Source organism: Adiantum capillus-veneris, chromosome 29 (assembly GCF_014529385.1).
Source record: "Adiantum capillus-veneris isolate H3 chromosome 29, ASM1452938v2, whole genome shotgun sequence".
NCBI classification, from domain to species: domain Eukaryota; kingdom Viridiplantae; phylum Streptophyta; class Polypodiopsida; order Polypodiales; family Pteridaceae; genus Adiantum; species Adiantum capillus-veneris.
In genome coordinates this window covers 73945760-74234117 of record NC_140959.1, presented here as the reverse complement: position 1 = coordinate 74234117, position 288358 = coordinate 73945760, and the positions used below count along the sequence as shown (strand labels likewise).

The following is a 288358-nucleotide window of genomic DNA, read 5'->3' as shown; positions in this document are numbered from 1 at the left end:
AGTTTGAAGCATTATCTGTAACAATGGCTATCACATTTTTCGGTCCACCCAGTCGAGCAATAGCTCGCTCATATACCTTTGTCAAGTAGAGAGATGTCTTCTCTTTGAATGAGGTATCAATGGCCTCCAAAAACATTGCGCCTTTGGGAAAAATTACCATGACATTAATCAATGGTTTTTTCTGACAGTTGGTCCATCTGTCGAGGGCTATGGTACAGCCAAACGCTGGAACAAAGTCAAGCATTGTTCGCCTGAGAATCGCTTCAGTATTGCTCTTGATTTTGTCAAGAGTAATACTGATTTTGTCAATGGTTTTTTCTGACAGTTGATCCATCCGTCGAGGGCTATGGTACAGCCAAACGCTGGAACAAAGTCAAGCACTGTTCGCCTGAGAATCGCTTCATTATTGCTCTTGATTTTGTCAACATACTCTATTCGCATTTTATTATAATCAGGATAGATGAATCATTTTTTTGCAGTTGACATTAGGGCATTTTTGAAAATAGGATTTCTTATGACATTAAATGGGATTCCACAAGCCTTGAAGGCTTGTGTCCACTTTAGATGCAATTCAAGCATGTCATGTTGAGTGAATCTTGCCTGTAGAGTCCCAGGCGTACTGGCTCTGTTGGATGTCCCGGAACTAGCATCTATCCCTCCCATGGCACCATTTTGAGAAGTGTAAGGACTTTGAGGTGTTCGGGTTGTTCCCATTGAAGGTCCTTAGTTATCTCACATGTCCTCTTGATCCACACTCACTTCTTCTATGTTAATAGATGACGCACCTGTCATGCCCTTTTGTCTCTTAGGAGGAAGTCCTACCTGTTTGCATTTCTTTACATACCCTGCAAAATGGACCCATATGTCGTTAGGTGGTGCTCCACATTCTTTCACATTGGGACTAGTGCCGAATAAATGTTCTTTGATGCGAGTTGCGTTGTCGTGCCACTTATGCCCACAATGTTTGCATTCCAAAAACGAAACTGTTTTGCCTCTCTTTTTCCTCCACATACAACCACTCTTTTCCTCACACCATGCTTTCTGACTTCAACAAAATATATCATACAATCAATAGATACACTATGATTATAATTTTTCACCATAATAGCGCAATGAGAACGATAAAAGGTTATAGATATGGTTTGCTAAATTAAAATGATGAATGAATAGTGTTAAGATAATATTTTAGGGAAGATCACCAATGGATATATCATTCTTGGCTACTAGGTGGTAAAGAGCATTTGCTTAAGACAACCTAGATGAGCAATGGAGTCATCTCACATTCCACTATCTATGTCTCTTGGAGGTAGGAGCTACTGCTCAAACACAACCAATCGACCCTAAAATAACTGAGGTCTCTAATTTCTATATCAACGTAGAGGTAAGAGCATGAGTTCAATAACATTCATGTGACTCCCAAGTACTATGCATGACTAATATTCACCAGGAGGTAAGAGCTTTTGCTTGATCACAACCTAGTGAATTCTATAGGTAATCCACCATATTCACTTAGAGGTAAGAGAATAAGCTCAATAACAACCAAGTGAATCTTACTTCATACCTTAAACCTCACTTGGAAGTAAGAGAATCATCTCATAACAACCAAGAGGCACTAAGTGGACCTATTCTATGCAACTAGGTGAATCCTACTTCATACCTCAAACCTCACTTGGAAGTAAGAGAATCATCTCATAACAACCAAGAGGCACTAAGTGGACCTATTCTATGTCTATATGGAGGTAAGGATATTTGTTCATGACAACCAAAAGACCCTACATGTATGTGTATATGTTCCAAAATGTATGAACTAACACTATTATTTGTGCACATATTCTAGCTATGATAGATTTTAACCATCAAATATCACTTTTAGTATCTATCCTAAAACAGATAGAGCTAAGAGTATAGCTTCTAATGTTTAGAATTATAGATTCTCACTATAGCTAGAAAAGTAGCCTCCAATGCATACAATTATTTATTTATCTATTCTTAAACAAATAGAGCTAAAATATAGTCTCTATTGCTTAGAGTAATTTATTTAATCTTATCAATAGACTTAAAGAATAACTTCTATTGTTAAGAATTATAAGTAATTCAAATCTATATCATTATTTTTTTTTTAAAGTATAAACATTAAAAATAATATTTTCTTAAAAAATCAAAGATTTTTTAAGTTGACAACTCAACCTTTCTATGCCGAAGGTAACCTGACACTTTGGTGAAGGGAATTGTAGCTAAAACATGCAAATTTAAGCTTTACAAACTACTACTATATCAATCAAAAACATATAGATCGATTTATATATCGATCGACAGTTTATTAATCGATATGTAAGCAATAATTTATTTTTAAAAAAAAGCTAACGTGGCAGCAAATAATACGCACAAATAAATCTTTAGAACGTATCAATCGACCATTATTCACGAATAAAATGAAAGTCGAATAACGAATCATGCAACCAAGCCATCTTGTGCATGTGTGTGTGCTTGCAAGAGCTTAGGCTCCCTCCTTCTCTATCTCTTGACACACACAACTAATCCCCTTGAAAACTTTTGGCCCATAATTTTCCCATTTGAGCTCCAATTGGCAATCCAAAAAGACATGCATGCACCACAAGTTGAGCACTCCAAATCTATACATTGACATCAACTTTGACCATCCACCTGCACTTGCCCAGTCCACTAGGGATCTACAAAGCATTCCAACTTTTGAATTGTGATATCTTTCACACCATACCTCTATTGAGGAGCTATCTGGATCTTCTTGTAAAGAATTTGAAACGCCACATTCCTAGGCACAATCCTAGAACTTTGGACACCTTAACTTACCAAATTTCTTGGTCCATCATAGAGCCTTCTTGGTTGCCCTAAAAAAAACCACCTCAAGCATACATTTCAACAACCACTTGCTTTCCCAAGGCCTTTTTACCTGCTTTATCACTCTAGCTTGCACCTGTAGGCACCCATAACATTGCCTTGTCCACTTCAAATCACCAGCCAACTTTAGTTGCACCATCATTTCCCAACCCCCTTATTGAACACCTATGTTCAACCACAAACGTGCTTATTGAACTTAACAAATGCACAACTAAACCAACACTATGAGCAAACCATAAACCACTACCATACATACAAAGCCTCATCCTTGCTTCCTGCTTCTTCTTCTCAAGTGGGTTATCCAACCCCTTGCATCATCACATGGCTACCACTTGGGTCAAACACCTAACTCTAAGCACACCCATCCACCTACAATGCCTTCACATAGTGTTGCACCCTAGCACATAGCCATCCACACATATAAGTTGTCCATGGCATACCTTCATCTTCACTGCTTCCAAAAAAACACCACCAAGCACTTTACCCCTCTCCAAATGCATACCATCATTTTCACAACACATACCTAACCCTCCATCTTAACCATGTATATCAAATTCCTCCTCAAACCAAGCATGTATCCAACAAATCGCCCACTACATAGCTACATTCACTAGCATACCATTCAACCATGATGTACATACCTCCTTTGGAATCTTGGACAATGCCAAAACCTAGGATTCCCCTTCATCCATCGTAGAACATAACTTCTATACTAGAAACTCTTCCACTTTTGACCCCATGCTCGTCTCCACATTTGCAACATCCTCAATACCAACATTGTCAATCCCTTCCACATCACTTGGCTCATAAAGGTCAATCAGCACCTCTTGCAGGTCCACTTCATCTATGTGTTGTTCAAGCACCTATTCTACTATCACATCCTCAACTAATGAAGAGATATTCTCATCCCCTTTTGCATCACCCTGGGGCATAGCATACATATAATCTCCTTCCTCATAATAGCATGCATACTCACTTTGTCCTACTCCATCACTATCTATTTCCACCAAACTTGAACATGGATCCATTTTGCCATAATCACAAGGTATACCAGCAACCACCACTTCATCCACCTCATGTTCTCTCATGAACAAGGCTCCTCTATCCCTTATTGTAGAGTTTTGCACTTGTTGCACCTTCTCAAGGCCTCATACGCTAGCACAGCTAACTAGCACGGTCGGCCTCAGTCTTCACAAGCCATGTGGTACGATGATGACATGGGCCACATAGTGGCGGCCACCAGTAGCACCAAAGTCACCGTCGACAGCCCCACTGCAGACCAATGACGTTTCTCACCATCAAGCAGCGTCGTCAAATAGAATGACATGGTAACTAACTGACGCCAACCATCTACACAACTTCCACAATTGCCTGGCAGCTCTTGCTTCTCCACCTTGGCATGCTGACGGCGAGCCCGCCGAACAAAAACTTGCTGCCTGAAATGCTTCACATAATTTTTATAGTGTTTGACGCTGATTTGTATTTCCGCTTTCAATTTGAGCCATACTTGTAGACATTTATTATGAAAATTTAACCAAATTAAAAATTAAAAAAATGACATAGTGTCTCACGATCATCATTCATTGCTTGGAAACGTAGTACAGTTCTCCCTTGCTCTCAGCCATATGGTGGGCAAGCTGCAGACACTCAAAGGCATCATCACAACTAGGTCAGAGTGCCCGTTGATGAGTATTTTCAAGCATTGACGATGCTCATGATGATTTTTCTAGTCTTTTGCTTTACGACTTCTTCTTTTTTTTGTACCTAGGCATTAGATTAGATCCACAAGGATGTAGAGGAAGCTCTTCAACAACCACTGCAATACTTTCTTATACAAACATCCGATGCTAGACATCCATGAGAATTGACAACGACGACGACGATTTTAGTCTTTTTTTTTGTATTAGATTCACAAGGATTTTCTCACTTTGTGTTCGTAGAAGATTTTGGTATTTTATAGACGATTACTATAACATTTCATTTTATTTCTCTCTCTCTCTTCACAACCCCCCATCACCTCCTATTGTTATGTTTTGGTAATTGACATCAATCATGTTAGATTTTTGGACAATTACGCAATGTACAATAATTCACTAATTGCAATAAAAATTATAATAATACATTCGAGAGCACGCATCTACCTGGTGCCTGAACAACGCAAAAGGCATGGCTCATATATATAATTTGGACACTAGTATCATACACTAACCACCCTCACAATTGACGCTTACCTCGAGCACCTTTGCTCACTCTAGTTGAACATGGTCATTGAGTTAACAATTGTTTTTCGATGAAACTTTAAACCAAAATTAGGTGCTTCACAACTGCCTGAGCACAAGTTGCCGTGCAACACTCGCAATTCTTTTTTTTTTTTTTTTTTGTTAGTGGCACTAGTTGATCTATGCTATTTAATTAGAACTGTAGAAATTTTCCTTTTATTCAGTTGTCTCACATTTGTCTCGATTGTATACTAATCCCTTTTGTAGTTGTCATTGCAAGTTCCTAACCAATTATTAACCCCATGCTAGCACATTAAAGGTTTGACTCCCTTAAATTGCCAAATAAAGAGGCCCTCCTAGACTCCATTCTCTTCCTAATGGAGTTGCTCATTTCCCCTTTGCCAATTTAAGCAGCACGTCTTATTGGTGTAGATTCGCCGATTTAGGCAACACTAATCACAAAATCATGCTGTAGTGACTGGCCACCACTGCAACTAGTATGATTTTGTTCCCCGGGTATGCAAAATGAAGGACATTTGGATTTGGATTTGAAATTGGATTTGGAATGGGTATATGATGTTTTTTTGTCGCGACAGTGTTTATGGAATTGGACTTGAGATTGATGAGAATTGATTATTGAATGATGAGTGTGACAAATGATATCCTGATTCATCAGGGTATGACATATACTGCTTATTCTAGTGGTATGGGACACTAGAATAGGTAGTATGTCGATGACGGCAAGCATAAGCAATATTGTCTAATTTTATGGATTTTTCTTTTACTATTTGATACAGATTTCCAATCATTGTTTTTGACAAGTATTGTTTGCAGATTTTTACCTTCGAAACTGAGGACAGTTGCTTTCCAACGGAGAGGTATGTTATGGAATTGATATTTTATTATTTATTGCAGAGGTGACATATGGAAAAGACTAGACCGAGCTAGGCCTATGGGAATGGAAATATATATATTGTACATTTTATTGTTCAAGTGCTCTATTATGAGCTTTGGCCATTTATGACCGGCCGGCCAATTTGTACTCAATTTGACCATTCAAGAAATCTATAAATGAAATACATGCAAGAGGAAAATGGTCACTCTTGCACGGGAGGAGATTGCACTTAGTGTCTGTGTGGCGAGGGGCGAGCGGGAGAGTAAAGGGCGAGTGTAGAGAGAGAGAGAGAGAGAGAGAGAGAGAGAGAGAGAGAGAGAGAGAGAGAGACATGGGTGGGCAATTAGAGAGAGAAAGAGGGGGCAAGTAGAGAGAGAGAGAGAGGGGGGGGGGGGGCAAGTAGATAGAGGAGGGGCTAGGCGAGTAGAGCGAGAGAGAGAGAGAGAGAGAGAGAGAGAGAGAGAGAGAGAGAGAGAGAGAGAGAGAGAGAGAGAGAGAGAGTGGGTAAGGGTGTAGTGAGAGAGGGAAAGTTCTAGGGTACTAAGTTACAGAGAGGAATGCGAGTGACACCAGGTGTGGGGCAAGAGAGATTACAACAAATGGGCACAATGGTGGGTCAGCAAGTTGGGGTGAGGCTAGGGAAACAGTTGATTGGTGAAGGGGGCGAGCAACACTGAGCAAGAATAAGGGGTAGATGCAACTGGGGCAGGCAATGGTGAGCCAAGGCGAGAGGCTTCGTGCGGTTAGGATGAGTCGATGGAATGGCAGTAACAGGGCAAGAGGATGCGAGGTGGTGTAGCATCGAGGCAACCCGAAAAGGAGATGGCAAGGCTAGGGAAGGTAAGGTGGGTGGGGATTAAGATAGGGTTGGGCAACGATAAGGGTTGGTAAGAGGGTTGGGGTGAGGCAAGACCAGAGGGTGAGTGGGTATGGTGGGTTAAAAGGCGAGTAGGCAGAGGCGGGTCGATCGACGAGGGTGACGGAACAGGTGCTAGGAGAGAGAAAAAGTTGCGGCAAGATATGGGTGGGTATATGGCCGGGGCAAGAGAACGACTAAGCAAGGGGGCTTGGGTTGAGAGGGTAGGGAGAGGGCAAAGGGCGAGAAGAGTGCAGCAAGCCAGTAGATTGGGCAAGCAATGATGATGGTAAGTGATCCGGGAGATAGGGTGAGGTGGATAGGAAAAGCAAGGGGATAAGGGCGAGGCGAGTATTGGGGTCAATTAATGGCGAGAGTTGGTGGATACAAGATGAAGGAAAGTGCAAGGTGAGAGTGAGAGTGGATTCAAGATGATCGAGGAGTATGATGCGATCCAAAGTAATCAATTGAAGGGTGATAATATCAGAGCATGGACAATCATGAAATCACCAAAATACTACAAAAGGGTTCTATAAAAACGAGCAATTAAAGAGAGCAAAACACTAGGGGGGAATTATGAATGATGAAAGCAATTAAATGTAACAAATAATGACAACAATCAAATCAATTAAAGGTAACCATTGACAATCAACCCAAAAGATAGAAGCATCATTAAAGGGAAGCCAAAAAAGGTAGGCATGCGGCAAGCGAAGAGGGAGCACTGATGAATCTATTGTGATGGGCTAGTTAAGTGGAGACCAAAGTGGGCTATAGGAAAGGGAGCACTGAGGAATCTATTGTGATGGGTTAGCTTGGTGGAGACCGAAGTGGTTGCTAGGAAAGAGTGTGCAACAAGTGATTTTTAAGTGTGGCATGGCTTGAGGGGGGAGCCATTAACTAAAGGTAGGGATTCCCCTGATAAGGTGTGAAGTTGAACAACTCCTTGAGAAAGAATATTAGTAACAATGATTGGGCCTTGCCACACCAACAACAGCTTCTTTGACTTCTTCAAGTATTTGGCCTGGTAGAAAAGGAGTAGTGAAACTTTGCCAAACTTCTTGATCTTTAGGTGACGATCATGCCAAGCCTTTCTTTGTTGTTGCTCTATTTATAAGGCCTTTGCTGCTAAGAGCCTCTCCTCTTCCAAATTGTTCAGCAGACTAGCCATAGCCAAATGTTGTCATTTAGGGCAGTCCACCTTTTTTACTGCTATGACCCTGGGCGAGTCAAAATGGAAGTCAAAGGGTGCCGCTACCTCTAGTCCAAAAGCTAGCTGAAATGGAGAGTGTTGAATTGTGGCTTTGAAAGAAGTTCAATAAGCCCACGTAGCCCCTATAACCAAGGCCATGGCATACTCGTGCAATTCATGATTAGGACAATGATAGAATGTGGATCATTACACCCAGCACATGGCATATGCAAATCCAACTGAAAAGTGGAGCTGACCCATCCAATAAAAGGTCTTCCCTCAGTATGGCACAACATGATGACGAGAAGGCAAAAGATAAAGCGTCCAAGGAGACCCCACAAGAGGAAGAGGTCTCACCCATAGTCCCAAGTGAGAGCAATGAGATTTTGGAGTGGTTAGAAGCTGTACCCGACCCTCACTATTGTGTAGTGCTCACATGGATGGAGGAAGACAAGGGTATCAAAGAAGAAGTGGATTGAGAGGGAAGCTTACCAAAAATTAAGAGCTCATGGATGTTTGTGAGTGGAAGCCAAAATTTATGCATTTTTCTTCCTCCAAAAGAGGGTGGGATAGATGGTGGATTGTAGAGGGGAGACGCTTCGTTGGAAAGAGGGTGGGGTGTAGGGGGAGTATTGAGAGGACTCGTCCAAAGATATGGGAGGAGGGGAGGCTTGCTAAAAAGCAAGTGTACCAAGAGTTTGGACAAGTAGGCCCTTATCCCTCCTCCCTCTTCCATTTCCCAAATCCTTGCCTTCACGTTTGTGTTTGTAGTAGATGTTGTCGTCGTTGTGGTTGTCATCGTTGTCGTCATCATTTTTGCCTTCATTGTCGTTGTTGTCGTCGTTGTTGTGATGGTGTTTGATGTCGTCGCAGTTGAAGTTGATGTTGCAGTGTCGGTTGGTGTCGTTGTTGTTGATATGATGATTGCGGTTGTCGTGGTTGTTGTGTTGGGGAGGTTTGGTTAGCTTGTTGTAGGGAAACGGTTTTGAAGTGGAGGAAGAATGGATGTTGGGTGTGAAGAGGTTGTGAATGCATTTGAGAGGGTATTTAGGAGCTAGAGTAAGTTTCTTAGGTGAGATTTTGATCATGCATTTTAAAGAGGTTTTTGGAAGAATTATTGATGGTTTTGTTGGGGGAAGAGAGAGGGTGTGGTGGGTGGGGGGATGTGAAGAGAGAAGCTCTAGGGGGGCAAAAGGGAGCTTTACAGGGTGGAAGGTGCTTTTGTGATTTGATGAGGTGAGGATTAGAGATGGTTGGAGTGGTGATAGGGATTTTAGGGAAAGGGAGAGTTTTTAACTGTTTTTGGACTTCTAGTTCTATGAGCTCCTTGATGGTTTGTTTATTAGGGAGGTGGGGGATTGTTTCTTTCATGGTAGAGATGTTGCACTCCTAGTTTTGATAGTTTCCTCTTCTTTGGTAGAGGCCAAATGGGAGTTTACAATAAGGGATTTCATTTGGGAGAGGAATAGTTGGAGGGAGGTGTTTTTCCCTTCCTCTAAGTATAGAAGCCAATCAAAAGGGGCAATAAGGGGTAAGATAATAGAAGCGAGCTTATTGATGAGGTCGGTGAGACGGTTTTCTACCTCAAGGTGGTACTTATCCACTATGCTTTGGAGGTTTTGAACAAGGATCTTTTGGGCTTGGATGAGAGCTAAGGTACAATCCAATTGATATTGGATTGTAAGAGTGGTGAACTATGCGTTAAGAAGGGCTTGAGTTGTGTGTCTTCTAGTTGTAGCCGAGGGGGTTTCATGTTAAGGCTATTTGGATTGGCATTGTTATTGTGTAGTTCCACTACGTGTGAGGTGAAATAAGTGGCTTTGGATAGCTTCTTGTGTAACTTGGTAAATTTGAGAAGGGAGAGATGAATGATTACTTCAAACTCCTTGGGTTTCTTAAGGGCGTGAGGCAAGGATTTTGGCACGGAGTTCTTTAGGTGATGGTGGATAGAAGAGGGGGGGGTTTAAAGTATTGGGTGATGAGGGTACGGTTTTGATAGTGGAGAAGGAATTGCGAAGGTTTGATTGGATTTTCCTTTGAGGGGTTTGGGTTTGGGGGAGAGGGCTCCATGTTGAGGTTTGGGTCTCGGCGAAGGGGTGAGTCCTCCACCCTTAGTTCGGCTTGGTGAGGATTAGGGGAGAAGTCGAAGGACTTATCGGAGAGGTGCTCGAGTTTGTCATTGATATCTTTGTAAGGGTCAAGTGTAAGGTGGTCTAGAGATAGGGTATTATTCAAGGTGAGCTTGTTTTTGTCGGGTGGGCCAATTACCGGGGGGGGCAACAACCGAGGAAGAGGGATCGTCGAGGTTTAGTGTGATGTTGGTTGTGGGAAAATCCATGAGTTTTTTTAAGGGTTCTGGGTGTCGAGTGGTATGGCTATTGGCTTAAGGCTAGAGTGAGAGGTATGGTTTTTATTTTGTGATACCGAGAGTACTGTAGGGGAAGTTAAAGGTATGCAAGGAAAAGTCGAAGCCAAGGTTTTAGAGATGAGAACACGTTGAGAGGGGGGGCATTGGTGTTGCATCCAAATGAAATAAACTGGTTGTCGGTGTTGAGGACGTAAGGTTTCAGCGAGCAACTATGCCTAGGTGGCCGATGATGTCATCCCCGATACTCAAGAAAAAATGGCTAGGCGAGTACTGCTGGGAGCAAGTGTGTCGCAGACCTTTGGGTGAGTACTACTAGGAGCCAGTGCACTTAGGTGGCCGATCTTTGGGAGTTCACAGGTTTTAAAATGGTAAGCTCCAGAGTTGGATCCTTGACTGAGAGGTTTCTTATCAGTACAGGCGTCACTGACCTTCGGGTTGTAGACACGTGAGTAGGAGCCCCAACTGAGAGCAGTGCATCGCATCGTAGACCTTCGATTTGTAGATCAACAAGGGCGTCGTGTCGTAGACTTTCGAGTTGCAGATCAACAAGTGCAACAATAGTTGATGCAGAGTCCTGACCTCCTACGAAATAGGATGCATAGGTCAGTTGTTCAGAACTTAGCAATGCATTGTAGACTTTTAGGTTGCTGACGTATGGGTTGCAGACCTAGGGGTTGTTGTAGCGGCAGTTGATGTGTCCTCACCTTCTACAGAGTGCCTTGGGATCACAAGTAAAATTGGAGGAACAATATCCCTGTAGGGTCTGCCTGATCAATCTCCATAATTTTGCTTTTTCAAACCCATTTCTACAAAAAGCAGCTACTAGTTGGTGGATGTCTATGCAGGCTTTTAAGGTATCCGAGTTGCAGGATAAAATCGGTTTTAGTTGTAATAGGATGACTTTGTGTGCCCAGTTGCTAGGTCTATATCTAGCTTTGTAGATGTATTTTATAGGAGTAATTTGAATGAGTGTATCATTTTTAGGTAAAGCTTTGTGGATTTTTCCATCAATTATGGAGAGGGAAAGATTTAGGAATGTGGTTTCTAAAGCTTTCTTTCCTTCAATGGTGAGCTCTGGTGGGTAGATACCTTCCTTAGCTAGAAACAATTCTGGATTCTGACAATCTATCCGAAGAATATCATCAAAATAACTAAAAAGGGGTAGCTAGCTCAATCAACCTTACCCTAGAGGTAGAAGACAACATCATTTTTCATAGTAATTGTACTCCAATGCATGTAAATAAAGATTACACAAGATAGGTAAACATGCAAGCCCCATAGGAATTCCATTAGTTTGCTGGTAGAATTTTTGGTAGCATTGAATGTACATATGGTTAATCAACCAATTAGTATTGATATTAATTACATCATCAAGAGAGAAGGAGAGTCCATTCTTATATTTGGTTTTTGACCAAGCCCCTTCTTGACATAAAGTTGGGAAGTTCTGGAAAGAAATGAAGGGAGTATTAACAACTTGGAAAGCACAAGTAACAAGATTATTGATAAGAGGTATTAGTCCCATATCTCCATTATGGGGGATGTTCTCATAACATTTCTTAATGTCTGCTGAGTAGAAGGAGCAAGCACCTTTTGGTAGGTTAAGTACACAATCATAGATGGATTCAATAATCCAACAGGACTGAATTTTTTGATTATGGCAGAGAAGAGCTTTTTGGTTAAGAACCTTTGCTCTTTGTTTAAGCTTTGGGAGGCAAGATTTCAACAAGCATGCCATAAGTAAAGAGGCTTCTGAGTAAATACTAGAAGCACCACAAGTTAGCCACTTGAAACTATTTTTGTGTAATTTGAAAGGTGCCATTAGGAAGGGCAGAGGTGCTAAGGAAGGTATATTCATCCGCTTAAGCATATCCCTTATAATCTCAGAAGGGTCTTCTGAGCAATGAGAAGTGCTTTACAAATAAAAAGTGGGTTGTTCGGGGCTTTGTCAATAGATGTAATAAGATATCGATTTTTGAGAGCAGATGAAATTCATATCCCATCAAGATTATAACCAAATTTTTGAGATAGCCAACCAAGACAGTAATCATAAAAAGCTAGCTTAACAATATTGATATCCAACCAAGGGGGCAAGAAGATAAAGGTTAATTTGAAAATTGCCGCTTAAGGATGCCTCTAGACTCATTGTTCGGGAAAAGTGTGCCTCAGCTTAGCCTTGAGCCTATTGAAAATATAACATAGCCAGTTGAAGGGAAGGGAGGATGGAAAAAATTTGCTTGAAACTAAAAAAAAGAGTTATATTGGATAAAATACGAAAAATTTCCTCTTTGAATCACTTGCTCCAGAGGAACGTTTATTAACGAATTTTGTGTAGGTTTGGGATAGCACGAAGGCTGATTTGTGTGTACTATGGAGATTGCTTTGAGCAGCGCTTCCGCAGCAGTCTTCATCTCAAACCTGCGCACAAATCACTGATAGGCCCGCAGCTATGAAAGAGGCCGTGACTCGAAGGCTTTCTTCAGGGGTCCCTGGGGATGCCCTGCCGCAGCTTGAGGATTTTTCTGCTGTAGCGAAATCTGCGAGAAAGAAAGCCTTTGAGACAGCGCTCCTTGCAGTGAGAGGGAGATCTTCTGGCCCATTGCTTGGTAGAGTCCTCTCGCCAGATGCAGATCCAGATCCGGCTGCTCAAATCCCTTCCGGAGACTTCGCTACAGTAAAAAAGTCCTCAAGCTTCGGTGTACCACCAGCAACAACAAGAGGTGATGCTTTGCAAAAAGATAGTGCCAGTGTTGTCTTTCCGATGCTGCCCGTGCCTCCCACTGGCATATTTTGGTGGCCCTTGTTGCTGTTAGAGATTAGGTCCCTCAAGGGACGGCGGAGGCGGCATCGGAAAGCAACTATCCATTTGCAAAGCTCAGGGAAGTTTGAGGTAAGTCTTCTGATTTTTGATATAGGATTCCTCTGCGAGGCACGCATGTATGTTATTAAGCTCTTCATGTGAAATTCATATAGTGAGTAAAGCTGTCAGGATGATATGCTGTAAAATGATATGTATTTGCTCAATAATTCTGAATTCCAGACAATAGCGGGTTGAATAATGCTAGTTTTTTTGAAGAGCGCATTCACTTTGTGACTCTTTCGTAACCCCTTGACATGAAGAGCCTTTTCTGCACTATCTGGAAGGAAGTTATAGGAGGAGAAGTGTCTTTGTTTCACAGCCTGGAGCATGGGTTTTCTAGGTGTGATATCGTCCAGTACTAGTCAACATCGCTTGGAGGGCATATTAAGGAGCTGGTCTTCACCTAACGACATGCATCTCTGTTGAAGCTGAAGGGCTTAAGACCATGATAACCACTAGACAATCGTTCGTTCAGACTCACCAGTGCTTCGCAAACAAATCAGATCTCCTGAATGAAAAGGATGCGGAGAGTCTCTTTTGCCATTGGCCGCAGCATTCCTACATGGGTAGAGGGCACTCAAGTGGTAAAGGAGGTATTCTATAGGCCAACTTGTTCTCTGCATATCACAATCGCACATGATGTAGCTCCTATGTATCTATTTACATACATTATGAATGTTTCATAATCTGTCATCATTACGAATGATTGTTCTATCCTGATGCAATAATTTTATGCCTGAATCACGCTCACACATGATGCGACTTCTATTTTTTGAGTTACATGCTTGATGAATTTTGCATGCACCTAATAATTTTGCATCCTAATGCAATGATTTTGAGCAGATCATAGATGCATGGAGTCATGTGTACGACATGCAATATCTGAGCGTGGAGGGCTTTCATTAGCTCTTCAAGTCATTGGTGCATCTCTTTTAACTCTTGCTGGTGATACATCCCCTGCAGCATATTGGTGTTTCACAATGGACAAATTTTGAGAAGCTAAGCCATTGGGAGAGTATCAGAAAGATGCTTACATGGGATCCACCGCAAGGGCAAAAACTTCATGATGAGCTTCTTATCCGACTGATTAATCTCTCTGAATCATAGTAGTTTCAGGCCCTTCCGAAACGTCTTGCCGCTTAGAACTGTTTCCAAGTTTTCGAGTTTTCCCTCTTATGAGACAAGTTGCAGCTCGTAGTGGACTATGAAATACAAATGGTTCGGGAAAGTTTAATTTCTATATTTCTTCTACCCGATGATTTGTAGCTCATAGTGAACTTTCAAATACAAACGATCATGTGTATGTAGTGGTTAATGAGAAGTGTGGAGTGTGTAAAGTTTTAGTACAGGCTGCAACTCACATCTCTTCATAAATTTATGTTCTCGTTTTGTGTTTCTTCGTTTCCTCCCAAGCTGGAAACTCTGATTCTACTGTTTCCTAGCCGTTTTTGAAACTTGTGGCAACTATGCTCTGTTTGCACTTGTGGGACAATGTATCCACAGGCACACCTGCCCTAACCAAGGCACATGAGGTTCTTGAGATGCTAGTATGGTCTCTTGGAATGAATGGCTACTTTTGGCAGAAGGTACACAATAACGCTCTTCTGAAAAAATCATTTGTTTTTCTTCTTGTGTCCTCAACTCCTGTGCCTTGACATTTCTTCTACACATGATTGGACCGTAGGAAAGTTGAAATCACGTTTGCAAATGTATCTCGTTGTGTACTAATGAGCAACTGCAGAGCATCAGCAGCTTGAACAACACACTAATCTTATCAAGTTGTAGTTCTTTGAGCCACCCACCAAGTAGCTTTGGGCTGTTGGTGGCCTCGAAGAAGGTTGATGTGTCATGGTGCAAATGTTTACAAGAACTGCGTAGATTCGGACATTAGTCAAGTAGCTACCTTGGAGTGAGCACGTTCAGCGTAGCGACGATGGTAAAGAAAAACTTTGGAAGTGTTTCAAAAAACATATTAATATCTTTTTGTGTAGCTGTGTAAGTAGCCCATCTAGTCCATACCCAGTTAGATTGTAGACTAGTACATGTAACTTTCAAAAGTAGGTGCTCTCTTTAAATGTTCATGAGCTCACGCGACCCGCCTACGGCCCGTTTCGTTCCCTTTTACCAAGGGGCCAATCCTATGTAGTATCTCAAGCTCATTCATGAGCACACAAAGGGACACTCCCACTATATCTCTCTCTCATGTCTCTATTCTCTATACAAATGGAACATTAGTAGATAGCCAGTAAAAAATACATTGGCTGAATTTATGAAGTTATAAACCCCAAAACAGTGAGACCCTTTGTCGCAAACTAATGGAGAACCCAGGTAGAACTGAAAGGGAAATGAAAAAGTTGTTCGCATTTTGAGATCTTTAAGGTCTCTCTCTCTCTCTCTCTCTCTCTCTCTCTCTCCATTGTTTGCTTTATCCTAATGCGCTATAAAGGTATGATTTGACTCAAGAAACTTGGAAGGGAGGATATGCGGAGGGGCGCTTCTAATCATCGACAAAATATCTTGCCTTGTCTTTTGGACAACATCCCTTATGGAAAGGCTAATTTTATTCATAATCATGGAATCAATTGTAATTATAATGCTTGGTCTCTCTTCACAACATCTTATGAATTAGCAACAACAGGTCATTAAATTTATTTATTTTTAAACCTTGTAGTATATCTATAGTTGTTTTTTGTGAGAGAGAGAGAGAGAGAGAGAGCTTCTCTCCAAACATACTCAAAAAGTCATTTACATTCATGGCCCATGCTATGGCAACTCCAAGTGGTTCAAGGACAATATGCTCCCAAAAAATAAAGAGAGAAAATTTCAGCTCTGTCTCTCGAACTTAAATGTACATTTTGTAAGGAAATCATACAGTTTTGACGATTGATTGAGATGAAAGAATATGGAGATTACATTGGAGCACTCACTTAGCCTCCTCTTAGCATAACCCCAAACTTCATCGCTTGGCTTGTATTGGACATATTTGCAATACATGCATTCCATGAGACAACATCCTAATAATGAAGATTATCATGGTGCTTTTGTGAAAATTACCTTAGGCGAACATATCAACCTAAGCATTTTCAAGGCATTGCGAAGCAAAATTTTTTCTCCGAGAACCTCAACTACAATCGCATCATCAATTAATTTGCACATGTCAAGTATTCACATATGCCATGTGCCTTCAATATGCAAGCATAGGTGATTCATTTTGAGAGAAGCATTTGCTTTGCATTATATGAAAATATTGCCTTGCACACGCTAATATGTACCATGCAATGAGCACGCTCTATGAGGTAAAATTGGATAGCTGGGCAACGGGGCCAATTGGAGGCAATGGGGGTCATGAAAGATGCTCATGTTGATGGATAGAAAGCATAGGGTATGGTGCTACAAGGGATAGACGATGTCAGTGATAGTGCCACAAGCTATGATCAAGAATACAAAAGGGGAATATGCCAAGGAGCGCAATCTATCGGCAAAGATGGGCACGCAAGGGGCAAGCAAAGCGAGCCTTGTGGATGTCAGCGTGATGGTTCAAATCCCCAATGTGTGCGCACACGCACACACACACACACACACACACACACACACTCACACACAGAGAGAGAGAGAGAGAGAGAGAGAGAGAGAGAGAGAGAGAGAGGGGAGGGAAACCTTGGTGCCGGTTGTCATCTATTGCTCTTTGCCTCTCCGTGCCTCCTCAATATAGCCAATAGAGGCTCTTCATCTCAGGCAATGACTCTCTCTCTCTCTCTCTCTCTCTCTCTCTCTAAGATGATTCTTTTTGTCGAATGATGGTATTGCATCTCATACGCTTGCCAATTTAGCCTTGTAGGCCATTTAGGCTTTTGTGTGTGTGTGTGTCTGCATGGTTATAATTTTGGTCTCAATGAGTACAAAACTTTTCATGTTAGCATTGAAGAACTAGCTTGGAGATACATAACTAATTAAAAAATTAGTTGATACCACAAAATTATTTGATATCTTTTGTAAACACATATGATTGTTAGATCATAGGCAAGCATAGTGAATCCAAAAACCATGCACCCAAAGGCAGTCTCGCATTCAGCCATGGTCCACAATACAAGCATATGAAATGCACATATCCATTTACTCAACTTGCAACACACACACACACACACACACACACACACACACACGCGCGCGCGCGCGGGGAAGGGGTGGGGGGGCACAAAGAGTAATGGCTACTTTCTCTCTTCCTCTACCCTCAACACCTATGCCATTTCCTAACTGTCAGTGCCTAGACACTAATCAATTCAATTGCCTCCCTCCAGGCTCCAGGTCAAGCTTGGTCCGTATATATTTCTCTACCTCCTCTATCTAGCACCTTCTATCGTGCCTAATATCGTGTCGTTTCCAATCTCTAAAGTGCCGGTTGAGTGCAAGGGAAAAAGGAGAAATTTTGTCCCAAAATAGAGTAATATGGTGCAAACAACTGAAAAATAACCTCATTTTCTAAAAATTTCCTCTTGGCAAATTCAAGGAAAGGAATTTTGCATGTTTTGGAAAATGAATTTTGCAAAAGCAGTTTCTATACCCACTTTTTTAACTGATAAAAACTTTAAATTGTTAAGGTGAGCATGATCAATATTTCTGCATTCACCCATTTGCATGTGTTGAGGTGGATAGTGTCCCCAACCTTTTAGTAAAATACAAACCCTCCTCCATTTGCATGTGTTGAGGTTCTCTTTGTTATCTCTCTTGGTGAGAGGAAGACTAATTGGCTGCCTTGATACTTCAATTTCGTAAATAAACCCAAAACTGATTACAGTGCTCTTTCTTTTTTATGCCTAGCTCTGTGAAGCCATCTTTGAAATTACTCAACAAAGGAAGAAAAACCCAAATAATTCTTTTCCAAGAACTACAATCACCCATAATATAAACAATTAGTAAGTATTCGCTTTGAAGCTATGCTGGCCACCAAATTCTATGTCTCACCCCCCAACACTTCAATAGTCACATTCAAGGTATGGTTGCCTCCAAAATCTATGTTGAGATAGCCAGCTATGGTGGGTGTAGCCTTGTTGGGTTCAAGCCCTTGGTCAGTTATCTTGTGCGTCTAGCCTATGGGAAACTCCCTTTACCGAGGAGTTGCCATGGCGAGCAAGGTGTGTTGCAGAGAACAAGGGCGAGAGAGAGAGATCAACACGCTGAGAAGATAGAAAATAACACGCTTTTTTTTAGATTAACCTTTGATTACATATATATTGAAGAGAGCTTTCCCATGCAAACTCCAAATAACTGCAGTGTAATTGCATGGATTTCAAAAAATTGTTCCCACGGGTTAGACCACGTGGACAAAGGGCTTTCCGATGCAAACTCCAAATAACTGCAGTGTAATTGCATGGATTTCAAAAAACTGTTCCCACTGGTTAGACCACGTGGACAAAGGGCTTGCAAAACCCAAGAATCTACAGGTTCAGAATTTCCCATATACCTCTAACATAAGTTGCATCAAATTGCTTACCCTTCCCTGATAAACTATGCCTTTTATAAATTAGCATTCGGTGTTGTATTCATCCTTGCTATAAATATTACCCCTAAAAATAGGGCAAAAACCTAGAAAATTAACCTAATTTTCTAAAATTCCCTCTTGGCAAATTAAGGAAAGGAATTTTGTATGCTTCGTAAAATGATTTTTCGCTGAACAGTGGAAAGAGGGACCCGTTAGCACGAGGAGGCATGTGAGTGTGTGGAGGGAGCTACTTGACTGTGTGTGTGTGTGTGTGTGTGTGTGTGTGTGAGAGAGAGAGAGAGAGAGAGAGAGAGAGAGAGGAGGACAGCTCAGCATTCAGCAACACCACTGTCATTACGATCTTGAGAGGGTGGAGGCAAGCATCATTATCAGGACTGTTGAGAGCTGCTCGTGAATGAGAGAGGGGGGAGAGAGAGTGCCCAACCTGAATGGCTCTTCACCTTTTGCAGGCCAGCCTCGATGATCAAGAACCCCTTGCAAGTGGAGGACCAAACAACGTAGGCCCTCAAGCCTCAAAGTCTCGTGAATGAAAATCATCCAGAACCTCTCAGTACAGCACAGACAGACAGAGAGAGAGAGAGAGAGAGAGAGAGAGAGAGAGAGAGAGAGAGAGAGAGAGAGAGCTCGGCGACCTTCCGGCTGCCCTCGTTTATAAATAACATTGCCAGCCTTCTACCTGCCATCAAAGTGCGGAGTCGCCCTGCCAATGCTTCAGCTCCCATGCCGATCACTCCCGACAGATGGCCGTTATGACTTTCAGCCCATCCAACAGGCAGCGCCAGGTGCTTGATATACTCTTTCCAGCTGCGTTGCTCTTCTGCCTTTGGCCATGTGTCTTGCCTGAATCTGCTTTGCCATAATAGAGTAATAATATAGATATTTTTAGTATCATTTAATAGAATAAAATATAGCTCTAGCAATTGTCCCTAGAAGAAGGAAACTATGGAACATAAAGGAAAAATTTGCATAAACATTAACTAGGTTTCAATTAACAGAAGGATATGCACAAAGCATGTTTGCAATGGCCTTCAATTCAGCCATGGCCACAAGAACACCAGTACCACAGCTCATACTCAAGAACCTATCAAAAGTGATTGGTTAGTTTGAAACAATCGATTAAACAAATCGACAATCCTTGGCCTTGCAATTGAATTTACATTGAGATGTGTGTTCCTTGGATCTCAAAGCAACAACTCTACATTTTGTTGCTACAAAGAAGAAGTGTTCCCTTTGATGCATGTAGCTGCAATCACTCTTAATCACACCACACTCGGCCGTAATTTATCCTTGGCCCTAGATTTGACGATGTAAAAGTGTGAAAAACATTGAGCACAAGCTAAAACATGTGATGAGAAGCTCGTGGATATGTTTTCCGAGCAAAGAATGGTGCCATGAAAAAATATTACATGAGTAAAATACAAAGACCCCCTCCCTCCCTCCCTCTCTTCACACGGTGTGTACATTATATACCATTGTGAAGGTCTTTCTAAACAATGGAATACGAACCGAATAAAATCACAAGTTTTCGATCAAAAAAGTTGGTCCAATAGATGAATATAGTTTTGGTCTTAATGCATGCCATGGAGGAGAAGGGAGAAAAAGAGTACAAAATTTTGAATGCCTTTTGTTTAGTTTATGAGTAAATGGGTCCCCGAAGGACCTCGGGTGACTTTCTTTTCACTTTTTGTTTATGTGAGCCTTCACCTCGTTTTTTAAATGCTGCTAATATTAATGGTGCAAGTCATTTCACATAATCCCCTATGTTTTGCTAGTCATAGCTCAAGAAACCAATTCCTGTTTACCAAAATCTTGTAATAAATCCAATCTGTTTTCCTAAGGATGGGAGATTCAAATGAAAAACATACAAGGAGCCACACTCGTGGACATACAACTTCATGTTCTTTGCACCAATTGGACCTTCATGATTGGTGTAAGCAAACAAGCAACACACAAAGCCACACGCTCGTGAATGAGCTATTCAATGAAAGCACAACTCCTTGAAAAAAAACTATGATATCCAAAGTAGTCATTCTATTCTTGCCTTAAGCTATGCAAGTCATCACTGTTAAAAAAATGCAGTGTAGACATACGTAGTTTCGAATTGTATGATATTATTAGTGTTAATGCTGCAAGTCATTTGCAAGGATCAAACTGGTCGCCATCATCAATATCATCGAAACAAGGAACATGTAAAGGCTTTTTCTTTCCATTCATAGCAGAAACGCTTGCAGAACGCCCATATTTATCCCTAGTCAAAAAAATTACAGTCAATAAATTGGAAAAAGAAGAGCAACTTGGGCATGATATTAGCTGGATACCACATGAGAGGAATTCAATGCTAAACCTTTCTCATAAAGAAAACATTCACACATGATAGTACACAAGGAAGCCTTCTTACAACATGATAAAGAAGATAACGACTTAGCAATTCAATGCTTAACCTCATATGGAGAACATTAATGGCATAGTACATAGTTTCTTACCTATAGACAACATCACCCGTTGTGACCACAGAGGAGGGCAAACTTGTGGAGCGGCCAAATTGATCCCTATATTTAGCATGCTAATTAATCAAAGTGCAAACACTATCAAAACCTTGAAGTGCTTTATTAACATTTCTTGACAAAGGTTCTGACATGTACAACACAAATCAAACATGTCCACCTTCATCTTATTCACGTTTTGGCCTCGAAGCAAAAACAAGAGCAGAAAAGAAGGGTAAAATAATGGCTGTATGCTTGCACCTATGCCAAGTTGTTCGCTTTGAAGGACACTGACCAACAATTTCCACTTTCTTTTTTGAAAGGGGATCCATTGATTCCTGAAAACTTGAAGGAGCACTTTCTCTTCTGGCATACATCTTGACAGCTGGTGACAATACGCTGCTTTCATTGATGTTGAGCGACTCATCATAAGTTGGCGGTGCACTTCCACGCCTGGTGCGAGTTCCTGATTCCCTGAAATGAGTGCTCTCTCTCTCTCTCTCTCTCTCTCTCTCTCTCTCTCTCTCTCTCTCTCTCTCTCTCTCTACATTGCGGAGACAAGGAGGCCACTCTACATTGCAATATGCTATTTTGCCCCTAGCACATCTCATTATGCATCGCCCAAGGGTGAGTCACCCTACATGATACTGCATGAGGACATATGGGAGTTCTCTAGGGATGGAAATATCATTCTTTTGGGAGACTTTAATGCCAGGACGGGCCAGTCTCAGACAGCTTTCTACAATACCTCAGAAATGTTGAGAGAATTGGATGTCAGTGATACGGGATTAGCCAGGTGTTCGCAGGACGAAGAGCACACTGGATATGGGGGATATCTGACAGATTTGGGGACTGCACATGGACTAGCCATTTTGAATGGCCTCCAAAGATTTCCTGCATCGAGTGGGTTCACTTGTTTTCCTCATAGACATGGGGCCAGCACAGTGGATTATGTTTTGGCTCAACCCAATTTTATATCCTCTATTCAGGACTTTACAGTCGGGTCTAGGCCTATTGGGGTAGCAGTAGATCATGCTCTCCTCACGTTTACCATCTCATTCCAATTTGCATAGCTCGACTGGCACAGACACCTACACATACCCAAATACACTTTTACTTCAGAGACTGATTATGTCTACATAGATGGTATCTACAGACGCTTATGCATAGAGGATCCCGGGGGCTCACTTATATATAGATAGAGACACTACAGGATGCATCAGCAGAGGCATACCCACACACTGAGTCTGGGCAGTGAGGAGTGCAGAGAGACCAGAGCCCGACTTTAGAGGGAGGTACTTCTAGGAGTCATTACTCACAAGCAGTCACAGATTGCTTCTCGACGTTTGGTATGACGGAAGAAGAGGGCGTTTCTAGCTCGGCTAGAGCAGGATTTATATCAAGTATTTTTGAGCCAGGATTCAGGCGAGGCATGGCGACTCTTCCATGAGCACTCCCCCCACCAGTCATCACTTCTACGGAAGTATGGAGTCAGTATGCATCATCTCTCTACACAGTCTCGGGGCAGCCACCTCTTCCAGATCCGCCAGAGCCATGCCCACACACATGTGCTTTCTTTACCGCCGAGATGGTGAAGAAATCCATTGATAGGATGAAGACTAGGAGAGCATATGATCATGATGGCCTGGTAGCAAAGCATTTTATACATGCCAAAAATTTGCTTGCAGAGCTTCTAGCAGTGATGTTTAACCGCGCCATGTGCGAGGGCCTACCTGCTAGTTGGAGTTTGTCTACGATCGTACCTATCTTCAAGTATGGAGCCCGAGAACTACCGCACTATCATGCTTGGACACACATTGGCACGGTTGTACGCATCCATCCTTGAGCAACAGTTGAGTAGATGGCCAGAGAGAGAGGATGTACGGGCAGCAGGACAGGCGGGTTTCAGGAGAGGTTTCTCTACTCTTGGGGGTACCCAAAGAGTTGATCTGGGGGATCATGGCTCTATACACGTCAATAGTGGGGCATGTACGCACTCCCGAGGGGATTTCTAATTTGGTTCACTCCACTATTGGAGTGAAATAGGGTTGCTCGCTATCTCCTACACTATTTGGCATGTACGTGGATGAGGTTGCTGACTACATTGAGAGGGATGGTGATAGAGGAGCACAGTTGGCAGGCACATGGATCCCACTATTGTTATATGCTGATGATATTGTGTTGATTTCCGACTCCCCAGAGGGAATGTAGCGTCATTTAGATGCTTTGTACACATTTGCCCACGATAGTGGATTGTCTGTTAACTTGGGGAAAACCAAGGTTATGGTGTTTAACACCACACCACACTGGGTCCGGAGGTCAACACCCACTTTTACATATGGCCAGGAGATGGAGTATACAGGTGCATACACCTATCTTGGGGTAGTCTTCAGTGGACCGGCGTTTTCATTGAGGAGAGCAGCAGAGAGCAGATTGACAAGAGCTTATGCAGCCTTGGGAGGATTGGAGAAAAATGTGTTTGCGAGTTCAATCTCAAGAACCTCGAACAAAGCTGTGGCTTTTTGACACTCTAGTGGCTTCAGCTATGCTCTATGGGGTTCAGATTTGGGGGCCCTCAGTGGACCACCAGGGCAGATCTGTTAGCACTAATGGATGGAGATGTATGGAGAGGCCTCTAGTCTCTATGATTTCTCGGATATTGGGGCTAAGGCCTTAGTGCCACATGAGATTATTCGAGCTGAGCTAGCTGCCCCCCCTCTCGTAGTTGAGGTCCTTACTAGATCAGTTTCCTTCATGCATAAATTATGGGACCTCCCCAGAGACAGATATGCTTGGCTAGCCCTTGAGTCATCTTGACAGCTAGCGCTACAAGGGGACTCAACATGTTGGTATGGGCAGATGACATCATGGTTTCAATCACATGGCTTTAGCATGGATAGACTGCCCCCATTCCACTACTCCTTGGATACGCCCTCCCTTTCTCTCACACGGATAGAGATCACTAGACTTATATGTCAGGATTTGATTCAACTAGATACCAGAAGCACATGGATACAACCAGTACAAGAGTTGGGCACCAAGATGGCTTTCTATAGAGAGTATCTCCTCCAACTACCAGAGGATGGATATGTGATCAAACCGACCTATATGGACACTCATTTATCCTATGGAATACGATGTGCTATTGGTCAAATGCACACATCATCGCATCAGCTAGAGATTGAGACTGGCAAATTTAGAAGAATACTAGCAGAAGCTAGGATATGCCAGTTGTGTCATATAGAGCCAGAGACAGAGTTACACCACATTTGTCATCGTTCAGTATACTATGAGATACGAGGCTGCTTTCACTGTCTATTCAGAGAGGGCTTTGGACCGTTGGCTAGAGTCATGAGATATCAAGATCAGAGATGCCTCGGGTTGTTTTTGCTAGAGCTGCGCAGACACGGGGAGAGTCTCTTGAGGAGACCACGCAATGGGAGACAATCACAGAGGGAGATCACTGACTTCTTTAGAACAGGGACTCAGTAGCCAGATGGGCATGCTTCACAGCAGACTTTAGAGCCCACTTCTACTAGAGGCATATTAGTGGACAGAGCCACTGAGCTCAGGAGAGCTAGATGCCCACGTCTACGGGGGCGACCACGACATCGACGGAGGCTCCATCAAAGAATCAGCACTATTCTAGCACGACATGGGAGACGCCCAGTACGACTATTTACAGAGACAGACATTAACGAAGGTCTTCAGCGACTGATGCAATACTTTCTCGGACAACGCCCGATGCCAGGCATCCTCGGGCATGGGTGAAGATGATGATGATTTCAGTCTGACAATTTTAGTCTTTTAGTTTAGTCTTTCATTGTACGTCATTTTATTTTATTTTACCTTTGTAACCAGACATTGGATTAGACCCACAAGAAATGTATCAGTTTGGTCTCATAGGTCATTTTGGCCTTTTGAAGGCGTTTAATATAACATTTCATTTCATTTCTCTCTCACTCTCTCTCCGACTTGTATTCTATGTACTGGATAGCTCTAGGGAAACTCAATAGAGCCAATCCAATACGCTTCGAATCCATATTTTGTCAATATCTTTGATCGTCTACAAAATGAAGAAACGGTGTCAGGACACTCTCAAGGACGGTTATTGATGCGTAGGACCAAGTTATGTGTGACACAATCTTTGTGGCAAAAGGTGTTGATGGAGTGCCATAGTCTATGCCATTGGTGGAGTTTGCATACAACATAGTTCACACGTCTATTGGGACGGCACCGTTTTCCATAGTCGAGGCCTGAGGCTGCCAAGAAGGTTTGCACTAAGGGCAATATCTTTCAAGCAGGTCATTTTCTAAAGACTTCTTTTGCAAGTTAAGGAGGCTTTGTGGGAGTCTAAGGATAGGCACAAGAGAATAGGATATAAGCATTGATTGACTTGCAGTTGAAGTAAGAAGATTTGAGTGCTTCTCAAGTTCGAGAGCCAGACTTCAAAAGAAGATGGGAAAGAGTAAGGAGTTAGGGTCCAAGGTTAGCATGAGAAGGATGATAGTTCTCTTGTGCACAGAGTCCTTGATTCTTTGCCAGATCCCTATCACACTGTTGCCTCCACCTCTAGGCTTGTGATAGATAATAAACCCGATGATGTGCAGTTTGATGGTCTTGTCTCTATATTGCTACAAGAGGCCGAGTCTAGAAAAATCAAGGCCTAAGCAACGTGCTAATGAATATGCATTCTCGACTCCACAACAAAAGAAGAGTACCACTGTTGCCACCTCCAATGCGTTTGCAAGTAGCAGGCTTACCCCGCACCTGTTGCTTCTTCAAGAAGCAATAGATCTGTGAAGTATGGCAATAAAAGCAAGAAGGAAGATGAAATGCCATTACTGCAAGGCAACTGATCATCTAATCAAGCAATGTCCAAAGCTTGAGGCTAAAGAGGCTCGTAAAGAAAGAGACAAATTCAACCACTACACATGCTTCTTCAAATGCAGATTCGACAAATGTTGTGCAAAATGCAAGATGGGCTTTTAGTGTGCGGTATCAGTATGACTCATATGTTCATGATGCATGTATTGCAGAATCTTTGGATCATGTGTGGTACTTTTGATAGTGGTGCAACTAAGTACATTACGTCTCATCGTTATTTGGTCATTTCTCTTAAGACTGTCCCTAATGAGAATAATGTCACGTGTGCCAACAACGCCTCCTATCCAATTACAGAGTTGGAAAGATTGTGCTTACTGTTGCAGGTGACAGTTCTTTCATACTTTCTTATAATTTATATGTACACGGATTCAAGAAGAATCTTTTGTTTATATTTGCACTTGCAAAACTTGATCTTGTGGTCAAGTTTGTGAATGACAGATACACAATGCATAATCACAATTTTGGTGAGGATACTTTCGTGGCATTTGGCAAAATTTTGTTTCATGGCTACATAAGCTCAATGCTTACCAAAATTATATATAAGATTCAACATGTGCATTTTTTTAATTTGAAAGCTATTTCCGATGCAAAACTTTGAAATGCACTTTCTAGTCATTTGAATTTTGCCAATTTGACGTGGTTGCTTTGTTGTCCACTCTTGAGGCAGCATTGAAACATGTATGTAAAGGCTATATTTTGGGTAAAATGCAATGTTCTCAATTTCCTAAAAATGGTTTTGTGCGGGCCGCTCGCAAATTGCAGCTATCCATGGTGATGTATGCATTCCAATGCATACTCCATCTTTTGGAAATCATTTGTAGTTCGTGACTTTTATTGATGACTTTAGACATGCACGGGTGTATGCGCTTAATGCAGGGCTGAAAATGTATCTATTTAAATTATAGGCACCCTCCATTTTGATCCAAGGGAGGAGTATGACTAAAGAGTTTAATGCATTTCTAGCATGTCGTGGGATAAACACCAAACGTACAGAGCCGTATTCTTCTCAACAAAATGGCATTGCTAAGAGAAAAAACTGGTCCGTTATGGAGATGGCACGATGTATGGTCAAAAATCAAGCTTCACCATATGCATTTTGCTTTGAGACTGCCATGTATGCTACGTTATTAAACAATTGTCCCACTAAAGCATTGCAATCTATAACTCCATATGAGGCTTGGCATGGCAAGAAGCTATTAATCAATTGGGTATCATTGGTTGCTTGGCTTATGCTTTGATTAGGGATCAAATGAACTCCAAATGACATAAATTTAAGATTGGGGATCTCTAGACTATAGGCAATAGGTTTTCAACACCAAAACCTGCAAAAGTCCCAATCGGGTAGATAAGCAACCGCAATTGTTGCCACCTCTCAACTTCACAAAAAATGACAAATGAGGGGTCGTTTGGCTCCTCCTAATGCCTACTTACAGCACTTAAACACACTAGGCAACCTAGATCTAAAACCATTCATTGCATCTCACACACATACACACTCAAACACAGCACATTGAACATGTACATGATGCCAAGAGCATGAGGAAGAACACGTGAAGTTTCATTAGCAATGCTTACCCATACAAGGAGTAGTGAGCGCGCAAGCGTAGGCATACTCTTCACTACATTAGCTCCAAAGTAAAAACAACAACAATACAAAAAATTGGATGCTAAGGCTGCAAATGTATTTTTGTTGCTTACAGTCAAGAAAGTGAGGGTTATAGGTTGTATCCTCCGCAAATCAAGCGTATCTTGACCAGTCGAGATATTGTTTTTGTGGAGGATGCAGTTCACAGCCTTAGTTAGCATGTACCAAGGAGACACGTGTGAGCTCACAGAATATATATGAAAGCCTCAATGCAAATATGGGAGTACAAATATAAGTCCTAACGAGACACATAAAGTTTTAAATGATCAACCAATTTTTGATGCAAATGTCTAAGATGTACTTGACGAGGATACGATTGAAAATTAGAGGCATGCCAAGATGGTTAGTGCAAACTTTGCGTAGTCATACTCATTTAAGTTATCAGCATGCCTCTTATGCATCAAATTGTTATGTTTTGGTTGTATCTAGTACATCTGATAAAGAAGAACCTTTGTCATTTGCTTAAGCACAAACTCTAAAAAATGGTTGGTTGTAATGCAGTATGAGTATGTTATTATTATGAACAATGATACATGGTTTTTGTGTGACTTGCCACCTAACAAAAAGGCCATTGGTACTAAGCATGGTTTTAAGCTGAAACATAAGCCTGATGGTAGTGTTGAGTGCTATAAGGCTAGACTTGTGGCAAGAAGTTATGCCTAAGAGAAGGGTATTGATTTTGATCATACTTTTACTCCCAAATGTTGTATGACTACCATTCGTAGCATTTGTGCATTCACAACTCATAATGGTTGGAATGTACATCAGTTATACATAAAAACTACATTTTTGAATGGTGATTTGCATGGGGAAGTATATGTAGCGCAGTGTTTTGTTCAAAAAGGGCAGGCAAACAAGGTGTGCAAGCTTAAAAAGCCTTCGTATGGTTTGAAGCCAGCTCCACGTGCTGGGTACAAGAAGATGCATGTTTATTTAGCTCCATGGTTTTCAGAAAGTCCAACTGAAAGCACTTTGTATGTCAAGCATACATGCGATCATTGTGCTTAATATTGACGACATGTTGCTCACTGGACCAAATGAGGGACAAATTGTTGATTTTAACATTGATTTGAATGCCTCTTTTGAGATGTCAAATTTGGGGCTTTTGCATTAGCAAGCCGTTGGTTTCCTATTTATGTATGCATAACGAGGCCACATGTTTAGTACGTCGTCTCACATATGAGAATATTTATTCTAAGGGTAGATCATTGATGCCAGATTTACATGGTTTCTTAGACTCGCATACGGCTCGTTGCTATAACACATTAGTGGCCACTAATGGTTTTTGTTTCATGCTCCCCAATTCATACATTCTACAATGGCCCCTTCTAGTTGTGACGCTGAGTACAATGCAGCTTTCAATCATTTACTGTGTGTGGCTTAGATGCCTTATAATTGACCTGGTTGTTGGGCGCTGCCACTATCTTCACAAACAGTTAAAAGTGCTTTGGCATTTGCGAGAAACCCAATGTTTCATGCCCACACAAAGCACATCGAGGTCCATTATCATTACGATAAGGAGAGACTCAATACAGGAGACATCATCATCTCTCTATATCATCTCTTTGACTCTCTCTCTCTCAAGCCTCATGAGATGTTCGCAAAGCTTTGGGCTTACTCCCCTTTGTGGATTGATCACATAGAATCTGGCATTTCCCTATACATGAGTGCTAGCTCGTGTTCACCACATCACTCCCATGGGAGATTTGTTGCACCTATTATGGTATTGATGTGTGTGAACACACTTAAGACGGCCAGGGAACTATTTTCCCTTATTGAAAGGTTTTTTTCTCCTTGGCTTGTATATACGCTCATCATTTTAGGGCAAGACTTATCTTTTGTCTTGGCACACTCAGAAATACCACTTGACTTGTGTGCTCTTCAGCTTCTCCTTCATCTTCTTCATCTTTGCATACAATCCTACAACTGTGTTTTGACCAGTTACGGTGTAGGGGACCCTTGAGGGGGTTGGCTAGGACCCCATCGTGCATCCCCCCCCGTCCACAAAGTAACATATGGCATCATGAAGAAGATCAACACGGAGCTATAGGCCGCCCTTCAAACATGTCAACTACGAGAATCCCTCAGTCTTAACGTTAGGATCGGGGGACTCCCATCACCATGGTGTACCGCTGAGGACATGCAGCCCACGACTAGAAAGAAAGTAAGCCTGTCATGGAAAAACTGTCCACCAAAGTTAGCGGGAATTCCCTGCTCCAGTGAATACTCTCTATCCTCAAAGAGTTACCTTCCGGCTTTGTGCTACCAGCCCATGACAAATGTAAGGTGGACTTTTTCCAATCTGATATCAAAGCAAAGATGAAAGGACAGCTAGGAATACATCCATCCAATTTCCCAAACACAAACTCCCAAAAAGATGATTGCCAGTGTTCAAATGAGGAGGTAACCACATGCTCACATAAGGAAGCAATGTCACAAACTGGTGACGTGGCTGGGCCCCGAACACACACCCTGCTCGCACAGCCCCAGAAAACGCGATGACAGGCTGACGTGGCAATGCCGTACAGATTTTCGCAAAATCCGCTAATTGTTGACGTGGCAAGATCTCCACACAACGCACTCGATTGCTGACGTGGCAGTACGTACGGATCTTCGCAAATCACACTGGCTGAATTTGGGGCAGCTTTTGGATTACATATACCTAGATGAATATAGGATAAGCCCAGATTCACCCTTAAAGGAAAGTGCAAGGTATAGACCCCATGGTAGTCACCCACAAGACACTATAACCATCAGCTCCATCATGCATAGTATTGACTAAATACCGCGACATCCCCACTAGCGTCGTCAGTGCCCAATAGTGGGTGTAGAAGTAGGTACTAACATATGCTCCCAAACACAACACACACCGCACGCGCACACACATGAGCATACATCAACACAAAGTTCAGCGTACTGAGTCTCTGTCATGACTCCAGAGATCAAGGGCAGACTCAGCCATAATGAAGCCTAGCACCAAAAGAAGTATTAAATCGAAAAAATTAGCACAAAAATGAGGTAGTTGATAGGGCATACGCACCACAAAAGATAGAAAGAATTAGCACAATATCAATTGGTCATAGCTCGGACGAAAACTTCACAATGTGAAGTCTGCATGTCCGCTATACGACTAAAAAATATACCTAGATGAATATAGTCTCGATGACCATATGCTTTATGTAAAGAAGAAGCATTTTTATGGAGCCAACCAATATGACTTCCTTGAGGACAAAAGCAAGAAAGCAAAAGAATTCAAAGAAGGTGGACAGTCGATTAAATTTGAATCCTTTTCTGGGTTCCGAGATGCTCCGAGGGCTTTGGCCTTCATTCAGCAGTTTGACATAGCCTTCTCTAGAGGGCACTACTCAGAGCACTCCAAGATTAGGAGGGCTGCATCTTTCTTCAAAGGAAATGCTCGAACATGGTGGTCCACTCTTCTTCTGAGAAGAAAGCTCAAGTCGAGTGGTTGAAATTCAAAAGGCTCTTTTGACTCAAGAGTACGAACGGGATATATGAACCGCTTGGAACCATCTTTGGATAACCAAGGGAGATTCTTTGGACGCTTATTGCAAGAGATTTTGGGACTCTTTTCTACCAACCTGTTCATTTAAGGTCTCTTTTAAGAAACAGATTGAGCGGTTTTGTTGCGGACTCCCTACAGAGATCCGAGACTACTGCCTGGAACAAAAGTCAAATTCTATTCAAGAATTGATGGGTCATGCGAAACGGGGTTTCTCGATACATTCGGGAAATTTGACTTACCCCACTGATAAGATCTTGACTCACAGAACACGACAAACTTCCAACAATGAAAGTAGAAAGAGAAAGAGTTCCAAAGAGAAGAAGCATAAGGATACACAACCCCGGCTCACCCTTCAAGAGAGGGCCAATTACATCAAAGAAGGGAAGTATTCTGGTTGCCGGGAACGTGGGCAAATCTCCGCAAAGTGCCCCAAAAAGGCACAGCAAGAACAAACTGAAGACAGGCCAGAGAGTTTGAGAGCAGCAGAGGACCGTGGCAGAAAAGACAAGATGAAAGCAGGACTGGTACGAGATTGCATGGGTACTAACCCAAGCCTGATTGATGAAAATACCGAACTTTGCCGAGCTTGGGACAAAGTGAAAGATCAAGAAGCCCTGATTTTCTTTGATGGAGAAGCCAAGGCCAACTTCATTTCACCGGAATTGGCCACCAGCAGAGGTAGTTCTAGCGGCACCCGGACGGGATATAGCCAGTACACCTGTCATTGGCAAACTTCGGTTGCATTGTCAGGGGTATTTGGGGCATGAGGATTTTTACATAATGCCCTTGGAAGGATGTGACGTCCTCCTAGGAGTCTCTTGGTACCATAAGAACAACGCCGTGGTCGATTATCGAGCAAAGAAAGCAATGTTGACAAATGAAAAGGGCAAAAAAATTGTACTTGATGTAAAATTGAAGGGCGAGTTTGTCACGATTTTATCGACTTCGGCCATTTTCAAATTAATGAAATCCAGTCTCTTTGTTTACTCGATCTACTTGAAAGAGTTAAATGATGAACACAGAACGAACATGTTTGAACTTGATAGAGAACGCCAAGATTTTCTCCACACTCATGCCGATTGCTTCTCTGAGGGCCTGCCAGGCGAGTTGCCCCCATCTCGACCTGAGGATCACACCATTGATTTGATATTTGGAAGCACACCACCGAACCGGCCACCTTATCGTGTTACCCGAGCCCAGAATGAAGAGATCATGAACCGAGTGAAAGACCTTCTGGAAAAGGGTCTTATCCATCCGAGTACTTCACCCTACCGCTCTCCGCTGTTATTGGTTTTAAAGAAAGACGGATCTTAGAGAATGTGCATTGATTACAGAGCTCTCAAGAAAATCACCATCAAGAACAGATTTCCGGCTCCAAGGATCAATGATATTCTTGACCGACTTCAGGGATCCTCTTGTTTCAATAGGATTGATTTGAAAAGCGGATATCATCAGATCTGAATCGCGTCAGCAGATGTTTACAAGACAACCTTTCAGACGAGCTTCGGTTCGTATGAATATTTGGTGATGCCTTTTGGCCTTACCAATGCTCCAGCGACTTTCAACCAAATGATGAATAGGATTTTCAGAGAGTATACATCATTTGTCGGCACTTTCTTTGATGACATTATAGTCTTCTCCAAGGATGAAGCAGAACATAGACACCATTTGCTATAGGTCTTTCAGGCATTGTGAGATTACTAGTTAGTTATCAATGCCAAAAAGAGTAAATTTTTCTTGACGGAGATGCACTTTTTGGGACACATCGTCTCAGCAACAGCAAGAGTACAGATGGACCCGGCCAAGATTGAGACTATACGTGATTGGCCCGATTTGAAGAATGTTCATGAAGTTAGAAGCTTCTTGGGCTTTACTACCAACGGTTCATTCGAAAGTTTGCAGAGGTAGCTTCCCCTTTGCACATTCTGACACAGAAAGGAGTCCGTTTCTCGTAGGGACCCACAGAGGTGACTGCCTTTCAAACACTGAAAGAGAAATTGACTATTGGACCAGTATTGACTTTGCCGGATTCGCAAAAGTCATTTGAAGTATATTGTGATTCTTGTGGTCGTAGTCTGCAAGGGGTTGTAGTCTGCGAGCGGTCTTAATGCAAGAAAGCCATGTGATTTCCTATGAAAGCCGATTGTTTTCAAGGTCAAAATTGACAACACAGATTTATGAGAAAGAGCTTTTGGCAGTGATCCATGCTCTTACTCAATGGCGATACTACCTACTTGGAGCCGAATTCACAGTCTTCACTGATCATCAGAGTTTACGCTACTTCTTGTCACATTTTCAGCTTTCATAAAAGCAGATGCGGTGAGCTAACATCTTGTCACAGTTTCACTTCTAGATTGTCCATGTTCAGGGACAAAAGAACTTGGTGGCAGATGCTTTGTCTCGGAAGCCGCTAGTCTTGGCTATTTCCGCGATTCATCATCGAAGATTCGAGGACATGGTTGATCAGTACGCCACAGATCCGGATTTTTCATATGTATTCACTCGAATATAGAATGGGGAGGTAGTAGCGGGATATTCCATACGGGATGGCTACTTGACAAAGAAAACGATGTTGTGCGTTACACAGCCGTTGAGGGAAAAGGTTTTGACTCAGTGCCATTGTCCACCTTTTACGGGTCACCGCGGCATCGACATCACCTTGAAAGGTGTGGAGCGTTACTTCTTTTGGCCGAGACTCAAGAAGGATGTGGACGACTTTGTTCGTAGTTGTTTAGTATGCCAGAAGGTCAAGTTTGACTGTCATAAGGCACAGGGATTGTTATAGCCTTTACCCATTCCCACCTGCCCCTAGGAAAGTATTGCTATGGATTTCATTTTTGATCTCCCAAAGACATAGAGTGGACATGATGGCATTTGGTGTCACGTACACATCTAACTCTTTGTGTACGTGGACAAGCTACTTCATGACATGGGTTCAGTTCAGTTCAGTCAACCTAGATTAGGAAGGGTTATGGCACTTTTGTGAGTCTGTTCGCAGACCGTGTATGTCCAGACACTTGGAGTAGATGCATATCCTCTGGTTGCGCACAACATGATCATCAGATTCCATTAGAAACCATCAGGAGAATTTTTACTGTGCATAGACCTATTTTCCCTATTTTAGCCAATTTTCACTTATTATTTTCAAGTGACTTTTGTTGGGAAACTAGGTAGGGCAATTTGAAAAGCAAGTATATAAGAAAACCCAATGCTAGCACTTTCTGGCAGAAGAGGCAACAGGGACCAGGCACCTTCTCAGCAAGACCCCCCCCCCCCCCCCGGCATGTCAACCTAGCGTTTTTGCAACAGCAAGGCCTAGTGTTTTTCAGCCATCATCAAACCTTGCGTTTTTGCAATGCAGATCAGCCCCGGCATTAGCAGACTACAGCAGATCCATAGCGTTTTTGCAGCAGGACAATATTCAGCCCTAGCGTTTTTGCATCAGCCTGACACCTCAGCGTTTTGCAGATTCACCACGACGGAACCATCAGAAGCATCAGCGTTTTCAGTCTCCAGCATCAAGACATCGCAATAGAGACCCCGAACCTCGCAGATCTCACCTTCCCGCAACAGATCCTCGCTGCACAGTCAGATCGGCGAGTGTTTGCAGATTCAGCCCGGAAAACGTAGATTTCAGCATCTGCGTTTTCAGCGCATCGTCATTGCATCGTCGGCATCGCGATCGTCACCGACATAGAGTCAAAATTCAGCAGATACAGATTTGCAGATTTCAGCCCTTAGCGTTTTCAGATTTCAGCCCATCTCGTCATCGTCCTCATCGTCGTCGACATCGTCGGCAAGTCCAAGCATTGTAGAGATTTGTGCAATCAATAGTAGACTGCTCTCGCCATAGAGAGTGGGGCCCTTGGAGGAGGGTTTGACAACATTCTGGTGTCGTATTCTTCTCTCTCTATCTCTCAGTCTCAACACCTTCATTCACAGTGTTTATCCACTTTGTTTGTGACCACTTGCACTCTCTCACTAAAAGAACGGAAGGCTCTCCCTTTCGGAAGTAAAAGGAACCTTGAGCACAGTTCGGAGCACTCATCTTGAGCAAAGTTCAACATTCACTTCCGCTACATTCACAGTGTTTATCCACAGCACCTACATTCTCAGCACCTTCATTCACAGTGTTTATCCACTTTGTTTGTGACCACTGGCACTCTCTCACTAAAGGAACGGAAGGCTCTCCCTTTCGTAAGTAAAAGGAACCTTGAGCACAGTTCCGAGCACTCATCTTGAGCAAAGTTCAACATTCACATCCAAGTGTAAAAGCAAAGGGTGGGTGGCAATGGCAAATAATAAAGCACTAAGCAGGCAGCCTTGTCGAACTGAACATCCAAGAGACCAAGAATTAGTTCACCTGCAAGGATCCTTGAGGTCGTACTGTGAGCATATAAGAAGTACACAACATGCGCCAACTTTGAGCCAAATCCAAGACACCGCATGACATCCGCAATATAATCCCAGTGGACAATGTCAAAAGCCTTATCTATGTCAACTTGCATCACAAGTACATCCTGCTGTGTATACTTAGCAAATCCCATACCCATTAGGACATTGGCCAAATTATCCAGTATTTGGCGACTAGGGATAAAGCCATATTGCACCTGATGAAGACCCACGAAAAGATAATCTTTGATTCGAAGTACTATCATCTTAGCCAAAATCTTATAAATGACAGGCATAAGGGTGATAGGCCGCCAGTGGGAAAATTGCTCACAGAGTTTGCGCTTAGGTAGCAATATAAGAAGACCCTCTTTCCAAGATCCTCGCATATTCTGTCCCATGCTGCATTCATCATGAAAAGCAGAGGCTCCTTGAGAGAATCTTAGAAAGAGAGGAAGAATTCAATTGTGAGACCATCCCAGCCAGGTGATCGCCATCAACCAAGAGCAAGCAAAACTAAATGTAGCTCATCATGTGTAAATGCTGCTTCAAGACAATTTGCAGCCTCTGGTAAAAGGATTGCCTGCACTCGAGATAACATCAATTGACGTGCTCGGTAAACCTCAGCAAAGGTAGAGGGAGGAGCAGCAAATACATTACTACAGTGAGAAACCATGGCATCAACAAGCTCCTGTTTTGTAGATGTCGAAGAGCCTGAGGGGAGCATAACCCGCTTTATACCTTGGGTTTGTCTAGTATGATGCAGGTGTTCGAAGAACTATTTAGAGGCACACCCTTTATCCATGAAAGCCCGTTTTTGAGCACAAGTTTGCCATTTAGCGTTGATCATTCTGACGTAAACACACACGGGCCTGACAAAGAGCTGCCTCTTGCGAGGCCGATAAGGCTCTTGAGTTAGCCAACTCTTGTAGACTTTGACAAATCAACTTTGCATCATGAACATCGCCACATAGCTGGCACATATACTGCTTACCATAATCTCGAATAATACATTGAATACGTATGACAAATGCGATACCATACAGTATCCGGATCATAATATATCTGATCAAACAGTGGAGGAATGACCTCATTAACCGTGCTAAGAAAGCAGTCATGAGAAAAATAAGCATTATTCATATGCAAAAGACGCTCCAGAGGAAGAGGCTGATCACATGCCGGCTGACCAAATTGCAAGGTCAAAATAATCGGAGCATGATCAGACAGTTGAAGTGTATGATCAATTCTCATTTCGCAAACAAAGTCATCATATTGTTGCAAATACAGTAAATACCAGTGGTCCAATCGTGCACGATAAGAAGAGTGCACATTATGTTGAAAAGTGAAGCCCGGAGCATTGGGATGTAGACAAGTCCATAGATCTTGCACAACGCCCGCAAACAAGGAAAATGGGCAGTCTACCAGAATGGACGAGCTATCATTTAGGATTTTCAAACTCCTAACAAGCCCTCACTGCAACCGGCCGAAGATACCCCTTAGGATTTAGCTCACTTTACCCCCCATATTCTCGTCTTATGTTAGTTGGCTAGTGCGTCTATGATTTCCCCCAAAGCTAGAATTTACCATCTAACCGTCCACGGAGTAACACATGGCACGAAGAAGATCGACACCAAGCTACAGGCATCCCTTCAGGATCGTCAACTACGAGAATCCCTCGACCTTAAAGTTAGGATCGGGGGACTCCCATCACCATGGTGTGCCGCGGAGGACACTCTTAAAGAAGTGATCATCAAGCTCAATGACATACTCCACCTAGTCAACACCGAGCCAAGCAGTCTCTTTGTAAGGTGCAGCGGAAATGAATGTTGAACTTTGCTCAAGATGAGTGCTCTGAAATATGCTCAAGGGTTCCTTTTAGTTACGGAAGGGAGAGCCTTCCGTTCCTTTAGTGAGAGAGTGCAATGGACACAAACAAAGTGATGAACACTGTGAATGAAAATACTGAGACTGAGAGATAGAGAGAAGAGAATACGGCACCGGGAAGTTGTCAAACCCTCCTCCAAGGGCCCCACTCTCGATGGCGAGAGTGGTCTACTATTGATTACACAATCTGGTACAATATGCTGATGCAAATCTAAGTGATGCTATGTCGAGGCCGACGGTGATGCCGACGATGACGAGACTATGGCTGAAAACTGAATGCTTGGCGAATCTGCAATTGTTGAAGTTGACAGGGCTGATCTGCTATTGCAAAAACGATGTCCTTGCTGTCTACAAACGCTGGATCTGCTGCTGTCGTACTGCTGAAAACGCTGAAGGCTGTCTTTCAAAAACGTTGGCCTGCTACTCTTCTAAGCAATTGTTTACTGTTGTCTCGTAAGGCTGAAAACGCCGATCTGCAGGGATGAAAAACGTTGGTTCAATGCAAAACGCTGCTTTGTCCACGGACACATAGGGTTGGATGTGTCACGTGATATCCCCTCCTTTTCAAAGTGAGGTACTGGTACCGAACTGTATGGCGTCGAGGGAGATCGCCAACAATATCCGAAATCCTGGAAAGGACTCTTCGCCGGCCCACTCTGATGCGTGGATCATGCGATACTTGAACATCATAAAGGTTTGCAACGCTTGCTTCTTTGGGCCGCGCCGAGAGCGACACAAAGTCTTCTGAAGCTCCGTCAATGCTTGAACTTCGTCCATAGTCATGCGTCTACCTTCGTCAAGAATCTCCAAGGCTGAAAATTCCTGAAACCACTTTCAACACAAAAACATGAACATACCCATTCCATGTAAAGTGACTAGAAAAATATTGCTCTTTCGAAAAAACTGTGTATGCAATGCAGATGAACAAAGTGACGGATTGTCAAACTATTCATCGAACACATGCAAACAATGGAGTTGAATCTTGACTTTCTGATCTAATTCAATCAACTGTGGCAAATCACAACGGACATGCCGAGGCTGGATGCTCAATTCTTCTTGTGATCTTTCTACGACTGTGTCATGCCAAGGAAGAGACATGGAATGTGACGTCCTTGAATGCATACTTTTCAGCTTTTCATGAGCAATCCGCATACATCCGTGCTCATTCATGAGTGAATCGTGCTCAACGTACAATTTAGCATGCCTATGAAAAGGGATCACATAAAGACGCTGACTAAAATACAGGAAACGATCACGAATGAAACACTCGAACAATGCATGCTGACTAATCATTCGAACATATAGTACTTCCTGTGAGGGTTCGTTGGACCTATGCTCGAGAGCCAAGATCAATTCTTCCTGATCTATCGAATTTTCTTGTGGGGGTTCTGTGGACCTCAACTCGAAAGCCAAGATTGGTTCTTCGTGATTGATCGAATTTGCAATGAGGTTAGCTTCACTAGAGAAGTATCAACGAACACATCATTCCTGTGAACAATCACATCGTGATCATACAAATCATGATGCTCATAAGAAATCAGATCTTGATCATGCAAATCATCATGCTCGTCCTTATCATCCAAATCATCATGCAATTCATCATGCTTATGATCATGCAAATCCTGTGTGTCATGCTTTCGAGAAAGAGACTGAGAGAGTCTCCTTTTCCCGTATCTCTTGCATCTGTGCCTGCACTTGAGAAAAGAATCGGAACAAGGCGGCTTTCCTTTCGTTGTGCTCATGCTCTATGGCTGCAATTATTTCTTCGTGTTCACACTCTATTTCTGCTTTTCTTGCTTCGCGTTCTAACTTCTTGTCCATCATCATCTTGTCGAAAGTTGCCATAGGATCGGGTGCAATCTTTGGCGTAGATGGGGAAGGGTCGGAAAAACCTCCTGGTGAGGAAAACTCTTCTTCGCCATTCCCATGCTCACCACCTCCAAGCGAAGTATCATTCCGCTTTGAGTGATGACCATCCACTGAAGTCTTGGGTTCTTAAGTTCACGAGGAACATGGGTTCTTGTGGGTCTTTGGTTCTTGAGGGTCTTGAGGTTCTTGGGTTCTTGTGGTTCTTGAGTTCTTGAGGCTCTTCTTTCGCTTGCAATCTGTGTCACAAGACGGGCACCACGTGCCAATAGAAAAGAACAGACTAAACACACCTTTAGCACTTCAATAACAACTGAATTGAAAGAGAGAGACGACACGCGGACGGAATTCCACCCCAGAGAGTATTGGCCCAAACCTTGGCGCCCCTTTCGGTATTTCTTTATATTGTATCAAGACAATACAAGCCGGTACTCCAGACTCTGCACCTTCTCCAGGAAGCATGCCAAGGAAGCATGCCAACGAATGAGCCCTAGCCTCATATTTAAAGGCCCTTGGCCTGAAAAGCAGTTACAGTGAAAAGCTTCAAACTTAAAAGCATCTGGTCCTAAAGCAAAGCCAAAAAAGCTGCCAGAGTAAATCACGGAATCCATACAACCTGCCACGTCATCAGTCAGTGCAATTTTCGGAAATCTCCCTGCTGCCCTTAGGATTAGGGTTAGAGTTAGGGTTTTTGTAGTTTTAGGGTTAGGGTTTCCAAAATTAGGGTTTGCAAATTTTAGGGTTAGGGTTTCTAAAATTAGGGTTTGCAGGTTTTAGGGCTAGGGTTTCAACAGTTAGGGTTTCTGCTCTTGGGCAACCACGTCATCACTTTGTGACACTTCTTTTGTTAATTGTTCTTCTTAGGGTTTAGGCTCCTCGGCCGGTAGCTCCGTTCTTCAATAGGTCGACACGTCAGCAGTTCGTTACATCTCCCCTTCTTGAAAGAGAATAATTGTCCTCGATTACAGCATATCTGCAAAACAACTCAAGTTAGCTCAAAAATTTCCGAGGGACATTCCGAGGGACAATTAGTTTGCTCTTTTTATTAAGGAGTTAGCTTCTCCTTTCTGCTCTTTTGATCAAGGAGTTAGCTTCTTCTTTCGTTTGTATTGACAAAGGAGTTAGCTTCTCCTTTCTGCTCTTTTGATCAAGGAGTTAGCTTCTCCTTTCGGCTGTTTTGATCAAGGAGTCAGCTTCTCCTTTCTGCTCTTTTGATCAAGGAGTTAGCTTCTCCTTTCATCCAGATCGGAACTCGATATTCCGGCATAGTAAAATTAGCCATCACACCCAAACCGTACTGATCTTCCACGGGTGTCTTGATGCACTAAAATTACATACCCAGGCAATCTCATCCAATTAGGAATATTCAGTAATTGACACATCACAATGCAACACAAACGCTCACATATGCATGTTACAAGACACAACAAACAGCGCCGTTGAGCACTCCCCCAAGACAAACGGTCTGTGGTATGAAGCTACTCAACGACTACCTCATCACTCCCCCCGCAAATAACCTAAAAAGATCCGGGCCATGAGCTCAGAGGATTGTACAACCAAACGCTCCCCAGACCGCAGTCTGCGTCGCTTGGAAGTTCAAGCATATAACCAAACGCTCCCCAGGCATCGGCCTGCGTCGTTCGGAGGTTTTCTAGCATAGAACGGAATGCTCTCCAGGCATCGGCCTGCGTCGTTCCGAGGTTTTCAAACATACAACGAAACGCTCCCCAGGCATCGGCCTGCGTCGTTCCGAGGTTCAAACAATACCAAAACAGTATTTCTCACTTCTCCACCCAGGAGTAAAATCACCGATCATTGAAACCAGTATTAAAACCAGAGTCAAACAATTCAAATCGGCACCAAGACATGTTCAAAACAGATACCATCCATTTCAAACAAATTTCAAACAGGATCACCAAACAAGTTCTCAAACAGATTTCAAACTTAAAAGGCAATCTCGACATCAGTCGAGCTCGAAAAGTCGACTGACTTTCCATTCTGAAACCTGCACCAAAAATTAGGGTTAGGTTTCTTCCATAAGGTCGTAGCCGAGCACAGCATGGTCCATCAGCTCTCGGATAGACAGTGTTCGTCTGGCGGCAATGGTAGTCCCAAGATAGCAATCGCACCGAACCACCAAGGTTACCACCTCGAGAAGAGACATCTAGTGAGAGATGTCGAGAAATTTCAAGATATAATCTGCTAGGGTTTCCATGAGAAGCATTTCAGGATACCCCACTTTGCCAGAAGTTGCACTCCGAAGGAAGATGTCAGAAACAATATATCTTCGGGCAAAAAAAATTCTTGAAAGCTTGCCAAGTGCTTGGAAGTGTGTGGCTTGGTAGCTGTACATATCAACATCTGCATGGCACTGCTTCTGAGAAAAACAGTGACTCGAAACAAATATGGATCCTTCTCTTGTAAGTGATCTTTATGGCTTATGCCCTGTAAGACATGAGCGGTGAAGATGGGAGCGCGCCCGATGCGCGATGAAGTAAGGGTGGGAGTGGCTAATAAGTCCGGGGTTAGTGCACGAGCCCAAAATTTCCAATGAACTTTTGAAAGTGCAATCTTGCTCTGACTGCTCCTTGGTAGGACCAGTATGCTTTCAGAAAATCACACGCCTGATGCTCTGATACCACTGTCAGAAGACAGGCACCACGTGCCAATAGAAAAGAACAGACTGAACAGACCTTTAGCACTTCACTAACAACTGAACTGAAAGAGAGAGACGACATGCGACACGGAGTGGCGGAATTCAAGACAATACAAGCCGGTACTCCAGACTCTACACCTTCTCCAAGAAGCATACCAGAGCATGAGCCCTAGCCTCATATTTAAAGGCCCTTGGCCTGAAAAGCAGCTACAGTGAAAAGCCTTCAAACTTAAAAGCATCAAGTCCAAAAGCAAAGCCAAAAAAGCTGCCAGCGTAAATCACGGAAATCCGTACAGCCTGCCACGTCATCAGCCAACGCAATTTTCGGACATCTCTCTACTACCCTTAGGGTTAGGGTTAGGTTTAGGGTTTTTGCAGTTTTAGGGTTAGGGTTTCCAAAATTAGGGTTTGCAAGTTTTAGGGTTAGGGTTTCCAAAATTAGGGTTTACAGGTTTTAGGGTTAGGGTTTCCAAAATTAGGGTTTCAGCAATTAGGGTTTCTGCTCTTGGGCAACCACGTTATCACTTTGTGACACTTCTTCTGTTACTTGTTCTTCTTAGGGTTTAGACCCCTCGGCTGGTAGCTCCGTTCTTCAGTAGGTTGACACGTCAGCACTTTGTTACAATCTGTATTAGAGAAGGATCTTCTCTTCACCTGAGTTTTGCTCTTTTCCGCAGGTGCACCCCATGGCGGCCTTGCGCTCACACCAAGGTTGCTTTTTCCTACCTCACGTCGATTGGCCGGCCGCTAAGTGCACAGTCCGCTCTCAATGAGTGAAAAGAGAACAAGGGGAGGCTGGACAAGCCCTTCTTTCTTTGGTTTCCTGTCACTCTTCAAAAACACGATTAGGAATCAACAAGCCCAAGAGAACTTGGGTTACGTGCGACCGCAACAAGCAAAAAAAAAAATGTGGTTCTTGTGGTTCTTTCCTTGAGTGATACAGAACACTACCAAAGCTCTGATACCAATGTAAGGTGCAGCGGAAATGAATGTTGAGCTTTGCTCAAGATGACTGCTCCGAACTGTGCTCAAGGGTTCCTTTTACTTACGAAAGGAAGAGCCTTCCGTCCTTTAGTGAGAGAGTGCAATGGACACAAACAAACTGATGAACACTGTGAATGAAAATACTGAGACTGAGAGATAGAGAGAGAAGAGAATACAACACCAGGAAGTTGTCAAACCCTCCTCCAAGCGCCCCACTCTCGATGGCGAAAGAAGTCTACTATTGATTGCACAATCTCGTACAATATGATGATGCAAATCTAAGTGATGCTATGTCGAGGCCGACAGTGATGCCGACGATGACGAGAATATGGCTGAAAACTGAATCCTTCGCGAATCTGCAATTCTCGAAGTTGACGGGGCTGATCTGCTATTGCAAAAACACTGTCCTTGCTGTCTACAAACGCTGGATCTGCTGCTGTCGTACTGCTGAAGTAAAACGCTGAAGACTGGCTCTCAAAAACGCTACCCTGCTTGTCACCAGGAGGTGTATTTTTCCAGTTGCCTTCCGTAAATAAGTACTAGATATTTTTATTTATTTTTATTTTTACTTGTTTTTCCCGGAACCCTTGAAAAGGTGCAAGTGGACATTGCATGGCGAGTGTGAAACGTCTGCGGCCAAATGGTTTCTCACAGCAGGAGTCTTGGTCGGTCAGTCTGGGACTAGTCGGGCCAGTTAGCACTGAATTTTGATGAGTATGGAAGCCTATGTGCCCCAAATGAAATCTGGGCCACTCGGAAAGTCACAACTTTATAAGTCAGTGGGAACTAGAGAATTAACTCAAAAGGGACAAACTGGACACATGGCGGCTCCTGGTGCAGTTTTCCACTTCCATCAGCAAGAGGGGGCGCCCAATTTGAGAGAGGAGGCTGATTTGACTCATAAGTGAGCTACAGTGTGTGTGTGGGAAGTCAGTGCAGGTCTACAGCTTTAATGGAAAGCTTGCCTTCTCCTTTGTCTCATGTAGCGCGATGATTTGCTCTCGTGCATCTCTCTCTCCCCTTTGGCACATATGGTAATGCCCCACTAGATGGGCTACTCATATGAACATGTACAGTTTTGGGGGTTTATGCGCGTTTGCCAAGGCAAGAGCCTTCTAAACAAGAACCGGGTTAGCTAATTGCTAATCCCCCACAGGTACGCACAGTTCCATCGCGAAAGATTGCGAGTTTGGAGAGTTTTCTCGCGTGAAAACTCGTCCAATTCACAGGGGAACTGTCCCATTGCGTGCGGGAGCCCTTGGGACACGCGTAGGCGTGTTCGCTCCACTAAAAACGATCTGAAACAGCGAATTACAGCCTGCTGTGTTTTTCTGCAGGTTTAGGGTTTCGCACCTAAACTGCAAGGGAACACCGGGGGAGCCTCGTGAGAGCCTTGGGATGCGTGTACAGGCTTTTGGGCACCCGGCAGTGAAAAACAGGGAATTACAGCCCGCTGAAATTCTGTGACAGCTCACCAGAAAGCTTCCAAATAGCGAGGGAATCCGTCCTAGACAGGTGCTTTTGACCTACAGGGGTTTTTGCGCCGTTATGCTGCCAAAATCAGGTCGAAAACCTGCGGTTTCAGCCCTTGCCAGGTTTGGACAGCTTTGTGAAAGCTTGCCAGGTTTGGACAGCTTTGTGAAAGCTTGTGCGAAGTGGTCGGATCGTCTACCTTAATTTGAATAAAGAAATACCGAAAGGGGCGCCAGTCTTTGGGGCCTACAGGGTGTCGGTCTCGTGTACGCAGTGACATTCTAGTCGCTGGACGCAACTGTGTTCTCTTCCCTTCTCAGTGCTCTGTGTAAAGTTAACAGGTAATTGAAATAGTACCGCCCTCTACGTTGTACAGGCCGGTTACATCGTTCCATCGACAGGATAGTCACTTTTTCTTCAAAAAGTGCAGCGTGGATTGTTGTGGGTGAAAGCAACACAGAGCTTGTCGATATGGCAGAGAAGAGAGACCAAGTACCTGAAGAGGGATCTTCCTCACATGGCACGGAGAAAGTTCCTTCAACTCTTCAAGAAGAGGACAGGTTGTTTAGAACTCAACTGCGTTGCTGCATGGACATGTTTCAGCAGTTGGCTAACAACCCAAGGATGCAGGAGTTCTTACAGGCTCCGACACAGGGTTTTCAGCCTCCTACACAAGGTTTTCAGCCTCCTACACAGGGCATGACTGAGCCGTTGCAGGAAAAGGAGATTTCCAATGCGCAGAGGACTCATGATGCTCGAGGTAAAGCCCATGTGGTTGAGCAACTAGCGGTGTTCAATGATCCAAAGCAACTTGCTTTAGCTAGACAGGAACCGTTTGTGAATGGTCAAGGGAGTAATGAACACGCTATGCGTCAGACCCTTCCATTACCTATTACTTATCCTGGTTATTTTGGAGGTGGTTCAGTGTTTCAAGCTATGGTTGGACCTTCCACAGGTTATATGCCAGGGAATGTGTTCGGGACAATGCAAACAGGCATGGGTAACCCTATGTACGCGAACATCGGTGTCCAACCAGGTTTTCAGGGTGCCTATGGCCAGTTTCGAGTGCCTGGAACACAATTTGGTATGGCTGGTTTTTCGCAGCCATATGTACAAAATGCAGATATGACAGGGAAAACAGTTGATGCGAGTGCTGGAATGAACACTCATGGAGCACCACTGTTACAGGCACCTGTTTATGATAATGTGGCTCCTTTGAGTCAGCCTAAGGATTACAAGGAAGGTGGGCAGGGAGTGAAGTTTGAAACTTTCAGAGGAACTGAGGATCAATTGAAGGCTTTGACCTTCATACAGCAGTTCGACGCAGCCTATGCTGGAGGAAACTTCACGGAATCTTCAAAAATACGCAAGGCTGCCACTTTCTTGAAAGGGAATGCGCTTCAATGGTGGACCGCATTGTTGAACCAGGGTCAAGCCCCAACAACGTGGGTCCAATTCAAACAGCTTTTTGCGCCTGCATGGTTGACGAACACTTTTGAAGTGGATGTGATGACAGAATGGCACGAGTTGAATGCTAAACAGTGTGCGAACTTGGAAGAGTACAATAAAAAGTTTTGGGCCGCACTGTTGCCAGTCACCTCTTACAGGTTTGTGCCATTGTCAGAACAGATTGAGAAGTACTGTTGCGGATTGCCCAAGAAAATCAGGGACTATTGCACAAAGACTACTGTCATGAATATGTTTCAGTTGATAGAGAATGCAAGAGTGGCCAGCAATCTGTCGAAGGGAGATTCCGATGGATTTAATAGCCACAAGAAAGGGTCCCAGGGCAAACAATTTTCAGCCAAGGGCAATGTTGCAGCAAAGCCTTCTGAGCCTCCCACAAAGAAGCCCTCCACTGAAGAAGGTGATACGTCCAAGAAGCAGTCTAAGTCTTCTTCGGGACGAGGACAAGGACAAAAGAGGCATTTTTCTGGCAAAACTTTTGAAGAACGGAAAGCTCTTAGGGAGGCCAAGAAATGCTACATTTGTGAACAGGAAGGACATTTTGCAAATGAATGCCCACAGAAGAAGTCACAAGATAAGGATGACAAATCAAACCATAAAGGGAAGAAGCCAAAGCCAAGTGCAGGACTTGTTCCAGATTTGGTTGGAGACCAGCCAACACAGATGCCACGGAGCTGTGCAGAGCTTGGGGCAAAGTTAGAGACCAGACAGTGTTGGTTTTCTTTGATCCAGGAGCCCGTGCAAATTTCATATCACCAGAATTGGCATCAAAGTTGGGCATTCGTGCAGGGGGAAGCAGGTTTGGCATGCCCAGGTCATTCAGAGCCCGTTACTCCCATTTTGGGAAAGCTTCGTCTGCACATTCAGAGCTATGTGGATGCGAAAGAGTTTCATATTATGCCACTTGAGGGCTGTGATGTGTTACTGGGTATCCCATGGTGTTACAGGTTGCATGCTATGGTGGATACTTACAACAAAAAGATTACCCTTGTACATAGAGGAAAGACTCATGTCCTTGATGTAAAGCTTAAAGGCGAGTCCGTTCCAGTTGTTTCTGCTTCTGCTATTTCATCTGTAATAAAGAATCATCTTTCTGCGTACTTGATCTTTGCAAAAGAAGTACCTCAAGTTATATCTAATTTGTCTACCTTAGATAAAGACGGGTCTAACTTTTTTGAGTGGTTTCAGTGATTGTTTTTCGGATTCTTTGCCAGGGGAGTTACCTCCTGAGAGACCTGAGGATCATACTATAGATCTTGTGCCAGGTTCTAGTCCACCAAATAGACCACCATACAGGGTTAGTGCAGCCCAGCAGAAAGATTATGAGTCAGGTCAACGAGCTTTTAGAGAAGGGGTTGATTCAGCCCAGTTCATCCCCTTTTTGTTCGCCTGTACTCTTAGTGCAGAAGAAGGTGGTTCATGGCGCATGTGCATTGACTATCGCGCCTTGACTAAGAATACCATCAAGAACAGGTTCCCCATACCGAGGATAGATGACATTCTTGATCGGCTTGAGGGAGCGTCATTGTTTACAAGGATAGACCTAAAGAGTGGCTACCATCAGATACGCATTAGGCCAGAAGATGTCCATAAGACTGCGTTCAGGACAACATTCGGTCTCTATGAGTTTCTTGTCATGCCATTTGGTCTCACAAATGCTCCTGCCACGTTTAATAGAATGATGGACAGAATTTTTAGACCACATAGAAACTTCGTGGGTACCTTCTTTGATGACATGATTGTCTTTCGAAGTCTGAAGAGGAGCATAGGGATCACTTGACTGCAGTTTTCAATGAGTTACGTAAGAACAAGCTACTCATTAATGCGAAGAAGAGTGAATTCTTTTTGCAAGAAATTCACTTCCTTGGGCACATTGTTTCAAAGGATGGGGTACGCATGGATCCCGCTAAAGTGGAAGCAATTAGGTCATGGCCAGACTTGAAGTCCGTACATGACATTCGAAGCTTTCTAGGCTTATGTTCCTACTACAGGAGGTTCATCCGTAATTTTGCTGAGATTGCTTCTCCACTCCATGCACTACAAGGAAAAGGAGTTACTTTCAAGTGGACAGCCAAGGAAATTTTAGCGTTCAAACACTTGAAACAGAAGCAGACTTCAGATCCGGTAATCATTTTGCCAGATCTTTCAAAACCTTTTGTGGTTCGGTGTGATGCGTGTGGCCATAGTCTTGGTGCAGTTCTAATGCAGAATGGCCGAGTAGTCGCATATGAGAGCAGAATTCTTTTGAAGACTGAAAGGAACTTGCAAGTCTATGAGAAAGAATTGTTGGCAGTAATTCATGCTCTCACTAGTTGGAAACACATCTGCTAGGGGCTGATTTTGTTGTCCAAACGGATCATCAAACCTTGCGATATTTTCTCACACAGATGAAGTTGTCTGAGAAGCACATGCGATGGGCAAACATCTTGTCAATGTTCCATTTTCAGATTGTGCATGTGCAAGGGAAAAAGAATGTGGTGCCTGATGCGTTGTCACGAAAGCCCCAAATTTCAGCAGTGTCAATTCCGTACCATTGTGAACTAGACGAAATGAAGACACAATATGCTGAAGATTCAGATTTTGCAAGGATCTATGACCAGCTTGTTGATGGGCAACATCACTATATGCTTAAGAATGACTTTCTCATGATGCATGGAAAGTTATGCGTTACTAAACAGTTACAGCCAAAGATTTTGATGGAAAGTCATGCTCCACCTTATGCCGGGCATCGTGGAATTGATGCGACAGTGAAAGGGGTTGAGGCATTCTTCTATTGGCCAGCTTTGCGTCAAGATGTTGACACATCTGTAAGATCATGCTTAGTATGCCAAAAAGTCAAATTTGACAAACAAAAGCAATCGGGATTGTTGCCGATCCCTGATAGGCCATGGGAAAGCATAGCAATGGACTTTATCTTTGATCTTCCAAGGACGCAAACAGGCATGATGGGATTTGGACTATCATTTGTAGGTTCAGTAACCAAGCCCATTTCATTCCTGTGAGGAAGAAGATAAAGCCAGAACACATGGTCAAGATATTTATGAGCAATATCTTTAAATATCACGGGATGCCTCAATCAATTGTCAATGACAGGGATCCACGTATGACGAGTCTTTTCTGGAAGGCATTGTTTGAGAACATGGGCACTACCCTAAAGTTCTCTTCTTCGTTTCATCCGCAAACTGATGGGCAGTCAGAAGAGGCAAATTCTACTGTTCTGGACCTGCTCAAATGTTATGTGTCAGAGCACAAGGCAACTTGGGAACACCATCTTCCATTGGTTGAATATGCTTACAATAACACTATGCATATGTCAACAGGTAAGGCACCATTTGAGATAGTGGAAGGAGGGAAGAAAGTCCCGCCCATTTTGCAGACTAAGGACAAGATTTTTGAGGCAGACAAGTATGTGCAAGATATGGATGAAACATACAGGAAGATAAAGATTGCTCTTGAGAAGACTCGGGCTAAGCAAAAGAAAGCTGCTGATTGTCACCGTCATAAACTTGTATTTTCACTTGGTGATTGGGTGCTTTTGCGCTTTGAAAAGGCCAGGTTAAGGAAAAGGAAAGGCAAGGAACGCTTGTTTCCTAAGCTCAGTATGCGATATTATGGTCCTTTTCAGATTTCAGAAAAGATCAGCGATGTAGCTTACAGGTTAAAGCTACCAGAAGGCTAGAAAATACATAATGCTTTTCATGTCAGCCTTCTAAGACCCTTTGTCGGTGATGTGCCAGAGAATATGCTTGATGAGGAACAACCCGAAGTGGAAGAATTGGATGAAATCCTTGTTCCTGAACAGATATTGGCACATAAAGAAAGAAAGGTTAGAGGAAAGGTTGCAAGACGCTATTTGGTGAAGTTCAAGAACTATCCATCGTTCAATGCCAAATGGATGGAAGAGTCTGAATTGGTTGATTCACCTCAGCTATTGCAATTGTATCTTGAAGCCTTTCAGATGGAACCCACAGTGACTTGATGTAGCCTTTTCTGGAGCAAGGCAAGAGCATGGTTCATGATGCCCAAGAGAGTAGTTAAGTAATTGTATCTACTCTTTCCATACAGAATTTAGCTAGAGAAGTTTGTGCTTGAGAGTACACCAGAAGACTTCTATGCTTGATATATGTGTCGTAGCCAGGTTGGTGGGATTGTTTAATCGTCCAACGCTACATTTCCGGAAGCATGTATATCTTGGATTCCCATCATAGAATATATGTGATATCAGGAGATACCGCATGTATTATTGGCATGCAAGCGAGGTCGCTTGCAGTATTTCAAGGGTGGGGTGTGTCACCAGGAGGTGTATTTTTCCAATTGCCTTCCGTAAATAAGTACTAGATATTTTTATTTTTACTTGTTTTTCTCGGAACCCTTGAAAAGGTGCAAGTGGACATTGCATGGCCAGTGTAAAACGGCTGCGGCCGAATAGGTTTCTCACAGCGGGAGTCTGGGTCGGTCAGTCTGGGACTAGTCGGGCCAGTTAGCACTGAATTCTGATGAGTATGGAAGCCTGTGTGCGCCAAATGAAATCTGGGCCACTCAGAAAGTCACTTACAACTTTATAAGTCAGTGGGAACTAGAGAATTAACTCAAAAGGGGCAAACTGGACACATGGCGGCTCCTGGTGCAGTTTTCCACTTCCATCAGCAAGAGGGGCCGCCCAATTTGAGAGAGCAGGCTGATTTGACTCATAAGTGAGCTACAGTGTGTGTGTGAGTAGTGGGTACATGTCTGCAGCTTTAATGGAAAGCTTGCCTTCTCCTTTGTCTCATGTAGCGCGATGATTTGTTGTCGTGCATCTCTCTCTCCCCTTTGGCACATATGGTAATGCCCCACTAGATGGGCTACTCAGATGAACATGTACAGTTCTGGGGGTTTATGCGTGTTTGCCAAGGCAAGCGCCTTCTGAACAGGAACCGGATTAGCTAATTGCTAATCCCCCACAGGTACGCACAGTTCCATCGCGAAAGATTGCGAGTTTGGAGAGTTTTCTCGCGTGAAAACTCGTCCAATTCACAGGGGAACTGTCCCATTGCATGCGGGAGCCCTTGGGACACGCGTAGGCGTGTTCGCTCCACTAAAAACGATCCGAAACAGCGAATTACAGCCTGCTGTGTTTTTCTGCAGGTTTAGGGTTTCGCACCTAAACTGCAAGGGAACACCGGGGGAGCCTCGTGAGAGCCTTGGGATGCATGTACAGGCTTTTGGGCACCCGGCAGTGAAAAACAGGGAATTACAGCCCACTGAAATTCTGTGACAGCTCACCAGAAAGCTTCCAAATGGCGAGGGAATCCATCCTAGACAGGTGCTTTTGACCTACAGGGGTTTTTGCGCCGTTATGTTGCCAAAATCAGGTCGAAAACCTGCGTTTTCAGCCCTTGCCAGGTTTGGACAGCTTTGTGAAAGCTTGTGCGAAGTGGTCGGATCGTCTACCTTAATTTGAATAAAGAAATACCGAAAGGGGCGCCAGTCTTTGGGGCCTACAGGGTGTCGGTCTCGTGTACGCAGTGACATTCTAGTCGCTGGACGCAACTGTGTTCTCTTCCCTTCTCAGTGCTCTGTGTAAAGTTAACAGGTAATTGAAATAGTACCGCCCTCTACGTTGTACAGGCCGGTTACACTGCTGCTCTTCTAAGCGCTGGTTTGCTGCTGTTTCGTAAGGCTGAAAACGCTGATCTGCAGGGATGAAAAACGCTGGTTCAAGGCCTGCAAAATGCTGCTGCAAAACGCTGGCCTGATGGCTGAAATCACTGATGTCTTAGGGTTGAAAAACGCCAAGCTGAAAGGGTGGGTTCTTGCTTGAGATGGGTGGGTTCTTGCTTGAGATGGAGAGGGAGACGCCTACTGCAAGTGGCCTTGCCTGTGCACTTTCCTCTTCTTCTGCCAGATAGTGCTAGCCGTGGTTTTCTTATATATTATCTTACTCATTTTGCCCTACCCAGTTTCCCAACAAAAGTCACTTAATAAATAAGTGAAAAATGTCAAAAATAGGGAAAATAGGTTTAATGCACTGGAAACTGATCCTGATGGATTCTGATGGTAATGCTGATGATCGTGATGTGTGCAACCAGAAGATATGCATCTACTCTAAGTGTCTGGACATGCACGGTCTACGAACAGACTCACAAAAGTGCCAGATCACTTCCTAAGCTATAGACTGACTAGACTGAACTGAACCCTTGTCATGCTGTAACTTGTCCACGAACACATATGGTTGGATGTGTCACATGACACTCTTGGATCAACGACACAAATAGGCGCTTGCCACTCAGGCAATGCACCCTTACCTTCGAGAACAAAGAGGAGCATTTGAAGCTGCTACGCCAATCCCACCTCCTCAAGAGAATGAAGCTTTGGATTGCCGAGGAATTAACAATGAACCCACTCAAACTCAAAGCAAGCGAGCTCAAGAAGATGCACGATGCCCGCAAACAAGGAAAATGGGTAGTCTACTGGAATAGATGAGCTATCATTCAAGATTTTCGAGCTCCTAAGAAGCCCTAGAGACTAGCAGCAACCGGCCAAAGATACCCCTTAGAATTCTCTTCTCACTTTACCCTCCGTATTCTCATCTTATGTCAGTTGGCTAGTGCGTCCCTCAATATGATTTCCCCCAAAGCTAGAATTTACCATCTCTAGTCCACCCACTTGAGTTGTATTAATCATATGATGGAGCCAATTTGTAATGTTTCTATTTGGTCCCATACGTCATATTTGACCTTTGAGGACGATAATCAATCAATCAATCAATCAATCTCTCTCTCTCTCTCTCTCTCTCTCTCTCTCTCTCTCTCTCTCTCTCTCTCTCTCTCTCTCTCTCTCTCTCAGATACTCCACTACCTACTTTCAGCTCAGTTTTGTATCAATTTTGTTTCATTTGTCTTTCCGATAGACGGATGACATACACACAATGTACATTTGATTTGTCTCATAGGCCGATTTCGGCCTGACATAGACGTTAAAAATCTTTCTTTCTTTCTTTCTTTCTTTCTCTCTCTCTCTCTCTCTCTCTCTCTCTCTCTCTCTCTCTCTCTCTCGCGCGCGCGCACAAGGTCACATATGCTCAAAATAGAAACGAGGGCTGGCTGAAAATTGATGCTTCTAAACGGATATGCACATCATGTACAATGCAAGCCCCCGAAGATGAAGCACATGTGACATTGGAATGCCCAGAATACGCTCACATCCGGGCTAATTTTCAACCACTTCTAAGCGGTTGCTCTAGCTTTGCGGACCTATTATCCAAGACAGACACCTCCCCTACAGCTCTCGGAACATACCTCACCCGCATACTTGAGCATACAAAGACACTCATAGGAACACAAAAAGAGAATAACACACACCACACCATACACCCCCGTGAGGGGAGACTATGTATCACTTTGAGGTCCCATGGGTCATTTCTGGCCCCCCGCGGACGTTAATACCAAATCAAATCAAATCTCTCTCTCTCTCTCTCTCTCTCTCTCTCTCTCTCTCTCTCTCTCTCTCTCTCTCTCTCTCTCTCTCTCTCTCTCTCTCTCTCTATCTATCTATCTATATATATATATATATAGATAGATAGATATCTAAAAGGAACCATCAATTGACAAAAATGCAAAGTCACATTCATTACGGCAAGAAAAACACAAAGGATTGTGATAGTGTGATTGCTCGAGCATACCTTCTCTCACAATTACGTTGCACCTGACACTGAACATAGCCGTTCAGTAAACTGCTTTCAATAACTTCAGCATCTAAAAAGCCATATGCTTTCAATTACCGGCACCGAAAGTCAACTGATTTATTAAACTATTGCCCAAAAGCTTTGCTAGGGTCAGAATAACTTTACCGGTGCCGAAAGTCAACTGATTTATTAAACTATTGCCCAATAGCTTTGCTAGGGTCAAAATACCACGTGAGCATTTCCTGTACAGATTCCCTCGATTTTTGCTGGATTTTGCCCCATGATTTGCAGGTCGCCAGGCACAAATTTGGGTGGTGCAATATGATGCTTCACATGCTGCTCCTGTAAGGACAGCAATCAGTGCCACGTCACTGGCTTGTCACACATCTTCTTGTGAGGAAGCCGGAAAGCAGTCCCCCTCCTACTCACATCAAACTAGATCCTCATCTTCACTTTTATTGGGTATTTATGGCTGTCTCTTCAGATATTGGATTGTTCAGAAAAGGGAAGGGAACTCAGAGAGCCCTTTTGTCACAGAACTGCTCATAAGATGAAAGAAGCTTACCAAGTAGCTTGTGCACCGGATTTTTCACATGGGAACCATATTTATTCATTGCTGCTTACTTCATGGGAATTCTCCAATCTTCTTATTGATATTGTCATTCTCTGAAATGGTACCTCATCCAATTCCTTCTCAAGCTTTGTGAGCTTGGTGATAGAGATGGACTTATAGAAAGCATAGGGAACTTCCAAAAGTTGACAACCCATAGTTGTAAAAAGGAGAAATTGAGAAGCATCAGTTGGAGACAGACCTGCGTCTGATTTCATAATGGGCATTGACTGACCCAATTCAGATCTGTGTGAAAAAGCTCAAGGAAAGGGCAATCAAGGCCGCAATCAAAAGGCGGGAGGGCATCAATATCCAAGCATGTAAAGCCAACCACGCGCGCATCTGGGCATATCAACACTAGGCGTCCCCCTCATTAGCAAGTTGCATGGAGGATGTAAGTGCTAAGTGGGCACATCTCTGCAAGGATAGCTCCCATATCCTATGAAGAAAAATTAAGTGCTCGAAATAGTGCCTCAGTGACCACTGGAGCAGCCCCCATCTCCGCCCTTACAATTTCATGCCGTACCGATGACTTACATCAAATCATTCGTTCAATCATCAGCACAAGCAGCCTTTCCATATGCAGCCATCCATCATCATAGTCTCCCTCTGATCCATTCCATCCAGCCAATGGCTCCCTGTTGTAACGTTGGGCTATGGTGGGTGTAGCCTGAGGCAATCCATGGCTTGGAGGGAGCGCAACAGAACAAGTTGAACGAGAGCGAGAGAGAGAGAGAGAGAGAGAGAGAGAGAGAGAGAGAGAGAGAGAGATCTCGACACGGTAGAAAAATAACACGCAACAATATTTGATGATTGCTTAACCTTACATATAAAGGCTTTTTCTTGCCATGCAAACTTTACTTTAACTGAACTTTATTGCATGCCTATAAGAGGCTTTTCCCACGGGCTGACCGGCAAAGGGCTTGAACCCAACAATCCCCCCCTCAAGCCCGAACTAGACAGACCCTCTCATGAAATACCTCGAGTTTTTGGTGTACTCGTCAACCGTGAGTTTTAGGTTTTCTCACAACCAAGGATTTCTGGTGTATCCATAACCTGGTGCTAGATCAGTAACCCCCCCTTGAACAGATAGGGTGTAGGCCAAATATGTAGCTACCAAAAATATTGGAGTTTTTGGTTCATTGCCAAACCTTGGGTTTATGGTGTACCCAGTAACCTCATGAGAAGCGGTAAAAACAGGCTGAGAACTGACAAAAATTGAGAGGTCTTACCACTTATTTGTGTGGTGGTAGTGTCTATAACCCGTACAAAGTTTTGTTATCATGGCATGACTCACATATGATGAAGTAAATAGAGGATTTGATTGGAAAGTTTATGATGGTTTTCATAATAGACAAAAGAGGACAGCTCTATGACACCAAAAGTGACAAAAAATAGTTTCGAAAACTTGTACTGTAGTCTCGAAGGAGATTCTTCTTCGTTCTGGCAATTGTCGATGTGTTCGAACATGTTGTAAAGCTTGCTTGGCACTTGGAATATGCCTATGCACCGCATGTATTGAAACTGCAAGCTATCACCTTCTTGATTTTCAATACCAAATACGTCTTCAGCAATCATATTCCCAAGAACCTGCCTTGATTTGACACTCACTGGCACATGATGCATGTCATACACCTTCGCTTGGGATGACCAAATGGTTATACCATTGGACATGTTACTGAGCAAAAAACTTGAGAAGAGTGTCTTTGTAGACCACCGTGGATATGTTAGATGCTAGCAAAAACACGTGCAAGGCCACCAAACCAATTGCATGCAAAACTGCCAATTTTTGCAACTTTTATGTTCTCAATTACCTTAGCTAAGATTGCATACGTGTTTACTGCTCACGCCACCAAAAACAAGGAAGCTGCAGTCCTGGGTTTTGATATGCAATGATTTGTTGTTCGCCGTCGTTACCTTGCAGCAGCCTTGCTTATCCACTAGGAGCACCAGGTAGAGGATGTGAGTAAGTTGCTCGAGGGTGTGAATATGCCCTTGCTCAAAGCCAATTGAGTGGACAATGTAAAAAGCAGTGTGAAATATGAAATGGCGAATTTCTGTAAAAAAGAATAAGCAGTGGCGGCGATGGCGTGGATGACGATCTCGCTTGCAGCGGCCTGAGACCACCGAACTAGGAGATGCAGTAGTGTCGAAAACAGCTCCTTAGGCCAAGGCGATCTTGCTGCTGCCAATTACGAGCAAGAACTCGCAGGCCGATCTGCTCCCATCTCTCTGCATAAGCGGCTGCTCCCACGCACGGAATCGAATCGGGGCCGAGATCGGGAAGAGCTCTGATACCAATTCTTGTAACCTTGGGCTATGGTGGATGTAGCCTGAGGCAATCCATGGCTTGGAGGGAGCGCAGCAGAACAAGTTGAACGATCCTTTTTGCCAAAATTTTCTGTTATATTACATCCTTGCGCCTATAGTAATCCTAGATGCACTGGGGTCAAATTTGGAGTTCTTTTGACAAAGTTATGCTCATTTTATGGTCAAGTTTACACTTTTTGACAGTTCCTCTCAATGGCTAAAACCTATTTTCAATGCTAAAATTGACCGTAGGATGCCTTGAAGGAAAGCACAAAGGGAGTGGAATGCGGCACCCTATGAGATAACCGATATCTCATCAAATGAGAAAGCTCACATCACCGAACAGGTACTTGAAGCAATTCCGGCGAACATCTTCATTGGAAGGTTTCAAGCAGCAGACGAGATAAATGAAATGAAATGAAATGATATATTAACGTCTTCAAAAGGCCAAAATGACCTATGAGACCATCAGATACAAAGTGGTGAATCTAATACAATGTCTGAGGTACAAGTACAAAAAGTACTGAAAGTAAAAAATGAAAACTGAAATGAAATGTGAAATGTGAAATGTGAAAATGTAGAATAGGCCCTCAATGACAATCTGGGTGTCGTGCTAGAATGCCTCTGATCCTCTGCCGGACTCTCCGTCGATGCAGTGTGCTCCTATGTCTCGGTCGTGGTCGTCTCGATCTCCCGAGCTCAATCGCCCTGTCAATGAGGGTGCCTCTGGTATGAATGCGGGTACAACCCTGTGCTGGTGGTTGGTCTCTTGGCTCCCTCGATCCAAAGAAATCTGTGATCTGTTTCTACGACTGTCGTACTCCATGTCTCCCCAACAGACTGTCTCTATGTCGGTGTAGCTCAAGTAGATATAAGCCAAGGCATCTCTGGTCCTGATAGCTCATGATTCTATCTAGGGGTCCAAAACCCTCCCTGAATAAGCAATGGAAGCGCCCTCGTATCTCATAATACACAGTGCAGTGGCATATGTAGTGTAGCTCTGTCTCTGGCTCTCTACCGCATAGTTGACATATCCTTGACTCTAGTGGTATCCCTCTGAATCTACCCGTCTCAATCTCCAGCTGGTGTGAGGATGTGCGAATCTGACCAATAGCACATCGTAGACCATGAGATAAATGAGTGTCCATGTAGTTCGGACGAGTCACAAACCCATCCCTGAAAGTTGGAGAAGGTGCTCTTTGTAGAAAGCCATCTTCGTGCCCAACTCCTGTATCGGCTCTACCCATGTCCTCCTGGTGTCCAACTGTATAAGATCCTGACGAATGAGTCTAGTGATCTCCGTCCGTGTGACTGGCAGGGAGGGTGCATCCAGGGAATACTAAAAGGGACGCAATCCATCCATGCTGAAACCGTGCCTCTAAAACCATGAGGTCATCTGTGCATACCAACATGATGCATCTCCCTGCATCGCTAATTGTCTAGGACTCAAGAGCCAGTCTAGTATATCTGCCTCTATGTGTATCCCATAGACTGTGCATAAAGGACACTGATCTGGTAAGAGCCTCAATCTCTATAGGAGGAGCGGCTACCTCCGCTCGAATAATCGCATGTGGTACAGAGGCCTTGGCTCTAATCATCCGGGATATCATAAATGCCAAGGGTCTCTCCATGTTCCTCCAACTGTCATGATTCACAGATGGTCCCCAAACTTGGACCCCATAAAGCATAGCTGAAGCAACCAAAGTATCAAAGAGCCATAGTTTTGTTTGTGGTTCTTGAAACTGAACCTGCGAACACATGCTCTCAGCCCTCCCAATGCCGCATAGGCTCTGGATAGTCTAGTCTCTGCTGCTCTCCTCAGGGTAAACCTCGGTCCCGTGAATACCACCCCTAGATATGTATATTCATCTGTGTACTCCACAGTGTCCTGGCCATATACGAGTGTAGGTGCCGATCTCTTGACCCACTGTGGTGTGGTGTTAAACACAATAACCTTGGTTTTACCAAGGTTCACAGACAATCCACTATCCTCTGCAAAGTTGTGCAATGCATTTAAATGTCTTTGCATGCCCTCTGGCGACTCTGACATTAACACAATATCATCAACATATAATAAAAAAGGGATCCATGTCCCTGCCAGCTGAGCGCCTCTGTCACCCTCTCTGTCAATGTAGTCAGAGACCTCATCTACATACATACCAAAAAGTGTAGGGGACAAAGGACACCCTTGTTTCACTCCAATAGTGGAATGAACAATGTCAAAAATCCCCTCAGGAGTGCGTACCTGGCCAGTCACTGAGCCGTATAAAGCCATGATCCCCCATATGATCTCTGTGGGTACTCCCAACTTCAGTAGCCTGTGCATCAATCTGGCCCTCGGCACTGTGTCAAATGCCTTGAGGAAGTCCACAAAGCAACAATACATCCGTCTCCCATGTGCCCGACCCTCTTCAATAATGGCTCTGAGTGTAACAATATGGTCCAAAGTGGAGAAACCCCTCCTGAATCCAGCCTGCCCTGCTGCTCGTATGCCCTCACTTTCTGCCCATTTACTCAGTTGCTGTTCAAGAATGGATGCATACAACCGTGCCAATGTGTGCCCTATCATAATAGTACGGAAGTTCCCTGGTACCGTGGGGTGCCCTGCCTTGAAAAGAGGTACAATAGTAGATAATCTCCAGGACTCGGGTAGTCCCTCACACATGACACGGTTAAACAACCGCGCAAAAACCTCTGACAGTAAATCTCTAGCATGTATCAAGTGCTCTGCCACCAAACCATCATGATCATATGCTCTCCTAGTCCTCATCCTGTCAATGGCGTTCTTCACCATCTCAGTGGTAAAGAAGTTACTAGTGGCTGGACATGGCTCTAGAGGGTCTGGTAATGGTGGTTGCCCAGGTACTGTATATAATGATGCTGCATATTGACCCCAAATCTCAGGAGAGGTAATCACTGGAGGAGGTGAGTGCTCATGGAAGAGACGCCAGGCCTCACCGGAATCTCGGCTCAAAAAGAGCTGATACAAATCACATTCCATCTGGGCTAAAAAGGCCCGCTTCTTCCGTCGCACTAAACGCCGAAGGGCAATCCCAGACTGTCTATATGTAATGACTCCAAGTATAAGCTTGCTCTGAATCTGAACTCTCATCTCTCTGCACTCCTCATCATACCAACTATTCTGAGGCATGTTCCCAGAACGTCTTCTCTGATCTGGTTGAGTGTGTGGGTATGCCTCTCCTGCTGCCCCATGCAAGATCTCCGTCAATAAAGTGGTGATCTCCTCCACTGTATATACAGGCTCGGCTGCCCCCATCCGTCTGTAAATCTCTTCCACATAAACTGAATCCGTCTCTGGTGTAAAAGTATACCGTGTGTGTGCAGTCCTCCGTGGTGTCTGAGAGACACTATACTGGAAAGAGACTGAAAAAGTCAGGAGAGCATGGTCCACTGCTACTCCAACAGGCCTAGGGCCCACACTTAGATCTTGAATATGAGAGATGAAGCTCGGTGAAGTCATGACATAGTCCACTGTACTGGCCCCATGTCTGTGTGGAAAGCATGTGAAATTGTGAATCCCCCAGACGAAGGAAAAATCTCTAGACCATTAAGTATGGCCAGACCATGTGTAGTTGTCATCTCCATGAGATATCTCCCATACTTTGTGTGCTCTTTATCCTGTGAGTGTCTGTCAAGTCCCATCTCCGATATATCCATCTCTCTAAGCATCTCCTCCGAGGTATCATAAAATACCATTTGGGAGTTGGCCGTCCTGGCATTAAAGTCTCCCAAGAGAATGATATCTCCATCTCTAGAGAACTCCCATATGTCATCATCAAGTATAGAGAAAGGGGATTGCCCTCTAGGTGAGGTATAGACTGATGTGCTAGGGGGAAAGTAACATATAGCAATGTATAAGAATCTGCCTGTCTCAGCTCTCAGTCTCACCCACATGTATCTCGCCTGGTCATCTCTCCGGACAATCTGTAATAGCGGTTGCAACTCTTCCTTGAATAAGACTGCTACCCCTCCTGAACCTCGACTTCCATGTTGGGATCTAGCGTCTGGCCGACAAGCGGTCTCCCATAAATACCAGTCACACTTGGCATTAACTGTCCAGATTTTTGATGTGTCTCTGAGTAAAAGACAATGTCTCTATCTCTGAAGCTATCTTCAAAGGCACCCACATCCAGCCTATATGATCCATTACAATTCCATGCCGCCATCCGGAGTGTGGTCCCATATGTCTCGCACCGTCATGCTATGCGTTATTTCAAAACCACTACTTTCCCTCCTCTGTAAAAGGCAATTTTTCCCTTCTCCCTTGCTGCCTTGATCTCTGGCATCAACTCTTGCATATGTGCTATTTGTGCTAAAGTAAGGTCATCCCCCATAAATATTCCAGTTTTCTTAAGTGCTGGTCTCTTCTTCAGGAATTCCTTCCTTGTTTCCAAAGTCGGGAAACGCAAAATAAGTGCTTTCTCTTTGACGTTTCCCTTCTCATCCACTCCCTTCCTTCCTACTCTCCAAGCACCTGTGTGCATAGGTTCCGGGATGCCCATGCGCTGCAAGAGTTCCTTCACTTCGTCTGCTACATTTTCGGTGTCTTTGATACGAGTAATAGGCACTTGGAGGGCTCTGTTCCTCCTCTTCTGTTCCTCCTCATTGGTCATATTGATGATGGTAGAAGTCTGTGCGGCTTCTGGCATCCGGGCCTTTCCTTTCTTTGCACCTTCAATCCATTTTTCTGCTTCGTCGACTTTATCCTGTGTTTTAGAAAGGCGCTCCGCCCATGAGGAAGCCTCTTTCGAGTTTAGTTCTTCCCCTTCGCGCAGAGTTTTCACCTGCTCCTTAATATCTTCGAGCTCCTTTAACATCGAGGGCTGATTTCCCCCTTCCGTTTTGGGCATAATTTTGCACGCTGCAAGTTCCCCTTTAAGCTCTTCAATCACTGCATCTTTTTCCTTCATGCACTTTTCCACATTGGTTTTCCAAGATTCATAGCTTGCAATTGCCTCATCCAACTTTTTCTGCATAATACATTCCATTACATTCACTTCTGCCCGCATTAGAGCCTGCATCTCCCCTTTCACAGATAGATACATCTCATCATGCTTACCAAGCATCGCTTTATCGAAGTCTTTCCTCATATCTGCATACATAGAATTCTTATAACTCTCTGCGTTTGCGTACATCTCTTTCCTGATGTCATCTCTCATAAAGCTGAGCTCAGATTTAATCATCACTTGAACCCTCTCCATCATTAAATCATCTTGGATTCTGACGGTTTTCCCTGCCCGCAATGAGCTTGGCGAGAGTATGCTATCTCTGTTCCTCCGCTGGAATGTCGCTTTCATTTTTTGTGGCGTGGTGAAGCCACTTGCATCACCATCCTCGACTGGTTGGTCCATCCGAGAGAGAAGAACAAAACGAGCACTGAGTCAAGGCCCTCACCATCTGAGGTCTGGCCTCCGCCCTGGTTGGCCTTGCCCTGGTCACCAAGTCCTAGCCCTCGTCCTGGCTGACTTGACTGCTCTCGTCCTCGCCCTGGCACTGGTCTCGTCTGGTCGCCCTTGGCTCTTCTAGCCCTCTTCCTTGGTAGGCAGCTAGCTCTCGCCCTTGGCACAGCTCGCCTTCGTCCTTCAGAGGTTAGGGCCCTCGTCCTCACCCTTGGCAAGCTGCTCGCCCCCTTGACACAGGACCAGCAGCTCGACCAGGTCCACCTGCTCGCCCTCGACCAGGTCCAGCAGCTCGCCGCGCCTTCGACCAGCAGCTCGCCCTCGTCCCTCGTCCAGCAAAGAGAGAGCTCGACGAGCTCGTCCTTCATCCAGCAAGGCAGCGCGAGAGGGTTTGACTCAGCCTGCTCGCCTTCACCTCAGTCTCCTCCCCTCAGACATCTCGTCCTCGTCAGCCTGCTCGCCACAAAATGCTCGCCCTCCTCAGTCTGCTCGCCCTGGTCCAGCTGCTCGCCCTCGCCCTCGTCCATCTGCTCGCCCTCGCCTCAGGCTGCTCGCCCTCGCCTTCGTCCAGCTGCTCGCCCTCGCCCTCGCCCTCGTCCAGCTGCTCGCCCTCGTCCACACAGAGAGAGAGAGAGAGAGAGAGAGAGAGAGAGAGAGAGAGAGAGAGAGAGAGAGAGAGAGAGAGATCTCGACACAGTAGAAAAATAACACGCAACAATATTTGATGATTGCTTAACCTTACATATAAAGGCTTTTTCTTGCCATGCAAACTTTACTTTAAGTGAACTTTACTGCATGCCTATAAGAGGCTTTTCCCACGGGCTGACCGGCAAAGGGCTTGAACCCAACACTCCCTCCTTTTACAGTAGAGACTTGGCCATCACATCTCCATACCATAAAGAAGGTACGGTGTAACCAGCATATCAAACAAACACAGCTTTGTCCGTGGTTCTTGGAACTGTATATCTGCCCGTTGTCTCTCAAGTGGTCCAAACCTGCAAAACCACGTGCCAATCTGGCCTTTGCTTCCTCCTCCATAGAATATTGTGGCCTTTTGAAAGTGACTTTCAAGTAGACAGAGTCCCACAAACTCGACTGGCTCTCCTTGAAAGGTGAAGTGTGGTTGTCATCTGGTTATCCATGCTTGTGTAGTGCTCAACACCATAATTTTTTTTTTACCAGGGTTACCACTGAGGTCTCTATCCGTGCAAAAGGATTATAATGCATCCAAATGTTGTAATATCTCCTGAGAGTCTAAAATAAGGACAATATCGTCTGCATCTAATAGGATGGGTACCAACACTCCGGCTAGGTTTGCCTGGTATCAACGCTCTGGTGAAAGGTTGAAGAACGAGAATACAAAGATACAACGATCAACACTGGATGGATTAACAATTTTCTTTGAAGCAAGCGCTCAAGGATCGCTAGCTTATTTACAAAAATTTTCTCTGAAAACTTAATATGTGTGACAAATGAAGAAATTAATGCAAAGAAATGCTTGCTGTGCTCAATTGATTGGCATCTAGAAATTTGAAGCTAAATCTTTTACTTAAACAGTACAATGAGTTTCCACTGAGATTTTTACCATGAGATCAGCTTCATACCTTTTGTCACCCTTAAGATTATCATTCATAACGATTGGTGCTGGCATGGAACATTCATGTGGAAACTTGCTCAAGCCTTCACCTTGTTGACTGAAGCATGATGAAAGACTCGACGATGCAATGCCATAATATCTGAAACAATCCCAGCAAAACTTTTTGGTGTTGAAAAGCAGTAGAAGTAAAACAAAGAAAATTTTGAAGTGTTCCTATCTTATTTCATGAATAAGCCTACTGATTCTAACAAGGGCCAAAGAAAAATTTTACTTATGCCGATTAGCAGCTGCTTTGTGCCTTAATTCTGCAACCCTGTTCTTGTCATGCAGTAGTGCAACTAACATCTCAGCTTTTTTTCGTACATTCAGACCTTGATCTTTTTCATGAGGCGGAGGGGGCTCAATGTATTCAAAATCTGTGCTCAAGGCCTGTGGCCACAATCAGACGATGTCTACTTCCAAAACTTAATTTCAATTTTATCTCTTTAGAATTATTGTTTTATAGACACATGATAGAATGATTTCATGAGAATGAGCTTTGCAAAGGATTTTCGCGTTTCACAAGACAACAAGCGTGCATGCTGAAGGAACTTCTAGTCTACTTTCCTTTATCTTTGTCAAAAGAGCAGAATACTATCTGATTAACAAACTAATGAATATTTTATAAAGTCTGAAGAGAAGATGTAGGAGAACGGTCAAGCAACACGATTTGTATGATTTATAGTTTGCATACCTGAAGCTCATCCATATGCTCCCAAACATCAATCAGTATCTGTTCGGATCCATTGGCAACAAGATATTCCAGTACCGTTAATGCCTGCAAATACAAATAGAAAAATGAATATATAACTTCATAATGTCACCACTTGCAAATATAACAAGGGTCAAAGAAAGCAAACAGTTACACAAAACACACCATGTTCATTTGTTTAAACTTGGATAAAATCCAAGTCATCAACTCTAATAAATCTTTGCGTCCTAGCCTAGCTAAACCAAATCTACATTGCTATATTTAATAAAAAGGCAAGCAGAAAACCGATTTAACTCTTGGATCACAGAACAGAAACACATTTTATGAAAGATGCTTGCTTTTGAAGAATCAATCAGAATCTTGCATTGTGAACATTAATAAAAACTTGAAATAGTGTCCAGGGATAGCTTTAGTGCTCCTACTGTAGAAAGATACAGCTTCTTACTTTCATACATCAATACTCCATAGCTAGGACAAACACTTACCTTGTACACATGGCGCCAATTTTTCCCCCTGCTTGCAAGCCTCTTCCACAGGCATGCCATAATTACCACATAGTCATCACTAGCACAAAACAACGTAAAGCAATAACGTGAAAATCATCTCTTGATCATAGAGACTACACTTAATACTCTAAACCAATCTGTTCTCAGTTGAAACTAATGTAAAACAACAATGTAAGCTTCATATCCCTAGAGGGATCCATGGTGAAAGACAAAAACTTTAATAGAAGAACAAATGATGATTGACTTCTGATGTTTGTAAAGTGCCTTTCTAAGATACTATAAAAAAAAAAAATCACTATTGATTTTATTAAGGAAGAGAATAACTAGGTTGCAGACAACAATTGAGTAGCTTTGTATAAAGTTCACTTTCATGAAAGTCATTTAGATTTTTATCATATTGTGTTTGTTTATAACTTTTTTGGCCTACCTTCCTGCGTCTAGATGGAGCCTTTTTTCCGCCATAAAAAAAATTATTAACGCACAAAGTGCATAGATTCCTTTAGCAAACATAAATGTGTTCACCAAAAATTATTAACGCACAAAGTGCATAAATTCCTTTAGCAAACATAAATGTGTTCACCAATTTGAATGTGTTTATCTTCTGCTGTAGAAGCAGTTTATTTGTTCCAAAGAGAATTGCCTTTTGTGAATTTGACCAATTTGTGCATCGACAATGGGAACAAGATCTGAAGTGTCTCTGCAGCTGACAAGATGTGTGAGTACCAAGCTTGACAAAGAATTGAAACGTAGAAAAATCACTTAAGACGGAGTAGATAAACTTGTCAATATGGTAACTATCATGGATTCCACTCTAAGCTAGCTATCCAATTGGTGAAATGGAGGACCTTACGTTCGAGGCGATGTATGCCAGTGGCATGCGACGTCACAAGAACCCGGTAGTTGGAATATGGTACGTGAAGCTGCAGAGCACCCACTTCTGGCCCACCTTCTTCCGCTTGACACAAGGGGATGACTTCAGGTTCGAGGAGTACCTGAGAGTTCCTCGAGAGTCGAGCTTGCTTCGACCATGTCTGCACTCTTGCGAGGCGGGACTTGCAGCAACGAGCAATCCCGTAGCAAATTCGTTCCAAAACGTACACTGTTCGTGCGCAAGGTGGAAATATCACTTCATTTGCTGGGTGTTGGCAGACCACTAAACAACGTGGCCAACCTTTATGGTGTTGGGTAATCCACTGTGTGTCAAGTGCTGCGTCAATTTGTGTGTGAACACACAGTGTGAACACAAATCCACAACTCCACAAGGATGGCAGACTCTCAAGGACGTCTTTGAGGAGAAACAAGGACTACCTAACTGTTGTGGCATGATTGACACCGATAGGAGAGGCACACTGTCACGTGCACATCTAACCCTATGTGCATGTGGACAAGCTACTTCAGGTCTAGGGTTCAGGTCAGCTTAGGAAAGTGTTCTGGCACCTTTGTGAGCCTGTGCGTAGGCCGTGCATGTCTAGGCACTTAGAATAGTTGCATATCCTCTGGTTGCACACAGCATGACATTCAGTACCCATCATGAGCATTTTACAGTGCACAGAACCCATTTTCCCTATTTACTCATTTTTCACTTATTATTTAATAAGTGACTGTTGGAAAAGTGAGTAGGTTAAATTGCTAAGCTACTATAAAAGAAACCTAGCGCTAGCACTTTCTGGCAAAAGAAGTTCCAACAACTTGCAGTGCACCTTCTCCGCAAGACTGGAAGGAGGCCTAGCATTTCCAACCAACAGATTCAACATAGCCTTTTCAGGTTGCATATCAGTCTGGCGTTTTTGCTACAGATCAACTGGCGTTTTCAGTTTGCAGCACCTAGCCTAGCGTTTGCAGATTCCGGCATCAGATCAGCCCAAGCACATCAGCGTTTTCGGTTTTCAGAACTTCGACACAACAGATCCAGCCCCTAGCCTCGCAGATCTCACCTACACACAGCAAATCCTCGCCATACCGTCAGATCAGCCAGCATTTTCAGATTCAGCCGCTGTCCGCAGATTTCAGCATCAACGTTTTTAGCGCATCGTCGTCGCGTCGCCGTCCTCGCCGACACAGTGTCAGAGACAAGCAAAAAGTCAGCGTTTTGCAGATTTCAGATTTCAGCCCCTAGCATTTTCACAGCTCGTCATCGTCGTCGTCATCATTATCATCGACATCGTCGGCAAGTCCATTGCATCTACACCATTGTACCAGATTTGTGTAATCAATAGCATAGACCTCTCTCGCCATAGAGAGGGGGGCCCTTGGAGGAGGGTTTGAGAACCATCTGGTGTCGTATTCTTCTCTCTCTCTCTCAGTCTCAACACCTTCATTCATAGTAGCATTCACTTTGTTTGTGATCACTGCACTCTCTCACTAAAGGAACAGAAGGCTCTCCCTTCTGTAAGTAAAAGGAACCCTCGAGCACAGTTCGGAGCACTCATCTTGAGCAAAGTCAACATTCACTTCCGTTGCACCTTACATTGGTATCAGAGCTTTGGCAGTGTTTGGTATCACTCAAGGAAAGAACCACAAGATTTATTTTATTTTATTTTTTGCTTGTTGAGGTCGCACGTAACCCAAGTCCACTTGGGCGTTTCGATCATAGTTACAAGGAATGGCCATTTTTAGGTCTCCGTTCCCCGTTTCGATTCCAGCTTCCCGTTCCAAATCCCCGTTCCGTGTTTCAGATATGAGTGTCTATAACAAGGAATGGCATTTCATGCCCATTGACGTTCCCCGTTCCCGTTCCAATTTTTCGTTCCAGGTAACTATGGTTTCGATTCCTAATCGTGTTTTTAAAGAGTGACAGGTAACCCAAGAAAGAAGGGCTTGTCCAGCCTCCCCTTGTTCCTCTTTTCACTCATTGAGAGCGGACAGTGCACTTAGCGGCAGGCCAATCGACGTGAGGTGGGAAAAAGCAACTTTGGTGTGAGCGCAAGGCCGCCAAGGGATGCCCCCGCAGGGAAGAGTCGAGCTCGTGTAAGAGATAAGCCTTCTTAAACACCGACTGCACTGTCTTGTAGACGTCTCTCGGCGCGATTCGGATCCAATGATATCCACTCTTCAAATCAATCCTGCTAAAGCACGAGGATCCCTGTAATCTGTCGAGTATATCATCGATCCTAGGATTCGGAAATCTGTTCTTGATGGTGATTTTGTTGAGAGCTCTATAATCGATGCACATTCTCCAAGATCCGTCTTTCTTCCAAACCAACAACACTGGAGAGCAATACGGTGAAGTACTAGGCTGGACAAGACCCTTTTCCAAGAAGACTTTCACTTGGTTCATAATCTCTTCGTTCTGTGCTCGGCTCACACGATAAAGTGGCCGGTTCGATGGTGTGCTTCCAGGAATCAGATCAATGGTATGATCTTTAGGACGAGCAGGTGGTAACTCGCCTGGCAGGCCCTTTGAGAAGCAATCGGCATGACAGTGGAGAAAATCTTGGCGTTCTTTATCAAGTTCAGACATATTTTTCCTATCCTCATCACTCAACTCTTTCATAAAGATCGAGTAAACATTTAACAAACAGACTGGATTTCAATAACTTTGAAACGGCCGAAGCCGATACAACAGGGACAGACTCGCCCTTAAGTTTAATGTCAAGTACAATGGTTTTGGCTTCTTTGTAGTCAATGTCGCTTTGCTCGCCCGATAGTCGACCACAACGTTGTTCTTGTGGTACCAAGGAATTCCCAAGAGGACATCACAACCTTCCAAAGGCATTATGTAAAGTCCTCATGCCCCAAATACCCCTGACAATGCAACCGAAGTTTGCCAATGACAGGTGTAATGGCTACGTCCCTGCCGGGTGCCGCTAGAACTGCCTCCGCAAGTGGTCCCATCCGATCGGGAGTGATCTCGAGCTGCGCCACCAATTCCGGTGAAATGAAGTTGGCCTTGGCTCCTCCATCGAAGAACATCAGGGCTTCTTGGTCTTTCACTTTGCCCCAAGCTCGGGAAAGTTCTGTAATTTCATTTGTCCAAGTCTGTTCGGCTCTTTATGTCATGATCTCATCGGTGGGGTAGATCAGACTGCCAAAGTGAATGGCAAAACCCCGTTTCGCATGACTCATCAACTCCTGAATGGAGGCTGACTTCTGTCCAAGCAATGATCTCGGATCTCTGTAGGTAGACCCAAGGTAAACCGCTCAATCTCTTCCTTGAACGAGATGATCTTAAATGAAGAGGCGGGCCTCTTGAATTTCAGTCATTTAACTGGCGGCAAGGTTGTTTCCGTACATACGTACGGCATGGTTACATACCGTACGGCATCTCCGTACGTACCGCACGATTCCGTACGTACCCACACACCAAAAAAAAAAAAAAAAAAAAAACGTCTGGAAAAAAAAAATCGCTGACGGTGCCTATTCCCCGTGGTCGGATTAGGTGGGCGAGGCCTTTAATAAGTCCACCTATCCTATACTGGTTATTATCACAACAGAGAATCAAAGAGTAGAACAGTCTCTGCACAGTGTCTGCACAGAGACCAAGGAAGGATTTGCCGCCACCGATAAGGTTCTTTCTCCCTCCCTCCTTCCCTCCCTCCCTTTGTGTTTGGAGTCTGCAAGGAGGCACTCTAGAGTCCTGACCTCGCGAAAGATTGTAAGTTTTGTATTCAACTTTGAAGTGTGCGTTGATTGTGTTGCAGAGTTATCTAGCGGTTACTTAACTTGTGGGGTGATTTTAAGTGTTTTTTGAAAGTTGTGGCTATGTTTAAGTATTGTGCAGTGTTTTTAAACTAGATAGGTTGTATATAAATTTGAAATTCTTTGTATTATTAGCCTTTAAAAAATATACTACGAATTTTACGTACCTTATGGCCCAATCCATACGGTACAACGTACAGTACGTACCGAACACGTACCGAATACTACGTACCTTACAACCTTGACTGGCGCAATCTTGCTTAATAGAAGCGTGGACCACCAAGTTCGAGCATTCCCCTTAAAGTAAGAGGCAGCTCTCCGAATCTTAGAGTGCTTTGAATAACGCACTCCCGCGAAAGTGATGTCAAACTGCTGTACAAAAGACAAAGCCTTCGAAGCATCTCTATATCCAAAAAACATGTCAAATTTAATTGACTGTCCACCTTCCTTAACCTCTCGGACTTTCTTGCTTTTGTCTTCCAGAAAGTCATACTGGTTAGCTTTATAAAAATTCTTCTTGGCATAAAAGTTGTTGTCCTCAGAGTCTGAACTGTCTGTAGACGAGTCCTCTGTAGAATTGTCGCTCACAAAGCAAGATTTAGACTTTTTCTTGCTTCGCTTTTTGCCTTTTCGGTCTTCTTCGCTCGAGTCAGATGAGCTAGAAGACCTGTCAAAAGAAGAAGAAGAAGAACTGGGTACTCCTTCAAATCGAACACGCTTCTTTTGTTTCTTTGCCTTTTCGAATGTCGACTGACGACCCAAATAGCCTGGGAATTCAATGCCTTTCTTTTGCTTTTTGCCGTGCTTTTTAGCTTTATTCTACGTGTCAAGAAGCTGACCAAATCGTGCATCAACCACCTCTTCTAATTCTTTCTCTATATAGTTCTTGCGAGTAGCAAGTTTCTTGAGAGCGGGTTTTGAGGGTGGTGTTGTAGTTTTTTGCCACTGCGTGTGCACCTCCTCCAAAGAGGTCTTTCTCATATATTTTTCCATTTTCGGGTCCTTGGCAAAATTAAGCATCATCTTTGTTGCATCGCCGATCAATCGTTGACGCTCCATCTCTCAACGCTCCGCCTGAGTAGGCCGAGGCGGGCCATACTCCTTGCCTGAATCTTCGTTGTGATCCCTTCCCGCATCTCCGGTTGCAGAGGGAGTCGACTGACCTTTGCCTGAAGCCATAGGTGCCGCGGAAAAATTTAGGGATCAGATTTCTCGTAGAAGAGAAATCAGTCGTGCTCTGATACCACTGTAACAGACTTGGACACTCCAAGTCAAGAATCTACCACGACAACACCAAATAACCACTTCAAAGCAGTTCACAGTTCACAATTTATTCGACACTGGCCCGGCAGAGTTCCGTGCCTAGAGATATTGGCCCCAAACACTGGCGCCCCTTCCGGTATTTCTTTTTGTATTAATCCGAGTTCAAAGTACAAGAGTGCGGGCAGGCGCTCACACTCAGACTCTGCGTCCAGATGCTCTCAGTTATGAGAGGCCAGCCCGTTTATTTAAAGGTTACATGGGATGCCAAAAGCAGAGCCCAAAAGCTGAGAAATCAAAAGCCTAAAGATAAAGCACTTTTTCTCTCACAAGCTCTCTCTTGAGCCAATAGAAAAACAAAATAAAAAGGCTTCTCTCTCGCTTTCCAATTTCCTTAAAGCAAATAAAACAAAAGCTTTTTAGCTCGCTCTCTCTCTCTCTCTCTCTCTCTCTCTCTCTCTCTCTCTCTCTCTCTCTCTCTCTCTCTCTCTCTCTCTCTCTCTCTCTCTCTCTCTCTCTCTACGTAGGAAAGCAGCAAAAAAAGCAATGCCAAAAATGTGCCGCTGACAGCCCGCAAAACGCGCCATAAATCGCAGACGTCCATACTGCTACCACGTCAGCATGCCACGTCAACCGGTCAGTCTTCCACGTCAGGGTTCCCGCGCTCAGCAAAAGGCAGAGGCAGCCACGTCATCATTTCACGTCATCTACCAAGAGTGTGTGTGTATTGGGTAGCCGCGTCATCACTTTGTGACACCTTGGATCCCGAGCGTGATTAAGCGCGCTTGGCGGCCGAAGAAAGAAAGGCAGTCTTGAATCACAAGCGCGAAGAAAGAAAGGCAGATTTGGATCGCGAGCGCGAAGAAAGAATGTTAGCCTTGGAGCATGAGCATGAGCAAGCGCGCTTAGCAGCCGTAACAAGAACGGCAACCCTGGAAGGTGAGCGTGAGCAAGCACGCTTCGCGGCCGAAGAAAGAAGGGTAGCCTTGAAGCGTGAGCGTGAGCAAGCACGCTTGGCGGCTGAAGAAAGACGAGCGGCCTTGGAATTAGAACGTGAGGCGCAGAGAGACCAACGCATGCAAGAGTTGGTCCTACAGGTCCTCACCTTGAAGTCCGAGCCACTCAAGGACGTGGGCGAATTGTAACAGACTTGGACACTCCAAGTCAAGAATCTACCGCGACAGCACCAAATAACCACTTCAAAACAGTTCACAGTTCACAATTTATTCGACACTGACCCGGCGAAGTTCTGTGCCTAGAGATATTGGCCCCAAAGACTGGTGCCCCTTTCGGTATTTCTTTTTGTATTAATCTATGTTCAAAGTACAAGAGTGCAGGCAGTTGCTCACACTCTAGACTCTGCGTCCAGATGCTCTGAGTTGTGAGAGGCCCTACTTGCTTATTTAAAGAGTACAAAGGATGCCAAAAGCAGAGCCCCAAAAGCTTCTTTTTAAAAGCCGCCCATAAAAACTGCCTCTAAAGGCTTTCAAAATAAAGCACCTTAAAGAATTAAGGCTCTTCTTCTTCTCTTGTAGAATTGCGTAGCATAAAGCATCGCTCAAAAGCTGCCAAAAATCTGACGCTGATTTCCACGCGAAACTACCCACGCAAACGCAAAAGGCCTGCTTTCCGTACGCTCAGCTAGCGTGAATCGTGGAAGGTGCCGTACATCATGCCACGTCATCATTTTGCGCAAAATGAATCTGTTGACAAAATTCCTCACGCCAGGGCTGTCCATGCCATAAAAGGGTGTATGTACGGGGCAACCCCCTGTCCTTGCCCGAGAGGGTGTGTGTGTATGTGTACTGGGCACGCCACATCACTGGGTTGTGACATATCCCCCACTTGAAACCATTGTAATCGCCCTCAATTACGCCTGCAAAACAGACAGAAGCCATAAGCTGTCTTAGGAGACACTGACTGTTAGTATCGACGCACTAGGAACGCACATCTAGCACATGTACCAATCGACAGTCACATCATAGGACATTCAACATTCAACATTCATTCGGATCTTAGACCATGATTTATCGGTAATGTAGCTAGCAATCCCATCTAGATCCACTCAGGACCTCATCGATGCCCGATTGACTAACCCCTATTGCAACCATGTCTATTCAAGATCATTTAGACCAAAATGCTGCAGTCATTTCGTCTATGAATTCCTGCACTTAAAAACAAGTCAAGAACAAATCAGTTTCATATTACGGAATTCCATTTCAAAAAGTCATACAACAGAATACTGTCAGCTCTCAGTATCCCTGAAGCTCAAAGAGACATCAGTGACTCTAGTATTCTAAAATCGAGGCATCTGTTGACAAAGGAGCGGAGTAACTCCCCTCTTGTGCATCCTACTGCACCAGATCTGCGGCCAAGCTGAATTCTGGGTTCCATTTGGAGTAGACTATGCTAAACCAAAAGCTTCATGGTAAAGGTTCACAATCTGAGGAGTATCTGCTAGGTCCTCCTCCTCCATCCACTTCGCATCCAATGCAGGATAATTCTTGAATTTAACCAAGAACCGCCTTCTTACTTTACCCTTATTCTTTGCGTCCTTATGTGCCAAAATCTGTTCAGGAACAAGGATCTCCTCGTTTTCTTCCACTTCGGGTTGCTCATCAGGCTCCCCATCGTCACGCACATCACCTTTGAAAGGTTTCAAGAGACTCACATGAAATGCATTGTGAATCTTCCGTGTCAGGTAGTTTCAGTCGGAAGGAGACATCATTGATCTTTTCAGAGATCTTGAAAGGTCCGTAGTATCTCATACTAAGCTTTGGAAAAAGCCTCTCCTTTCCCTTCTTCTTTCTCAGGTGTGCCTTCTCAAAACGTATGAGCACCCAATCATCCTCCTTCAATTTCAAATCGCGACGATGGCGATCTGCTGCCTTTTTCTGTCTTTCCTGACATTTCTGCAAAACCTCACGGACCTTGGCAAAAGCCGTGTCTAAGACGCACGTATAGTCATCAGCTTTAAAAATCTTACCTTTTGTGCTTAGGAAGGGTGGAACCTTCGCAGCACCTTCAACAATCTCAAATGGCGCCTTCCCCATCGAAGAGTGTATCGTGTTATTGTAGGCAAATTCCACCAAAGGTATATACTTTTCCCATTGAGTCTTCTGATCCGAGATATAAGACTTCAATAAATCTAAAACCACTGAATTGGCAATCTCAAATTGCCCGTCAGTCTGCGGATGGAAAGATGACGAGAACTACAACCGCGTGCCAATGTTCTCCCAAATTGCCTTCCAAAACAAACTCGTAAATCTGGGGTCCCTGTCAGAGACAATCGTCTCAGGCATGCCATGTAATCTGAAAATCTCGGCCACAAACAGTCTCACTAAGTGATCCGGCTTTACTATTTTCTTCACTGGAATGAAATGAGCTTGCTTGCTAAATCTGTCAATAACAGTACAGATACCATCGTGACCACTCTCTGTTCTCGGGAGATCAAAAATGAAATCCATTGCAATACTTTCCCAAGGGCGGGTGGGTATGGGCAAAGGCTATAACAATCCCTGTGCTTTATGCCTGTCAAACTTGACCTTCTGGCATACCAACCAACTGCACACAAACTCGTCCACATCCTTCTTGAGTCTCGGCCAAAAGAAATATCTCTCTACCCCTTTCATGGTGGTAGCAATGCCGCGATGCATTTAGTCATAACCTTTTCCCTCAACGGCTGTGTAACGCACAACATGGTTTTCCTCATCAAGTAGCCATCCCGAACGGAATATCCCGCTACTCTCTCCCCATCTCGTATCCATGTGAAAACATCTGCAAAATCCGGATCTGTGGCATACTGGTCGACCATATCGTTGAAGCTCCTATGATGTATCGCGGAAATAGCCAGCACCAACCGCTTCCGAGACAAAGCATCTGCCACCAAATTCTTTTAGCACGACGATATGGTGAACTCGCTCTACTGTAATGTGTAGAGCATAGTGAGTTCTTATTAGGTTTTTACAAAAGAATATGTGTACATACCTGGCGGCCCGCCCACTTACCTGGGCGACCACATTGGGCTTTATACCCCAACAACCTCCCACTTAAAGTCCAATGTGGTACTTTAAGTGTGAGAGAAGCTACTATACAAGCTAATATACAAGAGATGTAGAGAAGTGATGTACTACCCTACACCTAATTGCTTGCGAAAATGCGCAAAGCTCTCTGAGGGAAGTCCTTTTGTAAGTAGATCAGCAGGATTTTCTATGGTGTGAACTTTGACAAGCTGAAGTTGCTTATCCTCGAGCATTTCCCTGATGAAATGATACTTCACATCCACATGCTTTGTCTTTGAGTGATAAACTGGATTGCGAGCCAATTGTATAGCACTTTGACTATCACAATATAACACAGGCATCTCTTCTTTGATTCCCAAATCTATTACTAGTCGATTAAGCCAAATTGATTCTTTGCATGCCTCTGATGCTGCAACATATTCAGCCTCTGTAGTCGACTGAGTAACACAATCTTGTAATCTAGAACGCCATGATACTGCTCCACCAGCCAATGTAAAGACATACCCTGACGTAGACCTTCGGTTGTCTAAGTCACCTGCATAATCTGAGTCTGTAAAACCCTTTACACTTAGCTTCTGACTCCCATAGTATATACGCATACTCTTTGTAGCTTTCAGGTATCTCAATATTCCTTTCACTGCCTCCCAATGTTTCTTGCCTGGGTTTGATATGTATCGACTTACTACTCCCACTGCAAATGCAATGTCTGGGCGAGTAGCAATCATTGCATACATCAAACTACCCACTGCAGACGCATATGGAATCTTATCCATTTCAACCTGTTCTTCCTCAGACACAGGACAATCTTGTTTGCTAAGTTTCACATATGGTGGCAATGGAACACTCAATGTCTTTCCCTTCTCCATATTGAAACGTTGCAAAACCTTGTCAATATACTTTGTTTGAGATAACCAAATCAACTTCTTTGATCTGTCTCTCTCAATGCGCATACCAAGTATATGACTTGCCTCACCCATGTCTTTCATGTCAAACGATTTTGCCATCTTTGACTTCAAAGCTGAAATTTCTTCCAAGTGCTTGCCAGCAATCAACATGTCATCCACATACAAAATAAGGATCAGCCAACTACCATCCTTAGTCTTCTTTGTATATAGACAGTGATCGAACTCACTACGTTTGTAGCCTTGAGAAAGCATAGACTTATGGAATTTATGGTACCATGCCCTCGGTGATTGTTTTAAGCCATAAAGACTCTTTAACAACTGGCATACCCAATCTTCCTTGCCTTTCTCAACAAACCCTTCTGGCTGCTGCATGTAAATTTCCACATCTAAATCACCATGCAAGAACGCTGTCTTGACATCCATTTGGTGCAACACCAAATCTAATATGGCAACCAATGCAAGAAAGCATCTCAATGTAGTCATCTTGACCACCGGAGAGAAGACTTCATCAAAGTCAATGCCTTGTTCTTGCTTAAAGCCCTTGGCAACAAGCCTTGCTTTGTACTTTGGCTGACTATCATGAGCGGTGATCTTATACCTGTAAACCCATTTACAAGGTAGAGCCTTTTTGCCCTGTGGTAATTTAACTAGCTTCCATGTCTTGTTTTTATGCAGAGCTGTCATCTCTGACTGCATGGCCAATTGCCAATTCCCGGAGTCCTTCATTTGCACTGCTTCCTTGTAACATGAAGGCTCATTGCAATCAGTTAACATGACATAGTTCATAGATGGAACAAACCTATCAGGAGGTCGCGTGACGCGTCCAGATCTACGCACAATAGGTGGCTCAGGCTCAGGCTCAGGCTCAGCCACAACCTGTGGTTCCACTCTATCCTGTCCTTGCTCCTCTTGAGCCCTGACATTTTGTCTTGCACGTGCAGGTCCATCTTCTTGGAAGACAACTCTTCTAATCTCCTCTACCCTCTCTGGTTTAGAATGATATTTGGCTTCATTAAAGTGAACATCACTGCTGCGGATAACCTTTCTGGATTCGGGATCCCAAAGTCTGTACCCCATCTCACCAGAATTACCATAGCCTAGAAAGATGCACTTTCTACTCTTTGGCTCAAGTTTGTTCCTAAATTCCTTTGCAACGTGAGTATATGCCTCACAGCCAAAGACTCTGAGATGCTTGTATGAGGGCACCTTGCCTGACCATACCATCTCTGCCACTAAATCCTTCTGCAAAACCTTGCTAGGAGATCTATTTATAAGATGAACAGCTGTTGATACAGCTTCAGCCCAAAACCCATTTGGCAATTGTGCATTAGACAACATACTTCTGACCTTCTCTTGTATGGTCCTATTCCTCCTCTCAGCAACACCATTTTGAGGAGGATTGTAAGGAGCAGTAAGTTCACGTTTTATACCTTTTGACTCACAAAAGTCCTGAAAGGCCTTTAAAACATACTCTCCACCATTGTCAGTGCGTAAGCATTTAAGCTTCTTGCCACTCTGATTCTCCACAAGTGTCACAAACGTTTTGAAAACACTAAACGCTTCATCCTTGTGCTTGAGAAAGTAAACCCATACTTTCCTCGAGTTATCATCTATAAATGTCATAAAGTAAGAAGCTCCCCCTAGAGATAGGTTAGGCATAGGTCCACACAAATCACTATGAACAAGTGCCAACTGTGTATCTCTTCTACTACTTCTATGCTTATGTGGCTGCTGTGTTTGCTTACCATACAGACAATGTTCACAGAATTCAAAATCATTAAATAAAAAGCCAGGCAAATAACCAGAACGAGACAAGATTTCCATTCCCTTCTTGGACATATGTCCTAATCGGCTATGCCACAAAGAGACGTTCGGCTGCTCGGTTACATTGATTACATTTTTAGAGACATTTGATACATAAATCATGTAAAGTCCTCCAGACTTTACTCCATGTGCTACTGTCATAGAACCCTTGGATATCTTCCACATGTTCTATCCAAAAGTGGTGACGTAGCCAGCATCATCAAGTAAACCTGTGTTGATCAAGCTCTTTGTAATTGCGGGAACATGTCACACATTCTTCAGCGTGAAAGAAGAGCCATTCTGAAACTTCAATTGAACATCTCCAACACTTAAGATCTCACATGTCTGCCCATTGCCTAGCCGAACATGATCTTTAGTGGTCACATAAGAGGTAAACCACTCCTTGTTTGGAGACACATGAAGTGATGCCCCTGAGTCTATAATCTAGTCACTCAGTGCATTTCCATCAGATGCTGTAAGAAGAGCTGAGTCCATTGTATTCTTCAAAAAGTAGATGTCTCCTGACACTAGACTGTCATCCTCTGCAACAGTGTTTGTCACATTTATTTCTTGAATCTTCACTGAGGACTTGTTCTTCTCACCATGGTCTTCAGCTTTCTCTTTGTCTTTTTCTGCTTTCCATTCTCTGCAGTCTCTTTTCATGTGACCCTTCTTGCCACAATGGTAGCATTCTATGTCACTCTTGCCTTTAGCACTGCAGGACTTGCTACGAGACTGATTCCTCTTTCCACCTTTGTACTTTTCTTTGGTCCTTCCCCTGACAACTAAGGCTATTCCTTTGCCTTTGTCCATTGTCTTTCTATTGGTTTCTTCAGTAAGCAGACTTCCTTCTACACCTGCTATGTTCAAACCATCTGGAGGTGCAGAATTACTCAAAGCTATGCGAAAAGTGTCCTAACTTTCCGGCAATGTGATCAACAGAAACATAGCTCTAACAGGTTCATCAAACTTGACACCTTGAGCTGACAATTGACTATAGATTGTGTTGAATTCATTCAGATGATTGGACATAGGTGTCCCTTCTTTCATCTTCAAGTCAACAAGCTTCTTAAGCCAGTATACCTGTGAAGCTGCACTCTGCTTCTCATAAAGATCACTCAGCTTTAACCATGCTTGATAAGCCGACATCTCGTCTGCTACATTGAAGTAAACGCTTTCTGCCAAAGTCAGCATAATGGTAGAAAGTGCCAATTCATCCATTTCGCTCCATTCATCTTCGTCCATATCTTATGGTTTTATCCCCTTGAGCTTTTTAGGTTTTATCTGCTTCTTTTGTACCAACACGTGCAAAATCTGCTTCTTCCACAATGGAAAATTGGTTCCATCCAGCTTCTTGATATTGTAAAGAGCAGTGTCCTGTGATCCAGCCATAGCTACGCTTCACAGTAGTTTACTTTCCTGGGAAAAATTCGGCAGAGTTTCCCCTGTAAACTGACCTCTGAACCAATATCAACCTGTCAAATGAACCAAGAAAGCTTCAGATCTGCAGAAATTTTGGCAAAGTCTCCTTTGTAAAATGGCTCTGGTGTACTCAAAAAACAGACCAAAAACAGCTCAAAAAACCATTATCTCTCTAACATTGTAAGCTGTGTGTAAACCTGTCCTGCACCTGTACTGTCTCTCACTGTCCTGTCACTGTCTTGTAAGCATAGACTGCGACAATGCCTCAACGGCAGTAAAACAAAGATGCAATCCCAACTATCTAACTCACAGTCAATACATCCTAGCTACCTATCTAAGGGTGATCGAGGGATCGCTCCAAGACCTATATCACCAAAAGGATCTCAACATTCGAGAATCCCCCACCTCAATAAAACCTCACTCGACCCTCAATAAAGGCTACAGTAAATCTGACAGTACATAGACTTCCCACAAAGTCATACATCCACAAATTTCCCACTGTATGCTGTAACCGCTGCGGCGGTTGTTTGCTGCGTGACTCACAGCTAGCAAACCCTCAACAGACATACATCATCTCTGACAATACATCCCATGTGGAAGTACCTGCAATGTCAGGATGAAATCTGGAATATCAAGCAGCAAACACAAGCTACCTGATGAACTAGTGGATGTCGCCTACAGTCTGTGTGTAGGTGCGCCCGTGTCGTATGTGACGCCTCCAAGAACTGTAAGCCATCCTTCGTTGTGTAGATAGCCACAAATCAACACTCTCGAAGTGCAGATATCCTCAGCACTTGCAGTCGTAGGCCGTAACCCTAAAATTGCAGAGTCGGATCTGCACCCGCCGAGACCACGTAGTCGAAAATGGCCTGCGCAGATCTTTGTTGAAGCCGAACGGTGGCCGAGATGACCTCAGAATGAAATTCTGAGTATACCTAGCCCTTTGAGCTTTCCCACAGAAATTGGGGCCGTGTCTTGCCCTGTCGAATCTCACTCCAATCTGAGCAGGTGACTCTGGCTACCTGCAAATGCTGCCCCGAGCCTCGATCTGAGCTCTGATACCAGTTGAAAGAGTACAAGCGGAAGTGCGACACGAGAGAGAGTGCGAGGAGAAGAGCACGATGATATGGTGAACTCGCTCTACTGTAATGTGTAGAGCATAGTGAGTTCTTATTAGGTTTTTACAAAAGAATATGTGTACATACCTGGCGGCCCGCCCACTTACCTGGGCGACCACATTGGGCTTTATAACCCAACATCTGGAAGTGGAACTGTGACAGGATGTTCGCCCACCGCATCTGCTTTTCCCTGATAGCTGCTTCTGTGACAAGAAGTATCATAAACTCTGATGGTCTGTAAAGACAGTAAAGTCCGCTCCGAGTAGGTAATGCCGCCAGTCAGTAAGAGCATGGATAACCGCCAAAAGCTCTTTTTCATAAATCTGTGTTGTCAATTCCGGCCTTGAGAACAATCGGCTCTCGTAAGCAATGACATGGCCTTCTTGCATTAAGTCCTCACCAAGACTACAACTACAAGCATCACAATATACTTCAAATGACTTCTGCAAGTCCAGCAAAGTCAAAACTGGTCCCGCAATCAATTTCTCTTTCAAAGTCTGAAAGACAGTCACCTCTGTGGGTCCCCACGAGAAAGGGACTCCTTTCTGTGTCAAAACATGCAAGGGGGAAGCAACCTCTGCAAACTTTCGAATGAACCACCTGTAGTACGAACACAATCCCAAGAAGCTTCTAACTTCATGCACATTCTTCAAATCGGGCCAATCATGGATAGTCTTTATCTTGGCCGGATCCATTTGCACTCCTGCTTTGCTGACACAATGTGTCCCAAAAAGTGTATCTCTGATAGGAAAAATTCACTTTTCTTTGCATTAATCACTACCTTGTGATCTCGTAATGCCTGAAAGACCTGAAGCAGATGATCTCTGTGTTCTGCCTCATTCTTGAAGAAAACAATGATATCGTCAAAGAAAGTGCCAACAAATAGAATGTACTCTCGAAAAATCATGTCCATCATCCGGTTAAATGTCACAGGAGCATTGGTTAGGCCAAATGGCATCACCAAAAACTCAAATAACCCAAAAGTCATCCGAAAGGCTGTCTTGTAGACATCTCCCTACGCGATTCGGATCTGATGATATCCACTCTTCAAATCAATCCTGCTAAAGCACGAGGATCCCTGTAAACTGTCAAGGATATCATCGATCCTAGGAATCGGAAATCTGTTCTTGATGGTGATTTTGTTGAGAGCTCTATAATCGATGCACATTCTCCAAGATCCGTCTTTCTTCGACACCAACAACACTGAAGAGCAATACGGTGAAGTACTAGGCTGGACAAGACCCTTTTCCAAGAGGTCTTTCACTTGGTTCATAATCTCTTCGTTCTGTGCTCGGCTCACACGGTAAGGTGGCTGGTTCGGTGGTGTGCTTCCAGGAATCAGATCAATGGTATGATCTTTAGGACGAGCAGGTGGTAACTCGCCTGGCAGGCCCTTTGAGAAGCAATCGGCATGACAGTGGAGAAAATCTTGGCGTTCTTTATCAAGTTCATACATCTTTTTCCTATCCTCATCTTTCATAAAGATCGAGTAAACAAACAAACTGGATTTCAATAACTTTGAAACGGCCGAAGCCGATACAACAGGGACAGACTCGCCCTTAAGTTTAATGTCAAGTACAATGGTTCTGCCCTTCTTTGTAGTCAATGTCGCTTTGCTCGCCCGATAGTCGACCACTGCGTTGTTCTTGTGGTACCAAGGAATTCCCAAGAGGACATCACAACCTTCCAAAGGCATTATGTAAACGTCCTCATGCCCCAAATACCCCTGACAATGCAACCGAAGTTTGCCAATGACAAGTGTAATGGCTACGTCCCTGCCGGGTGCCGCTAGAACTGCCTCTGCAAGTGGTCCCATCCAATCAGGAGTGATCTCGAGCCGCGCCACCAATTCCAGTGAAATGAAGTTGGCCTTGGCTCCTCCATCGAAGAAGATCAGGGCTTCTTGGTCTTTCACTTTGCCCCAATCTCGGGAAAGTTACTCTCGTCCAACGTGATGGGATCGGTACCCACGCACTCTGGAACAAGTCCTGTTTTTATCTTGCCTTTTCTTCCACGTTCCTCAGCTGCTCTCGGACTCTCAGGCCTTTCGTTGTCCTTGTCTTTCTGTTCTTTCTGTGCCTTTTTAGGGCACTTCGCGGAGATATGTCCAGTTTCCCCGAATCCAAAGCACTTTGTCACGTGACACATCCAACCCTATGTGTCCGTGGACAAGCTGCAACATGATCAGGGTTCAGTCAGTCCAGTCAGTTTAGATTAAAAGTGATCATAGCACTTTCCATTAAGAACGGAAGGCTCCCTTCCATAAGAACTAAAAGAAACCTTGAGCACAGTTCGGAGCACTCATCTTGAGCAAAGCGCAAACAATCATTCCGCTGCACCTAACATTGGTATCAGAGCTTTGGCAGTGTTCTGTATCACTCAAGGAAAGAACCACAAGAATCACAAGAATTTTTTTTTGCTTGTTGAGGTCGCACGAACCCAAGTTCACTTGGGCGTGTCAATTCCTAATCGTGTTTTGTTGAAGAGTGACAGGAATCCCAAGAAAGAAGGGCTTGTCCAGCCTCCCCTTGGGTCTCTTTTCACTCATTGAGAGCGGACCGTGCACTTAGCGGCTGGCCAATCGACGTGAGGTGGGAAAAAGCAACCTTGGTGTGAGCGCAAGGCCGCCAAGGGGTGCGCCCACGGAAAGGAGTAGAACTCGGGTGAAGAGAAGATCCTTCTCAAACGCGATTTGCAAGCGAAAGAAAACCTCAAGACCCTCAAGAACCCAAGAACCAAGACCCCCAAGAACCCAAGTTCCTCGTGAACTTAAGAACTCAAGACCACAAGAACCCACGACTTCAGAATGGTCATCACTCGAAGCGGAATGGATACTTCGCTTGGAGGTGATGAGCATGAGAGAGGCAAAGGAGAATTTTCCCCACCAGGAGGTTTTTCTGACCCTTCCCCATCTACCACAAGGATTGCACTAACTCCTATGGAGGAGTTGGACCAGATGTTTATGGAAAGGAGGTTAGAACGCGAAGCAAGAAAATCAGAAAGAGAAGCAGAAAGCAAGGCCTATGAAGAACGAATGGCAGCCATAGATCGTGACTACGAAGAAGAAATGGCAGCCATAGAGCGTAAGTACGACTTGGAAGAAAAAGTAAGACAAGCAGAATTTGATCGAGAGAACAAAGCAAGACGAGCAGAATTTGATCGCGAGAACAAAGCCCTCAAAGAAAAGAGCGACCAACACATGAAAGAGTTCTTGCGACTCTTTTCTCAAGTTCAGGCACAGATGCAAGAGATTTGGGGAAAGGAGACTATCTCAGTCTCTTCTTCTCCAAAGCATGACACACAGGATTTGCATAATTATGGGAAGCATGATGAGTTGATTGAAAATGATGAGCATGATGATTTGGATGATAATGACAAGCATGATGATTTGCATGATCAAGATGTGATTTCTCACAAGCATGATGAGTTGCATGAAGATGATGTGATTGTTCACAAGGATGATGTGTTAGTGGATGCTTTTTCCAGCGAAGCTAACCTCGTTGTAGATTCAATCAATCACGAAGAACCGATCTTGGCTTTCGAGTTGAGGTCCAAAGAACCCCCACAGGACGATTCGATCATTCAGGAAGAACCGATCTTGGCGCTCAAGCCTAGGCCCAAAGAACCCTCACAGGAAGTATTATGTATTCGCATGATTGATACTCACGCATTGTTCGAGTGTTTCATTCGTGATCGTTTCCTGTATTTTAGTCAGCATCTTTATGTGACCCCTTTTCCTAGGCATGACATATTGTATGTTGAGCACGTTTCTCTCATGGATGAGCACGCATGTATGCGGATTTTTCATGAAAAGCTGAAAAGTATGCATTCAAGGAAGTCACATTCCATGTCTCTTCCTTGGCATGACACAGTTTCCGAACGAGCACATGAAAGTATGAGCACCAAGCATGGGCATTTCCGTTTTAAATTGCCACAGTTGATTGCTTTAGATCAAAAGAGAAAGATTCGATCTCATTGTTTACATGTGTTTGATGAACGGGTTGTCACTCCGTCTCTATGTTCATCTACATTGCATTCACAGTCTTTAGAGAAGACAATATTTTTTCCCTTCATTAAGAACTAAAAGGAACCTTGAGCACAGTTCGGAGCACTCATCTTGAGCAAAGCGCAAACAATCATTCCGCTGCACCTAACACACTTTCCTTCCCTGATGTAGCGAGCCCGCTCCTGAGGAGTAAGCTTGGGTCGTGCATCCTTCTTTTCTGGGTTGCTCTTTCTCTTTCTACTTTCATTTGTCCAAGTCTGTTCGGCTCTTTGTGTCATGATCTCATCGGTGGGGTAGGTCAGACTGCCAAAGTGAATGGCAAAGCCCCGTTTCGCATGACTAATCAACTCATGAATAGAAGCTGACTTTTGTTCCAAACAGTGATCTCGGATCTCTGTAGGTAGACCCAAGGTAAACCGCTCAATTTGTTCCTTGAACGAGATCTTCTTGAATGAAGAGGCGGGTAGAAAAGAGCTCCAGAATCTCTCGCAATAAGCGTCCACTGTATCCTTCTTGGTCATCCGAAGATGGTTCCAAGCAGTTCGTATATCACGTTCATACTCTCGAGTCAGCCAAGAAGAAATAAAAAGCCTCTTGAATTTCAGCCATTTAACTGGCACAGTCTTGCTTAGTAGAAGCGTGGACCACCAAGTTCGAGCATTCCCCTTAAGAGTAAGAGGCAGCTCTCCGAATCTTAACGCCCTCCCGCGAAAGCGATGTCAAAACTGTTGTACAAAAGACAAAGCCTTCGAAGCATCTCTATAACCAGAAAAAGTGTCAAATTTAATTGAATGTCCACCTTCCTTAAACTCTCGGACTTTCTTGCTTTTGTCTTCCAGAAAGTCATACTGGTTGGCTTTATAAAAATTCTTCTTCTTTCCATAAAAGTTGTTGTCGTCAGAGTCTGAGCTGTCTGTAGACGAGTCCTCTGTAGAACTGTCACTCACGGGGCGAGATTTAGACTTCTTTGCCTTTTTCTTGCCCTTTCCGAAGCGTTGCTTCTTGCTTCGCTTTTTGCCTTTTCGGTCTTCTTCTCTCGAGTCAGATGAGCTAGAAGAACTGTCAGAAGAAGAAGAAGAAGAAGAAGAACAACTGGGTACTCCTTCAAATCGAACACGCTTCCTCTACTTCTTTGCGTTTTCAAATGTCGATTGATGACCCAAATAGCCCGGGAAGCCAGTGCCTTTCTTCTGCTTTTTGCCGTGCTTTCCAACTTTGTTTTGCGCATCAAAAAGCTGAGCAATTCGTGCATCAATCACGTTTTCTAATTCCTTCTCTGTATACTTATTGGGAGCAGGAGGTTTCTTGAGAGCGGGTTTTGGGGGTGGTGTTGTGGTTTTCTGTCACTGCGTGTGCACCACCTCCAAAGAGGTCTTGCTCATATATTTTGCCATTTTCGGGTCCATGGAAAAATTAAGCAGCATCTTTGTTGCTCCGCCAATCAATCATTGACGCTCCATCTCTCGACGCTCCGCCTGAGTAGGCAGAGGTAGGCCACACTCCTTACCAGAATCTTCGTTGTGATCCCTTCCCGCATCTCCGGATGCAGAGGGAGTTGACTGATCTTTGCCAGAAGCCATAGGTGCCGCGGAAAAAAATTTGGGATCGGATTTCCCATAGAAGAGAAATTGGCCGTGCTCTAATACCACTGTAGCAGACTTGGACATTCCAAGTCAAGAATTTACCGCGACAGCACCAAATAACCACTTCAAAACAGTTCACAGTTCACAATTTATTCGACACTGGCCCGGCGGAGTTCCGTGCCTAGAGATATTGGCCCCAAAGACTGGCGCCCCTTTCGGTATTTCTTTTTGTATTAATCTGTGTTCAAAGTACAAGAGTGCGGGCAGGCGCTCACACTCAGACTCTGCGTCCACATGCTCTGAGTTGTGAGAGGCTCTGCCTGCTTGTTTAAAGAGTACAAAGGATGCCAAAAGCAGAGCCCCAAAAGCTTCTTTTTAAAAGCCGCCCATAAAAACTGCCTCTAAAGGCTTTCAAAATAAAGCACCTTAAAGAATTAAGGCTCTTCTTCTTCTCTTGTAGAATTGTGTAGCATCAAGCATCGCTCAAAAGCTGCCAAAAATCTGACGCTGGTTTCCAGGGAAACTGCCCATGCAAACGCAAAAGACCTGCTTTCCGCACGCTCAGCCAGCGTGAATCGCGGAAGGTGCCGCATAGCATGCCACGTCATCATTTTGCGCAAAATGAAGCTGCTGACAAAATTCCTCACGCCAGGGCTGTCCATGCCATAAAAGGGTGTATGTACAGGACAGCCCCCTCTCCTTGCCCGAGAGGGTGTGTGTATGTGTACTAGGCACGCCGCGTCACTGGATTGTGACACGAATCATCAGGTAGCACAAGTTGAGAAGCGGATTCCAACAACCCCATCTGAGAAGTTGACGTTCAGTAAGTATGATGGTAAGATGGATGCTACTATTATTCATTCTTAGTTGCATCAATTTAATGCTTACTTTGCGAAAACTAAGAAAACAGGAAATAGCAAGACGGCAGCCATGTATCTTGCCGGTGATGCCATTTATTGGTATCACGCTTGGCAAGAGGCACAATTGACCGCGCACCTAGAGGAAACCGAAGAAGGCGTGCCCCTTTCCTTCAATTGGGCCGACTTCCAAGACAAGTTCAAGGCGCGGTTTATGCCATCTCAGTTCCTAGCGCGGTTGAAAGATGATTGGCGCAGTCTCAAGCAAAATGGTATGCCAGTTATGTCTTTCTCGAATCGTGTTTTGCAGCTCGGCACCCAATTACGCAAATCGGATGATGAGCGCAAAGAGGCATTCCTTTATGGGTTGGACGAGTACATCAAGTTTGATGTCGAAGTACTCAATCCTGTGGATCTCAACAAGGCGGTAGCGATTGCTCTCGCACAGGAGATGAAGCACAACAAAGGAAAGCCTAAGGAGAACAAGTCTTCTCACAGTACCTCTCAAAGTCCTTAGAACCCATAGAACGGTAAGAATGGTAAGAATGGTAACTCTTTTAGCCAATCTTCCTCTAGTCCTTCAGAAAAGAACCAGGAGAAGGAGACTCTCTCAATCCTTTCTTCTCCGAAGCATGACACACATGTTGCATGATAGAGATGTGATTGTTCATAAGGATGATGGTTTGCATGATGATTTTTCTAGTGACCCTAACCTCATTGCAGATACGATCAGTCACGAAGAACCGATCTTGGCTCTCGAGTCGAGATCCACAAAAATCAGTCAGAAAGTATTGTGTGTTCGCATGATTAGTCAACACGCATTGTTCGAGTTTTCCATTCGTGACGGTTTCTTGTATTTTCGTCACCGTCTTTATGTGTTCCCTTTTCATAGGCATGTTGTATTGTACGATTCACACGATTTATCACTCATGGATGCGCATAGCAATATGCGGATCACTCTTGAAAAGAAAAACAATTTGCACCTAGAGAAGCAAGCGTTGCATAACTTCATGAGTTCAAGTATCGCACGACCCACACATCAGAGTGGGCCGACGAAGCGTTCTTCGTAGGATTCCAGGAATTGTCGACGCACTCCCTCGACGCGATACAGCTCGGTACCAGTACCTCACTTTGAGGAGGAGGGGATGTCACGTGCACATCTAACCCTATGTGCCTGTGGACAAGCTACTTCAAGTCTACGGTTCAGGTCAGCTTAGGAAGTGTTCTGGCACCTTTGTGAGCCTAAATTGAACAAAAATTCAATAATTCAACACTTACCTTACCGGTTTGAGAGTAGATGGGGTACTCAACTCCATTAGGAGAAATTCTTATCCTTCCTTTAGCTCTTGGAGGATATCTTTCACAATTATCACTCTTACGAGTCACGTAGGCAACACCCGCCATTCATGTCTTTCCAACATATCGGACATTTCCTTATCCAAGAATCTGTTAAGTCAATTCCTCATTCTCAAACCTTGAGAAGAATAATCCTCCTAGAAATCAACCTAGGTATCTGCCCTTGCATGTAATCTTGCACTGTTAGTCCTCGGTATATAAAACTCTTGTATCCTCCCACATAGGGAATGTCCAAATCATAGAGCATTAATCTCATGTGAGGATGTCTTCCTTAGGCAAACAGAGTATGCCATCTCACTAGAGAAAGTTCTTGTTCTGGGCCTTTTGCTCAAGGTGATCCGAAGATCCTTTGTGCTATGCATCACTTCTTTCCGCATTTTCGTCCTGCGAGTGTTACCACCCCAGTATTTTCCCGATGCCCATCGGCGTCTGTTCCTTGTAGAGGTCATTAAAAATGTTTCATCGTGCAAGCGTCAATGACGATTTGCAAAAATCTTAGGCAAATAAGATTCTAACAGCAGTTTGTTCAAACTCGGTTCATAATAGAGCGAACCCGCTTTGAATCTCAGGGATGTTCCCCCATATGTGATTAAGGTAGTTCTTTCCGTCTTGGAATATAAGAGTTCATTACTTGACTTGCTTATGGAGAAGCGTATACTGCAACCAAACCTTGCTACTTTAGTGGTCAATCCATGTAGCATACACGATGATCAATGACTATCAGAAAACTCCCTTCTAAATAGCGAAACTCAAAGCCACCGAACATATCTCAAATAGAGATTCTCGGCTCGAAATATCATTGCGCACGTATCTCATATGTCAATCCACTTCCTGAAAAGGAAGGAAGTTGGTGCTTCTCATTTTGGTTAGCAAGAAAAAATTCGATTGGTAGTCGACCACCTTGACAACAAGGTCTGTGTTATCCATATACCCGAAAGTGTGCATATACTCATGCTGTGTTACAACTTTTGTAAACTCGAAAGATTTCCTTCCCTTCTTAAGATTCTTAGAGCAAGCACATTCAACCGGAATGATCCCTCGACTCGATCCTAGAGCAACCTGCTCATCAGTTAAATTGGGATTTTAAATTTGGAATTCCGCGAGCACAAGCCGTAGCCGTCTCTTCCTTCCGTCATAAAGGGAGTGTTCATTCACTTGTGCGAAAAGCACTACCATACCTTCCCTTAACGGGTAGGGCATGGGCGTATAGAGTACCAAGCTTATTGAAAGCTCTTTCTTCGCTCAAAATCTCGAAATGGTTTCGTCACATTGTCCTACACGCAATAGCAGGTAATCTAAGGGAGACCATAACATGAGAAACATTACTTTCCGAGTCTCAACGCTTGAAACGCAACTCGGTTCTCAATAAAGCAAGATCTCTACACGGAGGATCCTCTCTTCCAATTCTACACACAGAAGAGGTGTGCTTTCGGGTTCCTTCTCGTAAATCAGCCCCGTCTACGACATTTATGGGCTGAAAACAGAGAAAAACTCCAAGGATTTTCTATGCTTGATGATTGATGAATAAACTTGAGACTCTTGAGCACATTATGATGTGACATTTCGTACACTTGGGGCAGCCATGGGCATCTCCGACAGCGTCAACTTCATGGCTGAAATCTGCAGCAGCAGCTTCTCTCTTCATACCATACTGGCGCGACATAGGAGCCGTCCCGGATACTGATGTATATGTATATGATGCCTCGACTGTCAGAGAGCTCCATTGTATCAGCTCACCTTTGTCTTCCCTTTGTATCAGCTTTCACCCCACCCCTACCCACTATTTTCTTTTCAGTTCTTTGTACTTTTTGTACCCAGACCTGGTATTAGATTCACCACATGTAACCTTTTGGTCTCATAGGTCATTTTGGCCTTTTGAAGACGTTAATATTACATTTCATTTCATTTCTTCCAGCACTGGCCTTTCTGTGTCGTGAGAGCGTGAAGAGAGTCTGCTTTTGAAGCTCCTGGCAGCCGGCAGGAATAGGGGCGGTCTTGCCAGCTGGAATAGGGGAGAAGGAGAGGCGCCAAAGCTGGAGAGAGGATCACTTGCGCCATCAGCCAGAAGGGGAGAGAGAGACATCGTGCGCTGCTATAGAAAAATAGTGCTGCATGGGGTTCCAACATATGTCATGTTCCTCTATCTCTGGCTGTAGGTCCCATAGCTGGCATATCTGTTGCTCTGCAGGTATCGAAGTATGTCTACCTGTCTCTATCATCAGCAGTTGATAAGAGGAGGTGCAACGCTATCATTTGAATTATCAAAGCCTGGGCCAGAGGTGTGCAAGTTAGCTGTAGAATAAATCCAACCCTGAATAATGGAATGTGACATGTACAAGGGGGGAAGGCCTCTCGTATATGCCCCGAAAGCCCTAGAAAAATACACACAGACACCACCTCATAGGCTATTCAGAGAGATGCACTGTGAGGCTCTGACACATCTTATAGATGCTCCCTCCACTAACAATGACTTCAGTCAACTAAGAAAAAACTACTATCTTTTAGCCTAATAACGATATGTGCCATTCACAATAATCATTTTTTTCACACCATGACACACACTGATCCAGCAAGATTTGAGTAATTTGCGAGTGAAAATTTAAACATAGATATAAAATGTATATTTCAGCTGAACCAGTGGGGCCCTTCTTTATTATGCCATAAAAGGTTACAAAAGTAGGCACGATTTTCTTTAAGACCCTTGGACTGCGGCGCGGCGTATCAATCTACTCAGCTTTACACATCACACACATTAAAAGCCGCAAGAAGACTGTTGTTAGGCTCTATATGTTGTATTGGAAAAAGCTTTGAGAAACTCTTAAATAGATGGCAGAAGTAACAACTGACATACTGATTCCGCGAAGCTCGAGCAATCTCAGCCAGTGCCGATCCATGAGGCCCCCATGGCTCATTGCATGTTGCATCAAGTACCTTCATTAAGCATACAGGTCAAGATAAATCAATTACCATATAAATCCTATTTTGTGCAAAATATTTCAATCATCCACTAAAAACTCATTCCACACTAATTCACGTACAAAGATCATACCTCTAAAAAAGTGTACAACGTATGTGCCTAAATGAAATTAAATTTACAACCCACTAATAAGCTGTGAGCCTTGCACAGTGGAGAGACTACAAACAAATTGGTTGCGCAGCTTAGAACCTGCCTTTACTAGACTAAGAGCAAGTTATTTGCATTTTGCAATCCTCAGGAGTGATAAAAGAATTGAATCCTTTCTTGTTGGTAGAAGACGTTGTCAAAGGTGCAATGGAAAAGGTCAATCGGATGACAATCATGTCACGTGCACATCTAACCCTATGTGCATGTGGACAAACTAACTCCTATTTCTAGGGTTTAGGACAACCTAGGCAGTGTTCTGGCACCCTTGTGAGCCTATACGCATGACGCGCAGTGCAGGCACTTTAGATAAGTTGCATACCCTCTAATTGCACATGAGCATAGCCAATGTCTCAACGTGTAGGCATTGGGGAGTGTTCCCATAATGTTGCATTAGTACTCAACCTAGGTATTTATTTGCATGTGAATCACCTCTTATTAATAGTTCATCAACTTATTAATAAGTGACATTTTTGCATCATTTTTAGAATCGTGGGATTTTAAAGTTGGATTGCCCGACCCAGCTTTTACCCCATATATAAGTGACCCTAGGGGTCACTTCTCAAGCATAAGTTAGTACAAGTACCAAGTACCCGCACTACCTCAGCAATCCTCGCGTTTTTGCACCAAATCAGCCAGCGTTTTCAGAATTCAGCCCATCATCGACATCGGCAATAGCAGATCAGCCAATAGCCTCGTCGTCAGTTGGAGATCCCCATCACTTCCCCTAGCGTTTTTGCAATTCAGCCCTTAGCCTCGCAGAACCAAGCATCTACCGCAAGATCCCATCAGCGTAATTGCATCTAGTACCATTGTATCAAAATTTTGTGCAATCTAAAGAAAATACCTCTCTAGCGATAGAGAGGGGGGCCCTTGGAGGGGGGTTTGGACCCCATTTGGTGTCAGTCTTCTCTCTCTCTCTCTCTCTCTCTCTCTCTCTCTCTCTCTCTCTCTCACACACACACACACACGCACACACACACACACACACACACACAGAGCACCTTTTCTAATAGTATCATTCTCTTTCTTTTCCTAGTCTTTGCGGATCTCTCATTCAGTAAAAGGAACTTTGAGTACGCATTGGGCACTCATCCTAAGCACACACCATAAATCACTTCCGCTGCACATAACAAATCAAGTCCACAACTACAAGCACAACTCCTCTCGATCATGGGCAGCCACCAGAACTCCAATCTGCCGCAACCAAACTCCCCGGATGCGAATAGCCCTTCACAGGCTCCATTTGGAGTAAACTATGCTAAACCAAAAGCATCGAGGTAAAGTTTCACAATCTCAGGAGTCTCTGCAAGGTCCTCCTCCATCCACTTCGAATCCAATGCAGGATAGTTCTTGAACTTAACCAAGAACTGTCTTCGGACTTTACCTTTATTCTTCGTATCCTTATGTGACAAAATCTGTTCAAGAGAAGGATCTCCTCGTTTTCTTCCACTTTGGGTTGCTCATCAAGCTCCCCATCATCAGGCACATCACCTTTAAAAGGTTTCAAGAGTCTCACATGAAATGCATTGTGAATCCTCCAAGTATCAGGCAGTTTCAGTCGGGAGGAGACATCGTTTATCTTTTTAGTGAGCTGGAAAGGTCCGTAGTATCGCATACTAAGCTTTGGAAAAAGCCTCTCCTTTCCCTTTTTCTTTCTCAGGCGTGCCTTCTCAAAACATAAGAGCACCCAATCATCCTCCTTCAATTTCAAGTCGCGACGATGGCGATCCACTGCCTTTTTCTGTCGTTCTTGAGACTTCTACAAAGTCTCGCGAACCTTGGCAAAAGCCGTATCCAAGTCTCGCGTATATTCATCCGCTTCAAAAATCTTATCTTTCCTGCTTAGGAAGGGTGGAACCTTCGCAGCACCTTCAACAATCTCAAATGGCGCCTTCCCCATCGAAGAGTGTATCGTGTTATTGTAGGCAAATTCCACCAAAGGTAAGTACTTTTCCCATTGAGTCTTCTGATCTCAGATATAAGACTTCAATAAATCTAGAACCACTGAATTTGCAATCTCAGATTGCCCATCAGTCTGCAGGTGGAACGATGACGAGAACTGCAACCGCGCGCCACTGTTCTCCCAAATTGTCTTCCAAAACAAACTCGTAAATCTGGGGTCTTTGTCGGAGACAATCGTCTCAGGCATGCCATGTAATTTGAAGATCTAGGCCACAAACAATCTCACTAAGTGATCCAGCTTGACTGTTTTCTTCACTGGAATGAAATGAGCATGTTTGCTAAATCTGTCAATAAGAGTCCATATACCATCGTGACCACTCTGTGTTCTCGGGAGATCAAAAATGAAATCCATTGCAATACTTTCTCAGGGGCGGGTGGGTATGGGTAAAGGCTATAACAATCCCTGTGCCTTATGCCTGTCAAACTAGACCTTCTGGCATACTAAGCAACTGCACACAAACTCTTCCACATCCTTCTTGAGTTTCGGCCAAAAGAAGTATCTCTCTATCCCTTTCATGGTGGTAGCAATGCCACGGTGACCCGTAATAGGTGGACAGTGGCATTCAATCATAACCTTTTTCCCTCAACGACTGTGTAACGCAAAACATGGTTTTCCTCATCAAGTAGCCATCCCGAATGGAATATCCCGCTACAATCTCCCCATCCCGTATCCGTGTGAAAACGTCTACAAAATCTGTATTTGTGGCATACGGGTCAACCATATCCTCGAAGCTCCTATGATGTATCGCGGAAATAGCCAGTACCAACGACTTCCAAGACAAAGCATCTACCACCACATTCTTCTGTCCCTGCACATGGACAATCTGGAAGTGAAACTCTGACAAGATGTTCGCCCACTACATCTGCTTTTCTCAAAGCTGCTTCTATGACAAGAAGTAGCGCAAACTCTGATGGTCTGTAAAGACAGTAAAATCCGCTCCGAGTAGGTAATGCTGCCACTGAGTAAGAGCATGGATAACCGCCAAAAGCTCTTTCTCATAAATCTGTGTTGTCATTTCCGGCCTTGAGAACAATCGGCTCTCGTAAACAATGACATGGCCTTCTTGCATTAAGACCACACCCAGACTACGACCACAAGCATCACAATATACTTCAAATGACTTCTACAAGTCCGGCAAAGTCAAAACTGGTCCAGTAGTCAATTTCTCTTTCAATGTCTGAAAGGCAGTCACCTCTGTGGATCCCCACGAGAAAGGGACTCCTTTCTGTGTCAAGATATGCAAAGGGGAAGCAACCTCTGCAAACTTTGGAATGAACCGCCTGTAGTGCGAACACAGTCCCAAGAAGCTTCTAACTTCATGGATATTCTTTAAATCGGGCCAATCACGTATAGTCTCTATCTTGGCCGGATCCATTTGCACTCCTGCTGCTAAGACAATGTGTCCCAAAAAGTGTATCTCTGGTAGGAAAAATTCACTTTTCTTTGCATTAATCACTAACTTGTGATCTCGTAATGCCTCAAAGACCTGAAGCAGATGATCTCTGTGTTCTGCCTCATTCTTTGAGAAAACAATGATGTCGTCAAAGAAAGTGCCAACAAATAGCTTGTACTCTCAAAAAATCATGTCCATCATCTGGTTGTCGCAGGAGCATTGGTTAAGCCAAAAGGCATCACCAAAAACTCAAATAACCCAAAAGTCATCCGAAAAGCTGTCTTGTAGACGTCTCCCGGCGCAATTCTGATCTGATGATATCCACTCTTCAGATCAATCCTGCTAAAGCACGAGGATCCCTGTAATCTGTCGAGTATATCATCGATCCTAAGAATCGGAAATCTGTTCTTGATGGTGATTTTGTTGAGAGCTCTATAATCGATGCACATTCTCCAAGATCCGTCTTTCTTCAAAACCAACAACACTGGAGAGCAATACGGGGAAGTACTAGGCTGGACAAGACCCTTTTCCAAGAGGTCTTTCACTTGGTTCATAATCTCTTCATTTTGTGCTCGGATCACACGGTACGGTGGCCGGTTCGGTGGTGTGTTTCCAAGTATCAGATCAATGGTATGATCTTCAGGACGAGCAGGCGGTAACTCACCTGGTAGGCCCTCTGAGAAGCAATCGGCGTGAGAGTGGAGAAAATCTTGGCGTTCTTTATGAAGTTTAGACATATTTGTCCTATCCTTATCGCTCAATTCTTTCATAAAGATCAAGTAGACAAACAGACTGGATTTCATTAATTTAGAAATGGCCAAAGCCGATACAATAGGGACAGACTCATCCTTCAGTTTAATATCAAGTACAATGGTTCTGCCCTTCTCTGTAGTCAATGTCGCTTTCCTCGCCCGATAATCGACCACGGCGTTGTTCTTGTGGTACCAGGGAATCCTAAAGAGAACATCACAACCTTCCAAAGGCATTATGAAAAAGTCCTCATGCCCCAAATTCCCCTGACAATGCAACCGAAGTTTGCCAATGACAGGTGTAATGGCTACGTCGCTGTCGGGTGCCGCTAGAACTGCCTCTGCAAGTGGTCCCATCCGATCGGGAGTGATCTTGAGCCGCGCCGCCAATTCCAGTGAAATTAAATTGGCCTTGGCTCCTCCATCAAAGAAGATCAGGGCCTCTTGATCTTTCACTTTGACCCAAGATCAAAGCCTTCGAAGCATCTTTATATCCTGAAAAAGTGTCAAATTTGATCGACTGTCCACCTTCCTTAAACTCTCAAACTTTCTTGCTTTTATCTTCCAGAAAGTCATACTCGTTGGCTTTATAAAAATTCTTCTTGTTCGCATAAAATTTCCCGTTATCGGAGTCTAAACTGTCTGTAAACAAGTCCTCTGTAGAATTGTCACTCACTGGGTGAGATTTAGACTTCTTTGCCTTTTTCTTGCCCTTTCCGAAGCGTTGTTTCTTGCTTCGCTTTTTACCTTTTCTGTCTTCTTCGCTCAAATCTCAAGAGCTAGAAGAACTGTCAAAAGAAGAAGAAGAAGAAGAACTGGGTACTTCTTCAAATCGAACGCACTTCTTCTGTTTCTTTGCTTTATCAAATGTTGACTAACGACCAAATAACCCGGGAAGTCAGTGGCTTTCTTCTGCTTTTTGCCGTGCTTTTTGGCTTTGTTCTGCGCGTCAAAAAGCTGAGCAATCCGTGCATCAACCACCTCTTCTAATTCCTTCTTTGAATATTGCTTATGATCAGAAGGTTTCTTGAGAGCGGGTTTCGGGGGTGGTGGTGTGGTTTTCTGCCACTGCGCATGCACTTCTTGAAAAGAAGTTTCGCTTATATATTTTGCCAATTTCAGGTCCTTCGCAAAACTGAGCATTATCTTTGTTGCATCGCCGATGAATTGACGACGCTTCATCTTTCTTTGCTCCGCCTGAGTAGCCGGAGGCGGGCCATACTCTCTACCAGAATCTTCGTTGTGATCCCTGCCCGCATCTCCGGATGCAAAGGGAGTCGACTGATCCTAACTTGAAGCCATAGGTGCCGTGGAAAAAAATTTGGGGATCGGATTTCCCGTAGAAGAGAAATTGGCCGTGCTCTCATACCACTTTAACAGACTTGGACACTCCAAGTCAAGAATCAATCGCGACAGCACCAAATAACCACTTCAAAACAGTGCAAAGTTCACAATAGATTTGCACTGGCCCGGCGGAGTTCCGTGCCTAGAGATATTGGCCCCAAAGACTGCCGCCCCTTTCGGTATTTCTTTATGTATTAATCAATGTTCACAGTACTAGAGAGCGGTTAGGGTTTCACTCTCAGACTCTACGTCCAGATGCTCTGCAGAGTGTGTACCCAAACCGCTTATTTAAAGTTTACAAGGGATGCCAAAAGCAGAGCCCCAAAAGCTTAAAAATAAAGCAGAACTCTTTTCTCTCACAAGCTCCTCTCTGTAGGCTTTTAATAAAAATAATAGTAGTGGAACTCTCTCTCTCAATTTGCGTAGAGAAAACTTGACGCAAAAGCTGAAATCAGCGCCACAAAATCCGGGATTCTGCCACGTCATCATGCCAGCGTATTTCACGGAAATCAGTTCTTGCTGCCCTAGGGTTAGGGTTAGAGTTTATGACAGTTTTTAGGGTTAGGGGTAGGGTTAGGGTTTCTTGGCAGATTTTAGGGTTTGCAGGTTTTAGGGTTAGGGTTTCCAGAATTAGGGTTTTCAGCAGCAGTCAGGGTTAGGGTTTCCCGCATGCTCTCGGGCACACCTCACCACTTTGTGACACCAACACCTTCCCTATCCGCATAAGAGGCAAGTAGATATTGATACTCAATATCTGGGTTATCGTATATCCGATGTCGATCTTCCTTCAAAGACATGGCAATGCAGATGGGAGCTAATGAGTCCATGGTCAGGACTCAAAGATTCTTTCAGGAAAAAAACTGGGAGAGGTTCTTTGGGTTCTTGGTTGTGCTTGGGTTCTTTGGGTTCTTGGTGTTTCTTGGGTTCTTGGTGGTTCTTGGTGGTTCTTGATTCTTCCCTTGAGTTCGTAAAGTCGAAGCACGCTGTAAGGATTCTAAGTATTAATCCTTAATTAAGTACTCAAATTCATGATTAAGACTTAAGAAACTTGAACTGAACTCAGAAACAAAACTTAGAAGACTCTGTGTTTGATTGATTGAATGTGTGATACAAGGGCTCCTTATATAGGAGACGAAGAGACATAAATAAAAAGACACGTCTCATGGTGAAGAGACGCGACTTTAGACGTAAAGACACATCCTTTCGGCAAAGAGTTGCAACCATTGGGTGAAGAGTCGCACCCGTAGAGCAAAGGGGTGTGACTAGTCGTCGAAGGAGTGTGGCTTTTGGCAAAGAGACACGTCCTTTGGGCGAAGGGGTGTGACCATCCAAGCGCAGGGGTCCTCCTTGGCATGGCACTTTGCGTATCTGCAACTAGGAGTAGATGTATTGCTGTTAACATAGTCACAACCGTGACATTCCCTCCCATTTAAAATGAGAGCCCGTGTCAAAGCAATGACTTCTGATGTTGATAGAACTCTGGAAAAGCATTGAATCTTCGAAAATCTTCAGTCTTTGAGTTATCTGAAACCTTTTTCTTTAACCTTTGCCTCTTGCGAAACCTTTTTGCTTTGATTGCTAAATCCCATGTCATTGCATTATTCGAAGACTTTTTAGAGGAATCTTGCATAATCAGGTTGACTCCAACAAGAGGTTGATTTTCCAATTTCTTCATACGATGTAAGACTTCCGGTTCAAAATCTTCGAGTAACTGCGAAATATTTGGGGAAGAGAAAATCTTCTCAAGGTACTCTTTATATGGGGTAACTTCAACTTTAGTAATCACTGGAGAGGATTTTGGCTTGAGACTGTAATCATCTTCCAAGAATGAATCCCAAAATTCTTCAGAATCATCTTCAGGAACTGTCACTTCATGACTTGCAATTGGCATGTTGTCATCCAGCAAAGAATCAAAGAAAGCATAGTCGTCTTCAGACTCAGAATCTGCAACTATCTCCTTATCTTTGTCTTCAGCAATTGATTCAGGAGAAGTTAATGAATTAAAAAATTCATCAATAATAATATCTGCATCTGTATCGAAAATCAGATTCTCTTCATAATCCATTGTATCATGTCGCTTGACTAGTACACGTGAGGCTTGAATCACTCTTTCCGCATGAGAAAGCCAGTGTAAAGTCAATTCACGTCCATCTTTGAACAAATTGATAGTATGTCCTCGAAAGCTAATTGTTGGATCATATTGGAATAACCAATGTTGACCAAGAATCATGTCGTAATAAGATAAAGGCATGACTTCAAAATCCAGTTGATCTGCATAAGTTTGAATCTCGAACTGCAACTGTCGAACTGTCTGATCACAAGTCAAAATTGATACATCTGCTAATTCCACATCATATAAGTGAGATGTCTTCTGAGTTGGCCAAAATATTGATGGAGCGACCATTGAGTGTTCCAAGAAGGCTCAAAACTTGCTTTGAGAGAGGCTCCAAAACTGAAGAATTGCATTGAGCATCCTTCATAAGAATACTTGTATTCTCTGAGACACGAAACGTATTGACCACAGATTTTCCTTTATCCTTAACAGATTATGGTTGTTCAAAATTCGATGATGTTTCCGCGTTGGAATTTCTTTTCGAATTAGACGGATTTGGTCTCTTTGGACATTGATACCATCTATAGTCACCACTGCAAATTGTACATAATCCTTCCTTCTTTGAAGTCGAAGATCCATTTGACAAAGAGCCTTGTTGAGTATTGGAATGCTGATCTTGAGAAAAATCACGTCCTTTACCACGATCAAGTGGAGGAACATGTGAAGAAGATCTGCTTTCAGATTGTCGATCTTGAGAATAGAACCTTGAAGTTGAATAAGGTTGTGTTGCTTGCTGTCTGAACTGAGATTGATGTTGCTGACTTTGGGTATAGCTGTCTCTACGATCGCGCTTTGAAAAGCGAGCGCTGTTTGAAGATCTGTCACCAAGGAGAAAATTCCATGTAGGGCGCCGATTATCGCCAAGACGTTCCACAGGAAATTGCAGCATCCCAAGGTGGTAGGGTTGTATTTGTGCACATCGTCCTTCAGGTTGGGTTCGAGTCCGTCGATAAAACTGTGAAGGTTATCAGAGGGGACTAAGGGTCTCTATCTCCAGAGTTAGCCTTTGGAACTCTGTGATGTACGCGGCCAAGGAACCTGTCTGGCTCAGGCGGCGAAGAGAGGACCGGGCATGAAAATCCGCATTGGCAGGTTCAAACGCCTTGCGAATAGCATGCCGGAATTTATCCCAAGAAGATGTGTGTTTACCATCAGCAACCCGTCGTTGCCACCAAAGAAATGTTGTGTCCTTGAGCAGAGAACTAGCAAGTGCAACTTTTTTACTCTCGACCAAGTCTGTGTTCGATAAGTAAACCTCCATTTTGAATACCATTGGTCCAGCACGCGCTTGGTCGCTGCGACCAGTGTATGGTTCCGGCAGTTTAACATCAAGCTTCTTCTTTTGTGCAGCATTAAAAATTTTATAAAGTAATTGAAGTTCACGATTGTCTACCTCATCAGTTGGATCTGGTTCGTTCGGTTCATCCACTGAAGCTTCAGATGAAGGTGTCGAATCAGCATGTGTAGTCCGAGAAGCAACAGGTCGACTTCGAGAAGTGTTTTCCATGTGCATCTCATCCAAGCGAGTGTGAAGTGATGCGAGGCTTATGGAAAGTATGGCCATCTGCTCCTTGATAAGAGTAAGGGTATCGTCAGATTGACTACCTCCATCCAGAGAATTCGGCATGGTTACTCCTCAAAGGGAACTCTCGAACAAATACAGGTTCTGGTTCGGGAACAAGTTCTTCGGGAGTGGAAAACTATATTCAGAATGGGTTTCGGCTCCGATAAATTGCTCTTGTAAATCGTGAGTAGGGGAATTCTCCAGCGAGAACTGGAACAAGTATTGCCTCTGGAACTGGAATGGGTTCTGGAGATGGGGAATCCGAAATGAGAATTACTTCCGGTTCGGATGCGGGTTCCGGTTCGGGGGTATCTGATATAATAATCACTTCGAGAGCAGGAGGAGGATTTTCCGGCAAGATATCTTCGGGAACCTCGTCTATGTACGAGAGAAAGATGACTAGAACGTCGAGGGCATAGTCGGCCATGACTGTGAATAAGTCCCCGTGTGCACCCGGCGATGGCCAGAATTGGTAGCGCTGGGAATTGGCAGGATAGAGAACGGCACCCAATTCTCACGCTGGGTGTTTAAAAAAACGATACGCTGCGTTGTTGAATTGCCGAACACTGCTGCCTGCTCTGCATCGAACGCTGCTTTCCAGCTTGCTACGCGGAGGGTTTTGGGTGAATGGATAGCAGAGGCACCTGCTAGCGGGTGCGCATGGGGGGGTGCGCTTCTTCATGGGAAAAGTCGCACGCAGCCACGCGAAGAGGTGCCACCTGCTGGAGAGGCAGAATCCACGCTGGAAGCCGGTATGCCGCAACACCCATCTCCTCCTTCTGTCTTCTCCGTAACTGTATGTATTTAGAAGAGAAGATTACCTCATGCTGAATTGTTTATTGGCCATCATTCTTTTGTTTCCATGCAACTCCGAGAAGGAAGGGGGGGGGGGAGAGTAGCAGCGAGGGTGAGAGGCTCACAACCATGGGTCCCGTGATACCACTGTAAGGATTCTAGGTACTAATCCTTAATTAAGTACTCAAATTCATGATTAAGACTTAAGAAACTTGAACTGAACTCAAAAACAAGACCTAGAAGACTCTGTGTTTGATTGATTGAATATGTGATACAAGGGCTCCTTATATAGGAGACGAAGAGACATAAATGAAAAGACACGTCTCATGGTGAAGAGACGCGACTTTAGACGTAAAGACACATCCTTTCGGCGAAGAGTTGCAACCATTGGGTGAAGAGTCGCACCCGTAGAGCGAAGGGGTGTGACCAGTCGTCGAAGGAGTATGGCTTTTGGCGAAGAGACACGTCCTTTGGGCAAAGGGGTGTGACCAGCCAAGTGCAGGGGTCCTCCTTGGCATGGCACTTCGCGTATCTGCAACTATGAGTAGATGTTAACATAGTCACAATCGTGACACACCCACAGAGCTCTGATACCAACGTCAGGTGTTGCGGAAGTGTTTATGGATTTAGCTCGGATCTAGTACTCCGCACAAACACAAGGGACACTTAACTTCACTTGAAAAGACTGAACTGAATTGAAAGAAAGAGAGACAAGAGACGACGTAGGGATGTCGGGTCCCAACCCTCAAGGGCCCCCTTGCTCTGTTGCCAGAGCAAGTACTTTCTTTATTCTTGCACAAATGCTCATACAATGACTAAATGCTAATGCTAATGGGTACTGATGCTACTGATGTTGGGTGCTACTGGTTCTATGTCAAAGTCGATGACAACGATGTCTACGATGATGACAATGGGTCTGGGGCTGAATGTTGAACTGCTAGCGAGGCCGATGGTTAGGGGTCTGCAACCACGACGAGGCTAGGGCTGGAATCTGCAAATCGCTGGCCTTGCAAAGCTGAAAACGCTGGCTTCGCAAATCTGAAAACGTTGTTAATGCAAGCTGAAAACGCTGGTTCATGCAAATCTGAAAACGCTGGGCTGCTAGCTATCTTGCTGCACGGTCTAGTGCACCGCCACTTTCACTGGTTCTCTGCCTTCTACAAGCGTTGGCCACGCTCCTTATATAGGTGCAATCAAATGGGTCGAGCAACCACAAAGATAGCCCCATGATTCCATTAAATGGCTAAAAATCACTTATTAATTAAGTGACTACGATAAGAGGTGGTTCAGGCGGCATGCCCAGAAGCACTGGCCCCAAAGACTGGCACCCCTTTCAGTATTTCTTTATTATTGCTCACTGCAAAGTACAACTCCGGAGGGTCCTCTGCTCTCAAACTTTGCGTTCAGATGCTCTGCAAAGTGAGGCCCATGGGTTCTTATAAACATTACAAGGGATGCCCAAAAGCAGAGCCCCAGAAGCACCTTCCTCAAAAGCACAAACCCCCAAAAGCTAGTGCTAAAGCTGCTAGCGCGTTTTGCTGAAGTCCAAACGGTCTACCACATCAGCAACGACATCAGCAACGTAAAACGCAGACGTCCGTACAATTGCCACATCATCAACGCGGGCATTCATATAGCCGCCACGTCATCAACCTTCACGCAAGTGCTTTTTATTCCTTGTGCCAGGTGCAGCAGAAGACTTTAAAGATTTAGCTCGGATCTAGTACTCCGCACAAACACAAGGTTACTTTACTTCACTTGAAAGAGAAACTGAACGAACACAATGGAAGAGAGAGAGGAAAAAGAGAGATGACACTAAATGTCGGGTCCCAACCCCCCTTCAAGGGCCCCCCTCTCTATTGCTAGAGAGGTATTTGCTTTAGACTGCACAAATCTGGTACAATGGTTCTAGATGTTGAGATGCTTGACAATGCTTGCGGAGGATGCTTGGTACTACGAGGCTAAGAGGCTGAAAACTGAAGACTGTAGGGCTGAAATCTGAAAACCCTGGTATGCTGCGATCTCGAAACGTTGGATTCTCTACGACGTGAAGGCTGAATGCGGAGGCAAAAACGCTGGAATGCTGATGACGAGGGTGGCTGAAAACACTGCTGTATGATGCTGAGATGGTTGCCAAAACGTTGAGCACTACTCAGAGAGAGCCTTGTGTTGCGGCGCCGGAAGGCCCTTGTCCTTTTGCTCTTTCTTCCCTTCTTCTAGCGCCCAAGGGCTGCCTATTTAGGTGCATCCATGCTGGGTAGAGCAGCATTTTATTTGGAAGCTCAAAGGTCACTCAATTATTAAGTGAGCATAAGAGGTGGTTCACGCGCGGTAAAAGGTGGATCGTATGTGGTGAATGCTTATGCTTGGCTGCTAAATGCTTATGTAGGGTGCTAATGGGTGTGAAATCAGAGGGTATGCAACTACTTGCTTAAACATGCACCGCCTGCATACAGACTCACAAGGGTGCTAGAACACTTCCTATGTGAGGATTAGTGGTGTTAATCCTATAATTAAGACTTAGACTTCATACTTAAGATCAAACTAAGACTCAAGAGACTGAATGTGTGTTTGATTGATTGAACGAATGCTTGAAAACTGAGTACAATAGGCTCCTTATATAGGAGACGAAGAGACACAAATGAAAAGACACGTCTCATGGTGAAGAGACGCGACTTTAAACGTAAAAACACATCCTTTCGGCGAAGAGCTGCAACCATTGGACGAAGAGTCGCAACCGTAGAGCGAAGGGGTGTGACCAATCGTCGAAGGAGTGTGGCTTTTGGCGAAGAGGCATGTCTCTTGAGCGAAGAGTCGTGACCATCCAAGCGTAGGGTTTCTCCTTGGCATAGCACTTTGCGTATCTGCAACTAGGAGTAGATGTAATACTGTAACATAGTCACAATCGTGACATCCTAGGCTGACCTAAACCCTAGAAGTAGGAGTTACAGCTTGTCCACATGCACATAGGGACCTTATGTCCCTTAGGACCCATCGGACAGGGCCCATAAGTTGGTAGGAAACTGAACTTTTAAAATTGGACCACTCGGTAAGACTTAAAAGTTGGTAAAACTTCTTCTGCATCTTTCACTAGCGATTTGACCCCTCTGTCTAGAGTCCATCCTTTAGGTCATGCCACGTGATCACTTTGTGACATCGAATACTCGTAGTTTATGCCATTACCTTCAATTTTGATGCTATCATGTGGAGCAATCAACAGCAATACTTATATACACATGCTTGTATGGCGATAAGCAAGTCGGTTGAGTTGAGGAGATTCTTGGCAAAGCTGGGTTCACTCACAGGGGATAGCATTTACGCTTCCTGAGCATCTTTTGCGGGTAACGGCAAGATGGTATGCTAGCCAAGTACTATCCAACTTCGAAGATTTGTTGCACATATCCTCGTCAATGAGACCTTCATATGACAATTGCAGATTGCTCACTCCAACTCCTTGGGATGTCTCCCTTTCCAAGAGTTGCAAGCAGTTTGGCATTTCTCTAGATTCGCCCAGTTGCGCCTGGCATCTCCAAGGGACAGGAGATAGGGAGTGAGAGCTCTTTTGTGGCTATGCCGAGCCAAAGTGAGTTATGTCTAGTCATGTGTACCTGGTGAATCTCTTGCAAGCTTGGGACGTTTTGTCCCAGCCTTCTCCTGTTTTTCCCCAGAGTCCTAGATTAGCTAGCTGCCCTATTTCCCCCATTTTCTATTTTTGGCCATTTTCCCAGGTCGTGGGGTTGGATGTGTGTCGCGGGCAGCTTCTGTATATGTCTATATAGGCAAGGGCAGAGAAGGCCTCTTTTGCAATGTTGTGCTCAGCTTGTAGGGTGCCCCCCATAGTGTGAGAAGTGTGTGGGCATCCCCCAACGGGGGCAGCCCATCATTGCCTTATATATGTATATGGCATTGCAGGTGTTCTCAAGTATCAGAGAATCCTATCAGAGTCCAGACGAATTGAAGGCGAGGTGTCGCATCAATAATTTGCCTTTCCGACAAGCAAACCAGTCCTACAATTGGAAGCTATGGACTCATATGAATATCTACAATTTCTTGTCAACAAGTTACAAGATTTGCTTCCGCAACAATTCTTCAATTTCATGATGCCTCCATTTATGCCTCAGGTGTTACCTCAACATATATGCGTGCAAGAGTTGATGCAAATACGAACATACAAGTTTCCTGAGCAGCATCCGACTACGAGGGAAAAAAGAAAGAAGGCTGAAAAGCGAGACAGCACCTTCTGTTCTATTTCGGGAAGCTTGAGAACTGTCTTATTGACTCCTCTTTTCCTGTAGAGATTACAGTACGTGGGAATGAGTGAAAAAAAGCAGAATGTCCTTTAACTTTGAAAGAAGAGGGGAGGAGGAGGGAGAAAGTAGTGGCGCTCACAATTGCCTGATGGTTTGGTCAAGCAAATTCTTGAAGTCTTTCCTGCTGAAGTCCATGCTTGCTTGCTCCTGGACATTCGCTTCGCATACTTTTCATTCACCGACTGCAAGGGTGGTTGGTGGACGCTCTAAGCTCGTTTACGCTTCGCGTGATTTCTCAAACTTCATGCAATGAGCAAGTGCTCTCACCAGATCCGATTCGAACCCACTACGTTTTGGAGTGTGTTTACACAAAAGAGTGGCCGCCCTTCCGCCGAAACAAGCACAATAGAACTAAACCAAACACACCCCAAAAACATGTGCTCTTTTTGGGCAAAGCCTTAAGGTAGAGGGCCCCATATAGAGACGCATAACTTGAGACCCTTCAATCTCCCTCCTCAGAGCTCAATGTTCATAAATGGGTAGCTCATATGAATCGCTTTGCCAAGGGCATTCAGAGGGGGGGGAAATATCAAGGCCACAGACACACAGTATCATTTTTGCAATCGTGTGTAACAAAAAGAGGGTCCAAAAGGGGAGATGAACCATGGGCTAAAAGAGAGAATAGGTGCCACAGAGATTTGAACCCACGCTGTCGAAAAGTTTGGGGTACATCTAGAAAGGCATCGGGCCTTTTACTATGAGAGTCATGGTTTAATCGATGACAAAAACCACTTATTTAAAAGAGAAAATCAAAGAAGAAAAAGGTTCAAATCATTCATGGAAGCTCTACTCATGCAACGACTCAAATTCATGTGTGTGTGATAATTTCATGTAGCCTAAATCCCAATTGTACAGATACAATGTGTGTTTTCCTTGTAGAAAGCCCTAGTTTCTCTCTCAATTCTTCATTGAGGCAGTTTAATGGAAGCTTAAGCACATTCATACACAAGTCCACATACCTTTTTAAAGAGAGGAAACCCTAAATGGGGGGTTAAGAGAGAGAGAGAGAGAGAGAGAGAGAGAGAGTAGTGGCACTCACAATTGCCTAATGGTTTGATCAAGCAAATTCTTGAAGTCTTCCGTGTTGAAGTCCATGCTTGCTTGCTCCGCGACATTCAGTGGCAGCACACTTTTCATTCACTGAATGCTTTGCAACCGCAAGGGTGGTTGGTGGAAGTTTTTATGCTCCACTTGATTTCTCAAATTTGATACAATGAACAAGTGCTCTTTTTCGGGCAAAGCCTTAGGGTAGAGAGGCCAATATAAAAATGCATAACTTATGATTCTTTAATCTCCCTCCTCTATTGTCAATTCTCATCGATGGGTGGCTCATATGAATTGCCTTCCCAAGGGCATACAGAGCAATATATTTTTCTTTTACCAAGGCCAAGAATCAAGATTTATGGCATCATTTTTGCAATCAACTGTAACAAAAACAAGGTCCAAAAGGGGAGATACACCATGGGCTAAAAGAGAGAAATAGGTGCCACGAAGGTTTGAATCCACACTGTTGGAAAGTTTGCGGTACGGCTGGGAAGGGGTTGGGCCTTTGACTATGAGAGTTCGTGGCTTAATCGATGACAAAAACCACTTATTCAAAAGAGAAAATCAAAGAAGAAAAATGTTATCCAGGAAAGCACCACTCATACACAAGGCCAAGAACAACTCAAAACTCATGTGTGTGTGATAATTTTATGTAGTCTCAATCCCAATTGCATAGATACAGTGTCTGTTTGCCCTATCAAAAACCCTATTTTCTCTGTCGAAGAGCAATTTTATAGAAGCTTAAGCACATCCATACACAAGCCCACACACCTTTTTGAAGAGACAAAATTCTCATTGGATCCCTCACACACTCGAAAACAAGGTCAAGGCAAGGTGGGACTGCAATAGTGCACCATAGGAGGACCCTGTGTATCCCGTTCAAAAAGGGGGGAAGTGCTGATTTATCATTAAATAAGCTCATCCCTAGCTTAAATTGTCATGGCACCATGACATCATTGAACTTTTCTCCCATTTTTTGAGTTGAAATGGATTTTTTAAGGCTATTTTATTGCCTTTCTGGCCATTTTGGGCCCATAAATTACCTATTTTGACCATAAAATGTCCAAAGGAGCGGGGAAAATCCCTAAAACTATGGAAAAGTACCCTTGAGCTCAATTTTCATATTGAATATCATTTTACTGCTTTTCATAACCTCTAATCACATCATTGATGGTTGCACACGTGAGCTGCTATTTTTGGACGACGTTCATCTGCATTGCACTTTCTAGGCGAAATGAGTGTGGCATCATGATGCACTTGACATATGTACATTATTAAACCAAAGTAGGCATGTTCTATACTGAGAAAAAAATGCAACCATGCCACGTCTAGGGCTACAACTTCCTAATAAGTTATGTACACCATTGCCAACAACCGCTTTTGCACATATGACCCTGTGTACATTGTAGTATTCGCTCCGACATATCAAAAAGCATCAAAATTGAGGTAAACGGCTTCATTTCACATTATTTCTTTTATATGAAGCAGAATTCACCCCCCCAAACCTACACATCATCTGGATTGTGCCACAATAGTCTTTGTTAACCATCAAAAATCATGGTCAAACACCATATCTTCACTTCCATCCTTACTTAGCACGCTATCAGATCCATCATCTTCATGACTTGCTTGTGCATCAAACGGATCAGCATACCTTCTTATTTTCAAAAATTTAGTCCTTTTTTTTGCAATGGGAATTTCATTTTTGTTCCATTTAACTCACACAAAGTATAAGTTGCATTCTCATGTACATGGACATAAGGACCAAACCATCTCTTTGCAAGCTCCCTTATTCTAGAGTGCTAGCTATCAAGACTACTGCCTTACACCAACACCCAATCACCTTCCTCGATATCTTTTGGTCTAAGCTTGTGCCTCTTATCAAACTTGTCTTTATTCTTTAACATTGCTTCTTTCAATCGTGATATTGCAAGGTCAATATCTTTGGGCCTTCTTTCCATCTTCTATATATGCAAAGCAAGAAGGTATTCCTCGCTCATTCCATCCTCCCAAGGCACTACATTCCATGTTGGAATGACATCCTCAATTGGCATTATAGGTTTTTGACCATACATAAACTAGTGATTGAGCAATAAGTTGTACGATTGTCCCATAAAGCATAAGGAAATAACTTTGGCCACTCTCTAAGTTTACCTTTGCAAGCCTTATCCAAAGCTTTAATGATAAGAAAATGCCCACGCTCGCATTTACCATTTCCTCAAGATTTGTAAGAAATATGTGAGAGCAAGTTTGATACACCCAACCTAAAGAAGAGCTCCCTAACTTCCTCAACATCCTATCTCTTGTTATTTTCCTAACACAACCATAACGAAAAATCGTATTTTCTAAGAGAAACTTGCATCCTCCTTCTATAGTCTTTGTTCTTAATGCACAACCTTCTACTTGCTTTGAAAAATCTTATCTAGAAAGAATTATGCATCTCATCTACCTTAATCCCAAATGCATAGTTACCAAAACTACCACCCATTTGTAGTGCAAGGCTAATGAATATGTAGGATACAACCCATCACGATGTCTTACATTGGAATACGTTTGATAAGTTACACATGATTCCACACATTGAGATACACCTTTATACATGCCTTTCCACCAACATCTTTCTTTCAACTTGACAAACGTTACCATACACCTATGTGATCACCCCATGCTCTCATGAAACTCCTTGATAAGCTTCATTTGAGTGCCCTTGTCACATATTACCCGTTGTGGAGTTCAGCACATTTGTTTTGGATGGGTACTTTTCTTTCGAAAGTACCCATTCTTATTTTCTTGAATTCCTATCCATATGCTCTCATGAAACTCCTTGATAAGCTTCATTTGAGTGCCCCTGTCACATATTACCCTTTGTGGAGTTCGACACCTTTGTTTTGGATGCTTTCACATATATTCATTCTTTAAAAAGTACCCATTCTTATTTTCTTGAATTCCTATTCAAAACAATCTTCTTGTCTTTCTAAGTACTAACTGTTAGGGTAAAGGCGGTGTGCCTCTTACCCCGACTGGATGCGGCGTTCAACCGCCCATCACTTGTACAAACCTTATTCTTTACTAGATAGAAGAATAAGGGGCTCTGTCACATTATGGTGAGCAGCTCCACCCACATCTTGTGTCTCCTACTTGTCTCTCTCCTTCTCCCTCTCCGCACAGACACTCCATTCGCGCACTCTTCGACGAGTATCAGAGCTACGCCTTGGCAATGGCGGGGAGCATGACAGTGTCAAGAGCTTCAAGATGATAGCTTGATCACTCTCAACATTGGAGAGATCAAGAAAGCTCAGAAGCTTTGTGACAATGCAATGGAAGCTTGTGAGACCAGTTGAGAGTAATGTATGCTCTTGTGAAAGCTCAAAAGAGAGTGTGAAAGATAGTTTGTAGGTGAAGGTGTCCTAAAAACTCTGTGTACACAGCAACATTGTTTTGCAAATTCTTTTTTGCCTTGTAGATTGCATATCTAAAAATTATATCCACTTAACTCTCCATTTTGACATGGTCTGCAACTTCGCACAAGAAAGTTTTTCCAAATTCATCATCGATTTTGTTGTAGACTAGTTTGATTGTTTACAGGTCGTGGGTACATAGTAGGAGATTTTTGTAAATCTGTATTCACCCACTTAGAAACAACTTTTCATGCTTGTCTTCGATTTTTGACTGATTTTTTGTGCTCTACAACTTTGCAAAAGAAAGTTTTTGCAAATTTCAAGCAGATTTGGGAGTTTTTTTGCATCAAACCAGAGGGTGGTATAGCTTTGCAGGTTCTTCTGTACAGTGTGCTTTCAAGTAGCCCACTTCTGTGTGTGTGTGTGTTTTGATTCTGATGGACATAATTATTTTTGGCTAAAGTTTTTTAGCTCACAGGTTACTTTTTTCTAGTTTGGATTATGCAGCACAACCATTGTGCTCATGTATGAGAGTGTGAGCTACTTCAGAGAGTTCTCTAGCACGATTTTGTGCGATTTGTTTTTGCTATATATGCACATGCAGGTATAGAAATTGTGGCTGCACAAGGCACATTAGACAATGTTGCTCAAATGCATGAGGTAGCAGAGGAGATGTATGTGAGATACAAATGCGGCTTTGACACATGTTAGAGAGGTAGTAGCAGTGGTGGTATATACCAGTGATGGTGATGTCATGCTTGCCTCAAGAATATCTCTTGCAAATATGTCTATAAATAACACAATTTCTCCACAATGGTTACTAGATGGCGATGTTGCATTCCACGTCACACCATGTTGTGAGTGGTTTAGTTTTTAGTGGGATACTTGGTTGTGGTTCAACGTGTGACATGGAGTGTGCACGAGATGTATGTTTGTCGTTGCCCACAGCAACACATCATACACACTTTGTCATGTGCAATATGTTCCTCAGCTGAGACATATTTTTTTCTCAATGAGACAATTGAGAGACAATGGTTAGAGAGAAGTTTTTGCATATGCATTACGGTTTGCTAGTCATTGCGAGAGGAGCGAGGATTGGCTTGGTCTATCATATGCATGTATCTAAGGTACGAAATGTCATAGTCTTGATTGTGTTGTAGGCATGTGCAATACACACTTTATCATGTGCAATATGTTCCTCAGTTGAGACATATTTTGATCTCAATGAGATAGTTGAGAGAGAGTGGATGTCAAGTACTGCTTAGAGAGCACTTTTTGCATATGTATTACGGTTCTCTAGTCATTGCGAGAAGAGCGAGGATTGGCTTGGTCTATCATATGCATATATCTGAGGTACGAAACATCATAGTCTCAATTGTGTTGCAGGCGTGTCAGTGAGAGATAAGACGAGTCTCTTTTGCACAACTCCAAATTGCTATGCATGACATGTCTACACATGTAGAGTTAGAGTTTTCCTGCTCTAGCAACACACAATAGCTTGATCCTCTTAGGACAGAGATGCCTCCTACCATGGAGATGACCGATATGGAGTTTTTTGACATGCTCATGCAAGAGGCTAATATGGTGATCCTAGGCATTAGGAAGGGAATGTGGTGTCGAAGGACCTCCATAAGATTAAACAATGAGATTAAGGAATGAGCAAATAGGGGAATGCCATGTGGACTAAAATGGTGGGTGTGGCAAGAACTAAAAGTGAGTGGTCAAACTTATAGGCTTAGAGGTAGAAGGGTATTTTTTTAGTTAATAAAATGAGAAAATAAAAAATTTGAACCTTTTCCATAAAGTTGGGATAAAAACCCACTCTTTCTCTCTCTAGAGGCTATTGACTCCCCCCCTCCCCCCATGAAAGGGGGTCTTTCAAAAAACATGATGACATTCACTCTCTCCTCTTTACTCTCTCCAAGGCTACTACATTTATCCTCTCTCCCCTCTAACTGTGAAACCTGCATCTCCTTCTTCAAGCCCATTTTCCCCTCAAATTACTTCTTGCAATAGAGGTTTGAAACCTCCCTTCTCCATTGATCACTCAATCTCACCTTCACACCTCTACATAAAGTTGTAGATGTGTAGCACTGGTTGCTTCTACAGTATCTTCATCAACACCTTCCTTGGTCCTTCTTCGTCATTTAGGTGTGAAGGTGATCAACCTCACCTTCAAACCTCTACATAAAGTTGTAGATCTGAAGCAATGGCTACTTCTAGAATATCTTTATCGACACCTTCCTTGGTCCTTCTTCCCAATCTATATCCAAACTGGTATCCCCTCACTCGTCCACATCATTATGAAGATTTTGCGTAGGAGCATTGTTTGGTAAGATCATTAGGCTTCTTTCAGCATATGTGGTGGTAACAACACTGAGATTCATTTCTATTTTCTATGTTCTCGTAACTTTCCTCACTCACCATATTGGTTTTTGTTTCCATCCCACATGTAGAAAATTTGCAGCGGTGTCATTTTCTGCCTTTGTATATATCTCAGCATTTTTGGTTATGCCACACTAAGAACAATTGTGTATATGAACTAATCTTGATTTTTTTTCAAAGGGTGTGTTGTATTCCTTTCATGGCTTCTTCAGGTGCTTGTTAACCAGGGAGTTTTATTGACTCAACAAGTTGCAGCAACATGCAAGATGATAGCGATTCTTGGTTTGCTAGTGTGACTACAAATGATTTATGTGGGTGACAATGTAGCCAAGTTCAAGAGGTGTACACAAAGTGTCAATTAGACATACGGCTTCTCAAGCACATCATTAGAAGGGAAAAATCATGGATATCAAGAAAACTCAAGATAGCAAGCATCTAGGAAATCTACAACATGTGTATGTAGCTTCTCAGCTGAAGCTTGACACATCCTTGCCTCAACCTAGGTTTTTTGCAAACTGTACGTATTCTACTTCTATTTAAATGTTTTGGATTGTCCCATTTATGATTTTACCTCTTAGTTTGCAAAGTTCTTTCTCAATGGCATACCTATTTCCCTTAAATGATACTTTCCATCTTTGAAGAAGACAATATCTCTCTTCAAAGCATTATTAAATTCATCACAATATCTTCTATCATGATATGTGCCTGTTGGAAGTAGGGTTGCAGAGAACACACACAGCTTGGAGAACATGAAGGAAGCTCAAGGCACACAATAGAGAGTGTGTTACTTAGTGTGCAATGGAAAGATAGATAGCCCTAGAGTGATGGGTGTATATACAATGCACGGGGGGGGAAAAACCTCCTAAAGAGGGAAAAAATGCCCCAATGGTCCTAGTGTGTTCACACACATCACTACCACATGTATATGGTAACAAGTCCCCCCTGGAGTGATGCGGTGAACGAGAGCTGGCACATGAGTAAAGGGAAGTGCCATGCCTAGAGGACATGAGCAGTCCACAAAGGGGAGTAAGCCCAAAGCTTTGCAGAAAGCTTCGAGCTTCTCACGAGACAATGCCTTGTGAAAAGATCTGCAAGGTTGTCCTATGTTGGCACATAAGCCAAGTTGATCTCTCCTGGTGAGAGCCTCTCCCTACCATAGTGGTAATGCACCTCAATGTGCTTTGTGCGAGCATGAAAAACTGGGTTCCTCGCAACTATCAATGCGCTCTGACTGTCAATGTAGATAGTGTTGGCAGTGTCCTGTCCAACACTCAAATCAGCCATAAGGCGTTTGAGCCATACACACTCAACCGTAGCTGTGAAGACTGCTCTATACTCAGCCTCACAACTCAAAGTGGCCACAATAGGTTGCTTCTTGCTCAACCATGATATACATGAACTACCAAGCATGAAACAAAAGCCACTTGTGGACACTCGCGTGTCAAAACAACCAACCCAATCTGAGTTCGAAAAAGCATGTAAGTCTGGCAACAATGATCCCCCCTTGGGATAAAACAAGCCAAGATGTAAAGTGCCACTAAGGTAGCGAAAAATCCTCTTGACAGCCTGCCAATGCTTAGACCCTGGGCTATGCATAAATTTACTGACCTGTGAGACTGCAAACTGAATATCTGGCCTCGTGTTGCATACATAAATGAGGCATCCAACAGCAGTTTTGTAAAAAGTGACATCAACAAGATCACCAGCATCATGAAGACTCAATTTCAAACTTGTTTCCATGGGAGTGGCAATAGGTTTGCAATCCTCAAGTTCAAACTTACATAGCAATGTCTTTATGTAACTTTTCTAACACAACGCAATACCACCATCTCACTGCTTAAACTGTATACCCAAGTAATATGCAACAACCCCAAATCTTTCATCTTGAAAGTAGCATTCAAATCAGCCTTAAATTCTCTCATTTGGTCCAATGATCAGCAAATCATCTACATAAAGAACCACAATGAGAAGTACATCACCCTCACGCTTTACATACTATGTGCTTTCTGTTGGACTATTACAAAAGCCTTGTTTGACCAAATGAGTGTTAGCTTTCTCATACCAAGCACGAGGAGGTTGCTTCAACCCATACAAAGCCTTGTTACATTTGCACTCTTTGTCCTCTTGTCCTTTCTTGACAAAACCACGAGAATGCGTTACATAAACTTCCTCAAATATGTTACCATTCAAGAAAGTAGTAACAATGTCTGATTGATGTACATCCCAGCCAAAATGAGCTACCAATGCTAGTCAAACGACAAGTGGGAGCAAAAGTCTCTTCATAATCTATGCCTTTTTGTTGTGCATAACCCTTTGCAACAAGTCGAGCCTTATGGTGATTGATCTCACCATCCGGCTTGCGTTTCAAATTGTAAACCCACTTCGTACCAATGGCCTTTTTGCCAGGAGGCAAATCACGTAAATTTCATGTGTCATTTTCTATCAGTGCATCATATTCTGATTGCATGGTAGCCATCCAATTTTTTGAATTTTGTAAAGACAGGGGTTCCTCAACATCGTGTAAGCTAGACACAGCCAAAGCATAACAATCTGATGCATAAGATGCATGGCAAGAGCCTGAATGAGTACGACTAGACAAAGGTGCATCCAATTTACTGTCATGTAATGTATGCACCAGCCATTTTGGAATACCTCTAGCCTACTCATTTTCAGCCCTTTCCTCATCAAGTACATCATGTACATCTACATCAGTAATAGGTTGATTTGTAACATTTTCAGAAACCCCCATAGGCTGTACATTTGCCTCATTGGAAATTACATTCGTATTTCCACCATCAAAAAGAGGCAACAAAGTGTCATAAATGTCTTGTGAGCTTACATTACTGTCTCTACTACATGACAACAAGGGCTGAACAGAATCTTCCACAAACACTACATCCCGTGAAACCAGAATACGCTTTGTTTGCGGATGATAGAACCTGCAACCTTTGCTTTCAAGACTATAACCAACAAAAATACATTTGACAGCCTTATCATCCAATTTTTTGCGTTGTGTTTGTGCCACCAAAGCATATGCCAAACAGCCAAAAACACGCATGTGCTCAATAGAAGGCTTTTTATCATGCCATGCTTCATATGGAGTAATAGACTGCAAGCTTTTGTAGGACACCTGTTTAGTACATAAGTGGCACACATGATGGCCTCAAGCCAAAAAGAATGCGGCAAAGCTTGACTTTTGACCATACATCGTGCCATTTTCGTAAGTGACTTGTTTTTCCTCTCAGCAACACCTTTTTGTTGAGGTGTATAAGGCACTGTAGATTGGTGTTTTATCCCACGACTAGCCAGAAATGCATTAAATTCATGAGACATATACTCCCCCCCTCTATCGGAACAGAGGGTGCCCATAGTACATTTTGAGACATTTTCAGTCATAGCCAAAAATTGTTTGAAGCACATAAAAACTTCAGACTTCGGTTTAAGCGGAAATACCCATGCATGCCTGGAGTAATCATTAATGAAAGTCACGAAGTAAAGGTAATTGCCCAAGGACGGAGTTTGCATGGGTCCACAAACATCACTATGCCCAAGCTGCAACCTGCATGTGGCCCGAACTAAACCATCCTTTGGAAACTTCGAACGCTGCATCTTACCCAAAATTCAGCCTTCACAAACATGTTTGACAGGTGCTTCAAGAGGTGGCAAAGAAGCAACCATATCAGATTTTTGCAAACGCAGTAAACTGGCAAAATTCGGATGCCCAAAACCTGCATGCCAAAGTTTTGCATCTGAAATAGCCCTTGAATCTGCAACTGCATTTGCAAAATTTTGTCCACACTTGTCATACAAAGTGAGCTTATACAGCCCACGGCACAAAAGGCCAGATGCAACAATTTCATCACCAAAACTGAGATCATGAACTGTACATCTGTCATCCACAAAGTTGACTACAAGTCCAAGTATGGCAAGTGCAGATACAAATAAAAGATTCTTCTTGATCCCAGGTACATAAAGTGCATCAACAAGTGTGAAAGAATTGCCATTTGCAGCAGTAAGCACAATTTTTCCAACTCCCGGAACTAGATAAGAGGCATTGTTGGCACAAGTGACTAAATTCCCATGAGGGACAGACTCGAGAGAGGTGAACAATTCACGATGTGAGGTAATGTGCTTTGTAGCACCACTGTCTAAATACCACACATGTGAATCTGCAGCAACTGACATGCATGCATCATGGACAGTAGGATTGTAAGCGCACTCTGCATTTAAAGCCTATTCTACATCGACATCAGCATCACAGTCTCCTTTCACAGAAGACTCAATAATGGCTGCATTTGTAGTGGAACCAGCATTCACAATGGAACCACCCTCTTTCTTCTTAGCCTCTTTGGCCTTTAACTTAGGACACTGCTTGATCAAGTGATCATTAGCTTTACAATAATGGTTATGTATCTTTTTTTGCCCCTTATCACCAGAATTGGCAGACGAAGTGCTATCAGCTGAAGCATTGGGAACAGAAGTTTTGCCACTCACAGCAGAACCATAAGAAGTGGCTGCATTGATGTTACCACCCTTTCTTTGAGAAGCAATAAAAGCATGTTCAACTGCACGCTGTCTAGTCCTGTTTTTTCTAGAAAGTGACTCTTGCAACAGCAACGTGTATAATGCATCAAACTTGACAACTTCAGGATTTGCTTGGGTCATAAGTCTCCAAGTACTAGCAAAAGTCTGGTAAGAATCTGGTAAGGCATCAAGAACAGTCTCCAGAAGGGAACTATCTGAAATGACTTCACCAGCAAAAATAAGTTGCTCATTGATATCCTTGACACTAGCAAATAAAGTGTCCATATCATCTTCCTCATGCATAATCTTCGACTACAGCTCTTTACGCAGCAAAGCAATTTTAGCCTCATTGCGACTTGCATAAAGACCACCTAGAATATCCCAAGTCTGTTTTGCAAATTTTGTTGAACGAATGTGAGGAACAATGGTAAACTTCACACACAACGCAATCAATGCATGAGCCTGCGCATCCTTTACATCCCAACGAGCTTGTTCTGCCGTAGGCAAAACAACTCTAATAGCAACAATCCTTGCAGCAAGACCTGCAACATCCTCAACATCGCCTACATCCTTAGAACCAGGACGTACATCAATGCCCTGCACAATATTCCAGACGCCCTTTGACACAAGAACATGTTGCATCATATAAGCCCACATAGGGTAATTGTCCCCATCCAACCTGTCCTCATTAGCAACAAACATCTTGAACACATCTGTGTTGTTGTTAGCCATGGTAAATGTTGCACCTGATGTGAAAACAGAGCGAGAACAACACGTGCTATATAGCACAAACTGTAGAAGATTGTAAGGCACCTGTTATGCAGAAAACGGCACTGACAAAAATTTTGCACAAAATGACGAAATAGCCTGTGCAGCACTGCCTGTAGTGGAAACGGAGGCCAAAATGAGCCCGAATCAAAAATCTCACTGAAATCGAAGAAAGTGAGCAGGCATGTGCTCAAACAGCTGGCGACTAATCCTGGGAGGACGCAACCTTGGAATTAGGGTTGCAGAGAAACACACATAGCTTGGAGAAGATGAAGGAAGCTTAAGGCACACAATAGAGAGTGTGTTACTTAGTGTGCAATGGAAATATAGATAGCCCTAGAGTGATGGGCATATATACAATGCAAGGGGGGGGAAAACCTCCTAAAGAGGGAAAAAATGCCCCGACGGTCCTAGTGTGTTCACACACATCACTACCACATGTATATGGTAACAATGCCAGCACCCCATATACATCTATGCATGAAGCCTTCTTTACTTTGGGATTTCTACCAAGATGGTTGCCTTTTCTCTTCAAGCCTTGCCAACCATAATTTCATTTCTTGCATTCCCTTAGCAAATACCATGTTGTCCCTATATCATTACTTCTTAGCAAGCAATGAGACCGCATCCCCGACATGTTTCCAACATGGGCCTTTAGACCCAGTTTTGTATTCTTGTCTTCTAATAGTAACTCTTACTTTTCGTGCAACTTGAACAAACAATTTATTGTTTTTAGCATCCAAGTTACATCGCTCTATTTCCACCAATTTAGAATAACATCGCTTAAAAACTCCTTTGGCCATCCAGTGATAGAAAGCCCTTCTCTTGGCTTTGCAACCCATTCGAAAAAATTTCCTTTTGTAACCCTTTCAAAGTCTTCCATTTAGTATTCCGCCTTTAAGGATAATTTGAATTTCTCCCAATCTCTTCCATGCTCCTTCTTGATTCCCCTTACATGGTTTCTAATCTCAAGGATCATAACAAGCTCAAAATTTCCAATAATCTCCACCTTTGTTCAACAAGCTCAAAAAATACCTAAATTTGTGAAAAAATTTCCCGTGAGCTCAATTTTTATTATTAACATTATTTTTTCCACTTGTCATGACCTCTAAGTACATCATTGATAGTTGCATATCCTAGCTACGAGTGTGTCACCATGATGCACTTGGCATAACATTATTAAACCAAAGTAGGCATGTTTTAAAGTGACAAAAAACTCAACATTGCCACATCCAGGGCCACGACTTCCTAATAAGGCGTGTATGCAATTGCAACCCTAACAACTGCTTTCACACATATGACACTATGTGCATCATAGCATTCACACCCATATATCAAAAGGCGTAAAAAGGGAAGTGAACGATTCCATTTCACATTTTTTCCATGCCACGACACAAGTATGTTATTTGGGTTGACTATCTTTGCTTTGGGGCCATCTACTTATTGGTCCATCTACCCTAGTGTTTCAACCTGCAGGCCTCAAATTTGAAGGCAAGGGCTACCCTTTTTTTCATTTAGAAGGACTCGTAGAGATGTCATATTCTAGCAAAAAGCAAAAGAAGAGCAAAAATAGTCTACAACCATGAATTTTCCTCATCCAAGGACTACTCCCTCCACTCTATTAGGTATGAGAACTTGGGTGTTGTACTCTAGAGAGAAAGGAAATCATTACAAAGGCAATTGATAAAAAGTGCAAGATGTGGCGTAGATGTATGTAGCCACATCAAATCTTCTAAATGCACCAATTCTGTTCTTCTTTGATTAAAGATCACTTTAGAGACAAAAACTATATCTCTTAAAAAGAAGAGAGCTATATTTACCTAAGACCTTGGTTGTCGCTTGAAAGCATTCCATAAATGGAGACATTGTTCAATGGAGAGACAAAGGAGCTAGTGGAGACAATGACTACCTTTTTGCAAGGAGAATGGAGAAGAAGGATCCAACATCTAAGTCCTCAAAGGGACTGTCCTTTTGCCAAAACGCACTGACATTCTTTGGTATAGGGCATTAGAACTAAATCAAACACACCCTAAGAAGGCTCCAACACTCAGGCTGTATGCTCATGGAGAGTTAAACCTAGTAAAGATGCATGTGGTACTGGTTTGATGGGTTGGACTAGTATTCTATGATGCCCATCTTGGACTCTAAGTCCCACGGGGTCTTTAATGAAGACACCGTCATGGGATCGACGGTCAAGAGTTATGCATGCAGATCTCGAGGGGATTTGACATCAAACAAAAAATGGGTGTGGCATGTCCCCCCATATTCAAGCCTAGGTGTATACCATGCGAGCCCAATTCCTTAACCACATGTGCACATGGCTTTGGTGTCCACAATGCATAAGCATTAACATATAAATTGAAGTTTGGGAGGCAAAAGTAAAGTAGGACAACAAAAAAAAGACTCGAACACACTCAAATAAAATTGGACGGACGATTTTGTCTCGTATCTCCTGTGCATAGGTGGTCGCCATCAATCCCATGATATGGTATTGATTGAACACCCCGTGCTGAGGGATGTCCATTGCTCATGGAGTTTGCTGATGATGTCGACCACCGCTATTGGTGCTGCCGCTTGTCATGATTGATCATGGGATGTAACCCATGATTCCCTTCCTCTCATGCCTTTGGTGTCTTTTCCATATCGCCCTCACTGCTCAAAAGCGGTTTGGAGGTTGCAACGCTTCAGTGCAGCAATGTGAGGTGAACAAAGCCTACTAAGGAGCAACCTACTTAGGCAAGGGCCTTCATCATCAGATGACATCTAGATTGGAGTGGTTCGGAGCCACGTGAGGGTAGCCCATGCTAGTATGCTTTAGCACATGGACCCTCTCTCTCTCTCTCTCTCTCTCTCTCTCTCTCTCTCTCTCTCTCTCTCTCTCTCTCTCTCTCTCTCTCTCTCTCTCTCTCTCTCTCTCTCTCTCTCTCTCTCTCTCTCTCTCTCTCTCTCTCTCTCTCTCTGAGTTGTGGTGGTGGACCACATTGCCTGTAAAATTGGTGGGTTGCACTCAGGAGGTTGCCTTGAATGTATAAACCCATCGCAGACGACGGGCAGAAGGAATTGATCTGTGTGTGTGTGTGTGTGTGTGTGTGTGTGTGAGAGAGAGAGAGAGAGAGAGAGAGAGAGAGTTGTGGTGGTGGACCACATTGGCTGCAAAATTGGTGGGTTGCACAGGGAGGTTGCCTTGAATGTATAAACCCATCTCAAATGACGGGTTTATACATTCAAGGAAACCTCCTTGTGCAACCCACCAATTTTACAGCGAATGTGGTCCACCACCACCACAACTCTCTCTCTCTCTCTCTCTCTCTCTCTCTCTCTCTCTCTCTCTCTCTCTCTCTCTCTCTCTCTCTCTCTCTCTCTCTCTCTCTCTCTCTCTCTCTCTCTCTCTCTCTCTCTCTCTCTCTCTCTCTGAGTTGTGGTGGTGGACCACATTGCCTGTAAAATTGGTGAGTTGCACTCGGGAGGTTGCCTTGAATGAATAAACCCATCACAGATGACGGGCATAAGGAATTGATATGTGTGTGTGTGTGTGTGTGTGTGTGTGTGTGTGAGAGAGAGAGAGAGAGAGAGAGAGAGAGTTGTGGTGGTGGACCACATTGGCTGCAAAATTGGTGGGTTGCATAGGGAGGTTGCCTTGAATGTATAAACCCGTCTTTTGACAACCTCTCCAACCCCCTCAGCCTCCCCTTGGGCGAGGGGTTGCCCTTGGGGAGGCGTTAAGCCTCAGCTTGTGGCCCCCTTAACCAGCAGCCACAATCTCGCCTCTCTCTCTCTCTCTCTCTCTCTCTCTCTCTCTCTCTCAGTTCACTGGCCTACTCAACCGCCTTTGAAGACCTGCAACCTGGCCGCCGACGGCTCTGTCTATTCACACCCTATTCACACTCTGTGTTGTCTTGCAGCCTATTCAGCTTCTGCAACTTGTTTGCAACTCGCTCATCTCAGTTCACTGGCCTACTCAACCGTCTCTAAAGACGTGAAACCTGGTCGCTCTGTCGATTCACATGTTGCATACCACCACTTATTAAAGCCTATCTCACCCTCCTCCAAGGACACCGTTCCCACTTCTTCCCCCCAAAAAAACCAACAAGCCCAATCGACAGTGTTTCCCTTGTTGTGTAGAGGCTTGCCCACAGACCAGAGATTTTAGATCCTCTGAAAGATTTAAAAACTCCAATGTTCTCCTTCAACACACCGCTTTCTAGTGCACGTAAGAGTTTTCTTGTGGTGGTAGTTGCGCCCAAGAAAGATCCCGCCGCTCGCCAAGATGCAAGGCTCGCGGCCCTATAAGATCAGATCCAAGAACTTCTTTTGGAGAATGCCCAACTCAAAGAACGCTTGAGTAAGCTCGAGACAAAGGCAAAGGAGAGTGAAAGTTTGCTTGCAAAAACACATGAAGTCGAAGTCTCTCTCACTGAGACGGTCAAGAGAGCTCAGAAAGAAGACCATGAGGCAATACCTAAGAAGATTGATAGCGAAATATAGCATGTCGGTTCTACAATAAGCCCTCAGCCTCAAGATTCGGATTGGAGGGCTTTGCTCACCATGGTGCACTGAGGAGGATACCCTTGAAGAAGCCAGCACCAAGCTCAATGACATTCTTCAACCAGTCAACATCGAACCCGACACTATCTCTTGGATCAACGATACGCATACCACCTCCACATGACACCCCTCCTTAGGTTTTGTTCGTGTTCTTCTCCTTTTTCCTTTTTCATTTTCCCTTCATCCCCAGATACCCTCAGTCCCTAACTAATATGTATCTAATGCCTTTACTTCAAAAAACCAGATGTAATGCTTATTTTTGTCCCATGGGTCATATCTGACCTCCGTGGACGATAATGAACTCTCTCTCTCTCTCTCTCTCTCTCTCTCTCTCTCTCTCTCTCTCTCTCTCTCTCTCTCTCTCTCTCTCTCTCTCTCTCTCTCTCTCTCTCTCTCTCTCTCTCTCTGAGTTGTGGTGGTGGACCACATTTTTTGTAAAATTGGTGGGTTGCACTCGAGAGGTTGCCTTGAATGTATAAACCCATCGCAGATGATGGGCAGAAGGAATCTCTCTCTCTCTCTCTCTCTCTCTCTCTCTCTCTCTCTCTCTCTCTCTCTCTCTCTCTCTCTCTCTCTCTCTCTCTGTGTGTGTGTGTGTGTGTGTGTGTGTGTGTGTGTGTGTGTGTGCGCGTGTGTGTGCGTGTGTGTGTGTTGTGTACGTGAGTGTGTGCGTGTGTGTGCGTGCTTGCGTGCGTGCGTGTGTGCGCGCGTGTGTGTGTGCGTGTGTTGTGGCGGTGGACCACATTGGCTACAAAATTGGTGGGTTGCACAGGGAGGGTGCCTTGAATGTATAAACCCATCTCAAATGACGGGCAATAAGAATTGCTCTCTCTCTCTCTCTCTCTCTCTCTCTCTCTCTCTCTCTCTCTCTCTCTCTCTCTCTCTCTCTCTCTCTCTCTCTCTCTCTCTCTCTCTCTAATATTGAGATTAAAGATACTAAAGTTGGCATATGGCAGTAAAAACGGAAATTTGCAAGCCTATTGTTATGCCCTTGGTCAAAAGCTCGTCAAAAGTTGAAGGCCCGGACAGATATGTGTGATGTGCTTAAGAATGCCACCATGTATGGGAAGATTATCAATATTAATCTGCTTAACAATCCATGATGAGGCTTGAGAGCCGGTTTATGCGTTTTTTGGGGAAGCCACACTTAGATGTGACGAGGCACACATTGCACCCTATGTGAGTACATTAGATTATACACTCTTTTGTGAAGCTAGCATTGAGGTGCAGTTATATGCTTACACAAATGTGAATTGGGCTAGTAGTCTATCTTTACATTTTCAACTCGGAGCATTTCTATGACATGGAGAAAAAAGAAGCAACCAAGGATGTTTTGTTGAGTATAGTGGCTGAGTATAGAGGTGTTGCAGTGGAAGCATTTTAGATAGAATAGCTAAAGATGCTACTTTCAGACTTGGCATATCGATTTAAAGATTGCATGTTATACATTGTGACAACCTTAACAGCATACAATTGATGCAGAAGCTAATGAAGGAAAAAGGAAATTAAGGTGCATCGCCACTTCATCACAGACAGGGTCTTGGCTATTAACATGGATCTTTAAGTGTTTGAGATGGATGAGTAGGTCATAAACACCTTCATGAATGCACTAGGATCAATGAAGATGAGGCAATTTGGAGCTATGCTTGGAGCACAAGAGATGGCAATGACCTTGAGGGAGAGTGGTGAGATGTCAAGCTCAACACATGACACACTTGAACGATTCTCCCCTACATTTATCACTGGAAAAAGGTAGCAGGCACAAGGATCATCACTAATTGTACTACGGTTGGACTTCACCACCATGGTCTACCTATCCATAGTGATGTCCATTCACATTGCTGACTCACTCACTAGCCATTTCACATTGACCTTTGTACATAGTTTCTTACTATGTTGTATTTTCTTCTTATCATTTGTAGACTTCTCATCATTTTGGGTAGTGTACAAGAAAAAGTGGCTTTTGGTCTCCATCTCCATTGTATGCTCTCTTGGTTGTGTGTGTGTTTACCAAAGCTCAAACTTTATCCTTCTCTATCTCTTTTCAAGGATTAGGGAAAGGAATTTGAGTTCCAAATGGTTGGGTTATTAACCGTTCATTTGTGGATCCAAATCCATAGTTCGGACTGACGATGAAGCTAGTATGGGGAAGAAGTTAGTATCAACCAACCTACGGAGACGTTCAACTTGAGGGTACCATGGACTAATTTATTGTTGGTTGTCATTATAGAGGATGAGATTGCCAAGTTTAAACTCTGTGGAATGCATAAATACTCCTTGAGGTGTTTCATTTTGTGTGGCTTGTTGAGACAATCGATGTTGAAGAGGCTAATGAGGGGTGCCCCCCACTGTCTTGATTGGTTCATAGCTAAAAATTATGCCTAAAGGAGACACCCCTTGTCTTGATTGAGTTATGCCTTGGAAGTAGGACGCATACAACACACCCCTTGTTATGACTTATCAATGTGTTGGTTGAAGATGATATTCTTTTTTAATTGAAAATCTAAAATAAAGGTTGGGATGAAGGGATGAGAAAAAAGTTCCTTATCCTTAAATCAATTAATGAAGCTAAGTTTTTGAGAGTAATAAGTGCATGTGCATACATTCAACAATAAAAGCATGCTTGATGCATGTGTCTGATGGTGGGACACCATATTATGCATACTGACAAACTGTGGAATAAGAATAGTGTGTGGTGCAAGAAAAGAGTGTGATGGATGCTTCAAAAACTTTATGTAGCACATGTGAGTCATTGACTTCCAAATGATCAAGAAGTTGAAAATCGAAACCTAGAAATAGAAGTTGATTCAAAGATAATCAAGATTGACAAGCATCTGAAGTCAAATTATAAAGAAAAGCCTAGAGAGTGGAGTGTTAGATGAGATAGCTGGGCATGAAATTTTGGATGGATGCAATGGCTATAATCAATTAAAAATAGCTCTAGAAGATAGAGTTAAGACAACCTTTATCACTAAATGGAGGTCTTTCAATGTACTTAGTCATGCCATTCAGACTATGTAACACCATGACTACATTTCCAAAGGTGTATGATGGAGATTTTCAACAAATTTCTAAATAAGTTCTTGGCTATATTTGTTGACAACTTCACTATATTCTCATATAAAGATATGCATCTGTCATTTCTAGAAATGGTTTTTGCAAGACTTCGAGAAAGGAGAATTTGTATGAACCCTTTCAAATTTGTATTTATGGTATGGCAAGGACACTTATAAGTCTACGTAGTTTCCAAAAATGTGATTGAAATGGTTGAAGAAAAAATCAAAAGCATCTAGCATGGGACCAGCAAGGCAGAGCGCCTACAAATGTGTCTAAATTAAGCTCTTTTTTGGGATATATTAACTTTTAGAGAAGGTTTATTCATTTGTTTGCAGCAAAAACTTTACCATTATATGAATTGATTCATAAAGATACTAAGTATATTTGGTCCCTCGAACGTGAAGCAACCTTCCAATCATTGAAAGCAGCTATTAGTAGCATGAAACCAGTATTTTGCCAACCACATTGGGATGTAACTTTTCATGACCATGTTGATGCATGTGAGATGGTGATGGGTACTATATTAGCTCAACCTAAAAGCAAGATGAATTATCCACTGTATTTCCTAAGTCAAAGGCTCAACAAGGCAGAGCGGGGATATTAAACCATAGAGAAGGAAGCATTGGGAATGGTATTCAATGCCACTTAATTCAAACATTATTTGCTTGGCAAATTATTTCACATTTAGGTAGATCATCAGGCTATGTTATATCTGATCAACAAAGTGGTCATCAAGGAATCAGATGGATGATATTTCTACTGGAATTTGAGTTCACGATATTTCATAAGCTTGGGAAAACCCATTATGGTGCTGATTTTCTATCTAGAAGCACTGAAGGAATCTCATCAAATATCATCGAGGGATGAACCATTGGATGTTGAGCTATTTTAGACTACAATTGTTGAACAACCAGATTTTTAATGGAAAGAAGTTTATGATTTCTTAGCAGTCCAGTAAGAAGTCACTTATACTCAGGAATCAGAAATCTATAATGGAAAGAAGTTTATGATTTCTTAGCAGTCTAGTAAGAAGTCACTTATACTCAGGAATCAGAAATCTATAATGATTGCAGGATCACTTTATAGATTGGGAATGGATGGGGTGCTAAGAAGATGTGTACCGATTCAAGCCATAATAAAGATCATTACGCATGCTCATATTGGGAGTTTTAGAGGACATTTCTCCACTAGTATCACTCACAAGAAGATCTTACAGGCTAGACTATGGTGGCAAAGGCATTATGGAAAATGTGATATTTTCCAAAGAATGGGTAGACCCATTGTAGCATATATGACACCCCACTTAGAATGTAGAGGTATTCATGAAGTGGAGTGTTGGGGTAAAGGCGGCACGTGCCTTGCCCCAAGACGGATGTCCAATGTCAGTCGCCCGCTGAACTCACTGACCTACTTGCTTATTCTTTATATACATATAAGAATAAGGAGTGAATGTTGGTTTAGGCCACTCTGTGCTACCTCACACTGTTGTGTGTGTGTGTGTGTGTGTGTGTGTTTCTCTCTCTCTCTCTCCACACACACGTTGCATTCATGCGTCCTTCAACTCGTATCAGAGCGGATGGAGATCACAGAGAGCATGGCTGTGTTGAGAGCTCTAAAATGATAGCTTGCTCGCTCTTGGTGGTGGAGAAATAAAAAAATCTTGGAAGATAAGTGAGAACAAAATGGGAGCTTGTGAGCTCAGCTTAAAGTGATGTATGCTCTTGTGAAAGCTCAGAAGAGAGTGTGGAAGATAGTGTGTAGGTGAAGGTGTTGCCCTAAAACTGTGTGAGTCCAGCAACACTGCTTTGTAGATCATTTTTCTCCTTGTAGATGAAAATTCTATCCGCAATTCTTCTTTGTTTCAACGTGATCTACAACTTTGCAGAGTTTTTTTTTGCAAATTCCTCATCGTTTTGTTGATATTCAGCTTAGACTAAATGTGTACAAGAAATTTCCTATTGTAGTGTCTAATTTTGATGCACTTTTGGAAGCACGACAGGTGCTTGAATTTGTGTGCATAAATTTTAAGGTTAAAGATGCAATTTTAGCTTGTGCAAAGCTTGAATTTTGAGGTGTTTTGGTAGATTTGGGCAAGGAAGCACGAAGCTTTTTGGCACACTCTTATAGAGATCTCTTGAGAGACGCAGTTTCTCAAGCACACACACACACTCGAAGGCAGAGTCTTTTGCATTCGTACTAGAGGTGGAGCTTCTTTGATAGGTTTTGGCATACAGATTGTCTACAAACTCATCTACTTGGCATGCATTTTTGTTCGTCGACGTAGACATACTTGTGCTCTTCTCTGAGGTTCTAGAGATTTTTTGGTAACTATTCAGTTTTTATGCGGTTTGGTTTATGTAGTGGTCGAGTGATCTCCCACTTTTGTTACCATTTTGGTGTGGTTTATGGTTGAGATTTTGCTTAGTTCACAGGTAAGACTCCGCCAATTTTCTCCCCCAAAAATTTTTGTCATAATTTTAGCTTCATTACCGTACACTTTTGTTACATATGTGCTATTCATTGATATGACATCCATCATGTGTGACAGTTCAGAGTTGACAATGAGATAACTTGTGAGAGACGAAGGTCTCGTAGATGCCAATATATGCAATGTTGGCATTGTGGTTAGACAAGGTACATTAGGCATCGTTGTTTCAGACGTATAAGGCAACAATAGAGATGTATGCATAATGAAAATGAGGTTTTGACATAGGCTAGAGCGTTGGTTTCATATGCCAGTGACGGTGATGTCACGTTTGCCTTTAGCGTTCCTCCTCCTTATATGTCTTCGAGAGGTGGCACTTCTCCCCATTGGTTGCTAGATGAGGATGCAGTTTTCACATCACACTGTATCGTGAGTGGTTTAGCACTTTCTGTAGTGGGAGCTTTGATTGTGTGCACTTGGCCAATGGTTCGACATTTGACATTGCAGGTGCATGAGATGTTTGCTTGTCATTACCTGGTGGTGCATCCTAAACGCTACGACATGTGTGATGTGTTTTTCAGCTAAGACAGAGTTTGACCTCAGTGAGACATTTAAGAGACTGCAGAGTCATATACTTCTTAGAGAGTGATCTTTCTAGATGCATGCAGATCACTAGTAATTGCCAGGGAGCCCGCAGCGGCTTGGTTTATCCTTCGTTGAGCTCATACATCTTTCAACCACTACATAGGACATCGCTTATATTGTTGCCCGCCTTCCATCTTCCAATCAATTCCAGCTAATCTTCCTTTTCTAATCAAGGGACACCTCACACTCCTACCATGGGTAAGATAAAAAATCCCAAAGCTGTGAATCAAGCTGCAAAAGAAGCGAAGGTTGCCATTTCTTACCAAGCCATTGGCAAGTATGTCTTCAAGAACGAGGAAAAAGAATTGTTGATAAGTTAGAGTATGATGAACTAATGGAGTTGTCTAAAGTGGAATATGATGAAGTTAATAGAGCTATATAAGTTAATGAAGTTGGAGTATGATGAAGTTAATGAAGCTGTCTAAGGTGCCAATAGATATGTATATCATACAACATGTGGTGGATACTTTTGATATAGAGATAGTCACTGTTACTATCAATGAGCATGAGCTACAACTCACTCATTCTCTAATTTCCACTATATTTAGACTCCCTTACCATAAGAAACCTAGGGTTTCCACATCTGACGAAGTCATCACTTTTTTGAAGGAGGTACAAAGCTGAAAAAGAAAAGGAAATATAGAGGACAAGGCATCCCAGTCTCATTCTTACCAAACAAGGCATCATATAAATTTTCTTCATAGGTTTTGAGTCTGAAGAATAATCCATTCTATGTTTTTGAAAAGGTTTTCAATATGCTACTAGCCAAAGCTCTAGATAAAAGTTGTCCTAATGATCTGAGCACAATTTTGTATAACAATGTGGTAGCACAAACTAGAAAAGTCAAAACTCAACTTCTATTTAAGGCATGGTATGTATATTAGTTTGCCTACTGGCAAACCTATGACAACATTGTCATTGAAGAGGAAAGAAAACCAAGAAGGCACGTATGAAGGCCTATCTGAACCATCATTGCATCGATTTCCCTATAATGCCCTTGATTCAACAATGATCTGAAGGATGTTGATTCGTTGACAAATGGCTACATTGCCACTATACAAATAGGATGGAACACTATCATAAATGTACTAGCCCAGATGACTAAAATTCAAGGCAAAATGGAATCTATTGAACTTATCATTTTAAAGAAGCAACTGGCATTGGAGCTCAGCAACAAAACCCAATGGAAACAGGAAGTTCAAAGGCTACAAAGTTTATTTAAAGAAGAATAGGACTATGAAGAGCAGTACAAGAAGATGATTAAGGAGATGCAAGAAGATTATGAAGAAGTGGAAACTATAAAATCCATTTTGGTTGCTGAGGATAAGAGTGTAGCCAAAGAACTTCAACGAGAAACCTCTGAATATGAGTCAATTCTAAGTAACAAGCAAGCTAGTATTGACAGATTATAGTGTGATGAAATAAAGCATTATGGAAAAATATATCTACCAATCCTTGGCGGATATTACCGAGTCAGATGGGAATATCACTTTGAATTAGAAAGAATTGCATCAGTTAGTGGATAGGACTAACTACTAAATCGAACACCTTTAGGCAGGATAGGACACGGACAATGTGTCACACAAAGACAAAGATGACGAGGATCAAGAGGACAAGGATGATGATTTGGACAAAGAGGATGAATTGGGTGACCAACTACTAATCGAACACCTTCAAGCAGGGTAGGACACGGACAATGGGTCAGACAAAGACATAGATGAAGAGGATCAAAAGGACAAGAAGGATGAATTGGACAAAGAGGATGAAACTACAGAGCTAGATCCAGACTCCTTTCCCAAACCAAATGATGATAATGACACTGATACTCCCGATCAAAGAATATTGACTGGCCCTAGTGAGCCAACTCTAGATCAAGCTAAAGCAGCTGTTACAATCAATTCCAAACAACCAAGCCAACTAACTTGATCAGATTTAGATCTGCACGCCAATCCGACACAAAACCAATACATAATAGCATATGCATGGATAAGGGAAAGATTGTTCATTTGGAGAAAGAATTAGCTATTCAATCCAACTCCTTTTTTTCCAATCAATCTTTGAGTTTAAACAAACAGGTAAGAAGAGAAAAGAAGCTTGAATTTAGGCTTACTTAAATGGTAATCATGCTTTTTTGGATTTGGAGACGTTTGAGATGCTCTATGTAGGAGATGGTAGCCAAGTGGAAAGATAAAAAATTCCATGATCAAGCAGAATGCCATCTACCCCTCATCCAAATGCAATACAAGTTCTCAGCAGGGTTCCAGAGTATATGATCCATAAGGTAGATGCTAATGGGAATCCTTAGATAAAGAAGATAACTACAATGAACACACAAATCTACCACAGATTGCTAGAAAGATTCTTGATCAAGTCTTACAAATGATTGTTCCATCTGTTTAGGATGACTAAAAAGATGATGCTGACTAAAAATGATATAGTGATGCACTATATTGAAAAAATTCTAGACTCACTAGTTTTAATTTATGCCTTGTCAATGCAAGAATATGAATTACCAAGGTGTTAGCCGGCCATCTATCCAATGTGCAATGAGCATGCTGATAAGATGGGTTATGTCAAGCTTGTGGACCAACTTTGTGATTGGTAGGAACACAACGATTCCTTATGGGTAGCTTGGACCACAATGCTGAACACCAATGAAAAGAAGGATACAGTCTTTAAGCTAAAAGAAGATATGGGCAAGTTTAGGGATATGATGGGCCAATGGAAGGATCAATTGGGATAGCTTGTTAAATACACAAATGATCTTCTCCAATTGCCCATCCAAGCATCTAAAAAATCAGAGAAAGATCTACCCAACATAGCTAGCCATGAGCCATAGTCCAAATTGATGGCTAAAATTCTATTCGAGGCTCAACTCAAAATGAACCAGCCTGATCCAGATGGTTGGATGATAACTACCTCCAGCTATCACAAAATGGCTAGTGCCACATTGGAAAAGGGCAATAAGACAATATAAGATCCAAACACAAAGAAGTACCGTGAGCTCTCTCCCTATTAAGAAGAGATGCTTGCTTTCTGAAAAGAGCAACTGCAGCAAGAGGAAATTTACATGTTAATCATGAAGGATAATGTAGCCTCCAAGACTTCTCAAAGCAAGATGGGGCCATATAATTCAAAATGAATGAGTGTGGAACACCATTTGTGTTCACTCAAATGCGAGCTCGTGTAGTTCGAAAGCCCAAAGTGAAGAAGGCACTTGACAAGAGGAAGAGCAAAGGAAAAGATGATACCCTGGTCATCTAAAATTTTTCATTTAGCCTGGTCATATGAAATTTTGGATATACCAAAATTCAAGAAATTTATGGAGGAATGTAGATGGTGGGAATTGACTCTTGGAAGTTGTTCCATACGAAGGTGGTACTAGTTCCATATTGTATGCTGGTGGAAAAATCAGAGCTCCAGTGGTGATGCCTATAAATAGGGCCCACTAATTTCATTTTGGGACCTCTAGATCTCTAGCTTCTAGCCAATAATATGGAGCTTTACGACATGGAAGTAGAAGATATGGAGTAACCACTTTCTCAAGGCTTTGGAAGCCATTGAGAAAGATCATCCTCATGTTCAATAACATTGGAATGCTCTCGATTGGGAGTCAATTTTCCTTCTCCAAAAATTTGAATAAAAACATAAAAGTTTTCTTTTATGTTTCGCATATGCATTGCAGCTTTTACTTTGACCTTACGAAAAATCATGTTTACAATTTTTAGACACTACTGATTCTAGTAGCATCACGAGATAAGATAGCCCATGCATAAATTCCCCCAAGAATTTGCATTGAGCTCAATCTATGTGAACGCTTCCCTCTAGCTCTTTTTTCTTAAAGGATTCTTATTTTGGTGGATCGTTACTAGCCTCTCTATGTGCCAAAGCTATGTGTGGCCCAACTGCCAAACACTGGAACACATGCCTCTGAGCCATGCATGGTAGTTTATCTAGTTTTTAACACTCACATGCACTCTACACTAGGCAAGCATTAGGCATGCTAAGAAGCATTGGAAATCCCATGTTTTGAAGGAAGGTGATTATGTTATGTGGCATATAGACAAGTGTCAGGGCAAAGGTGTTGATAATAATTCATTCATTAAGTTTTCTCCTCATTTCTATGGTCCATTTTTTATCTCTATGGTTAATAATGATGTCTCTTATAGGCTAGATATGCCCTTCCATTGGCATACACAATGAATTCCACATTAGCCTTCTGAGACCGTGTGAAGGACCCCTTCCTTCTTACTCCATTTAAGAGAAACCCCTACATTTTTTGAGGAAGAGAAATAGTTTGTGACTCAAAAAATTGATGACCATGAAACCACTATAGTTCGCACTAGTAAGGTGTACAAACGATATCTTTTGACTTTGAAGGGTCACCCTTGAGAGGATGCCCATTGGATGCCTAAAAGCTCTTCATGATTAATCTTCTTTCTAGCTTTCATCGCTCAAATGACGATTGATGTCTCCATAAGCAACTAAGGAGATTTTTTATCTCTAGTAGGAGAAATGCCATAATTTTGTCTACCCACTCTCTTCATATCTCTAGGGCATGCATGAAGGGTCATTGTGTTGCATGTGGTTAGCGTATATATGTGGCTTTAGGAATAGTTGGACTTGTATATTTTTTACTTGGCTATGGTAGTATGTAAATGTTTAACAATTTATGAAGTGTCACATGTGTACATTGAAGCTATTGATGACACGATGGAGTCTTGTTGTACAACATCCCTAATTTTTACCTGGGTTGCATTTATTCAACTGAATAATGTAATTTATACCGAATAAATCTTCATTATTCGCGTCTTCTCGTATAATACGTGGTATTTTTGAATAATTTCTATTCTTTCGATTGATAGTCTTTCAATCGAAACAATATCGATCGACACTATATCGTTCGATACCGAAATCAATCAAAAGACTATTGATCGATACGATAGATCTCCATTAAAAAAAAATACGTCACTCTTCGATACGTTTTCGATTGAGATCGCTTGTAGAGCTCTCTCACTATCTCTAGCTCAACATAGAAGTAAGAGCATGAGCTATATAATTTCTATATCAATATAAAGATAAGAGCATGAGGTCGATAACATGCGTGTGACTCCTAAGTACTATGCATGACTAATACTCACTAGGAGGTGAGAGCTTTCGCTCGATTACAACGTAATGAATCCTATAAGTGATCCACCATATTCACTCAGAGGTAAGAGCATAAGCTCGATAACAACGAAGTGAATCCTACTTCATACCTTAAACCTCACTTGGAAGTAAGAGAATCATCTCATAACAACCAAGAGGCACTAAGTGGACCTATTCTATGTCTATATGGAGGTAAGAACATTTGTTCATGGCAACCAAAAGACCCTACATGTATGTGTATATCTTATCCATACTTAGAAGTAGGAGACCCTACTCAAACAACCAAGTATAGAAGTATTACAATTTAAATAACCATTGGTAACCTTTTAATTGCACATAGAAATGCTTATTTTAATCTTTTAAATCAATGTCTTATCTACCTAGTGAATGAAATGTATGAATTAACACTACATGTGTGCACATATTATAGCTATGATAGATTTTAACCATCAAATATCACTTTTAGTATCTACTCTAAAACAAATAGAGCTAAGAGTATAGCCTCTAATGTTTAGAATTATACATTCACACTAAGACACTATAGCTAAAAAAAAATAGCCTCCAATGCTAAGCATTATTTATTTATCTATTCTAAAACAAATAGAGCTAAGAGTATAGCCTCTAATGTTTAGAATTATACATTCGTACTAAGACACTATAGCTAAAAATATAGCCTCTAGTGCTTAGAATTATTTATTTATACTAATACAACAGAGTTAAAGAATAACTTTTATTGCTTAGAATTATAGATGATTCAAAATATATCCATTTTGTTTATTTTAACATTTTAACATAAAAAATAATCTATTTTCTTAAAAAATCAAAGGATTTTTTAAGTTGACAATTCAACATTTATATGTCAAGGGTAACCTGACATTTTGGTGAAGGGAATTGTACCTAAAACACGTAAATCTGGGCTTTTTATACTATTTCAAAATCGATCGATACTATTTCGATCGATACCCTATCAATCGATAGTCTTTCGATCAATACAACATCGATCGATAGTCTTTCGATCGATATGTAAGCAGCAAAACGTTATTTTGAATAAAGCCGACGTGGCAGCGAATAATACACACGAATAAATCTTTCAAACATATTAATCGACCATTATGCACGAACAAAACGAATGTCAAATAACAAATCATGCAACCCAAATTTTTACTTTTATATTTCTTTGTTTGGCAATAAGCACAAGCCTAGGGCTCAATGAGTATGAACCACCTTTACATGTGGTGGTGCATGAATGTGCAAAGTGATTGTAAAAAGAGGCCTAATTTTTGGCACAAAGTGTTTTCAATAGTCTAAGAATATACAAGCAAAGTGTAGCAAAGTTCCATGCACCTTGGGGGACTAGACTTGAGCCCTAAATTTCTAGTTTGTCATATCTTAGCTATGTCTTGGGTGTTGGGAAAGTCTCTATGTCACCATCAAGGGTTTGAGAGAGAGTGTGTGTGTCTTGGTCAAGGGGTGCTTTCTATCTAGCTTCCATCAAGAATATTTTTAAAAGAGAATTAATTCTTTCTTTGTGTGCTAACAAAATATTTTTACATTTTCATACAAACAAGGCCCCTAATAAACCAATCTTTAAATATAAATTTTTTTAACATCCATTTAGCTAGAATAAGGCTATAAAGGGATGATTTTGATGAAATATGCATGGAAATCCCTAATCTTTAAGTGAAGATGAACAACAACCTTTAGAAATGTATGTCAAGGATTATGTTGTTTCACAATATCGAGTGCAATCAGACTAGATTATAGAGTTATAGCATGAACAACAATTTTCCTCCCTAAGGAAATCTTCTCCACATATGTGCCGCCACTTAAAATTGCTATAAGTGCATCTCATAATGGTGAAGATGTCTTCAACTAGTTCAAAAATGAAGAAAAGAGCTTCACATATTGAAAATGATGATTAGTTGTTGGCATAGTGTCCTAAACGCTCAATTTCTCCCTTGATGACACTAACATTCATATTAATTCATTTATTCGGCAATGTATATGAACAACTGAGCACAACCACATTTAGGTAAGACATGAAATACCTTGTCTATGTAGCTTATACCTCCACTAAATTTATGAACACCAATACATTGTTGTAGTTTTTCATGCCACTAAAAATGAATAGGGAATGATAAAAAACTAAAAAACTCATATTTAGGAAATCATATAAGCTAATATTGCTTTGACACATTGACTTTAAATTCTACTAGCTTGATTGCAAGACCTAGAATTAGGTCAATCACTAATCTTCGGAGAAGAATTTCGTATATGGAGGTAGTTGGAATCTTTGGCACTTATTGTTGGAAGCACATATCATAGGGTTAATACTTAATGTTTGGTAACCCATTGAAAAGGGCCCTATACAAGGAAATTAACACCACTAGGGACTACTAAATGATTATGGGTTGTTCATGTGTGGAAAGGAGCCCTTAGGGCCTTAACTTGGGAAGTGGTGCTTACATTTGGCAATTGTCCCAACATGGAATCGATAGCCTTGAAGAATCTTCATGAGGGTAGGTACTAAGTGAGTCTTACTCTCCAAGGGAAGGTATTGAGAGGAGCTTCTGCCTTGAACTGGTGGTAGCTTAGTGGTTACAATCTCTCCGCACGTAGATGTGGTTTGAATTTCTGGGAGTTGTTGGAAGTACATATAAGAGGGTAACCAAAACTTTGGGAATCCATGGGAAAGGGCCCTATACAAGGAAAATAACATCCCCTTAGGGATTTAACTTGGAAAGGTGGACTGACACATGGAAATTGTCCCAATGTGGCATTAGTGGGCTCAAAGGATCTTTATGATAGTAGGTACTTGGTGAATCTTACTCTCCGATATTGAGGAGCTTCTACCTTGTACTGGTGGTAGCATATTGTGGTTACTAAGCTCATCCAAACAAGGAAATACTGCTATAAAAAGAGGTGATATCTTTGACTATGAGTGTCTTCCTTAGTATATCGTTTGGGTTGTCTTGGGTTCCATCGATGGATCTTCTAGTTGTTGTTGTTGCCTCCCCTCGAATAGGCAAGCAAGAGGGATAGTAACTAATGAAGAGATTTTTAAACTAATGAAGGGATAGTAACTAATAAAGAGGTGATATCTTTGACTATGAGTGTCTTCCTTAGTATATCGTTTGGGTTGTCTTGGGTTCCATCGATGGATCTTCTAGTTGTTGTTGTTGTCTCCCCTCGAATAGGCAAGCAAGAGGGATAGTAACTAATGAAGAGATTTTTAAACTTATTTTTCTTTGATGATAATAATGCATAACAATGGAGTGGTTGATTTAGTGATTCTCACCCTTGTGCCACACCAGAAGTGTGAACTTGATGATGCTTTGTTGACTCCACACATGAGATGTGTTTCTTTGTGCTAACTATGAGACCGTATGATACACATATGTAATACAAATGGGTTGTATTAATTCCAATAGCTTATTTATATAAAATGCTCATAAACATCACTATCATCCTTATGACTTTGAAACTTGAGTGTCCCTATGTACTTAAGAGAATTAGACCCTATATCCATAGGAGGGTTAAGACTTACAAAAAAACTATCTTTCAAAGATTCTTCAATATGATGTTACAAAAATTAATATGCGGAATCTAATTCTATTCAATGGCTTGAACCTATGTGGTGGGCATACCCTCTAAAATTATTCAATATGTAGTCATGTAAATTACCAATGATGACGAATGTAAAAAGCTCATAGCCTCTATACATACAAATATTTTTCTTCGTGATTGGGTCAAACTGCTTGCCACATTGGATAAAAGCTTGTTTGAAGGCAATATAGCCATTCAAGATCTATTGGCTAAAATCCCTATAATTGTGAAATCCCATTCTAAGGATCTTTAAACTTCTGTTGCTTTTGGTTTTGAAGTATAAAACTTCATCAAGAAATTATGCAGCCTCAACTATGTTTAGGTCTTTGTTTCTTCGCCTACTATTCTTGTCATGCTTGTTTCTAATAGTAGAAACCCAACACCCTTGTTGTTGCCAAGGATTTTCAACAATCCTTGTGTACCATGAGTGATTCAACTCTTTTAGAAATGGTTGCAAAAAAGCAAAAGTCTTCCCTTTCCTACCTCTTAGGCAGAAACAGGTAGTAGCAACAAAGGAGCAACTACCAGCTCTGGTCCCTAATGAATAAGAGTTTTCTATCTTCTAAACAAGTGGAGACTTGGGTAGCTTTAATGAATTTATCTAGCTTCATACTAGAAGGGTGCATGATGATTGAAACAGTGGAGTTACAAGACCCAATTGGAATAAGAAATGAGATAAAAGAGCCATAAGGGGTCAAAAAAGAATTAGGCCTCTTCAAAGAAGGGGTGGATTCTTCTTCTAAGTAGGGATTCAAGAGAATTATAGTTCAACTCCCTTAAAATGCAAGATTTCCCAAGATTTGTTGTTTGTAGCTCCTTAAAGATATCCACCATTAGAATTGTGGGGTAGATAAAGGCAATTTGAGCAAGCACCAGCTGTTTGGCGTGTCCTTCTAGCCAAGAACAATTGAGAGGAAGGTAAAAGTCTACAGATTTGTCAAGAAACATATTTTCTAGATGATCTAGGATGAATCATATTGCATGGCCAAACTAGAGGATGCTATAATCACAAGCTGCCTTGAGGTCCAAAAACTTCCAGGCATATTTGATATAAGGTATATACACATTCCATATAGCATCAATAATTTGTCTAGATCTACAGAATTCCATAGGGCCCTATTTGTGGGCACTCAGAGAGTCGGGAGTTTCCAGAGGTCGTGCTTAGGGACCCTTCTACAACCCATTCAAAAGGGCACTTTGTAGAGGTGGTTGAGGCACCCCCCAACAAAAAAGCAATAGTCTTCGCCGGTCATCTTGTTCTTCACGATCAGGGCACAAAAGCAACACCGTCCAAAGGCCCCTTTGTTGGGCCTATGTGGGAGCTCTCTTAGATTCTTGAACTAGATGAACATTTAACAACATCCAAAAAGTTTACGTTAAAAAAATTCTTGATGAGCTCACCCTTATCTAGGTGCTGTAGCCCTTTTAGGGCATTCATCCTGACAAATTAGATCATTTACTAACAAGGAACGAGGGCTCACCCTTATCTAGGTGTTGTAGCCCTTTTAGGACATATCATTTACTAACAAGGTCGTCACTAACGTGCAGACGACAGCGCTGCTTGCTGTGTGTGTGTGTGAGAGAGAGAGAGAGAGAGAGAGAGAGAGAGAGAGAGAGAGAGAGAGAGCTTTGAACGACAGTGGAGATGAGAGAGAGAGAGAAAGATCCTTTTTTTACGCAATCTATTTTCATTGCAAAGCCTAAAAAATAACTTAAAAAAGCTTAAAAATTGTGTTTAAGAGTTGATAGCCTATATCACTACCTTAAGCAACCACTGCCAACAAGGGCATGTAAATTCATGTAAATAGACGATTGAATCTTTTACACAGCCTCTAGCCCTAGGATTAAAATTTACAGTCGGCTGGCGAGGTGATGGACGCCGTGCACGCAGCCATCCAAGCTCTTCCCGCTCAGGCCGTCGCTGATATCCTCTCTATTGGGGTACGCGCGCGCGCACACACACACACACACACACACACACACACACACACACACACACAGACAGACAGAGAGAGAGAGAGAGAGAGAGAGAGAGAGAGAGAGAGAGAGAGATTTTTACGTGACGTGCAGTTTTGTTCTCAACGGTAGGGGGTTGCAATTTTGGTTTGAGCTTGATAGGGGGATAATATGCCAGCGGTGTGCATATGCAACATTTGTGTATGTAGGAGAGAATGGTTTGTGTGGCCCTGTGAGTTTCATCATGTAGAGAAGGTGGTAACTTCAGTAGACAAGTGAGATTAGGCCGGTCAAAGAGACTGAAGCCTCTATAGATGGAAAGAGAGATTGCCAAGGGTCCCAATAGCAATAGGCAGGCCCCAAGAAGATTTAAATTTGAAACAAAATAATACGATCAGGAGCCACTTTGTCGTCTTCATTGAAACGTGTATCCGGGTTTAACGAGATTCGCGAACGATCTTAACATAGTACAGGTACTCTTTGGCTGGAGAGACCACTCTTTGAGTCTGACTACAACTCCCACGTTGGCCTTGCTCCTGGTTGGTAAAAGCAACACACAAGCAACTCATCCAATTAAAGCAATGCAACACACAAAACAGTTGCTAAAAATATCTTATCCAATCAAACAACTTGTACACTCAGCTCATCAATTTGTGTGTCTTCACTTTGTGACATACCTTAAAGTAGAGTACTCGTGCTTGATTACACCCATCAAATAAAACTCAACGCAGAGAATAAGTAGGGACTTAGACCATGTAGACTTGCTTCACACAATCCACATTAGAAAGTTCACACACATGGCATGCATTAATCTTAATTTAACATTTCTTATCGAACCTTACATAGGTGTCCAACATTTCACGGTACACTCATCTAGATGTATCTACTAGTAAGTTACATCCTAGTTCAACATTCAATGCACTAGTCAATTCAAAGATACAACGCTGCAGACATCCATCTTATAAACTCCATTAAATCACAAAGTCTATCTTGATTGAAATCTGCAATGTTGCAACAGTCCTTGATGTACATACGTAGAAGTCCCATATTGTGAGTTCACCCTCACATACTCAAACACACACATTTACAAGAGTACCCAACATTTGTTCGAACACTTTAATGGTTTTCTTGGAATGTCAACCATACCATCACATATCATGGTAAACAATCTATGTACATATTATATAGCAGACACGCAGAAGAGTCCGGCCTGCACAACAATACCCCCAAAATGCTAGAGACAAAATGTTTGACTGTATCTTCCATTTGTTGTGAATCTTGACAAAAAAGTGGAGTCACTTCTCTCTTGTCGAGAACGCATTGCACCAGACCCAACCCGTCCAATCGACGTGCGCTTTTGAAAAAGTTGCAACTAAACCAAAAACATCAAGGGAAAGCTCGAGTATCTTCCAAATCCTCCTCCATTCACTTCGTATCAGGAGCAAGGTAGTTTGCAAACTTGACCAAGTATTTTTGAACCAGCTTACCCTTGACTTTCCTTTCTTTGTGCACTAGCAGGTGTAAGAATCTCCTTTATTTCTTCTATCTCGGGTTGCACCATTGGCTCCTTGTCCTATGGCACCACACCTTTGAAAGATTGTAATAGTAATCGCCCTCGATTGTGCCTGCAAAACAAATAGCAAACCAGGATTCGATAGACACTGACACCATGGAGATATGCATTTGATCATCATTCACAAGATAGTATAAAATCAATGTTAGTATATTTGCAATGCCCACCATTACGTATGTTGCATAGCTTGTCAGGCCTCCATATGAGGAGAAGCCAATAGTGCACATGTATTCGGTGGATTCCAACTTGTATGCTGATGAGGTTTTTATTTGTGATCATGGATGGGGTGCAACGGAATTGAAATGGTGAAGATCTAGGTTTTACACTTCCACAAATTCTTTTTTTCTTTTCTTGCGTTAGTGATTCCTTTTAGCTTGAACGATGGTTCCTTCCACCTTGCCACAGAGAGAGAGAGAGAGAGAGAGAGAGAGAGAGAGAGAGAGAGAGAGAGAGAGAGAGAGAGAGAGAGAGAGAGAGATGAAATGAAATGTTATATTAACGTCTTCAAAAGGCCAAAGTGACCTATGAGACTAGAAAGTTACAATGTGGTGGATCTGATACAAAGTCAGAGTTAGAGTAACAAGATGACAAAAATGAAAATGAAATGACAAATGTCACAATAAAATACTATGGAATCCTAAACTACTAGGTGTGAACTAAGCAGCTAGCTCGGATAGATAGATCACAAGAGATCCAGCATTGGTCTCGCTGGCGGATCTCATCAATCTCCTCCATGGTCAGTAGTATGACCGGGCGTCGTGCATCTCGAGCCAAAGTGGTCCGAAGCCTCTGATGCAGCCTTCGCCGATGCTGTGTAGTCCTCCGCAGTCGTGGGCGTCTGGATCTCCCCAGTCAGTCGCTCGGTCGATCAATGTGCCTCTCTCGGTCGATCAATGTGCCTCTGGTGTGAGACGACGAGCTTTGCTGTGGTAGTAACTACTCCGGGTGTCCAGTGGCAGCTCTAAAGAAATCTGTGATCTGTCTCTGAGACTGGCTAGCCTCTCCTCTCATCAGGCTCTCTCTGTGTCTGCGTAGCTCGAGCGAAAACAAACCCAAGCATCTCTGATCCTCGTACTGCATGACGAGAGAGAGAGAGAGAGAGAGAGAGAGAGAGAGAGAGAGAGACCCAATGGGGTTCCAAGTTCCAACCAATCCTCTCAAGTGCCGATGTGGTATTTGCTTTAGATTGCATAAACGGAATGTACATATATGCAATACCTCAAGTGTAGACTCTATTGACTTGAATGGGGAATGTCGCTTCGTTAACTCTTCAAGATGAAGCACCTCCGGGGCTGATTTGATGCGCCTTTGGATCTGTCTTGATGTGGGATTGTTGATGGCCACCAAGGGGTAGGTCTAGGGCTGAATTGCGCTCCTGATGTGAGAGGAATGAAGCGTTGAAAACGCAGATCTCGATGATGCCGATGATGGACAACAATGGGAGCACTGAATGCGGCGGGCTGCTGAAGTAGCGGACCGCAACGGGAATGCTAGAGACGATAGATCCGGGCCGATCCGGCAAGGGAAAGGGCTGAAATCTGAAAACTCTAGGGGTTGATTTGCAGATGCACAAGCGCTAGGCTGAAAATCTGAAAACGCGGGCAAATTCCAAAAACATTGTGCTGCTCTATCTCCACAACGTTGGTTTGATCCTGGCGCCTGTTGCAATGCTTGGAAACGCTAAGCTTGATGGTCCCTTTATAGGCGTAATCTACTAGTTATAAACTCCTTTAGGTTGAGGTAGGGCATCCTAGTTATAAACTTCTCCCACCCATAGTACTATATAAGGAGGCCATCTCCATGAACCATGGCATCCTATATTGAAGGATAACCAGCCTCTTGTATTCGTGCCTACTGGCTCTAGTTGTCTATATCGCCATTTAAGCTCTCCCTTGAGAGCCCATGGGTGGATGATGCCATCACTTTGTAATAGTGCTAATCTAAATTTCGATTTGTTGCTATTCTACTTTGCATCATCTCTCTCTCTCTCTCTCTCTCTCTCTCTCTACTCCTCTAGGAGAGTAGAGGATTCCCTTTTCTCTAGAGGGCAACCATCCGACAACAGCCTTGAGTCTTGTTGTAACTATGTTAGTTTTTGTATATAATTAATTTATTTACTAGAAATAATTATTTAAATAGTTGTGTGCACACCAAAATAGAACTAGTAGTTCTAGGGCCTTAGGTGTGCCTAAACGTGGGCCAGAGCACCTCAGGGAGACCTTAGCATAAAATTACCCTGAAGCCCTAGTGATTGGGAAATTGGGCCTTCAAAAGTGGTAGACAGTAGTCTCAGATTGTTGGCTCAGAAAAGTTACGCGTGTCAGTGCGAGCACAGGAATGAGATGGGGTTCTTAAAACAGAGATCCTAAGATGGGGATTATTTTTAATAAGGCCTTAGGATAAGCTCATTAAAGTTTCAAACTAAGTTTAATTATTTGTGCCCGGGCCAAATGGTCGGACAAGTGCGAGCTGGTGATGCAGGAGCAGTGCCAGTATGGCATTATGCCGGGGAGCATTCGATGTTTTCAAAAGTAGCATTCATTTGATCAATTGTGAGTTAATTGCACATTTCATTAACGACCTAGGAACTTTTAAAAGTTAAAAGTTGAATGGTTTTTAAGTTATTAAGTAAATATGCCACTTGACACACTTACCCATGCAAGCTCTCTCTCTCACCCTCTCTCATCTCCTAGTGCCCCCTCCTCTGGCTCCAATCTATTTAAGGGCAGCCCTCTCTCACTTGCGGGGTTGGCAGTGCACCTACCCCCAAAATGTGAGCTTGCTCTACGTGATGGAGCTCTCCATCAAAGCTTGAGAGCAGCCCCTTGGACGTATGTGGTAGCTTTGAGTTCCCATAGTCTAGAACAAGGGCTCTCAGAGCCATAGCCACTTCCTCTAGAAGTTTTGTTGCAAAGAGTTGCAGCATACACTTTCTTTCTTGAGTGTAGTGCCTGATTTTCTCTGTTTTCAGCCTCTAATCACCTCTAGTAGGGTGATTTTCAGCAGAGCACCCATAGAATCTCAATCCTCTCTATCTTTCCTACGCATGTACCAAGTTTGGTGCAATTTCATTGCGAAAAAGGCCTCCATTTTGGCATTGGAACGTGCACATGTAACAATTTCAGGTTATGTGTAGAAAATTACAGCAAGCATATGTGTGTGCGTTTTGTATGTTTCTCCCTTGTGTTTATTGCAGGACTGACTAGGTATAAAGGTGACCAATTAGCGGAAGAAAGATTCTCTTCTTTGAGAGCTTCCGAGGAGGTTTGTGGAAGATAGACTCTCGCTTACGAGAGCTTCCAAAATCTCATAGAAGAGGGGAAAAATCGTCTTAGCAGTCAGAGAGTAGTTCTCTCTCTCTCTCTCTCTCTCTCTCTCCTCTCTCAGTCAGAAGCAGCAAAAGAACAAGGAAAGAATAGAGGACGGGCGTTTGCCCCGTTCCTACGCTTGTAAAGATTCTCCCTTAGTAATAAAGTTATTCTCTTTATGGGGGGGGGGGGGGGGGGACCAACCCATCTTCTGGTCCCCAATGATGTGTGAAGCTCTTCTCTCTCATTTCAGCTCTCTTGAGTTTATGAATTGCACTTAAAAGTTAGTTTACGCTTCCGTCTTTTGTGACACTTATTTCCTCTCTCTCCAGATCCATCTTGTTGTCGGGAGGAGATGCAGCTCAGCTTGAGGCTGAGTCAGTGGTCTCGTGTAGGAGCAGATGGTAGTAGTAGTAGTCATAGTTGTGTGTACCTTGGGTCTATCCATTGGGACATGTCTGATCTATGCCGGCGGACCACCCTTGGTCAATTGTATTTGTAGCTTTGTTATTAGCATGGAGAGCCTTTCCGAGATCTCTCTCTTATCTTGGTGAGACACGGGAGCCGTCGTGTGCATACCCTCTCTGTGGAGGATATCGATACCATTCAACATCGACCCATGCGAGCCTTTGATCTTTGACACCTCCCTAGATACTTACACACCGAGTTTATCATTTTCTTTATTGTTATTTTGTACACACTTTTAGACTTTGTATTAGATCTACTAGGATTGTATCAATTTGGTCTCATAGGGCATTTTGGCCTTTTGAAGATGACATTTCATTTCATTTCTCTCTCTCCCTCTTGAATAACAGGTCTTGAGTTCAACTCCTCGTCGGCTAGATCTTTAAGGTCTCTTGGGATAGTTTCCTACGACGTTAAAACTCTCTTTTTCTTCTTTTCTCTCTCTCTCTCTCTCTCTCTCTCTCTCTCTCTCTTTCGATGTCCTATCTCTGTGATCTCTCTTCTTCACAAGTGCCTTGTTCATTCATGTGGCATTGCAGGTGTTCTAGATTGGAGTCGAGGTGTTCACCGGATCGCAGGCCCATTGCATCTTCTGCTGCCTATTTTGACAGAGGCGAGGGGTGAGCTTGAGACCGGGGCGAGAGCGTGAGGTTGAATCGAGATAAAAGAACTCTACGTTTGCAGAAGGATTAAATAAAAAGGCCACTTGGGATGATACGATCGTCAAGGCAAAGGGGCAAGTGAGTGAAGGCAGCAAGGGCGAGGGTGAGGGCGAGGGCGAGGGAGGGTGAAGGGCGAGAGCCGGACTAGGGGCGAGAGGCGATAGCATAAGGGGCGAGAGGGAAATAGCCTAAGAGGTGAGACGTGAGAGTTGGACATAGTGGGAGAGGGGGGAGAGTGAAGGGCGAGAGTTGGCGGACTAGGGGCTAGAGGCGATAGCCTAAGGGGTGAGGTGAGAGGGCAATGGCCTAAGAGGTGAGAGGTGAGCTGGATAAAGGGCGAGAGTGCTAGCAGGACAAGAGGGCAAGAGAGGGGAAGGGCGAGAGGCGAGGGGGGTGGGTAGGGGTGTGATTTAGGATGGTAGGGGCGAGAAGAGGGTGGGTAGGGGCGAGGGTAAGGGGATGAGAAGGCGAGAGGCCAGCTAGCGGGATCAAAAGCTCGTGTTGCTCAAAAATTCCAACTCGCAGCCGTTGGGCACCGCATGCCCTTGAGCTCCTTATCCATCTGTCAAAGTAGTCTGGTGGAGACGTTCTCCCATGTACCACAACTGTTCGTTTTTGTAGTGAGATTTTTGACTTGTCTCTTTCCTTAACTCTTCACAACCTTTTCAAATTATGAAAATGACACGCTCAATGTATTTCTTCCTGTAGCTTGATTTAGAGCTTTTATTTCGCAACAATACGAATTCTTCTACAGGAAAAAGCTGGACATTGGAGCTATCAAGTTCAAAATCCGCATGTAGTAAGGCAACAATGTTAGCACTGTCAGGTCTGGCTTTGTTTTCTATAGAGATAACAAAAAAATGTAAGGTGCAGCGGAAGTGAATGTTGAACTTTGCTCAAGATGAGTGCTCCGAACTGTGCTCAAGGGTTCCTTTTACTTACGGAAGGGAGAGCCTTCCGTTCCTTTAGTGAGAGAGTGCAATGGACACAAACAAAGTGGATGAACATTGTGAATGAAGGTACCGAGACTGAGAGATAGAGAGAGAAGAGAATACGACACCATAATGTTGTCAAACCCTCCTCCGAAGGCCCCACTCTCTATGGCGAGAGTGGTCTACTTATGATTGCACAAATCTATACAATGCTCGGACTTGCCGACGATGTCGACGACGACGAAACGGGCTGAAATCTGAAAATGCTAAGGGCTGAAATCAGCAAACCTTTATCTGCTGAATTCTGACTCTATGTCGATGACGACGATGCGACGAAGACGCGCTGAAAACGTAGATGCTGAAATCTGCGTTTTCCAGGCTGAATCTGCAAACTACGCGGGATTTGACTGTGCGGCGAGGATCTGCTGCGGGAAGGTGAGATCTGCGAGGTTCGGGGGTTCTACTGCGGGTACTGACTGCTGAAAACTGAAAATGCTGGGGATTCCGTTGCGAAGATTTGCAAAAACGCTGAAGTGCCTTGCAGATGCAAAAACGCTAGGGCTGAAATTGGTCTGGCTGTGGAGAATCTGCTAATGCTGGGAGTCTTCTCCTTGCTGTCGCTAGGAATCTGCAAGATCAAAAACGTTGGCTGATCTGGTCCAAAAACACTAGGTGTTGCAGTCTCTTGCAAAGCGCTAGGCCTCTGTGGGGTTCTGCTGAGAAGTTGCCTGTTGAGCAAGGTGCTCCTGCTGCAAGGAGTCGCTTTCTCGTGGGGACCCACAAAGGTGACTGCCTTTCAGACACTGAAAGAGAAATTGACTACGGGACCGGTATTGACTTTGCCGGACAATTCCATGTCTTTTCCTTTGGGCCGCGCCGAAAGCGACACAAAGTCATCTTCAGCTCTTGGAATGCTTCAACTTCGTCTGTAGTCATGCGTCTACCTTCTTCAAGAATCTTCGAGGATGAAAATTCCTGAAACCACTTCCAACACAAAAACATGAACATACCCATTCCATGTAAAGCGAGTGGAAAAATACTATTCCTTCGAAAAAATTGTGCATGCAATGCAAATGAACAAAGTGACGGAGTGCCAAACCGTTCATCACACACACGCAAACAATTGGGTCTAATCTTGTCTTTTTGATCTAAATCAATCAACTGTGGCAAAACACGATGGAAATGCCGATGCTTGATGCTCAATCCTTCTTGTGCTCTTTCTGATACTGTGTCATGCCAAGGAAGAGACATGGAATGTGACTTCCTTGAATGCATACTTTTCATGAGAAATCCGCATACATCCGTGCTCATTCATGAGTGAATCGTGCTCAACGTACAATATGTCATGCCTAGGAAAAGGGATCACGTAAAGACGCTGACTAAAATCTAGAAAACGATCACGAATGAAACACTCGACAAATGCGTGCTGACGAATCATGCGAACACATAATACTTCTTGTGAGGGTTCTTTGGACCTAGGCTCGAGAGTCAAGATCGGTTCTTCGGGATCTATGGAATCTTCTTGTGGGGTTTTGTGGACCTCGACTCGAAAGCCAAGATCGGTTCTTCATGATTGATCGAATCTGCAATGTTCACTAGAAAAAGTATCAACTAAACTATCATCCTTGTGAACAATCACATCATCTTCCTGCAAATCATCATGCTTGTGAGAAATCACATCTTGATCATGCAAATCATCATGCTTGTGAGAAATCACATCTTGATCATGCAAATCATCATGCTTGTGAGAAATCACATCTGGATCATGCAAATCATCATGCTTGTCATTATCATTCAAATCATCATGCTTATCATAATCATGCAAATCCTATGTGTCATGCTTTGGAGAAGAAGAGACCGAGGGAGTCTTTTTCCCGAATCTCTTGCATTTGTGCTTGAACTTGAGAAAAGAGTCGCAACATTTCCTGCATTCTTGCTTTGTTCTCGCGATCAAATTTTGCTTCTCTTGCTTTGGCTTCCAAGCGTGCTTGCTCGGTCGCACGTGCTATGGCTGCCATTCTTTCTTGGTACTTACGCTCTATGTTTGCTTTTCTTGCTTCGCGTTCTAACTTCCTTGCTTCGCGTTCTAACTTGCTTTCCATAGACATCTGCTCCAACTCCTCCATAGGATTTGGTACAACTCGTGGCGTAGATGGGGAAGGGGGAGGGTCTTAAAAAACCTCATGGTGGGGAAAATTCTTCGTCGCCTCTCTCATGCTCATCACCTCCAAGCGAAGCGCCTTGTGGTCTTGGGTTCTTAAGTTCACGAGGAACTTGGGTTCTTGCGGGTCTAGGGTGCTTGGGTTCTTGAGTCTTGAGGTTCTCGAGGTTTTGGAGTCTTCAGGTTCTTGAGGTTCTTGGAGTCTTGAGGTTCTTGAGGTTCTTCTGTCGCTTGCAATGTGTGTTTGAGAAGGATCTTCTCTTCACCCGAGTTCTGCTCTTTTCCGCGGGCGCACCCCTTGGCGGCCTAGCGCTCACACCAAGGTTGCTTTTTCCCACCTCACGTCGATTGGCTGGTCGCTGAGTGCACGGTCCGCTCTCTATGAGTGAAAAGAAGCATAAGGGGAGGTTGGACAAGCCCTTTTTTCTTGGGTTTCCTGTCACTCTTCAAAAACACGATTAGGAATCGACACACCCAAGAGAACTTGGGTTACGTGCGACCGCAACAAGCAAAAAAAATTCTGTGGTTCTTTCCTTGAGTGATACTGTCACGTGACACATCCAACCCTATGTGTCCGTGGACAAGCTACAACACGACAAGGGTTCAGTCAGACCAGTCAGTCTAGATTTAGAAGTAATCTGGCACTTTTGGGAGTCTGTTCGCAAACCGTGCATGACCAGACACTTAGTGTAGATGCATATCCTATGGTTGCACACAGCATGATCATAAGCATTCCCATCAAAATCCATCAGAATCCTTCAGGGGAATTTTCTAGTGCATTTAGTCTATTTTTCCTATTTTTGACATTTTTCGCTTATTATTTTTAAGTGACTTTTGTTGGAAAGTAGGTAGGGCAAATTGAGTAAGTTTGTATATAGGCAAACCTAGGCTAGCACTAACTGGCAGAAGAGGCAGCAGGAGCACCTTGCTCAATAGGCAACTTCTTAGCAAGACCAACCCCCAAGACTACTCTTGCGTTTTCTCCACAGAAGACTAGCGTTTTTGCATCAGATCAGCCTTGGCGATTTGTGCATAGCAGATCAGCCCCCACGTCATCACGACACAACAGACCAGCCTAGCGTTTTGCATTTGCAGAACCACCGGCGACAGCAGAACCAATTTCAGCCCTAGCGTTTTTGGTTTGCAGCACAACCTTAGCGTTTTTGCAGATCATTGCGACGGAACATCAAGAACCACCAGCGTTTTCAGTTTCAAGCCTTTTAGACATTGCAGAACAAGTCCCGAACATTCGCAGATCTCACCTTCCCGCAGCAGCCGCACGGTCACTTTCCACGAAGTTTACAGTTTTAGCCCAGATTTCAGCATCTGCGTTTTCAGCGCGTCGTCGTCGCATCGACGTCGACATTGTCATCGACATAGAGTTAGAATTCAGCAGATAAAGGTTTGCAGATTTCAGCCATTAGAGTGTCGTCGTCCTCATTGTCGTCGACATCGTCGGCAAGTCCAAGCATTGTAGAGATTTGTGCAATCATAAGTAGACCGCTCTCGCCATAGAGAGTGGGGCCTTCGGAGGAGGGTTTGACAACTTTCTGGTGTCGTATTCTTCTCTCTCTATCTCTCAGTCTCATGTACCTTCATTCACAGTGTTCATCCACTTTGTTTGTGTCCATTGCACTCTCGCACTAAAGGAACGGAAGGCTCTTCCTTCCGTAAGTAAAAGGAACCCTTGAGCACAGTTTGGAGCACTCATCTTGAGCAAAGTTCAACATTCATTCCGCAGCACCTTACAGATACAGAACACTGCCAAAGCTCTGATACCAATGTAGAGTGCAGCGGAAGTGAATGTTGAACTTTGCTCAAGATGAGTGCTCCGAATTGTGCTCAAGGGTTCCTTTTACTTACGGAAGGGAGAGCCTTCCGTTCCTTTAGTGAGAGAGTGCAATGGACACAAACAAAGTGGATGAATATTGTGAATGAAGGTACTGAGACTAAGAGATAGAGAGAGAAGAGAATACGACACCATAATGTTGTCAAACCCTCCTTTGAAGGCCCCACTCTCTATGGCGAGAGCGGTCTACTTATGATTGCACAAATCTATACAATGCTTGGACTTGCCGACGATGTCGACGACAACGAGACTTGTTGAAATCTGAAAATGCTAAGGGCTGAAATCTGCAAATCTTTATCTGCTAAATTTCAACTCTATGTTGATGATGATGTCGATGACGACGATGCGACGACGACGCGTTGAAAACGCAGATGCTGAAATCTGCGTTTTCCGGGCTGAATTTGCAAACTACGCGGGATCTGATTGTGTGGCGAGGATCTACTCGGGAAGGTGAGTTCTGCGAGGTTCGGGGGTTCTACTGTGGGTACTGATTGCTGAAAACTGAAAACGCTGATGCTTGTGGGGATTCCGTCGCGAAGATCTACAAAAACGCTGAAGTGCCTTGCAGATGCAAAAACTCTAGGGCTGAAATTGGTATGGCTGTGGAGAATCTGCTAACGTTGGGAGTCTTCTGCTTCTTGCTGTTGCCAGGAATCTGCAAGATCAAAAACGCTGGCTGATCTGGTCCAAAAACGTAGGTGTTGCAGTCTCTTGCAAAACGCTACGCCTCTGTGGGGTTCTGTTGAGAAGTTGCCTGTTGAGCAAGGTGCTCCTGCTGCCTCTTCTTCCAGAAAGTGCTAGCGCTAGGTTTCTACTTATACAAGCTCAACAAAATTGCCCTACCTACTTTCCAACAAAAGTCACTTAAAAATAGTAAGTGAAAAATATCAAAAATAGGTCTATGCATTGTAAAAATGCTCCTGATGGGTTTTGACTGAAATCTGATGGCCATGCTGTGTGCAACCAGAGGATATGCATCTACTCTAATTGTCTGGGACACGGTCTGCGAACAGACTCACAAAAGTGCCATATCACTTCCTATTCTAAATTGACTTGACTGAATTGAACCCTTGTTATGCTGTAGCTTGTCCATGGACACATAGGGTTGGATGTGTCACGTGACAAAAAATGCACACTTTACTCAAGGAGGTCAATATCTCTGTCCACATTGGAGAATTTAGGCACGACTAGTATTGGACACATACGTTATGTGACCATCTTAGGTGTTATAACTTTGATGTTAGCGTGAGCATCCTGTAGCTCTTCTTTTAGTTCACAAGGTACTTCAAAAAAACTAGTGTTCTTTCAATAATTCATAGGTAGCATGCATATGGTGGATGAAGCTTAAGTTGCAGGATTTGAAAGAAACATGCCCTTTGTGGCCCGTGCAAGAAACCCCCCATGCAAATTCCAACAGGAAGATCAATCGTCTTACTAGAAGTTTTACAAGCCAATCTCTTTCAAAATCATCAGTGCTCAACTCTTTTGTCAATTCAGAAGAGGCTAATCTTCTCTTTTGGGACATAGGCCACAGGAAATATGATTGTCTGCTGAGCATCTGCCAGGGTGCTGTAGGAACCTTGTCTAGCAGCAAAGGGTGATCCCACATCCATGGCATTCCATGCAGCCGAAAGAACGGGCACGGGCTGGGGGTTGTCAGAGTTGCTCAAGTTGCTTTCTTTTATTGGGTTTGGAGAGCCCACTGTTGAAGATGTCTTTGTAGGTGAAGAGGTTGCTGGTTCTTGGAGCATAAAGACATTATGAGCTGGTGTTTTATCAATATTGAAATTCACATATGCTTCTGGTAACTATCCTTGGGGAAGCTCGTCGAAGGGTAGTTCATCTGACATAGAAGTTAACTTTGACTTGGTCGGAGAGTCAGACACGGAGGAGGTTGAGGGTTGGGCAAACTCCTCTAAAGGAGATTTCTTTCCTCTTCTATGGTCCTTTATAGGCTCACCAAGCCCAAAGACTTCCGTTGTAGGAGCATTTGAGTCATCAACCTCTGTGACCTCGACACTTGCTTCTGTACTAGGCGGCACACTGGGGCCATCGTCAGGCAGAGATTGAATAGAGACCAGATAACAAGGCATAGACTTTGTAGATTCCAACCACTCAAGCACGTCTTCCTTTGGCCTGTCAGATGGAGTAGGCTATTCTAGTGTGGGGTTGGACTCCACGGACAAAGTACTATGATGCACCATTGGATCCATCCCCCCTTCAAGGGGAATGGACTTCATTGGGGATCCAGGAGTATGAATCATAGCTACAGGGAATGGCCTTGTTCAAGTCTTCGTTCCCCTTTTCCATCCCAATTTCCCGTTCCGAATTCACGTTTCATGTTCAGACATGAGTATTGAAAACAGGGAATGGCATTTCATGCATGTTGCTGTTCCCTGTTCCCCGTTCTGATTTCACGTTCCGAGTAACTATGGTATGAATCCCCATCGTGTCATTTCTATAAGCGCTTTAGTGTGCCGTAGCCATGGTTGCCTATGAGCAAGTGAAAACTACCTCAAGATGGGGAAGACGAATCACAACAAAATCCAAGCTGAAGGTGAAGTCTTGTATGTGTAGAGGCACCTTGTCCACTATGCTCAAGGGGTAGACTATCCTATGATTGGCCAAAGTAACTGTGAATGTGGCGGGTCGGGTCGGGTCGGCTGGAGACTAATGCTAGCATAGTGAACTCGGGCATCAGGTTGATGTTAGATCCACCATCAGCTATCACACTTGAGACCTAGCACCCCAGAATAGACACAGGGAGACGAGGGCTTTTGTAATCAGTGAGGGGATTAGCAGGATAGGAGCTCATGTAAGACTCTGATGGTTGCACAGGGAGGTGCTTGCCACTAGGACCTGCACTTGGATACAAAGATTGAATCATTACAAGGGTGTCACCTCGAAAAGCCGCATCTAGCCGAAGCATGTCATTGAGCGACGCTTGCTGAAAGGTGTTCTTTAGGATATCCTCTGGTGTAAGCTTTTCCTTTGAATCAATGCCTTCTCTGGTACCTTAATTTGCTGTAGGTCAGATACTGTTTCCAAGAAGGCCCCATTGATTTTAAAGAGCAGAGAGGTAGGTCTACCCTTGGCACAAGTGGATGGCTTGTCAGCTACTGGAGGACGTTGGGGATGGAATAGTTGGACTTGCTGGCAAATTGAGGCCGAGGGTTTCTCTCTATGCCTAAGTGAGGACACCAACGACTCGTCTACCTGCCGCAACTTGTCTTGAGGGGCAACCACATGGGTAGAAGGTGGCGGCTGAAGGATGGTGCTAAGTGCGATTGGATTAATCTTTCGAAATGTGAATTCTGGTTGGTTGTGACTTGGGCATTAAGGAGAAATCTTCTCCTTTATGCCTCCAAATTTTTCGACTTTACAACACTGTATACGAAGCTCAATTTGGATGACCTTAAATTTAGAGTCAAGTCTCTTATTTCAAAGTTTTCACATACAAGTTTGAGAAGGATAGATATAAATTATTGCTAGTAGAAAAGTCATCCTTGAACTTTGACTTCTTTGTTAAAAAAGTAAGAATATAGACGTAGACAAAGGAAGAAAGATATTCACCAGGATTGTAGATGACATTGACATCATATATTGGCTAGATTTTCTTTTGGATGATTTATATATAATAACCTTCGGTGACTCTTTTTTCAAGCAAACAATTGGTATTCCTATGGGCACCAATTGTGCTGTTTTTCTTCTTAATTTCTATTTGTTTACTTATGAGTTTGATTTTATGGAGCGTCTTGTCCTTGCTAACACTTGACCAATATTTTGGCACAAGTTATGCAATATAAGATGCTTTGTAGATGATCTTTTTGTTGCTTATGTTTCTTCTTTTCAAGATGTTATGTAGGTGGAGGAATTTACCCTAAGAAGTTTTGTGAACTTAAATGTACCACAAATAGTGATTGTTGTGCCTTTTAAGACCTTAAGATTTTTCAAACTCCCTTGGGATTAGAAGTGGATATCTATGATAAACACCTTGAATTGGAATATGCCAATCTAAATACCATCCGTATGCCTCACATTTCTTCAAACATTTCTCTTTTAGCTAAGTACGGTGTCATTTGCTCTCAACTATTTAAATTTTTTGTTCTAGTAAATCTGCTTTTGTTGTTCAATTGTGCCATCTTATCTTTGGCTTGCCCTTAGTGATGCCTTCCCTTTTCCTAATGAAAAAGGAAACGTTTTTATTAAAATACATGATTTTTGATTGGTTAATAGAAATAGAAGACACTCATGACACGCACACATACAAAAGACACTCATTTCCAGGATTGGGGGGTTGGGAATTAATTAGTGATGAATCTAGGGAATCCTAGCCAATATAAAAGTAAAACTGGATGTACTGTGGCCATCACTTGAGATCTTTGCACAACATCCCCCCTCGCCATGCCTCCTACCTCTGCACGGCCAATTCCTCATTCCCCCTCCCTCACTGCACAACCGTCAACAGAGATGCACAAAAGCCACATTCGCTGCCCTAAACGTTGCTCCTGTCACAAACTGGTGATGTGGCAGGCCCCTGGACACACACACCCTGCGGTAGGAAATGCCATGTGGCAGCAGGCCCTGGAAAATGCATCGATAGGCTGACATGGCAGTACTGTATGGATCTCCGTAATTTTCGATAGTTTGCTGACGTGGCAGTATGTATGGATTTTTGAAAATTACGCTGGCTGAGTTTGACAGCTTTTAGATCAAGTTGCTTTTGATTTCGAAAGCTTTTGGGGCTCTGTTTTTAGCATCCCTTGTAACCTTTATAATGAACCCAAGGGGGCTCACTCTGCAGAGCATCTGGACGCAGAGTCTGAGAGCGAGCACCCGCGAGAGTTGTACTTTGCTTAAAGATTAATATAAAAAGAAGTACCAAAATGGGCGCCAGTCTTTGGGGCCAATACTCTTGGCACGGAACTACGTCGGGCCTTGTCGTCTTTTGTGAAGTGTCTTGTAGTGAATCTCTGCTGTGTCGCGGTAGAATATTGACTTGGGGTGTCCAAGTTTGTTACAGTGGTATCAGAGCGCGATCGATTTCTCTTCTACCGGGAAATCCGATCTTTCTCGTGACACCTATGGATTCCAAAAAGAATCAGTAGACTTCTTCTGCATCTGCTGATGCGGGAGATCACAAAGAAGATTCAATCGAATTACCAGAGGTAGAGTACGGCATAGTTGACACGTACGGTCACGTACGACGGGTACACGTACGAGACGTGCGGTACTAATCGAACTAAAAGAAATTAGACGTACGGTGACGTAACGTACGATGCAAAAAAAAATCATGCGTCTTACACATGATAGATCATATGAGTCATGACATCGACCTTAGTACTTAGTACCAGGGCTAGAAACAAACATTTTTCCTAACCGATCAAAATAAGGGAAAACTTGAGTTTTCAGGTCAAAATTTGAAGCTTTTGCCGGTAATTACACTAAAACTTGTGTAAATTTGCCGGTTTTCTTAGAGGCAAGCTCAAAATCTAACCGGGATTTTATAATTTCAACCGGTTAAAATACACTAGACCCCGGCTTTTTTCTAACACTGCTTAGTACTAAATACTTGTAACTTAAGTCTTACAAGTTAGAACATGAAAGATCTGTCCATGGACATTGGAAACGGCAATGTCCGAAGAAAGAAGAATCATGATCTCCAAAGTGGTGGCGGCCATAGTAGATCCGCTACCCAAGCCTCGTCGCACATAGGACATGGTGGTTTGAGCCAATGCAGCCATTGGGCTCTTGTTCAAATGCAGTCGAGATGCAAAACATTCCCACACCAAAAATCGCCCCCCAAAAAAAAAAAAAAAAAAAAAAAAACCGGACGACTCATGTTCGAAACGTACGAGTCGTACGGTATGGTACGGAACGTACGGAACGTCCCGTACGTCGAACGTGGACAACCCTGGAGTACGGGCCACCTCGACCTACTCAGTACGAACTTCAAGAGATGGAACATCGATAGCAAGTTGACGAGTGCACAAAGGAGATGATTCAATTTGCCAAAGATCCTCAGTTTGCAAATATTTTGTCTCAGCACTCCATCGCAGAAATGCACTCTCAGTGGCAGAAAGCCACCGAACCACCCATCAAACCAGCAATCAAGAAACCTTCCCAGAGGATGTTTCCAGAACAAGAACCACAGGAGGTGGTTCAGACTCAGATTAGGTGGCTTTTGGACGCGAATGGTCAATTAAAAAAGCAAGTGAAAAAGCGCAAGAAGGGGACTGACTACCCTCGTTATTTGGGCCGTCAATCTTCTTTTGCATCTGCAAGAAAGTAGAAGAAGTGTGTACGCTTTGAGAGACTACCCCGTTCTTGTTCTTTCTCTTCTTCTGATAGTTCTTCTAGCTCTTCTGACTCGAGCGAGGAGGACAGAAAAGGCAAAAAGCGAAGCAAAAAGCAAAGCTTTGGAAAGGGCAAGAAAAAGGCAAAGAAACCCAGATTCCGCCCGGTTTCAGAGAGCTCTATAGAGGAGTCATCCTCTGAGAGTTCGGACTCAGATGACCATACGTTTTATGCAAAGAAGAAGCACTTTTACGGAGCCAACCAATATGATTTCCTTGAAGACAAAAGCAAGAAAGCAAACGAATTCAAAGAAAGTGGACAATCCATTAAATTTGAATATTTTTCTGGGTTTCGAGATGCTCCGAGGGCTTTGGGCTTCATCCAGCAGTTTGACATAGCCTTCTCTGGAGGGCATTACTCCGAGCACTCCAAGATTAGAAGGGTTGCATCTTTTCTTAAAGGCAATGCTCGAACATGGTGGTCCACTCTTCTTCTGAGGAAGGAGGCTCCAGCCAAGTGGTTGAATTTCAAAGGCTCTTTATTTCTTCTTGGCTGACTCGGGAATACGAACCGCTTGGAACCATCTTCGGATGACCAAGGGAGATTCTTTGGACGCTTATTGCGAGAGATTTTGGGACTCTTTTCTATCAACCTCTGTCTATAAGAAGGTCTCTTTTAAGGAACAGATTGAGCGGTTTTGTTGAGGACTCCCTATAGAGATCCGAGACTATTGCCTTGAATAAAAGTCAAATTTTATTCAAGAATTGATGGGACATGCGAAACGGGGTTTCTCGATATATTCGGGAAATTTGACTTACCCCACTGATGAGATCTTGGCTCAGAGAACACGACAATGAAAGTAGAAAGAAAAAGAGTTCCCAAGAAAAGAAGGATAAGGATACACTACCCCAGCTCACTCTTCAAGAGAGGGCCAAGCATATCAGAGAGCGGAAGTGTTTTGGTTGCGGGGAACATGGGCACATCTCCGCAAAGTGCCCCTAAAAGGTACAACAAGAACAGACTGAAGACAAGCGAGAGAGTTCGAGAGCAGCAGAGGAACGTGGTAGAAAAGGCAAGATGAAAGCAGGACTGATACCAGATTGTATGGGCACTGACCCAAGCCTCATTAATGAAAGTACATAACTTTGCCGAGCTTGGGGTAAAGTGAAAGATCAAGAAGCCCTGATTTTCTTCGATGGAGGAGCCAAGGCCAACTTCATTTCACCTGAATTGGTGGCGCGGCTCGAGATTACACCCAATAGGATGGGACCACAAGCAGAGGCAGTTCTAGCGGCACCCGGACGGGACATAGCGATTATACCCGTCATTGGTAAACTTTGGTTGCATTGTTAGGGGTACTTAGGTCACGAGGACTTTTACACAATGCCCATGCCCTTGGAAGGTTGTGACGTCCTCCTAGGAGTCCGTTGGTACCATAAGAACAATGTCGTGGTCGATTATCGGGCAAAGAAAGCAACATTGACAAATGAAAAGGGCCAAAAAATTGTACTTGATATAAAACTGAAGGGCAAGTTTGTCCCTATTGTATCGGCTTCGGCCATTTCCAAATTAATGAAATCCAATCCCTTTGTTTACTCGATCTACTTGAGAAAGTTAAATGATGAACACATGTCTGAACTTGATAGAGAACGCCAAGATTTTCTCCACACTCATGCCGATTGCTTCTCTCAGGGCCTGCCAGGCGAGTTGCCCCCATCTCGTCTGAGGATCACACCATCGATCTGATTCCTGGAAGCACACCACCGAACCGACCACCTTATCGTGTTAGCCGAGCCCAGAATGAAGAGATCATGAACCAAGTGAAAGACCTTTTGGAAAAAGGTCTTATCCAGCCGAGTCTTCACCCTATTGCTCTCCGGTGGTGTTGGTATTAAAGAATGACAGATCTTGGAGAATGTGCATTGATTACCGAGCTCTCAATAAAATCACCATCAAGAACAGATTTCCTATTCCAAGGATCGATGATATTCTTGATAGACTTTAAGTATCCTCTTGTTTCAACAAATTGATTTGAAAAGCGGATATCATCAGGTCCGAATCGCTCCAGGAGATGTCCACAAGATAGCCTTTCGGACAAGTTTTGGTTTGTATGAATTTTTGGTTGATGCCTTTTGCCCTTACCAATGCTCTAGCGACTTTCAACCGAATGATGGATAGGATTTTCCAAGAGTATCGATCTTTTGTTGGCACTTTCTTTGAAGACATTATAGTCTTCTCCAAGGATGAGGCAGAACATAGATACCATCTGCTACAAGTCTTTCAGGCATTGCAAGATCACAAGTTAGTTATCAATGCCAAAAAGAGTGAATTTTTCTTGCCGGAGATACACTTTTTGGGACACATCGTCTCAGCAGCAGGAGTATAGATGGACCCGGCCAAGATTGAGACTATATGTGATTGGCCCGATTTGAAGAATGTTCATGAAGTTAGAAGCTTCTTGGGTTTGTGTTCTTACTACTGGTGGTTCATTCAAAAGTTTGCAGAGATAGCTTCCCCTTTGCACATTCTGTCTTAAAAAGGAGTCGCTTTCTCGTGGGGACCCTCAAAGGTGACTGCCTTTCAGACACTGAAAGAGAAATTGACTACGGGACCGGTATTGACTTTGCCGGACAATTCATTTGAAGTATATTGTGATGCTTGTGGTTGTAGTCTAAGAGCGGTCTTAATGCAAGTAGGCCGTGTGATTGCCTATGAAAGCCGATTGTTTTCAAGGCCAGAATTGACAGCACAAATTTATGAGAAAGAGCTTTTTGGCAGTGATCCATGCTCTTACTCAGTGGCGACATTACCTACTTGGAGCCGACTTCAGAGTCTTCACTGATCATCAGAGTTTACGCTACTTCTTGTCACAGAAGCAGCTTTCGGAAAAGCAGATGCGGTGGGCTAACATCTTGTCACAGTTTCACTTTTAGATTGTCCATGTTCAGGGACAAAAGAACTTGGTGGCATATGTTTTGTCTCGGAAGCCGCTAGTCTTGGCTATTTCCGCGATTTATCATAGAAGCTTCAACGACATGGTTGATCAAAACGCCGTAGATCCGGATTTTTCGGATGTATTCACTTGAATACAGAATGGGAAGGTAGTAGCGGGATATTCCATACGGGATGGCTACTTGATGAAGAAAACGATATTGTGCGTTACATGGGCGTTGATGGAAAAGGTTCTGATTGAGTGCCATTGTCCACTTTTTTACGGTTCACGGTAGCATCGACACCACCTTGAAAGGTGTTGAGCGTTACTAATTTTTGCCGAGACTCAAGAAGGATGTGTACGAATTTGTTCGTAGTTGTTTAGTATGCCAGAAGGTCAAGTTTGACAGGGATAAGGCACAAGGATTGTTACAGCCTTTACCCATTTCCACCCGCCCCTAGGAAAGTATTGCTATGGATTTCATTTTTGATCTCCCGAAGACACAGAGTGGGCATGATGACATTTGGATTGTCATGTACAGATTTAGCAAGCAAGCTCACTTCATTCCAGTGAAGAAAACAGTCAAGCCGGATCATTTAGCGAGACCGTTCATTGCACAAATATTCAGACTACATGGCATGCCTGAGACAATAGTCTCCGACAGAGATCCCCGCTTCACGAGTTTGTTTTGGAAGGCTATTTGGGAGAACATTGGCACACGGTTGCAATTCTCATCATCTTTCCACTCGCAGAAAGACGGGCAATCTGAGATTGCAAATTCAGTTGTTTTGGATTTATTCAAGTCTTACATCTCTGATCAGAAGGCTCAATGGGAGAAATATTTGCCTTTTGTGGAATTTGCCTACAACAACACGATTCACTCTTCAACATGGAAGGCGAGATCATTGAAGGTGCTCCGAAGGTTCCACCCTTCCTTAGCACGAAAGATAACATTTTTGAAGCCGACTAGTACACGAGGGACTTGGACACTGCATTTGCCAAGGTCCGAGAGGCTATAGTGAAATCTCAGGAACGACACAAGAAGGCAGCAGATTGACAACGTTGCGATTTGAAATTAAAGGAAGACGATTGGGTGCTCTTACGTTTTGAGAAGGCACGCCTAAGAAAGAAAAAGGGAAAGGAGCGGTTTTTCCAAAGCTTAGCATGAGATATTATGGCCCTTTCCAAATAAAAGAAAAGATAAATGATGTCTCCTTTAGACTGAAGCTGCCCGATGCTTGGAAGATTCACAATGCACTTCATGTGAGTCTATTGAAGCCTTTTAAAGGCGATGTGCCCGATGATGGGGATCCCGATGAGAAACCCGAAGTGGAGGAAAGCGAGGAGGTACTCGTTCCAGGATGGATTTTGGCACACAAGGACAAAAAGATAAAAGGTAAAGTGATTAGGCGGTTCTTGGTTAAATTCAAGAACTATCATGCATTGGATGCGAAGTGGATGGAGGAGGAGGACCTAGCAGATACTCAGATTTTGGAACTTTACCTTGAAGCATTCGGTTTAGCATAGTCTACTCTGATAGAACCCCGACTTCAGCGAGGGTGAATCTAGTGCAACGGGTTTGCACAAGAGGGGAGTCACTCCGCTCCTTTGTCAACGGATTACCCGGATTTTGAATAGAGTCACTGATGTCCCCTTTGGGATTCAGGGATACTCTAGGGCTGAGAAGTATTCTGTTGCATGACTTTATAACCGGAATTCCCGAAAATGAAAATGATTGATTTGTACTTGACTTGTTTGAGTGGAGGAATTGAAAGACGAAGTGATTGCAACATTTCGGTCTCATAAATCTCTATAGACATAATTGCAATAAGGATTAGTTACTCGGCCATCCGTGAGGTCCCAAATGGATCTAGATGCGATTACTAAATACGTTGCCGATTGATCATGGTCTGAGATTTGGAATGAATTTGTATGTGATTTGTCATGTGATGTCCGGTGATGTGACTGTCGTTTTGTACAAGTGCTAGAAGTGTTGTCTCTAGTGCGTCGTTACTAACTGGGAGTGTCTACTAAGACAGTTTATGGCCTCTGTCTGTTTTGCAGGCGTAATCAAGGGCGATTACAATTCTTTGAAGAGGGGGGTATGTCACAAACTGGTGACGTCGTAGGCCCCCGGACACACACCTTGCGGCAAGAAATGCCACGTGGCAGCAGGCCCCAGAAAACGCACCGACACGTTGACGTGGTAGTACCATACGGATCTCCGCAATTTCTGCTGATTTGCTGACGTGGAAGTACATACTGATTTTCAAAAATTACGCTGGCTGAATTTGGCAGCTTTTAGGTCAAGCTGCTTTTGATTTTGAAAGATTTTGGGGCTCTGTTTTTAGCATCCCTTGTAGCCTTTATAATGAACCCAAGGGGGACTCACTCTGCAGGGCATCTGGACGTAGAGTCTGAGAGCGAGCACTTGCGGGAGTTGTACTTTGCTCAAAGATCAATATAAAAAGAAATACGAAAGGGGCGCCAGTCTTTGGGGCCAATACCTCTTGGCACGGAACTATGCCGGGCCGTGTCGTCTTTTGTGAAGTGTCTTGAAGTGAATCTCTGTTGTGTCGCGGTATAATCTTGACTTGGGGTGTCCAAGTTTGTTACAGCTCCACACTGCGAGATGCCACAAATTCCATATCCGGCCTTCATACTCCTTCATATTGCATCTCCCCATGATTTGCTTGCACAGGCCATGAATCTAGTGCCTCAACGCAAGCTTCTCATTCACAAGCCGCCTTCTTGATGAGACGGCCACTCATGCACACAAACGGCGATGACCATCTGAGAGCGATTGTGCTCCTGCTCACAAATAAGAGAAATCGTGCACCTGTAGACAAAATAGAGAGAGAGACAGAGGGAGACAATCTGGCCTACAAATGAATGAGAGAGAGAGAGAGAGAGAGAGAGAGAGAGAGAGAGAGAGAGAGAGAGAGAGAGAGTGTCACAAATTACTGACGTGTCAAGCTACTGAAGAACGGAGCCAACCTTCAGATCCCGGCCAAGGGACCAAAACCCTAAGAAGAAGCAGCAACAAAAGAAGAAGAAGTTTTACAGACTTACAAAGTCTTGACTAGTGGCCTATCTTTTTAAAGAAGAGTTCCCACCAACTTACGGGACCCCGTCCGATGGGGCCCAAGTGACTTAAAAGCTTAAAAAGTAAAGGAGAACACACTCAAAAGACTTTGCACAACATGTCACAAGACGGGCACCACGTGCCAATAGAAAAGAACAGACTGAAGAGACTTTTAGCACTTCAATAACAACTGAACTGAGAGAGAGACGATACGCGACACGGAGTGGCGGAATTCTACCCCAGAGAGTATTGGCCCCAAACATTGGCGCCCCTTTCGGTATTTCTTTATATTGCATCAACACAGTACGAGCCGGTACTCCAGACTCTGCACCTTCTCCAGGAAGCATGCTAGAGAATGAGCCCTAACCTCATATTTAAAGGCCCTTGGCCTAAAAAACAGTTACAATGAAAAGCCTTTAAAACTCAAAAGCTTCTGGTCCAAAAGCAATGCCAAAAAGCTGCCAGCGTAATTTACGGAAATCCGTACAACTCTCATGTCATTAGCCAACACAAAACGGGGAAATCCGTACAGCCTGCCACGTCATCAGGTCAACGCAATTTTCGAAAACTGCCACGTCATCAGCTGCGGGTCCTGCTTTATTTTAATCTTTATGTCACTTGGGGCCCCATTGGACGGGGTCCCCATAAGTTGGTAGGACTTCTTCTTCTGTTACTTGTTCTTCTTAGGGTTTAGGCCCCTCGGCCGGCATTTGCAAGTTGGTTCCCTTCTTCAGGGCTTTGAAGAAGAGAGAGAGAGAGAGAGAGAGAGAGAGAGAGAGAGAGAGAGAGAGAGAGAGAAATGAAATGAAATGAAATGTTATATTAACGTCTTCAAAAGGCCACTTCTGGCAGAGTGGGGTATCTTGAAATGCTTGCCATGGAAACCCTAGCAGATTATAACTTGAAATTCCTAGACATCTCTCAGTAGGTTTCTATAACCTCAGAGGTCCGATGTGCTTGTTATGTCTTGGGACTACCATCACCGCCACAGGAACACTGTCTGTCCAAGAGCTTATGGACCGTGGTGCGGTCAGCTATGACCTTATGGAAGGAACCTAACCCTAACTTTTTTGGTGCAGGTTTCAGGATGGCAAGTCAGTCGACTTTTAGAGCTCGGCTGGTGTCGAAATTGCTTTTTAAGTTTGAGTTTTGTTTGAGAACTTGTTTAGTGATCCTGTTTGGAATTTGTTTGCAATGGATGGTATTTGTTTTGAACCTGTCTTGGTGCCGATTTGAATTGTTTGACTCTGGTTTTAATACTGGTTTCAATGATTGGTGATTTTACTCCCAGGTGGAGTAGTAAGAAATGATGTTTGAGAATGTTTATTCATACTCATGGCCCGGACCAGGGTTGTCCACGTCCGTCGAACGGAACGATCCGTCCGTTCCGTCCCGTCCGTTCCGTCCGATAAAAAAAAAAAGACCGTTGGCGGACTTTTTTGACCGTTTTTACACCGGTTTTGTAGCGCCACGTGCTGGCAGTTTTTGAACGCTAAAACTTGAACGTTGGGGGCCTCGGAGCCTTGGCCCTTGGGGCATCATAAGCCAATGTGCCATCCCACCCCCAACATCCACACACACACACACACACACACACACACACACACAAATGTCAAAGCCACATGGGCCATGGCCATGGCACATGGAATTTGAATTTTGAAGCATGCTCTCTCTTTAACTCTTCTCCCTCTCTCCTCAAAACCTATATAAGGTTGGCCACCCTCTCTTCTTCTCCATATATTCCTCAAGCTCTCTCATTCATCTCCTTCCCTACTCAAGCTCCCTCAAGCTCTCTCCATTCATCAAGGGCCAAGGCTTCAAGCTTTGGCACTCCATCAAGGCTTCAAGCTCCCTTCATCTCCTTCAAGCTCTCCATCAAGGCTTCAAGCTCCCTTCATCTCCTTAAAGCTCTCCATTATTCCTTAAGCTCCCTTCATCTCCATCCATCTCCTTCAAGCTCTACATTACTCTAAAGTTCTCTCATCACTCCCCATCCCTCAAGCTCTCCATAATGCCGCCCGCTCTTCATGAAGCCTTCAACAAGCATTGCCGCTACTTTGAAAGGGTGAAGAACAAGCGAAATGTTTGCAAATGGTATTGCAAATATTGCCGGAAGACCATGACCTCAAGCTCCACCCGCCTTATCATCCACTTGACCAAGATGGGAGGGGAAGCGGGTCCTTGTCCGAATATCCCCGACGACATTCTCCAAGAGTGCAAAGAAAAGTATCTCCCCTTGAAGACGCGCAAGGGGGTTGCAAAGGCATCGGAGGAGGTGGTTTCGCCCGACCATGATCTCTCCGATTCGGGAGAGGATGCTTCTCCATCAATGTCTGTTGCATCCGGCGCCGCTACCATGGCCTCCACCGAGGGTGGTAGCGTCTCAAAGAAGAGCAAAAGAAGTCATGGTGGGCGGCCTCCAAAGCAAGCTACTCTTGCACAAACGGTGGGTGGAACTTCCGGTCCATTGTCTTTCCTCAAAGAGAGGCAACGACAAGCGGAGATAGAGATTGCACGCACCATCATTGAGTGCAATCTCTCTTTTCATATTCTTCGCACGGATCGTTGGAAACGCATGGTGAAGGCTATTGCCGCGGTTGGTCCATGTGAAGGGTGGACGGGAGTGTCATACCATGACATGCGCACCAAGAAGCTTGATGAAGAGAGGGCATGAATCGACAAGTCTCTTGACCCCGTGCGTGCCGGATGGGTAAAGTATGGTTGCTCTATTCTCACCGATGGATGGAGTGACCGCAAGAAGAGGGGAATCATTAATATCCTTGTCTCATGCCCTCTTGGCACCTACTTCTTGCGAGCGGTTGATGCGGGAGCAAGGGGGAAAAAGGTCACGGGTGCCTTCATTTACGGCCACATTCGTCAAGCCATAAAAGAGGTAAAATTTTTGATTCCACTCTCAAGTATCTACTATTTTCAATTTTGTCTTTTGCCTTGGCTCTTCTCACTTTCCCTTCTTTCTCCGTATGTAGATCGGTCCAAGCAACGTCATTCAAGTAATCATCGACAATGCCTCCAATTGTGCTTCCATGGCCAAAAAGCTAGAGGCGGAGTATCCACACATAGTATGGACTCCATGTGCATCACATTGCATTGACCTCCTCTTGGAGGACATTGGTGACCTACCTTGGGTGAAGGACATTCTATCCCAAGCCCTCTCCATCGTCAACTTCATCAACAAAAAGGTGAGTACTTGCGATATATCGCACTTACTCTGGCTTGGAGTTGAAGAAGCCTTCCGCCACACGCTTTGCCGCTATGTGGCTCCTCCTTGAGCGCCTCTATGATGTGCAAACCAACTTGCAAAAGACAATGGTCTCGGATGAGTTCAAAGCATGGATTGAAGAAGAGACCCAATCATCCTAACAAGATGCAAAGGCCATCCAACGGCTTTGCTTGAAAGAGGAGTTTTGGCAAGAGGTCAAGGGTCTTGTCATGGTGGTACTGACATTGTATAAGGTGCTTCGGATGACCGACATGGAAGGGTCTACCATAGGTCTCCTTTACCACTTCATGGAGGAGGCTTACAAGGAGATTGAGAGATCCACCATTCTTGATGGAGCACCCAATGGTTCACGGTAAACATTTCACCTTATGATTTATGTACATTGTAAGTTGTCTTTTTCCATCTACGGTTCTACCCTTCCATGCTTGACTATCTTTCTCTCTCTCTTTGTAGTGATGTGTTTGAGGACTCTCCAAAGAGAGATGACATTCTCTTCCTTGTTAAAAAGCGGTGGGATTGGATGAGGCGACCAATCCATGGCTTTGCTACCCTCTTGCATCTGGCTTTCAAAAAGCCATCCATCTTTGCGGATCAAGCACTTCAAGAGGAGCGCGACAAGTACGTTCCAAAGATACTCAATGAAGAACACCATGGAGAGTTTCTCCAAGAGCTCATCAACTATGGAAACCAAAGAGGCACGGCATTCGCTTCCTCGGTGTGTTGGAAGAGGGATTCGTTAGTGAAGCCTCTTTTTTGGTTGGAATGTTTTGGCTATCAATTGCCTCACCTTCAAAGGGTGGCATTGAGGGTTCTTGGACAGGTATATCATATATATTAATAATTATACATAATACCATACCATAAATTATAAATTTATAATCTCAATCATGTCATCATTTGACATTCATCATTCATGTGACATAAGTCACCTCTCAATTCCCACAATTCAAATCTCATGCCTCTCTTCTATCATCTATGTGCTCTAGGATTGCTTATCGGGTGCATGTGAGTGGAATTGGTCGGCATATTCTCTTATACACACTAAGATCCGCAACAAGCTTTCTACGAAGCAATTGGAGCGGCTTATCTATTGTCGCTCCAATTTACGCATGTTGAGGTCCATGCATGAGATGCCAATGGCTAGGCAGGTAATTGAGTTGGCTACATCATACTCTTTATTTATGCTTTCACATGTATGATGTAATATGTATGATGTATCATGTGCTCATATTTTTGGCATGCCAAATTGCTAACTCCATTAATCTTCTTGCATGTTGTAAATGACAAATAGGTGAATGTAGATGAATGCAAGCTCTCCATTGAGACTCTTAAGAGTCTCAACAAAGATCGCGATCCAGAGGAGGAGCAAATATTTCGAGACCTCTACTTGGAGTTGGAAGAGATTGATCGCTGTGTCTCTCGCACACGGTCCCGCAAGAAGGTGGTTGTGCGAGCTTTGGCAACTACAGGTAGAGGAGCTTCCACTTTGGTTGCTCGTGGGAGTGGAAGAGCGTCGGCACGGACACCCAGGACCTATGTGCGACGAGGCTAAGGTAGCGGATCTACTATGGCGGACATCACTTTGGAGAATGTGTCCATTTCTAGGCCTGCGGATCCTAGAGAGCCAGAGTTTGATGATGAGGGCAACATCCTTAGTGAGGGAGATTATGGTCTTGCATCTAGTGCATCTGATGCAAGTAGTGATGAGGATGATGCAGCTACCTCTAGCTCAAGCTCGGACCACAACTCCGGTGATGAGAGCGATATGAGCACTTAGAACTCTCTCTTTATGCTTTAAAGTTTGCACCCATGGGCCATGAGACTATGAGTTGTGTCACTACTTTTTGTCACTTGTATCTCTCGAGCCTCGACTCTCTACTTATGTAATGAATTATGAAATCAAATGCAATCATGATCAACATTGCCGTTTCCAATGTGCATGGCCAAATCTTTAATGTTCTTACTTGTAAGACATCTCCTTTAAGTTGTATGTACTTAATACTAAGTAGTTACTCATAATAGAGTAAAAGCTCTGAAAAATATATGATTTATTTTTTTGCATCGTACGTTACTTCAACGTACGTCTAATTTTTTTTAGTTCGATTAGTACCGCACGTCTTCGTACGTGTAACCATCGTACGTGACCGTACGTGTCAACTATGGCCCGGACCCTTATGGTTATTCGCGGGGGGAGTATTGAATGATTGAAAAGTGTTGTTTTTACTCATGGCCCAGACCCTTGTGGTTCTTTACAGGGGGAGTATTAAGAAGTCCAAGCAGTGGTTACTCTCTGCACCTCCAAACGACGCAGGCTGCGGTCTGGGGGGCGTTTGGTTGTTAAAGGCCTCTATATCTCATGGCCCTGCAATCGTCCCCTTTTTTGTCGATCGGATCCCAAAAGAAATTACTCTTGTTAACAAGCAATTGATTAAAACAAACAAATAAGCAGCACTTGTTAACAAGTTCATCTTTTTAAAAAGTGCCACCACTACTACCTACACTCTCTCTCTCTCTCTCATCTTTGTCTTTGTCTGCCTATTTTGAGCATCTCTCTCTCTCTCTCTCTTTACGAGTTATTTTTAGTAGACACAAAGGGAAGGCCTTTTCACCAGATGTAAAGGAAACATACCCGAAGATATGAGTTATGTCACTGTCATAATCATGTTGAGGTTAGGGCTCAGCTTGCTGGTGGGTGCCATCCCAATATTGAATTTAATGCATTTTAGAATCATAGAATTTTGGACCTCTCCTATAACAAGCTTACAGGAGGCTACCAATGACTCCTTTCTGGCTCAAAATGATGTGTCTAATAACTACGTCTCTGTCCCAATCCCTTCAGCTGGGTAACTGAGAATTGCTGCTTCAGCAAGGTTTTGAACACAACCTAGGTCTATGTGGTGAACCCTCCCACCTTGTGCCAGTATGCTAGAAGATATTAAGACATTTGAGGGATACTTCAGTAGTTGTGCACGTCAGGAGTGGTTGCTCCATATAATCCATAGGGACATAAAGTCAACAATGTATTGCTTGATAAATTTTTTGAGGCTAGAGTGTTTGACTTTTGTCACGTGCACATCTAACCCTATGTGCATGTGGACAAGCTATTTCATGACAAGGGTTCAGTTAGCTTAGGAAGTTTCTTGTACCTTTGTGAGTCTGTTCGCAGACCGTGCATGTCCAGACACTAAGAGTAGTTGCATTTCCTCTGGTTGCACACAGCATGATCATCAGATTACAGTCAATACCCATCAGGCATTTTACAGTGCATAGAACCATTTTCCCTATTTTAGCCATTTTTCACTTATTAATATTAAATGACTTTGTTGGGAATAAGGTAGGGCAACTTTGGCAAGCTAATATATAAGAAAGCTAGCGCTAGTACTTTCTGGGAGAAGAGGCAACAGGAGTCCAACCACTCACAGTGCACCTTCTCAGCAAGACCAGCGTTTTGACTCAGGACCAGCCTAGCTTTTTTCATCAGATCAGCCCTTGCGTTTTGCAGACCACAGATCAGCCTAGCGTTTTTGCAATTGCAGATCTACATCAGCGTTTTGCAGATTCCCGGTGACAAAACCATCCCTAGGAGTAGCGTTTTCAGTTTTCAACAGTCAGACTCCGCACCGCAGCCCCCAAACCTCGCAGATCTCACCTTTCCACAGCAGATCCTCGCCGCACGGTCAGATCAGCCAAGTTTGCAGATTCAGCGCGCTATTCCCAGATTTCAGCACCTGCGTTTTCAGCGCATCGTTGTCGCGTCGTCGTCATTACCGTCGTCATCGACATAGAGTCAGAATTCAGCAGATACAAGATTTGCAGATTTCAGCCCTTAGCGTTTTCAGATTTCAGCCCGTCTTGTTGCCGTCCTCATCGTCGTCGACATCGTCGGCAAGTCCATTGCATTAAGACCATTGTACGAGATTTGTGCAATCAATAGCATAGACCTCTCTCGCCATAGAGAGTGGGGCCCTTGGAGGAGGGTTTGACAACATTTTGGTGTCGTATTGTTTTCTCTCTATCTCTCAGTCTCAGCACCTTCATTCACAGTGTTTACCACTTTGTTTGTGATCATTTGCATTCTCTCACTAAAGGAACGGAAGGCTCTCCCTTCCGTAGGTAAAAGGAACCCTTGAGCATAGTTCGGAGCACTCATCTTGAGCAAAGTTCAACATTCTTGATAAGGATTGCATGGAACTTCCTCTGTCACGTGACACATCCAACCCTATGTGTCCGTGGACAAGCTACAGCATGACAAGGGTTCAGTGCGTTGAGTCAGTCTAGAATAGGAAGTGATCTGGCACTTTTGTGAGTGTTCGCAGACCGTGCATGACCAGTCACGTAGATTAGATGCATATTCTCCGGTTGCACACAGCATGATCATAAGCATTCCCATCAGAATCCATTAGAGGAATTTTCCAGTGCATTAAATCCATTTTTCGTATTTTTGACATTTTTCACTTATTTGTTAAGTGACTTTTGTTGGGAACTAGGTAGGGCAATTTTGCTAAGATAATATATAAGCAACCTAAGGCTAGCACTATCTGGGGAAGCAAGAAGGTGAGCACAGGCACCCCGTATAGCAGGCCCTCTGGAGTATCTTCTCAACAAGAACCAAGACCAAAGAACCTCAGCGTTTGGAGCATTGCAGTTCAGCGTTTTTCAGTTCTAAGGCTTGGCGTTTTTCAGCATGCAGGACCAACGTTAATGAACCTTCAGATCAGCGATTTCAGTCCCTGCATTGCAGCGTTTTCCAGCGTGCATTACAGCGGTTTTGCAGCCAACATATCAGCGAATCAAGGAAGCATTCCAGTGGTTCCGAGACTCAGCAACACAACGTTTTTGGACGGAAAATTCAGCAAGAGAAGAGGCAGTAGGAGCACCTTGCTCAACAGGCAACTTCTCAGCAAGACCAACACCCGTGACAACTCTGGCGTTTTCTCTCAACAGAAGGCCTAGCGTTTTCAGTTCCAGATTAGCCTTGGCGTTTTTGCATTGCAGAGCAGCCTCGGTGACCACAAGACAGCAGATCCCCTAGCGTTAGCAGTTGCATGAGCAGATCCATAGCAGATTTGACCAGACAACAGAATTCAGCCCTAGCGTTTTTGGTTTGCAGAACAACCTCAGCGTTTTTGCAGATCTTCGCGATGGAATCAGCCCTAAGACCAGTGTTTTCAGTTTACAGCCTTTAGACACCGCAGAACAACCCCCGAACCTCGCAGATCCTCGCCGCACGGTCAGATTCTGCGAAGTTTGCAGATTCAGCCCGGAAAACGCAGATTTCAGCATCTGCGTTTTCAGCATCGTCGTCGCATCGTCGTCATTGACATCGTCATCAACATAGAGTCAGAATTCAGCAGAGAAAAATTTGCAGATTTCAGCCATTAGCACTCTCAGATTTCAGCCCGTCTCGTCGTCGTCCTCATCGTCGGCAAGTCCAAGCATTGTAGATATTTGTGCAATCATAAGTAGACCGCTCTCGCCAAAGAGAGTGGGGCCTTTGGAGGAGGGTTGTGACAACATTCTAGTGTCGTATTCTTCTCTCTCTATCTCTTAGTCTCAACACCTTCATTCACAGTGTTCATTCACTTTGTTTGTGTCCATTGCACTCTCTCATTAAGAACGGAAGGCTCTCCCTTCCATAAGAAAAAAGGAACCTTGAGCACAGTCGAAGCACTCATCTTGAGCAAAGTTCAACATTCATTCCGTTGCAGTTTACATTGGTATCAGAGCTTTGGTAGTGTTCTGTATCACTCATAGAAAGAACCACAAGAACCACTGTTGCTAATTGGACTATTTCTTATTTTTAATTGAACCACTGTGGGTAGAATAGCGCAAAAAAAAAAAAAAAAAAAAAAAACGGCGGCGATCTCTATGCGAGTAGCTATTCGTGCCGTGGCCAGGGAGCTATAAAAGCACCACATACCCTCACTCAAAGGGGGTACCAACGTCAGCAAGAGAAGACTCTGCCGCCGCAAGAGATGGCGAGACTACGAAGCACGGAAGTCGCTTTTTCCCGCGCAAGAGTGACAGGTATCTATTGTGGATTCGCCATACGAATTGTTGTCGCGTGTTTGTGTGGTTTGTTTTGCAGGAATCTCCCGTCTTACGGGAAGGCCCTTCACGGGAAGTACGGCTTCACGCCTAAGTCCCTTACGGGAAAGTACGGCTTCGCGCCTAAGTCCCTTACGGGAAGGAACGGCCTTGTGCCCAAGCCCTTTACGGGGAAGCACGACCTTCGGGTCTAAGATTACAGAACGGAGGGGTTTCCTCGGGTTCTCGTGCTTGTTAAGAATTCTCCCTGAATAAAAGAATACTCTTAACGGGGGGGGGGACCAGCCCATCTTTTGGTCCCCAATACTGTGTCGATCTTCTCCCTTCTCTCATGTTTTCAAAGAATTATAATTTTCAGATTTTCCAAGTGCTCGTGTACGGTCCCGTTTTGTGACAGTGGTATCAGAGCTCGGACTCCTCTGTTTCTCTGCAAAGAAGGACGATTCCGGGAAGAACCATGTCGAGCCAAGGGAGAAGCATTGAAGAGGAGCTTCAACAAGTGCAAGCTCAGCTTGCGGAGTTGCAACAAATTTTACTGTTGCCAGATGTCCAAAAGCTTTTGGGCGGAATGAAGAAAACGAATGGAACTGATGCAGCCAAGCATCCAGACAACACTGTTGGCGTGAGACCACAGGAGGCAAGAGAAGAAGAACGTGCCGAGGTGCACAAAGGATCTTCGGATCGGAATGAACGGCCTACTTCAAGGAAAGGCCAGGAAAAAGCGCTCTCTTTGCTAGACGAGAGCAAGGACATCTCTATCTCATCTCCATCTTACTCTCCTGATTATACTTCCTGATGAACTCCCTCCGGTACGCCCGGAAGATCGCCGCATAGATCTCATACCGGGTAGCTCGCCTCCCAACAACCCCCTTAACGGGTGAGTCTTGCTCAGCAAGAGGAAATTCTGAAGCAAGTCAACGAGCTTCTAGAAAAAGGGTTAGTACGGCCCAGTGCTTCACCCTACTGCTCTCCAGTTCTACTGGTGCAGAAGAAAGATGGCACGTTTCGAATGTGCATAGACTATCGGTCTTTAAACAAGATCACAATCAAGAATCGCCTTCCGATCCCTCGGATTGATGATATACTTGATAAGTTGCAGGGTGCAAGTGTCTTTAGTCGCATAGACTTAAAGAGTGGGTATCATCAGATACGGATCGCCCTTGAGGATGTCCATAAGACTGCTTTCCGCACAACCTTTGGACTATATGAATTTTTGGTAATGCCTTTCGGCTTGACCAATGCTCCTGCGACATTCAATCGCATGATGGACCGCATTTTCAGCCCGTATCGAGCTTTTATGGGAGTATTCTTTGACGAGATACTCATCTTCTCTAAGTCAAAAGAGGAACATCGGAAGCACTTAGACTTAGTGTTTCAAGAATTGCGAAAGCATGAGTTGCATGTGAATGCAAAGAAGAGGGAGTTCTTTCTCTCAGAGATACACTATCTCGGCCATATAGTCTCTCACAATCAAGTGAGTATGGATCCTGCCAAGATCAGCTGGTAGAAGATTGGCCTATTCCCACTACGGTACATGATGTACGTAGTTTCCTGGGATTATGTTCATATTATCGAAGGTTTGTCCCAGGATTTGCTCATGTAGTAGGACCACTTCATGACTTGAAAAAGAAGAAGATTCCTTTCAGATGGGGATCGAGACAACAAGGAGCTTTTGATCGGCTCAAGTACTTGCTAAGCCATGGGCCTATTTTGATAGTGCCTGACTTAAGAAAACCATTTGAGGTTCACTGCGATGCTTTAGGCGATTGCATCGGAGCAGTGTTAAACCAAGAAGGCCATGCAGTGGCCTACGAAAGCAGACGGCTTAAGGATGCAGAGTTGCATGCATCAATCTACGAAAAGGAACTCACGGCTGTGATTCACGCCTTATCCAAATGGAAGCACTATGTGCTAGGAGCGGATTTTGTGATCAAGACTGATCACCAGAGTTTGCGGTATTTTCTTACGCAAAGGAAACTATCTGAGAAGCAGATGAGATGGGCAAACTTTTTGTCTATGTTTCACTTCCAGATCCTTCACACGGCTGGGAGTAAGAATGTGGTCGCAGACGCATTGTCTAGGCGGCCAAGGGTGAACGCTATCACTTCGGTGTATCACCAAGAATTAGAAGCACTACCGGATTTGTATCCGAATGATCCAGACTTCTCCACCATTTGGGAAAAGCTACATCGTGGAGAGAATGAGTTTCCCTATTCCATTCGGGACGGTTATCTCTACCACCATTAGGCCATATGTGTGGCGGTACCATTAAGAAAGAAGATCATGGATGAAGCACATGCTTCGCCTTATGCGGGTCATCGGGGTATTCTCTCTCTGACCTTAGCAATGGAAAGATATTTCTTTTGGCCTAGCCTTAAAGCAGACATTGATAAGTATGTTAGGGAATGTTTGGTTTGCCAAAAAGTGAAGTATGATCGGCATAAGACGCCTGGGCTGCTACAACCTTTGCCTGTGCCTAATGAACCTTGGGAAAGTATTGCCATGGACTTCATCATCGACCTCCCTAGAACTCAGATTGGAAATGACGCGATCTGGACCATTGTGGACAGGTTTAGCAAGCAAGCACACTTTATACCAGTCAAGAAAACGATCAAAGCAGATCATATGGCTAGGGTCTTTCTAGCACAGATCTTTAAGCATCATGGAATGCCTAAGTCTATTGTGAGCGATCGAGATCCTCGCATGACAGGAAATTTTTGGCGTGCCTTGATGGATAATCTTGGTACAAAGCTGAATTTTTCATCTGCCTACCATCCTCAAACGGACGGGCAAAGTGAGATAGCCAATTCCACAGTATTGGATATGTTAAAAGCTTATGTGTCAGACCGGCAATCTGACTGGGAGAAATATTTGCCTCTTGTCGAGTATGCGTATAACAATACCATACACTCATTGATGGGGAAAGCACCTTTTGAGATACTTTATGGTAAGCCTTTGCTTCCACCTATCCTTTTAACTAAGGATAAGATTTTCGCAGCATACGAATTTGTCCGGGCTTTGGACACAGCCTACGCGCAAGTGAGGAGAGCTATTCTACGCTCTCAAGAAAAGCATAAGAAAGCTGCAGACAAGCACAAGAGGAATCTCGACTTAACGGTCGGGCAGTTAGTCTTACTCAAGTTTGAGAAGGCAAGACTTAAGAAACAAGTGTCTCATAAGGGGAAGGTGGTAAAACTTTCTACCCGTTATTATGGGCCGTTTAAGATCACTGAGCAAGTGAATGATGTTACATTTCGATTACAGCTACCGCCTAATTGGAGGATCCACAATGCTTTCCATGTCAGTTTACTCAGGCCGTATGTGGGACCGCCTCCGAGTCAGCCAAGTGCTGAGGAACCTCCTGAGGTTGAGGAAACAGAAGAAATACTCCAACCGGAGCAGATTGTAAGTCAATAGGAGCGGCCCCTTAAGTCCGGAAAGATAACACGGAAGTATTTGGTTAAGTTCAAGAATTATTTGAACTTAGATGCTCAGTGGATGACTCAGGAGGAATTAGCAGCTTATCCCGAGATATTGGAGGTATATGTCCAAGTACTACAGTTGAGGTCAACTGTTTAGAAGCCAGAGGGATGTTGCTAATTGGACTATTTCTTATTTTTAATGATTAATTTCTTTTTATGAAATTAGGATATTTTAATGTGTACACTAAGAGTTGTTAAAAGATTATAGCTACAGGAAATGCCATCAAGAACGGACAACTCTGATGTGTCATTTGATGGGTGACGGTAAACATCGCGAAGGAGTTTCCGTAAGTTCGGTGGAAAGGGCCGGGTTACGGGTGCCCCTGATGCGTCACAAGATGGGTGCATCAAAAAGTGGGCATTCCGTAGGCTACGGAGGAAATCCGAACTGAGTAAGAAAATACGCGTAAGAACGCAAGCACAAGAATAAAGATGGCTTCAATGAAGCTTTTTACGAAAAGCAGGAACAATCGCGGGAAGGCAGATGCTTTCCCACGAGGAATCTATGTTTGCATTGCATTCGTGCATGTGGTTGCATCCAGGGACGCCTGGGAAGTGTTGTGAAATGCATTGGTTTTAACTTATAAGGTTTTATTGAGTTTTTGGGCAGGTTCAGACCAATTTTAAAATATGCCGGCCGCCCACTTAATAAGTGGGCAGCCACTTAGAAGATAAAGCAACAAAACCAGCCAGCGAATTCTCTCTCCCTATTTCGGGTAGAACAGCGTACAAAAAAAAAAAAAAAAAAAAAAACGGCCGCGATCTTTACGCGAGCAGCTATTCGTGCCGTGGCGAGGGAGCTATAAAAGCACCACATACCGTCACTCAAAGGGGGTACCAACGTCAGCAAGAGAAGACTCTGCCGCCGCAAGAGATCGCTAGACTACGAAGCACGGAAGTCGCTTTTTCCTGCGCAAGAGCGACAGGTATCTATTGTGGATTCACCATACGAATTGTTGTAGCGTGTTTGTGTGGTTTGTTTTGTAGGAATCTCCCGTCTTACGGGAAGGCCCTTCACGGGAAGTACGGCTTCACACCTAAGTCTCTTACGGGAAAGTACGGCTTCGCGCCTAAGTCCCTTACGGGAAGGAACGGCCTTGTGCCCAAGCCCTTTACGGGGAAGCACGACCTTCGGGTCTAAGATTACAGAACGGAGGGGTTTCCTCGGGTTCTCGTGCTTGTTAAGAATTCTCCCTGAATAAAAGAATACTCTTAACGGGGGGGGGGGGACCAGCCCATCTTTTGGTTCCCAATACTGTGTCGATCTTCTCCCTTCTCTCATGTTTTCAAAGAATTATAATTTTCAGATTTTCCAAGTGCTCGTGTACGGTCCTGTTTTGTGACAACCACATAATTTTTTTGCTTGTTGAGGTCGCACGAACCCAAGTTCACTTGGCAAGTCGACTCCTATTCGTGTTTTTGAAGAGTGACAGGAGACCCAAGAAAAAAGGGCTTGTCCAGCCTCCCCTTGTGCCTCTTTTCACTCATTGAGAGCGGACCGTGCACTTAGCGGCCCGCTAATTGACGTGAGGTGGGAAAAAGCAACCTTGGTGTGAGTGCAAGGCCGCCAAGGGGTGCCTTCGCGGAAAAGAGTAGAACTCGGGTGAAGAGAAGATCCTTCTCAAACACAGATTGCAAGTGAAAGAACCTCAAGAACTTCAAGAACCCAAGACCCCCAAGAACCCAAGAACCTAAGACCCACAAGAACCCAAGTTCCTCGTGAACTTTTCCTCACCATGGAGGTTTTCCTGACCCTCACCCGACGCCATCTACGCCAGGAATTGTACCAAATCCTATGGAGGCTTTGGTCAAGTCGATGATGGACATGATGAGACACTAACAAGAAGCGAATCGCGTTGCGTTGGCACAACAAGAAGCGACTCGCATTACTTTGGAACGCGAGCGCGATGCACGAAAAGAAAGAAAAGCACAAAGAAAGGAGGAAGCCGAAGCAAGAGGAGCGGCCTTGGAGGCCGATCGTGAGGTTCAGAGGGACCTCCGCACGCAAGAATTGAGAGAGCCCGCCCAGAGGTTAGTCCTCTTGAGGTCTCTGGCTTCGCTCCCGGTACGGATTCTCTCATTACGAAGGAGTGCTTTGATGTGTTGTTTACAGTTCAACAAGCTGCTTTCCGAAGAAAATTTTTAGTCTGTCCTCTTTCAGGATGTGATATGATTTTGGGCATTCGATGGTTTTGTGAGCCTAATCCTCTTATTGATTGGGTGGACAATACGTTCACTATCAATACCAAAAGTGACTCTCCCATTGTCATTCGTGGAGAGCAAGTTGTTCATTCTCCATCTCTCATTTCTAATGTGCAAGCTAAGATTGAACGGATTTAGGAGGAGGAGACTCTCTTGGACTCGTCTTCTCCACAACATGATACACAGGATTTGCATGATAATGACAAGCATGATCAAGATGTGATTTCTCACGAGCATGATGATTTGTATGACCACGATGTGATTGTTTACAAGAATGATGGGTTAGTTGATACTGTTTCTAGTGAAGCTAACCTCATTACAGATTCGATCAATCACGAATAACTGATCTTGGCTCTCGAGCCTAGGTCCAAAGAACCCCTCAGGAAGAACCGATCTTGGCTCTCGAGCCTAGGTCGAAAGAACCCTTACAGGAAGTAATCTGTGTTCAAATGATTCGTCAGCACGCATTGTTCGAGTGTTTCATTCGTGATCGTTTCCTGTATTTTAGTCAGCGTCTTTATGTGATTTCTTTTCCTAGGCATGACATATTGTACGTTGAGCACGTTTCACTCATGGATGAGCACGGATGTATGCGGATCGTTCATGAAAAGCTGAAAAGTATGCATTCAAGGAAGTCACATTCCATGTCTCTTCCTTGGCACGACACAGTTATAGAAAGAGCACATGAAAGTATGAGCACCAAGCATGGGCATTTCCGTTGTGAATTGCCACAGTTGATTGCTTTAGATCATAAGAGAAAGATTCGATCTCATTGTTTGCGTGTGTGTGGTGAACGGTTTGGCACTCCGTCTCTTTGTTCATCTACATTGCATGCACAGTCTTTGAGGAAGACAAGATTTTTCCTAGTCACTTTACATGGAATAGGTATGTTTATGTTTTTGTGTTGGAAGTGGTTTCAGGAATTTTTCAGCCATGGAGATTCTTGAAGAAGAAAGAAGCATGACTCTAGACGAAGTTGAAGCATCGAAGGAGCCACAGAAGACTTTGTGTCGCTTTCGGCGCGGCCCAAAGAAGCAAGCGTTGCAGACTTTTATGAAGTTCAAGTATCGCACGACCCACATATTAGAGTGGGCCGGCGAAGAGTCCCTTCTAAGATTTCGGATGCTATTGGCGATCTCCCTTGACGCCATTCAGTTCGGTATCAGTATCTCACTTGGAAAAGGAGGGGATGTCACGTGACACATCCAACCCTATGTGTCCGTGGACAAGCTACATCATGACCAGGGTTCAGTCAGTCAAGTCAGTCTAGAATAGGAAGTGATCTGGCACTTTTTCGCAGACCGTGCATGACCAGTCACTTAGATTAGATGCATATCCTCCGGTTGCACACAGCATGATCATAAGCATTTTCATCAGAATCCATGACAATCCATCAAAGGAATTTTCTAGTGCATTAAACCCATTTTTCGTATTTTTGACATTTTTCACTTATTTATTAAGTGACTTTTGTTGGGAACTAGGTAGGGCAATTTTGCTAAGATAATATATAAGCAACCTAAGGCTAGCACTATTTGGGGAAGCAGGAAGGAGAGCACAGGCACCCCGTGCAGCAGGCCCTCTGGAGCATCTTCTCAACAAGAACCAAGACCAAAGAACCTCAGCGTTTGGAGCATTGCAGATCAGCGTTTTTCAGCTTTAAGGCTTGGCGTTTTTCAGCATGCAGGACCAGCGTTAATGAACCTTCGGATAGCGATTTCAGCCCCTGCATTGCAGCGATTTCCAGCGTGCATTACAGCGTTTTTGCAGCCAGCATATCAGCGAATCAAGGTAGCATTTCAATGATTCCGAGACTCAGCAACACAGCGTTTTTGGACAGTAAATTCAGCAGGAGAAGAGGCAGCAGGAGCACCTTGCTCAAGAGGCAACTTCTCAGCAAGACCAACACCCGCGACAACTCTAGCGTTTTCTCTCAACAGAAGGCCTAGCGTTTTCAGTTCTAGATCAGCCTTGGCGTTTTTGCATTGCAGAGCAGCTCCGGTGGCCAGAAGACAATAGATCCCCTAGCATTAGCAGTTGCATCAGCAGGTCCATAGCAGATTTGACTAGACAACAGAATTCAGCCCTAGCGTTTTTGGTTTGTAGAACAACCTCAGCATTTTTGCAGATCTTCGCGACGGAATCAGCCCTAGGACTAGTGTTTTCAGTTTTCAGCCTTTAGACACCACCAGAACAACCCCCGAACCTCGCAGATCCTCGTCGCACGGTCAGATTCCACGAAGTTTGCAGTTTCAGCCTGGAAAACGCAGATTTCAGCATCTGTGTTTTCAGCGCGTCGTCGTCACATTGTTGTCGTCGACATCGTCATCGACATAGAGTCAGAATTCAGCAGAGAAAGATTTGCAGATTTCAGCCATTAGCATTCTCAGATTTCAGCCCGTCTCGTCGTTGTCCTCATCGTCGTCGAGATCGTTGGCAAGTCCAAGCATTGTAGAGATTTGTGCAATCATAATTAGAACGCTCCCCATAGAGAGTGGGGCCTTCGGAGGAGGGTTTTGACAACATTCTGGTGTCTTATTCTTCTCTCTCTTATCTCTCAGTCTCAACACCTTTATTCATAGTGTTCATTCACTTTGTTTGTGTCCATTGCACTCTCTCATGAAGAACGGAAGGCTCTCCCTTTCATAAGAAAAAAGGAACCTTAAGCACAATCGGAGCACTCATGTTGAGCAAAGTTCAACATTCATTCCGCTGCACCTTACATCCTTGTGGAAACTAGATGGCAAATGATTGGCCAAGAAGGGTGACTGCTCGCATCGTAGAATCCCGATCAAACATTCCAACAATCTTGAACCACATATCGTTGGCAGTCTTCAAAGTGTGAATGGCTGGAGAAAGGTCCTTTGTAAGAGATTCCACAATGGCCGACATTGCCTTTGCATTAGCCGCATCCCAATCGACACACGATTTGAGATATTCGTCATCTTGAAGGCGGGTGTACCTGTTGTTGGGATCCCTCGTGGGACGGCGCTATGAGCCGTCGACAATATCCCATAATCCTTTTTGTGAGAACTAGAGTCGCATGATCAAATTCCAATGAGCGTATTTCAATTTGTTGCTGCCGCTCGAGCAAGGGAGGCCCAAGTTGAAGTTGCAAGATCTGGTATACCTCTCGCACTCCAAGGGTGGCTGCACAAACCAAGCCGTAAAATAAACTCCAAGCCGCTTTTCCCAAAACTTCTTTCTTGCCTTCACCAAACTTTACCTCTTTCAAGCCGTTAAGCCACAGAGTGAGTCTCCTCCGATGCCCTCTCTTGAGCGCCGATATCCCTCTTTTCAAGCCTCCTAGACAACTCCACTTTCTCTCTCTTTGCGGCCCTAAGGCGCCTAGTACATCGTTGCATACAGCCTTTTAGAACGCTATGCACAGAAAAAATAGAACGGAGAAGTGGGGGGGGGGGGGGGGTGTGTGGGGTGGGTGCGGTGTTTAGCAAGGGGCAGTCGACTCGAAGGGCTTGCCCGAATGGCGTTCTGAAACGCTGTAGATAGGGCCTCGTCAGCAAGAGAGCCTGCGGGCAGAGAAGCGCTACCATTCCGGTATCGTCTCCAAAGGGGCCTCTCGACTAGCGTTTTAAAACGCTACTGCAAGGGCAATAAGGACGGGTGGCGGCGGTAGCAGCTCTCCACAGGCAACTTGAACTCTCCAACATTGTTCTCCGCCAACGACCAAAGTGCAGCGTTTTAAAACAACGGAATGGGGAGCTGCCCAAGGCGGGGAGGGTTGTTTACGGAGCGTTTTAAAACGCTGGAAGCAGAAGGGGGAGGGGAGTGCTGCCGGCGACAAGAGGGTTCTTCTCTTCTTTGCGGTGCAGCTCCACCTCACCAAGGTTCTTCACCAACACGGTTCTCATACCATGTCAATGTTGACGATGCGGAAGCATAGAGACCAAGGGGAGAGAGAGAGAGAGAGAGAGAGAGAGAGAGAGAGAGAGAGAGAGAGAGAGAGAGAGAGAGAGAGAGAGAGAGAGAGAGAGAGAGAGAGAGAGAGAGAAATGAAATGTTAGGTCACTATTAACGTCTTCAAAAGGCCAAAGTGACCTATGAGACCAAAAGGTTACAATGTGGTGTATCTGATACAGAGTCAGAGTAACAAAATGACAAAACAAATATACTATGGAATCCTGGATTGCTAGGTGTGAACGGGGCAGAGCAGCTAGCTGGGGTAGCTAAATCACAAGAGATCCAGCATCGGTCGCTGGCGGATCTCATCAATCTCCTCCATGGTCAGTAGTCTGACCGGGCGTCGTGCATGTCGGGCCAAAGTGATCCGAATCCTCTGATGTAGCCTTCGTCGATGCTGTGTTGTCCTCCGCAGTCGTTGGCGTCTGGATCTCCCCAGCTCGGTCGCCCGGTCGATCAGTGTGCCTCTGGTGTGAGGCGACGAGCTCTGCTGTGGTACTAGCTCCTCCGGGTGTCCAGTGTCTGCTCTAAAGAAGTCTGTGATGTGTCTCTGAGAGTGGCTAGCCTCTTCTCTCATCAGGCTCTCTTTGTGTCGGCGCAGCTCGAGTAGAAACAAATCCAAGCATCTCTGATCCTCGTACTGCATGACTCTTGAGAGTGATCCAAAGCCCTCTCTAAACAAGCAGTGGAAGTGGCCTCGTATCTCGTAGTAGACGGGCAGTGGCATGTGTAGTGCAACTCTGTCTCTGGCTCCATGCCACACAAGGGGCATGTCCTGGCCTCTGCTGGTACTCCACTGTATCTCCCAGTCTTGATCCACAGCTGGTGTGAAGATGTGCGTATCTGGCCAATAGCACATCGTATCCCATGAGACAAGTGAGTGTCCATGTATCTGGGCCTCGTCACAAAACCGTCCTCTGTAAGCTGGAGAAGATGCTCTCTGTAGAAAGCCATCTTCGTGCCCAACTCCTGTGCTGGTTGTATCCATGTCCTCCTGATGTCGAGAGAGAGAGAGAGAGAGAGAGAGAGAGAGAGAGAGAGAGAGAGAGAGAGAGAGAGAGAGAGAGAGAGAGAGAGAGAGAGAGAGAGAGAGAGAGAGAGAGAGAGAGAGAGAGAGAGAGAGACAGTCTCTCTTGAACCAATCAACCTTGGTAGTGAATAATTGAAACGTGTAATACAATGGAGACAAGGGGTTGCATATATAGCAGCCTCAGTATATTGCAGTACCAAGACTTTGACAAATAAGTAAAATAAATACCTAAAAGACAAAATAAATGATGGGATCACTTTGGGCAGTTCACTTGAGATGCCAAAACTCTAACAAGAAGTACAAAGATCCAAACTCGACGGTCGAAGTGACTTTGGAATCGCGCTCGCTGCTGCTGTCCCGCTCCCCTCCTGCATTGCCAACCCCCCCCCCCCCCCCCCCCCTCGTGCGTCCTCGCGCTCCATTCTTTTCGCTCCAACCCCGCCCCTGTGCAGCTCCCTCGCCCGTACCCCTTTGCGCTGCCCCTCCCGCTGGCTGCCATCCCACCTGCCCGCTTCTGCTGACACCTGTCCCCCCTATTGCTGCCCCTTCCCCTGCCCGCCCGCCCGCCTGCCCGCTTCTGCTGACGCCTGTCCCCCCTAGTGCTGCCCTCACGGCGCTGCCCGCTGCCCTCACCCGTTGCCCACGCCTCGCTTCGCTGCCTATCCTGCCCTCCCCCACATCTCTTCACTCACTGAAACCCCCCCCCCCCCCGCCCCGCCCGACCTGAGGCTCATTTTGCTTTTCCTTTTCTCACGCCAAGGTTCTTCTGTCGATTGGCTCTGGCAGTGCTAGTTCTTTGATAGTGCTTGCCGGGGTCCCTTTGCAGAAATTTTGTTTTGTCCGCTTTCTCTCCGCCACAACAGTAGACACAGATGGAGGCTCAAGCTCCGCCACAGAAGGACTCCACTGAAGCCCCTTCGTCCGACCCCGCTGAGACCACCATTCGACTTGCTCTATCATCGACAGAGCAAGCGAGCCTAGCTGCAGAGGTAGAGTGCCTGCAGGTGACTTCTATCATCTGCAAGATCCTCAGTACCAGACCCAATAGAGGAGAGCTGCGTGATCTTCTCCAGGCCCGCCTTCTCGCAGAGGTGGGCAAGATCTTGGACGTTCAGATCCTCGGACGAGGCTACTACCAGATCGAGTTCGAGACCCTCGAGATGGCGTCCAAGATCATCGCCATGAGTCCATTAACCATCCGAGTAGCTCGAGCCCACTTTCGACAGTGGAGACATGGTTTTGACCCAGCTTCAGATATTCTGGTAGAGGAGACAGACATCTCCGTCTCCGTCTGCTTTCCTGGTTTACGGAGGGAGTACCTACCACTTTTGTCCAGGATAGGCTCAGCGATTGGGACTGTCTTGGAGACACCTCGCACGGCAGCCTCAGTAGCTGCCAAGGTGGCCGGCATTCCCTCAGTTCGCGTTCTAGTTAGGGACACTCTCACTCTCTCGAAGGTCATTCTTCTGCCTCGGGTGAGTGGGGGTTGGTTTAGACAGAGCGTGGAGTATTTGGGCCTCCCGAACCAGTGCTTCATTTGTTGACAGATGGGCCATCTTGCGAAGGCCTGTCCACGGAGGAGGCCTCGACCTACACCACAGACTCAGTCCCAACCTACAAGGGCAGGCCAACAGCCACAGGCAGAGACACAGAGCACACATGCAGCGCCACCCTCTGAGCCTGGGGCTCCAGCGGAGGAGGAATGACAGCAGGTTTGTGGTCGACGACGGCAAGGGCCACAACGACAGCCTGGCACTCAGAGTGGTCCTTAGGCGTCTGCCAACAGCAGTGGGTTCCCACAGGGAACCGTTTCGGTCCTCTTGAGCAAGATGAGGTCCTTGCTCTAGCCCCCACCTCAACTTCATCCTCGACAGCCCCTCTTCTCCCAGAGTTCCCCTCCTCCTCATCATCCCCCCCCCCCTCCCCCTCTCCTGCTCCCGTCGCCTCTTCCCCTCGTCCCTCTACCTCTGCCGCTCCCTCCCACCCCTCTTCTCCCCCTCTTCCCTCTGCCCCTACCCCCCCCCCCCCTCCTGTTGCAGTTCCATAGTCGACCCAGGTGGCAGGGCCATCTCCGACTGCTAGGAGATCTCTGAGCAGCACCTTTGCCACGAGTCACTTGGCGAGAGAGGGACAACCTTTCTTGCGACCCTCTCTACAGGTACAGACGTCTCCCTTTGCAGTTGTCCCTCGTGGTCTGACGAGCTTCGACATTCGGCATCGATGGGACTTCTTTGACTACGACTTTACACACTTTCTCGGCGACCCCTCATCAGACCATGAGGCAGCCTGCTTCAGGGTTCATGTTCTGTTTCTTGCAGCTAGGGGGATAGAGGCCTTGGACTTGGCAGTTGGCTTCTCTTTTCCCTTTTCAAGCAGGGACCAGACTCAGTGGAATCTCGACTCAGTGTTGGAGTGGTTGCATACACAGGTCCTAGAGTTCTCTCACCACATGGAAGACCTAGGAGTCGCAGACATGCTTCAGACTTTGTGGCCATTGCCCAAGTTTGCGGTGACCCCTCCAGATACAGTAGGATGTAGACACATTGTGGTTCACTTCTTTGTATACGCAGTGCTTGCCATGCTATGTACACATTCAAGAGGACTCCTGGACAGAGGACGTTGCTTACGTGCGGCTCGCTCTACTTGGGCTTGGGCCAGACACTCTTTGCAGTCACGCCTATCTAGAGGACGCTCGGATGCGGATTACTCCCCATCCAAGCAAGCCTCGAAGATAGCACGTTTAGCTGCTGCGGCAGCATCTATTCTCTCTCGCTCCCCATGAGGATCGTCTCATGGAATGTGCAGGGACTTGGTGGGTCCTCAGTTTCAGCCTCAGCGGGGCCGACCGCGTCAGGTGCTTCAGCGTTGCCTTGTGGGAGGAGAGATTGATCTCCTTACGCTACAGGAGCATCATCTGTGTGAGAGTCGCATTAGACGTTGTGGTCAGCTCTTGCATGGACGGTATGATACTTTTTGGTCAACTGCTTTTGGACCTGGAGGCATCCAGAGTGGGGTATGTATGACTATTGCGGATTCTTTGCAGCAGGCCATTGTGGGCAGAGGGATTATTGTGCCAGGCAGGGCTCAGTGGATCACTATGCAGGTTCAGGGTTGCCTTGTGGGCTTCCTGAACATATATGCGCCAAATGTGGCGAGTGCACGAGCAGAGTTTTGGTCACAGATTGTTGAGTCTCTATCGCAGGCAGAACAGTGGTGCATAGTGGGTGACTTTAACATGTTGGAGGACCCTTCTGACAGGATTGGTGGTAGCCACATGCTTTTGTGCATGGAGTTGAGCTTGCAGCTTGGGAGAGGTTTTGTATGACTCTGAGGGTCTCGAATGTGTGGCAGCACTCTAGTTTTGTGAGCCCCCCCCCAGACAGCGTGGCCTTCTCTAGTTCGGACCGCACAGTGGGAGGAGTGAATCTATCACAGATAGATCGCTTCTACACTAGTGACCATTTGAGTGACTTGGGTGGGACAGTTGGCATTTTGGCAGGGACTTCCTTCTCGGACCATGCATCAGTGATCCTCACAGTGGCAGACAGACAGAGGAGGGGGAGCATGATGCTACGCATCCCTGAGAGGGTCTTGCTGGACTCTGCACTCAGAGAGCGAGTAGAGGTTCTCTGGACAGAGAGCTTAGACATGTAGGATTCTCCTGCTGACAGAGTGGCCTCAGGACTAGCTCAGATTAGTCGTTTCTATCTCCAAGAGTCTTTGGCTCGCCTGGCTGCAACGAGAGAGGAGCAGCGACGTCTCAGACGGGGCGTTGCTTCCTTGCAGAGGATGCAGGAACAACATCCTGGCAGTACTTGGTTGGAGGAGCAGCTAGAGCAGGCTCGCCTGGAGCTTGTTAGCACAGAGGAGCGGCGCCATAAGTTTGCTTTCCATCTACAGGCATCTTAGTGGACACAGGTGGGTGACAGAGTGACTGGTGCTTTCTTCGAGGCAGTGGGACCTCAACATACGCATGCCAAGGTCAGTCAGTTGAGGAGGCCCAACGGGTCAGTTGTTTCTGAGCCAGAGGACATGGGTGCAGCTGCTACTGACTTTTACCGTGAGTTACTGTCTGCAGAGCCTCAATCAGAGCGTAGCATGCATGCAGGGAGCAGGTGTGGGCACAGATGCCTTGCCTTGTGATTGAGGAGATGCGTCAGAGGCTTGAGCTACCACTTCAGCTTGAGGAGCTGCACATGGCTCTTAGTGCAATCCCCCGTGGTAGTTGTCCAGGTGAGGATGGCTTGACTCCCAGTTTTTTCATGGAGGACTGGGACTTGCTTGGGCCCAGATCTCTGTAGTGCTTTTCAGTACATCTTGCACACAGGAGAGGTGCCTGATAGTATGAGTGAGGGTCTGATGTACCTCATTCCCAAGGAGGGTGGCTCCTTGGATGAGATTCGATAGTGGCGCCCCATCAAGATCCTCAACTCAGCCTACAAAATTCTTGCCAAGGCTCTGAGTTTGAGGATCTAGCCACTTCTAGAGAGCCTTCTACATGGGACTCAGACAGGTTTTGTCAAGGAGCGCAGTATCCTTGACAACATCTTTACTTTTTGGGAGGCTTCTGCCCTTGCGCGGCTCTGTGGTGAAGATCTGGTGATCCTTCTTCTCGATTTTGAGGAGGCCTACGACAGAGTTGACTGGGACTTTCTAGAGGGAACTTTACGCCGGATGGGCTTCTCAGATGCTTGGATCAGAGGGGTGTCAGCTTTGTACATACGGGCACATAGGCAAGTACTTTTGTCAGGAGGTGGAGGTGATCGTTTCATGCTCACACGTTCGGTCAGACAAGGCTGCCCTCTTGCCCCCTTCTCTTTCTGTTCTATGCTGAGGCGATGAGCAGGTTTTTGGTGTCGCAACAGGTTGGTTTACGGGGCTTAGCACTCCCTATTCGGGGAGATGAGCTATTGGACGTTGAGTTTGCTGATGACTCAGCCTTGTACTTGGATGGCCAGGAGGCCAACCTTCACAGGTGTGAGCAGGCTCTTGAGACCTTCTGTTGTGCATCTGGCGCACTGATCAATTGGAGAAAGACAATGGCTTTCTCGGTTGGTAGTGCTCCTGTGCCCGACTGGATGCCAGGCGAGGGTTTCAGGTGGATTCCCCCAGGGACTGCTGTTCGATACTTGGGCTGTCAGGTTGGTTTGGACTTGTCTCCCGAGCAGCAGATTGCTCCCCTTCTCCTGTCTATCAGGAGAAAGTTGTTACATTGGAGCTCGCACGACTTTCTTTGGCTGGCAGAGTTGTAGTGGCCAACCAGGTGCTGTTGGCTACTATGTGGTACATCACTTCTTGCTGGATCTTCTCGAGTTCTTGTATCAGCTAGGTTGAGCGGTTGATCAGGAATTTCCTTTGGTCAGGGCGAGACACTCTAACAGCCCAGGCCAAAGTGGCTTGGCAGGTCATCATTCTTCCTTGTTCCTAGGGAGGGCTTGGGATCATAGACCCAGCACAGCAGAGCAGAGCCTTTCTTGGGAAGTTCATCGTCCGAGGTCTTCTTCCAGGTGAGGAGCCCTGGAAGGAGTTCTTGTTACAGCGGCTTCGTGCTAGGGTGCCTCAGGCAGGAGGCCCTCGGCAGCCTTCGACTAGATGGATCTTTACAGAGATGCGTAGAGCTGGTTTGAGCAGGAGACTGGAGGATCGCTTCGCTGTGGGGTTGCTACGATCTTGGGAGCACTTGCGGCGAGGCCTGGAGCAGCGTCAGCCTACTTGCACGGAGGAGCGCCTGCGAAAGCCCCTTGTCTGGAACCCCATGGTCAGCACTCAGAGAGGTCACTTGGGGGGTTCCATGGCAGTGGGTCCAACACGCTCTTTAGGTGACTGGTTATAGTTTGCAGGCTTGTCAGAGGAGCTACAGGGCTTTCAGCTACTACAGGGCATGAGAGGGGTGCAGAGCATGTGCCAGGACATCTCAGAGGTAGTACCAGGTGAGTGGCTCACGCCTCTCAAGTTAGCAGCGCCCAGATGGATGGGAGCCTTCACACGACGGGAGGTTCTCATCTCTGTTCGGGCTTGCGCAGAGACTGTTCCCTCCCCGTTTTTTGAGCTACAGGGTGAGGGACGCTTACAGCGAGTTGCAGTAGAGGCCCCACAGGTGGCAGAGTGCTGTTTTCAGAGGATCCGAGTGGTGGGCATCTGCAGGAGGACTTGTGTCATCGATATTGACCCAGCTGCTCTTGTGACTGGACACTGGAGACTGTAGGCTTGGGAGTGCTGTCCACGGGCATGAGTATAGTGGGATCCTGGAGAGTGGCTCTGGAGGGACCCCTTCTCTTTTGCAGACCACCCAGGTGTCCCTTTCTTTAAGTACACTGTTCGACTGGGACGTCATATATTGGCAGCACAGAGAGAGGCTCGCCCCGCTGCAACACCTCATTGGCAGGAGGAGGGTCTCACAGCTGAGTTCTTGGCAGCTTTTTGGGAGAGGTTGTGGGACTCCAGACTGCCGAGGCGAGTCACTGTGTTTCAGTGGCTGGTCGCACACAGAGCTACAGCAGTTGGGAGCTGGCTGGTGCATAGTGGCCTCTTGTCCGCATGCACAACTTGTGACCATCTTGTGGAGAGTCAGCGTCACTGTCTTTGGGACTGTCCCTTGGCACAGCAGGTGTGGCTACGTGTTCTTCGGCTGATGCCCGCTCTCTCCACCGCTCAGCAGTACAATTGGGGGGCAGTTGCTTGGTCCACTCTCACGGGCCCGGCACTTCACTTTGAGCTGTCTATCATCCACCATCAGGATGATAGTGATGGAGGGGGGGCGACCTACACTCCAGCCTGCCACAAAGCTTACTCCACGGGAGTGGTGCAGTGAGAGAGAGGTGTGTTGGGAGCTCATCAGTGGCGTGACACTCTGGTTCATCTGGTGGGCATGTTGCTTCCGCATCTTCGAGGCTCGCCCTGTACCACCAGCAGACACTGTTCGGGGTCTTTGGCTTGAGCTGGTTCATACTCTCGGAGGACAGTTCGATAGACTCCAGGGCAGTTCCGACTGCATGCGGGAGTGCAGAGAGGCTTTTCTTCGACTTTGGCGTCTTGGGCCACTTTTCACCGTGGTCCAGAGTGTGCTCCGATGGCACTACCGTCCACCTGTGTGGCTCTTCCCTCCTCCCATCCCCTGATCTAGCCTCATCGTACATATGTTGTTTTTTCATTGGGAGAGTCTCCCCATCATGATTGTTGTAGTCCTCTCTTGTAGAGGAGGTTGTAGCCCTATGGGCAGTTTCCTTAACTAACAGAAGGATCTTTTTCTCGGAAAAAAAAAGATCCAAACTTCACAATATGTGACCTCAATTTTGTTGCTTGTCCAAACAGGAAGAATACGATTATCACCTTTATCATGCATAGCTTGGACAACAGCTATGACATATATACCTAGACCTTATCAAAGGACTGGGAATAGATTTTGACTATTCTTGGATCTTAGATTGAAGCCGAACTTGCCACCGGAGATACTAGCAACCTTTCATTTTCAAGCAAGATTCTGGAATATTTCAGAAATTTACCTTATTAGCTTGAAAGTTACAGCTGTCATCTACTGAATCAGTTGTTTAGAAAGTGGTTATATTTGTTAAAGGAGGAATTGTGCTGCTGGTTTGGAGAATGATGCTAAAAATGGCTTTGGCAACATTGATCAAGAAACAGTGCTTCGATGGTTTAATTTATCATGTAAAACTCGAATATCCTCAAATATTTTATCAACAGGTGCAGTCGAAACACCAAGGGAGTTTCTTGAATTTTTTTGGGGTGGTCATGATCCTCAAAACTGTGACCACATGCCTACTGAAAAAACTCACTTACCGCTAGCCAGCCAAGCATTTTTAGCATACACTATGTAGTCTTACTTGTTTTTCTTAAGGTGAATCTGGGCTTATCCTGGATTCATCTAGCTATGTGACTTTTGTTGATAACCTAATCTACATCTGATGTGCTTACATCAAGTTACTAACTACAGTAAGTTATTCTGTCTTGATACAGGTCTGCCCGATTTGCACTTTCCGAGTCTTTGGTATACGAAGTGAAGTATACTCAGATCATTCTTTTGTCAGGTTTCTTCTTGAGTGGATCGAGATTTGCCTCTTGAAGAAGACTTGTGGCACAAAAGAGGATCAGGAAGGCTCTGCTCCGTCAGGTGAACAAGTTTCTGATGGGAAAATATATCAAGATGGTCATCTAGCTGCTAGTACAGGCAACCTTTGTGTTGCGTGTCTTGGAATATTTCAATGTTTGGAGGTTGCCACAGAATATACACCTTCAATGATGCCTCTGAAAAATAAAGAGAGCAGCTTTTCATTAAGCAAGGCCAACATCATAGAGGCTGTCAGAACAGTGGGATATCGGTTTGATAGTTTCTCTCTTGAAATTACAGTACCAGGGGTGGTTTTTGTTAGAGAGCGGGCTGTTTGGTAAGCTGTTTTACGCCTCTGCATTTTCTTTTCCACTTTTCACCAGAGCATGCGGTCATGCCTGATTTGCTTTTCTATCTCGTGGTTATTGTGGCCTATTCTTGGTGTTATCCTGTTGAATCAGGCAATATCTTCAGGACAAACATGGGTCACAGAGTGTATTACAAGGGAAGCATCTTACTGAACATTTGGTTCCTTTGAAAGAGGCTTTGAAGTGGGCATTGGTCAAACCCATGCAAGAGGCATTGGTACTTCTCATAGGGCCCTCATGTTATTTGATGCACTGCATGCTCACTGTCAAGGCATTGTCTCTCTTTGTTTTTTTTTGCTAAAAGAAAACTTGTTATGAATGCACATCTTTGTATTTTACACTTTGTGGTCGTGTTACAGCAAGCAGTTTATGATTCTGGATCAAACTTTAAGATTGTTTTACTTTATAAGCATCCGGAAACAGTGGGTCAGTTGGGGTTTCCGGGGTGCTCATTGAAGAGAAAACGAAAAGGTAAAAGCTCAGAATCTATTTTGAGAGTTATACGTTCTGTCATATCGAATGTTGTCTTAGTTGCAGCACCCACTGAGGGCAGTGGTGATTGTGATGAGCCTGTGGAATCATTGGCTGCCATTCAGCGTTGTCTGGCTTCAATTTCCTTCAAAGATTTTACAGCTATATATTCAAGCCCACCTCCCAAGGTAGGATTACTGCTCAAAGATGTGCAAGCTTTATGCTGTTTTCTGAATGTTTCGCCGCTTGTAAAGGGCCTGTCTTCAAACAGTTAGGATGGTTTTTCCTTGGTCTCGTGTCTTCTAGCTTTCCAAGTTTGCACACATTTTTATCCATTTGGGTTTGTAAACTAATGAGTTTTGTGTTCAAACTTTGTAGTGTAATGATGCTTGCAAGCTGGATGTTTCCTGTCACCGGAGTTCCATTTTTATTGGTGGCAGGTACCTTAAGGTGGTGTAGTGCTTATATTGATTAGTTATTGCTGCTAGGATGAATTGCGTCTAATATGCAAGCATGCTTACACTTATTTATTGGCTCTTTAGTTCTCAAGAAATGTAAGTCAAAGCCCCTGGTTAATTGATGAGGACCGGAAGGGAGATGGCTCTGTACAGGTTACGATTACCTCAAAATTTATCTTTTATTACTGTTAATTGCACCATGGTCAGACAGTGAACTTTTCCGAGCAGGAAATTATTGCAGATGTGGTATTTCCACATTTTAAAGCTGACTCATACAAATTCCATGCGTCCGGCCGAGAAGACATTGATGTGAGTTCTGTGGAGTGTTTTTTCTATTTGTGTTGTTGATTTTGTTGTGAATGCTATTTGATGTCATGGACCTTTGAATTTGAATATCACTGTCGATTCTTTGTAGCTGTGTTACTAGAGTCATACATCAACCATTATTTTTGACTTCCACACTACTCAATAAAGAGATGTTGTGACTTTCATCCACATTTTTCAGGTAAGAATGCTAGGGAGAGGACGTCCTTTTCTGGTGGAAATCATAAATGCTCACTCTTTACCAGTAAAAGAAGAAATTCAGAAGCTGGAAATTACTATCAACACTCTAAAGGAAGGATGGGTAAACATAACGTCATGATTGGATATGGATTTTTTCAATGCTTGGATATACTGATGCTTTCAGTATCTGCAAAGCTAATATGTCTGTTTACACTTGCAATATTGAGGCAGGGCAGGTTAAAGTGAGAAATCTTCAATTTGTTGGAAATGATGCTCGAAGTCACATGCTTGAGGGCGAGTCTGAAAAGCAGGTGAACACAAAGCTATTGGCTTAGTGACGCGTGAGATCATTTTCTAGCATTATGATTCACAAAACCTATGGCTATTTCATCATGGTTTGACACAAACGAGATTTGTCATCTAGAAAGATTGCACATCATCATCACCTCTAAAGTAAGGCATTAGTAAAAATCAAGGTGTAAATCAAATTCATAGTAAATGAAAACAAAGAAAACAATTCCATTAAGAACATAATCCTCTAATTTTCCCGCTTGAATTTATAGTTGTATGATACATATCAAATTAAGGGTGGTTAATGGCCATGGATACTCACAGTTCACAGTGTCGGATATGTTAAGATGCATGGCCATCTTTCATGGTCATATTGAAAGGAGGAGATATTATGGGACAATGATCAGTCAAAACACACATGATTTTCCACTATTACTCTGCAGTTTCCACATTTTCCTGTTTCCAATTGCTCTTCCCTAGCGCAGTTTTTTTTTGGGGGGGGCGGGGGGCAGCAGCATCAGCACTGTTCTTTATCTGCAGACTGGGATTAGCTACTGGTCATCGGTGATGTATTATCATTACTTCAATCCAATTTTTGAAGTATTTATGGTTGTATTGGAAGGTAGTTTGTGGTAGCGCATCATTGTTTTAATTTCTAACCAAGTTTTGTTTGCTTGATAGTCTGTGGTAGCACATTAAGTTTTTAATTTCTATCCAAGTATTTACTTAAATTAAAGTAGGAATTTTACTTTATTGCAGAAACAATACACTGCTGTTATTTGGCTATCGAAACATGTGTCCGATGCAGAAATTGGTGTATTCACAGCTCTAAAGGACTTGGTAAATTTGTTAGCTCTTGTGCACAAATACCCTGCACTTGCTTTGCTTACATGAAATGTTTTACAACTCAAATTTCCATTGACAAAGTAAATGGCTGAACTTTCATCAGGTGGGTTCCCGATCCAACGTAAAAGTGCGAATCTCTAGCTCTATAGAGCCTCTTTAGTGCACGATTGTGTATGACTAAACTTGACATTTCCCAATGGATTGAATGAGCCAATGTTAGCGGTACTCATTGAGTTGAAAAATAATTGGTTGGCCCTTGTTCAAGCCTAAAACGTCCTCTTCAAGGTTGCACAGATTTTCTGTGTTAAACCTTACTTCATGATTTTCCTTTAAGACGTTTCGAAACTTTGAACGTATGCAAGGTGGGAAATTGAAAATTTGAAGCCTGCAGCAACAATAACGAGCTAGCAAACATATGACCAGACACATAAATGTAGCAGGGCTATTGTGTCACTTGCTCTGGACAGGCAGTTACAGTTAGTCTTGGGTTCACACTGGGCGGACTATTACCTGGGCAATGACAGGTGGCAGACACAGGGAGTGGTGGTATAGAGGACACCGTGGCCAGTTCACCACCTCCATAGTTCAGAGATAAGCGTAGCTGGACTGTTAGAGATATTTGTATTAACCGTTCGCTGCTCTTTATGGTTGTATATGTACTCAGTCCGTTTTATGCGTCATATGTGTTCTATGAGTCATTGAGTTTTGAGTCTTGAGTTCGGCCCAACACTTGCACATCTGCACTCTCCCTGCACAGTGGAGCCTTGACATCGTGTCCCAAAAAGTGTATCTTTGGTAGGAAAAATTCACTTTTCTTTGCATTAATCACCAACTTGTGATCTCATAATGCCTGAAAGACCTAAAGCAGATGATCTTTGTGTTCTGCCTCATTCTTGGAGAAAACAATGATATCGTCAAAGAAAGTGCCAACAAATAGCCTGTACTCTCGAAAAGTCTTGTCCATCATCTGGTTAAATATCGCAGGAGCATTGGTTAAGCCAAAAGGCATCACCAAAAACTCAAATAACCCAAAAGTCGTCTGAAAGGCTGTCTTGTAGACGTCTCCCGGCGCGATTCGGATATGATGATATCCACTCTTCAATTCAATCCTACTAAATCACGAGGATCCCTGTAACCTGTCGAGTATATCGTTGATCCTAGGAATCAGAAATCTGTTCTTGATGGTGATTTTGTTGAGAGCTCTATAATCGATGCACATTCTCCAAGATCCGTCTTTCTTCAAAACCAACAACACTGGAGAGCAATACGGTGAAGTACTAGGCTGTACGAGACCCTTTTCCAAGAGGTCTTTCACTTGGTTCATAATCTCTTCGTTCTGTGCTCGGGTCACATGGTAAGGTGGCCGGTTCGATGGTGTGCTTCCAGGAATCAGATCAATGGTATGATCTTCAGGACGAGAAGGTGGTAACTCGCCTGGCAGGCCCTCTGAGAAGCAATCGGCATGAGAGTGGAGATAATCTTGGCGGTCTTTATAAAGTTCAGACATATTTGTCCTATCTTCATCACTCAACTCTTTCATAAAGATCGAGTAAACAAACAGACTGGATTTCATTAATTTTGAAATGGCCGAAGCCCATACAATAGGGACAGACTTGCCCTTAAGTTTAATGTCAAGTATAATGGTTCTGCCCTTCTCTATATTCAATGTCGCTTTCCTTGCCTGATAGTCGACTACGGCGTTGTTCTTGTGGTACCAGGGAATTCCCAAGAGGACATGACAACCTTCAAAGGCATTATGTAAAAGTCCTCATGCCCCAAATACCCCTGACAATGCAACCGAAGTTTGCCAATGACAGGTGTAATGGCTACGTCCCTGCCGGGTGCCGCTAGAACTGCCTGCGCAAGTGGTCCCATCTGATCGGGAGTGATCTGGAGCCCCGCCGCAAATTCCGGTGAAATGAAGTTGGCCTTGGCTCCTCCATCAAAGAAGATCAGGGCTCCTTGGTCTTTCACTTTGCCCCAAGCTCGACAAAGTTTTGTACTCTCGTCCATCGTGTTCGGATTGGTACCCACACAAACTGGAACCAGTCCTGTTTTCATCTTGCCTTTTCTTCCACGTTCCTTATCTGCTCTTTAACCCTGAGGCCTTTCGTCGTCCTTGTCGTTCTGATCTTTCTGTGCCTTTTTAGGGCACTTCGCGGAGATATGTCCAGTTTCCCCGCATCCAAAGCACTTCCCTTCCTTGATGAAGCGAGCCCGCTCCTGAGGGAGTAAGCTTGGGTCGCGTATCTTTCTTTTCTTGGTTGCTCTTTCTCTTTGTACTTTCATTTGTTGAAGTCTGTTCGTCTCTATGTGTCATGATCTCATCGGTGGGGTAGGGCAAACTGCGCGAGTGAATGGCAAGACCCCGTTTTGCATGACTCATCAACTCCTGATTGGAAGCTGACTTTTGTTCCAAGCAGCGATCTCGGATCTCTGTAGGTAGACCCAAGGTAAACCGCTCAATCTGTTCCTTGAACGAGATCTTCTTAAATGAAGAGCCAGGTAAAAACGAGCTCGAGAATCTCTTGCAATAAGCGTCCACCGTGTTTTTCTTGGTCATCCGAAGATGGTTCCAGCAGTTTGTATATCACGTTCATACTCTCGAGTCAACCAAGAAGAAATAAAAAGCCTCTTAAATTTCAGCCATTTAACTGGTGCAGTCTTGCTTAATAGAAGCGTGGACCACCAAGTTCGAGCATTCCCCTTAAAGTAAGAGAGAGCTCTCCGAACCTTAGAGTGCTCTCAGTAACGCCCTCTTGCGAAAGCGATGTCAAAATGTTGTACAAAAGACAATGCCTTAGAAGCATCTCCTTAGTTGTTGGTTTGTTTCCAATGATTTTCGTTTTAGTTTTGAGACCCTCTTTTTGAAGTTGCAAACGGTCGTACATTGTAGGCCAATGTGAACAGTAGTTTCACCCGCAGACGAGAAGTTGGTCGGCACTGGAACTCGTAAAGTAAAAGGATGTCTAGGCTTAGTTCAAGATCATGTAGGTCCCCCTGTCGCACTTAGCAAGTTGGTGGATACTAGGAAGTGAAGTCAATAAAGGCATAAAGTCACCAAAGGAAAGTATCCGACAGCTGGGCCACATTGCATTTTTGGATGCGGTCCCAATGGGCATAGATGGTCAGAAGACCAATGGGAGCCCAACGGAAGCATCTCCTAAAAATTAGGGAACTGCTATTTTGGGCCATGAAATCTGTTCGCGTCATTAGGTTCGGAATGACAAGGGGAACATTTTATTGCTTTGCTGCAAAGTCAACTGATGCACCAGTTGAGAGATTTTTAAGCCGGAAGCCCAATGCGGAGAGATTGCATGTATGAGTGCCAAGTGGTACTTTTTGGCCAATTTACCAAGTTTGGGAGAACAAAATTCGTAACTGACTTTTTGGAGCAGTTTTGGAGGCTGTTAACGTTGATTTTCAGCGATTTCTCTCCATTTTTGAGCTTCCCATGACTTTGCTTAGGTCCAAGGAGCTCATTTTCAGCATTGGAAGGCATCAGATGCGTGTTTACAGGGCTGTTTTGCTGCGTTTTCAACGATACGCAGGTTTTGGCAGCCATGGAAATCTTCCCCTTTTTGCATCTATTTGTTCACAGATGCATTACAGGTCAAGGGCAGCAGAGGGGGCGCTCGATTTATGCTGGGGGGATGCTTCATTGAGAACTTGTCACAGGTTAAGAGCTATGGAGTGCTTGCTTTCCTCCCTATGTACAGTGTGGTGCTAGGAGTGATGACCTGCACACTACACTGCTCTCTCTCTTCCTTCGTGCAGTATGTGATGCCCCACAAGAGGGCTCTTCAGTTGGCTGATGTACAACTGTGTGGTTTCATGCTTTTGTGCCGAGGCAAGAACCTCCTTGAGCAGGAACAAGAGTAGCTAATTGCTACTCCAAACCAGGCACCGGTGAGGGTCATAACCTCACCGTACATGTGCATTTTCAGTGCTGTGTATGCGCTGTAAATTGACTGTATTTCAGCCATACGGACGCCAGAACTATTGGGAATAGTGCCCCACTGGCAGAGGACAATTAGGGGACTGTTTGGGGTTGAAAACAGGGCAAAAGCCAGTAAATACAGCATGCTGAATTTACTGTTTTTGGGCAGGAATCAGAGGGTTTATGCGAGTGGAAGTGAATTCCAACAGGGGAATTGGTTTCGCGCAAGTTTTGGGGCTGTTATGCTGTCGAAATTTGGCCAAATCAAGTCGTATCTAGTTGGATATATACAAGGAGTCCCAGGACTCTACTTTGTAAATTTACCCTCTCAAAGTATAAAGAAATACCGAAAGGAGCGTCAATTTTGGGGCCTACAGGTTGTCGGCGTCTGCTCGGGGCATTCTAGCTTCCGAGCCGTGTGTGTTTTCAAGTGTTAATTCCCGTCACAGGTTGTCTTTTCAAAGTGCTCTGTGTGTGTGTCTAAAGTAAAGAATTTTGGGTGAAAGCCAACGCATACCACCCCACCCCGGGCCGATTTCAAGGTTCCATTGCTGGGACATCAATCACTTTTTCCTCAGAGAGCGAGCCTCGGTTGTTTTGGGTAAAGACAGAGTGCAGGAACGCGGGATTACACCATGGCCGACAAAGGGAAGGGCATTATGGAAGAGGGTTCCTCTTCACAGGACAAACGGGAAATTCTGCAGGTACGCCCTACTAAAAAGTGGTCAAATTAGGGCTGATTTTCTGCTGCGTTTTTAGGGTTTGCAAGTATGAACCAAGATGAGATAGGGAGAGGTCTCATGGTGGTAGATTGGCCACTAGATCTCCTGTGGGAGTGATGTGGGTCTGCCAGGTGACACACTGCTTGCCGATTCTCTGAGGCGATTGCTTGGATTCTTTGACGCATCGGTAAATCATCTTGAAATTTGAGCTTACTTGGTCGTGGGTGGTACGTCACATTATGCTGGTTTGTAGAGGCAAGAGCCTCTTGCACAGGTAAAAAGTTAAGGGACAGGTTGCAAGATGCTATGTGGTAAAGTTCAAGAACTATCCACCTATGGATGCAAAGTGGATGGAAGAGCATGAACTGTAAGAGTCACCAAATGTATTGCAGCTTTACCTTGAGGTCTTTGGGTTACAGCCTACGTATGTCCCAACCCAATGTCTGCAAAGGAGGGGTAATGATAGAGCTAGCACATCAAATGTACTCATGGATTCAGTGCAACAGCAGTGTACAATTGACAAAAGTATGAAGGTCTCATTAAGTCATTTGTACATATGTTTTGACAGTCTTTCTTGCGGATTAAAGGATGCTTACTACACAAGATCATCCATGGCATGTCTTTATGGTATGCAATCGAGGACATTGTAGGCCAATGTGAACAGTAGTTTCACTCGCAAACGAGAAGTTGGTCGGCACTGGAACTCTTAAAGGAAAAGGATGTCTAGGCTCAGTCCAAGATCATGTAGATCCCCCCGTCGCACTTACCAGTTGGTGGATACTAGGAAGTGAAGCCAATAAAGGCATAAAGTCACCAAAGGAAAGTATCCGACAGTTGTGTCACATTGCATTTTTGGATGCGGTCTCAATGGGGATAGATGGTCAGAAGACCAATGGGAGCCCAACGGAAGCATCTTCTAAAAATTAGGGAACTGCTATTTTGGGCCATGAAATCTGTTCGTGTCATTAGCTTCAGAATGACAAGGGGAACATTTTATTGCTCTGCTGCAAAGTCAACTGATGCACCAGTTGGGAGATTTTTAAGCAAGAAGCCCAATTTGGGGAAATTATATGTATAAGTGCCAAGTGATACTTTTTGGCCAATTTACCAAGTTTGGGAGAATAGAACTCGTAACTGACTTTTTGGAGCAGTTTTGGAGGCTGTTATCGCTGATTTTCAGCCATTTCTCTCCATTTTTGAGCTTCCCATGACTTTGCCTAGGTCCAAGGAGCTCATTTTCAGCATTGGAAGGCATCAGATGCGTGTTTACAGGGCTGTTTTGCTGCGTTTTCAGCGATACGCAGGTTTTGACAGCCATGGAAATCTTCCCCTTTTTGCATCTATGTGTTCACAGATGCATTACAGGTCAAGGGCAGCAGAGGGGGCGCTCGATTTATGCTGGGGGGATGCTTCATTGTGAACGTGTCACAGGTTAAGAGCTATGGAGTGCATGCTTTCCTCTCTATGTACAGTGTGGTGCTAGGAGTGATGACCTACACACTACACACTGCTCTCTCTCTTCCCTCTGTGCAGTTATGTGATGCCCCACAAGAGGGCTTTTCATTTGACTGATGTACAGCTGTGTGGTTTCATGCTTTTGTGCCGAGGCAAGAGCCTCCTTGAGCAGGAACAGGAGTAGCTAATTGCTACTCCAAAGCAGGCACCGGTGAGGGTCATAACCTCACCGTACATGTGCGTTTTCAGCGCTGTGTATGCGCTATAAATTGACTGTATTTCAGCCATACGGACGCCAGAACCATTGGGAATAGTGCCCCACTGGCAGAGGACAATTGGGGACTGTTTGGGGCTGAAAACAGGGCAAAAACCAGTAAATACAGCATGCTGAATTTACTGTTTTTGGGCAGGAATCAGAGGGTTTATGCGAGTGGAAGTGAGTTCCAGCAGGGGAATTGGTTTCGCACAAGTTTTGGGGTTGTTATGTTGCCGAAATTTGGCCAAATCAAGTGGTATCTAGTTGGATATAGACAAGGATTCCCAGGATTCTACTTTGTAAATTTACCTTCTCAAAGTATAAAGAAATACCGAAAGGGGCGCCAATTTTGGGGCCTACAGGTTGTCGGCGTCTGCTCGGGGCATTCTAGCTTCCGAGCCGTGTGTGTATTCAAGTGTTAATTCCCGTCGCAGGTTCTCTTTGCAAAGTGCTCTGTGTGTGTGTCTAAAGTAAAGAATTTCGGGTGAAAGCCAACCCTACTGCCCCACGGGCTGGTTTTAGGAGCTCTTCAAAGGGATGTATGGAAGAAGCATCCACATGCTGCTGGCTGCGGAAATAGGAACTAAATGTCCCACTAACTGTCGACTCTGTCTGCAAACTTGTCATCCAAAGGATCTGGACAGATGTGCTGTCGATAATCAAGAAAAACTGCCCATTGAAGGTTCCAAACTGTCCTAAAACTGGTGTAGACTAGCTCACAAGGATCGTAAACTGTCCCACAACTGATATTGACAAGCTCGCAAGAGGGCAAAGAAGTGACCAATCTGTAGGGCCACCCTACCACGGGGGAAGGAGAGAACATGCAGAAAGGAGAAGTCCTCACTCCAAAAAAACCTCCTTGAGCTGTTGTCATTGTTGGCTAAGGACCTGGCACGACATGCTCCACCTCTAAACCTCAGCCAAGGAAGTCGTACGATCAAACAAGAAGTGGTTATGGAGATAGAAATGTATCCCCCTCTACTTGTCAAAGCCAATTCCAACACATGCATTGGAACATGCACTTGAAATGCTGCATACTAGATGATCAAGAGACAACTAAATCCGGAACTGGAACTTCCATCCTGAGATGGACAATGGAAATCACAAGAGCATCCTCTGCTTCAAGAGGAAAAGAAATCCCCCTCTGTCATCCACAATCCACAATCTGATACAAAAGACTACAGTGTTACTGAATCATCAACCTACTACCCATCGGACATGTAGCTCCGTCAACAATTCCAAGAAAGATGTGCATTCGTAAAAGGCACAACAAATCTGCTAATATATCTCCTCGAAGAGAACACAGCCATAGAAACCTCCTCCAAAAGTGATGAAGATCCTACTGCAGTCCAATTACTTCTCTCTGAAGAAGAAGTTGGAAATGAATAACTCCCCGCTTTGATCCAACAACCGCATGCTTGCTCCCCTTGCGAGAAGACACGATAACATGAATCCATTTGGGAGGAAACCAAAACAATCCAGCACTGCTACACATCCTGAGACCTCCATCGGGCTCCCCTCGGTGAAGAGAGGTTGGGGTAATCAAGGGTAAAGACGGGGAAGTTGTAGACGAGGATCCAAGGCCTCCACTTACCCAAATCTGCCCCAAACTTGGAGAAAACCAGAAAAAAACAGCAAGCTTCTTCTCTCTCAATCATGTCCAAAACTGCATTGGATCTGCCAAATCTTAGCATCCAGGTGGTCGTACCATCATAGGGCTTTGATACCATGTCAAAGGTGGCAAAAGAAGATGCAATGAAGATGAGAATTGGCTTGTGATATGGTGGGTACCTCGACTCCTATTTAGAACAGTTGCAATGCCAAACACATGAACAAGGAACACCTGTGGAGAAGAGAGATCACTGAGGTAGAAAGAGACAGGACATCTGAGAGTGAGAGAGAGAGAGAGAGAGGAGAGAGAGTGAACCTCCCTGCGTCTCAGCCTGCGCGAGCAACCCTGCGCGATGCACTGTGCGTGAACCTGCAGCCAGTCGCGAGCATCACTACACGCGCTCCTGCTGCCGCGTAACCCCATCCCTAGAGCCTGCACCCACGGCGTCTCCTGCCTGCAACCCGTCACCTCGCGTTCCTCCTCGCGCTCTGCTGCCTGTAGCCACACGCGTCTCAGCCTCAGAGAACCCTAATCCCTGAAAACCCTAAGTTCTCAAAACCCTAATCCCTGAAAACCCTAATTTCTTGAAACCCTAATTCCCTGAAGAACCCTAATTCTCCGAAACCCTAACAGTCCGCCAACCCCACCTGTTTCAAACCTTCACCGTGTGCATCGTTCTACTACCTGCAAGGGAAGGAGAGAAAGAGAGAGAGCGTGAAAGAGTTCAAGCTTCACTCTGGGTCTTGCTTTTCTCGTTTGCCAGTCTTGCCCATTCTTCATGGCGGTTTTGCCGGTCTTGAGTGCCACACACGGCGCTCCATCACCACTTGCCTGTCGCGTGGATTGTACTGGTGACCTGTTGACACGCATTGACTCCAAAATTCAACACTTGGCACAGCATGCCTTGGTTGGCCGGATGATTGGACAGTCTCCACCTCGCTCTTCTATACGTGATTGGTGTCAGACTGCACTGGGCACTACTCAGGGACGGGTCTCGGAACTTACATTACTTTGCAGAGGCATATTCATGGTACGTCTTTCAGATCCCGCCACTGCCTCAGCTCTCCTGGCTCACTCTCTGATACTCTTTGATCGCAGAATGATATACTTGACGAGGTGGTATCCAGAGTTCACTACCGAGGAGTTTGACAGTCGGCATCTTATTCCCAGATTCCCTCTGACGCTTTCCTTCCCGGATATGCCTCTCCATTTTATTGATGAGCATCTCCTTCAAATGATTGCTGCTCATTTTGGCACAGTAGTTCCAGGATCCTGCATCTTCTCATCTGATCCACCTCGCATTCAGGTCCTGGTGTTTGGGGATACTTCATTACCAGATACAGTTACTGTGGCTGTGCGTGATCGAGACTACTCTTGCCGAATGGTAGTCACTGGCCGCCCAGGACAGTGTTTACGTTGTCACGAGATGGGACACTTGGCACGCGATTGTCACACTCAGCCACGCCATCGGCGACAACAACAGCCAACTCGTGGCACCCACACTCAGCCACGTGGTCAGCATCCACAGTCGGTTCCTACTACTACTACTCGAGCACCTCATCAGCCTAAGGGCGCTCCCAGAGCTTCAACCCCCCATGTTCCTCCCTCTGCTTCAGTTCCTACTGAGACTGCATGGCAGACAGTAGGTCGTAACCATTCCTTCCGTCCTCGTCAGCAACCCACCCCGCAAGCAACCCCCTGTGTTAACTCTCCTGCTCCCTCTCAAGTTTCCGCCACTCCCTTACCCCCACCTTCTCCTCGCCATTCTTCTTCTTCAGCCCAGGATCACTTACCTCTGCTACCAGCTCCTCCTTCACTTGCCATTCCCCTGCCTGCTCCTTCCCCTATTCCCGAGATCCCTATTCCCATGCAGATGGATCATTCACCATTGCTACCTCTCCCTTTTCCTCCTCTCCCTCTCGCCCTTACTCCCCCCCCTCCATCTTCTGGTCCACCCCCTCCCTCAGCCGCTCATACTTACGTCCCACGCAGCTTTCTCAGCTCTTGCCCTCTTTCATGGGGCACCCATCGAGCTGAAATGTACGGTGACTCAGAAGGACCATTGTGGGTGCAACTCTACCTTATGCACCACAAGCCAGGTTGTTTTCCCTCTTTAATAGGCAGTCGCTCTCAACCTACCCATTCCTTTTTCCTTCCGTTCCATGCAGCTCAGGAATGGTCTGAGGATCAGGTTCTGCATTTTGTGCATGCACAAACTATGGCTCAGCTTAATTTATGGTTGTCTACTTCCGCTCCAGATGTATTGTCTCCACACTTCCCTTCCTGTATTGGTGCAATGGAATGGAGTGATGTTTATGCTTGCTATTCATTGCCTATGATCATTCATGTATCCTCAGATGTGGTGCTTCCTATGTCTATGCGCATTTGGGGTGTCAAAGCTGCAGCATCGGTCATGCAATGTAAACAAGCTGAGGTCCGCAGTTGGTGCAATGAGACGCCCTATTTTAGAGAGGCCTTGCGGGTTGCTTTCCTCCCGCCAGAAGCTCATCCCTTGGATGGCCCAGCTGCCTCCAAGAAGATGCGCAGTTAGTCAGATGCTTTACCACTTCCTCCATGCAGACTATGGATTTACATGTAGTTTCTTGGAATACTAATGGTTTACAGACTTCTCGGGTAAGAGGTTCACGTAAGCTTTTACTTCGCAGAGATTTACATGCTCATGTAGTAGGCACTGTGGATATATTACTAGTATAGGAGCATAAGATTGCCACTCCCTTTGGTAATCTCATGCCCTCGGGCGCTCACACTTTTTGGGAGCCTGCTCTAGGCATTCATGGACAGAGTTGCGGTGTATGCATTTTAGTGGGGCCACGATACTTGGCAACAGCTCAGCAGCATGGCACACTTGTTGTTGGCAGAGCAGTCTATGTTTCTATCCGGATTCGGGACTCTACCATTGGCTTTATGTCAGTATATGCACCCACTACTCCTCGGGAGAGAGCTTCTTTTTGGTCCTCCTTGGTTGCTGCTCTACCTGCTGTGGACTTTTGGGTTGTTGGAGGCGACTTCAACAACATCGAGAGCGACTCTGATTGGCGATCGCTCACTCCTCCTGTTCTATCATCCATTTATCCAGATGAGCAGTCAGCTTGGGATCGATTTCTTCTAGCTATTCAAGGTGTTGACGCCTGGCACATACCCTCTTTTGGTCACCACCCTGCTACACTTCATTACTCGTGGGGGTTTCAGAGATAGCAGGGAAGACTATTAGAGCGACTTGATTGTTTTTACATTGGCCCTTGGGCAGCAGCTCTAGGTGGATTTACTACTATTTGGCGAGGGACCAGCCTCTCAGATCATTTTCCCATCTCATTGTTTATCTCTTTCACTAGATCCGCTGCACAGAGACGAGGCTGCCGCATCCCTGATAGTGTTCTCACCACTGAAGTTTTGCAGCAGCAGATTCGTGACTTGTGGTCCACGGGTGATTCTTATTGTGGTCCCCCTGGAGAGTTCCTTGCCCATTGCATTACTCAGTCTAGTATTTACTACCGTGATCAGACTGCTAGTATTCATCGTTAGTTGAGAGTACGCGAGTATGACCTCCACATTCCTCTTGGTTCCACATAGCGCTTGCTTGAGGAGTGGCCTCAGGATGCTTATCTCGCTGCTAGACAAACAGAGCTCACACAGGAAATTCGTCGCGTACAGGAGGCTAGGTTTGAGTTCACTCATCATGCTTCAATATCTCATTGGACAACTAAAGCTGATCGAATGAATAAGGACTTCTTCACTGCGCATAAAGAGCGCCCTCCTGGAACCACCCTCAAGACTTTGTGCGATGCTCAAGGAACACTTCATATGCATCCTGATGTTATTCTTGATATGTCTGCAGATTATTTTGAGGCATTGTTCACTGCTGATGTATGCACTACTGAGGTTTTACTTGCCCGTGAGCAGATCTGGCATCACACCCGACGTCGTTGTACAGACACTATGGCAGAGATCTTGTTGGCCCCATTCACACTTGCAGAGCTTCATGCTGCTATCGAGAGTCTAGATCCATCTTCCTGTCCAGGCGAGGATGGCCTCACTAGAGCTTTCTTTTTGACCTATTGGGATGTATTGCATATTCCACTGCTTCGTGGTTGTCAGGATATCTTTGCATCAGGCTATATGCATCCGGATCTTTGTTCATGTCTCATATCTCTTATTCCGAAAGGGGGTGACACCACTCAGCTTCGCCAGTGGTGACCGATTACCTTACTCCCTTCGGTCTATAAGATATTAGCGTTACTGATCAGCCATCGCTTGCGACCGTTCTTACCAGATATTATTCACACTTCTCAGACGGGCTTTGTCATGGATCGATGCATACTGGATAATATCTTCACTTTTTATGAGGCAGTAGAATGGGCCAGATCATCTTCTGAACCTCTCGCTTTCTTCATCCTTGACTTCGAGAAAGCATACGATCGTGTTGAGTGGGAGTTTCTCGAAGGATCATTGGCCAGGATGGGTTTCCCTTCGAGATGGATCTCAGGCATTTCCGCTCTCTTCAGGACTGCCAGCAGTGCTATTACTATTGGTGGTCGTGTCAGTCGCAGTTTTGAGCTCTCTCGATCTGTCCGTCAGGGATGCCCTTTAGCAACATATCTATATCCGTTTGTGGGAGAGACTATGTCCGACTTTCTTCGTGCTGAGAGTCATGCATTTCGTGGCTTGACCATGCTAGTACCTTCAGCTCTGGATCTTATCGATCAGGAGTTTGCTGATGACACTATGCTGATGTTGCGCTATTTGCTAGCAGCTCTTGATGCCATGCGGGGAGCCCTGGAGGTTTTTTGCATTGCCAGTGGTGCACGCATTAACTGGCATAAATCCTATGGGTTATTGGTTGGCAGTGATGACATACCTACTTGGGGGGTAACTGATGGTTTCACATGGCTATAGCTAGGTCAGACATGCAGATATTTGGGCTTTCAGGTTGGATTAGACGTTTCCTCACAGCAGCAGTTTGCACCCGTACTGCAGTCTATTCGTAGGAAGCTTTGTCATTGGTCTTCACGTCATCTGTCGTTGGCTGGCCGTGCATTGGTCGCCAACCATGTCATTCTGGCTACAGTATGGTATATGGCCTCCTATTGGATGCTACATTCTGGAGTGATAGCTCAGCTCCGCAGACTCGTGCGGAACTTTTTATGGAGTGGCACAGATGGGACTACTGATACTCGTGCTCGAGTTCGCTGGTCCACGATTATTCGTCCTAGATCAGAGGGTGGCCTTGGCATTATTGATCCAGAATTACAGAGCCGCGCCCTTCTTACCAAGCTTATTGTTTGGGGTCTTTTTCCCGGTCAAGAACCTTGGAAGATGCTTCTTCAGGCTGCTCTTTCCACAGCGACTCCGCGCCACGGCACTAGAGATGGCCATACTTGGCAAACAGTGTATCGTTTTCTCTTTACGGATGCCCCCTTGTGCACCAGCACTCTCTCACCCTTCATCCGATCGCTCCTTCAGATTTGGGTATCCATGCGACGAGCTATCAAACGCTCACCTCCCTCATGCCGTGAAGAGATTGAGCGCTAGCCTCTCATTTGGAATGATGCAGTTCTTGATTCTTCGGTTAATCCACCCCGTCAGCTTGGAGAGAGGACTCACATTGATTGGGCTGCTTGGGACACTGGCCCTGCTGCCTCTATGCGGCTATTTCATGACACACGTATGCTGGATGCAGATTTTGTGGCAGAACATTATGACATTGGTCGCAGGGTAACAGACAGACTGCTTGAGATTGGCTCTGCCATTCCTTCACACTGGGACGCAGTCATGCGAGGCATAGTTCAGATGCCTCCACATTGTGGCTGGGAAGGCCTCTTTACTCAGAGCACTCTTATTAGTTTGTTTCGACACCATGCTGTTCACAGTTGATACTGACTACTCTTCGGGGATGCATGCTAGGCTGACATATGCTACTACGTCTCCGTGCCTAGTCTACCCCGGCGCTCGATGGGAGGCCATACGAGTAGCTGGCTCACGCGGGAAGCGTCGTTGTGTTGACCCCCGTTTCGCTTCCGCTGATGCTGCACTTTGGAGGCTTTGGGTGTGGGAGGGTCGTGCCCTATCTCAGCTTTATTGGGACCCAGGAGAGTGGCATTGGCCTCACTCTCACCCCACCGGCGCACATGTATCATTCTTTGAGTACAGAGTCAAAATTGGAAGATTCGCATTGATGAGACAACACCCAGAGCAGCCCACTCGTATGCGTTTTTGGTTACATTCAGGTCTCTCCCATGCCTATCTCAAACAGTTTTGGTCAGCCATCTGGGATTTACATGTGGCTTGTCGTATTTCCTTTTTCCTGTGGATGACTGCATATGCCGGACTTCCAGTTGGGACTTGGTTAGCTTCTATGGGTCATGATCCCTTATGTACTCGCTGTTCTTTGCGCCTACCAGAGTCACCTGCACACTGCCTTTGGTCTTGCTCGTCTTCTCATGCAGTATGGCTAGCAGTTTGCTTTTTACTTAGCAGAGCTGGTGTTGAGCATGGATTTCTCACTTGGGGATCTGTCTCCCTGTTGATGCCGATGCCCGGACGGCATCTTTTCTACGAGGGCACAGACACAGATCCAGCTCTTATGCTTACCATGACTGGTTACCGGCGAGGGACTTTGGCTATGTTACCACAGATTGCTTGGCAAGGGGATCCTCAGACACGTGATGAAATCTTCTCAGTCATCACTAGCATTGCACTCTGGAATGTTTGGAGAGCTCGTTGTCTTCATATTCTCAGTGCGGCTCCCCAGCTCCTTCCAGATACCCTCATTGCCATTTGGCTGGACATCATTCACACCCTCATTTGGCAGTGGGATTCTTCCTCAGGTACATCTCGAGCAGCCGAGGCTCGTCGATTTGACTTCCTTCGGCGTTGGGCCCGATCTCCACTCTTCTTCACACTTACAGGTGGACAGATTATATGGCATTATGCACCTCCTCAGTGGTTTCTCCTCCACTCATCATACAGACCACCATGAGATTGTTCTAGTCGAGTTGTCACTATAGTGGCTCTCAACCTTACATTCACCTTGTACACCCCACGTGATAGGCTATTTTGGCATCCGCTGGGGATTATCTTGTACTCAGTAATATACAGCCCTGATTTTTCCAAAAAGAGAGAGAGAGAGAGAGAGAGAGAGAGAGAGAGAGAGAGAGAGAGAGATCTGGGAAAGGCTCTCTATGCTGATAACTATCTGCTCATACAAGTGACCAAGGGTGGTCCGGCATAGAATTGACATGCCCAATGGATAGACCCGAGGTACACACAACTGCGACTGCTACCAACACGGGCAACTGCTCCTACATACGAGACCGCTGATACGGCTTGTCATGGGGTGCCCTGGCCTCTTGTGAAAGCGAGGCTCTAGCGGTATCTCCTCCTAGCAAGTGAACTGATCTTGATGAGAGGGACATGCCTCATGGCAAGGGTGCCAACTCTCCACTCCTCTACCTGGGTGCTCTAAGAAAGGGGTATGCCCCTGCTGCCCATCATCACGCATGCTTCCCTCTGCATAGGCCAAAAACGTTAGGCATGACTGGCTAATTGCTGCCCAAAAACGCAGGTATGAGTGCTGCCTAGAAAATGCTGGGCTGCCACCCCCTTCTACCACCGGCTGCTGTCCTGAAAGGGCTGCCCATTGGGGCACCTAACTTCCAAGTGAGGGCGCCCTATGCTGGGGATGACCTGCAATGCTCATAGGCTGCCCCCTGTCCCTTGCCTATATAGGACAGAAAGCTGGCTGCCCGGACCAGTCACTCAGCCCCATGACCTTGCATTAAATTTCAAAAATAGAGAAAAATAGCAGAAACAGGCAGAAGGCTGTTGTAGGGCACTGAAATGCATGGGAGGAAATGGTTTAGGGTAGTAGGAGCCTATGTGGCTAGCTATGGAAGAAAGCCAAAACCCGAGCTAAACATGGCTAGACACAATCGGACATGAGAAACCTACCTAACACTAGCCGGGGACAGCCACAAAACAGCTTTCACTCCCTAGCACCTGTCTCTGGGAGAGACTAGGACCGACTGGATGAACCAAGAGAGAAGCCTGGACTCTTAACAAGAGCTTCTACACCTCGGTTTTCACCTCCAAGCAGCAGGAGCAATGACCACTCGGTTCCCCCCCCCCCCCCAACCCCCAACTCGCTCGTCCAATCGGCCCATTTTGTGCTATAGATGAGGGGAATATGGGCATTACCAAAGCCAATGTTCCTTGGCTGAAGGGACTCCTTCTTGGCGTCATTGCCCCAAGGCTAAGGATCAGTACAGTAAGGATTGCCCCAAGCAACGGGAATCCACATCTTCGAGCCCAAGTCCGAACCAACAAGAGTTCATGTTTCCATAGATCAACCTGATAGTGGTGAGCACCATCCCTCAGCAGTCACCTACTATCCTTGTGGTTATCCCTCAAGATAAGCTGCAGCAAGTGGTGGAGCTCGTTGGTGTCCTCACCTGGGCACAAAGGGCAGCCCTCGGCCTCAGTGTTCTAGAAAGTCCAACTCTTTCATTCCCACTTCCATACCCTAGTCTCCTTCCAGCAATTGACCAGCCACCCGCTAGTGCCAAAGGCCGACCTACCTCCATGCTATCTGATATTGATAGGGCCCTCTTGGAAGCAGTGGGTGACTTGAAGCAGATCAAGGTACCAGAGAAAGCCCTGATCAAAGGAGAAAAGTCTACACCAGAGACCTTTTTGAAAACGAAGCAGTCACTTTGTCAACGAGTTGATCGCTACATTGTTGAACAACTACAAGATCTTTCAACGCAAGTCTTGCTCCTACTACCCCAGAGCAAATGGACAGGCGGAGAGCACTAACAAAGTTCTAATTGCACTCTTCCGGAGAGCGTGCCATCTGCATTGAACTTCATGGGCTCAGGCAGTCCTCGGCACCGTCTGGGCATATCGCACTTCCTTCAAAGCAACCACAAACCACACTCCGTTTCAATTGGCTTTTGGCTTCGAAGCCATTGCTCCTTTCCAATTCAACTCCGGATCCTTTAGGGTGGGCACCTTTCGTGTCACAGCTGGGATTGCCTTCACCCACCTCTCTCGTTTATCCATGCTGGAAGAGAGCCGCATATTAGTGGCAAGTGCAGTGGAATTGAAATGGTGAAGAACTAGGTTTTAACACTTTCGCAAATCCTTTACTTCTTTTCCTTGTGTTAGTGATTCCTCTTATCTTGAGTGATGGTTCCTTTAACTTTCCTAAAGAGAGGGAATGAGAGAGAGAAGTAGAGATGTGCAGAGAGAGAGAGAGAGAGAGAGAGAGAGAGAGAGAGAGAGAGAGAGAGAGAGAGAGAAAGAAAGAAAGAAAGCTTTATTAACGTCTTCGAAAGGCCGAACTCGACCTATGAGACAATATCATATACATGTGTTGATGCTCTAGGCATCGGAAAATAAAAAAAAAGGGTACAAACTGAAATGAGCCTATACTATGAGAGAGAGAGAGAGAGAGAGAGAGAGAGAGAGAGAGAGTCACAAGGCTGTGGCAACCACTAACCTTAGTTGTTGGTTTCTTTCCCTTGATTTTTCTTTAATTTTTGGGACCCTCTTTTTGAAGTCACAAACGGCCACACAATTATGTGGCCAGTGTGAAATGGCCGATGTTTGAGAGTTTCACCCGCAGTCTGGAAGGGCAGGTCGCCACGAGATGGTGTGGCCAGTTGGCACTGAAATCTGAGCAGTAAAAGGGTGTCGAGGCTTAGTTCAAAGTCATTTAGGCCCCTCGCTACACGTTATAAGTCGGTGGGTACTAGGAATTAACTCAAAAGAGGCAAACTAGACACATTGCAGTAGGAGAGCAACCTGTAAGCCACACACACTCTCTAGAAGCCTCATCCCAAGAGTGGAGGCTGATCTGTGACTACACTGTACAGTGTGTGTGTGTGAGTAGTGGGTGCAAGTGATCACAGCTTTAATGGAAAGCTTGCCTTCTCCCTAGTCTTATGTAGCGTGACGATTTGCTCTCGCGTATCTCTCTCCCCTTTGCACGTATGGTAATGCCAGTTGGGCTTCTGAGTTGACCACGTACAGTTTTGGGGTTTTTATGCGCGTTTGCCAAGGCAAGAGCCTTCTATATAAGAACCCGATTAGCTAATTGCCAATCCGCTACGGGTACGCACAACTCCATCTCCACAGTCCCATTGTGTGCGGGAGCACGTGAGACACGCGTAGACGTGCTCGCTCAACCAAAATGATCCAAAACAAAAAATTACAGCCTACTATGTTTTTCTACAGGTTCAGGGTTTTTGCTCCGGTATGTTGGCGAAATTGGGTCAAAAACTTGCAATTACAGCCATGGACAGGTTTGGAAAGCTTGGTGAGAGTTAAGTGAAAGTGTTCGGATCGTTTATTTGCAATAAGAATAAAGAAATACCAAAAGGGTGCCAATCGTTCGGGCCTATAGGGTGTCGTTGTTTGCTTGGTAGCACTCTAGTTGCCAAGCCGTGGTTTGTTCGAAGTGTTAATTCCAGTTACAGGTTTATTCGTGAAGTTCCTTTGTGTCATAAAGTTAACATTGTAAAGATTGGGTGAAAGCTAAAGTCTACCGCCCTACGGGCCTGTTTCATGGTTCCGTCACCAGGATAGAATCACTTTTTCCTTAAAATAGTGAGCCTTGGTTGGTTTGCGGTGAAGACACAGAGCATAGGAACTTCGAATTACACTATGACTGATAGGACAAATAATGCCAGGGGAGAGGGTTCCTCTCCACAGGACAGAAAGGCTGTTCCTCCTCCAGTGTTCAAGCATGGCGAGAGTTCACGGCCACCCTTGTCTGTATCTTTTGTTGATTTGAATGCTCCACAAGGTCAAGGGTATTATGACTGGGCAACTAGACGAGGATGCGTTCAGGACATAGTTGGTTCCCGCTGTGAATGTGTTTTCTCGGTTGGTGCAGAATCCTAGGTTTATGGAATTTCTGTTAGCGCCAGTGTCATCGTAGACAAGGCAACTGTCTCATGCAGTAGAGCCTGTTGAGGCTCAAGCCTAGGTCCCTTGTGCTTCGCAGAGCACTCTCATGTTGCGGAGTCAGTTGGGGCTCCAAGACAAATTCCATCTGTCCATGAACAGGTAGGTAGGACGCCTATTCCACGGGCTTTACTAGTTCAGCCAGCCACCTTTCAGAGTCCAAATGTTGCATTAAATGGACAAAGAACCAATTTCTAGGCTATGCAACATGTTTTTCCACCACCCACGGTACATCCTGGATATTTCGGGGTGGATCTGTGTTTCAAAGCATGGCTTGTTATGCGCCTTGCAACCAACAATATATGCCAGGAACAGTGTTTGGGGGTATGTGTTTGGGGGTATGGACGGCATGATGCCAAACCCCATGTATGGTAATATTTGTATGCAGCAAGGGTTTCAGTGCAACCAGGGCCAGTTTGGGGTGCCATAGGGCAATTTTGGCATGGCTGGTTTTTTCGACCAGCCAGCACATATGACACTAGTGATGCAAAATGTCAATGGCCAAGGGGCGCGGATGATCCCTATTACAGTGCCCATGTTGCAGACAATTCCCTATAACAATTTGGGAGCATTGGAAAAGCCAAAAGCTTACAAAGAAGGTGGTGCAGGTGTCAAGTTTGAAACTTTCAGCGGATTTGAGGATAAGGCAAGGGCTCATACTTTCCTCCGGCAGTTTGATACAGCTTATGCAAGGGGGAATTTTACAGAGGCCTCTAAGGTCAGGAGAGCTGTCACTTTCTTGAAAGGCAATGTGCTTACATGGTGGACGACACTACCGATGCAAGGACAGGCACCTGCCACATAGGTATACTTCAAGCAAATGTTTGCATTTGCATGGCTGTCAAATGAATTTGAAGCCAATGTCATGACCGATTGGCACTAACTCACTGCGGCTACTTGCAAGAGCCTATAGGAGTACAATCGGAGCTTCTGTAAAGCGTTGCTCTTAGTAACTTCTACAGGTTTTTTCCAGTGACGGAGTAGATTGAGAAGTATTGTTGTGGGCTGCCTAAAGGGCTTCGAGATTGGCTACCCTCACTTAGCTTATGGAACTTGCCAGCATTGGTCTTGCCTTGTTGAAGGGAGAGGACAATGGGTTTCAAGGAAACGTGAAAGGGGGTCAACACAAGAAAAATTCAGCAAAAAAGCTCGTTGTGAAAGTGACTCTTGAAGCGTCCTAGGGGTCAGAAAAGACAAATAAAGGCAAGGACGTGGCCGAAACGTCTGCAGTGCAAGGTAAAATAGAAAAGGAAGCCTTTTGTGCGCAAGTCGTTAGAGGAAAATAAAGTTCTAATGGTTGAGAACAAAGTTTTTATATGCCAGCAGCCCGGTCACTTTGCTACAAATTGTTCACAAAGAAGAAGACTAGCTGATTCGGATGATAAAGAGAACTGGAAATTTCCTGTTGCCTTCTTTAAATATGTACTACATATTTTTATTTATTTTATTTTTACTTGTTTTCCCAAGAACCCTCGAAAAGGTGCAAGTGGACATTGCATGGCCAATGTGAAAGAGCTGCGGCGAAACAGGTTTCTCACATCGGGAGGCTAGGTCGGTTAGTTGGGGACTTGTCGGGTCACTTAGCACTGAATTCTGATGAGTATGGAAGCTTGTGTGCGCCAAATGGAAGTTGGGCCACTCGGCAAGTCACTTACAACTTTATAAGTTGGTGGGAACTAGGAAATTAAACCAAAGGGGCAAACTAGACCCTTGGCAGAAGGAGAGCAACTTTCAAGACACCTTAGCAAGAGGGGGCGTCCAAATGAGGGTGAGGCTGTTTTTTGTTTTTGTGATCTAGAGTGTGAGCGTGTGAGTAGTAGCTGGAGGTTCACAAGTTTGCCTTCTTCTTGGTCTCATGAAGCACGATGATTTGCTCTCGTGCATCTCTCTCTCCCCTTTGCACATATGGTAATGCCCCACTAGTTGGGCTACTCAAATGATTATGTACAGTTCTGAGGGATTTATGTGTGTTTGCCAAGGCAAGAGCCTTCTGATTTGTTAATTGCTAATCCCCTGCAGGTACGCACAATTCCATCGCGAAGATTGCAAATTTGGAGAGTTTTCTCGTGTGAGAACTCGCCCAAATTACAGGGGAACTGTCCCATTGCGTGCGGGAGCCCTTGGGACACGCGTAGATGTGTTTGCTCCGCTAAAAACGATCCGGAAACAGAGAATTACAGCCTGCTGTGTTTTTCTGCAGGTTTAGGGTTTCGCACCTAAATTGCAAGAGAACGCCAGGGGAGCCCTGGGAAAGCCTTGGGATGCGTGTACAAGGTTTTGGGCACCCGACAGTCGCAAAACAGGGAATTATAGCACGCTGAAATTCTGTTATAGCTCACTAGAAAGCTCCTAAATTTCGAGGGAATCCGTCCTAGACATGCGCTTTTGACCTACAAGGGTTTTGGCGACGTTATGTTCCCGAAATTGGGTCAGAAACCTGCAATTTCAGCCCTCACCAGGTCTGGACAGCTTCGTGAGACTTTGATCTACGTGTTCGTGTCATCTATCTTCAACTGAATAAAGAAATACCGAAAGGGGTGCCTGTCTATGGGGCCTACAAGGTGTTGGTCTCATGTGCGCAGTGACATTCTAATCGTTGGACGCATCTGCTTTCTCTTTTCTTCTCAGTGCTCTGTGTAAAGTTAACAGGTAATTGAACTAGTACCGCCCTCTACGGTGTTGAAACAAACCAGGGAGTGGATCTCCCGGCTACACGGACCGCCTACAGACACGCTTCGGACGAACCACCCGCCGACCGTAGCCACCATCCGGCTGCTCCCACGTGCTGGGGCCAACGTCCGAGGACGTAGGCGTGAACGTGTAAGACCGAGCGTCCCATACCACCTGGCCTTACCTCCTTGAGGTGACCTTGCGCACTCCTAGCCTCACGGGCTAACCACTGGCACTCTGCTAGTGGGGGTCGAAAACTACAAATAAGGCCTTGGCCTCCCTTTTATAATAATGGCCGGCCACACTGACTGGGTTCACGCTACGTCCGCTTAGACAGTGGACGCCCATCCAGACGACGTCTGGGCTAGATCCCCTCTCCTGTGAGTGGCACATAACATACTTCACCTCCTTAAGGACCATTGATGTCCTCATCAATGAAGTGGGGATATTGAGCTTTCAAAGCTCTAACCGATTCCCAAAGTGGCGAACCTTTCAGATTGACCCTTCCATTTGATGAAGCACTTGTCATAAGCCTTTTGGCGCGAATGATGGATACGATGATCTAAAACTGCCTCTGGTTCTCGAGGAATATACGTAGTTTGCATATCTTGCCATACATTTTCCTCGATAGGAACAACAGCGTCAGCTTTGCCCAATTTTACTTATAATGCTTTCCCGTTCGCATGGTCTTGGAATCTTTGGGTATCTTCAGATAGACCCATTGTCCCACCTCTAGAGTCGTGGGAGCTCTCTTTTGATTAGCATAAGTAGTGACTCGATCACGAGCTGTTCTTATACTATCCTTAGCCAATTCGAGCATTTCTTGCATGTCATACAGGAAATCACGAGCTTGGCATTCCTTGACTTTCTCTAAGCGAATAGCAATTGGGGATTTAGGCTCAAATCCATACATCAACATGAATGGGCTAAATCCAGTAGCATAATGTTTGCTACTATTATAGGTAAACTCTAATAGTGGAAGATACCTTTCCCAATCAGACTGCCTGTGAGAGACATAGGCTCTCAACATGTCCTCTAACGTCTGATTCATCCTCTCAGTTTGTCCGTCGGACTCGGGATGGTTAGAAGATGACATACTCAACTGCATTTGAAGATGAGCAAACACATCTCGCCAAAATCGGCCAGTGAACTTAGTATCTCGATCATTGACGATATCCTCTGGACCATACAACTTGTAAGGTCGATCAACAAATAAACCCGCCAACTCATAGCTTTTTTGTAACAGCCTTGGACGCTCCAAGTCCAGAATCAATCACGACAGCACCAAATAACCAGTTCAAACAATTCATAGATCACAATAGATTTGCATTAGCTCGGTGGAGTTCCGTGCCTAGAGATATTGGCCCCAAAGACTAGCGCCCCTTTCGGTATTTCTTTTTATATTAATCAGATCAAAGTACAAGATTACAAGGGATGCCCAAAAGCAAAGCCCCAAAGCTTGAAAGCAAAAGCAGATTCTCTCTCTCTCAATGAGAGACAGTAAAAAGCAAGTTCTCTTTTTCTCTCTCTTTCTCCCAAATCATAGCAAAAAGCTGAGATTTGCGTCGCTCAAAATTTCCAATTTAAGAAAAAAAAAAAACCTCCGTGATTTCCGGAAATTAGGGTTTTTGGCAGAAATTAGGGTTTACAAGAATTTTAGGGTTTATGGCAGAAATTAGGGTTTCTGCTGTCCATAGCCACGTCATCACTTTGTGACATACCCCGCTCTTGAAAGCATTGTAATCTACTGCGATTACGCCTGCAAAACCGACAAAAGCCATAAACCGTCTTAGCAAACACTGACTGTTAGTACCTACGTACTAGGGACACACATCTAGCACATGTACCAAATCGACAGTCACATCACAGGACATCACATGACATTCAACATTCATTCGGATCTTAGACCATGATTTATTGGCAATGTAGCTAGCAATCACATCTAGGTCCAATCGGGACCTCATCGATGTCCGATTGACTAACCCCTATTGCAACCATGTCTATTCGAGATCAAGTAGACCAAAATGCTGCAGTCATTTCGTCTCTCAGTTCCTCCACTCAAAACAAGTGAAGAAACAAATCAATATCATTATCAGGAATTCCATTTCATAAAGTCATCCAGCAGAATATTGTCAGCTATCAGTATCCCTGAAGCTCAGAGAGACATCAGTGACTTTAGTATCAAAATCAAGGTTTCTTGAGAGTGGGTGTAGTGGTTTTCTGCCATTGTCTCGCTCATATATTTTGCCAATTTCGGATCCTTAGCAAAACTGAGCATCATCTTTGTTGCATCGCCATGCTTCATCTCTCTTTGCTCCGCTTGAGTAGGCCGAGGCAGGCCATACTCTCTGTTCTGAATCTTCGTTGTGATCCCAGCCTGGATCTCCAGATGCAGAGGGAGTCGATTGATCCTTGCGTGAAGCCATAGGTGCCGTGGAAAAAAAAATTGGGATCGGATTTCCCGTAGAAGAGAAATCGGCCGTGCTCTGATACCACTGTAACAGACTTGGACACTCAAAGTCAAGAATGAACCGCGACAGCACCGAATAACCACTTCAAAACAATTCACAGATCACAATAGATTTGCACTAGCCCGACGGAGTTTCGTGTCTAGAGATATGGGCTCCAAAGACTGGCGCCCCTTTCGGTATTTCTTTTGATATTAATCAGATCAAAGTACAAGAGAGTGGCTAGGGTTTCACTCTCAGACTCTGCGTCCAGATGCTCTGAGAAGTGAGGCCCTCGCCACTAATTTAAAGATTACAAGGGATGCCGAAAAGCAGAGCCCCAAAAGCTTGAAAGCAAAAGCAGATTCTTTCTCTCTCAATGAGAGTCAGTAAAAAGCAAGTTCTCTTTTTTTCTCTCTTTCTCATAGCAAAAAGCTGAGATTTGCGTCGCTCAAAATTTTCATTAAAAAAAAAAAAAAACCTCCGCGGTGTCCGGAAATTAGTTTTTTTTTTTTAATAGATATTTTTGAGCGACGCAAATCTCAGCTTTTGGCCAGAAAAGCATAATTGCTTTTTATTGCTCTCATTGAGAGAGAGAGAGAGAGAGAGAGAGAGAGAGAGAGAGAGAGAGAGAGAATTTGCTTTTGCTTTCAGAAACTCTCTGTGAGAGAGGGAAAAGAGCTTTTGCTTTAAGGGCTTTTGATTTTGAAGCTTTTGGGGCTCTGCCTTTGGGTATCCCTTGTAACCTTTAAATAAGTGGTGAGGGCTTCACTTCTCAAAGCATCTGGACGTAGAGTCTGAGAGTGAAACCCTAACAGCTCTCTTGTACTTTGATGATTGATTAATACAAAAAGAAATACCGAAAGGGGCGCCAGTCTTTGGGGCCAATATCTCTAGGGACGGAACTCTGCCGGGCTAGTGAAAATCTATTGTGATCTGCGAATTGTTTGAAGTGGTTATTTGGTGTTGTCGTGATTGATTCTTGACTTGGAGTGTCCAAGTCTGTTATTGTGGTATCAGAGCCAATCGTCTCAGACGTGCCATGAATTCGGAAAATCATCGTGATCATTCTGTGTTCTCAGGAGATCAAAAATGAAATCCATTTTAATACTTTCCAAGGGGCGGGTGGGTATGGGTAAAGTCTTTAACAATCCCTATGCCTTATGCCTGTCAAAATTGACCTTGTGGCATACTAAGCAAGTGCGCACAAATTCTTTCACATCCTTTTTGAGTCTCGGCCAAAAGAAGTATCTCTCTACCCCCTACATGGTGGTAGCAATGCCGCGATGACTTGTAAAATGTGGAGAGTGGCATTCAGTCATAACCTTTTCCCTCAATGGTTGTGTAACGCACAACATAGTCTTTCTCATTAAGTAGCCTTCCCGAAGGAAGTATCCAGCTATTGTCTCCCCATCTCGTATCCGTATGAAAATATCTGCAAAATTTGTATCATATCCTCGAAGCTCCTATGATGTATCGCGAAAATAGCCAGATCCAACGGCTTCCGAGACAAAGCATATTGATTGACCATATCCTCGAAGCTCCTATGATGTATCGCGAAAATAGCTAGATCCAACGGCTTCCGAGACAAAGCATCTGCCACCACATTCTTTTGTCCCTGCTCATGGACAATCTGGAAGTGAAAATGTGACAAGATGTTCACCCACCGCATCTGCTTTTTCGAAAGCTGCTTCTGTGACAAGAAGTAGCGCAAACTCTGATGGTCTATAAAGACCGTAAAATCTGCTCCGAGTAGGTAATGTCGCCATTGAGTAAGAGCATGGATCACTGCCAAAAGCTCTTTCTCATATATCTGTGCTGTCATCTTCGGCCTAGAGAACAATCGGCTCTCCTAAGCAATGACATGGCCTTCTTGCATCAAGACCGCACCCAGACTATGACCACAAGCATCACAAAATACTTCAAATGACTTTTGCAAGTCCGGCAAAGTCAAATCTGGTCCTGTAGTCAATTTCTCTTTCAATGTCTGAAAGGCAGTCCCCTCTGTGGATCCCCACGAGAAAGGGACTCCTTTCTGTATCAAGATATGCAAAGGGAAAGCAACCTCTGCAAACTTTCGTATAAACCGCCTGTAGTACGAACATAGTCCCAAGAAGCTTCCAACTTCATGGACATTCTTCAAATCAGGCCAATCACTTATAGTCTCTATCTTGGCCGAATCCACTTGCACTCCTGATGTTGCTGTTGCTGAGACAAAGTGTCGCAAAGAGTGTATCTCTGAAGCAGATGATCTCTGTGTTCTGCCTCATTCTTGGAGAAAACAATGATATCATCAAAGAAAGTGCCAACAAATAGCATGTGCTCTCGAAAAATCCTGTCCATCATCCGGTTAAATGTCGCAGGAGCATTGGTTAAACCAAAAGGCATCACCAAAAAAACTCAAATAACCCAAAAGTCATCCGAAAAGCTGTCTTGTAGATGTCTTCCTGCGCGATTCGGATCTGATGATATCCACTCTTCAAGTCAATCCTGCTAAAGCACGAGGATCCCTGTAACTTATCGAGTATAGCATCGATCCTAGGAATCGGAAAGCTGTTCTTGATGGTGATTTTGTTGACAACTCTATAATCAATGCACATTCTCCAAGATCCGTCTTACTTCAAATCCAACAACAGTGGAGAGCAGTACGGTCAAGTACCAGGCTGGACAAGACCCTTTTCCAAGAGGTCTTTCACTTGGTTCATAATCTTTTCAACCTGTACTCGGCTCACACGGTAAGGTGGCCGGTTCGGTGACGTGCTTCCAGGTATCAGGTCAATGGTCTGATCTTCAGGCCCTCTAAAAAGCAATCGGCATGAGCGTGGAGAAAAATCTTGGCTTTCTTTTTTTCAGGTCAAAACATATTCAACCTTTATCCATCGTTCAGTTCTCTCCCAAAAGAATGAGTAGAGAAACTGAGTTACTGAAGTTCATAAAGTACGATCTCTGAGCCCTTCATTTGTCAAAATCGCTTTCTCCGCCCGGTAGTCAACCACGGCATAGTTGTGGTGGTACCAAGGGATTCCGAGTAGAACATCACTCGCGTGGGGTCCTGTCATTGCAAATGAAGTTTGCCAATGCTCGGTGTCAGTCGAACATCCCATCCAGGTGCCAGTCGAACTACCTCCGCCTGTGGCGTTAGTCTGTCGGGCGTAATTCCAAATCGAGCCGCCAATTCCAGGTGAGAAGAAGTTTGCCTTGGCTCCTTCCAAAGAGCTTCTTGATCCTTCACTTTGCCCCAAAAAGAAGCAAAGTTTGTACTTTCATTCATTTGATTCGGTGCAAGTCCCACGCCATGTGGTACCAGTTCTGCTTTTCTATCTGCCTTTTCTGCCACGTTCCTCAGGTGCTCTCGAACTCTCAGGCCTGTCGTCGTTCTTATCATTCTGTTCTTTCTATGCCTTTTTAGGGCACTTCGCGTAGATATGTCCATGTTCCCCGCATCCAAAGCACTTCCCCTCTCTAATGAAGCGAGCTTTCTCTTGAGGAGTAAGCTTGGGTCGTGCATCCTTCTTCTCTTGGTTGCTCTTTTTCCTTCTACTTTCATTCCCAGAAGTCTGTTCGGCTCGTTGTGTCATGGCTTCATCTGTGGGGTAGGTCAGACTGCGAGAGTGAATGGCAAAGCCCCGCTTTGCATGACTCATCAACTTCTGAATAGAAGCTGACATCTGTTCCAAGCAGTGATCTCGGATCTCTGTAGGTAGACCCAAGGTAAACCGCTAAATCTGTTCTCTGAACGAGATCTTCTTGAATGAAGAGGTGTGTAGAAAAGAGCTTCAGAATCTTTCAAAATAAGCATTGATTGTATCTTTCTTGGTCATCCGAAGATGGTTCCAAGCAGCTCGTACATCTCGTTCATATTCTTGCGTCAACCAAGAAGAAATAAAAGCTCCTTAAATTTCAGCCATTTAACTGGCGCAGTCTTGTTTAAAAGAAGAATGGACCACCAAGTACGAGCATTCCCCTTAAAGTAAGAGATGGCTCTCCGAATCTTGGAGTGCTCTGAATAGCGTCCTCCCGCGAAAGCGATGTCAAACTGCTGTATAAAAGACAAAGTCTTCGAAGCATCTGAGTATCCTGAGAAAGTATCAAACTTGATCGAGTGGCCACCTTCCTTAAACTCTCAGACTTTCTTGCTTTTATCTTCGAGAAAGTCATACTGGTTGGCTTTGTAAAAATTCTTCTTGTTCGCATAAAAGTGTCCGTCATCGGAATCTGAGCTGTCTGTAGACGAGTCCTCAGTAGAACTGTCAGTCTCTGGGCGAGATTTAGCCTTCTTTGCCTTTCTCTTGCCCTTTCCGAAGCGTTGCTTCTTGCTTCGCTTTTTACCTTTTCTGTCTTCTTTGCTCGAATCCGAGGAGCTACAAGAACTGTCAGAAGAAGAAGAAGAACTGGGTACTCCTTCAAATCGAACACGCTTCTTCTGTTTCTTTGCCTTGTCAAAAGTAGACTGACGACCCAAATATCCCGGGAAGTCAGTGCTTTTCTTTTGCTTTTTGCCGTGCTTTTTAGCTTTCTTTTGCGCGTGAAAAAGCTAAGCAATCCGTGCATCAACCACCTCTTCTAATTCCTTCTCTGAATAGTGTTTGGGATTAGAAGGTTTCTTGAAAGCAGATTTCGGGGGTGGTGTAGTGGTTTTTTGCAACTGTGCATGCACTTCCTGAAAAGAAGTCTGGCTCATATATTTTGCCAATTTCAGATCCTTCGCAAAACTGAGCATCATCTTTGTTGCATTCCCGATCAATTGACGACGCTTCATCTCCTTTTGCTCCTCCTGAGTAGGCCGAGGCGGGCCATACTCTTTGTCTGAATCTTCGTTGTGATCCCAATCCGCATCTCCAGATGCAGAGGGAGTCGACTGATCCTTGCATGAAGCCATAGGTGCCGCGGAAAAAAAATTTGGGGATCGGATTTCCCGTAGAATAGAAATCGGCCGTGCTCTGATACCACTGTAACAGACACTCCAAGTCAAGAATCAATCACGACAGCAGCAAATAACCACTTCAAACAATTCAAAGATCACAATAGATTTGCATTGGCCCGACAGAGTTCCGTGCCTAGAGATATTGGCCCCAAAGACTGGCGCCCCTTTCGGTATTTCTTTTATATATTAATCACATCAAAGTGCAAGAGAGTGGCTAGGGTTTCACTCTTAGACTCTGCGTCCAAATGCTCTGAGAAGTGAGGCCCTCACCACTAATTTAAAGATTACAAGGGATGCCCAAAAGCAGAGCCCCAAAAGCTTGAAAGCAAAAGCACTCTCTCTCTCTCTCTCTCTCTCTCTCTCTCTCTCTCTCTCTCTCTCTCTCTCTCTCTCTCTCTCTCTCAATGAGAGTCAATAAAAAGCAAGTTCTCTTTTTTTCTCTCTTTCTCCCAAATCATAGCAAAAAGCTGAGATTTGCATCGCTCTTTTTTTTTTTGGTGGTCACCTCTGCGATTTTCGGAAATTAGGGTTTTTGGCAGAAATTAGGGTTTGAAGGAATTTTAGGGTTTCTGGCAGAAATTAGGGTTTTTGTTGTCCGTAGCCACGTCATCACTTTCTGACATTTTTACTGTTGACTTCGTTGGTATAAATTTCGCCATTTTTGTAAGTCTATCGACCACAACCAAAATGGCATCATTGCCCTGACTAGTATTTGACAAACCAACGATGAAGTCCATGGAAATACTCTGCCACTTGGCATCTGGGATTTCCAATGGGTGTAGCATGCCAGCTTTCTTAAGGCGCTTTGCCTTATTGACCTGACATTGAGAGCATCTCTTCATATAGCTCTCTATGTAAGAGCGCATCCTTGGCCAATAGAAATATCGCTTGATCAAAGCCAAAGTTCTCTGAATGCTTGGGTGCCTAGCGCTAGGAACATCGTGGCATTCGCACAAAATTCTTTGTCGAACCTCATCGATTTCCGGCACGCAGACTTTTACATTTCTAAACAATAGTCCACCTCTAATGGAATATTGTCACTGTCTGGTCTCTTCGGCACGACTCACTTGGGTCTCTAGACGACCCAAGCCTGTACGTGAGTCATGCCCCACTTCGACCTCTTTCCATATCTTTCCAAAATAGCTATTGGAACGACATAGGCCTGGGAAAGAGAGATAGAATTCTGTTGAGATTTCAGCCATAAACAAGGCATTAACCTCAGGAATCCTGCTGAGTGCATCGACAACTCGATTGTTGGATCCTTTTCTATAACGGATCTCAAAGTCTAACTCTTGCATAAGTTCAACCCATCTAGCCTTCCGGCCTCTGAGATCACCCTGATCACAGACATAGTACAAGGAGTGATGATCTGTCCATGCAACAAAGGTAGAGCCATACAAGAGTGCCGCCATTTTCTCAAGGCATGGACTATGGCGTGAAGCTCCTTCTCATATGTTGGATAACGCATCTCAGTGTGAGAAAGTTTCTCATTTTCAAACGCAACAAGACGTCCATCCTGGTATAATGCCACACAATTGGCATAATCACTAGCATCCGTTTCAACCACAAACGGTTTGCTAAGATCCACAATGTGCAATATTGGCGTAGTAGTCACCAAGTGCTTTAGTGTCCGAAAGCTCTCGTTAAGACGCTCATTCTAGACAACAGGGGTTTCCCTTTACGGTGGGGACCCGAAGTCTTTGGCCCTCTCCACCCTCCTTTTAAAAGTTGCGTAAGCGGAGCAACAACTCTAGAGTAATCCTTGATAAATTTGCGAAAGAATCATGTAAAGCCTAAAAAGGACTTGGCGCACATTCTTCGGAATGGACCAATTTCGCAATTTATCCAACTTTTGGGGGTCAACGCGAATTCCATCACGAGTAATGATGTGACCCAAGTATAGAAGCTCTTTTTGGAAGAATTTACACTTAGAAGCCTTAGCATAAAGCTTCTCAGTTCTCAGTACTTCGAGAACAGCGGGTATATGCGCTAAGTGCTCAGACAAACTTCGGCTGTTTATCAAGATGTCATCAAGAAATACAACAAGGGAGTTGCCTAGAAACGGTCTCAGCAGATCGTTCATCATCTGCTGAAACGTAGTTGGAGCATTGGTCAAACCAAAAGGCAAGACCAAAAACTCATAGTGACCATAACGCGTATGGAAACCTGTCGTAGGATTATCTTCCAGTTTGATCCGTATCTGGTGATAGCCTGATCGCAGGTCTATCTTCGTAAAATACAGCGCTCCATGGAGCCGATCTATCAAATCGTCCATACGTGGGAGCGGATACTTGTTCTTGATAGTGAGCTTATTCAACCCCTTGTAATCCATGTAGAAGTGCATAGTGTTATCCTTCTTTCGAGAAAGTAACACTCGCGCTCCCCACGGGGATTTACTTGGCCGAACAAAACCTCTGTCGAGATAATCTTTTAGCTGCCGCTGAATCTCGTCCTCGGTTTTACTAAACTGATAGGGTTGCTTTGAGAAGGGCTGACTACCAGCCATCAACTCAATGCCATTGGGTCTCACAAATACTCTTGCCACGTTCAATAGAATGATGGACATAATATTTAGACCACATAGAAACTATGTGGGTACCTTCTATTGATGACATGATTGTCTATTCAAAGTCTGAAGAGGAGCATAGGGATGACTTGACCGTAGTTTTCAATGAGTTACGCAAGAACATGCTACTCATAAATGTGAAGAAGAGTGAATTCTTCTTGGAAGAGATTCACTTCCTTGGGCACATTGTTTCAAAGGATGGGGTACGCATGGATCCCGCCAAAGTGGAAGCAATTAGGTCATGGCCAGACTTGAAGTCCGTACATGACATCTGAAGCTTTCTAGGCTTATGTTCCTACTACAGGAGGTTCATCCGAAATTTTGCTGAGATCGCTTCTCCATTCCATGCACTGCGAGTTACTTTCAAGTGGACAGCCAAGGAAATTCTACCCTTCAAACACTTGAAAGAGAAGCTGATTTCAGATCCGGTAATTATTTTGCCAGATCTTTCAAAACCTTTTATAGTTCAATGTGATGCATGTGGCCACAATCTTGGTGCAATTCTAATGCAGAATGACTGAGTAGTCGCATATGAGAGTAGAATTCTTTTGAAGACTGAAAGGAACTTGCAAGTTTATGAGAAAGAATTGCTAGCAGTAATTCACGCTCTCACTAGATGGAAATACTATCTGCTAGGAGCTGATTTTGTTGTCCAAACAAATCATCAAACCTTGCGATATTTTCTCACACAAACAAAGTTGTCTAAGAAACACATGTGATGGGCAAACATCTTGTCAATGTTCCATTTTCAGATTGTGCATGTGCAAGGGAACAAGAACGTGGTGGCTGATGTGTTATCACGAAAGCCCCAAATTTCAGCAGTGTCAATTCCATGCCATTGTGAACTAGCCGAAATGAAGACACAGTATGCTGAAGATTCAGTTTTTGCACGGATCTATGATCAGCTTGTTGATGGGCAACGTCATGAGCACTATGCGCTTAAGAATGACTTTCTCATGATGCATGGAAAGTTATGCGTTCTTTAACAGTTAAGGCCAAAGGGTTGGATGGAAAGTCATGCTCCACCATATGGTGGGCATCGTGGAATTGATGCAACAGTGAAAGGCGTTGAGGCATTTTTCTATTGGCCAGCTTTGCATCAAGATGTTGTAAGATCATGCTTAGTATACCAAAAAGTCAAATTTGACAAGCAAAAGCAACCGGGATTGTTGCAGCCATTGCTGATCCACAAATTGATGGGCAGTCAAAAGAGGCTAATTCTACTGTCTTAGATCTGCTAAAATGTTATGTGTCGGATAATAAGGGAAAGTGGGAACAATATCTACCCATGAATAGCTAGCTATTTGTGGTAATCAATAGGGAGAAGTTGGTCTCTTTTACAACAAAAAGTTGATATGATAACTTTAACCGTAAACTTGTTAGTAATTTTGATCATTGATTTCCTAGTTGTATTGCTTGGTGATATAACACAACAAGTGAAGGTATAAGTTCTAATCAATATTAATTAAGCTTAGGAGATTCCTCTTTAAACAAAGGTAATCAATTCAAATATAATTTCAAAGTGATACCATAATTGGTGACAAGCAACCTCAACAATCAACGAGTGAGTATGCGCACAACAATACGGTGCATTCGTTAATAGGCAAGGCACCTTTTAAGATTGTTGAGGGTGAGAACAAGGTGGCTCCCATTTTGCACAGAAAGGACAAAATTTTCGAAGCTAATCGTTATGTTGAGAATATGGATGAAATGTATCGAAAGATCAAGCTTGCCTTGGAGAAGACTCAGGCAAAGCAGAAAAGGACTGTTGATCGTCACCGTCGTGAATTTTTTTCACACCTGGTGATTGGGTACTTTTACGGTTTGAAAAAGGCAAGGTTAAAGAAGATGAAAGGTTGTTTCCGGGGCTCAACATGCGTTACTATGGGCCTTTTCAAGTACTTGAGAAGATCAACTATATTGCTTATAGGCTGAAATTGCATGATACTTGGAAGATTCATAATGCGTTTCACGTGAGTCTTCTAAGACCCTTCGTGGGTGATGTGACAGATGATATGCCAGATGAGGATCAACCAGAAGCTGAGGAACTTGATGAGATCTTGGTACCTGAGCAGGTTTGGCACATAAGGAAAGAAAAGTTAAGGGAAAAGTTATACGACAGTATTTGGTGAAGTTCACGAACTATCCACCTATGGATGCAAAGTGGATGGAAGAGTTTGAACTGCTAGAGTCACCGAATGTATTGCAGCTTTACCTTGAGGCCTTTGGGTTACAACCTACGTATGTCCCAACCCAACGTGTTTGAAAGAGGGGTAATGATGGAGCTGGCACATCAAATGTACATACAGATACAGCGCAATAGAAATAGACACTGCTCTATAAATGCTAAAGGTATTATGCTCACTTCTATCGTAGATGAAATGACAAAAGTATGAAGGTCTCATAAAATCATTTTTATCCATGTTTCATGACCTTTCCTGCGGATACATGTGATGATAAAAGGGTGCTAATGACACCAAATGACTATGGCATGTATGTCTGGCATGCAATCGAGGACGTTTGCAATTTCAAGAGGAGGGTATGTCACGAGGCTGTGGCAACCAGTAACCTTAGTTGTTGGTTTCTTTCCCTTGATTTTTCTTTAATTTTTGGGACCCTCTTTTTGAAGTCACAAATGGCCGGGCATTGTGTGGCCAGTGTGAAACTGCTGACGGCCGAGTGTTTCACCTGCAGTCAGGAAGGGCAGGTCGCCTCGAGATGGTCGGACCAGTCGGCACTGAAATCCGAGCAGTAAAAAGATGTCTACGCTCAGTTCAAAGTCATTTAGGCCCCTCGCTACACGTTATAGGTCTGTGGGTACTAGGAATTAACTCAAAAGAGGCAAACTGGACATATGGTAGTAGGCCCCACACTCTCTAGAAGCCTCATCCCAAGAGGGGGCGCTTAAATTCAGAGTGGAGGCTGATTTGTGTTGATAAGTGACTACAGCGTGTCTGTGAGTAGTGGGTGCAGGTGATCACAACTTTAATGGAAATCTTACTTCTCCCTTGTCTCATGTAGCGCGACGATTTACTCTCGCTCATCTCTCTCTCCGCTTTGCACATATGGTAATTCCTCACTAGTTGGGCTTCTCAGTTGACCATGTACAGTTCTGGGGGTTTTATGCGCGTTTGCCAAGGGAAGAGCCTTATATACAAGAACAGGATTAGCTAATTGCTAATTCGCCACAGGTACGCTCAGTTCCATTGCGAAGGATTGCGAAAATGGAGAGTTTTCTTGCGTGAAAACTCGTGCGTTTCAAAGGGGAACTGTCCTATTACGTACAGGAGCAACTGAGACAGGCGTAGACTTGCTCGCTCCGCCCCAGACGATGCAAAACAGAAAATTACAGCATGCTGTGTTTTTCTGCAGGTTTAGGGGTTCGCACCTAAACTGCAGGACATTGCCAAGGGAGCGTCCGGCAAGCCATGGGATGCTTAAACAAGGCTTTGGGCAGCTGCTAATAGGGACAATACAGGGACTTACAGCAGGCTGAAATTGACCTGTAGCTCACTGAAAAGCTTCCAGTTCGCAAGGAAAAGTGCCCTTGACGTTACTTTTGACCTACAGAGGCAAAATTGGGTCAAAAACCTGTAACTACAGCCATGGTCAGGTTTGGACGGCTTGGTGAGAGTTAGGTAAAAGTGTTCTGATCGTTCATTTGCAACAAGAATAAAGAAATACCGAAAGGGGCGCAAGTCTTTGGGGCCTACAGGGTGTCGATGTCTGCTTGGTTGCCCCTCTAGCTACTGGACCGTCATTTGTTCCAAGTGTTAATTCCAGTCTTAGGCTTATTCGTGAAGTTCCTTTGTGTCATAAAGTTAACATTGTAAAGATTGGGTGCAAGCTAAAGTCGACCACCGTACGGGCCGGTTTGTGTGTGTGTGTGTGTGTGTGTGTGTGTGTGTGTGTGAGAGAGAGAGAGAGAGAGAGAGAGAGAGAGATGAAATGTTATATTAACGTCTTCAAAAGGCCAAACTGACCTATGAGACCATAAAGTTACAATGTGGTGAATCTGATACAAAGTCAGAGTAACAAAATAACAACATAGCAAAACAAAAAATACTATGGGAGCCTAGGCCGGTCGATGTGAACTATAAGCAAAATGAGCGGTTGGCTACAGGAGATCTAGCATCGATCGTTGGCGGATCTCATCAATCTCCTCCATGGTCAGTAGTCTGACCGGGCGTCGTGTATGCCTGGCCAGAGTGCTCCGAATTTTCTGATGTAGCCTCCGTCGATGCTGTGTAGTCCTCCGCAGTCGTGGGCGCCTAGATTTCCCAAGCTCAATCGCTTGGTCGATCAGTGTGCCTCTGGTGTGAGACGAATGTGAGCTCTGCTGTGGGAGTAGCTCATGCGGCTGTCCAGTGTCTGCTCTAAAGAAATCTGTGATCCGTCTCTGAGACTGGCTAGCCTCTCCACTCATCAGTCTAAGCTCGAGCAAGAACAAACCTAGGCATCTTTGATCCTCGTATCCCATGACTCTGGAGAGTGGTCCAAAACCCTCTCCGAACAAGCAATGGAAGCGGCCTCGTATCTCGTAGTAGACGGGGCAGCGGCATGTGTAGTGCAACTCTGTCTCAGGCTCTATGTCACACAAGGGGCATGTCTCTAGGAAGTTTCCACATGCGGTGTATGAAGGAGACTGATTTGGTGAGTGCCTCAACCACTAGTGGAGGGCCGCTAGCTCTGCTCGGATGATGGCACGTGGTAATGAGCCGCGAGATCATAGAGACGAGAGGTTTCTCCATGCTTCCCCATCCATCAGTGCGACCCGACCTCCTGTGATGATCCAATGAAGGTCCCCATATCTCAGCTCCATAGAGCAATGCAGAAGCCACCAAAGTGTCAAAGAGCCAGAGCTTCGTCCGAGGCTCCTCAAACTGAACCTGCGAAGACATCCTCTCCAATCTACCCAATGTTGCATGGGCTCTAGTCAATCTGGTCTTTGCTGCTCTCCTTAGTGAGAATGCAGGTCCGCTAAAAACCACTCCAAGGTAAGTGTAAGCATCTGTGTACTCCACAGTCCTGGCCGTATGTGAATGTAGGTGCCGACCTCTTGATCCACTGTGGGGTGGTATTAAACACCATAACCTTGGGTTTACCAAGGTTGACAGTCAAACCACTTTCGTGGGCAAACCTATGCAAAGCATCCAAGTGACGTTGCATCCCCTTCGGAGATTCGGAGATCAACACAATATCATTAGCATATAACAAAAGTGGAATCCATGTCCCTGCCAGCTGTGCACCTCTATCATCATCGCTATCAATGTAGTAAGAAACCTCATCCACATACATACTGAATAGAGTAGGAGAGAGCGGTAGCCCTGCTTCAACCCAATAGTGGAGTGAACCGGTGTAGATAGTCCCTCAGAGGTGCGTACATGCCCTACTACTGTTCTGTACAATGCCATGATCTCCCAAATGAGCTCTGTGGGTACTCCCATCTCCTGTAATCTGTGCATCAATCTAGCTCTGGGTACTGTGTCAAAGGCTTTGCAGAAGTCCACAAAGCTACAATAGATCCGTCTCCCATGAGATCTGCCCTCCTCGATGATGGCCCTGAGTGTCAAGATATGGTCAAGAGTAGAGAAGCCTCTCCTGAACCCTGCCTGCCCAGCTGCACGCATTCCTTCTCTCTCTGCCCATCTACTCAACTGCTGCTCAAGAATGGATGCGTACAACCGTGCCAATGTGTGTCCAGTCATGATAGTGCGATAATTCGAGGCTCCATAGGGTCTCTTGACTTGAAGATAGGTGGAATCGTAGATAGGCTCCAAGTATCAGGCAAGCCCTCACACATGGCACGTTTAAACATAACTGCTAGAAGCTCTGCTAGTAGATCTTTGGCATGCATGAAATGCTCAACCACTAAGCCATCATGATCATATGCTCTCCCAGTCCTCATCCTGTCAATGGCTTTCTTCACCATCTCAACGGTGAAAAAAGCACATGTGTGTGGGCATGGATCGGGGGGGTCGGGAAGGGGCGGCTGTCCAGGTACTGTGTACAAAGATGATGCATACTGACCCTAGGTCTCTGTAGAGGTAACGGCGGGGGGGGGGGGGGGGGGGGGGGGGGGGGGGGGGGAACTACTCATGAAAAAGCCGCCACGCCTCACGCGAGTCCTGACTCAAGAATAGCTGGTATAAATCCTGCTCTAGTCGAGCCAAAAATGCCCTCTTCTTTTGTCGCACCAGGCGTCGGAAGTCAATCTGTGACTGTCTGTGAGTCATGTCCCCCAAAAGCATCTCCCTCTGAAGTCTAGCTCTAGTCTGGCGGCACTCCTCATCATACCAGTCGTTCTGAGGCATGCTCCCTGAACGGCGTTTCTGCTCAGGCCGGGTGTGTGGGTATGCCCCTGCTGTTGCATCATGTAATGTCTGTGTCAGTATAGTAGTAAGCTCCTCTAGAGGTCACCCTGGCTCCTCAGTGCATAGGCGTCTGTAGATCCCGTTTATGTATAGGGAATCCGTCTCCCGCGTGAAGGTGTAGCGAGTAGGGGCTGCTACCCATGGCCTGTGTGCTACACTGAACTGGAAGGAGATGGTCATCGACACAAGAGCATGATCCACTGCCACCCCAACCGGTCTGGGCCCAACTGTGAGATCCTGGATACTAGAGATGAGACTCGGCTGTGCCATGACATAATCCACTGTGCTAGCTCCATGTCTGTGTGGGAAGCATGTGAAACCTCCCGCAGAGCAGGAAACCTCTGTAGGCTATTCAAGATGGCCAGTCCATGTGCAGTGCCCATGTCTATCAGGTGTCGCCCATACTCAATATATTCCACATCTTGTGATAGTTTGGACAGGTCCGTCTCTACAACATCTAGCTCTCTCATCATTTCCTCTGAAGTATCATAAAACACTGTCTGGTGATGGGCAGTTCTAGCATTGAAGTCCCCTAGAATGATAACGTCACCATCTCTAGAGAACTCCCATATGTCATCATCCAAAATAGAAAAGGGGGACTGTCCTCTGGGTGATGCATAGACTGACATACTCGGGGGGAAGTAGCAAATAGCAATGTAAAGATATCTGCTTGTCTTTGCTTTCAATCTCACCCACATGTACCTAGCCTGCTCATCCCTGCGGGCTATATTTATCAATGGCTGCAAATCCTCTCTAAATAACACTGCCACTCCCCATGAGCCCCGTCCTCTGTGCTCTGATCGCGTCTCCTGTCTGTAAGTTGTCTCCCATTTGTATCCATTGATGTGAGGCATGGATTGCCCAGGGGCCTGATGTGTCTCAGAGCAGAAGATGATGTCTCTTCCAGTAAAACTATCCTCAAAAGCACCCACATCAAGACGCAAAGATCCATTACAATTCCAGGCAGCCACTTTGAGTGTGGTTCCATAAGTCTCGCACCGTCATGTGGAGCGTCGCTCCAGTATTACCACTCTTCCATCTCGGTAAAAGGCAATCTTGCCTTTTCCCCTTGCCGCTCTAATCTCCGGCATTACCTCCTGTATATGAGCGATCTGCGAGAGGGTAAGATCATCCCCGATAAAGATGCCCGTCTCTTTAAGAGTTGGCCTTTTCTTCAAGAAGGACTTCTTTGCTTCCATGGAGGGAAAATGGAGGATGAGTGCTCTTTCTTTTGGGGTTTCCCCATTGCTTCCATTTTTCTTTATGTTGCCCACTCTCCAAGCTCTTGTGTGCGTCGGCTCATGAACCCCCATCAAGGCCATGAGTTCTTTTACCTCTTCGTCCACATTATCTTTGTCTTTAAGACCGCAGATTCTCACATGTAAAGCGCGCATACGTCTTCTTTGCTCCTCCTCTAGTGTCAGATTAATGATAGTGGGTGTGGACGTGGACGTTTTCTCCTTGCCTTTTCCTTTCTAGGCAACCTCGATCCATTTTTTGGCATCATCCGCCTTTTGTTGAGATTTTGTAAGAACATCTACTCAAGAAGTCGTCATCTCTATGTGTTGCTTTTCTCCCTCTTTGATGGCCCGTACTTGCTCCTTGATCCTGTTGATTTCTTCGATTACTGAGGGTTGCAATTCGCCCTCTTCCAGTGTGTTTCTTGATCGTGCTTCGGCGAGATCCTTTTTGAGTGACGCAATCTCTTCATCCTGAGTCGTCACCCGATCTTCCAGTGTATTTATCTTGCTTTCTTGGATCGACACGCGTCCTTCGAGCATTTTTATTATGCCCAATAGATTGTAGTTCATCTTGGTAATGGTCTCCGTCATTTCCTCTTTGCACTTTTGAATGGCATCCTCTAAAGGGTCCGCTTTATCATTCAGCTTCCTCATGCTTAATCGTTGCGCGGAAAACGAGAGCCACTAAGCACACGTATGTTTCCACACTATGCATACATTGTCTCCCGTATCAAGCATATATACATTTTACGTATCCTCGCAATTTTTTGCAAAATCTGCAAAAAAATATGCTATACGAATTTCTGAATTTTCTTGGATTTTTTGTATTTCTGAAATTCTGTCTGCAGACTCTGAGGATTGCTGAAAATTCTTAAAAATCCCTATAAATTCCCTGCTGGACCTGGACCTGGACCTGGACCTGCTCTTGCGGGGGGGGGGGGGGGGGGGGGGGGGGGTTGGTGCAAGGCAAAATCAGAAAATGCAGCGGGGCTGGCTGTGGAAAAGTGGAGAGGGGAGGGGGCTGGCTGCGGAAAATGGAGGGGGCAGGAGCAGGGGTGGCTGAGCGAGGGGGGGAGCACGAGGAGGTATGGCAGGGGAGGGGCAGCGCGAGGGGCATGGCAGGTGGGAGGCAGTGCGAGAGGCGGGGCTGGGCAGGTGGGGGCAGCGCGAGAGGTGGGGCTGGGGGAGCACGAGGAGGTATGGAAGGGGGGAGAGAGAGAGAGAGAGAGAGAGAGAGAGAGAGAGAGAGAGAATGAAATGAAATGAAATGATATATTAACGTCTACAAGAGGCCAAAATGACCTATGAGACCAACTGATTACAATGATGAGTCTAGTACCAAGTCTGGGTACAAACAAGAAAACTACAAACAAAGAACTGATAGGAGTGCTACCGACTCCTATGGGTGGCTGGTAGGCTGAGCAATGGTATCATGCCATAAAGGTACAAAGTGGGGATAAGTGTCACCATGATACAATATAGCAGTAGCATGAAGCCTATCCCGATCGACATTCTGGGTGTCGTGCTAGAATCCTGTGGATCCTCTGCCGCAATCTCCGCCGGTGCTGCGTGGCTCCCCTCCTCATTCGCGGTCGTCTCGATCTCCCTAACTCTATAGCTCGATCAATGAGAGTACCGCTGATGTGAGTATGGGAGGGAACCGAGCTCTCTGGTGGTGGTGTCCCCTCTGACTCTGTGGTACTCAGACTGAAGAAATCTGAGATGCGTCTCTGGGACTGTCTCTGTCTTTGCCCATTTAATAGAGCGTCTCTATGTCTCTGAATCTCAAGTAGGAATAATCCGAGACATCTTTGATCCTGATATCTCATGACTCTGTCTAACGAGTCAAAACCATCTCTGAATAGACAATGAAAGCGTCCCCTTATCTCATAGTAGACTGTGCAGCGACATATGTAGTGAAACTCTGTCTCTGGCTCTGCATGGCATAACTGACATATCCTACTGTTAGCTGGTATGCCTCTGAATCTACCTGTCTCAATCCCAAGCTGGTGTGAAGATGGGGTCCCACCCCATGGGGTCCCACCCCCCAACCGGCCCCCCACACCGTTGCTGATGTGGTATATGTTTTTGATTGCGTAAATGGGATGTACACACAATGCAATACCTCAAGTGTAGACTCTACTGACTCGAATCCCCACGTCAAGTGCGGTTTTCCCCTTGCTCATTGGTAGACCATGGCTATGGTAAACTAAAGTGCTACATGATTGGGGAAATGACGCGATTTGGATTAATACTCCTTGATCCCCAATGAAACACATTTGCCTTGAAGGGGGAATGGATCGTGTGGTGCATCATAGTTCTTTGTCATTGAAGTCCAACCCCGAGCTGGAACAGCCCACTCTACCTAAGGCCTGCTTGAGTGGTTGGAAGCTACTAAGTCTATGCCTTGTTATGTGATCTCTATTCAATTTTTGCCTAAGGATACCCCATTTTCCAATGTCCTTATAATAGTTGGCCCCAATGTGCCACCTAGCCCGGAATCAAGTGTCGAGGTCACAGAGGTTGATGACTCAGATGCTCCTACAATTGAAGCCCTTGGGTTGATGAAGGACCATAGAAGAGGAAAGAAATCCCTTCTACAAGAGTTCGCCCAAACCTCAAACTCCTGTGTGTTTGACTCTCCGACCAAAGCAAAGCTAACCTCTGTGTCTGATGAACTACCCTTTGATGAGCTTCCCCAAAGTTGGCTACAAGAAGCATATGTAGATTTCAATATAGATCAAACTCCAGCTTATGATGTCTCTATGATCCAAGAAAAGGCATCCTCTTCATCCACAGAAGTAACCTCGCTACTGTTGCCTCCTGACCAAGTAAAGGAAGTCAACTTGGGCGATCTTGACAACCCTCAACCCCTTCTTTTGGCGGCATGGTTGTGGGATCACCTTGTGTTGGTAGACCAGGTTATGATTTCCGCCAACAATGAACCAAATATAGAGCTATATTAGGCCATTCATGGCCTTCTAAGAGTTTACAAATGTATTTGAAATGAGGTGAGAGGTGAATAAGTTTGTGGATCTACTGTTCCATCAAGGCTCTTAGTGCCAACAACTCAAGCTGGCTATATTATTGGGAAGCAAGGCACAAATCTTGATTCCATCCCGGGAGCTACCGGTGCAATTGTGTGGGTGTTACTTGCAGAGCACATCCCTTTATATGCCGTGCAAGATGATAAAATTGTGGATATATGAGGTGAAGTGGAGGAGGAAAGGTTTCCAAAGCATTGAGGTCGGTTGCCTCTCATCTTCAAAAGTTTCATGCAAACAAGTCAGTCTTGCCATTGTTTGAGGCCAATAGTGCTCTTTAATCTCCAAGTCAACAGGGTGCGCCGGCGGTTTCTTGGGGTTTAGTTAGTTATTCAGCACCACCTCTTCATAAGATCTATAATCAATCTGGACACAATGGAATGCATGTTTTTAATAACTTATTGTTTCTCTTAAAACTCTTAAAAAATAAAAATAACATCTACATTTGGGTCCTTTGGATCAAGGGTTTCTTGTGCGGTTTCATGAAATATCTCTTGTGAGAGGAGAGGTTGAGTAGTGATTCTAGCAAGGGATCACGTGCACTCGATTGCACGCTATTGTCGATGATCTTTTGAGTGTAGCAAGCAGCCTTATCTAAGGACCTCATTGCTTGGCAACAACCCTGCTATACAAATGAGGCATGTGGTTAGCACCAATCTAGCCTTAGGATCTTTAGCCTTGAGGTGGGCGTCGATCTGAAACATTGACCTTACTACAAAAATGAAAAAGACTTTTACCTCTTCTTCTTTTTCAACCAGCAATGTTGATGACTCTCAGGTACGTCTTTTCGACCCTTCTTTCTTTTCAGTAGTTAGAAGTAGTCATAATTTTTATCAAGAAAGATTTAAGTTTTTAACAGAGTCTAATTTGAAGAATTTGCATGTTTTTGGTGATGGTCCTATTCGTTGGGCTTCTTTCAAGAACGTCTTAGTTAGCACTCATTACACAAGCTCTTACATAAAATCCCTCAATCGTTTGAGGCATTTAAAGAAAAAACATCTTATGGTAGATCGTCTTTTTAGTCGAGTTCATCTCTCAAGTTATTTATGTAATTTATAATATTCCTGATAGTTCTATGATGTATGTTGGCCAAATCTTTTGAACAGCTTTTGTCCGTTTTCAGAAACACGTAAGAGAAGTGAGAAAAGTTCAAAGTAAGAGCACTGTACCGGAAATTGTGAAACCCTTGTATGCGGCAATAGAAAAACATGCCTTTGAGTCTTTCCGTTGTTTTCCTATTGAGCACATAGAGGGTAATTTTAGAAACTCTAAAGAGTTTTATAAATCAACGTGGCCTCGAGAGTTGTTTTGGATGAGAACTTTGCATACCTTTTTCCCTAAAGTCTTCAACTTGAAAGGAAAGTCTTCTTTACGTAAAAATAAGACAATTTACCATAAGAAACCTATGCTTTGGCGAAGGCATCCCAAACCCGAGTTAGTTCTCCCTTCAAGTCAGTCTAAAGGAACTTGGATTGCTAAAGGTTCTTGTTCAGATCCACTTTCTATCCTTGAAATCAATCCAATTGTCTTGTACAACACTATTTCTAGTAGAGTACAAGGTCTCCCTAGGGCTTCAATCTCTAGGATTGAGAGTGATGGACCTTCTAACCATAGAGTTTTTGCATATAGGAGTTTCAATAGAGATTGATTTATTTATGTAGAGCCATGGAGTTTGGTTCTTTTTCTTATAAATTTTTGAGAGGTATAATATAAGGATCCTATTTAAGCTCTTGTATACCCTTGAGAACCACCCTTATGAAGATTTGAAGCTAAGAGAGTCTCATAGTACTCAAGTTCGAGTACTGATAGGCAAATTTCTGAAGTCCAAGTGTCTTAGTCTGAAAAATCCCTTGGTTGGAAAGAAAGATTTGTTGATAACTTGTTTACCTCCCCTCACTTGGAAAATATTGGATTAAGCTCTATTTTGAGATCTCAAGAAGCTTTAAATACTCTCCCTCCTTGTGTGAGAAAGGTATGGAACCAGCCCGGCATAGCTTTCAAATATGTGAAAACTTTAGGACAAAAATCTTTCTACTATAGTCACATTGGACGTAATTTTAAAAAGTAAGAAAGGCTAGCAATCTCAAGTATTAATTGCCCTTTAGTAAAACTGCCTTTTCTTCTTACGTAAATGGAGCTTTTGAGTCATGTAGTTACTGCCGATTGTTCTACCTTTTCTCAAGAGGTACTAAATATAGGCTTCCTTCCTCGAATGACACTTGCTGTAAGGTGCAGCGGATGTGAATGTTCAACTTTACTCAAGATGAGTGCTCCGAACTGTGCTCAAGGGTTCTTTTTTATTTACGGAAGGGAGAGCCTTCTGTTCCTTTAGTGAGAGAGTGCAAATGATCACAAACAAAGTGGAGAAACACTGTGAATGAAGGTGCTGAGAGAGAGAGAGAGAGAGAGAGAGAGAGAGAGAGAGAGAGAGAGAGAGAATAATACGACACCAAAACGTTGTCAAACCCTCCTCCAAGGGGCCCACTCTCTATGGCGAGAGAGGTCTATGCTATTGATTGCACAAATTTGGTACAATCGTCTAGATGGAATGGACTTGCCGACGATGTCGACGACAATGATGACAGCAACGAGACGGGCTGAAATCTGAAAACGCTAGGGGCTGAAATCTGCAAATTTGCTATCTACTGAATTCTGACACTGTGTTGGTGACGACGCGACGACGATGCACTGAAAACGTAGATGCTGAAATCTGCGAATAGCGGGCTGAAACTGAAAACGCTACTAATCTGACCGTGCGGTGAGGATCTGCTTCTGCGGGAAGGTGAGATCTGCAAGGTTAGGGGCTGTACCTGCGGAGTCTAAGTGCTGAAAATTGAAAACGCTGAAGTGCTTAGCTGAACCGTCGCGAGGAACTACAAAACGCTAGGTAGTGCTACAAATTGGAAACGCTAGTTGGTCTGTAGCAAAAACGCTACGCTGATCTGCAATCTACAAACGCTAGCTGCTGTAGCATGAAAACGTTGGCTGATTTGGGAACTCCACAAACGCAGGATGTCCTGATGGCTGAAAAACGCTAGGTAATCCTGTCGGTCTTGCTGAGAAGGTGCACTGCAAGTGTAGGTACTTCTTCTGCCTCTTCTGCCAGAAAATGCTAGCGCTAGGTTTCTTTTATAGAGATTAGCAAATTTGCCCTACCCAGTTTCCCAACAAAGTCACTTATTAATAATAAGTGAAAAATGGCTAAAATAGGGAAAATGGGTTCTGGGCATTGTAAAACGCTCATGATTGCTAATGATTGTAATGCTGACGATCATGCTGTGTGCAATCAGAGGATGCAAATAATCTAAGTGCCTGGACATGCACTTAGATTATTTGCAACCAGAGGATGCAAATAATCTAAGTGCCTGGACATGCACGGCTTGCGCACAGGCTCACAAAGGTGCCAGAACACTGCCTAAGCTGACCTGAACCCTAGACCTGAAGTAGCTTGTCCACATGCACATAGGGTTAGATGTGCATGTGACAGTTGGCTTCTCAAGCCATAGTTTCGTAGTAAAATCTGAGGAGTCTTTAGGAGTTCAAGGCGTTTTTACCCATTGGAAGTCTGTAGTCCTCAAGAAAGCTTCTTTGAAATTATCATCTTGCTCAAGGAACGTTTCTTCAGGAAGGAATAACTTATCTTCTTCTGATGCTGATGCTCTTAAGAAATTTCATTGTGATTTTGTAATCTCTTACGTAGGTAAGTGTTCTAATAACTTTGTTGTTATGTGCAAAAAGTTCTATTTAGAATGCTTGTTAGGTGAAGTATTTCTCAGACTTACAACGGTTGTGATCTTTTGAAGCAAGAGGTTATCTTGAAACATCAAGACTTTTGTAAGTCTTTTGGTTTCAAGTGCTAGCCTAAATTACCTTTTTTATGTACCGTTTGGAAGTTCCACAAGGACCCTATAAAGCCCAGAGTTATAGTTGCTTCTGTAACACCTCTTTGACCAAGGTTTCCAAATGGCTTAGTTTTTGTTTCAAAGCCATTCTACCTAGCATAAATTAACTGTGGAAAAATCTGCTAAAGGTAGCAGACGTACCTATCAATTCAAGTTGGATTTTAAATGGTTTAGTAGGTGTGATTCTTGTAATAAAGTTTTTGAACTCTTCAAGAAGCCCTAAGGAGAAATCTTCTCCTTTATGTCTTCAAACTTTTGACTTTACAACGCTATATACGAAGCTAAATTTGGAGGACCTCAAATTCAGAGTCAAGCCGGGTACAACCTTGAGAAGGATAGGTACAAGGCATTGCTAAAGTAAGCCTTGACCTCTTATTTTTCCGAGAAAAAGATCTTTCTATTAGTTAATAAACCTGCCCATAGGGCTACTACCACCTCTAGAGGGTTACAAAAATCATAAGGGAGAGACTCTCCCAATGAAAGACAACATATTACAATGAGGCTAAATCAGGAGATGGGAGGAGGGAAAAGCCAGAGAGGTGGACGGTAGTGCCATCTCAGCACACCTCGACCATGGTGAAGAAAGGCCGAGGGCGCTAGAGGCGAAGGAAAGCCTCTCTACGCTCCCGCATGCGGTCGGAGCTGCCCTGGAGTCTCTCGAATTGTCCTCTGAGAGTATGGATCAGCTCTAGCCACAAATCTCGAATTGTCTTTGTTGGTGGTACAGGGCGAGCCTCAAAGATGCGGAAGCAACAGGCCCGCCAGATGAACTAGAGTGTCAGGCCGCAGGATGAGCTCCCAACACTCGTCTCTCTCACTGCACAACTCCTGTGGAGTAAGCTCTCTAGCAGGCTGGAGTGTAGGTCGAGCCCCTTGCATCACTGTCATCCTGCTGGTGGAGGATAGCTCAAACTGAAGTGCCGGGTCCGTGAGTGGACCAAGCAGCTGCCCCCAAGTGTACTGTCGTGACGTGGAAAGAGTTGGCATCAGCCGAAGGACGCGAAGCCAAACTTGTTGTGCCAAAGGACAATCCCAAAGACAATGGGGCTGACTCTCCACAGGATGGTCACAAGCTGCGCATGCTGTTGAGAGACCATATGTACAAGCCAGCTCCCAACTGTTGTAGCTCGATGCGCAACCAGCCACCACTGAAACAAAGTGACTCGTCGCGGCTGTCTAGAGTGCCACAGCCTCACCCAAAAAGCTGACAAGAACTCAGCTGTGAGGCCCTCCTCCTTCTAATGAGGTGCTGCAGCAGGACGAGCCTCTCTCCGTACTGCCAGTATGTGACATCCCAGTCAAACAGTGTACTAAAAGAAAGGGATACCTGGATGGTCGACTGAGGAGAAAGGGTCCCTCCAAAACCACTCTCCAACATCCCACTGCACTCGTGCTAGTGGAGAACACTCCCAAGCCCACGGCCTCCAGTGGCCAGTCTCAAGAGCTGTAGGGTAAGGATTTATGACACAAGTCCTCCCACAGATGCCCACAACTCGGATCCTCTGAAAACAACACTCTGCCACTTGTGGGGTCTCTACTGAAAGTCGGTGTAAATAACCCTCACCCTGTATCTCGAAAAACAAGGAGGGTACAGTCTCTGAGCAAGCCCGAATTGCGATGAGAACTTCCAATCGCGTGAAGGCCCCCATCCATCTGGGCGCTGCTGACTCGAGAGGTGTGAGCCACTCAACTGGTACTGCCTCTGTGATATCCTGACACATGCTCTGCACCTCTCTCATGCTCTGTAGTAGCTGGATGCTCTGAAATTCCTCTGGCAAGCTTGAAAATTGTAGCCAGTCACCGAAAGTGCGTGCTGGACCCTCTGCCATGGGACCCCAAGAAACATGAGGCATACTACCAAGCAAGTGGCCTCTCTGCATGCTAACCATGGGGTTCCAAACAAGGGGCTGTCTCAGGCGCTCCTCCGTGCAAGTTGGCTGATGTTGCTCCAGGCCTCTCCGTAGCTGCTCCCAAGAGTGAAGCAAACTCACAGCAAAACGGTACTCCAGTCTCTTGCTCAGGCCAACTCTGCGCATCTCTATGAAAATCCATCTAGTCGAAGGCCGCCAAGGGTCTCTAGCCTGAGGCACTCTGGCACTAAGCCACTGAAGCAAAAACTCCTTCAGAGCTCCTCTAACAACAAACTTCCCAAGAAGGGCTCTACTTTGCTGTGCTGGGTCTATGATCCCTAACCCTCCCTGAGAACAAGGAAGAGTGATGATTTGCCAGGCCACTTTGGCCCGAGCTATCTGAGTGTAAGTTCGTGATCAGCCTCTCTACCTGGCTGATGCATGAACTCGAAAAGATCCAACAAGAAGTGATGTACCTCATAGTAGCCAAGAACACCTGATTGGACACTACAACTCTGCCTGCCAAAGAAAGTCGTGCGGAGCTCCAGTGTAACAACTTTCTCTTGATGGACAGGAGGAGGGGAGCAATCTGCTGTTGAGGAGACAAGCCGAAACCAACCTGATAGCCCAAGTATCGGACTGCAGTCCCTGGGGGAATCCATCTGAAACCCTCACCTGGCAACCAATCAGGCGTAGGAGCACTACCATAGTGGTCTCGTACGGTCCCGTACGTTTTGTACACGTACGATGATGTGCGGTACTAAACGAACTAAAAAATATTAAGATGTACGATGGCGTTACGTACGTTCAGAATAAAAAAACAAAGAATTCTTACGTCTAAGGCTCAGGCCCTTGGGTTTAAACTTTACACTTAAAGAAACTTGACATTATGAGATCTTCAATGGGAGCTTGAGAGGGAGAGACCCAATGGAGAGAAGATGGAGAGGCAAGACTCTAGTCTCTAGAGCTTGTCACTTGAGAGCTAGAACATGGGAGCATTGAGCAGTGAGAGCATTGAGAGCTTGGAAGTGTTGGAGAACAAGATGGAGAGGCATTGCTTAAATAGGAAGAGGCTAGAGCATGAGAGAGAGAGAGAGAGTTGGGCTGCTCAATGTAATCCATTCACAATTGTGAATTTTGCCTCCCCCCCCCCCAAAAAAAAAAAAAAAAAAAAAAAAAAAAAAACCGTACAAAACGTACGAAACGTACGGGACGGTACGTGACCCGCAGTACGGAACGAAACGTTCCGTACGTCGTACGAAAACTACCCTGAGCACTACCAACCGAGAAAGCCATTGTCTTTCTCTAGTTGATCAATGCACTTGATGCACAACAAAAGGTCTCAAGAGCCTGCTCACACCTGTGATGGTTGGCAAACTCAGCATCCAGTAACTCATCTCTCCGAATAGAAAGCCCTAAGCCACGTAAACCAACCTGCTCTGAAATTAAAAACCTGTTCATCGCCTCAACATAGAACAGAAAGAGGGAGGGGGCAAGACGGTAGCCCTGTCTGCCTGAACGGGTGAGCATAAAACGATCTCCTCTACCACTTGACAAAAGTACCTGGCTGTGTGCCCGTCTGTAAAGAGCTGACACACCTCTGATCCAGGCATCTGAGAAGCCCATCTTGCGTAGAGTGCCCTCCAAGAAATCGCAGTCAACTCTCTCGTAGGCCTTCTCAAAATCTAGAAGAAGTATCACCAGATCCTCACCGCGGAGGCGCGCAAGGGCAGATGCCTCCTAGAAAGTAAAGATGTTGTCAAGGATACTACGCTCCTTGACAAAACCTGTCTGTGTCCCATGTATGATGCTCTCTAGAAGTGGCTAAATCCTCAAAATCAGAGCCTTGGCAAGAATTTTGTAGGCTGAGTTGAGGATGGTGATGGGCCGCCACTATCGAATCTCATCCAAGGAGCCACCCTCCTTGGGAATGAAGTAAATTAGGCCCTCACTCATGCTGCCAGGCATCTCTCCTGTGTGTAGGATGTACTGAAAAGCGCTGCAGAGATAGTCCCAGTACTCTATGAAAAAACTGGGAGTCAAACCACCCTCACCTGGGCTACTACTACGGGGAAGTGCTTTGAGGGCCGCGTGGAGCTCCTCTAACTGAAGAGGCAGCTCAAGCCTCTGACTCAGCTCCTCAGTCACAAGACAAGGCATCTGTGCCCACACCTGCTCTTTGCATGCATCCTGAGCTCTGACTGAGGCTTTGCCGACAGCAGGTCACGGTAAAAGTCGGTGGCAACTACAGGCATGTCCTCTGGCTTTGAAGCAACTGACCCGTCAGGCCTCCCCAACTGGCTGACCCTAGCTTGCGCATGTCGGGGCCCCACTGTCTCAAAGAAAGCCCCTGTCACTCTGTCACCCACCTAGGTCCACTGAGATGCCTGTCGATGAAAAGCAAACTCCTGGCAAGCTCCTAGCGAGCCTGCTGTAATTGCTCCTCTAACCAAGGACTGTCTAGATGTTGCTCGTGCATCCTCAGCAAGGAAGCAACACCTCGTCGAAGACGTTGCTCCTCCTCTCTCGCTGTAGCCAGGCGGGGCCGTAGACTCTTGGAGAAATAGCCGACTAAGTTGAGTAAGTCTAGAGGCCACTCTGTCAGCAAGAGTCCTGCATGTCTGCGCCCTCTGTCCAAAGAGCCACCACTTGCTCTCTGAGCGCAGAGTCCAGCAAGACCCTCTCAGGGATGCGAAGTATCGTGCTTCCCTTTCTCTGTCTATCTGTCACTGTGAGGATCACAGGTGCATGATCCGAAAAACAAGTCCCAGCCAGAATGCAAACTGACCCACCCAAGTCACAGAAGTGGTCACTAGTGTAGAAGCGATCTATCCTAGATAGATTCACTCCTCCCACTCTGCGATACGAACGAGAGAAGGCCAGGCTGTCTGAGGGCCTCACAAAGCTAGAATGCTGCCACACATCTGAGACCCGTAGAGTCATAGATAACCTCTCCCAAGCTGCCAACTCAACTCCATGCACAGTAGTATGGCTACCTCCAATCCTGTCCGAGGGGTCCTCCAACATGTTGAAGTCACCCCCAATGCACCATTGCTCTGCCTGCGGCAGAGACTCTACATTGTGAGACTTAAACTCTGCACGTGCACTCGCCACATTGGATGCGTAGATGTTCAGGAAGCTCATGAGGCAACCTAGAACCTGCATAGTAATCCACTGAGCCTTGCCTGGCACAATAATCCCTCTGCCCACAATGGCCTGCTGCAAAGAATCCGTAATAGTCATACATACCCCACCCTGGATGCCTCCAGGTCCAAATGCAGTTGAACAAAACGTCTCATAGCAACCACTCAAAATCTGACCACACCGTGTAACGCGACTCTCACAAAGATGATGCTCCTGTAGCATAAGAATGCCAATCTCACCACCCACAAGGCATCTCTGAAGCTCCTTACGTAGCCGATCCCAGTGACGCCGAAATTGGGGCCCTCCTAATCCCTTCACGTTCCATGAGATGATCCTCATGGAGTCAGTGGGAGAAAACATCTGCTGCCACAACAGCCACCTCGCTATCTTTGAGGCCGGTTTGGATGGGGAGGAATCCGCATCCGAACGACCTGTAGACAGGCGCGAAAGAAGTGACTGTCCTACCCAGGCCCAAGCTGAGCGTGTCGCCCGAAGGGCTACATCCTCTGTCCAAGAATCCTCATGTACAAATATGTAACAAGGAGGGCTCTGAGTGTCAGTAAACAAATGCACCACAATGTGCCTGCAACCCATTGTCTCCGGAGACATCACGCTGAACTTTGCCAGAGGCCAAAGTGTCTGCACCAGATTCGTCACGCCTAAGTCCCCTGTGTGGTGTGAGGACTCAGTAGCCTGAGCTGGAGCCAGTCAAGAACTGTGTGCTGGGTCCACTCTATGAGATCCCTACCCGCACAACCGGAAGGAAAAACCCACCGCTGTGTCCAAAGCCTCAATGCCTCTAGCTGCAAGAAAGAGGACATGGACTCGAAAGCAAGCCTCTTCTAGGTCAGGAGAAGAGTCACCCAGAAACCGAGTGAAACTGTAGTCGACGAAGTCCTAGCGTCTACGAATGTTAAAGCTAGTCAAACCTCTATGGACTGCTGCAAAAGGAGAAGTCTGCACCAAAAAAGGCAGCCTCAAGTGGGGCTGTCCCTCTTGAGCCACACGGCTCGTAGCGAAAGCACTACCAAGAGATTGCCTCGCAGCAAACGCGTGTCCAATCCCCTGCGTTTGAGAAGTGGTCGGGAGATAAGGCTGTGGGCCCCACCGGGGAGAGAGGAGGGATGGGAGGCGAAGGTGGAGGTGGGGGAGGAGGAGGAGGCGGGGGAGGCGGAATAGCAGCGTCCGAGGGAGGAGGGGGTGGAGGAGGAGGAACTAAAGTGGACGTGGCCTCCTCAGGCGGGTCTTGCTGAAGGGGGTCAAAACGGTTCCCAGTCGGAACCCAGTGCTGCTGAGCTGCAGCAAGTCGGCCACCAGGGGGAGCAGTGGGGCAGCCCGTCCATGTCGGCGGCAGCCAGGCACCTACTGCCAACCGTCATCGCTGGTCTCAATCGAGGTACCGGTGTCACGATTTTTTGGAGCAAGGGATTGCGCATATGTACATACCCATGCATGGTGCATCAAATAAAGTATTGCCCATTTTCTAGAGCCAGGTGGTTACGTGGGGCCCACATGTGTACAGGTAGGACACCATGTACATAGTGCATCGATTTTCACTATTACCAGTACCAGTGTGTTTTTTCTACAATAATGAGGAGTTGGTAGCACGTAAAACTTCTCGAGGAAGCTATCCGCGGGCCGACGACATGAGGTAAGCAGGTGCGTCAGATGGCATCTAGTGGCGTCAAGAGGTCGAATGGGGTCAATATTTGCACGTGGAGAAGTACGGACACAACGTGGGTGTTTTCTTGTGAGAGTTATGCAGAAAGGTCATCATGAGGACCACTTTTTGGGACCACTTCACGTGGTGGCGGGATGCATTATTGAAAAGAAATGAGTGTCAGGTGTGCAGATGATGCAAAAAGGTGACAACTATGCACTGTGAGGTCAGTTTTTGGCCTGTTCGGGGTCCGTTTGAGGTCATCTAAAAGGCCAAGGGTGCCCAACTAATAAAGCTAAGTGTGGGAACTGAAAAAACAGAGAGAAGACCAGAAAAAACGTGGAGAAGAGAGGAGGAACAGCCGCAGGTGTGTTTTTGGGGTTTTTGGAGCCTGTTTTGGCCGTAAACTGCTCATCCGAGGTCGGATTTGAGCACTTTGACATTGTAGACTGGGGTTTTGGGCCGTTCCGGACGCGATGGTGCTGTCGATTTTGCCAAATTCCTCCCTCTTTTTTTTTTCTGTTTTGGTTGTGTAAGTTTCTCCTATTAGCGAAGTTTCTGCTCCAGTTTGTGATTGTATCTAGCTTATTTTACCCATATTGTGTGAGCTATTTGTCCCATTAGTGTTGGCCCAAGCTCATTTGTATCTAAACATCAGAAATTCTCCTCTTTTGAGCTGAGTTTTTTGGGTGTGTGTGTGTGTGTTTGTTGTGTGGAGTGGGCAAGTGGATAGTCTCTCTCCTCTCACTCCAGAGGTGTGTTCCCTGTCTCGGCCAGGTGTGTTGTGTAAGCTAAGTGGTTCCCCATAGTGTGTGTGTATCTTCCCAAGAGTGTGTGTCGGGTCGTTATAGAGGCGTTCTGTGTTTTTCCATCCCGCTCACACCGGCTTGTGCATCCTGTGTGTCTCGCTGCTGGGCTTGCTCAGCCTTGGAAGGCTGCGAATGGGCTGTCAGTCGAGGTCTCCGAGGACAGGCCTTTGCCAAATGGCCCATCTGTCTGCAAATGAAGCACTGATTTGGGAGGCCCGAATACTCCACTCTCTGACAGAACCAACCTCCACTCACCTGAGTTAGTAGGATGACGGTCGGGAGAGTGTGGGTGTCCCGAACTAGAACACGTATTGAAGGGATGCCGGCGACCTTGGGAACTACAGAGGCTGCCGTGCAAGGTGTCTCTAGGACAGTCCCAATCTCTGAGCCTATCTTGGATAAGAGTGGCAGGTACTCCCTCCTCAAACGAGGAAAGCAGACGGAGATGGGAAGGTTTGCCTCCTCTACGTGAACATTTGTAGCTGGGTCATAACCATGCCTCCACTGTCGAAAGTGTGCTCGAACTGCTTCGATGGCCAAGGGGCTCATCGCGATGACCTTGGACGCCATCTCGGAAGTCTCGAACTCTATCTGATAGTAGTCGCGTCCGAGGAATCGTACATCCAAGATCTTGCCCACCTCTGCGAGAAGGCGGGCCTAGAGAAGATCACGCAGCTTTCCTCTGCTGGGTCTGGTACCGAGAATCTTGCAGATGACGGAAGTCGCCTTAAGGCGTGCCACCTCTGCGGCTAGGCTCGCTTGCTCTGTCGGTGTGAGAGCAAGTCGAATGGCGGGCTCAATGGGGTCGAGCAAGGGGACTTCATCGAAGTCCCTCTGTGGCGGAGCTTGAGCCTCCATCTGTGTCTGCTGCTGTGAAGAAAGGGCACTGCCCGCCTGCCTTGCCCGCCCGTTGCCTGCCTACCTTCCCGCTACCCTGCCCACCTGCCCACTGCCCCTTATCCACCTCCTTGCCCACTTCCAGTCCTGCTTGACTAATCTCAACAGCACTTTTGACGTGCTCGGTCGAAAGTGGCGTCGACGAACGAAGGTCTCCTGTTGGACCGAGCAAGAGGCCTTCGTTCGCCGACGCCACTTTCGACCGAGCACGTCAAAAGTGCTGTTGAGATTAGTCAAGCAGGACTGGAAGTGGGCAAGGAGGTGGATAAGGGGCAATGGGCAGGTGGGCGGGGTAGCGGGAAGGTAGGCAGGCAATGGGCGGGCAAGGCAGGCGGGCAATGAACAGGTAGGGGGGGAGGGCGGGAGACAGGGGAGGAGCACGATGGCGAGTAGGGGGGTGGGGGGGGAGTTATGTGTGGAACTTCCTCAATGGTAAGCCTTGAACTTTGACTTCTTATAGTTAAAAAGTAAGAATGTAGATGTAGAGAAAGGAAGAAAGAGATTCATCAGGATTGTGGATGACATTGACATTATATCTTGGTTAGATTTTCTTTGGGACAATTTATATATAACCGTCGGTGACTCTCTTTTCAAGCAAACAATTGGTACTGCTACTAATTTCTATCTTTTTACTTATGAGTTTGATTATATGGAGTGTCTTGTCCTTGCTAACACTTGCCCAATATGTTTGCACAAGTTATGCAATGTAAGACGTTTTGTAGATGATCTTTTTGTTCTTGACGTTTCTTCTTTTCAAGATTTTATGTACTTGAATTCGAGTTCTGTAGGTGGAGAAATTTATCCTAAGGAGTTTTGTGAACTTAACTGTACCACAAATAATGATTGTTGTGTCTTTTTAGACCTTAAGATTTTTCAGACTACCTTGGGATTAGAAGTAAATATCTATGATAAGCGCCTTGAACCAAAATATGTCAATCTAAATATCATCCGTATGCCTCACATTTCTTCGAACATTTCTCTTTTAGCTAAGCACGGTGTCGTTTTCTCTCAACTATTTAGATTTTCTCGTCTTTGTTCTAGTAAATCTGCTTTTGTTTTTCAATCGTGCCATCTTATTTCTTTACTCGTTGAGAAGAATACTCATTCAAAAGAATCATGAAAAACGTTCGTTCATTTTTGCATCATAGTAAGTTTATTTTTTATGTTTCTTCCTTTGGAATGTTCAAGATAAGCAGTAGTAAATTCAATAAAAGTGGGGAGCTTAAAAGCCCACTTAATGTTTGACTTAGTAACACTATTTTTTTGTTTTGATCTCTAACGCTTCTAGTATTTTTACTCTAGCTTGACAAATGCTAGCCTTTATCATGGCTAAGTATGCCCATCACCTCCGGAGGGTGATAGAAACTCAGCTCGTTGGTTTTGTAGAGTACGTTCAAAGCGTGAATGACCACTATACAAACGTGCACCTACTCTCGGCACTGATGACGTGAGTAGGGATGTCATAGCTGTTGTCTAGGCTGAAAGCAAGGGATGGTGGTACAAAATTGGTTGTCCTTGAGAGTACCTTTGACAAATCTTTGCAATGCAATTTATCGAAGTCCCAGAAGAAATCACTTATCATATTGTATATCATTGGATATATCTTGGAAAGAAGAACATAAAAAAACAAACTCTGACAAGGTTTGACACAAACTACAATTCTTTTTTACCGATCCCGACTTTTTCAGTAGTACCAATAAGATGGAAAAGAATTTGGTCCTTTTTCTGTACCACCAAATCTTGCTTTCAGTCTCCAAGCTATGCATGATAAAGGTGATAATCTTATTCTTCCTGTTTGGACAAGCAGCGAAGTTGAGGTCACATATTGTCAAGTTTGAATCTTTGTACTTCTTTGGTTATTTGCAGCCTCTTCTTCGTAGGTTTGTAGTAGTATTCATTTTTCGAATTCGTATTTAGCTTACGTTAGGACTTAAGAATTTGTTCCTTTACAAGTTGTTGTGTGAAGTTTGATTACTAGGATTAAGTTTTTAATATGTCTTTTCCTTTTTTGTTTAAAGTTTGAGTATCTGTTTTAATTTTTAGCCAAGTAAGCTGCGTCAACTTATTTTGCGCATGCCTTTTCTAAAAACATTTTTAAGTTAATAATGTTTTGTTTTATCTAGTTTTGTTTCGTAGCAAATAAAGTGATTTAGTTTTTTTGTTCTTTTCTTGTCCCTTGATTTTATAGTTTTATGAGTGCTTTTTCCCCTCTTATAATTCGTGAGTTCAGATTAATCTGAACTTATGAAGGTATACAATTTTGACTCTCAAATGCACTCTGGTCTTTCAGTATATGGCAGTCCTGGTGTGGGTATTTTAAGATCAGCATCTGCTCTTCCACCATTTCCAATCATCGCAAAGGTCACTCACAAATTGCAATTGCAATTGGTGTATATGGATTCAATTATGGTAACTGCTGGTTCAAATATCAGCTACATCCACTAGACAAGTGGGGCTATTGTCACAATGCAAGAAGTTAGAGGTTTCCCTGGCGATATGCCTTTGGAGATTCATGGTGCTACTTCAGAAGTACAAGCAGCTCAACAGATGGTTTAGGAATCTATGGTTGGAGCTTCTGTGCCAACTCCTCACCTTCACTCGCCTAGGCCCCCTCGTCCTTGCTCCCCCTCCTACCTCTCGTCCCTACCCACCCTACTCCCTCGCCCCTACCCTCCTACCTCTTGCCCTTCCCAACCCCCTCGACCCCAAGTCCTTGCCCCTACCCAACCCCCCTTCCCAACCCCCTCGACTCCAAGTCCTTGCCCCTACCCTCCTGGCCCCTTCCTAGCCATTCCTCTTGCCCTTCCCAACCCCCTCGACCCCAAGTCCTCGTCCCTACCCACCCTACTCCCTCGCCCCTACCCTCCTACCTCTTGCCCTTCCCAAACCCCTCGACCCCAACTCCTTGCCCCTACCCAACCCCCCTTGCCCCTAGCCACTCATCCTGGCCCCTACCTAGCCATTCCTCTTGCCTCTAGCCTAACCCTCTTGCCCCTACCTTTCCAGCCCTGCCCACCCCCCTCATCGTTGTCCTTCCGGCTCACCGTTGTACTTTGCTACCCAGCGGATTATTAAAACAAAAAACAGTTTTTTTCGGTGTTTTCAGTAGCGAACCTCCTCGACAGTGCCAAGTCTTCAACTTCTTCGACTTATCAACTAACTGAAGATTCCTGTGCACTCAACAAAATAGGGAATCTGAGCAGTCTCGCTAAGTCTAGATTGCAGCAGGACCATAGTTGGGTTGTAGATATGGAGTTCCTTTTAGTTATCTTGGTATACATAGTAGTCTCATTCCGGTCATGGATTATAGATGTTGGCATCTTTTCGTAGTTTTCCAGTGTTTTATCTCATCCAAACGGTGAGTGGTTTTGTGGCAGGCAACGTGTAGCAGGGCTACAATGTCACTTGCACTGGACATGCAATTACAGTTGGTCTTGGGTTCACACAGGGTGGACTCTTGCCTGTGTAGTGACACGTGGCAGACAGCTAGCCGTTGGTTTTATGCGTCATAGGCGTCGCATGAGTCATTGAGTTTAGTGTCTTGAGTTCGCACATCTGCAATCTTCCTGCACGGTTGGAGCTTCAACACCCCCATTGTACCCATGAATCATAGACTTGGAGCTAAGTGTGCTGCCAGCCAAAGTATGTACTGGCTTATCCTGGATTCATCTAGGTATATAAATGTACTGGCTCCATGAGTTAGTTGAGTTTCTGTTGGGTTTGGAGTCTACTATCGTGTCATTTGAGTTAGTCTTGCTTGTTCCATATTGCTCTATAGTGTTCATTTTTATGTTTCGAGTGAGATTTCTTGCATATTGCAATGTGCATGGCATACTTTTCCTGCTACAATAAACCCAACATTTTCCAGAAAGGAAACATTGGTTCTCTTTATTGATGTTGTTACACCAGATTACGTGGTTATTAAACTGTCAAATGGTTGGACTTAGACAAAAGAATTCTCTGCTGTGCTTTTCATTGATATGTTTTGCAAGAAGCAAGAATTTAGACAATTTTTTCTAAAAATTAACTATTCTAGAATATCTGTCAGCCTTGGATATGTTTTGCAAGAAGCAAGAATTTAGACAATTTTTTCTAAAAATTAACTATTCTAGAATTTTAATATCAAAGAAAGGATGCTTCTGCAGCACTGCAACAACGACAGCCAACAGCTCTCCTGCATACTACAAAGCCAGAGAGGGAAATCTGTGGACTGCGCGCGCGCACACACACACACATAAATGAAATGAAATGAAATGATATATTAACATCTACAAAAGGCCAAAATGACCTATGAGACCAAACTGATGACAATGGTGAGTCTAGTACCAAGTCTGGGTACAAACAACGAAAACTACAAACTAGAAAGTGAGATAGGAGTGCTACCGACTCCTATGGGTGGCTGGTAAGGCAATGGTATAATGCCACAAAGGTACAAAATGGGGTAGAGAGAGAGAGAGAGAGAGAGAGAGAGAGAGAGAGAGAGAGAGAGAGAGAGAGAGATGTGATATGATATATTAACGTCTTCAAAAGGCCAAAATGACCTATGAGACCATCAGATACAAAGTGGTGAATCTAATACAATGTCTGAAGTACAAGTACAAAAAGTACTGAAAGTACATAATTGAAAACTGAAAATGAAGTGTGAGATATGAAATGTGAAATGTGAAAAATGTAGAAAAGGCCCTCAATGGCAATCTGGGTGTCGTGCTAGAATGCCTCTGATCCTCTGTTGGAGTCTCCGTCGATGGAGTGTGCTCCTGTGTCTCGGTCGTGGTCGTCTCGATCTCCCGAGCTTAGTCGCCCTGTCAATGAGGGTGCCTGTGGTATGAATGCGGGTACAACTCTGTGCTGGTGGTTGGTCTCTTGGCTCCCTCGATCCAAAGAAGTCTGTGATCTGTCTCTGCGACTGTCGTACTCCATGTCTCCCCAACAGACTATCTGTATGTCGGTGTAGCTCAAGTAGATATAAGCCAAGGCATCTCTGGTCCTAATACCTCATGACTCTATCTAGGGGTCCAAAACCCTCCCTCAATAAGCAATGGAAGCGCCCTCGTATCTCATAATACACAGTGCAGTGGCATATGTAGTGTAGCTCTGTCTCTGGCTCTCTACCACATAGTTGACATATCCTAGACTGTGGTGGTATCCCTCTGAATCTACCCGTCTCAATCTCCAGCTGGTGTGAGGATGTGCGAATCTAACCAATAGCCCATCGCAGACCATGAGATAAATGAGTGTCCATGTAGTTCGGACGAGTCACAAACCCATCTCCTGGAGGTTGGAGAAGGTGCTCTTTGTAGAAAGCCATCTTTGTGCCCAACTCCTGTATCGGCTCTACCCATGTCCTCCGGGTGTCCAACTGTATAAGATCCTTACGAATGAGTCTAGTGATCTCCGTCCGTGTGATTGGCAGGGAGGGTGCATCCAGGGAATACTGAAAGGGAGGCAATCTATCCATGCTGAGACCATGCCTCTGAAACCATGAGGTCATCTGTGCATACCAGAAAGGGAGGCAATCCATCCATGCTGAAACCGTGCCTCTGAAACCATGAGGTCATCTGTGCATACCAACATGATGCATCTCCCTGCATCGCTAATTGTCTAGGACTCAAGAGCCAGTCTAGTATATCTGCCTCTGTGTGTATCCCATAGACTGTGCATAAAGGACACTGATCTGGTAAGAGCCTCAATCTCTATAGGAGGAGCGGCTACCTCCGCTCGAATAATCGCATGTGGTACAGAGGCCTTGGCTCTAATCATCCGGGATATCATAAATACCAAGGGTCTCTCCATGTTCCTCCAACTGTCATGATTCACAGATGGTCCCCAAACTTGGACCCCATAAAGCATAGCTGAAGCAACCAAAGTATCAAAGAGCCATAGTTTTGTTCGTGGTTCTTGAAACTGAACCTGCGAACACATGCTCTCAGCCCTCCCAATGCCGCATAGGCTCTGGATAGTCTAGTCTTTGCTGCTCTCCTCAGGGTAAACCTCGGTCCCGTGAATACCACCCCCAGATATGTATATTCATTTGTGTACTCCACAGTGTCCTGGCCATATACGAGTGTAGGTGCCGATCTCTTCACCCATTGTGGTGTGGTGTTAAACACCATAACCTTGGTTTTACCAAGGTTCACAGACAATCCACTATCCTCTGCAAAGTTGTGCAATGCATCCAAATGTCTTTGCATGCCCTCTGGCGACTCTGACATTAACACAATATCATTAGCATATAATAATAAAGGGATCCATGTCCCTGCCAGCTGAGCGCCTCTGTCACCCTCTCTGTCAATGTAGTGAGAGACCTCATCTACATACATACCAAAAAGTGTAGGGGACAAAGGACACCCCTGTTTCACTCCAATAGTGGAATGAACAATGTCAGAAATCCCCTCAGGAGTGCGTACCTGGCCAGTCACTGAGCTGTATAAAGCCATGATCCCCCATATGATCTCTGTGGGTACTCCCAACTTCAGTAGCCTGTGCATCAATCTGACCCTCGGCACTGTGTCAAATGCCTTGCGGAAGTCCACAAAGCAACAATACATCCGTCTCCCATGTGCCCGACCCTCCTCAATAATGGCTCTGAGTGTAAGAATATGGTCCAAAGTGGAGAAACCCCTCCTGAATCCAGCCTGTCCTGCTGCTCGTATGCCCTCACTTTTTGCCCATTTACTCAGTTGCTGTTCAAGAATGGATGCATACAACCGTGCCAATGTGTGCCCTATCATAATAGTACGGAAGTTCCCTGGTACCGTGGGGTGCCCTGCCTTGAAAAGAGGTACAATAGTAGATAATCTCCAGGACTCGGGTAGTCCCTCACACACGGCACGGTTAAACAACTGCGCAAGAACCTCTGACAGTAAATCTCTAGGATGTATCAAGTGCTCTGCCACCAAACCATCATGATCATATGCTCTCCTAGTCCTCATCCTGTCAATGGCGTTCTTCACCATCTCAGTGGTAAAGAAGTTACTAGTGGCTGGACATGGCTCTAGAGGGTCTTGTAATGGTGGTTGCCCAGGTACTGTATATAATGATGCTGCATATTGACCCCAAATCTCGGGAGAGGTAATCACTGGAGGAGGTGAGTGCTCATGGAAGAGACGCCAGGCCTCACCGGAATCTCGGCTCAAAAAGAGCTGATACAAATCACATTCCATCTGGGCTAAAAAGGCCCGCTTCTTCCGTCGCACTAAACGCCGAAGGGCAATCCGAGACTGTCTATATGTAATGACTCCAAGTATAAGCTTGCTCTGAATCTGAACTCTCATCTCTCTGCACTCCTCATCATACCAACTATTCTGAGCCATGTTCCCAGAACGTCTTCTCTGATCTGGTTGAGTGTGTGGGTATGCCTCTCCTGCTGCCCCATGCAAGATCTCCGTGAATAAAGTGGTGATCTCCTCCACTGTATATACAGGCTCGGCTGCCCCCATCCGTCTGTAAATCTCTTCCACAAACTGAATCCGTCTCTGGTGTAAAAGTATAGCGTGTGTGTGCAGTCCTGCGTGGTGTCTGAGAGACACTATACTGGAAAGACACTGAAAAAGTCAGGAGAGCATGGTCCATTGCTACTCCAACAGGCCTAGGGCCCACACTTAGATCTTGAATATGAGAGATGAAGCTCGGTGAAGTCATGACATAGTCCACTGTACTGGCCCCATGTCTGTGTGGAAAGCATGTGACTCCCCCAGACGAAGTAAATATCTCTAGACCATTAAGTATGGCCAGACCATGCGTAGTTGTCATCTCCATGAGATATCTCCCATACTCTGTGTGCTCTTTATCCTGTGAGTGTGTCAAGTCCCATCTCCGTTATATCTATCTCTCTAAGCATCTCCTCCGAGAGGTATCATAAAATACCGTTTGGGAGTTGGCCGTCCTGGCATTAAAGTCTCCCAAGAGAATGATAGAGAACTCCCATATGTCATCATCAAGTATAGAGAAAGGGGATTGCCCTCTAGGTGAGGTATAGACTGATGTGCTAGGGGGAAAGTAACATATAGCAATGTATAAGAATCTGCCTGTCTCAGCTCTCAGTCTCACCCACATGTATCTCGCCTGGTCATCTCTCCGGACAATCTGTAATAGCGGCTGCAACTCTTCCTTGAATAAGACTGCTACCCCTTCTGAACCTCGACTTCCATGTTGGGATCTAGCGTCTGGCCGACAAGGGGTCTCCCATAAATAGCCAGTCACACTTTGCATCAACTGTCCAGATTTTTGATGTGTCTCCGAGTAAAAGACAATGTCTCTATCTCTGAAGCTATCTTCAAAGGCACCCACATCCAGCCTATATGATCCATTACAATTCCATGCCGCCATCCGGAGTGCGGTCCCATATGTCTCGCTCCGTCATGCTGTGCCTTTTTCCAAAACCACTACTTTCCCTCCTCTGTAAAAGGCAATTTTTCCCTTCTCCCTTGCTGCCTTGATCTCTGGCATCAACTCTTGCATATGTGCTATTTGTGCTAAAGTAAGGTCATCCCCCATAAATATTCGAGTTTTCTTAAGTGCTGGTCTCTTCTTCAGGAATTCCTTCCTTGTTTCCAAAGTCGGGAAACGCAAAATAAGTGCTTTCTCTTTGACGTTTCCCTTCTCATCCACTCCCTTCCTTCCTACTCTCCAAGCAACTGTGTGCATAGGTTCCGGGATGCCCATGCGCTGCAAGAGTTCCTTCACTTCGTCTGCTACATTTTCGGTGTCTTTGATACGAGTAATAGGCACTTGGAGGGCTTTGTTCCTCCTCTTCTGTTCCTCCTCATTGGTCATATTGATGATGGTAGAAGTTTGTGCGGCTTTTGGCATCCGGGCCTTCCCTTTCTTTGCACCTTCGATCCATTTTTCTGCTTCATCAACTTTCTCCTGTGTTTTAACAAGGCGCTCCGCCCATGAGGAAGCCTCTTTCGAGTTTTGTTCTTCTCCTTCCTGCAGAGTTTTCACCTGCTCCTTAATATCTTCGAGCTCCTTTAACATCGAGGGCTGATTTTCCCCTTCCGTTTTGGGCATAATTTTGCAAGCTGCAAGTTCCCCTTTAAGCTCTTCAATCACTGCATCTTTTTCCTTCATGCATTTTTCCACATTGGTTTTCCAAGATTCAAAGCTTGTAATTGCCTCATCCAACTTTTTCTGCATAATACATTCCATTACATTCACTTCTGCACGCATTAGAGCCTGCATCTCCCCTTTCACAGATAGATACATCTCATCATGCCTACCAAGCATCGCTTTATCTAATTCTTTCCTCATATCTGCATACATAGAATTGTTATAACTATCTGCGTATGTGTACATCTCTTTCCTGATGTCATCTCTCATAAAGCTGAGCTCATATTTAATCATAACTTGAACCCTTTCCATCATTAAATCATCTTGGACTCTGACGGTTTTCCCTGCTCGCAGTGAGCTTGGCGAGAGTATACTATCTCTCTTTCTCCGCTTGAAAGTCGCTTTCATTTTTTGTGGGGTGGTGAAGCCACTTGCATCACCATCCTCGATTGGTTGGTCCATCTAAGAAAGAAGAACAAAGCGAGCACTGAGTCAAGGCCCTCACCAACGGACGCCCTGGTTGGCCTCGCCCTAGTCACCAGGTACTCGCCCTCGTCCTGGCTGACTCCTCGCCCTAGCCCTGGCAGGCTGGTCTCGTCCCGTCCTCCTGACATAGGACCAACAGCTTGCCCAGGCCTAGCAGCTCGCCCTTGATCAGGTTCAACAGCTCGCCCAGGACCCTCGTCCAGCAGAGAGAAAGCTCGCCCCCTCATCCCTCATCCAGCAGGTTGGCAACGCAACTGCTCGCCCTCGCCTCAGCAAGCTCTCCTTCGCCCGCGATCCTCGCCAAGAGCCTGCTCGCCCTCGCCCTGAGCCTACTTGCTCTCGCCTCAGCCAGCTCGTCCCTCGACTAGTAGGTTGCCCTCGCCTCAGCCTGCTCGTCCCTCGTCCCACGTCTAAGCCTGCTCGTCCCTCGGCCCTCGTCCACAGCAGAGGTCGCCCTCGCCCTCGCCACAGCAGGTCGTCCTCGCCCTCGTCCACGGAGAGAGAGAGAGAGAGAGAGAGAGAGAGAGAGAGAGAGAGAGAGAGAGAGAGAGAGAGAGAGAGAGAGAGAGAGAGAGAGAGAGAGAGAGAGATGTGATGAAGTGTAATATAAATGTCTACAAAAGGCCAAAATGACCTATGAGACCAAAAGGTTACATGTGGTGAATCTAATACCAGGTCTAGGTACAAAAAGTACAAAGAACTGAAAAGAAAATAGTGGGTAGGGGTGGGGTGAAAGCTGAAACAAAGGGAAGACAAAGGGTGAGCTGATACAATGGAGCTCTCTGACAGTCGAGGCATCATATACATATACATCAGTATCTGGACGGCTCCAATTTCGCGCCAGTTATGGTATGGATCCTCTGTCGCAGTCTACATCGATATCGAGAGGGCCCTCACATCCGTGGGCGACGTGACCAATATGCCACTGGTACCTCTGGTGTTGTTATGCTGCAGGGGCTGCTCGAACTCCTCTGTCTGTGACTGAAAGAAATCTGTGATCTTCCGCTGTGGCTAGATCTCTCTCATTGTGCCCGTCTTCAAGAGGTCCTCTCTGTGTTTGCGAATCTCCAGTAAGTATAATCCAAGGCATCTCTGATCTTGGTATCTCATGACTATAGAAAGTGGCCCAAAATCCTCTCTGAATAGACAGTGAAAGCAGCCTGGTATCTCATAGTATACTGGGCATTGACATATGTAATGTAGCTTGGTCTCTGGCTCTATTTGGCACACCTGACAAATCTTGGACTCAGCAGGTACTATAAATCTAAATCTACCTGTCTCGATCTCTAGCTGATGTGAGGATATGCGTATCTGACCAATAGCACATCGTATCCCGTGGGATAGATGAGTATCCATGTATCCTGGTCTGATCACAAAACCATCCTCCGTGAGTTGGAGAAGATGCGCTCTATAGAAAGTCATCTTCGTACCTAGCTCATGTGTAGGTTGTATCCATGTCCTCTTCGTATCCAACTGAATCAAGTCCTGTCTGATGAGCCTGGTAATCTCTACCCTTGTGAGGGGGATGGGGGGTGCATCCGGAGAGTACTGAAATGGGGGTAGCCGGTCCATACTAAAGCCATGTAACTGAAACCAAGATTCCATCTCTGCATACCAACATGATCTATCTCCCTGCAATACGAGCTGTCGCGAAGACTCAAGTGCTAATCGAGCATATCTGTCTCTAGGGAGAGCCCAAGTGCTATGCATAAATGAAACTGATCGAGTGAGTGCCTCCACTACCAATGGAGGAGCAGCGAGCTTCGCCCTAACAATGTCATGTGGTACTGAGGCCTTGGCCCTAATCATATGAGAAATCATAGACACCAATGGCTTCTCCATACATCTCCATCCATCAGTACTGCTAGCTCTGCTATGATGATCAACTGAGGGGCCCCATATCTCCACTCTGTACAGCATGGCCGAAGTGACCAACGTGTCAAAGAGCCAAAGCTTTGTCCGAGGTGCCTGGAACTGAACCTGCGAACATATCCTCTCAAGTCGCCCCAATGCTGCATAGGCTCTGGTCAATCGCGTATCTGCTGCACGCCTCAAGGAAAATACTGGACCACTGAAAACCGCCCCAAGATAAGTGTATGTATCTGCATACTCCACAGTCTCTCGACCATATGTAAAAGTGGGGGCGGACCTCCTTACCCACTGTGCCGTGGTGTTAAACACCATTACCTTGGTCTTACCAAGGTTCACAGACAATCCACTGTCTCGTGCAAATACATGCAGTGCATCCAAATGATGCTGCATCCCTTCTAGAGAATCGGAGGTCAACACAATATCATCAGCATATAATAGCAACAGAATCCATGTCCCTGCAAGCTGAGCACCTCTACCACCCTCTGTCTATACATAATTTGAAAACTCATGTACATATATCCCAAAGAGAGTCGGAGATAGGGGACAACCCTGCTTCACCCCAATGGTGGAGTGAACCATGCCGGACATACCCTGAGTAGTGCGTACCTGTCCTACCATTGTCCTGTATAAAGCTACGATCAGCTTTGTGGGCACCCCCATGTCTTGCAATCTGCGCATGAGTCTGGCTCGTGGCACTGTACAAAGCTACAATATATCCTCCTGCCATGGTGTCTACCCTCCTCAAAAATGGCTTTGAGTGTCAATATCTAGTCAAGAGTGGAGAAACCTCTCCTGAACCCTACCTGTCGTGCTGCCCGTATGCCCTCTCTCTCTACCCATCCACTTAAGTCATGCTCAAGAATTGATGCATATAGCCTAGCCAGAGTGTGACCAACCATGATGGTTCGGTAATTCCTAGGAAGCATAGGATCTCCCGACTTGAAGATAGGCACAATAGTGGACATACTCCAAGTCTCAGGGAAACCCTCATACATGGCTCTATTTAACATCATAGCAAGAGGTTCTGCAAGCATATCTCTGGCATGGATAAAGTGCTCTACTACCAGACCATCATGATCCTGAGCTTTTCCTGTCTTCATCTTGTCAATGGCTTTCCTTACCCTCTCGGCAGTAAAGAAAAGACATGCCTCTGGAGGGTCGGCATAGGTGGCTGCCCCGATGCTGTATAGAGAGATGTAGCATATTCCCCCCATGTCTCTGTGGAAGTGATGGTTGGCGGTGGGGAGTGCTCATTGAAAAGCCTCCATGCCTCACTAGAGTCCTGACTCATAAACAACTGATACAGATCACGCTCTAATTGAGATAGGTAAGCCCTCTTCTTTCGTCGCACTAGGCGGCGGAAGATAATACGTGACTGTCTATGTGTAGTAGTACCCATGAGCACCTCTCTTTGTAATCTGATCCTCGTCTCTCTACACTCCTCATGCTCCCATATCGTTTGCGTGTAGACTGGTTGTGGGGATATGCCTCTGATGCTGCATCATGCAGCGTGTCTGTCAGAATCTGGGTGAGCTCATCTAGTGGTCGTCCTGGTGTAGCGCGGATAATGTGTCGTGCTCTCTACAGTGTGGGTGTCACTCAGTGCAATGTGCGAGACAATCTCACTCAACAAATAGAAACTCTCTCAAACAGATTGAAACACAGAAACAATGGATAACAACAGAGACACAGCAGTAGACCAGAACATATGGACTCGACTAGCTCAAAGGACCATGTACAAACTCTGGCGTGGCAGCACACTCAGCTCCAGCCCAGGACTCACAGGTACAAAATGGGGTGTCGAGGCTCAGAAGTGCTCTGTGTAAGACTCTCTGCTCTCTAGCACGATGCTGGACCAAAGGTGAAGAAGATAATCCGATGACCAACCGCTCCCACTTCTATGTACCACCATAAAGAGCCACCAACGGCTCATAAATGTCAGCCATGTGGTGACCTGGCCACAAGGTCCACTAGACCACCGTCGGTACCCTGCCACGTGTCACTCCTAGGCCAGAGGGTCCAGAGGGTCCGTCCAGTGTGAACCAGCCTGGACCAACTGTATTAACTGTGTCCTGTGAAAGTGACACTGTAACCTGGCTACACCTGGCTGCTGAGTGCATAGCTGCCTGTATATCTCATCAGTGTACACGTGGTCCATCTCCCTCGTGAAGGTATACCGAGTATGTGTGGAGGCCTCTCCCAATGGAGCTATGTTGAACTGGAACGTTAGAGTGAAAGACAAGATAGCATGATCGATCGACTGCTACCCCAACCGGTCTAGTTCCCACCACGAAATCCTGAAAGGAAGGAATGTGTCCAGGAGGAGCCATAACATAATCCACTGTACTAGTGCCATGCCGATGTGGAAAGCATGTAAAACCACCAGCTGTAGGGAATCTGTGTAGGCCATTCAAAATGGCCAATCCATGTGCAGTCCCCATATCAATCAAGTATCTGCCATACTCAGTGTGCTCCTCATCCTGTGATAATCTAGACAGGCCCATTTCTGTAATATCAAGCTCCCGCATCAACTCCTCTGAGGTATCATAGAATACTCTCTCGTGGTGGGTAGTCCTAGCATTGAAATCCCCCAAGATAATAATGTCGCAGTCTCTGGAAAACTCCCATAGATCATCATCTAAAATAGAGAAGAGGGACTATCCTCTAGGTGATGCATATACTGACCTAGTAGGAGGAAAACAACAAATAGGGATGTAGAGATATCTGCGTGTCTCTGCCTTCACTCTCACCCACATGTACCTTGCATGCTCATCCCTCCGAGCTATATGTATGAGAGACTGTAGCTCCTCCGTGAATAAGACTACCACTCCTCCTGAGCCTCGTCCTCTACGCTCTGATCGAGTCTCCTGTCTGCAAGTTGTCTTCCATCTGTATCCGCTCACATGGGGCATGGACTGCCCCAGGGCTTGATGCGGCTCAGAGTAGAAAATAATGTCTCTCCTTGTGAAACTATCCTCAAAGGCCCCTACATCAAGGCGCAAAGATCCATTACAATTCCATGTAGCCACTTTAAGTGTGGTCGTAGAGGTCTCGCGCCGGTATGCGGGGTGCTTCTCCAGAATAACCACTTGTCCATCCCTGTAGAAGGCCACTTTCCCCTTCTCTCGAGTTGTCATTATCTCGGGCATAACTTGTTTTATATGAGCAAGCTGTGTGAGTGTGAGGTCATCTCCAAGGAATATGCCCGTATTCTTTAGTGTAGGACGCTTCTTCAAGAAGTCCTTTGCCTCCATGGATGGGAAGCGCAATTTTCTCTCTTTTTTTTTTGAAGTCTTTCCATTTCCTTGGGTCTTCTTTCCTACCCTCCATGCCTTTGTATGAGTAGTCTCACTACCCATCATGCGGAGAAGTTCTTTGACTTCCCCTTCCGCATCATCTCGGTCTTTTAGACCGGTTATTCGTATGTGCAAAGCTCTAGTCTTCGTTCGCTACTCTTCTTCTAAAGTCATGTTGATGATTGTAGGAGTGGGGATAGACGTGGTTTCTTTCCCTTTCCCTTTCTTAGCGACTTCTATCCATTTCGCGGCCTCATCCACCTTCTTCTGTGTCTTCGTGATTACATCCACCCACGAAGACGTCTTCGCCCCATTCTGTTTCTCTTCCTCTTTGATCATCCGTACCTGTTCCTTGATGATCTTGATTTCCTCTATCACCGAGGGCTGGAATTCACCTTCCTCTAGTCCATTGCTTCCTCTATCAGCAAGCTCTTGCTTGAGGGCTGAGACCTCTTCTTTGAGTGCTTGTGAATCCGCCTTGCGTGCTTGTATCACTACGTGCAGGTCCTCTTTCTCCTCCTTCCATTGCGTGCCTTCGTTGAGGAAGGTTGGCCTTCTCCTTCCACCATCCTTCCATATCTGCTTTCCATTCCTTCATCTCCCTTTCCACTTGTGTTATCCGCTTGTTTGTAAGCATGAAGGTCGCCTTCGTACGGGACTTGCAAACTGGTGAAGCGCTCACGACCTCCATCGTAACGGCCCCTGTGCGTAGACCAGCAGGGTTGCGCGAACCAGCAAGTCTGCTGTTTTGGGCCTCCTTATTACTGCCAATTGCCAGAGCAGCGACAATCCCAGCTACGAGTCTTTAATCTGGCGATGGTCCCAAAGTATCACAAATACAAAGGAGCAACAAACGTGTGCAACCGATGGAGATGATGTCCTAAAGGGGGGGTTACATTTGTGATACAAGCTGTAATCTATTCTCTTGCTTTTCCCAGCCAAACAGCCTCTTAGCTCAAATCTTTACCCTACGTAATGCAAAACAATAGATTCAGTTTGTGTAATATTTTGAGTGTGTCGTGTGACCAGTTCCTTGTTGCACCAACTACGCAAAGGTCTAATGACTTGCTGCACGCACCCTAAGTGATGCGTTGTCTCATTGTGAACCCCTCTACGACCTAATGTCTGCCCAATCGTGCAGTCCAACGCACATACGTGGCCCATTGTATGGGGGCGAGGGGAGTGGCTCTGCTGGGTGGGGTGGGCTGAGGGGGGGGCGTGAGGGGAGGGGCTGTGGCAGGTGGAGTGAGCTAAGGCGAGAGAGAGAGAGAGAGAGAGAGAGAGAGAGAGAGAGAGAGAGAAATGAAATGAAATGTTATATTAACGTCTTCAAAAGGCCAAAGTGACCTATGAGACCAGGAAGTTACAATGCGGTGTATCTGATATCAAGTCAGATTAACAAAATAAATTAAACTAGGGATAACAAGATATAAATACTGCGGAATCCTAAACTAAGCGGATAGGTGTGAAAGGCGAAAGGCGTGAATCGTGTGAACTGAGCTATACAATGTGTAGACAATTTGGGAGGGATGTAGAAATCTATCTGCATAGAGATCCATCTTCATCCGCACTCTGGACGACGAAAAAGTATGGCTCGAATCCTTTGCTGTAGCCTCCTTCGAAACTGTGTAGCTCCTCTTCTCCATCGGGGTCGTCTAGATCTCCCTAGCTCCAATGCACGTTCTATTAGATTGCCCGTAGTGCGGGTAGACCTCTCCACTGTTGGTTGCTCCTCTGTCTGTTCTTGTGGGTGTACAGTATCTAGTGTAAAGAAATCTGTGATCTGTCTCTGGGGTTGTCTCTCTTCAGCTCTCCTCAGTAAAGTTTCTCTATGCCTGTGTAGCTCAAGTAGATATAGCCCAAGACATCTCTGATCCTCATAACTCATGACCCTAGATAGTGGCCCCAAACCTTCTCTGAATAGACAATGAAAACGGCCTCGTATCTCATAGTACACTGTGCAATGACATATGTAGTGTACCTCTGTCTCTGGCTCTAGATGGCATAAGCGGCATATCCTGCTATCTGCTGGTGCCCCTCTGAATCTGCCAGTCTCAATCTCGAGCTGATGTGAGGACGTGCGTATCTGGCCAATGGCACATCGGATACCATGAGAAAGATGCCTATCCATATAGCTAGGTCGAACATCCTCCGTGAGGTGGAGAAAATGCTCTCTATAGAAAGCCATCTTTGTGCCCAACTCCTGTATCGGCTCTATCCATGTCCTCCTCGTGTCCAGCTGAATCAGATCCTGACGAATGAGTCTATTAATCTCTACCCGCGTCAAAGACCTCAAGGGTGCCTGTAGAGAGTATTAAAAAGGAGGCAACTTTTTCATGGTGAAACCGTGTGTCTGAAACCATGATGCCATCTGTGCATACCAGCATGATGTATCCCCATTAAGAGCTAATTGTCTGGAGGACTCTAGAGCCACCCTGGCATATCTATCTCTGGTAGTATCCCACAGACTGTGAACAAAGGAGACTGATCTAGTAAGTGCTTCAATCACCATAGGGGGAGCAGCTAATTCCACTCGAATGATATCAGAGAGAGAGATACTACGCCTTTGCAAGCGTCTGAGAGAGAGCGCGAAGCTTCTCGACGACTCAAGAGTCGGCAGCACACGGGGGGGGGGGGGTGTGGGGGCATGCGGGACAACAGCTGAGTTGGTGCTCCGATCTTCTGCCATGCGGAAAGAATCTCATTGAGATTCTTACAAAGTTGGTTTTTTTTTAAAACAATTAGACATATTGATGTGTGAGAATAGAGTTATTTTTTTAATTTCCTTGCATACTTTTTGTGCTATATAAATAACAATGATGCTTTTGTTCCTGCTTTGTAGGAAATACAGCAGAAAACTCCAGTGCGAGTTCTCCATCGGCGAAGTCCTCTTGTGCGGCCCCGCATAATTCATTGGTAAATTTTGTGAACTCTAAAAGAAAAACCTCAAAATTAATTTGGTAGTTATAGACGGTGCTGTCTTCCTTGAGATTTGGAGACAGAGATTCGACTCATTTATGGAATTAATCTGGTAATTGTAAACGGTGCTGTCTTCCTTGAGATTCGGAGACAGAGATTTGACTCATTATGGAATTGGATGTGAATTTTGATGATCAATCTTATTATCCTTTATTGTTTCCCCATGCTTTGAGGTCAGGTAAGCTTCTCCTGTAAAAAGAAGGTACGCGCCTGGGATCTTGCATTGACTCTAGATGAGATGATTACAGATCAAGGAGCAATTACTTGGATGGAATGGGAATTTGTAGTGGGCCCAATTTAGGCATTGGCACTGTAGAATATGTAGGCTCAAGTACATACGAATTGCCCTCCCCATACATTAAAGATTTAGACCCTCAGCCTGGAGCCAAGTGACAAACCCTTGATAAAACTCTGTCAAAAGGCAAGGTGTTCTGAGAACATGAGAGCACCTTGCCTTTTGACCTCGTCCTTTGGGGCTATCCCAGGGAGCCTCTTCAGTTTCGACATCAGCAGACAGTGGGACCTCTTCAGCTACTCCACTCGGTTTCTTGGCGACCCCCATGCTGATTCAGAGGCAGCTTGCTTTCGGGTTCATGTCTTGTCTCTTGCGGCACGTGGTACAGATGCTCTAGACTTTGCAGTGGGATACTCTTTTCCACTTTGTGGTCGAGACCAGCACGATTGGACCTTGGATTTGTCACTTGGTTGGCTCCAGACTTAAGCCATTGAGTTCTCTCACCAAACGGGGGACCTCGGGATCACCACTTTTGTGCAGATGCACAACTCCCCCCTTGCTATGTTTATACTCATAAGCAGAGGATGTGGCTCAGAGGACTGCACAGGCATCTTAGACATGTGATGCAGACTTGTTTATCACGAGGTCGATCAGATGCGGATTACTCTCCATCCAAACCAGCCTCGAAGATTGCTTGCCTGGTTGCTGTAGCAACATAGGTTTTCTCTCATTGACCCCATGAGGATTGTCTCATGGAATATTTCCAAGGCCTTGGAGGACCACAGTTTGTGTGCCAACAGGGTCCTTTGAGATAGGAGCTCCAAAGGTGCCTTGTGGGTGGACCTATTGATGTTCTTATGCTGCAGGAGAATCATCTGTATGAGAGCTTCCTTCGGCGCCGTGGCAATGTTCTGCGAGGTAGATTTGAGATATTTTGGCCAGCTGCTTTTGGGCCTGGCGGCATTGAGGGAAGTGTATGTATGACCATTGCTATCATTGTGCCAGGCATGGTCGAGTGGGTCACCGTGCAGGTTCAAGGTAGCCTTGTGGGCGTCTTGAACATTTATGCGCCCAACCATGTGAGTGCACGGGCTGAGTTTTGGTCACATATTGTGGAGTCCTTGCAAGCCTCATGCACAACAGTGGTGCATTTGGGGGGACTTCAACATGCTGGAGGACCCCTCAGATAGGATTGGAGGCAGCCATATAATTGTTCACGGGGCTGAGTTGGGTGCTTGGGACGCCTATGTAAGACTATAAGGATTTCTGATGTATGGCAGCATGCAGACTTTGTACGGCCCTCAGATACCCTTTCTTTCTCTCAATCTGCTGACTGTCGTGTAGGGGAGGTAAATCTATGGAGGATAGAACGGTTCTATGCTAGTGACCACTTTTGGGACATGGGTGGTTCATTATGCATCTTGGCAGGGACTATTTTTTCCGATCATATGCCAGTGATTCTTACTATGTCAGATAGACAGAGGAGTGGTAGTGTCATGCTATGCATCCTAGAGAGGATTTTTTCTGGATACTAAGCTTAGGGTGCAGGTTGTGGCGCTATGAACAGAGAGTTTGGACACGGAGGGGGACACAAGTGGCCACTGGCCTGGGGTGGTTAGTCGTTTCCTCCAAGAGTCTGCAGCTCGCTTGGCTGCGGCCAGGGAGAAGGAGAAGCGACTTCGACCGGGCATTGCCTCCTTACAGCAGATGGAGGAGCACTATCCAGGTAGCCCGTGGATGGAGGAGCAGATGTAGCAGGCTCGGCAGGAGTTGATCACCATTGAGGAGTGACGCCACGAGTTTGCGTTTCATCATAAAGTGCCATGCTAGTTAATTGTCATTAAGGTACCTGCAAAACGCTCTGTGTGAGTGGATGTAAGGATCCTAGTCCTCGACTACATGCTGATTCCGTCGGATGCTCGCAAAAGTGCTCTGATGACCGACTTGTGTCAAACAATTACATTATGTGCAGAGTGTCATGCAAAGTCCTAAGTAGTTCAATGGATCTGGTGAGGCATGGAGTAATGAGTTTCTTCGCATGGGCTCACTAGTATGTGGAGTGTCATGCAAAGTCCTAAGTAGTTCAATGGATCTGGTGAGGCATGGAGTAATGAGTTTCTTCGCATGGGCTCACTAGTATGTGGAGCAACGTAAGAATGCTAGAAACAATCATAGAACACTTCAAAACTGCCGAAGGGAGATGTCTCTCAAAGGAAACAATCACAAAGAGATTTGAGGAAGCTGAGTATAAAAGTATGGGTAGGGAAAAATGGGAAGACTGCTGCCAGAACGAAAAATCTGCTGAAGATGGTTGCACATATGATAAATCGCTCAAAACGCCCAGAACCGCACCCAAGTCAGGAATTGGGTAGTACTCATAGTCACCTGGAACGGGAAATCGGAACGGGGAGCCGCAACGAGCATGATATTTGTGGATACGGAACGGGAAGTTCGAATGGGAATGCAGAACGGAGACCTGAAAATAGCCATTCCCTGTAACTATGGTAGTACTAGGCTCACTCTGGCAAAATTTCAGAAAACCTGGAGGCATGGGAAGTGATAGTGCAGCTGCTGTATCCACAGCATGTGACATGGACATTCACTTCTTAGGGATGCCACGTGCAACGCATCAAATCTCTTAGCAAGGTGGTATCTTTCAGTTGCTAATTAATGCGATTCTTGGTTGCTAATGTTCGTGCCCTTAAGGAAGCTTGTTCTCATATCTATGTCCCTGTTGAATAAAACATTTCACTGGTAAATATATGAATGTCATTCAATGCCTTTGTTATAAGCAATGCTTTGACTTCACTGCAGGTTGCAGCGATTATGCTAGGTGGTCATGGATGATAGGAAATGAATGCCTAGCTTTTTATATGGACTTATTTAAGTCTATTTTCACAAATGTAGGTTGCAGCTGGAAAGGATATCAGGGGGAGAGCAGTATTATCTCCTGCACCTTCGTTCCCAGGTAAACCGTTGCATATAACTTTCAGTTTGTATTGAAATTTCTTTTAGATATCGTCCTGAACTTTTGCGCTACGGCCATGACAGGCTGGTACTTACATAAAGGAGTTTGTGCATGGAGACTTAGGTCGCACTTATCCCAAGTAAGCCGTCCTACAGCCTTAATTGCTCAGAGGCGTATGTTGTCTTTTTTTCTCTGTACTCTTCCTTGGAAAGCAAGGGCTGTTCTTTTAACCTCAGCTCTTCATCTCATTTTTCTCATCCGTTGATGGGGGGAAGGGCGTTCGGATGCGCACACTCCAGCACCCACACCTGGCACCACTCTTAACACTTCACTCGAGGTCTTTATTGACCGACACATGCAACAAGACTACAAATACGGCCTCACTGGTCCCAAGCAACGAGCAAGCTCACTTTATGTGCTCTACAGGCTTCAGCATCACCACCTGCAGCTTTCTAACACGGCTACACAAGCCAGCATACATACAACCTTAGGGGAGAGAAACTTGACCCCACACAGAAGCCTATCTCTCAACCTCTCTTGACCATCTCCAACCGCCTACACGGGGAGGCATACACAAAGAAGGAAAACGTAGGCCTCTCTCTCTCTCTCTCTCTCTCTCTCTCTCTCTCCTCAAGCTGCAGTGCTGGCCAATCCCGGCTCCCGAACCTTGCTTCACCTCTTTCTGCCGGCAGGCGGCTCCTCTAGGAAGCTCTTCTCTTGCAATCCCCTTCTGAGCATCTCCCATGGCGCCTTGCTTTCTTGCGCCAGAACACAGGCCCATTTTCTCCCTAGCAGGGACGCCCCCCATTATTATTCGCTAGTTTATCAACCCGTTTTCCAGAGGGAAGAGAAGAATAAGAAGAAGAGAATAAGAAAACCATGCTAGAGAGAGAGAGAGAGGGCCTTACTTGGATAGGACTCGGGAGATCATAGGACTTCTCCTAGCTTCATCCTGCAACATGCTGCTCTCCTCCCACCGTTTGCAGTACATGCAAGCATGCATGCATTTGTGGGTACTTCGCTGTGGAAATTAGACGGTGAAAGCGGCCTCGTATCTCATAGTATACTGGGCAGTGACATATAATGTAGCTCTGTCTCTGGCTCTATTTGTCACGCCTGACAAATCTTGGACTCAGCGGGTACTCCTCTAAATCTCTCTGTCTCGATCTCTAGCTGATGTTATAATGTGCGTATCTGACCAATAGCACATCGTATCCCATGGGATACATGAGTATCCATGTATGCTGGTCTGATCCCCAAACCATCCTCCATGAGTTGGAGAAGATGCGCTCTATAGAAAGTCATCTTCGTACCTAGCTCATGTGTAGGTTGTATTCATGTCCTCTTCGTATCCAACTGAATCAAGTCTTGTCTGATGAGCCTGGTAATCTCTACCCTTGTGAGGGGGATGAAGGGTGCATCCAAAGAGTACTGAAATGGGGGTAGCCGGTCCATACTAAAGCCATGTAACTGAAACCAAGATTCCATCTCTGCATACTAACATGATCTATCTCCTTGCAATACGAGCTGTCGCGAAGACTCTAGTGCTAATCGAGCATATCTGTCTCTAGGGAGAGCCCAAGTGCTATGCATAAATGAAACTGATCGAGTGAGTGCCTCCACTACCAATGGAGGAGCAGCGAGCTTTGCCCTAACAATGTCATGTGGTACTGAGCCCTTGGCCCTAATCATCCGAGAAATCATAGACACCAATGGCTTCTCCATACATCTCCATCCATCAGTATTGCTAGCTCTGCTATGATGTTCAACTGAGGGGCCCCATATCTCCACTCCGTACAGCATGGCCGAAGTGACCAAAGTGTTTCAAAGAGCCAAAGCTTTGTCCGAGGTTCCTGGAATTGAACCTGCGAACATATCCTCTCAAGTCTCCCCAATGCTGCATAGGCTCTGGTCAATCGCGTATCTGTTGCACGCCTCAGGGAAAATACTAGACCACTGAAAACTGCCCTAAGATAAGTGTATGTATCTGCATACTCCACAGTCTCTCGACCATATGTAAAAGTGGGGGCGGACCTCCTTACCCACTGTGCCGTGGTGGTAAACACCATTACCTTGGTCTTACCAAGGTTCACAAACAATCCACTGATGGACACAATAGTGGACATACTCCAAACGTGTATATCTCATAATGTACACGTGATCCGTCTCCCTGGTGAAGGTATACCAAGTATGTGTGAGGCCTCTGCCAATGGAGCTGTGTTGAACTGGAACGATAGAGTGAAAGACAAGATAGCATGATCGACTGCTACCCCAACCGGCCTAGTTCCCACCAGGAAATCCTGAAAGGAAGGAATGAGTCCTGGCGGAGCCATAACATAATCCATTGTACTAGCGCCATGCCGATGTAGAAAGCATGTAAAACCACCAGCTGCTGCAGGGAATCTCTGTAGGCCAAACGCTGCAAATTGATATTCCAGAGGAGGTTTGGTTTGGCAAACCTGCCTCTTATGATCATTTGAGAGTATTTGGCTGCGAAGCTTTGGCTCATGTACGCAATGACTTGAGAACAAAGCTTGATATGAAGTCCATTAAGGGAGTCTTCCTAGGTTATGGGGAAGAAGGTGAAATGGCTATAGAGTGTGGTTACCACAGTTTAGAAAGGTAATTCGTAGTCGAGACGTAGTGTTCAATGAGGAAAAATTGCTTAAGAATACTAAAAAATTTGATACTGACAAGAAAACAATCAGATTTGAGTCTTTCATGCCAGCCATTGATGTCGAAAAAGAGCCTCATGATGTATTACTGCAAGCTGAAATCAATAATCAGCTGGTTTGCCTTGAGCCAGAAGAGGTAGGACATGATCTTGATGCACCTAATGAGGATGGACGACCACTTGAATTGGCTGAAAATGATTTTCAGCAGCGTGATAGAGCTGAAAATGAGTTGCCTCTGTTGGGTTAAAGGCCTAAATAACCCCTTTTTGTACATTTTTATACTTTGTTCAGGTTTAATATATGAACCTGGACATAAAAAACACATTTTTTAAAGGTCACTTATAATAAAAGTGGGAAAACCGAAAACTCACTTATTGAGTTTTCCCCAAAAACGTGAGCTCTCTCTCTCCCCCTCTTCGTTCTGCTAGCGTTTCCCTCTGCAGCACAGTGCTCTGCTTCGAGCCTCAAAGCCTGCACATCTTCGCGTGCTCTATCACTTGCATACACCGTCGCGCGCTCATCAATTGGTGTCAAAGCCCAATTAGGGTTTGCTCCCAAACTTGCAAACGTTGATTTTCAGCCAAGGAGGTCAATTTTCACGCGAGATTTTGCAATTTCATCGCCAAAGGACTCGTCCCCGGACACTAGAGAGCTCCCGGCAAGTCAAATTGACCTAAAGGCTGAAATTAGGTCAAAACCAGCAAATTACAGGTTATGACATTAAAATACAGGTTTTGCAAATGATGTATTAAGGTGTGGGAACACTTTTGCTAAGTCCCCGCTATCCGAAAACACCGAAATTGCCGAAAAACAGGTCCTAAAACAGGTGTTTTCAGCAAATTTCAGATTTACGCAGGTTTTTGCAAGTGTTTTTATGATGCGACTACATTGGGGGAAGTGCAAATTGAAGCAATCTACGCATGTTTGACAAAGTTTGGCTATGTATGACCATTTGTGGCTCAATTTCATACAATTTGATGCTACAAATTGGGGCTTTTGCTCTTACATGCTTCTAAAGGCTGTGCATTAGCCTTATGTATGTTCTGTGAGGTTAAAAACAACTAAAATTGTTGTTTTTGAGCACAAATTCGCTCGCTGAAATTTCCTGCGTATAAATTTCAGAAATTGTTTTTTGTGCCTAAATCGAGCTATTTTGCCCCAAATTGCTCCTGTGACCATTTGGAGCTGTAGTGCACACCTCAGTGAGGCTATACTCCGGTTTTTCTGCATTTTGCCCAAAAATTCAACGTATTAGCCCTCTTATTCGTGCAACTATGGCCTCATCTTCTTCGGATGTGAAGAATCTCTTCGAGATTAGGAGGTTCGATGGAACAGGTTTCGATCTTTGGAAAGACAGGATCCAGGGAATCCTATGGATTGTGAAGGGGCACTTGAACAGGTAAAGCCACAGAATATGACGGATGAAGCATCGGTTAGCCTGAACAGGAAGGCTGCTACATACATTAAAATGGCCATGACCGATGAGACAGTCATTTATGTGAAAGGTCTCACAAGTGCTTTTGATGTGTGGGAGAAGTTAAAGGGAATGTATGAGAATACAAGGCCTGTCAACCAAGTGCATTTGATGCGAAAACTTGTTGGCATGCAACTAGATGAGTCCAAGAGCACTGCAGAGCACTTGTCGTTGTTCATAGGTACTTTGTCGCAGTTACAGGATTCAGGTTTGCCCCCTTTTGATGATAAGCTGAAAGCTATCTTCTTGCTTATGACCTTACCTGAGTCATGGGAAACATTGGTGGTTTCATTGTCCAATAACCCCAATTTTACCTTTGATGGTGTTAGGGATTCTATCTTGAATGAGAAAATCAGGAGAAAGCAAGTGGAGAGGGAGGCAGCTCTGCCAACATTGTTAGAGACAAGACAAAAAAGAAGAATGCCTATGCACAAAGGAGTAAGAGTAAGAGTAAGGAAAGGGGAAATGGCAGCAAAGGCAAGGGTGATGTGACTTGCTATCAGTGTGGCAAGAAAGGTCACAAGAAACCCGATTGCAGATATCACAAAGCTGAGTTAGAACGGAAAAAGAATGGCGGAGACAAAAAGAAAGAGAAGAAGGAAGTCAAGACAGATGCACAGGATAGCTCAAAGGACAAAGAGAAGGCCAATGTGGTTTCTAGTGTTCTGATTGAGGAGCTGTCAGATGTAGAGGATATCTTGTGTGCCACTTTGTCAGATGATGATGCTTATGACATTGATGCCTCTCTTAATGTTCATTCACAGGACATGCACATGACCAAGAATGATCTCATTGATGCTTTGTTGACTGTCAATGATACATTATCCCAGACTTGGATTGTTGATTCCGGTGCTTCATTTCATGTGACTGCTATCAAGGAGTGTTTCTCTACTTTTGATGCAGGCAAGTGTGGCCATGTATACCTTGGAAACAATCATGCATGTTCCATTGAGGGTATTGGCACTGTGTATCTCTCCATAGATGGCACAAATGAGCTTGTCTTGCATGATGTTAGATATGTGCCGGGAATTAAGAAGAGTCTGCTTTCTGTTGGTCAGATGGATATGCATGGTTACAGCATCTTGTTTGAGAGAGGATCATGGAAAATGACTAAAGGCTCAAGGCTGATAGTAAAGGGCACAAAGAAAGGGACACTTTACTGCATGCATGGAAAGGCCGTGTTGGGCAAGTTTATTGCATTGGCTGAAATGACTAAAGGCTCAAGGCTGATAGTAAAGGGCACAAAGAAAGGGACACTTTACTGCATGCATGGAAAGGCCGTGTTGGGCAAGTTTATTGCATTGGCTGAAATGACTAAAGGCTCAAGGCTGATAGTAAAGGGCACAAAGAAAGGGACACTTTACTGCATGCATGGAAAGGCCGTGTTGGGCAAGTTTATTGCATTGCCCTTGTGGTTCATATGGCACAAGAGGCTTGGCCATATGAACCAAAAGGGCCTTTCTAAACTTTGTACTTTGAACAAGCTTGATGCTAAAGGCACAAAGCTTGACTTTTGTAATGAATGTCAATATGGCAAGCAAGTAAAGCGTTCTTATTACTCTGGTGTCTCTCGTAAATCTTGTGTGCTTGATCTTGTACATTGTGACGTATGTAGCATGTCTACTAAGTCTATGAGAGGTGCATGCTAGTTTGTCTCCTTTGTTGATGATCATTCTAGAAAAATTGTGGTTTATTTGCTTAAATCTAAGGATGAAGCCTTTGCTGCGTTTAAAGAGATTTCATGCATTCGTGACTACCCAAACAAGTAGAAAGCTAAAATGCTTGCGTACGGACAATGGGGGGGAGTTCACAAGTGCTGAATTTAACAAATTTTGTGAAAATTTGGGCATTAAGAGGGAGCTTACTGTGCCATATAGCCCCTCTTCTAATGGTGTGGCTGAAAGATTCAATAGGACACTTTGTGAGAGGGTGAGATGCATGCTGTCCACAGTTAATCTCTCTCATGGATTTTGGGGAGAAGCTTTGAAAACTGCAGTGCATATATGCAATCGATCCCCTCACATGTCTTTGAAAGGTGACATCCCTGAAGAGGTTAGGTCTGGCAAGCCTGCTTCATATGATCACTTACGTATTTTTGGTTGCGAGGCTTTTGTGCATGTCAAACCCGAGTTGAGGAGTAAACTAGATGCCAATTGCATTAAAGGCCTTCTCATGGGATATGGTGAAGAAGGCGAAATGGGTTACAGGATTGGGTTACCTCAGCTCAAAAGGGTTGTACGTAGTCGGGATGTTGTTTTTAGTGAGGCAAAGCTGGTTCAAAACAATTGTGCCTCAAAGCATGACCATAAAAGGGTCAAATTTCAGCATGACCAGCCACCTCTTAGGCCTATTTTTGACCCTCAAGATGCACCACATATGGCTGAAAATGTAGATGATCCAGTGGTGTTTGAGCCAGATGATGTTTGGCAGCAAATTGAGGCTCCTGAAGGGCATTTGCAGCGACGAAACAATGCTGAAAATGGTGCTGAAAATGATGTACAGCAGCCCATTGCTGATGATTTTATTATGCCACCTGATGTAGACCCATTACCGGATAATGTGGATCATTGGGTGAGGCGGTCTACTCGTCAAAGACGGCCTGTGAGCAGATATGATCCCTCTTTGCATTACATTATGTTGACAGATGAGGGAGAGCCTCTTACATATAAAGAGGCAAAGACGTGTGAGTCAAGCAGTAAGTGGGAGCTTGCAATGCAAGAGGAAATGAAATCCTTGTATGCAAATGATACTTGGGATCTTGTGCCATTGCCTAAAGGGAGAAAGGCTCTTCCTAACAAATGGGTATACAAGATTAATATTGTGGATGAATAACCCAAGTACAAGGCAAGATTGGTTGCAAAAGGATACACACAGAAAGAAGGAATTGATTTTGAAGAAATCTTTTCTCCCGTTGTAAAGCTTACAACTTTACGTGTCCTTTTTGCTCTCATTGCGATGCTTGACTTGGAATTGAATCAAATGGATGTAAAGACAACGTTTTTGCACGGTGACATTGAAGAGGACATATACATGAAACAACTTGAAGGTTTTGTAGTTCCTACACGTGAGGAACTTGTACGCAAACTGAAAAGGGCTCTGTATGGTTTGAAACAATCATCACGGCAGTGGTATAAGAAGTTTGACACTTTTATGCTGTCTCAAGGCTTTAAACGCAGCCATGCAGATCATTGTTTGTATACGAAAAGGGATAAAGATGGTAGTCCCATCATACTTGTTCTCTATGTTGATGACATGCTGCTTACCGGGAAACATAAGATTAGTCTTGATGCTCTGAAACGTAAGCTAAATTCAACATTTTCTATGAAGGATTTGGGTGATTCAGAGCATATTTTGGGCATGCGTATTAAAAGAGATAGAAAGCTGAAATTGTTGTTTTTATCTCAAGAAAGGTACATTGCAAAAGTACTTGACAGGTTTAATATGGCTGATGCTAAGCCTCTTGGAGTACCTTTACCTCCATACACTAAGCTTAGCAAAGCAGATTGCCCAAAGGATGAGGTGGCATTGAAAGCAATGAAGGGAATCCCTTATGCATCAGCTTGTGGTTCTCTTATGTATGCTATGGTTGCCACTCGTCCAGACATTGCTTACGCAGTGGGAGTTGTTAGTCGATACAGGTCGAATCGTGGCAAAGCGCATTGGGAAGCTGTGAAATGCATTCTGAGATATTTGAAAGGTACACAATCAAAGTGTATCTGTTATGGCAAAAGTAACTTAAAGTTGCAGGGATATTGTGATGCAAACATGGCAGGTGACATGGATACCAGGAAATCTACCAGTGGATATGTATTTGCCATTGTTGGTGGTGCAGTCTCTTGGTGTTCTAGGTTACAGAAAATTGTGGCATTGAGTACTATATTTCAGCCACAGAGGCTTCAAAAGAGGCCATTTGGTTGGACAGACTTGCAAAAGAACTTGGCATGCTTGCTCATACACGCGTGCTGGGTTGTGATAGCCAGAGTGCTGTCGATTTAGCTAAAAATGCCATGTTTCATGCACGTACCAAACACATAGATGTGCGGTACTACTTCATACGACAAGTATTGGAGGATGGTCTAGTCAACTTCACTAAGATCCATACAGAAGATAACCCTGTAGATGTTCTCACCAAGAGGTCTTGCTAAGGCTCAACATGAGCATTGCATACAGCTGGTGGGAGTTGGTTAACTTAAAGGCGTCATTTATGCCTTTAAGTGGGAGGTTATTGGGTTAAAGGCTTAAATAACCCCTTTTGTACATTTTTATGCTTTGTGCAGGTTCATGTTCATATTGAACCTGGACACATTTTTTAGAGGTCACTTATAATAAAAGTGAGAAAACCCAAAACTCACTTATTGAGTTTTCCCCAAAAACGTGAGCTTTCTCTCTTCGTTCTGCTAGCGTTTCCGTTCTATAGCATAGTGCCTCCGCTTCAAGCCTCAAGGCCTGCACATCTTCGCGTGCTCTATCACTTGCACACACCGCCGCGCGCTCATCAGCCTCATGATGTAGAACGGTTGGCTGAGAATGTAGATCATTGGGTACGCAGGTCGACTCGTTTGAGAAGGCAACCACAGAGATTTAATCTCTCTTTGCATCATGTAATGTTGACAGATGAGGGTGAACCTCTTACTTATAAAGAGGCTAAGTCATGTGAGTCAAGCAATAAGTGGGAGCTTGCAATGCAAGAGAAAATGAAGTCCTTGTATGAAAATGATATTTGGGATCTTGTGCCATTGCCTAAAGGGAGAAAGGCTCTTCCTAACAAATGGGTATACAAGATTAAGATTGTGGATGAAAAACCCAAGTACATGGCAAGATTGGTTGCAAAAGGATATGCACAGAAAGAAGGAATTGATTTTCAAGAAATCTTTTCTCCTGTTGTAAAGCTTACAACTTTGCTCTCGTTGCGGTGCTTGTTTTGGAATTGAATCAAATGGATGTAAAGACAACGTTTTTGCATGGTGATATTGAAGAGGGCATATACATGAAACAACCTGAAGGTTTTGTAGTTCCTACACGTGAGGAACTTGTATGCAAACTGAAAAGGGCTCTGTATGGTTTGAAACAATCATCATGACAGTGGCATAAGAAGTTTGACACTTTTATGCTTTCTCAAGGCTTTAAACGCAGCCATGTAGATCATTGTTTGTATACGAAAAGGGATGAAGATGGTAGTCCCATCATACTTGTCCTCTATGTTGATGACATGCTGCTTGTCGGGAAACGTAAGACTAGTCTTGATACTCTGAAACGTAAGCTGAATTCAGCATTTGCTATGAAGGATTTGGGTGATGCAGAGCATATTTTGGGCATGCGTATTAAAAGAAATAGAAAGCTGGAATTGTTGTTTTTATCTCAAGAACGGTACGTTGCAAAAGTACTTGACAGATTTAATATGGCTGATGCTAAGCCTGTTGGAGTACCCTTACCTCCATACATTAAGCTTAGCAAGGCAGATTGCCCAAAGGATGAGGTGGCATTAAAAGCAATGAAGGGAATCCCTTATGCATCAGCTTGTGGTTCTCTTATGTATGCTATGGTTGCCACTCGTCCCGACATTGCTTATGCAATGGGAGTTGTTAGTCGATACATGTCGAATCCTGGCAAAGCGCACTAGGAAGCTGTCAAATGCATTCTGAGATATTTGAAAGGTACACGATTAAAGTGTATTTGTTATGGCAAAAGTGACTTAAAGTTGCAGGGATATTGTGGTGCAGACATGGCAGGTGACATGGATACCAGGAAATCTACCAGTGGATATGTATTTGCTATTGCTGGTGGTCAGTCTCTTGGTGTTCTAGGTTGCAGACAATTGTGGCATTGAGTATTACTGAGGTTGAATACATTTCAGCCACAGAGGCTTCAAAGGAGGCTATTTGGTTGGGCAGACTTGCAGAAGAACTTGGCATGCCTGCTCATACACCCGTGTTGGGTTGTGGTAGCCAGAGTGTTGTCTACTTAGCAAAAAATGCCATGTTTCATGCATGTACCAAACACATAGATGTGCGGTACTACTTCATACGTTAGGTATTGGAGGATGGTCTAGTCACCTTGACTAAGATCCATACACAGGATAACCCTGCAGATGTTTTCACCAAGAGTCTTGCTAAGGCTCAACATGTGCATTGCATAGACCCCATGTTGTACTTTAATGTACATTTTATACTTTGTCTTGGTTCACATTGAACTTGGACCAATTTTTAAAGGTCACTTAAATAATAAGTGGAAACCCCACAAAGCGCAATAATGGGTTTTCCCAAAATCGTATGAGTTCTCTCTCTGGCTCTGTCTTCGAATGCTAGCGCTCCTTTGTACACTCTTGCCTCCCTCTTCTTGCCCCAATCCTGCAGCACATCGTGACGTGCACCTACCGGTACCCTCTGTTTCGCGCTTTCACTATCTCGGCCCACATGTGAGCTCCATGTTGCGCAGCATCACAGATGGCGGGCTACCTACTCTGGGAGTCCTCACTGTGCCCACAACGTCGGCAAATGGATGCTCTCTCTCTCTCTCAGTCATGTGTGTTAGTGTGTGTTTATCATAAACACATTCAGGCGAATTTGAAAAATCTCACATGGTATAGCCAGCCACAACCGCTATATCTCTCTGTTTGAGCATGTGTGTGTGTGTGTTATAAGCACACTCAAGCAAATTGGCAATATCTCACTCTGAGGCGAATTGGGAATATCAAAGAAGGACGTATATTCAAGAGGAGCAAAATGGGGCGGGCATGAATTAGCACGTCAGGCTGCGCGCGCGCGCACACAGACACACACACAGACAGAGAGAGAGAGAGAGAGAGAGAGAGAGAGAGAGAGAGAGAGAGAGAGAGAGAGAGAGAGAGAGAGAGACCCTTACTTGATGAACCTGCAAGCCGGTGGACACTGTAGAGGGCGACGGCAATCCCTTCAGACAATTTTCTAGCAAAACAGCATAAAGTATGAAATATTTGAAGTCACGGTGGTTGCGCAATAATTTTTTCTAGAAAGTAATGTCATGGTTTTCTCTACGATACCCACGTGGCACTTTGTGAAGAACCCTCTCTCCATTATATAATTTAGATTAGATACTCTCTTTTATTAAAACACCCTCTAGTGAGACCTCCAACATGGTCAAACTCATAGGGCCGACTTCTCAGGACTTTCCTCATGCATCTGGACCGGATCCTTAGAGCACACGGTATTGGCGGTGTTCTTACTTATAGCGGCGGTCGCCTTTTGACGAGCTTCCTCACCCGTAAACGCTCACCCGTACTAACATCACGATGAACACCACTCGACTCTAATGAGCATGTGCTACTAAGGCATCCGAGGAAAACGAAGCCTTCCATCACTTCGCATCAACTGCAACACGTGTCCTTTGTACTCTATGTACTGACTGCATGCCTCTAAGCTACCAGAAACGACAACTTTTTATGGCACCTTACCAACATTGCTAGTTTTGATACCAAACCGTCATGCCAGGCAACACATCTGGATGCAGACAAACTTGGCAGCATCATTGTGCATAATCCAAGGTAGCACTCACATAGTGCAATGTGCGCCTCACTACATAAAAATGTTGCATCCGTGGAAGCTGCATAAACTGGCTTTTTAATCCAACCATATAAGTCAAATCTGGTCTCGAGATCGTCAATCTAGATCAAGCTACCTGCTTTCTCCTTTATGGTTACTGTGGGCTTGTGTTAGTCTTTTTAACTCAACAACTTACTACACCCTTTGCGCTCCGCAGTTGAAGTTGGATGTTGGAGGCATCAAAAGAGAGAGGTGCATACACAAATGTGTGTTAATGTGGAAGGGTCCTTGCCTGTGCGTGACAGCCCTCTATTGTGATAACTTTAGGCTAGCCATTGAGCTCTGTAGTTCTTAATGTCTCAAAATCAATGAATTTGCTGTCATAAATTGACAAATAAATTTTTTTCTTTGTAGTGTTGGTTCACTTTTTGGATGCGAGGCGGAGATTTTACAACTTGATGTCACAGATATTGCGATGGATCTTTTTGATTGATAGCATTATACAATGGTCATGCAAAAGTTATTACACAGGTTCCGGTGTGTCAAGGGCTGAAGCAATAAGCTGTGGCAAAGTATCCTTAGGATGCAACTCCATGCGTGTATGAAATAGTTAAACTGTAGTTTCTTTAACAATGGTTGCCATTTTCTACAATATTGTCACTTGCGATGCACTTGCTGGTCAAAACAGGTAGTTGTCTGTAGACTGTGCTGCTTGTTGTCTTTAGTTTACTACTTCTAGTGTTATTGTTGTCATGAAGTTCTATTGAACTTCGGTTAATACATATTATCCGCATTTGCCATTGCTTGTTTCTCTCACCTCATCACCTTTTGTCATGTTATGTTTAATTTATAGATGACGTTATTGTTTGTGTTGCTAATATTTGTGCAAAATCCATGCACATCTCTAGATACCCTGCGATGGACTTTGCTGCACATTCAAACATTTCACCTCTAAAGTCCTGCACAAAATTGTGATTCTTCTGAAAATTGAAAGTGCTTAAGGTGCTCATCTTAAATCCATAGGCTACAGTCTAGCGAATCATTTCCTAACTGTCCTATATACATACTCTTTCTGAATAGAGCCTTTGAGCTGCCAGCTTCCCTTGGGGTATGACCCTTGTCGTGATTTGCTTTGCATGTTGCTAGATGCTATGATATGTGAACTATTATGCTAAATGATTGGTTTTGGAACTATTTTGCCACGCGATTTGTTTCTGTCGAGGAGCTATGTGTGCTTGCAAGGTGTGAAGATTGAGTCATTCAATCTCATCTCTGCAGAGCACTTGAGATGGAAAATGTTGAAAGTGAGGTTACCTTATTGGAAACTTTAGTAGTCTTTCTGGACATGGTTTACAAGAAGTGAGTCTTATTATGTTCTGCAAATGTAGATTTTAGATTTGCGCTTCAATCATGATTTCCATGCCTATGTACTAGATGGATTGGGAACTTGACTATGGTGTAAGCATGACTTCCATTCTTACATAGTTTCGAGAGACATTGTGTCAACTCTCTGCAATAGTCCATATGATGCTTAATTAGTTTGTGCACTCTAAAATGTGTAGATCTTTGCAATAGTTATTGCAATTGTCAACCTCGTCTACGGTGTCTGGGCTTTTACCCTTTCTTTGCTTGGTTTTTTTTTTTACCATCAACCAATAGGCAATCTTCTATTGGTATGCCCTCTAGATGATCTCCCCCCGCAAGGAAGCTTTTTCAAGGGTATTTTTTGCCTCTATATACCACTGCCAATGCTATCCCAATTCAGAGCGATGATAGAAAAACTAACCAATCTTCCTCTACATTGCTTTCTATGTTACCTCCGTTTTCCACCCGTTCTCTTAAATGGTGAGCATACCTCAAAGAAAATCGGACTCTTACCTCCTTTTTCCCCTAGAGCATTGGTTACCTGTACAGTCAACCCATAAGCTCAACCTAGCAACCTGCTTTCCTCTTGAAAGCTTATGGTCCATATTTGTTGACTGGTTTCAATCTATGCAACTCATTGCGGCGAGAAAGATTGTAGTCCATTATTGTATAATCTGACCTTCTTATCCCACCTGTCAAACATTGTAGAGACAACATAACTCAGTAAGAAGTGTAAACTTTCTAATCGAAAACGCAAAAATCTTGGTGTTGATTTTATTGGACCTCAAGTTTCAAATTGTACAGTCATTGAATTTCCTCTCAATTTCACTTCCGGTTGAGCACTTGTCATGAATGGATGAGCTTTGATTGCACTTTGGGCATTTGAGTTTTGGATGGACCATTGTGTAGGAGGATTTTGATGAGTGGTATGGCAAAATTGTGGAGATGTTTATTCTCATGCATCATTATTAAATCGGAAGAGCATGGTACCCACAATTTACTTGTAAATTGCTCAATTAGCTTCGTTGATATACCTTTGCATAGCTTTCTCTTCTTTTTCAGAAATCGGTAAGTTTGCTCCATGAGAAGTATCGAACATGTAGACAAAGGAGCTTTTTAGGTTCATGGTAAATGGCAATGAAAGAAAAAATAGCAAAAGAGAGCAAGGCTTCCAAGCCATAAAGTAGATGGTCAAAAGTGACTATAAAGCAAAAGCCAAGGAGACCACTAGCACCAAAGACAGCCCAAAAGAAGATCAAGGAACAAGATACTGAAAAGGTGAGATATCTCACCCACTCCCCTCCTCTCCCTCATTGTGAAGAGTTTCTACTTGTTAATGCTCCTTAGCCTCCTCAAGCATTTGACACAACCATCAATGAGTAGCGAAGGATTGGAATGGTGAGGTTTCTTTACATACGTACCTTAGGTCACTTATTGTGTTTTGTGTTGGTCATAGTTATTTTGATGATGCAATTAAACGATGTTTTTCATGTGCCTTCAATCTCAAATAACCTCTTGTCTAAATTTGATTTTATGATTTAGGAATTTGTTTTGAATATTTAATAGTTTATCCAATGCTTGAAGATATCTTTCTAATGTTGCTCACGGCGCTTAAAAACAACCTACATTTTATGTCATGTTTCACCCCTTTCTTACAATCTCAAGAATCTCATCTTCATGAATTGTTTGCTTCCACAGTCTTATTTCTTACGGATAAAGTGAATTATGATGCTCATTTCGGTAACGTTCCTAGGATTACACTTAGTATGACATGGTTCATTGAGATATGCATTCTTTCTTACAGATAGAAATAAGTTAAATCTACATGTACAAGCTATTTGGGGGTGAATTCTTAATTGTTTAAAGTATTATTTATTGATAAAAATGGGTGCTCTCTCAAGAAAGCACGATCCTTTACAAAGCTTTTTAGATGAATAGATTGAGAATCAATTAGTTTGTCAAGTTTCTTTTCTCAAGAAACTAACAATGGTGGAAAATATGACATTCAACAAAAAAATGGTTTGTTGTCAAATACTGCATGCAACATTACACCTCTCGTTTTGTTTTATGGATCCAAGTGACATTATACTATGGATGATGATATTTAGAAGATGGATTGCATAAAGTATCAAGACCTTTGTTGTGTGATGAGTATCCCAAGTCTTGTTCCTACTCTTTGGTCAATTGTATCTTATCTAGAGCAACACGTATCATGGCCTTTCTTATTCTATTACAAGTATCTCAAGTCTTGCTCCTAGTTTTTTGCTTTCATTTGTAGTCAGCTTTGATGGTATTTTGTTGTATTTTTTGTATTACTCACTATGGTATGGCTATGCTAGAGGTGATACTCTTATTGACTACGCTAATGCTAGTTGTGTCGAATGCATTGAACCTCATAATTTGATTGAGGTTAATGCTAGAATCCATTTTCTAATGGACGAACAAAGCATGCTAATGTGCATTACGATTGGGTTTTTGGTTGGATAATGTTTGTATTTTTAGAACAATGGGATTGTTGCAAATTCTCCAAACAGCCTCTTTCTCACCCTATCTAGATTAGTCTTTATTGAATTTGTAATCGATTGCACATAAGCACTACATAAGTATTATTGGAAAGTTTTCGATTGGTGTGCATTGCAGGCTTGTATGCCCTTTCTAGCGTTTGTATGGTTTTTTTGCCTTTGTCTAGTATTGTTTGATTTTATGAGCTGTTTTGGGCATACAGATTTTCAATTGTCCTGAGGGTTTGTAGTCAAAGGGCTATTGTATTCATAGCTACTTGCTTATCTCATTTTGTGCAAATTTTTGATGGGTTGTATTTTAGTGGTGAATTATACCAATCTTTTTGGCTCCATGTTGCTTTCTCTTGCTGTGACATTGTTATTGTTTCTAAACCTATCTTCTGCTACCAATGTTTCCTCTTGCTGTGTTTTGGATCTCACATTTGTTAATTGCAATTGCACCTATGTGCTTTCTAAGAGTGGGCTATCAAATGGAATCATTTTCTTGTGGTTTTCTCTTGTTTGGCTTGAAATTGCACACTTTGCACAATTGGATACACTCATATTGGTTGTAGCATGTGATGTAGTATGGCGGTAGCTTTTGTAATAGCCACAGTCTTCTTGGAAAAATTTTAGGCGGTTTTCAAACATGGCAATGGCGTCATTGGCTATATGTTAATTGGGTGTAACTACTGTATAGGATATTGCCTTCGTAGTAATTATATGGCTAGGTACCCAAAATATTGATGTTGTGTATATTGTCTTTGTTGAAGATAATAAAACTATGGTAGAAAATTGATAGGATGATGATTATCATGTGTATCTGTAAGTTCATTTCGTCAATGTCCCCACATACATTACCAATATGAACTTGAAGTTATGCAAAAATGCCAATAGCTACCATTGTGGATCAAGGAGATAGGAGAATTTGATTGAAGTAGGCAACTGCCAATATTGTGAGTGTAATCTAGCATGAGTTCTACCCAAAGGGTACTTAGTTGTATTGTCAGGAATTGAGGTGATAGCTAGTCATTTGTTGGCAATCATGGTTGCATGCTTTGTGGTGGTCGCCACCAAGATACTAGAAGTATTGATAGACAACTCTAAGGATATGAGCTTGAAATGAGTAGCTACTCATCTTTACGATGCTTCTAACAAGATAATAATGAACACTGGTAGCTAATATATTGATAGCGTATCCTTCACTAGAATTTGCAACAACTTCCAATGGGGTGGAGTATATTAATGGCTACCAATGTAGAATAATTTTGATAGGAAATTTTGAGTTTGATATATATTGAAAAGGAAGATAGAAATTCATTAGGCTTGCTACATTTTAGTATCTATCAATGTGATAGCCAATAGTATTGATAGGGATAAATGTACTAACAACCACATTCATATTTGTTGGGTTAGCTTCCATTATGTTGGTATCTTGCACCATGTGTACATATTGATAAGAAGTTTGGTATGGTATCTATTTGCTTAATTGTTAGCTATTTTATATAGTTATCAAGCATTGGCCACAATGATAACAAGGTGCAGATGGCCCCCAAGATATGAAACAACATTCTAGCCTCCATGGGCACCTTCCAAAAGGGCCCAAGATGTGAGGACATTGGCCTAGACATTGGGATGATACACACAGGCCCTATTTCTTATATATAGGGGATTGGGACTAGGAGGAGTGCAAGGTTGTCTACCCATGGATCGTCAACTACAATGGCTAATCATAGGCTACAAATCTAATGGATACTACCTATCCTAGGAGGATAGTGAGGAGATATCATAGGGATGCACACATGGAAAGGGGTCCCATAGATAAGGGACAAGGGTGGAGCTTTAGTGTGCAAACACCACCGTATGTAGAGGCTTGAGAGATGAGGGCATGTTGCGGGAGTGAATCACAACAACTATAAAGTGCATGCAACACAACCTAGATCAACATAAGGTCAATCGAGGACATAGATGACACGATAGGCGCACGGAGGCAATCTCTTTAGCTTGTCAAGCTGAGACCATCCCACACATACAACACTTTGGAAGTCTAACTAAACCACAATATGGAATCTCACTGCTCTCAACTACACCACTCAACCACATGCACACAAATGGAAGGAAACTCATCAAAGCATACCAGAATTGTATATACATTGAAAACACTACCTTCATACATGAAAGAGAAAGAGAATGAAGATAAATCTGAAAGATAGTTGTACCTTCAGTGTGGAAGATAATGTCAAAAAGGATTAATACAAAGAGTTCACAAGGATTATGTTTCACTCTAATTCAATATACGATAACCTTTGTAGAGTTGATAAAAATCAAGCCATACGTGTGCATTGAACTGGGCAAAAACTTGGGAAAAGTGGATATTAAATTTCCATTCAAGAATATGGAGTCAAAGACAAAAAAAAAAAGAAACACATTGGATAAAATTTAGAGCCACTTTCTATTATAAAGTGGGTGACTATTGTGAGGGTGAAGAAGAAAACACAACCTTGTCTATGGAATATAAAGGCTCAAAACCTCGCATATTTTCGATACTGGAACGGGTGTAGCCATTGCTACAATGGAGATTTGAAAAAAATGAAAAAAAAAAGAGCTTTGTGTAAGACACACATGAAATTGCAGCTAGTAGATGGTTTTGTGGAAAAACCTATGGGAATGTTAGAAAAGATAGAAGTCACATTCTATCGGATTGAGTACGTTTGCAATAGTAGACTTTGGTCAAAACAACATTTTTCATGCTGTTTTGGATCTTCCATACATGAGACAACTTAAAATGGTTCAAGATTGGGCTTACAATCGTGTCTACTTATGTCATAAGGAAACAACTACGAGAGTAAGTTTGAAGGATCACATCTATAGAATGTTGATTGAAGAGTTTGAATTGCTATGATAAGTGAACTAAAAGTTCCAACATGTCTACAAACCAAAGCTCTTATTTGGATGTGTGGAGCTTCATATTGTGACACTCTTCAAAAAAGATTGTAAATTAGAAATATCTTTAGAAGATGATGCTTAGATGCAAGAATCCTTATGGAGAATCTCTTTGAACCTCTAAAATATACTCAAATACTAGCCACCATGGGTGGGTGTGTGTGTGTGTGTGTGTGTGTGTGTGTGTGTGAATGGTCACCCCAATAAAACTTTGTGATGAAAAGAATTATGACAATATTTCCTTTTGAATAAAAAACGACAAAAATTGAGCAAAAAAAGAAATAAACAAACTTTAACGAAGAAAATAAAAAATATGATAATTGAGGAAGATTCAAAGTCCGTTGAGATTAGGTATCCATGTCATTACAAAAAAATACATAATATGTTTTAAAAAAATCTTTAAACTCTCTCATCGGTTATTGTATCACAATAAACGATGAGAGAGTTTAAAGAATAAAAAACATATTATGATGGATTTGATAATACAAAAATGATTGACATAACATAACCTAAAGGACCAAGACAAAAAATAACAATGCTCAAGGAGCACAAATATGTTTTTGCTTGGTCATACAATGATCTTAGTAGATCTTGACATTTGTCAACATACAATATCTCTTAAGAGTAAGGCTAGACCATGTTAACAATGACCTTATACTTAAAATGAGATGTTGTTTGAAAAAATCAAGGCAAAAGTAGACAAATTGAAAGAAGGGGAATTAATCTCAGAGTAGCAATTTTAGTTGTACAAAAAAAAAAAAAAGAGAAATTGAGAGTGTGTGTTGGCCTCGAGAAGGTGAATATTGCAACTATCCAAAACAATTATCCTCTTCCTATATAACAAAGCATGTAATAAAAAGAGTACTTGAGAAAGAAACTTATAGCTTCTTTGATGGCTTCTTTGAATATAATCAATTGGCAAATTGAATTTGAGGATCAACATAAAACATCCTTTGCCACTGATTAATGTATATTTGCTTATGCCATTTGCTTTAACTAATTCACTAGCTAGCTTTTAAAAATTGTTCAGCCACCCATTCAAATAATACCTAGGGATATTCTTAGAGATTTATGTAGATGACCTATGCGTTCTTTTTTTGTTGAAGGAAGGCCATATAGAAAATCTGGCCATATATGTTGAAGGAAGGCCATATAGAAAATCCTTTTTTTGTTGAAGGAAGGCCATATAGAAAATCTTTAAAAAGTGTTTGAAAAGTGAAGATTTTATATGATCTACCTAAACACTAAAAAGTATGTCTTCATGATAAGGTAAGAATATTTTTTTTTGGTCATATAGTGTCTAAGAATGACATTTTCACCAACTATGCTGACTTAAAAAACATCAAGGCGATTGTGAAATTACTTAGGTCCACAACCATGAAAGAGGTATGAGCCTTTGTGAGCCATTGTGGATATTATCAGTGCTTCATATACATGCATGCAATGGTTGCAAAACATCTTCACCAATTGATTACAAATTATGATTGTATAGAAGAATATGAAAAATGTTTTTTTAATGGCTTGAGAAATTCTTGATTTTTGCTCTAATCTTGAAAGATCCTGATTGGACTAAGATTTTTCATGTCCACATTGATGCGTAAGCTA

The 288358-nt window shown here is 44.4% G+C and overlaps 3 protein-coding genes and 2 pseudogenes across 13 annotated transcripts; 3 read left to right on the top strand and 2 right to left on the bottom strand.

Moving 5' to 3' along the window:
• Nucleotides 1-334, bottom strand: part of LOC147419413 (uncharacterized) — a 1521-nt pseudogene extending 1187 nt beyond the window's left edge.
• A 12368-nt stretch (nt 335-12702) lies between these two features.
• LOC147419412 (uncharacterized) lies at nt 12703-14454 on the top strand. Of its 5 annotated transcripts, none has more exons than XM_086505559.1 (2): nt 12703-13291; nt 14105-14454. In XM_086505559.1, exons 1-2 carry the CDS (start codon nt 12851-12853, stop codon nt 14165-14167), a joined length of 504 nt encoding a protein of 167 aa, XP_086361685.1. In that variant the 5' UTR covers nt 12703-12850; the 3' UTR covers nt 14168-14454. The 5 variants fall into 5 exon arrangements, 3 of the variants coding, with proteins under 3 accessions (XP_086361685.1, XP_086361686.1, XP_086361687.1); XM_086505560.1 differs by having other exon boundaries at nt 12705-13291; nt 13581-14454; XM_086505561.1 differs by having other exon boundaries at nt 12706-13291; nt 13602-14454.
• Nucleotides 14455-20314: 5860 nt separating this feature from the next.
• On the bottom strand, nt 20315-105522 carry LOC147419411 (uncharacterized). The gene is made up of 10 exons (XM_086506215.1): nt 105283-105522; nt 105131-105182; nt 90700-90779; nt 64858-64936; nt 64355-64438; nt 63893-64050; nt 63629-63760; nt 21506-21718; nt 21245-21310; nt 20315-21009 (listed from the first exon to the last, which is right to left on the bottom strand). The coding sequence occupies exons 1-10, from the start codon at nt 105336-105338 to the stop codon at nt 20895-20897; spliced, it is 1035 nt and encodes a 344-aa protein (XP_086362341.1). The 5' UTR covers nt 105339-105522; the 3' UTR covers nt 20315-20894.
• Nucleotides 105523-138547: 33025 nt separating this feature from the next.
• On the top strand, nt 138548-280747 carry LOC147419409 (Pseudouridine synthase family protein). 6 transcript variants are annotated; one of them, XM_086505977.1, is made up of 15 exons: nt 138548-138689; nt 189864-190291; nt 190416-190539; nt 190682-190793; nt 190860-190981; nt 191172-191243; nt 191336-191404; nt 191480-191560; nt 191757-191876; nt 191992-192066; nt 192806-192886; nt 264939-265012; nt 268218-268278; nt 268362-268417; nt 280359-280747. In XM_086505977.1, the coding sequence occupies exons 1-15, from the start codon at nt 138621-138623 to the stop codon at nt 280435-280437; spliced, it is 1623 nt and encodes a 540-aa protein (XP_086362103.1). In that variant the 5' UTR covers nt 138548-138620; the 3' UTR covers nt 280438-280747. The 6 variants fall into 6 exon arrangements, with proteins under 6 accessions (XP_086362103.1, XP_086362101.1, XP_086362102.1 ...); XM_086505975.1 differs by having other exon boundaries at nt 191983-192066; XM_086505976.1 differs by having other exon boundaries at nt 190854-190981.
• Nucleotides 158671-167041, top strand: LOC147419410 (uncharacterized; annotated as a pseudogene). The gene is made up of 6 exons (XR_015187185.1): nt 158671-164663; nt 164730-164861; nt 164956-165168; nt 165293-165533; nt 165674-166029; nt 166196-167041. The product of XR_015187185.1 is annotated as an uncharacterized LOC147419410 (transcript).
• Nucleotides 280748-288358: the final 7611 nt, after the last annotated feature.

What these genes read in the sequence shown, in the direction of transcription:
- LOC147419411 (XM_086506215.1), bottom strand. Translation starts at nt 105,338, where the DNA reads ATGGACTTCAGCAGGAAAGACTTCAAGAATTTGCTTGACCAAACCATC. An exon ending in ATTGGCGCCATGTGTACAAG is followed by an intron (nt 64,439 to 64,857) that starts GTAAGTGTTTGT and finishes TTGTATTTGCAG; the next exon opens with GCATTAACGGTACTGGAATA. An exon ending in ACGGGTGATGTTGTCTATAG is followed by an intron (nt 21,010 to 21,244) that starts GTAAGAAACTAT and finishes TTTTTTGACTAG; the next exon opens with GGATAAATATGGGCGTTCTG.
- LOC147419412 (XM_086505559.1), top strand. Translation starts at nt 12,851, where the DNA reads ATGAAAGAGGCCGTGACTCGAAGGCTTTCTTCAGGGGTCCCTGGGGAT. An exon ending in AAAGCTCAGGGAAGTTTGAG is followed by an intron (nt 13,292 to 14,104) that starts GTAAGTCTTCTG and finishes GATTTTGAGCAG; the next exon opens with ATCATAGATGCATGGAGTCA.
- LOC147419409 (XM_086505974.1), top strand. Translation starts at nt 138,621, where the DNA reads ATGGACGCCGTGCACGCAGCCATCCAAGCTCTTCCCGCTCAGGCCGTC. An exon ending in ATTGAAGAGAAAACGAAAAG is followed by an intron (nt 190,794 to 190,853) that starts GTAAAAGCTCAG and finishes ATGTTGTCTTAG; the next exon opens with TTGCAGCACCCACTGAGGGC. An exon ending in AGGGCGAGTCTGAAAAGCAG is followed by an intron (nt 192,067 to 192,805) that starts GTGAACACAAAG and finishes ACTTTATTGCAG; the next exon opens with AAACAATACACTGCTGTTAT.